Source organism: Eubalaena glacialis, chromosome 4 (assembly GCF_028564815.1).
Source record: "Eubalaena glacialis isolate mEubGla1 chromosome 4, mEubGla1.1.hap2.+ XY, whole genome shotgun sequence".
Lineage (NCBI taxonomy): Eukaryota > Metazoa > Chordata > Mammalia > Artiodactyla > Balaenidae > Eubalaena > Eubalaena glacialis.
This window is the reverse complement of record NC_083719.1, coordinates 118403620-118691977: the sequence shown is the minus strand read 5'-3', so window position 1 is coordinate 118691977 and position 288358 is coordinate 118403620. Positions and strand designations below refer to the sequence as shown.

Sequence of the window (288358 nt, the reverse complement as noted above, 5' to 3'; positions counted from 1 at the left end):
ACAAAGAGACCAAAGAATATCTTAGATCCACCCACAGAAGAGCCTTTGGTTCCAAAGGGAAGGCAGATGTATAGAAGCGCTACATTTCCAAGTATTACTTGTAGACTTCCTTTCTGTATTCTGAGAAAAATCTATGAATCTGAGATGTTCTCCCTTTGAAAAATTCTTCTAGAGTTCCAGAATGTACATGAGGAAGTGCATGAGATTTGCGTGAATATTCCATCATTGGAAACTACACAATCAGTTCAATTTCCGTTTTGTTGTTGTTGTAATTATGGTGACAATGTTGAGCTCTCCTCTCATAGCAACTTTCTATTATTGAAGTATAGTTGATTTACAATATCATGTTAGTTTCAGGTGTACAGCAAAGTGATCCAGATATATATATATATATATACATACATATATATATTCTTTTTCAGATTCATTTTCATTATAGGTTATTACAAGATATTGAATATACCTCCCTGTGCTATATAGTAAATCCTTGTTGTTTATGTTTTATTTATAATATTGTATATCTGTTAATCCAAACTCCTATTTTATCTCCCTCCTCTTCCTCTTGAGAAACCATAATTTTGTTTTCTGTCTGTGAGTCTGTTTCTAATTTGTAAACAAGTTTATTTGTATTATTTTTTATATTTCATATATAAGCGATAATATTTGTCTTTCTTGGTCTGACTTACTTCACTTTCTATGATAATCTCTAAGTCCATCCATGTTGCTGCAAATGGCATTATTTCATTCTTTTACACAGCTGAGTAACATTGTTTTTGTATATGTACACCACATCTTCTTTATCCATTCATCTGTTGATGGACATTTCCATTGTTTCCATGTCTTGGATATTGTGAATAGTGCTGCTATGAACATAGGGGTGCATGTATCTCTTTGAATTATAGTTTTGTCTGGATATATGGCCAGGAGTGGGATTGCTGGATCATGTGGTACTCTATTTGTAGTTTTTATAGGAATCTCCATGCTGTTCTCCATAGTGGCTGCACCAATTTACATTCCTACAAACAGTGTAGGAGGGTTGCCTTTTCTCCACACTGTCTCCAGCATTTGTTATTTGTAGACTTTTTAATGATGGCCATTCTGACCGGTGTGAGGAGGTACCTCATTATAGTTTTGATTTGCATTTCTCTTATAATTAGCGATGTTGAGCATCTTTTCATGTGTCTGTTGGGCATCTGGATGTCTTCTTTGGAGAAATGTCTATTTGGGTCTTCTGCCCATTTTTTGATTGGGTTGTTTGTTTTTTGTTTGTATGTTTGTTTGTTTTTTGGTATTAAGTTGTATGAGCTGTTTGGATATTTTAGAAATTAAGCCCTTGTTGGTCGCATCATTTGTAAATATTTTCTCCCATTCTGTAGGTTGTCTTTTTGTTTTGTTGATGGTTTCCTTTGCTGTGCAAAAGCTAATAAGGTTGATTAGGCCCCATTTGTTTAATTTTGCTTCTATTTCTTTTGCCTTGGGAGACTAAGAAAATATTGCTATAATTTATATCAGAGAATCATTTACCTGTGTTCTCTTCTAGGAATTTTATGGTGTCGTGTCTTATATTTAAGTCTTTAAGCCATTTTGAGTTTATTTTTGTGTATGGTGGGAGGGAGTACTCTAACTTCATTAATTTACATGTGGCTGTCCAGCGTTCCCAACACCACCTGAGAAGAGACTGTCTTTTCTCCACTGTATATTCTTCTCTCCTTCATCAAAGATTAATTGACTGTCAGTGTGTGGATTTATTTCCGGGCTGCTTATTCTTTCCCATTGATCTTTATGTCTGTTTTTGTGTCTATATCACGCTGTGGTTTTTTTAATAACATTTTTTAAATTTTGGATTGCACATGGGCAAGGGCAAGGGGTCTGGTGTGTGTTTGTGTGTGTGTGTGTGCGTGTGTGTGTGTGTGTATGTGTTTTCCACTCATTTTTTTCAGAGCTTGGGACTGCTAAGGTCTTTTCTTTTGTTAAGGCCACGCTGTGCGGCATTGGGGATCTTAGTTCCCCGACCAGGGATCGAACCTATGCCCCCTATATTGGGAGCACAGAATCTTAAACAATGAACCGCAAGGGAAGTCCCCACACTGTGTTTTTTTGTAATTTATTTTATTGAAGCATAGTTGAGTTATGATGTTGTGATGATTTCTGATGTACAGCAGAGTGATTCAGTTTTACATATATACAGATACTTTTTCATATTCATTTCCATTACTATTTATCATACGATATTGTATATAGTTAAATGTGCTATACAGTAGGACATCCTTTTTAATCCATTCTCTATATAATAGTTTGCATCTGCTAATCCCAAACTCCCAATCCATCTCTCTCCTAGTCTGTCTCCTTCTTGGCAACCACAGGTCTGTTCTCTATGACTCTGAGTCTGTTTCTGTTTGCAGATGAGTTCGTTTTTGTCATATTTCAGATTCCACATGTAAGTGATACCATATGGTATTTGTCTTTTTCTTTCTGACTTCCTTCGCTTAGTATTGGAAAGTGGTACTGGGAAGATGTCTTACGTAAGATGTTATGGAAAAACACGAACGAACTTTTTGGCCAAGCCAATAGATACTCTCTTGATCCATCCATGTTGCTGCAAATGGCATTATTTCATTCTCTTTTATGGCTGAGCAATACTCCATTGTATACATGTACCACATCTTGATCCATTCATCTGTCAATGGACATTTAGGTTGTTCCCATGTCTTGGCTTGTGAATACTGCTGCTATGAACATAGGGGTGCATGTATATCTTTGAATGATAGTTTTGTCTGGATATATGCCAAGGAATAGGATTGCTGGATCATAATGTAGCTCTTTTTGTACTTTTTGGGGGACGCTGCTTACTGTTTACCCTAGTGGCTACACCCATTTACATTCCCACCAATAGTGTAGGAGGGTTCCCTTTTCTCACACCCTCTCCAGCATTTGTTCTTTGTAGGCTTTTTAGTGACGGCCATTCTGACTGGTGTGAGGTGGTACCACTTTGTAGTTTTGATTTGCATTTCTCTAATAATCAGCAATGCTGAGCATTTTTCATGTGTCCATTGGCCGTCTGGATGTCTTCTTTGAAGAAATCTCTATTTAAGTCTTCTGCCCATTTTTGGATTGGTTGTTTGGTTTGTTTGTTGGTTTGTATTGAGTTGTATGAGCTGTTTGTATATTTTAGAAGTTAAACCCTTGTTGGTCGCATCGTGTGAAAACATTTTCTTTCATTCCATAGGTTCTTCGTTTTGTTTTGTTTTGTTGATGCTTTCCTTTGCTGTGCAAGAGCTTATAAGGTTGATTAGTCCCATTTGTTTATTTTTGCTTTTAATTCTTTTTTGTTGGCCAGCTGATCTAAAAAAATATTGCTAGGATTTTTGTCAGAGGATGTTTTGCCTATGATTTCTTCTAGGTGTTTTATGGTGTCATGTCTTCATATTTAAGTCTTTAAGCCATTTTGAGTTTATTTTTGTGCACGGTGGGAGGGAGTGTCCTAACTTCATTGATTTACATGTGGCTGTTTATCTTTCCCTATACCACTGGCTGAAGAGACTGTCTTTTCTTCATTGTATATACTTGCTCCTTCATCAAAGATTAATTGACCGTCGGTGTGTGGATTTTTTTCTGGGTTCCTTATTGGGATTCATTAATCTATATGTCTGTTTTTGTGCCAATACCACACTGTGTTTTTATTTATTTATTTATTTTATTGAAGTATATTTGATTTGCAGCGTTGTGTTAATTTTCTGCTCTGCAGCACAGTATTTAGATTAACTATATAAAGATTCTTTTTCATATTCCTTTCTGTTACAGAGTATCACAGGATGTTGTTTATAGTTGCCTGTGGTATACAGAAGGACCTCGTTGTTTATCCATTCTCTATGTAATAGTTTATATCTGCTAATCCTAAACTCCCAATCCATCCCTCCCCTGCCCTTCTCCCCCCTTGGCAACCACTGGTCTGTTCTTTATGTCTCTGAGTCTGTGCAGATGAGTTCCTTTTTGTCATATTTCAGATTCCACATGTAGGTGATACCATATGGTATTTGTCTTTCTCTTTCCGACTTCCTTCACTTAGTTTTGGGAAGTGGTACTGGGAAGATGTTTTCCGTACCATGTTACGGAAAGACCAGAATGAACTTTTTGGCCAACCCAATGTGATAATCTCTTGGTCCATCCGTGTTGCTGCAAATGGCATTATTTCATCTTTTTTTACGGCTGAGTAGTACTCCATTATATATATATATTATATATATATATATATATATAATATATATATACACCATATCGTCTTGATCCATTCATCTCTTGACTGACATTTAGGTTGATCCCACGTCTTGGCTATTGTGGATAGTGCTCCTATGAACATAGGGGTGCATGTATCTCTTTGAATGATAGTTTTGTCTGGATGTATGACCAGGAGTGGGATTGCAGGATCATATGGTAATTCTAGCTGTACTTTTTTGAGGAACCTGCCTACTGTTTTTTATAGTGGCTGCACCAATTTATATTCACCCCCACAGTGTAAGAGGGTTGCCTTTTCTCCACACCCTCTCCAGCATTTGTTATTTGTAGACTTTTTAATGATGGCCATTCTGACCCGTGTGACCTGGTACCTCAATGTACTTTTGATTTGCATTTCTCTACTAATCAGTGATGTTGAGCATCTTTTCATGTGTCTATTGGCCATCTGGATGTCTTCTTTGGAGAAATGTCTATTTAGCTCTTCTGTGCATTTTTGACTGGGTTGTTCATTTTTCTTTTATACTGAGTTGTATGAGCTGTTTGTATATTTTAGAAATTAAGCCCTTGTCGGTCACATCATTTGCAAATCTTTTCTCACATTCTGAAGGTGATCTTTTTGTTTTGTTGATGCTTTCCTTCGCTATGCAAAAGCATACAAGGATGATTAGGTCCCATTTGTTTATTTTTGCTTTTGTTTCTTTTGCGTTGGGAGACCGATCTAAGAAAATATTGCTGCAATGTATGTCACAGAATGTTTTGCCTATGTTCTAGGAGTTTTATGGTGTCCTGTCTTACATTTAAGTCTTTAAGGCATTTTGAGTTTATTTTTGTATATGGTGGAGGGAGTTTCCACCTTCATTGATTTTCACGTGTCTGTCCTCATTCCCAGTACCACTTGCTGAAAAGATTTTCTTTTCTGCATTGTATATACTTGCCTCCTTCATGGAAGATTAATCGTCCATTGGTCTGTGGATTTCGTTTTGGACTTCTTAATCTGTTACAGTGATGTATGTATCTGTTTTTGTGCCTATACCACACTATGTGTTTTTGGATTTATTTTATTGAAGTATAGTTCATTTACAGTGCTTTGTTAATTTCTGCTGTACAGCACAGTGATTCAGTTTTACATATATATAGATTCTTTCCACATTCTTTTTTAGTACAGTTTATCAGAGGATATCGAATGTAGTTCCCCGTGCTATACAATAGGACCTTGTTGTTTATTTATTCTCTATAGAATAGTTTGCATCTGCTAATCCCAAACTTCCCATCCATCCCTCTCCCAGTTCCTCTCCCCCTTGGCCACCACAGGTCTGTTTTCTATGTCTTTGAGTCTGTTTCTGTTGTGTAGGTAAGTTCATTTGTGTCCTATTTCTGATTCCATGTATAAGTAATATCACATGGTATTTGTCTTTCTCTTTTTGACTTCCTGCATTTAGTATGATAATCTCTAGGTCCTTCCAGGTTGCTGCAAATGGCATTATTGCATTATTTTTTATGGCTGAGTACTACTCCATTGTATACATGTACCACATCTTCTTGATCCATTCATCTGTCGATGGACATTTAGGTTATTCCCATGTCTTGGCTTGTGAATAGTGCTGCTGTGAACATAGGGGTGCATGTATCTCTTTGAATGATAGTTTTGTCTGGATATATGCCAAGGAATAGGATTGCTGGATCATAATGTAACTCTTTTTGAACTTTTTGTAGGATGCTGCTTACTGTTTCCTCTAGTTGCTACACCCATTTCATTCCCACCAATAGTGTAGGAGGGTTCCCTTTTCTCATACCCTCTCCAGCATTTGTTCTTTGTAGGCTTTTTAGTGATGGCCATTCTGACTGGTGTGAGGTGGTACCACTTTGTAGTTTTGATTTGCATTTCTCTAATAATCAGCAATGCTGAGCATTTTTCATGTGTCCATTGGCCGTCTGGATGTCTTCTTTGAAGAAATCTCTATTTAAGTCTTTTGCCCATTTTTGGATTGGTTGTTTGGTTTGTTTGTTGGTTTGTATTGAGTTGTATTAGCTGTTTGTATATTTTAGAAGTTAAACCCTTGTTGGTCGCATCGTGTGAAAACATTTTCTTTCATTCCGTAGGTTCTTTGTTTTGTTTTGTTGATGCTTTCCGTTGCTGTGCAAGAGCTTATAAGGTTGATTAGTCCCATTTGTTTATTTTTGCTTTTAATTCTTTTTTGTTGGCCAGCTGATCTAAAAAAATATTGCTAGGATTTTTGTCAGAGGATGTTTTGCCTATGATTTCTTCTAGGCATGTCATGTCTTTATATTTAAGTCTTTAAGCCATTTTGAGTTTATTTTTGTGCACGGTGGGAGGGAGTGTTCTAACTTCATTGATTTACATGTGGCTGTTTATCTTTCCCTATACCACTGGCTGTAGAGACTGTCTTTTCTTCATTGTATATACTTGCTCCTTCGTCGAAGATTAATTGACTGTCAGTGCGTGGATTTATTTCTGGGCTCCTTATTTTGTCCAGTGATCTATATGTCTGTTTTTGTGCCAATACCACACTGTGGGTTTATTTTTTTTTTATTGAATTGTACTTGTGTTACAACATTGTGTCCATTTCTGCTGTACAGCACAGTGATTCAGTTTTGTTGCCATACATATTCTTTTTCATATTCCTTTCCATTAGTTTATCACAGGATATTGTATATAGTTCCCTGTGGTATACAGTAGGACCTTGTTGTTTATCCTTTCTGTATATAATAGTTTGCATCTGCTAATCCCAAACTCCCAGTCTAGCCCTCTCCTAGTTCCTCTCCTTCTTGGCAACCACACTTCTGTTCTCTGTGTCTCTGAGTCTGTTTCTGTTTGTAGATGAGTTCATTTTGTCATATTTCAGATTCCACATGTAAGTGATACCATATGTATTTGTCTTTTTCTTTCTGACCTCCTTCACTTAGTTTTGGTAAGTGGTACTGGGAAGATGTTTTCCATACGATGTTATGGAAAGACCAGAACGAACTTTTTGGCCAACCCAATGTGATGAATCTCTTGGTCCACCCGTGTTGCTGCAAATGGCATTATTTCATTCTTTTTCATGGCTGAGTAGTACTCCATTATATATATATACCATATTGTCTTGATCCATTCATCTCTTGACAGACATTTAGGTTGTTCCCATGTCTTGGGTATTGTGGATAGTGCTCCTATGAACATAGGGGTGCATGTATCTCTTTGAATGATAGTTTTGTCTGGATATATGCCAAGGAATGGGATTGCTGGATCATAATGTAACTCTTTTTGAACTTTTTGGAGGACGCTGCTTACTGTTTCCCCTAGTTGCTGCACCCATTTACATTCCCACCAATAGTGTAGGAGGGTTCCCTTTCCTCACATCCTCTCCAGCATTTGTTATCTGTAGACTTTTTAGTGATGGCCATTCTGACTGGCGTGAGGTGGTACCACTTTGTAGTTTTGATTTGCATTTCTCTAATAATCAGCAATGTTGAGCATTTTTTGATGTGTCCATTGGCTGTCTGGATGTCTTCTTTGAAGAAATCTCTATTTAAGTCTTCTGCCCATTTTTGGATTGGTTGTTTGGTTTGTTTGTTGGTTTGTATTGAGTTGTATTAGCTGTTTGTATATTTTAGAAGTTAAACCCTTGTTGGTCGCATCGTGTGAAAACATTTTCTTTCATTCCGTAGGTTCTTTGTTTTGTTTTGTTGATGCTTTCCGTTGCTGTGCAAGAGCTTATAAGGTTGATTAGTCCCATTTGTTTATTTTTGCTTTTAATTCTTTTTTGTTGGCCAGCTGATCTAAAAAAATATTGCTAGGATTTTTGTCAGAGGATGTTTTGCCTATGATTTCTTCTAGGCATGTCATGTCTTTATATTTAAGTCTTTAAGCCATTTTGAGTTTATTTTTGTGCACGGTGGGAGGGAGTGTTCTAACTTCATTGATTTACATGTGGCTGTTTATCTTTCCCTATACCACTGGCTGTAGAGACTGTCTTTTCTTCATTGTATATACTTGCTCCTTCGTCAAAGATTAATTGACTGTCAGTGCGTGGATTTATTTCTGGGCTCCTTATTTTGTCCAGTGATCTATATGTCTGTTTTTGTGCCAATACCACACTGTGGGTTTATTTTTTTTTTATTGAATTGTACTTGTGTTACAACATTGTGTCCATTTCTGCTGTACAGCACAGTGATTCAGTTTTGTTGCCATACATATTCTTTTTCATATTCCTTTCCATTAGTTTATCACAGGATATTGTATATAGTTCCCTGTGGTATACAGTAGGACCTTGTTGTTTATCCTTTCTGTATATAATAGTTTGCATCTGCTAATCCCAAACTCCCAGTCTAGCCCTCTCCTAGTTCCTCTCCTTCTTGGCAACCACACTTCTGTTCTCTGTGTCTCTGAGCCTGTTTCTGTTTGTAGATGAGTTCATTTTGTCATATTTCAGATTCCACATGTAAGTGATACCATATGTATTTGTCTTTTTCTTTCTGACCTCCTTCACTTAGTTTTGGTAAGTGGTACTGGGAAGATGTTTTCCATACGATGTTATGGAAAGACCAGAACGAACTTTTTGGCCAACCCAATGTGATGAATCTCTTGGTCCACCCGTGTTGCTGCAAATGGCATTATTTCATTCTTTTTCATGGCTGAGTAGTACTCCATTATATATATATACCATATTGTCTTGATCCATTCATCTCTTGACAGACATTTAGGTTGTTCCCATGTCTTGGGTATTGTGGATAGTGCTCCTATGAACATAGGGGTGCATGTATCTCTTTGAATGATAGTTTTGTCTGGATATATGCCAAGGAATGGGATTGCTGGATCATAATGTAACTCTTTTTGAACTTTTTGGAGGACGCTGCTTACTGTTTCCCCTAGTTGCTGCACCCATTTACATTCCCACCAATAGTGTAGGAGGGTTCCCTTTCCTCACATCCTCTCCAGCATTTGTTATCTGTAGACTTTTTAGTGATGGCCATTCTGACTGGCGTGAGGTGGTACCACTTTGTAGTTTTGATTTGCATTTCTCTAATAATCAGCAATGTTGAGCATTTTTTGATGTGTCCATTGGCTGTCTGGATGTCTTCTTTGAAGAAATCTCTATTTAAGTCTTCTGCCCATTTTTGGATTGGTTGTTTGGTTTGTTTGTTGGTTTGTATTGAGTTGTATTAGCTGTTTGTATATTTTAGAAGTTAAACCCTTGTTGGTCGCATCGTGTGAAAACATTTTCTTTCATTCCGTAGGTTCTTTGTTTTGTTTTGTTGATGCTTTCCGTTGCTGTGCAAGAGCTTATAAGGTTGATTAGTCCCATTTGTTTATTTTTGCTTTTAATTCTTTTTTGTTGGCCAGCTGATCTAAAAAAATATTGCTAGGATTTTTGTCAGAGGATGTTTTGCCTATGATTTCTTCTAGGCATGTCATGTCTTTATATTTAAGTCTTTAAGCCATTTTGAGTTTATTTTTGTGCACGGTGGGAGGGAGTGTTCTAACTTCATTGATTTACATGTGGCTGTTTATCTTTCCCTATACCACTGGCTGTAGAGACTGTCTTTTCTTCATTGTATATACTTGCTCCTTCGTCAAAGATTAATTGACTGTCAGTGCGTGGATTTATTTCTGGGCTCCTTATTTTGTCCAGTGATCTATATGTCTGTTTTTGTGCCAATACCACACTGTGGGTTTATTTTTTTTTTATTGAATTGTACTTGTGTTACAACATTGTGTCCATTTCTGCTGTACAGCACAGTGATTCAGTTTTGTTGCCATACATATTCTTTTTCATATTCCTTTCCATTAGTTTATCACAGGATATTGTATATAGTTCCCTGTGGTATACAGTAGGACCTTGTTGTTTATCCTTTCTGTATATAATAGTTTGCATCTGCTAATCCCAAACTCCCAGTCTAGCCCTCTCCTAGTTCCTCTCCTTCTTGGCAACCACACTTCTGTTCTCTGTGTCTCTGAGCCTGTTTCTGTTTGTAGATGAGTTCATTTTGTCATATTTCAGATTCCACATGTAAGTGATACCATATGTATTTGTCTTTTTCTTTCTGACCTCCTTCACTTAGTTTTGGTAAGTGGTACTGGGAAGATGTTTTCCATACGATGTTATGGAAAGACCAGAACGAACTTTTTGGCCAACCCAATGTGATGAATCTCTTGGTCCACCCGTGTTGCTGCAAATGGCATTATTTCATTCTTTTTCATGGCTGAGTAGTACTCCATTATATATATATACCATATTGTCTTGATCCATTCATCTCTTGACAGACATTTAGGTTGTTCCCATGTCTTGGGTATTGTGGATAGTGCTCCTATGAACATAGGGGTGCATGTATCTCTTTGAATGATAGTTTTGTCTGGATATATGCCAAGGAATGGGATTGCTGGATCATAATGTAACTCTTTTTGAACTTTTTGGAGGACGCTGCTTACTGTTTCCCCTAGTTGCTGCACCCATTTACATTCCCACCAATAGTGTAGGAGGGTTCCCTTTCCTCACATCCTCTCCAGCATTTGTTATCTGTAGACTTTTTAGTGATGGCCATTCTGACTGGCGTGAGGTGGTACCACTTTGTAGTTTTGATTTGCATTTCTCTAATAATCAGCAATGTTGAGCATTTTTTGATGTGTCCATTGGCTGTCTGGATGTCTTCTTTGAAGAAATCTCTAAGTCTTCTGCCCTTTTTTGGATTGGGTTGTTTGGTGTTTTTTTGTTTGTTTGTTTGTTTCATTCTTTGGGTTTTGGTGGGGTTTTTTGTATTGAGTTCTATGAGCTATTTGTGTATTTTAGAAGTTAAATAAACCCTTGTTGGTCATATCGTTTGAAAATATTTTCTTTTATTGTGTAGGTTTTTTTCTTTGTTTTGTTGATGCTTTCCTTTGCTGTGCAATTGCTTATACAATTGACTAATCCCATTTCTTTATTTTAGCTTTTAATTCTTTTTTGTTGGCTGGCTAATCTAAAAAAATATCACTTGGATTTTTGTCAGAGATGTTTTGCCTATGATTTCTTCTAGGTGTTTTATGGTGTCATGTCTTATATTTAAGTCTTTAAGCCATTTTGAGTTTATTTTTGTGTTTGGTGGGAGGGAGTGTTCTGTCTTCATTGATTTACATGTGGCGTTTATCTTTCCCTATACCACTTGCTGAAGAGACTGTCTTTCTTCATATTATATACTTCCTCCTTCATCAAAGATTAATTGACTGTCGGTGTGTGGATTTTTTTCTGGGTTCCTTATTGGGATCCATTAATCTATATGTCTGCTTTTGTGCCAATACCACACCGTGTTTTTATTTATTTATTTATTTTATTGAAGTATATTTGATTTGCAGCGTTGTGTTAATTTTCCGCTCTGCAGCACAGTATTTAGATTAACTATATAAAGATTATTTTTCATATTCCTTTCTGTTACAGAGTATCACAGGATGTTGTTTATAGTTGCCTGTGGTATACAGAAGGACCTACTTGTCTATCCATTCTCTATGTAATAGTTTACATCTGCTAATCCCAGACTCCCAGTCCATCCCTCCCCCGTCCTTCTCCCCCTTGGCAACCACTGGTCTGTTGTTTATGTCTCTGAGCCTGTTTCTGTTGTGTAGGTAAGTTCATTTGTGTCCTGTTTCTGATTCCACATATAAGTGATATCATATGGTATTGTCTTTCTCTTTTTAACTTCCTGCATTTAGTGTGATAATCTCTAGGTCCTTCCATGTTGCTGCAAATGGCATTATTTCATTCTTTTTTATGGCTGAGTACTACTCCATTGTATACATGTACCACATCTTCTTGATTCCTTCATCTGTCCATGGACATTTAGGTTGTTCCCATGTCTTGGCTTGTGAATAGTGCTGCTGTGAACATAGCAGTGCATGTATCTCTTTGAATGATAGTTTTGTCTGGATATATGCCAAGGAGTGGGATTGCTGGATCATAATGTAACTCCTTTGGTACTTTTTGGGGGACCCTATTTACTGTTTCCCCTAGTGGCTACACCCATTTACATTCCCACCAATAGTGTAGGAGGGTTCCCTTTTCTCACACCCTCTCCAGCATTTGTTCTTTGTAGGCTTTTTACTGATGGCCATTCTGACTAGTGTTAGGTGGTACCGCTTTGTAGTTTTGATGCATTTCTCTAATAATTAGCATGTTGAGAATCTTTTTATGTGCATTTTGGTTATCTATATCTCTTCTTTTGAGACATGTCTTTTGGCCTTCTGCTCATTTTTCAAAATTTTTTTTGATATTCAGTTTTATGGCCTTATTCTCATTTTGTTAATTGTTTTGAATTTTTTTGTAGGTATTTTTTTATTTCTTTCTTCTTTTGATCTCCTGTGATTTGATGACTGTCTTTAGTGTTATGTTTGGATTTTTTTTTCCTTTTATGTGTGTATCTTATAGATTTTTGGTTTGTGATTACCATGGGTTTTTATAAAGCAATTCATATATATATATACGTGATTATTTCAAGTTGCTCACATCCTACTTTCAACTGCCTTTTAACACCCTGCATTCGTACTCTCCCCTCATGATTACTGTTTTTGATATATTTTATATCAAGTTGTTTTGTGTATTCCTTAACTGCTTATCGTGGATATAGATGGTTTTACTTCTTTGGTTTTTTAACCCTGTTACTAATGTCCTACTAACTTTTTGCAGGGATGATTTTCTACCTTTACTGTATGTTTGCCTTTACTAATGAACTTTTTCAGTTTGTAATATCCATGTTCCTATTTGTGACCCTTTCTTTTTTGATTAAAGAATTTCCTTTAACATTTCTTGTTAAGCTGGTTTGGTGGTGGTGAACTCTAGCTTTTGCCTGTCTTTAAAGCTTTTGATCTCTCCATCAGCTCTGAATGAGAGCCTTGCTGGGTAGAGTATTCTTGGTTGTTGATTTTTCTCTTTCATCAGTTTAAATATATTGTGCCACTCCCTTCAATTTCTGCTGAAAAATCAGCTGGTAGCCTTATGGTGGTCCCCTGTGAGAGTTATTTGTTGCTTTTTCCTTGCTGCTTTTACTACTCTCTTTAACTTTTGTCATTTTAAGTACAGTGTCTTGGCGTGTTCCTCTTTGTGTTAATACTGTACAGAACTCTCTGCACCTTCTGGACTTGGATGTCTGTTTCCTTTCCCGGTTAGGGAAGTTTTCAGCTATTATGTCTTTGAATATGTTCTCAGCCCCCTTTGTCTCTCTCTTCTCCTTCTCGTACCCCTGTAATGTGAGTGCTTGGTATTGTGCCAGAGGTCTTTTAAATTGTCTTCATTTCTTTTCATTCTTTTTTTTCTTCTGTTCAGCATCAGTGATTTCCACTACTTCATCTAGCTTGCTGATCTGTTCCTCTGTATCATTTAGTCTCCTGTTGATTCCTTCTACTGTATTTTTTATTTCAGTTATTGTATTCTTGATTTCTGTGTGGTTGTTCTTTATATTTTCTAACTCCTTGTTAAAAACTTCTAACTTCTCACTCTATGCAGCCATTCTTCTCCCGAGTTCTTTGATCAACTTTACGATCATTACCCTGAACTTCTTTTTGGTTAGATTGCCTATCTTTACTTCACTTAGTTCTTCTTCTGGGGTTTTATCTTGTTCTTTTCTCTGGAACATGTTTCTCTGTCACCTCATTTTCCCTAAATTGCTGTTTTTATTTTTATGTATGTGGTAGGTTGGTTATATTTCCCGACCTTGGAGAAGTGGCCTTTTGTAGGATATGTCCTATGTGTCCCAGCAGCACATGCCCCTCTTGTCACCCAAGCTATATGTTCTAGGGGTTCCGCCTATGATGGCCATGTGGGTCCTTCTGTTGTGGCAGGCTATATGGGTGGTATGCTAGGCTTGGTTGGTTCCCAGTCTGGTTGGTTGCCAGACCCTGCCTTATGCGGAGGCTGCTGACTGCTGGTTGGTGGGACCGGGTCACAAAGTGGCTGACTGCGGAGCCCCAGGGGGCCCTGGGGCTTATGATCACTCACTGGTGGACAGAGTCAGGATCCTGAAGACTCTGGGGCTGCTGTCTGCACACTGGTGGGTGAAGCCAGGTCCTGGGGTTAGTGCTGGCCTACTGGAGGGCAGAGGCAGGTCCTGGGTTCTGGTAGCAGGACCCAAGAGTTCTAGAGCTGGTATCTGATTGCTGATGGGGCGGGGTGGTTCCTGACAGAGTTGGGTACAATGTCCTGGGTATCCTGAAGTTCGTGCTGGCCTCCTAGTGGACAAGGCTGTGGCCCAGCTGGTCCCAGGGCAGGGTCTGGCCTGCTGATGGGCAGGCTGGGTTCTCAGGTTCGGGGATTATGGTTTTCTTGAGTCTGGTATCTGCCCCCTGGTGGGTGAGGCTGGTCCAGAGGCTAGAACAGGCTCCGTGGAGGTCAGGACCAGGGACTAGGGGATTCTGGGACTGGTGCCTGCCCGCTGGTGTTTGGAGCTGGGTCCTGGGCCCTCTGGTGGGAAGGGCCGTGTCCAGAGGTGACTGTGGGCTCAGGGGTCTTAAGGCAGCCTGTCTGCTGATGGGTGTGGCTCTGTCCCTGCCCAGTTAGTTGCTTGGCCTGAGGCATCCCAGCACTGGCACCTATGTGCTATTGGGTGGGGCCAGGTCTTGGTGCTTATGAGCTAAAGGGAGGATTCCACAACGGCACTTGCCAACACCAGTGTCCACATGGTAGAAGGAGCTCCCCAGAATGGCTGCTGCCAGTGTCTGTGTTCCCAGGGTGAGCTGTAGTTGCCTCCTGCCTCTCTGGGAGACTCTCTGAGATCAGCAAGTAGGTTTGACCCAGGCTCCTCTCAAATTACAGCTTCTGCCCTGGGTACTGGAGCATGTCAGATTTTGTGTGCTCCCTTTAAGAGTGAAGTCTCTATTTCCCCAGCCCTCTGGGACTACTGAAAGTAAGCCCCACTGACCTTCAAAGCCAAATGCTCATCTTCCTGGTGCAGGGCCCCCAGGCTGGGAAGCCTGTCATGGGGCTCAGATTTCTCACTCCTTTGACAGAACCTCTGCAATGTAATTATTCTTCAGTTTGTGGATCACCCACCCAGCAGAATGGGACTTGACTGTATCACCAGTCTGCCCCTTCTACTCATCTTGTTTTGGTTCCTTCTTTATGTCTTAAGTTGTAGAAAATCTTTTTTAATAGGTTCCCGTCTTTTTCATCGATTGCTTGTTCGATGAAATGGTTGTGATTTTGGTGTGCCTGTGAGAGGAAGTGAGCTGAGGGGCTTTCTACTCTGCCGTCTTGGCCAATCCTCCTAGGATTTTTGATTTGAGACCTTTCCTTTATCCAAATATATGTATTTAGTACTATAAATTTCCCTCTTAGCACAGTTTTCGCTGTTGTCCACAAATTTTGATATGCTGTATTTTCATATTCATTCAATTCATTGCATTTTAAGACTTCCTTTGAGACTTACTCCTTGACGTATAGATTATTAAGATGTTTGTTATTTAGTTTGCAACTGTGTTGGAGCTTTTCATCTTATCCTTCTATTATTTATTCATTTCTAATTTGCTTCCATTATGGTTGCAGAGTAACTTCTATATCATTTTAATTTTTTTTAATTTGTTGGGGTTTGTTTTATGGCCTAGGACATAGTCTATCTTCGTATAAGTTCTGTAAGCATTTGAAGAGTATAATTCTGCTTTTATTATGTTTTGAGACTCTGAATTTAATTTAAACCTTCTGTATTAACTGGCTTTCTCTGACACTGCTCTGGTAGAGGATGAGAGAAAGCTGACTCATTATTGCCAGGGAGAGTTGGAAGTCCAGGTTCCCCACTTGGCCTCTGTTGACATCTGAAGAGGTGAGCTACTCATTACCATGGGTGGGTGGGAGTTCCAGCTTCCCACATTTTCTCCACTGATACCATGGCAGGTAGGGGATAGGAGTGGGGAAGCTTGTTACACAAGTGTGTGAAAGACAAGCCTTCCCACTCAGCTTTGCTGGCATGGGTGGTAGGGGGACTATTATTTTTTTTTCTGTGTTGTTTGTCCAGAGTAAAGCAATTATTATCTAAAAGTTTTATGTCTTGCTAGGCTTCCCCTTTCCTGATCCATTGGGTAGAGTAGGGTTGGGTTCTTTGTTGGTTTTTTTTGAGGCTTTTTTTGCCTGTGACTATTGGCATTTCTGGATTGTCAGCTTCTTAAACTCCAAGTGTGAGATATATGAGGGGGAAAAAAGTAAGAAACTCACAACTGTGTTGTTGTTCCAGTTCCTAGATCCCTAGCTGGTCTGCCCTCTTCTCTCTACCTTACAAATTTTTATGTTTGTTTTATATATAATTTGAAAAGTTCTTAGTTGTACTTATCAAGAAGTATGGGGAAAAGTATATTTATTCCGTCTTCCTGGAAGTCGAAGTCTTATAGGCTAATGTTTAATCATAGCTATTTTCTCAATATAGTCATTCTATCCATCTATAAAGAAAGGCGGTTGGGAATGGTGGAGGGAGAGAGTCAATAGGAGGGGGTAGAGTGACCGAGAGATTGGGATTAGTTTTGCCAATATTTAGAATTTTTGTATCTGTTGATAGTGATATTGGGAAATAATTTTTCTTTTTTATTTCTCTTGACCAGTTTTAGTATCATAAAATGAGTTGAGGGGTGCATAAGGTACCCCCAAGATCACCCTTTGATGATTTGCTAGTAGGAGTCACAGGACTCAGCATACAGTTTTACTTACAACTAAGAGATATTAGAAGAAAAAAGAAAACAAAGCTAAATCAGCGAAGAGTAAAGGGACATGGGTGAAGTCTGGAGGAAATCAGGCACAAGTTTCTAAAAATTCTCTCCCTGTGGAGTTACACAGGCCACACTTGATTCCTCCAGTGATGAACTATGACAACATGTGGGAAATGCTGTCTACCAGAGAAGCTCACTAGAAACTCAGAGACCAAGGTTTTTACTGGGGCCTGGTCATTTAGCTACCCTCTACCTGGCTTGGGCCAAAATTCCAGACTCCAGAAAGGAAAGGTTTTCAGCATAAATCACAGTGAGCCACTCCTATCATTTAGGGAAAGCTTTATATCAGTGTAGTTAACTGTTTATGATTCAAGTCTCCACACTGCCTTTGCTTTTGGTATTATATCCAAGAAATCATTGCCAAGGCCAATGTCAAGAAGCTTTTCCCTAGGTTTTCTTCTAGGAGTTCTAGTTCAGTTCTTATATTTAAGTCTTTACCTGTTTTGAGGTAATTTTTTAGTGGTGTAATATGAGGTCCCAATTTCATTCTTTTGCATGTGGATATCCAGTTTTCCCAACACCGTTTATTGAAGAGACTGTCCTTTCCCCATTGAGTATTCTTGGCACCCTTGTCAAAGATCAATTGACCATGTATGGATAGTTTTATTTCTGGGTTCTCTGTTCTGTTCTATTGGTTAATACATCTGTTTTTATGCCAGTATCACACTGTTTCCGTTACTGTGGCTTTGAACTATATTTTGAAATCAGGATGCCTCCAGTTTTATTTTTCCTGCTCAAAATTGCTTTGGCTATTTGGGGTGTTTTGTGGTTCCATGTTAATTTTAGGATTGTGTATTTCTGAAAAAATGCTATTAGGATTTTGATAGATCTATATTGAATCTGTAGATTGCTTTAGGTAAAATGGACGTTTTAACAATATTAATTTTCCCATACATGAACACCAGGTGTTTTTCCATTTATTTGTGTTGTTTTGATTTTTTTTTCAATTGTGTTATACAGTTTTCCACGTCAAAGTCTTTCGCCTCCTTGTTAAGTTTACTCCTAAGTATTTTATTATTTTTGATGTTAATGTAAATGGTATTGTTTTCTTCATTTCCTTTTCAGATAGTTTGTTAGCATATAGAAATGCAACTGATTTTTGTACATTAATTTTGTATCCAGCAACTTTACTGATTTCATTTGTTAGTTCTAACATTTTTTTTTTAATGTGGAGTCTCTAGGGTTTTCTATACATAAGATCATGTCATCTGCAAACAGAGATAATTTTACTTCTTTCTTTCTGATTTGAATGCCTTTTATTTCTTTTTTTTTACCAAATTGTCTTGGCTAGTACTTCCAGTACTATATTTAATAAAGTGGTGAGAGTGGACATCTTTGCCTTATTCCTGATCTTAGAGGAAAAGCTTTCAGCTTTTCATCATTTTGTATGATGTTAGCTGTGGGCTTTTCATATATGACCTTTACTGTACTGAGGTGAGTTCCTTATATACTTAATTTGTTGAGAGTTTTTATCATAAAAGGGTGTTAAATTTTGTCAAATGCTTTCTCTGCGTCTGTTAGGATGATCATGTGATTTTTGTCCTTCCTTCTGTTCCTGTGCTATATCACATGATTCGCATATGTTGAAGCATCCTTGCAACCCAGAGATAAATCCCATTTGGTCATGCTGTATAATTATTTTTAATGTGCTATTAAATTTGGTTTGCTAGTATTTTGTTGAGGGTATTTGCATGTATATTCATCAGGGATATTGGCTTGCAGTCTTCTTTTCTTGTGGTGTCTTGGCTTTGGTATCAGGGTGATGCTGGCCTCATAAAATAAGTTTGAAGATGTTCTCTAATTTTCTGAAAGGTTTAAGAAAGATTGGTATTAATTATTCTTTAAATGTTTGGTGGAATTCATCCATTAAACCAACTGGTCCTGGGCTTTTCTTTGTTGAGAGGTTTGTAATGTTTTGATCTATGATCTTGGAATAGGATTTTTGCAGCCCATGCTAATTTGCCATCTTGGCAAGAACCAGAATCAGTATTATCTTTTCTCTTTCTGTCTTTCCCTCGATTCTCTTTTTCTATATCTTTTATTGAACATATATTAGGGTTTTTCAATCTATGTTCTATGTTTTCTGTGGCTGGCTTAAAACTTCGGTCCAAGATTTTTTGACACTCCTGTATTCAAGAGGTAGGACCTATGTCCCTTCACCTTGAATCTGGTTTCTGGCTGCTTGATCAAAGTCAACAAAGTATAATGAAAGCGATATTTGCTCTTGGACCCCAGCCGCCATGTTGCAAAGGAGCCCAGGCCATATAGAGAGGGCACATGCAAGTATTCTGGTTGACTGCCAACGTCAGTGATGTAAGGGAAATCACCTCCAGATGATACTAGCCCATAGTTACCATGTCAACCCCATCTTTGAGCCTTTCTACGTGAGGCCTCAGATAACAGATCAGAGACAGCCCATCCTCACTGTGCCCTCACTGAATCCCTGACTCAGAGTCCATGAGAATAATAAAATGGTTGTTTCATGCCACTAAGTTTTGGGGTGGTTTGTAACTTTTTGTTCTGTTATTGATGAATCCCATAGTTATATACAAATTTACTAATTTGTTCTTCAATAGCTCCCAGACTAAATTTTATACCATCTACTTAAGTTTTATTACATGACTATGTTTTGTTTCTAAAATTTCTAGTAGGCTCTGTATGTATCCATCTAGTTTTGTTTTAGTTCAGTCTCATGTTTTATTTCTTCCATAATTTATTGCCCGTTTTGTGGGTATAATCCTAAATTCATCTTCACAAGTGTCTTTTTAAGTTTTTTATTTTGAATAGTACTTTTTAAAAAATATAATTCTCTTTCCTTCCTCTCCCCACTGATGTTCACCTCCTAGACCACCCAGATATGGTCTAGAATCAGGTCTTGTAATAGTTACTTGGGCTTCTGATCCAAAATAGTACAGTTGACGTCCTTGAGCCTGTTTGCTATAAGGTTTATTACATAGTCTGTGCCTTCCAGCCTCCATAGGTCTGAAACATACTACAATGTATAACTTCAGGAATCTTTTGGTGGTTTTTTAACCTTTTTCCATGAACAAGACAGGCCCATCCCAGCTCCTGGCTCTAAGCAATGACCCTGGCTTTTATTCTCTATCTTTCATGGAGAACCTTTTGTTCTTGATACCCCATAGGAGCCAAACTAATGGGAACCAATGCCACCATCTGATCTGGGAGCTCAGAAATGCAAGGATTTCATCCCTGCTCATCATTTTATGTCTGTTTCATTTATGGTTTTTGCAGTTAAAATTTTTCTATTTTAAAAGTTTATCTATTATCTGTGTGGTTTAGAGCAAAGCATGGTACACAGAACCATAAGTTTGCTTCACCAGCTGAAACAGAAAACCCTTGTTATTATTACTTTTTATTTTTATATATTTTTTCCTTTAACATCTTTATTGGAGTATAATTGCGTTACAATGTTGTGTTAGTTTCTGCTGTATAACAAAGTGAATCAGCTATATGCATACCTATATCCCCATATCTCCTCCCTCTTGCGTCTCCCTCCCACCCTCCTTATCCCACCCCTCTAGGTGGTCGCAAAGCACTGAGCTGATCTCCCTGTGCTATGCAGCTGCTTCCCACTAGCTATCTATTTTACATTTGGTATTGTATATATGTCAATGTTACTCTCTCACTTCGTCCCAGCTTACCCTTGCCCCTCCCCATGTCCTCAGGTCCATTCTCTATGCCTGTGTCTTTATTCCTGTCCTGCCCCTAGGTTCATCAGAACCTTTTCTTTTTTTTTTTTAGATTCCATAGATATGTGTTAGCATACAGTATTTGTTTTTCTCTTTCAGACTTACTTCACTCTGTATGACCGACTCTGGGTCCATCCACCTCACTACAAATAACTCAATTTCATTTCTTTTTATGGCTGAGTAATATTCCATTGTATATATGTGCCACATCTTCTTTATCTATTCATCTGTTGATGGACACTTAGGTTGCTTCCATGTCCTGGCTATTGTAAATAGTGTGGCAATGAACATTGTGGTACATGACTCTTTTTGAATTATGGTTTTCTCAGGGTATATGGCCAGTAGTGGGATTGCTGGGTCATGTGGTAGTTCTAGTTTTAGTTTCTTAAGAAACCTCCATACTGTTCTCCATAGTGGCTGTATCAATGTACATTCCCACCAACAGTGTAAGAGGGTTCCCTTTTCTCCACACCCTCTCCAGCATTTATTGTTTGTAGATTTTTTGATGATGGACATTCTACTGGTGTGAGGTGATACCTCATTGTAGTTTTGATCTGCATTTCTCTAATGATTAGTGACGTTGAGCATCTTTTCTTTTTTTTTCTTTAATAATACCAGGTAACATTTACTGAGTGTTTACTGTGTGCCAAGCACCATTCTAAATACCTTAGATGTACATTATGTCATTTAACCTCATAACAAACATATGAAGCAGGTACTTTATTATTTCCACTTCAAAAATGAGAAAACCAAGTACTGAGGATAAAGCAACTGGACAAAAGTCATACATATTAATAGGTAATGGAGTTAGGAGTTGAACCTAGGCTTTCTTACCCCCAAACCCTTGCTCTCAGGTACTGCACTGATAAAAAAAAAATACCAGGAAAATACACATTTAGGAGAAATATTAGAAGGGCAGTTCTTTCTGCCCAACTCCTTAACACAAGAGTGCCCCAGTCTTTGGTCTTCTTTTCTTTACTTACACTCAGATCCTTATGAGCTCAGCCAGTCTTATGACTTTAAGTATCACCTATATGCTGACAAACTCCCAAATTTAGATCTTCAGATCTCTTTCATAATTCCAAACTCATGTGTCCAATTGCCTTCTTGACATCTCCATTTTGATGCTGGGTGGATATCTCAAACTTAACAACTCCAAACTGAACTGATTTTTCCCCACAGTCATACTTCTCCCACAGCATTCTGCATCTCAGTCAATGGCAACTCCATTATCCCAGCTGTTCAAGTCAAAACCTAAGTCTTTCTTGGCTCTTTCACTCCAATCCAATCATGTTGGCAAATCCTGTTAGCTCCCACTTCAAAATTTATTTAGAATCAGACTCCTTCTCCTATCCCCTCCATGAAACCAGCCTGGTCCTGACCACCATTCTGTCTCACCTGAATTACTATAATAATCTCATAATTGGTTTAACTGCTTCCAATCCCATCCATCTACAGTTTATTCTATAGAGAGCAGTCAGATCGATCATTTTAAAATGTAAGTCAGATCACGGCAATCCTGTGTTGAAAACCTTGCAATGGCTCCCAATTTCACCTGGAATAAAAGTCCGAGTTTCATAATGGCCTATAAGACCCTGTGTGAGCTGACTCTCCCTTAAAAAGGTCTTGAGAGGAGAGGATATTTTCTCCTCTTCCTCTTTTCCTCCTCTCCTCTTTCTCCTTTTTCTCCTCCTCCTGCTCTACTTCATTTTCATCTTTATTCTACTTCATTTTTTACTTACTCCATAATACAAGTTCTAGAACAAAATGGAATTCAGTACTTGGTAGTGTCTATTGAATGAAACACGAATTCTCTCTTTGGCCAAACAAAGAGAGAGCATCTTTTCATGTGTTTGTTGGCAATCTGTATATCTTCTTTGGAGAAATGTCTGTTTAGGTCTTCTGCCCATTTATGGATTGGGTGTTTGTTTTTTTCATATTGAGCTACATGAGCTGCTTGTATATTTTGGAGATTAATCCTTTGTCATTTGCTTCCTTGGCAAATATTTTCTCCCATTCTGAGTGCTGTCTTTTCATCTTGTTTATGTTTTCCTTTGCCGTGCAAAAGCTTTTAAGTTTCATTAGGTCCCATTTGTTTATTTTTGTTTTTATTTACATTTCTCTAGGAGGTGGGTCAAAAAGGATCTTGCTGTGATTTATGTCATAGAGTCTTCTGCCTATATTTTCCTCTAAGAGTTTTATACTGTCTGGCCTTACATTTAGGTCTTTAATCCATTTTGAGTTTATTTTTGTGTATGGTGTTAGGGAGTGTTTTAATTTCATTCTTTTACATGCAGCTGTCCAGTTTTCCCAGCACCACTTATTGAAGAGGCTGTCTTCCCTCCATTGTATACTCTTGCCTCCTTTATCAAAGATAAGGTGACCATATGTGCGTGGGTTTATCTCTGGGCTTTCTATCCTGTTCCATTGATCTATATTTCTGTTTTTGTGCCAGTACCATACTGTCTTGATTACTGTAGCTTTGTAGTATAGTCTGAAGTCTGGGAGCCTGATTCCTCCAGCTCCGTTTTTCTTTCTCAAGATTGCTTTGGCTATTCGGGGTCTTTTGTGTTTCCATATAAATCGTGAAATTTTTTGTTCTACTTCTGTGAAAAATGCCATTGGTAGTTTGATACAGATTGCATTGAATCTGTAGATTGCTTTGGGTAGTATAGTCATTTTTACAATGTTGATTCTTCCAATCCAAGAACATGGTATACCTCTCCATCTGTTTGTATCATCTTTAATTTCTTTCATCAGTGTCTTATAGTTTTCTGCATACAGGTCTTTTGTCTCCTTAGGTAGGTTTATTCCTAGGTATTTTATTCTTTTTGTTGCAGTGGTAAATGGGAGTGTTTCCTTAATTTCTCTTTCAGATTTTCATCATTAGTGCATAGAAATGCAAGAGATTTCTGTGCATTAATTTTGTATCCTGCTACTTTACCAAATTCATTGATTAGCTCTAGTAGTTTTCTGGTAGCATCTTTAGGATTCTCTATGTATAGTATCATGTCATCTGCAAACAGTGACAGTTTTACTTCTTCTTTTTGGATTTGGATTCCTTTTATTTCTTTTTCTTCTCTGATTGCTGTGGCTAAAACTTCCAAAACTATGTTGAGTAATAGTGGTGAGAATGGGCAACTTTGTCTTGTTCCTGATCTTAGAGGAAATGGTTTCAGTTTTTCACCATTGAGAATGATGTTGGCTGTGGGTTTGTCATATATGGCCTTTATTATGTTGAAGTAGGTTCCCTCTATGCCTACTTTCTGGAGAGTTTTTATCATAAATGGGTGTTGAATTTTGTCAAAAGCTTTTTCTGCGTCTTTTGAGATTATCATATGGTTTTTATCCTTCCATTTGTTAATATGGTGTATCACATTGATTGATTTGTGTATATTGAAATTGCTTGCATTCCTGGGATAAACCCCACTTGATCATGGTGTATGATCCTTTTAATGTGCTGTTGGATTCTGTTTGCTAGTATTTGGTTGAGGATTTTTGCATCTATGTTCGTCAGAGATATTGGCCTGTAGTTTTCTTTTTTGGGGACATCTTTGTCTGGTTTTGGTATCAGGGTGATGGTGGCCTTGTAGAATGAGCTTGGGAGTGTTCCTCCCTCTGCTATATTTTGGAAGAGTTTGAGAAGGATAGGTGTTAGCTCTTCTCTAAATATTTGATAGAATTCGCCTGTGAAGCCATCTGGTCCTGGGCTTTCGTCTGTTGGAAGATTTTTAATCACAGTTTCAATTTCAGTGCTTGTGATTGGTCTGTTTATATTTTCTATTTCTTCCTAGTTCAGTCTCAGAAGGTTGTGCTTTTCTAATAGTTTGTCCAATTCTTCCAGGTTGTCCATTTTATTGGCATATAGTTGCTTGTAGTAATCTCTTATGATCCTTTGTATTTCTGCAGTGTCAGTTGTTACTTCTCCTTTTTCTTTTCTAATTCTGTTGATTTGAGTCTTCTCCCTTTTTTTCATGATGAGTCTAGCTAATGGTTTATGAAGTTTGTTTATCTTCTCCAAGAACCAGCTTTCAGTTTTATTGATCTTTGCTATTGTTTCCTTCATTTCTTTTACATTTATTTCTGATCTGAACATTATGATTTCTTTCCTTCTGCTAACTTTGGGGGTTTTTTTGGTTCGTTTTTCTCTAATTGCTTTAGGTGTAAGGTTAGTTGTTTATTTGAGATGTTTCTTGTTTCTTGAGGTAGGATTGTATTGCTATAAACTTCCCCTCTTAGAACTGCTTTTGCTGCATCCATTGGTTTTGGGTTGTTATGTTTTCATTGTCAGTCATTCGTTTCTAGGTATTTTTTTATTTCCTCTTTGATTTCTTCAGTGATCTCTTGGTTATTTAGTAGCGTATTGTTTAGCCTCCATGTGTTTGTATTTCTTACAGTTTTTTTCCTGTAATTGATACCTAATCTCATAGCATTGTAGTCAGAAAAGATACTTGATATGATTTCAGTTTTCTTAAACTTACCAAGGCTTGATTTGTGACCCAAAATATGGTCTATCCTGGAGAATGTTCCATGAGCACTTGAGAAGAAAGTGTATTCTGTTGTTTTTGTATGGAATGTCCTATAAATATCAATTAAGTCCATCTTGTTTAATGTAGCATTTAAAGCTTGTGTTTCCTTATTTATTTTCATTTTGGATGATCTGTCCATTGGTGAAAGTGGGGTGTTAAAGTCCCCTACTATGATTGTGTTACTGTCGATTTCCCATTTTATGCCTGTTAGCATTTGCCTTATGTATTGAGGTGCTCCTATTTTGGGTGCATAAATATTTACAATTGTTATTTACAATTGTTATATCTTCTTCTTGGATTGATCCCTTGATCATTATATAGTGTCCTTCTTTGTCTCTTGTAATAGTCTTTATTTTAAAGTCTATTTTGTCAGATATGAGGATTGCTACTCCAGCTTTCTTTTGATTTCCACTTGCACAGAATATCTTTTTCTATCCCCTCACTTTAGGCTATATGTGTCCCTAGGTCTGAAGTGGGTCTCTTGTAGACAGCATATGTACGGGTCTTGTTTTTGTATCCATTCAGCCAGTCTATGTCTTTTGGTTGGAGCATTTAATTCATTTACATTTAAGGTAGTTATCGATATGTATGTTCCTATTACCATTTTCTTAATTGTTTTGGGTTTGTTTTTGTAGGTCTTTTCCTTCTCTTGTGTTTTCCGCCTAGAGAAATTCCTTTAGCATTGTTGTAAAGCTGGTTTGGTGGTGCTGAATTCTCTTAACTTTTGCTTATCTGTAAAGGTTTTAATTTCTCCATCGAATCTGAATGAGATCCTTGCTGGGTAGAGTAATCTTGGTTGTAGGTTTTTCCCTTTCATCACTTTTAATATGTCCTGCCACTCCCTTCTGTCTTGCAGATTTTCTGTTGAAAAATTAGCTGTTAACATTATGGGGATTCCCTTCTATGTTATTTGTTGCTTTTCCCTTGCTGCTTTTAATATTTTTTCTTTGTGTTTAATTTTTGATAGTTTCATTAATATGTGTCTTGGCATGTTTCTCTTTGGGTTTATCCTGTATGGTACTCTCTGTGCCTTCTGGACTTGATTGACTATTTCCTTTCCCATGTTAGGGAAGTTTTCAACTATATTCTCTTCAAATGTTTTCTCAGCCCCTTTCTTTTTCTCTTCTTCTTCTGGGACCCCTATAATTCAAATGTTGGTGTGTTTAATGTTGTCGCAGAGGTCTCTGAGACTGTCCTCAATTCTTTTCATTCTTTTTTCTTTATTCTGCTCTCTGGCAGGTATTTCCACCATTTTATCTTCCAGCTCACTTATCCATTCTTCTGCCTCAGTTATTCTGCTATTTATTGATTTCTTCTAGAGTATTTTTAATTTCAGTAATTGTGTTGTTCATCACTGTTTGTTTTCTCTTTGGTTCTTCTAGATCCTTGTTAAATGTTTCTTGTATTTTCTCCATTCTGTTTCCAAGATTTTGGATCATCTTTACTATCATTACTCTGAATTCTTTTTCAGGTAGGTTGCCTGTTTTGTCTTCATTTATTTGGTCTTGTAGGTTTTTACCTTGCTCCTTCGTCTGTAATATACTTTTTTTGTCGTTTCATGTTTTGTTTTGTTTTTGTCTTTTTGATGGGTGGTGCTGTATTCCTGTCTTACTGGTTGTTTGGCCTGAGACCTCCAGCACTGGCGTTTGCAGGCAGTTGGATAGAGCCGGGTCTTGGTGCTGAGATGAGGACCTCCAGGAGGCCTCACTCTGATTAATATTACCTGGGGTCTGAGGTTCTCTGTTAGTCCAGCGATTTGGACTTGGAGCTCCCACCACAGGAGCTTGGCCTGACCTGTAGCCTGGGAACCAAGATCTCGCAAGCTCATGGCATGGTGAATAAAGGAAAAAAGGAACAGTACAATATCAAAGAATAAAAAACAAAATAAAATTAGAAAAATAAAAAATATATTAGGAAAAATAAAACTATAGTTGCAACAAGGTAAAATAAAACCACAACATAAAAAAGAAAAGGGGGGGAGAACAATCCAAAAGGAGAGAACAATAACAAAGTATAAAGAATAAAATAAAATTAGAAAAATAAAAGATTTATTAGGAAAAATAAAAATATAAAAGAATCAACAACAGTGAATCAGCAAGGTAAGACAGAACCCCAATCTAAAAGAGAAAAAAAAAAAAAAAGCCTTGGCTATGGGGGCAGAGTTTAGGCGGGGGTGGAATTTATGGGCGGGGTTTAGGGTGGGGCAGGACCAAGGCTGGTGGGGTGGTGACGTTGGAGCATGGGGCAGGGCCTAGGCGGGCACGTTCAAGCATGGGCCTGGCCTCTGCTTAGGACCTGCGCACAGAAGGAGACAGGCAGCACGTGGAAAGGAGGGCCTCTGGAGTGTGGGGTTCCAGAGTTTGGAGGTAGGGCCCTGAGTGAGGGTGTGTGGGTGGGGTTTAGGCCCAGTGCTTTGGAGGGGATCTGTGAGTGTAGAGGTAGGGCCATGCGTGGGGTTGTAGGGGTGGGACTTGGGTTCTGCATGGCAGGAGGGAGGCTCCGAGGGCAGAGGATTAGGCCCAGGAGCCCAACAGGCTCCCCAGTGCCTAAGTGGACTGGGAAAGCACTGGCCGGGTTCCCTTCTGTTCCTTCTGCCCCTCCCCCCCATCTCCCCCAGGGCCTCCCCCATCCCGCTGGACCCCTAACCGCAGGTGGGTCCCTCTGAGTGTAGGAACTCTTCCCCTCACCAAGTCACCCCTCAGGGGTGCTGGTCCCAAAGGTCCAGACTTGACTTTTGCTCCCCCTTCCCTCCCTCCCACTCCCTCAGGACCCACACGGCTGGAGGGGGCCTCCATGGGCAGAGGATCAGGCCCAGGATCTTAGCAGGTTCCTGGGGGCCCCAAAACCTGGCCACACTCCCTATTGTTCCTCTGCCCTCCCAGTGGTTCCCCAATTTCCCCCTTCCAGCGTGGGAATCCCTTCCCCTCCCCCAGCCGGCCCTCAGGGGCACCAGTCCTGTCCTGCCTCCACTTCTCCTCCCCCTTCACACCCCCCATGCCCCATGTCCTACCTTGTCACTGGGGGTTCCTCCCGTCCCCTTAGGTGTCTGTGGTCCCCCACGGATGCCTGGTAGGTGCCCTAGTTGTGAGGAGACATGACTTCCACGTCCTCCTAGTACGCCATCTTGACTCCGCCCCCTATTTTTACTTTTGAATATCGTTTCAGTGTTATATGAACACAACCAATACTTTAATAATATTATAAAAAGTGCTACATAGATTTGGAAATGAGGTCAAATTTTGGGCCGAAGAGTGGATGTGTGATTAATCACCTATTTGATATTCAGCTCTATAGAAAATAGACCTTTATATGAGACAATTATCTGGATAAATTCTGCTTCCAAGAATGAGACAGGTTCATCTTTAAATATAAAACAACAACAAAAAGCACAGACACAGAGAAAGCAATATATATATTTATTTTTGGTAGAATTAAATAAAAGCAAAGAGACCAATTCCATTTTGCATATATCTCTATGTCTAATTTTAGCATCTAAATCTATGTTTAAATGACACCTAGGAGTTCCCTGGTGGCACAGTGGTTAAGAATCTACCTGCCAATGCAGGGGACAGAGTTCGAGCCCTGGTCCGGGAACATCCCACATGCTGTGGAGCAACTAAGCCCGTGCGCCACAACTACTGAGCCTGCGTGCCACAACTACTGAAGCCCATGTGCCTAGAACCCGTGCTCCACAAGAAAAGCCACCACAGTGAGAAGCCCACGCACCTCAACAAAGAGCAGTCCCTGCTCGCCACAACTAGAGAAAGCCCATGTGCAGCAGCGAAGACCCAATGCAGCCAAAAATAAAATATAAATTTTTTAAAAATTTGAAAATTAAAAATTTTAAAATTTTGTTAAAAGTACAGCATTAAATGACATCACTGTTATACTTAGCTTATAAATAGGTCTACATAAAATTTTAAATTTTCATAGTTTAATATCTAATAGTTTTATATCTAATGGAAATTTAAAATCAAGTTAATGGAATTTTCATTTAAAGTTAAAACATTATAAATAAACCTTAACAAGTGAAAGAAATTTATGCTTGCTTAAGATAATGTAACATAGTATTACAAAGAAATACTAATTTTGAACAAATTGTGTTCTATGTGTATAATTCCAGGCTTAAAAATCTCCTCTTCATCCCAGATAAAAGAGTTTGCTCAGCAATATAATGGTAACATTGGATTATAGTCCAAATAATAAAGTAAATGTCCATGAATCCATATATAAAGAAATAAGTAAATAATAAATGTGGGAGAAGTGACAAGCATTCCTTAAAGAATTTCAATTAATGTAAAAGGAATCAGAAATAGAAAATCACCATTCACTGCCACAGTATTAATTGCCACAGAAAATAGCCCACAGTGGATACTAAAATTTGTGGTCAAAAGTTAAAGCAAAAACATTGTTTTGTTTTGTTTAATGTTTATTTATTTATTTGGCTGCACCGGGTCTTGGTTGTGGCACGCGGGAATCTTCCTTGCAGCATGCAGGATCTTTTCTTTAGTTGAGGGTTGGGGGATCCTTAGTTGTGGCATGCAGGATCTAGTTCCCTGATCAGGGATTGAACCTGGGCCCCCTGTATTGGGAATGCGGAGTCTTAACCAATGGACCACCAGGGAAGTCCCTAAAGCAGAAACATTGTATTTGCATAGTTTCAAAGTGTCTCTCCCCAGCTATTAATTACAAAGGGAAAAACAGTAACATTACAGTAAAGAAACTTGACAGATATTATCTTAACCAAGTGATCAAGATTAACATCACTTTAACACTACTGAACTGTACACTTAAAAATGGTTAACATAGTAAATTTTATGTTTTTTTACCACAATAAAAAAATTAACATCACCAGATAAGACATTTTGACATCATGTACCCCCCTGATATGATGCACTGAGAAGGCCACAGTATCATTTCTGTGATATTCTTCCCAGTAATGCATAACATCAATCTAATTATGAGAAAACAAAGACAATGTCAAGTTGAGACACATGTTTGTTAACTATTAGCTTACTGTGGTAATCATCTCACAATATATGCTGTACACCCTAAATTTAAACAGTGCTATATGTCAATTATACCTCAGTAAAACTGGGGAAAAATTGAGGGACATTTTACAAATAACTGACCAGTACTCTTCAAAAGTCTCAAAGTCAGAGATTGGTTCAAGATGGCGGAGTAGTAGAAGGATGTGCTCTCACTTCCTCTTGCGAGAACACCAGAATCACAACTAACTGCTGAACAATCATCAACAGGAAGACACTGCAACTCACCAAAAAAGATACCCCACATCCAAAGACAAAGGAGAACCCACAATGAGATGGTAGGAGGGGCACAATCACAATAAAATCAAATCCCATAACTGCTGGGTGGGTGACTCACAAACTGGAGAACACTTATACCACAGAAGTCCACCCACTGGAGTGAAGTTTCTGAGCCCCACGTCAGGCTTCCCAACCTGGGGATCCGGCAACGGGAGGAGGAATTCCTAGAGAATCAGACTTTGAAGGCTAGCAGGATTTGATTGCAGGACTTTGACAGGACTGGGGGAAACAGAGACTCCGCTCTTGGAGGGCACACACAAAGTAGTGTGCACATCGGAACCCAAGCAAAGGAGCAGTGATCCCATAGGAGACTGAGCCGGACCTACCTGCCAGTGTTGGAGGGTCTCCTGCAGAGGTGGGGGGTGGCTCTGTCTCACCATGAGGACAGGGACACTGGCAGCAGAAGTTCTGGGAAGTACTCCTTGGCGTGAGCCCTCCCAGAGTCCGCCATCAGCCCCACCAAAGAGCCCAGGTAGGCTCCAGTGTTGGGTCACCTCAGGCCAAACAACCAACAGGGAGGGAACCCAGCCCCACCCATCAGCAGACAAGCAGATTAAAGTTTTACTGAGCTCTGCCCACCAGAGCAACAGCCAGCTCTACCCACCACCAGTCCCTCCCATCAGGAAACTTGCACAAGCCTCTTAGATAGCCTCATCCACCAGAGGGCAGACAGCAGAAGCAAGAAGAACTACAACCCTGCAGCCTGTGGAACAAAAACCACATTCACAGAAAGATAGACAAGATGAAAAGGCAGAGGACTATGTACTAGATGAAGGAACAAGATAAACCCCCAGAAAAACAACTAAATGAAGTGGAGATAGGCACCCTTCCAGAAAAAGAATTCAGAATAATGATAGCGAAGATGATCCAGGACCTCGGAAAAAGAATGGAGGCAAAGATCGAGAAGATGCAAGAAATGTTTAACAAAGATCTAGAAGAATTAAAGAACAAACAAACAGAGATGAACAATACAATAACTAAAATGAAAAATACACTAGAAGGAATCAATAGCAGAATAACTGAGGCAGAAGAACGGATAAGTGACCTGGAAGACAGAATGGTGGAATTCACTGCTGCAGAACAGAACAAAGAAAAAAGAATGAAAAGAAATGAAGACAGCCTGAGAGACCTCTGGGACAACATTAAACGCAACAACATTCACATTATAGGGGTCCCAGAAGGAGAAGAGAGAGAGAAAGGACCAGAGAAAATATTTGAAGAGATTATAGTCGAAAACTTCCGTAACATGGGAAAGGAAATAGCCACCCAAGTCCAGAAAGCACAGAGAGTCCCATACAGGATAAACCCAAGGAGAAACATGCCAAGACACACAGTAATCAAATTGGCAAAAATTAAAACAAAGAAAAATTATTGAAAGCAGCAAGGGAAAAATGACAAATAACATACAAGGAAACTCCCATAAGGTTAACAGCTGATTTCTCAGCAGAAACTCTACAAGCCAGAAGGGAGTGGCATGATATATTTAAAGTGATGAAAGGGAAGAACCTACAACCAAGAATACTCTACCCAGCAAGGATCTCATTCAGATTTGATGGAGAAATCAAAAGCTTTACAGACAAGCAAAAGCTAAGAGAATTCAGCACCACGAAACCAGCTCTACAACAGATGCTAAAGGAACTTCTGTAAGTGGGAAACATAAGAGAAGAAAAGGACCTACAAAACCAAACCCAAAACAATTAGGAAAATGGTAATAGGAACATACATATCGATAATTACCCTAAACGTGAATGAATTAAATGCTCCAACCAAAAAACACAGGGTTGCTGAATGGATACGAAAACAAGACCCATCTATATGCTGTCTACAAGAGACCCACTTCAGACCTAGGGGCACATACAGACTGAAAGTGAGGGGATGGAAAAAGATATTCCATGCAAATGGAAATCAAAAGAAAGCTGGAGTAGCAGTACTCATATCAGATAAAGTAGACTTTACAATAAAGAATGTTACAAGAGACAAGGAAGGACACTACATAATGATCAAGGGATCAATCCAAGAAGAAGATATAACAATTATAAAATATAAATGCACCCAACATAGGAGCACCTCAATACATAAGGCAACTGCTAACAGCTATAAAAGAGGAAATCGACAGTAACACAATAATAGTGGGGGACTTTAACACCTCACTTACACCAATGGACAGATCATCCAAACAGAAAATTAATAAGGAAACACAAGCTTTAAATGACACAATAGACCAGATAGATTTAATTGATATTTATAGGACATTCCATCCAAAAACAGCAGATTACACTTTCTTCTCAAGTGCACACGGAACATTCTCCAGGATAGATCACATCTTGGGTCACAAATCAAGCCTCAGTAAATTTAAGAAAATTGAAATCATATCAAGCACCTTTTCTGACCAAAACGCTATGAGATTAGAAATTAATTACAGGGAAAAAAACGTAAAAACCAGAAACACATGGAGGCTAAACACATGGAGGCTAAATATGTTACTGAATAACCAAGAGATCACTGAAGAAATCAAAGAGGAAATCAAAAAATACCTAGAGACAAATGACAATGAAAACACAACGATCCAAAACCTATGGGTTGCAACAAAAGCAGTTCTAAGAGGGAAGTTTATAGCTATACAAGCCTACCTCAAGAAACAAGAAAAATCTCAAATAAACAATCTAACCTTACACCTAAAGGAACTAGAGAAAGAAGAACAAACAAAACCCTAAGTTAGCAGAAGGAAAGAAATCATAAAAATCAGAGTAGAAATAAATGAAATGTAAACAAAGAGAACAATAGCAAAGATCAATAAAACTAAAAGCTGGTTCTTTGAGAAGATAAACAAAATTGATAAACCATTAGCCAGGCTCATCAAGAAAAAGAGGGAGAGGACTCAAATCAATAAAATTAGAAATGAAAAAGGAGAAGTTACAACAGACACTGCAGAAATACAAAGCATCCTAAGAGACTACTACAAGCAACTCTATGCCAATAAAATGGACAACCTGGAAGAAATGGACAAATTCTTAGAAAGGTATAACCTTCCAAGACTGAACCAGGAAGAAATAGAAAATATGAACAGACCAATCACAAGTAATGAAATTGAAACTGATTAAAAATCTTCAAACAAACAAAAGTCCAGGACCAGATGGCTTCACAGGCGAATTCTATCAAACATTTAGAGAAGAGCTAACACCCATCCTTCTCAAACTCTTCCAAAAAATTGCAGAGGAAGGAACACTCCCAAACTCATTCTATGAGGCCACCATCACCCTGATACCAAAACCAGACAAAGATACTACAAAAAAAGAAAATTACAGACCAATATCACTGATGAATATAGATGCAAAAATCCTCAACAAAATGCCAGCAAACAGAACCCAGCAACACATTAAAAGGATCATACACCATGATCAAGTGGGATTTATCCCAGTGATGCAAGGATTCTTCAATATATGCAAATCAATCAATGTGATACACCATATTAACAAATTGAAGAATAAAAACCATATGATCATCTCAATAGATGCAGAAAACGCTTTTGACAAAATTCAACACCCATTTATGATAACTCTCCAGAAAGTGGGCATAGAGGGAACCTACTTCAACATAATAAAGGCCATATATGACAAACCCACAGCAAACATCATTCTCAATGGTGAAAAACTGAAAGCATTTCCTCTACGATCAGAAACAAGACAAGGATGTCCACTCTCACCACTATTATTCAACATAGTTTTGGAAGTCCTATTCACAGCAATCAGAGAAGAAAAAGAAATAAAAGGAATCCAAATTGGAAAAGAAGAAGTAAAACTGTCACTGTTTGCAGATGACATGACACTATACATACAGAATCCTAAAGATGCCACCAGAAAACTACTAGATCTAATCAATGAATTTGGTAAAGTAGCAGGATACAAAATTAATGCACAGAAATCTCTTGCATTCCTATACACTAATGATGAAAATCTGAAAGAGAAATTAAGGAAACACTCCCATTTACCACTGCAACAAAAAGAATAAAATACCTAGGAATAAACCTACCTAGGGAGACAAAAGACCTTTATGCAGAAAACTATACGACACTGATGAAAGAAATTAAAGATGATATAAACAGATGGAGAGATATACCATGTTCTTGGAGTGGAAGAATCAATATTGTGAAAATGACTATACTACCAAAGCAATCTACAGATTCAATGCAATCCCTATCAAATTACCAGTGGCATTTTTTACAGAACTAGAACAAAAAATCTTAAAATTTGTATGGAGACACAAAAGACCCCAAATAGCCAAAGTAGTCTTGAGGGAAAAAGACGTAGCTGGAGGAATCAGACTCCCTGACTTCAGACTATACCACAAAGCTACAGTAATCAAGACAATATGGTACTGGCACAAAAACAGAAATATAGATCAATGGAACAAGATAGAAAGCCCAGAGATAAACCCATACACGTATGGTCAACTAATCTATGACAAAGGAGGCAAGGATATACAATGGAGAAAAGACAGTCTCTTCAATAAGTGGTGCTGGGAAAACTGGACAGCTACATGTAAAAGAATGAAATTAGAACACTCCCTAACACCATACACAAAAATAAACTCAAAATGGATTAGAGACCTAAATGTAAGACCGGACACTATAAAACTCTTAGAGGAAAACATAGGAAGAACACTCTTTGACATAAATCACAGCAAGATCTTTTTTGATCCACCTCCTAGAGTAATGGAAATAAAAACAAAAATAAACAAATAGGACCTAATGAAACTTAAAAGCTTTTGCACAGCAAAGGCAACCATAAACAAGACGAAAAGAATGGAAGAAAATATTTGCAAACGCATCAATGGACAAAGGATTAATCTCCAAAATATATGAACAGCTCATGCAGCTCAACATTAAAAAAACAAACAACCCAATCCAAAAATGGTCAGAAGACCTAAATAGACTTTTCTCCAAAGAAGACATACAGATGGCCAGGAAGCACATGAAAAGTTGCTCAACATCACTAATTATTAGAGAAATGCAAATCAAAATTACAATGAGGTATCACCTCACACCAGTCAGAATGGGCATCATCAGCAAATCTACAAACAACAAATGCTGGAGAGGGTGTGGAGAAAAGGGAACCCTCTTGCACTGTTGGTGGGAATGTACATTGATACAGCCACTATGGAGAACAGTATGGAAGTTCCTTAAAAAACTAAAAATAGAATTACCATATGACCCAGCAATCCCACTACTGGGCATATACCCAGAGAAAACCATAATTCAAAAAGACACATGCACCCCAATATTCATTGCAGCACTATTTACAATAGCCAGGTCATGGAAGCCACCTAAATGCCCATCGACAGATGAATGGATAAAGAAGATGTGGTACATATATACAATGGAATATTACTCAGCCATAAAAAGGAACGAAATTGGGTCATTTGTAGAGACGTGGATGGATCTAGAGACTGTCATACAGAGTGAAGTAAGTCAGAAAGAGAAAAACAAATATCGTATATTAATGCATGTATGTGGAACCTAGAAAAATGGTACAGATGAACCGGTTTGCAGGGCAGAAATTGAGACACAGATGTAGAGAACAAACGTTTGGACACCAAGGGGGGAAAGCGGCAGGGGGATGGGGGGGGTGGTGTGATGAAGTGGGAGATTGGGATTGACATGTATATACTGATGTGTATAAAATGGATGACTAATCAGAACCTGCTGTATAAAAAAATATATAAATGAAAAAATTTTTTTAAAGTCTCAAAGTCATGAGAGACAAGAAAAGGTTAAGGAACTATGATGAATGGTAGGAACTAAATGCATTGTGAGATCCTGGATTGGATCCTTGAAAAGAAAAAGGACAGTAGGAGAAAACTGGTAAAATCTGAATAACGTTTGTAGTTTAGTTAATAGAGTTGTACCAAGGTTAATTTCTTAATTTTGTTATCTGTGCTATGGTTATGTAAGATGGTAACATTAAGGGAAGCCAGGTGAAGAGTATATGATAACACTATACTATTCCTGCAGTTCTTTTAAGTCTAAAATTATCTCATAAAGAATTTAAGGCAATATCAAAAAAACAAACAACCCAATCCAAAAATGGGCAGAAGACCTAAATAGACATTTCTCCAAAGAAGATATACAGATTGCCAACAAACACATGAAAGAATGCTCAACATCATTAATCATTAGAGAAATGCAAATCAAAACTACAGTGAGAGATCATCTCACACCAGTCAGAATGGTCATCATCAAAAAATCTACAAACAATAAATGCTGGAGAGGGTGTGGAGAAAAGGGAACCCTCTTGCACTGTTGGTGGGAATGTAAATTGATACAGCCACTATGGAGAACAGTATGGAGGTTCCTCAAAAAACTAAAAATAGAACTACCATATGGCCCAGCAATCCCACTACTGGGCATATACCCTGAGAAAACCATACTTCAAAAAGAGTCATGTACCACAATGTTCATTGCAGCTCTATATACAATAGCCAGGACATGGAAGCAACCTAAGTGTCCATCAACAGGTGAATGGGTAAAGAAGATGTGGCACATATATACAACGGAATATTACCCAGCCATAAAAAGAAACGAAATTGAGTTATTTGTAGTGAGGTGGATGGACCTAGAGTCTGTCGTACAGAGTGAAGTAAGTCTGAAAGAGAAAAACAAATACCGTATGCTAACACATATATATGGAATCTTTAAAAAAAAAAAAAGGTCATGAAGAACCTAGGGGCAGGATGGGAATAAAGACGCAGACCTACTAGAGAATGTACTTGAGGACACGGGGAGGGGGAAGGGTAAGCTGCAACGAAGTGAGAGAGTGGCATGGACTTATATACACTACCAAATGTAAAATAGATAGCTAGTGGGAAGCAGCCGCATAGCACAGGGAGATTAGCTCGGTGCTTTGTGACCACCTAAAGGGGTGGGATAGGGAGGGAGACGCAAGAGGGAAGAGGTATGGGGATATATGTATATGTGTAGCTGATTCAGTTTGTTATAAAGCAGAAACACCAGTGTAAAGCAATTATACTCCAATAAAGATGTTAAAAAAAAAAAAAAGAATTTAAGGGACTGCCCTAGTGGTCCAGTGGTAAAGAATCCTTCCAATGCAGGGAATGCGGGTTTGATCCCTGGTGGGGGAACTAAGATCCCACATGCCGCGGGGCAACTAAGCCCGAGTGCCACAAACTACAGAGCCCACTCACCCTGCAGCCTGTGCGCCACAACTAGAGAGAGAAAACCTGCACGCCACAACTAAAAGAGAAGCCCGCGCACCACAACGAAGAGCCCACGTCCCACAACGAAAGATCCCGTGTGCCACAACCAAGACCCAGTGCAGCCAAAAAAATAATGAATGAATAAATAAATAAAATATTATTTTAAATATAGTATAAAAATTTTTTAAACTTTATTATAACTTAAAACTTCCAGTAGAAATGTAGATCTATATACATTTCAAAGTTAAATTTGTAATTGAAGCAATTTGCCCAAACTAGAGGTACTGTTCTACCCTTGGAATACCAGGTACAAATGTTGTGCCTATCTGTGTGGGACACACCCTGTGGGTCTGAATTTACACATTGTATAAAATAAGGTACATAATTAAAGACTCAGTAAAGCAAACTTTTTAAACAGTTAAGGCACAGTTGGTAGTATTAATAGCATCCTTGAAATATGTTAATGTTTTAATTTTTTTTCTTTAATTTTAGAATGAGAGAACTTAAAATAGCTTACAAATGCAAAACAGTGATGATCAAAAAGAAACCTAACTTGGATCCCTACTCCATTTCATTTTTTGAATGATATGCTAGGAACTAACTCTTTTTCTTAGTTTCCATGTTGTCACATCAGCATGCTCAGAGGAGAAAATGGCTTAAGATCAAATCTGGTAATACGTGAAAATCTATCTTTTCTTAAGGCCACTTTATTGGTATTAATGCATTCTTTCTCCTTTAATATCTTTTTGTTTTGTAGTTGTTCAATAGCATTTGTTATCTACAAGTCTATTTTTTTCCTCATCTACCTTCAAACAACTGCTCTCTGATGAGGTATGAGATATCTGTGTATAAACAGATTTAAGACTTGCCTAAGGTCCCCAACAACCATTAAGAAATCTACACCTAACTTAATTCCTGAACTGAATCTCTTTAGCCTTATATCTGCCTTTACATTTGCAAATAAGTCAAATCCTTTTTCTTCTTCTTTACCCTTCCTCCCATCCAGTTATCTATGAGGACCACCATTCACCAGACATTTGCATGATTGTGAATGATGGTATGCAAGATGTTGATTCAAAGATGATCTCTACTCATCAGGTGACAAATCTAGAAATTTCTGAATAACAATAAACTATATGTCTACTTCTTGAACCTAATTGCTTTCTGATGTATCAAAACTAGGAGCTAGTTCTTGTCCCTATGCATGCATAACTATCTAATGGAAAATACTTAAAGGCAAAATAACATGATATCTCTATGGAACTAAGCATATCCAGAGCCAGGACTAATGAACTTCCACAGGAGACATGAATAATGGCTACATATAGTCATCAGATACTTGGGCATGGCCCTCTGACCCCCGAGACCTATTTCTATCAGAATCTGGTGGTAAACTGGAGCCAGCCTCTGTTTTTACCTCTCCAGTGCCACGGGGGAAGGGGAAGTTGGGCATAAGGAGCTTAAGAAACCAGAATTCACAATTGCCAGTGCCAGTGGCTGAGGACACTTCATAGGGACAAGGCTGGGATATGGATCCACTGGCTCCTCCTTGTACCAGGTTGTTAGAGAAATTACAGTCATCATAGAAATGCTCTTGAATTGTGAACTTTTCTCTGTATTTAATCTTCTGGCAGATATGTGTAATGAAGATCACTGTGACAGAGAGGAGAAAGAGAAAGGAAAGCACAGCCAGAGAAATGACCAAATATTTAGTGGATGGATTTACCCTTGTAGGATGCTTGAATGGATCCCGGAACTGCAGATAGGGCTCAGAAAAGCCATCTACCAGGAGGATATTAAGTGAGGCAGTAGTAGAAAGAGCTGGTTGGCCGTGATCCTGAACAAGAACGATCAGTTTCTGCATCGTGGGGTCTCTCTCAGATATCTGCCGCAATGTACGGATTTCCCCATTTTTTTGTTGAACAGAGAATAACCCAGGGTCAGTGGCCTTAAATAGATGATATGAAAGCCAGGAATTCTGACCTGAGTCACCATCCACAGCCACCACCTTAGTCACCAGGTAGCCTGCCTCTGCAGACCTAGGCACCAGGTCATTGCAGGGCAAGGTGCCATTTTGCAGTGGGTACAAGATCATTGGGCAGTTATCATTGTCATCCAGGACAACCACTCTGACAATAACCTGGCTACTCAGTGACAGGAAGCCCCCATCAGTTGACTTTACCACAAACTGAAAATCTTGAATGGCTTCATAATCCATAGTTCTCAGTGCATAGAGTTTCCCATTGTCTGAATTTATGGAGATGTAAGCAAAGACTGATAGATCTCCACTTTTTGGAGGCAGCAGAGAATATGTTATTTGGGCATTCTCACCCAAATCTAGATCCTCAGCATGGACTTTGCCAATAAAAACTGCAGGGCTGTTGTTTTCTTGAACAGTCAAGATGTAGGAATCTTCCTGAAATACTGGGGGATTGTCATTAATGTCAGATATTAGCACCTCTATCACAGTCTCCGAGGACAGAGTGGGTGGTCCAGTATCCATGGCAACAAGGGTGATATTATAGCCAGAGACCGCCTCCCGATCCATGCCTCTGTCAGTGACCAGTGAGTAGGAATTCCTGAATGTAGGTTTGACTGCAAAGGGAAGGTCTTCTTTGAGGAAGCAAGTGATTTTTCCTCCCACTCGAATGTCCCGGTCTCTGATAGAGAAAAGGGCCACTACCGTCTGTAGTGGAGAGTCCTCAGGGAGAGGGCTGGACACAGAGGAGACTGTAACTTCAGGAGGATTGTCATTAACATCCACCACCTCCACCAGGACTTTGCTGTGGGCAGAGAGGCCTCCTCCGTCAGTAGCTTGAATGTCAATGTCATATGTTTCAATCGCTTCAAAATCTAGGGACCCTCTTAGTCGAACCTCTCCAGTTTCAGAGTCAATCTGAAACGTCTGGAGAATTACTTCTGGGTTTTGAGCTAAAGAGTAAGTTATCTCCTTGTTGGAGCCCTCGTCTAGGTCGGTGGCAGTCACCGTAGCCACCAAAGAACCATTGGCACTGTTTTCCGGTACCTGAGCGTGGTACACCAGTCGAGAGAATTGGGGCACGTGATCATTGACATCCAGAACCTCCACGCGGATGTGGGCAGTGCCAGACTTGGGCGGAGACCCTCCGTCCACAGCTGTAATTGTCAGGTTGACTTCAGGCTGCTCCTCTCTGTCCAGGGGTTTATCCAGCACTAGCTCGGCATACTTGGGCCCATGGCTGCGGAAGCGGGTGTGCAGGTGGAAATACGCACTGGCGCTCAAGGTGTAGTTTTGGAGACCGTTGAGGCCGACGTCCAGATCCTGCGCGCTCTGCAGAGGAAACCGTGAACCCAGGGGGGTGCTCTCCGGAATCTTTAAAAGAGGCTCCTTGTTTAGGAAAACCGGGGCATTGTCATTGATATCAAATACCCTGACCTCCACGCGAAAGGACTGCAGTGGCTCCACCAGGACTATTTCAAACTCCAGAACGCATGGATCGGCTTTGCCACAAAGTGACTCCCGATCCAGTTTCTCCTTCACGAACAGATCTCCTGTCTTGCGGTGCAGCCGGAAATGCAGTATATTGCCCTCGGAAACGAGCCGCGCCCCGCGCGCAGCCAGCTTCCCTACCTCCAGCCCCAAGTCCTTAGCCACGTTAGCTACAAACGAACCACTCTCCATCTCCTCTGCCACCGAATAGCGGATGGCCGCCGCACCCACCACAGATAAGCACAGAAAAAGGAGAAGCGAGCCCACTTGCCTGCTTTGCAAGAGTTTTCTGCGTGCAATCGCCATCCGTTCTCACAAGCGCACTCTCTGCAGCAGATACACCTGTTGCATACACACTTTCACTTTTCTGCCAACAGGTTCCTGCAACAGCTGCGCTCGGCTTTGCTAGCCTCTAACCGCAGCGCCGCCGAAGGCTAACCGAGCCAGGTGAGCTGTTTTGCACTTGGAAGAAAAATTGCATTAAGTAACTCAACTCCCCAGTCTATCGAATGTATTAATAGATATGTTTTCATTCTGGAGAGTAAGGTAGAGGTTGAAAGTTGTTGCCAAAGCGACAGCAAACTCGCCTTTCAATTCCCTTTCAGGAAAAAAAGCCCTGGGGAATTGAACACCCAATGAGGATACTCGTTAAGCAAGCTTAAGGTTGAAGTCATAGTATCCGTGAGCCGGCCGGGGCCGCTGCAGCAGCGGGCAAACAGCGAGATGTTAAGGTACTCGGCACACTCCACACACACACTCCGCCCAGAGACCAAGGGAGAGGCAAAAAGATGCTGCAGTGTCTTCTGAAGCGTAAACCAACTGGATGGGTATGAAGGAGGGGGGCTTGGAGGAAGTGATCAGTAGGAAAAGGAAAGGGGACAGACAGACATCATCTCTCAGGAAACTGGGGTCCATTAGGTACACTGATAGGGGAACTGTTCAACTTGCCTCATGGTTTGCATAAACCCATTCTTTTCCACAGAACCCTCAAACGCTTAGGAAGCGACTGGCTTGTCACTTATGATTCTGATGGAAGTAATACTTATTGGGTATGATTTCTATATACTGGTACTGTATTAAGTAATTTACATGCATTATCTCATTTAACCCTTGCAACAACTCTATGAGGTACACATTATTATTATTTCTTTTTTACAGATGAAATTGAGACTGGAGAGGTTATGTTACTCCCCCAACGTCTTCTACACCTAGTAAATATTAGAGAAGAAACTCAATTTGATTTTGTCTGACTCCAAAGTCATGCTCGTAATTAGTATGTAACTCTGCTTCCCAAATAATATAGTAGATAACTTAAGTGAAGATAAATGTTTGGCTTTGGATTTTAAAGGAAATTAAATAATAGACTACTTACATATATTGAAAATGGCCCAATAGAAATTTTGCAAGATATTTGTTGAGAGTTTTTTACAGTCATAAGATCATAGAATGTTTAAGAATGATAATGCACCTCAGAAAGATTAGGTCCAATCTCCCCACCCCTTTTTTAAATATATGAAAAAACTAAGGCCCAAATGATGAAATCACTTGCCCAGTCCATACAGCTACTGCTGGCAAGATAAAAACTAGAACCTGTCTTCTGACACTGTCTCATGCTCATTAGCAGGAGCATTTGGTGGTTTCCCATTTGTAAAAAAAACTCATTACACTTACAGTAGGTAATCTTCAGAATCTAGTCTCTTTCCTTTGATATTTAGCTCAGTCTCAGATTGATGTTGTGTTCTGCTCTAGCTCATTCATTTCCATTGCTGTATAGAATTCCAGTCTGGTCAATGCTCTTTGGCCACAGACCATCAGGAACACACCTGTAGTTGAACAAAGTTGTATTTTCTGATTACTGCAACAAGGGAGACATCACACCACAGAGAATCATGGGGCATCTCAATAAGAGGGTGTTAAAAAGGACTTGCGATATTTGTGCAAGGTGATTTGGGGGTGGTTTGAAGTAGGACTTTGCTATGGATTGGATGCTGTCAGAAACAGTTATTTTTATAGTTGGATATATTAATAATTCTTAGAAGGTGAGAAAAATGGAAGGAGGCTAAAGCTGTGATTGGTAATTCATATTAGCCATTTTTGCGGATTGGAAAATGTTCCTTTTCACCTGATTATGGCATCCTCTTGTTTTTCTCTTAATCCATCACTGTCACAGAGTGGCCTTGTCTAATGTTGTTCTATGAACCTGTTTTAGTTCAACACGAGAACAGCATAGCCTAGCTCTGAGTATCAGGCTAGCTCCTAGCTGTCACAGACTGCTTTTGTCTTTTTCAGCATGAACAGCAAAACTCATTTACTATTGTTCTACTGTTCACAGAAGTATGTCATTATATATGTCACTTTGTACACACGTGTGTACATTTGTGGGGGGGCATATACCTAGAAGTGGCATTGATGTCATAGGGTATGCTCTTTTCAGCTTTACCTGATACTGCCAAACTGCTTTCTAAGAAGTTGTACCAATTTACACATCTCATCAGCAGGATGGCTTAATTTGCATTTCTCTGATTATTAATTATTGATGACGTAGGGCACTATTTAATATATGTTTAGTCATCTGGATAACCTTTGGTTGGGGGGGGTGGTTGTTCAGTTCCCTTGGCCATTTTTTTACATTGGATTGTCTTTTTCCTATTGATTTGTTGTAGTTCTTCATATATTCTAAATATGAGTCCTGAGTATCTCTTTATAATTAAGAAAAAGAGACATGCTTATCCTTAGTTGATATATAGCTTATCCTTAGTTGATATATATCTACAGAGTTTTGTTTAAAAAGAGGTATTTCTCCCAGTGATTCACACATTAAGCAGAAGCTTATGGCATCCTAGGAAGTCTTTTTTTTAGCTGAGGTATAATTGACATATAACATTATATGAGTTTAAGGTATACAGTGTGATTAGATATTGGTATATATTGCTAAATGCTCAACACAGTAAGTCTAGTTAACATCCATCACCACACATAGTTATAAACGTTTTTCTTGTAATGAGAACTTTTAAGTTCTACTCTCGGCAATTTTCAAATATACAATACAGTGTTATTAACTACAGTCACCACCTAGGAAGTCTTAATACAATCAGTTTGTAAGTAACTCATTCAAAACCCATAAATTTAAAAAATACATTCTTATGACTTGAAATACAAGAAATGCTGCTCTTCAATTGGATTCCTCTGAATCTTAATTTTTTTAGTTAGTTCTCAGGGTATGTATTATCTGCTTGATGGGATGAAATTCCAAAATATTTTCTTTTTCCTCTGAAAACTTTGGACCCTTTAAACCTCATGGTATTTTTTAAAATAAGTTTTTATTCTTTCCAGTAAAGGTAGAACTAGGACATACAGAATAAATCTACAACCTACCAAGCTGTAATGCCAGTGTCTTTACTCAAAATCTAGTCATTGGGAAGAGGGGCAAACCACACCTAGCAAAATATCATGAAGTTTAGAGAGAATAAAAAATGCATTCCAAAATTGTATTTAAGGACTTCCCTGGTGGCACAGTGGTTAAGAATCTGCCTGGCAATGCAGGGGACACAGGTTCAAGCCCTGGTCCAGGAAGATCCCACATGCCGCGGAGCAACTAAGCCCATGCACCACAACTACTGAGCCCACGTGCCTAGAGCCCGTGCTCCGCAACAAAGACAAGCCACTGCAATGAGAAGCCCGCACACCGCAATGAAAAGTAGCCCCCGCTTGCCGGCACGCAGAAACGAAGACCCAACGCAGCCAAAAATAAATAAAGAAATGTATTAAAAATAAATAAATAAATAAAAGTAAGCATAGACTCAGAAGGTAGGACTGCATAATTTTTAAAAAATTGTATCTAAGTACTAACTCTTAGCTTTTAAAAAATCTTATTTTGAAATAATTTAAACCTTCAGAAGAGTTTCAAGAGTGCTTACAATTACCCATTACCTACCTATTGATTTGGTTTGACCACATTTTAGTCAGGTTTCTCTTTTTCTCATAGGCCTCTGAACTTTAATTCACCCCCAAACTGAAACAAGTCCTAAAATCCCCCACTTAATGGTTCATTCTGAGAATTGGCCAACCACAGAGGGAAAAATATTCCTGTTAAAGCACCCTGATTATACCATCTGCTTGCTCTATCCCCTTGTCCTACTCCCACACAAAGTTACTGCTAGTCCTGCTTATCCCTCCCTAATTTAAAAAACAAAAACAAAAAAAACTGTTTTTCTGTATGAGACATTTGCAGACTTTGTGATCAATGAGTTCTGCTATTGCAATAGTCTTTTAAAACAGCTTCTCCTTCCCTAAGTCCAGATTTGTTGATATTTGACATAATAAACAATAATAAATATATAGTCTTCACCTAGATTCACCAATTTTGCTACATTTGTTCACTTTCTCTCATATATATACACATGTATGCATATACATCACATATGTTATACATTATATATATACACACATTTATTATTCAAAAACAGTCACTCTCCCTCTTAACTTCTGTGGGCAGACTATATCTCTCTGCTCCATTGATGCTGAGTTTGGCCATGTGAATTATACTAGACCCTCACGATGGGTTTAGTATAATTCTCCACCCCTTCACTTTGGGCTTGACCACGTGAGTTGCTTTGGCCAACGGGATGTTAGCAGAGTGGGTAGTATCTGTGAACGTGACCTTATTTGAAAACAGTGTCTTTTCAGATATAATCAAGTTAAGATAAGCTTATATGGAATTACGGTGAACTCTAATGACTGGTATCCTTATAAAGAGAGATTTGGAGACACACAGACACACACAGGGAAGAAGGCCATATCACGACAGAGATAAGAGACTGGACTGATGCTGCTATAAGGCAAGGGATGCCAAGGACTGCTGGCAACAACCAGAGCTAGGAAATAGCAAATAAGGATCCTCCCCTAGAGCCTTCAGAGACAGCAGGGCCCTGCTGATGCCTTAATTTCAGACTTTTAGCCTCCAAACTATGAGAGAATAAGTTTGTTTTTTTTAAGCCACCCAGTTTGTGGTAGTTTGTTATATCAGCCCTAGGAAACTAATACACAGAGTAAAGCAAGTTGTGGCTTGAAATGTGCTGCAATAATTGGGCTTGCCCTCTTGCTCTTCTGCCACCTTTCTAAGAACTTTTTCTGGATAGCCCACCGATTCAAGGATGAGTATGGAACAGCACTGGATACAACCTGTATACTGAAGCAAAGGACAGCTGATCTCAGCCTAAATCTGCTGACCTCCAGATGCACGAGTGGGAATTAATGTTATTTTGAGCTATTAAGTTTTGCACTGTATTTTGTGACCATAGCTGACAGATACGGTATGTAAACATTGTATTTTGTTATGAGTTAGTTGCAGACATTTTAACATATCATCCCTAAATATCTCAATATGTACCTCTTACAAACAGGGGCATTCTCCCACATAACTTCAATTACAATTATCACACACAGGAAATTTAACATGAATACTATTACCTAATATTGTATTCAATATTTGAATTTCCTCAATTGTTCCAATAATGTCCTTTGTGGCTGTTTTTTTTTTTTAAATCCAGGATATAATCAAGGTTTGCACATTGTACTCAATTGTCATGTTTTTCTAGTTTCCTTTAAACTAGAGCAGTTTAAAGAAAATATTTTTATGACTTTGTTTTTCATGACACTGTCATTTTTAAAGAGTCATTTTAGGGCTTCCCTGGTGGCGCAGTGGTTGAGAATCTGCCTGCCGATGCAGGGGACACGGGTTCGAGCCCTGGTCTGGGAAGATCCCACATGCCGCGGAGCAACTAGGCCCGTGAGCCACAACTACTGAGCCTGCGCATCTGGAGCCTGTGCTCCGCAACAAGAGAGGCCACGATAGTGAGAGGCCCGCGCACCACGATGAAGAGTGGCCCCCGCTTGCCGCAACTAGAGAAAGCCCTCGCACAGAAACGAAGACCCAACACAGCCAAAAATAAATAAATAAATAAATAATAATTAAAAAAAAAAAAGAGTCATTTTACAGGATATCCCTCAATTTGGGCATTGTGTCTTCATTAGATTCAGATGAAATATTTTGACATCAATACCACCTTGGAGATGTTGTAGTCTCTTCAGTGCATTACATCAGGAGGCATATGATGTCATTTATGTCCCATTATTGGTGATACTAAGTTTGATAATTTGGTTACAAAATAGTGTCCAAATTTCTCAATTTGAAAGGTACCTTTTAATTTTTCATGATTAGTTATCTTTGGAGAGATGTTTCAAAACTATATGACCATGATGTGGAGAAAAGGGAACCCATGTGCACTGTTGGTGGGAATGTAAATTGGTGCAGCCACTATGAAAAACAGTATGGAGATTCCTCAAAAAATTAAAAAGAGCTACCATGTGACCCAGAAATTCCACTCCTAGGTATTTATCTGAAGAAAACAAAAACACTAATTAGAAAAGATATATGCGCCCCTATGTTCATTGCAGCATTATTTACAATAGCCAAGATATAGAAGCAATCTGGATAAAGAAGATGTGGGGGGTGTGTGTGTGTATGTATGTATGTATATAACAGAATATACTCAGCCATAAAAAAGAATGAAATCTTGCCATTTGTGACAACATGGATGGTCCTAAACGGTATTATGCTAAGTGAAATAAGTCAGATAAAGACAAGAACTGTATGATTTCACTTATGTGTGGAATCTAAACAAACAAACAAACAAAAAAAACCCCAATGAACAAACATAACAAAGCAGGAACAGAGTTATAGATACAGAGAACAAATTGCCAAAGGGGAGCAGGTTGGGGGGACAAAAGAAATAAGTGAGGGAGATTAAGAGGTACAAACTCCAGTTACAAAATAAATGAGTCAAGGGGGTGAAATGTAGTGTGGGGAATACAGTCAATAACTATGTAATATTTTTGATGATATAACTAGACTTACCATAGTGATCATTTTGAAATGTGTAGAAATACTAAATCACTGTGTTGTGTACCAGGAAATAGCAGTGTTATAGGTCAATTATACTTCAAAAAAACAAAATCATAGAAAAAGATCAGATTTGTGGTTACCAGAGGCAGGGGGAGGGGGAGGGTAGGAAGAGGAATTGTATGAAGGTAGTCAAAACGTTCAAACTTCCAGTTATAAGATAAATAAGTACTAGGGATGTAATATATAACATGATAAATATAATTAACACTGCCTTATGTTATATATGAAAGTTGAGAGTTCTCATCACAAGGAAATTTTTTTTCTATTTCTTTCATTTTGTACCTATATGAGATGTGAATGTTCACTAAACTTATTGTGATAGTCATTTCATGATGTAAGTCAAATCACTGTTATATACCTTAAACTTATACAGTACTGTATGTCAATCATATCTCAATAAAACTAGGAAAACAACTATGTGAATATTCTATTTCCAAAACAATTTTATTACTCAGTGTTTTCCAACATCCATGGATGATACTTGCCTATATTAATATATACTTGTACTTACATAAGTATCTGTGGTGTGTGTATGTGTGTGGGTGTAATCATGGTATTTATACTTTCAATCCATTAAAACAGGTTTCTTCCTTCCCATCCACCAATTCATATTTATATTAGCCTTGTACCAAAGTGAGAATATTTGGTTCCCAGCACCATCAATATATTTGCTCATTATGCAAATCTTAAAATATGATATTTTTACAATAAGATTTGATAATCATGATCCTTGGTATTTGCCCAAAGTAGTTGAAAACTTATGTCCACACAAAACCCTGCACACAAATGTTTATAGCAGCTTTATTCATAATTGCCAAAACTTGAAGCAACCAAGATGTCCTTCAGTAGGTGAATTGATAAATAAACTGTGGTATATCCAGATAATGAATTATTCTTTATTATTATTATTATTCAGCACTAAAAAGAAATGAGCTATCAAGCCATGAAAAGATACGGAGGAAACATAAATGCATCTTACTTAAAATGCATGTTGCTAAGTGAAAGAAGCAAGTCTGAAAAGGCTGCTCTATGATTCCAACTATATGACATTATAGAAAAGGCAAAACGAAAAGAAATCAGTGGTAGTGAGAGGCCCGCGCACCGCGATGAAGAGCGGCCCCCGCTTGCCACAACTAGAGAAAGCCCTCGCACAGAAACGAAGACCCAACACAGCCAAAAATAAATAAATAAATAAATAAATAAATAAATTTATTAAAAAAAAAAAAAAAGAAATCAGTGGTTGCCAGGACTTAGGGGGAGGGAGGATGAATAGGTGGAGCACACAAGATTTTTTTAAATGGACTTTATTACTATGCATGTGTAATTACAATACTGGCTAATCTCCCCATTGGTTTCTATTGTATTCAAACTTGAAACAGTCTTACTTTTAATATTTATGATATTTGTTATAGTCATATTTATAAGCATATTAATATCTGGGATACCCTCTTTCTTTCATATATACTCAAGTCTGAAAAAAACTTTTTAGGAGCACATGTATTTTATTTTATTATTATTTTTCTTTAATTAATTTATTTATTTTTGGCTGTGTTGGGTCTTTGTTGCTGCACCCGGGCTTTCTCTAGTTGTGGGAGCGGGGGCTACTCTTCGTTGCGGTGCACGGGCTTCTCATTGCGGTGGCCTCTCTTGTTTACGGAGCACAGGCTCTAGGCGTGTGGGCTCAGTAGTTGTGGCTCACGGGCTCTAGAGCGCAGGCTCAGTAGTTGTGGTGCACGGGCTTAGTTGCTCTGCAGCATGTGGGATCTTCCCGGACCAGGGCTTGAAGCTGTGTCCCCTGCATTGGCAGGCGGATTCTTAACCACGGCACCACCAGGGAAGCCCTGGAGCACATGTATTTTAAAACATTGAGTTCACACCTGCGGTTTTAGACTTTACTATTATTTTAGGATCCTTTTCTTTTATTGTGTCTTTTCATGCATTTTAGGTTTCTTATTCCTTTTGGCAGGAACAAGAGGCTTTGAGGGTATAGAAGTCTTTCTTAGGCAGCTCAATTTATTGCAGCTGCTTTTGATCTACCATCTGTTGCTTTAAATGACAATGCCTCTTGTTGTTTACCATGTGCATCTGCGTATAATGTTTCTGTCTTCCACAGTAATATAAGAAGCCTTAATATAAACCAATACCATTTATAGTCCAGATTTATATTACATTCTTACTTTAAACAGAGGGCTTTCATGCCCATGTTGACTCTGGTAGCATGGGTTATAGGTGTCTTTCCATGTAATCTGACAGGTGTTTGGGAAACTTCCCAATTTAACCAAATGGAGGCTAGGTTAGAATGTTTATTCTTCTCTTAATTAAACTCCAACCAATTTATCTCCTTTATCAGTGACGATAATTCAAGTAACATCCCCAAATTGGATACCTGAATTTTTACTTAAATCAGGATTTTTGAAAAAAAAAAGTTTTATGTCTGAAAACAGAAATGATAACTATTTTCTGTGTTAAGATCCATAGAAGAGTAAGTAAGAAAACATCTATAAGAATACTAAATATTAACTGGGTTGGTTGACAAAGCCAAGAGTGCTTCCTGGGTAGTCCTATCTTTTTCTGGGATTGCTAAGTTTGAGAAAGAAATTTATGTTACTCTCAATTTGCTAGAAGTGACTTTACACTGTAGCCCACATATCTGAAGATATAGTAAGACTCTGGCTATAAAGCAGTCACTTGTTTCGGAATATGGGAAGAGTGATATTAAACTAATTAGGAAGAAGAGGTGACCATCAAAAACATAGAAATTGTAAGGTCAGTTGGAATTTTGACTTCATAGCCTCTTGAAAAAAAAAAGTACCCACCTTTCCATAGTATATTTTATAAAGATAACATTTGAAAGAACTATTCCATTACCTCTTTCTCCTGTTTCATTCTCATTATCTATCAAAAGAATCTCTACTTAGCAACTCGATTAACTTCAGGGGCTCCCCATCTGAAGTTAAATGTACAAACTTCAAAGTGACTTCATCATCACTGTGTAAAAGTACACAGTGTGAAAATACACAGGGTAAACATAAGAAGCATACCATAACTTTCCTGTATTTTCAACTCTGATAGTTTATATATACCAGTCCTGGAAGAAAATAAGAAACATGAGTTTTCCTCCTAGAATTTCTATGACCTCTTACCACTTCCTAAATATACACTTGTTTTTTCCTTCCAGAAGCAGAAATCAGAGAGAGAAGTACTCTCAGCTAAGCTTCCTTGAATGTATTTGGCTAACAAGATAGAGCTTCAGAAGCATTTCTTTCAGCAAAATGTACTCTGTGAATACTTTAGTAACTATTTCTAAATGTCTATAAAAACAAATATTTTTCAGATACTCATCTGATAACAAGATATGCTGAAAGAAATGCTTGGGAAAATTTTAACATTTGTAAATTATTTGAGGGGATGTGGTAGAAGTGAGAGATCACTCTGGAAATTCTCAATTCTCCTATACCTCTCTGTGGCTTTTTAAAATGGCCAGATCTCCCCAAAACCACCTCCTGAGGTTCAATATTCCAAACCCCTCCAATTTGTTTCTTCAGAGTTTAGGATCTCCATCCAAAGTCCTTTCTGAACTTTATCAAAAGCATTTTCCTCATCTACCACCAGGTGGCAGGTGGATCCACTTTTTGGAGAGCGACCCTGACCCCGCCCTACCGGAAGTTGTCATGTAAAGGAAGCTTCTCTGGCCACGCCTAGAGTTCAGCACCCTTGACGCGGACAGCGACACCGCCCAATTTAGTCCCGTGACTCGCTGCAGAGATTTTCACCTGACAAAGGAACTGGCCAATCCCAACTGGTTCCAAGGGCCGCGTGACTTACAATTTACAAAGCCAGATATGGAGGGGGAAAGAATTCCTTGATTTGGGACATTTAGGTTGGCAGGGGAACCAGGTGATTTTAAATAATATATCGTAATGCAAAAATCCTAATTTTTCCCCCTCACTACCCACCAGATTCTAAGTGCATTCTTAGAAATGCTATCTTGCTGTGCGAGAGACAGTAGATTAACCAGCCTCGGTGTGTTGGTTTATTCCGACAAAACGCGTTAAGACAAGGAAGGCGGTACAAAAGTCCGTGTGAGTTATGGCGGCCAATCCCTCTTCTTGCACAAAGCTGCCTGTCAGCTTTCCTAAGAAACCAGCATGGGGACGGACTGCTTTTTCTGCAGTTTTTCAGTTAGTCTCGAAAACCCAAACAGTAGCTCTTTTTGTTCACATGAAATTACTATTTTAGAGAGGTTGGACTGAGGCACGAGTGTACTCTAAAATTGACGGTTTAGGTGTCATCTTTCCAGTTGCCTAGCAACAAATTAGACAAAAAAGAGCACGTCTGTGGGTTTTAACTTACATCACAGCAAAAGCCCAAGGGCAAATGAAAATGGGCTCTGGACAGCTTGACATATTAACTAGTTCTAGTGTTTAGAATCAGTCTAATTAAATCTCAGTGCTGGGGCAGCAGGTAGAGCTAACGGGAACAAGTAGCTATTTAAGATGGACAAATAAGCTAAATTAAGCCGAGTTTTACCTGTAAATTATCCGTGTTGTACGGATTGCTTTCTCACTATTTCCCACTATTTTGGCGGCGATAATTCAGATCTTTAACCAGCAGAGGGCGAGTCGACTGCATTTTTCGCCCCTAAGACACTCCCTTCCTTCACCCCACCCTTTCTCATCCCTTGCCCCTGGGAAATTAATTTACTAGGCTCTTCAAATATAGACCAACGGAGGGTGGAGGAAGGAGAGCAGCAGCGCAGAACTCCACAGAGTGCCAGACCTGTCAGCCTTGGATCTGTGGCTGCTCTGCTGTCCCCTTACTTGGAGCTGCAGAGGGGATTGCAGCCGTTGTCCCAGGAGGAGGCTGGGATTAAAAGCAGCCCCACCCCCAGAAGCCGTGGATATTTGTGATCACTAGCTTCAGAGAATTGGGAGAGCCAGAGAGAGCCTGGTTACACGACAGATATAACCTATGAAAGAGAAAAGAACCAGTTCACTTCTCAGGGCCAATAATAGCTCAGTATGCTGGAACGTCAACAAAAAAAGGCTCTGCTCTGGCTTTGATACTCTAGGAACAAAAATGGGGTGGGGGGAGGGAAAGGAGAAGATGAAAGACTAAGAATCTGACTGAGTCATCTTTAAAACAGAACAAGCAAAGCAAGCCACTCAGGGGGAGAGACAATGACAGAAAGCCTGCTAGAATGCAGGGCAGAGCAATAAAGCATGCTGTACAAAGTTAATTTATTGCTGGGCGGAACCCTCTGCATTCTGGACAGGCATGCCACTTGCTCCAGAGGAGGTGGGTTTTACCTTGTACTGTAAGACTTTGCAGAATCTTCTCGGGCAGGCAGCCAGAAATCCCATTAATTGGACATGCCCTTTTTCTTCTCATATTTATGTCTCAGTTTCAAGCTAGTAAAATTAATTTTTTCTGGAGGATATTAAACTAAATTTTATGCAGCATTGCATTTTCTCTCCTTCAATCATTAAATTTCTATAAAGCTTGTTTTTAAAGAACACCATTTCATTAACAAATACAATTCATGAGGAAGTATGATACTCTGTTAAAGTTGATGGTGTGTTAGGTTAGATCAACACTTTTCAGAAAGGATGATTTGATTCAGTTTCATCATTAATCTTTCAAGTAAATTGCACTTTGATGGTGTTGTATTGCACACCTTCTGTATCTAATCACTTATAAATTTTTTATGCATATACCAAACTTCATTCATGTTACACCAAGATCCAAACAAATGCTTAAAACTGGCTAATATAATCTCTCCATGGAAGCCAGAATTATCTTTAAAAAACTGAAGTAGTAAGTCACTGAACAAGCACTTAGTAAAACAGGATGTCCAAAAAGCCAATAAGCATATTAAAAGGTTTCAACATCATTAATTATCCAAGAAATGGAATTTTAAACCACAATGAAATGCCTTTATCCACACAAGAGAATTAATTAATTAAAAAGCTGACATTTTCAAGTGTTGGAAAGGATGGGGCAACTTCAGCTATCACACACTGCTGATGGGCTATAAGTTGGTACAGTCACTCTGGAAAACTGTCAGCATTTACTAAAGTTCAATATATGCATACCCTACAACTCAGTAATTGCAGTCTTAGGTATATTCTCAATAGAAATACTTATATGTGCACACAAAAAGACATGTAAAAGAATGTTCATCTTAAACTTGGAAGCAATCCAAACCTCAACAATAGAATGGATAAATATATTGTTATTGCCATATACAGAAATATATACATAATGACTTTTTTAAAAACTACTGCTACATGAAACAGTATGTATAAATCTCACAATGTGATGTTCAATAGGAAAAAATCAGAAACACAAAATTTTGTACGATTCTACTTATATAAAGCTCAATTATTGGAAAAACTAAGGTAAGTCAGAATAGTGGTTGCCTTTGGTGGAGATAAAGACTGAAAGGGGGCATGAGGGAGGCTTCAGGGGGTATTGGTAATATTCTGTTTCTTGATCTGGGTGGTGGTTACTCAAGTGTTCGCCCTTTAAATATCTATTGAGCTATACACTGATTTGTACATGTTAATTATGTTATGCAATCTAAATTCCTTAAAGTCGCCTATAAGGCCCTGCAAAAACTAATCCTACCTAAATTTCCAATCTCTTATTAACCATTTTCTCCCTCCATCGCCACACTTGAATTACTCTGAGCTTTCATCAGTTTCTAGAACATATCTATCTCTTTTCAATCTTAAGGCCCTTGGGCTTGCTGTTTTCTCTGCCTGGAATGCATTATCACCAGCTCTTTTCATAACATGTTCCTTCTAATCCTTCAACTCTCAGATTAATGATACCTTTTTAGAGAAACTTGCTTTGACTCTCCTATCTGAAGTCCCTGTGTCATTTTTCTATTTGCTGCCATCACAAATTATCACAAACTTAGTGGCTTTAAACAATACAAATTTATGATCTGAGACTTCTGAAGGTCAGAAGTCTGCAATGGGTCTCACTGGGCTAAAATCAAGGCACCAGCAGGAGCAATTTCCTTCTGGAGGCTCTAGGGGAGAATCCATTTCCTTGCCTTTTCCAGCTCTTAGAGGCTGGAGGCACTTCTGGATTTGTGGCTCCTTCTTCCATCTTCACCGTCAGTAGTGCAGCATCTTCAAATCTCTCTCAGGCTGTGACCCTCTCTTCCCTCTTTTCTACCCTTTCGATATTGTTGAATCCAGCCAGATATTTCAGTATACTGTCCTGATCAAGGACAGCTGATTTAGCAACACTAAGTCTCCTTTGTTACGTATTATAACATATTCACAAGTTCTGAAGACTAGAGTCGTGGACATCTTTGAGGGGCATTATTCTGCCTACCACAGTCCACCTTTTTCTAGCACAGCACTGTATTTATTAAAAGCACTAATCACAGTTTTTAGTCATTTTATATATTCCTCTGCGCATTCACTGTCTAACTGCCCCCACTCTAAGGTAAATTCTATGAGCGCACAGACCCTATCTGTCTTGTTCCCTGCTGTTTCCTTGGTGCTTAGCATAATGCTTGACACACTACAGAAATTCATTAAGTATTTGTGGAAAGAATAAATAAATATGAGTTTAGGTCTATGTTTTAACACTTGAAAACTCTGGTTTTTACCTTTTCCTTTCATATAAAAATATATATATTGTGTCTTGGCAGGAGGGGGATTTCTGGTGCAATCACAGTATAGATTTTTGAAGCTCTCTACTATACTAACTCACTGTAAAAAAATGACTCCTACAAATAGAGTCCATATATGTCACATACATATCTTCATTTTTATCATACTTAAAAGTAGAGTTTATAAGTTACTTCCTCCTGGAAAATAGTGTATCACAGGGCTCATATTCTGAAGAAAAGATAATCCAGGGTGAAGAGTTGGAATTCTTTATTACAGTCATGTGAGAAAAAAATGTGGTACATGGGGCTCTAAGTATGATCCTAGAATGTAGTTGCAAAGACAGGTATCATCAGATAATCATTGTACATCTGATATTATAACCTGTATTACCAGGTTGTAATATCAGATACCAAAGTTTTTTAAAAAAATACTTGGTGATTCATTTATTTATTCAGCAAATATTTATTAATCATCTATTAAGTGTCAGACCCTTTTCTAGTCTCTGGGTACACAATACAAAGTCCCTGCCTATAAGGAGCCTACAAATAGATGCACAATATTGTGTGAGGTAGTGGCAAGTGTTATAAAGAAGAAAGGGAGATTAATCCCTTGTTGGTTGCTTTGTTTGCAAATATTTTCTCTCATTCTGAGAGTTGTCTTTTCGTTTTGTGTATGGTTTCCTTTGCTGTGCAAATGCTTCTAAGTTTCATTAGGTCCCATTTGTTTATTTTTGTTTTTATTTTCATTACTCTAGGAGGTAAATCAAAAAAGATCTTGCTGCGATTTATGCCATATGATCCAGCAATCCCTCTCCTGGACATATATCTGGAGAAAACCGTAATTCAAAAAGATACATGCACCCCAGTGTTCACTGCAGCCCTATTTACAATAGCCAGGACATGGAAGCAACCTAAGTATCCATCAACAGAGGAATGGATAAAGAAGATGTGGTACATATATACAATGGAATGCTACTCAGCCATAAAAAAGAATGAAATAATGCCATTTGCAGCAACATGGATGGAACTAGAGATTGTCATACTGAGTGAAGTAAGTCAGACAGAAAGACAAATATCATATGATATTGCTTATATGTAGAATCTAAAAAAAGGGTACCAATGAACTTATCTACAAAACAGAAATAGAGTTACATATGTAGAAAATAAACTTATGGTTACAGGGTGTAAGGGGGGGTAGGGATAAACTGGAAGATTGGGATTGACATATACACACTACTCTATGTAAAACAGATGACTAATAAGGACCTACTGTATAGCACAGGGAACTCTACTCAATACTCTGTGATGGCCTATATGGGAAAATAATCTAAAAAAAGAGTGGATATATATATATAACTGATTCACTTTGCTGTACACCTGAAACTACCACAACATTGTAAATCAACTATACTCCAATAAAAATTAAAAAAAAAACAAAAAAGAAGAAGAAAGGGGATGATGAGAAACCAAGAGAGGGTTTTGAATGGCGATTCAAATAAAATTTAAAAATAAAAAGATAAGTCTGGTTGTTATACGGGTATAAGAAGGGATACCAGTTAGAAGGCCATTGCAGAAATATGGGCAAAAAATAGTGATAGTTTGAATTAGGGTGATAGTGCTGGAGTTAATACAAATTGGTTGGATTTGGGACATATTTTAAAGAAAACTGAAATGATTTGATGATGGTCTTAGATATAGAATGTTAAAGAAAAATGGCCCTCAGTTTGTGTGGGGTATTTTGGTATTGGTGGTGCTATTTACTGTTATGGAAATTTAGGGTTAGTTTTGGTATGGAAAAAAAATCAAGAATTTTGGACATGTTAAATTTGAAATGTTTGTTAAACATATAAGTTATGTTGATTGGGCAATTGATTATTGAGGTCTGTGGACTTAGGGGAGATATCACATCTAGAAAGATTTGAGCAAAGATTAGGAAAACTATATTTAAAGTAATGAAATTAAATGAGATCACCTAGGGAATTAGTGTAGTTAGAGAAAATGGCCAATCCTAGGGCACGTCAACATTTTGAGGTCTAGGAAATGGAGAGAAGCCAACAAAGGATACTGAGGGGGAGTAGCCAGTGTGGTCATAGGAAATCAGGAGAGAATATGTCCTGAAAGTCTGAAAGTCACTGTGTCAAGAAGGAGGAAGGAAATACCGCTGTGTTTAGTTAGATGAAACTTGAGGTGGAAAGATGGAGGTCCTTTGTGACCTTGGCAGAGCAGATTCAATGAAGTGATAATATAAAAACCTGATTTAATGTGACAATCCATTATGAAAATATTATTCAGCTTGGATTCCTTTTAAATAATGCTACTTGAAGTAGAGATTACATGAATTTCCAGGTTTGATGATCTATATACATGTAATAAATTAGTTAACTTCTAAATTCACAATTCCTTGATATTAGATCAAAGTATATAGGTTACTTGACTGTAATGGTGGCTGCCTGAAGGAAAAAATGAGGCAGTTCCTTCGTTGCTCTGTGGATAATATTTAATTCTCTGCCTATGATTTCCCTTACTGGGAAACTCTTCTCCTCTTCTGAAGTAATTACAGATACTTACTGTTTGCCTCAAAATAGAAACATAAACTTCCTTTGTGCAGAGATCTTCATTGAACTTCCTATTTTATCTGAACCAATGACTTTCAAAGCATTTTCCAAGACCTTCATATGATGCACTGATGTTCACAAACTAGTTTTTTGTGTTCACTTGTATACATGTTAAGGCTGTTTCTAATAATTGCCATCATAATCACCCGGCCTCCTATTCTTGCAAATTGTCCATTCCACAGAGCTCTTAAATCCTTCTCACGGGCCCAATAAAGGAGTTTCAGAATTCAATCACTAAAAAACTTGTGCCAGCTCTTTTTTCACAGAAGTGTTAAATCGAGGGACTTCTAAAGTTTCATTTCACCTAACACTCAATTAGCACTATAGTCATTCAGTTTTGTTTTGTTTTCTTTCTATTTTTTTGGCCATGCTGCGTGGCATGCGTGATCTTAAATTCCCTGACCAGGGTTCGAACCCATGCCCCCTGCATGGAAGTGGAAGCGTGGTGTCAACCACTGGACCGCCAGGGAGGTCCCTCAGTTACTAATTATTAAGCACCTTCTGTGTGTTTGGCCTACTCAGGGTCAGAAATATGATGTTGAATGAGATGGACACCGTTTCAGCCTCAAAAAGCTTGGGTCCTAATGGTAAGATAGGCAATTAAATTGTTACAATAAATATGTTACAGACTATCATAAGAATATAGCATAATAGAAAAATTCAAAATTCCAGGTGGGGGATGGAAGGTTATGAAAGGCTGGGCTCTGAAAGATGAGGAGTTATCCAGGAAGGGCAACAGTGACTTAGTAATAGGGAAAAGCATGTACACAGGTTTAGAGGCCATGGAAGAATGGAAGGATAGTGCAACATTTAAAGAACACTGTGAGAAAGGGAAAAACTTTATCATTATTTTTCTCTCCTTTAGGGTGACCTACCTCAATACTTCTTATTGATTTTCAAACTACCTTAAAAATTGATTTTCATTATTATGGATAAATGTCAAATTCTATTTTTTTAAGTATTTTTATGCAATAATCAATATTCATTAGTTCATATATAATAGCTAATACACATAAACACTACAAATTTTATTGATATTTTTGAAATTCTTTTCAGATATCTTAGGTACACTTAAGAAGTGTTCTCTAGACTTGTAGTTGCCAAGAGGGAGGGGGTTGGAGGAGGGATGGAGTGGAAGGCTGGGGTTAGCAGATACAAACTACTATATAGAGAATGGATAAACAACAAGGTCCTACTGTATAGCACAGGAAATCATATTCAATATCCTGTGATAAACCATAATGGAAAAGAATATTTTTTAAAAAAGAATGTATATATATATATGTATAACTGAACCACTTTGCTATACAGCAGAAATTAACACAACATTGTAAACCAGTTATACTTCAATAAAAAAAATAAAAAGTTGTTCTCTAATCCTTCCAATATTACCTAACCACTCCAATTGTTCATTAATTCACTCTCATGAGGCTCTGGTACAATACTTCTACATATTAAGCATTTCCCCTTATCCCAATTCCACAATAACAGTCATGAGAAATACAGTAATTTGTTAATAAATATGTATTAAATGATGCCTCATTTCTGATATGCTCTAAATATGACAATTAAGGAAATGTAATTTATTTCTAAAATTTAATAAACCAAGATAACATGAAACTGATGATTCATCCTCTTATTATTTCTGGACTTCTGGATGTGGAAGAGCTGAATGAAAAGAGAATAGATGTGGAGAGTTAAAACTGTAATTTTTTTTCTGTGAGAAACTGAGGAGGTACCTAGTATAGGTTTCATTTTATATATAAAGAAACTGAGGCCAGAGAAATGGGATGTCTTAACTCCAAGTTAGAAACACAGCTGTCATAGAAATCAGATTCCTACTCCTTAGTCTACTACTTTTCTCATTATGACAGACTAAGATCTTTGGCACTCAAGAAAGTTTGTTTTTTTCCATGAGAGTTGTTTTGATCTTTAAAAGTTTGCAGGCCACTGCTTAAAATTCATTAATTTAGTCAATTAGCCAGTATCTATAGAGGTCCTATAATATTTTAGGATTGTTCTATGTGCTAGGGATACAGCACTGAATAGACAAAAATCTCTGCCCTCTAGGAACCCCAGAGAGATAATTAGACCACTTATAACAGCTTCACCCTGGAGACATTCAGAGATATGGATACATTTGAACTTCAGGGGTGTGTGCATATGTGTGTGTGTGTGTTGTGTGTGTGTGTGTGTGAGAGGGGGGGGGGGAGAGATCTGTTTCATTTAAAGTCAGGTTTATTGAGATATAAATTCCATGTAGATATAAATCCCATTCCACCTCCTTTAAGGTGTATAGTTTGATGAGTGGCAAACATACATAATCATTTAACTACCACCGCAATCAAGATGTAGAATATTTCCATTACCCACGAAAGTTTTGTCATGCCACTTTTTATTCAATCTCTCACCCTACCCACAGCCCCTGGTAACCACACTGATCTGGTTTCTGTTCTGTATAAACAGAATCACAAAGTATGTAGCCTTCTGCACTGAGCATCCTTCATTTAGCATAATGCTTTGAAATTCATCCATGATATCGCATGTATCCGTAGTTAGTTCCTATCCATTTGTCTTTAGTACTTGGTAATTGAGCTTCCTTGTCATAGCCTTACTTCGCACAAGGACGAGGTGAAAAAGATTTAGAATCAACCAACATAGAAAGTCTAATAGGAGATTCATCCATCAAAGGAGAGATTCTGAAAGGGATACACATCACTGTTAAGAGAGCTACATGTAACTTCCATCCAGGGGCTACAATAAAAACTGTCTGAAACACTATTCCTGAGCCTGGAAGTAGGGCAAGGAGAGTGGGAGATAGGAATCACTACTAAGAATTTGGAACCACTTCTAGCCCTCACATAATTTTGTAGCTTGTATGCACTGGACCTGGACAGTTGGCAAGGGATGGGGGGTACAGGGATAAAATCCTCAGAGAATGTAACTTTATACTGCTATCAAACTGGTAATGCCCCTGGAATGTGGTTAGAGTAAATTATCTCTAGAATAACGTCTCTTTACCCCAGGCTTCAAATAATTTCCAAAAATAGAATTTCAAGTTAAGTGAGCAACTTACCATTAAAAAAAAAAAAAAGTAGTTCAACGTGCAAGGAAACAAGATACCAGAGTGAGAGCCAGCAGAAATAAAAACAGCTGAAGCAGACATGCATTGATGTCAGACAATGGAATTATCAAACACAAAATATGAAATGACTGTATTTAATGTATCTAAGGAAATAAATGTTTGAAAATAATGGAGAGAACAGAAACCGTGAAGAATGAGCAAGTATATTTGAGGAAAGAACGAATAGAACTGCTAGAAATGTAAAGTTGTAATAAATGAAAGTTTAAAACTCAACGGGTAGTTTTAAGAACATATCAGACATAGATGAAAAAGAATAGACTGGAAGGCAAAAAGAATGTAGCAAAAAGAGAAAACAGATGGAGATTTTGAAAGAGTTTACAAGACACAGATCTATATATACCATTTCACTCTATTCTAACTGGAGTCCCAGAAGGATAAAACAGAAGGGATAAAAGCAATATTTGAGGAGATAATTAGAATTTTTCATAACGCCAAGCCACTAATTCAAGAAGCCAAATGAATCTCATATAGGGTCAAATAAACACATATATAGATCATAGTGAGACTGCAGAATACTGAAGATGAAAAGATTATCTTAAAATAGATATAAGAGATCAATTTCTTTTTAAGTAATGACAGAGAACTAACTTCCCAGCAGCAATAGTGGAAGACAAAATACAATGAAATGACACTGTCAACATCTGATGTAAAATTATAGTTAACTTAAAACTCTAAGCCTAAACAACAAGGTCCTACTGTAGAGCACAGGGAACTATATCCAATCTCCTGGGATAAACCATAATGGAAAAGAATATTTTAAAAAAGAGAATGTCTGCAAGTGTATAACTGAGTCACTCTGCTGTACAGCAGAGATTGGCACAATGTTGTAAATCAACTATACTTCAATAAAAATAAAAATTTTTTAAATTCTAAGCCTAGCATAAATATGTCTCATAAGCCAGTAGGATCAAGATAGTGGAATAGGAGGACGTGGAGCTCACCTCCCCCGACAACACATCAAAAACACATCTACATGTGGTACAATCCTCACCAAAAACTAACCGGAAACTGGCAGAAGAACTCCTAAACAACAAAAGCTGCAAAAAAGATCTCCATGTAACCAGGTAGGATAGAAAAAAAAAAAAAAATTACCAGGTCCGGAACTACACCCCTGGTAGGGATCTATAAGGAAGACAAGGTCCACACGGGCAGACCCTTGTCCTGGGGAGCAAGGAGGTCATGCCACAACCTGGGCATCCCAGTCTTGGTGTCCCATGCAGAGGAGACAAGCCCCCTTGCCTGCTGAGAAATCCGCTGAGACAGACAGAAGGGCTGGAAAAGCCTAGACTCTACTTGCAGGAAGTACACACACGCTGGCTTGCCAACAGTCAGGGCAGAGAGAGCCATGCACTAGCGTCTGCAGCCTTGCTACACTTCTCAACGTAAAGGGGCTAACACCCTAGTCCAGTTCACTCCACACCACAGCCTGGCGCATGATCTGGGCAAAGACCTGGTCTAGCTATGCAGAAACAGACTGGGGTAGCTAGGGTGTGATCTGGGCGGAGCCAGGGAGACCACTGTCACAACATGCATAGGGCAGTGCCATAAGAGCATGCAGTGGCTAAGCACCTGTCTCCAGGCAGGCCCTGGAGAGGATTCAATCTAGCTACACCTCTGCATAGAGTATGGTCTGGTTGGGATGGCAATGGCCTTGTCAGCACACTCAGGAGTTCATCTCCCAAAGAGAGAGCACCTCCCCGCCCCCAGCTCTGCCCACTCCTCACTTGCGGCTTAGTGCTAGATCTGCGGCAGACAGGTCCTGGGAGAAGACTGCCACAGAGACAGCCCAGACCTTAGGGGCAGCCCAGCCACCTCAATTCCTGCAGTCACAATGCCCTGACCCCCAGCCTACTCCACACCGCAGCCTTGCACTAGACCTGGGACGAACACAACAGAGAAAGGGACATGACCTTGGGCTGCTTCTGGGTGAACTGCGGACACCTACACAGGCAGTGCATAGGTCCTTTCTGACTGCACAGGCCTCACTTGCTTCAGCACTCACCTCCTTTGGGGCAGGGCATGCACTCAAGGGCAATGGAGCCTGACTGAAACTGACCCTCAGAGGTTCTTATCCAACAACTGGGGAACAGACCCACCCCTGACAGGGCAGCCACAGTCATAGAGCAGAGAGGAAGCCTTGCCTCACATCCTGCACAGGCTCTAGATACTACAACACTAATCACCACCACCACCACCCCCATCAAGGGGATAACAGCCAGCACACCCTGAAAAAAGATGAGCCTAGTGTCCATACCAAAACCAGTCCTCACACCAAAAACACTGGACATGCAGTCTACATAGGGACACTCCCACATAAAAACACCCCTTCAAGACCACAGCAGATAACTTTCTCTGTCTCTATGAATTTAGGAGAAACGGTCAAGTAAAATGATAAGGCAGAGGAACTACTCCCAATTAAAAGAACAAGAGAAATTCCCCGAAAGTAAATAGTAAATAGTAAAACAGAACTCATCAGTCTACTAGACCCCAAGTTGAAAAAGGTGGTAATACAGCTCCTTGAAGCTAAAGGACAAAGAGAAAGACTGGGCAGGCCTGAGGCACTAGCTTCCAGGATAAAATTCCCCCTCAGGGAAACACCCTCTTGCTGATAAAAATACTAATGCAAACTCAATAAACTTATGCTTTGAAAAAAAAAAAGGTGGTAATAAAAATGCTCACTGATTTAAGAAAGATTATCAAAAGAGACACAGATCACTGTAACAAGGAACTAGAAACTACAAAGATGAACCAATCAAAAACAGACAATTCAATTGCCAAGATGAAAACCAATCTCAAGAGAGAACTTCAAGATGGCGGAAGAGTAAGACGTGGAGATCACCTTCCTCCCCACAAATACATCAGAAATACATCTACCTGTGGAACAAACCCTACAGAACACCTATTGAATGCTGGCAGAAGACCTCAGACCTCCCAAAAGGCAAGAAGCTCCCCACGTACCTGGGTAGGGCAAAAGAAAAAACAGAGACAAAAGTATAGGGACGGGACCTGCACCAGTGGGAGGGAGCTGTGAAGGAGGAAAGGTTTCCACACACTAGGAACCCCCTTCGCGGGTGGAGACTGCGGGTGGCGGAGGGGGGAAGATTTGGAGCCACGGAGGAGAGCGCAGCCACAGGGGTGTGGAGGGCAAAGTGGAGAGATTCCCGCACAGAGGATTGGTGCCAACCAGCACTCACCAGCCCGAGAAGCTTGTGTGCTCACCCGCCGGGGCGGGCAGGGGCTGGGAGCTGAGGCTCGGGCTTCGGTCGGATCGCAGGGAGAGGACTGGGGCTGACTGCATGAACACAGCCTGAAGGGGGCTAGTGTGCCACAGCTAGCCAGGAGGGAGTCCGGAAAAAAGTCTGGACCTGCCTAAGAGGCAAGAGATCATTGTTTTGGGGTGCGTGAGGAGAGAGGATTAAGAGTGCCGCCTAAACGAGCTCCAGAGACGGGCGCGAGCCGTGGCTATCAGCGCGGACCCCAGAGACAGGCATGAGACGCTAAGGCTGCTGCTGCAGCCACCAAGAAGCCTGTGTGCAAGCACAGGTCACTATACACACCTCCCCTCCCAGGAGCCTGTGCAGCCCGCCACTGCCAGAGTCCCGTGATCCAGGGACAACATCCCCAGGAGAACACATGGCACGCCTCAGGCTGGTGCAACGTCATGCTGCCTCTGCCGCCGCAGGCTCACCCTGCACTCCGTACCCCTCTCTCCCCCTGGCCTGAGTGAGCCAGAGCCCTGAATCGCTGCTCCTTTAACCCTGTCCTGTCTGAGCAAAGAACAGATGCCCTCAGGCGACCTACACGCAGAGGCGGGGCCAAATCCAAAGCTGAACCCCAGGAGCTGTGCGCACAAAGAAGAGAAAGGGAAATCTCTCCCAGCAGCCTCAGGAGCAGCGGATTAAATCTCCACAATCAACTTGATGTACCCTGCATCTGTGGAATACCTGAATAGACAACGAATCATCCCAAAATTGAGGCGGTGGACTTTGGGAGCAGCGATATATATATTTTTTTCCTTTTTCTCTTTTTGTGAGTGTGTATGTGAATGCTTCTTTGTGTGATTTTGTCTGTATAGCTTTGCTTTTACCATTTGTCCAACGGTCTGTCTGTCCATTGTTTTTGTTTCTTTAGTTTTTTGGGGTTTTTTTTTTTGAGTATAGTTTTTAGCACTTGTTATCATTGGTGGATTTGTTTTTTGGTTTGGCTGCTCTCTTCTTTCTTTCTTTCTTTTTTATATTACTTTAAAATTTTTTAAATTTTTAGTAATTATTTTTTACTTTTTATTTTAATAACTTTATTTTATTTTTTTCATTCATTCTTTCTTTTTTCTCCCTTTTCTTCTGAGCCATGTGGCTGACAAGGTATTGGTGCTCCAGCTGGGTGTCAGGCCTGTGCCTCTGAGGTGGGAGAGCCGAGTTCAGGACATTGGTCCACCAGAGACCTCTCGGCTCCACATAATATTGAACAACGAAAGCTCTCCCAGAGATCTCCATCTCAACGCTAAGACCCAGCTCCACTCAATGACCAGCAAGCTACAATGCTGGACACCCTATGCCAAACAACTAGCAAGACAGGAACACAACCCCACCCATTAACAGAGAGGCTGCCTCAAATCATAATAAGGTCACAAACAACCCAAAACATACCACTGGATGCAGACCTGCCCACCAGAAAGACAAGATCCAGCCTCATCCACCAGAAAACAGGCACTAGTCCCCTCCACCAGAAAGCCTACACAACCCACTGAACCAACCTTAGCCACTGCGGGCAGACACCAAAAACAATGGGAACTACGAACCTGCAGCCTGTGAAAAGGAGACCCAAAACACAGTAAGTTAAGCAAAATGAGAAGACAGAAACACACAGCAGATGAAGGAGGAAGGTAAAAACCCACCAGAACAAACAAATGAAGAGGAAACCAGCAGTCTACCTGAAAAAGAATTCAGAGTAATGACAGTAAAGATGATCCAAAATCTTGGAAATAGAATGGAGAAAATACAGAAACATTTAACAAGGACCTAGAAGAACTAAAGAGCAAACAAACAATGATGAACAACACAATAAATGAAATTTAAAATTCTCTAGAAGGAATCAATAGCAGGATAACTGAGGCAGAAGAATGGATAAGTGACCTGGAAGATAAAATGGTGGAAATAACTACTGCAGAGCAGAATAAAGAAAAAAGAATGAAAAGAATTGAGGACAGTCTCAGAGACCTCTGGGACAACATTAAACACACCAACATTCGAATTATAGGGGTCCCAGAAGAAGAAGAGAAAAAGAAAGGGGCTGAGAAAATATTTGAAGAGATTATAGTTGAAAACTTCCCTAATATAGGAAAGGAAATAGTTAATGAAGCCAGGAAGCGCAGAGAGTCCCATACAGGATAAATCCAAGGAGAAACACGCCAAGACACATATTAATCAAGCTATCAAAAATTAAATACAAAGAAAAAATACTAAAAGCAGCAAGGGAAAAACAACAAATAACATACAAGGGAATCCCCACAAGGTTAACAGCTGATCTTTCAGCAGAAACTCTGCAAGCCAAAAGGGAGTAGCAGGACATATTAAAGTGATGAAAGGGAAAAACCTACAACCAAGATCACTCTACCCAGCAAGGATCTCATTCAGATTTGACAGAGAAATTAAAACTTTTACAGACAAGCAAAAGCTAAGAGAATTCAGCACCACCAAACCAGCTTTAAAACAAATGCTAAAGGAACTTCTCTATGCAAGAAACACAAGAGAAGGTAACAACCTACAATAACAAACCCAAAACAATTAAGAAAATGGTAATAGGAACATACATATTGATAATTACCCTAAATGTAAATGGATTAAATGCTCCAACCAAGAGATATAGACTGGCTGAATGGATACAAAAACAAGACCCGTATATATGCTGTCTACAAGAGACCAACTTCAGAACTAGGGACACATACAGACTGAAAGTGAGGGGATGGAAAAAGATATTCCATGCAGAGGGAAATCAAAAGAAAGCTGGAGTAGGAATTCTCATATCAGACAAAATAGACATTAAAATAAAGACTATTACAAGAGACAAAGAAGGACACTACATAATGATCAATCCAAGAAGAAGATATAACAATTATAAATATATATGCACCCAACATAGGAGCACCTCAATACATAAGGCAAATGCTAACAGGCATAAAAAGGGAAATCAACAGTAACACAATCATAGTAGGGGACTTTAACACCCCACTTTCACCAATGGACAGATCATCCAAAATGAAAATATGGAAACACAAGCTTTAAATGATACATTAAACAAGATGGACTTAATTGATATTTATAGGACATTCCATCCAAAAACAACAGAATACACTTTCTTCTCAAGTGCTCATGGAACATTCTCCAGGATAGACCATATTTTGGGTCACAAATCAAGCCTTGGTAAATTTAAGAAAACTGAAATCATATCAAGTATCTTTTCTGACCACAACGTTATGAGACTAGATATCAATTACAGGGAAAAAAATCTGTAAAAAAAAAAAAAAAAAACACACATGGAGGATAAACAATGCGCTACTAAATAACCAAGAGATCACTGAAGAAATCAAAGAGGAAATCAAAAAATACCTAGAAAGAAATGAATATGAAAACACAACAATGCAAAACCTATGGGATGCAGCAAAAGCAGTTCTAAGCGGGAAGTTTTATAGCAATACAATCCTACCTCAAGAAACAAGAAACATCTCAAATAAACAACCTAATCGTAAACCTAAAGCAATTAGAGAAAGAAGAACAAAAAAACCCCAAAGTTAGCAGAAGGAAAGAAATCATAAAGATCAGATCAGAAATAAATGAAAAAAAAATGAAGGAAATAATAGCAAAGATCAATAAAACTAAAACTTGGTTCTTTGAGAACATAAACAAAATTGATAAACCATTAGCCAGACTCATCATGAAAAGAAGGGAGAAGACTCAAATCAGCAGAATTAGAAAAGAAAAAGGAGAAGTAACAACTGACACTGCAGAAATACAAAGCATCCTAAGAGACTACTACAAGCAACTGTATGCCAATAAAATAGACAACCTGGAAGAAATGGACAAATTCTTAGAAAAGCACAACTATCTGAGACAGAACGAGTAAGAAACAGAAAATATAAACAGACTAATCACAAGCACTGAAGTTGAGACTGTGATTAAAAATCTTCCAGCAAACGAAAGCCCAGGACCAGATGGCTTCACAGGCAAATTGTATCGAACACTTAGAGAAGAGCTAACACCTATCCTTCTCAAACTCTTCCAAAATATAGCTGAGGGAGAAACACTCTCAAACTCATTCTACGAGGCCACCATCACCCTGATACCAAAACCAGACAAAGATGTCACAAAGAAAGAAAACTACAGGCCAATATCACTGATGAACATAGATGAAAAAATCCTCAATAAAATACTAGCAAACAGAATCCAAAAGCACATTAAAAGGATCATACACCATGATCAAGTGGGTTTATCCCAGGAATGCAATGATTCTTCAATATATGCAAATCAATCCATATGATACACCATATTAACAAATTGAAGGATAAAAACCATATGATCATCTCACTAGATGCAGAAAAAGCTTTTGACAAAATTCAACACCTATTTATGATAAAAACTCTCCAGAAAGTAGGCATAGAGGGAACCTACCTCAACATAATAAAGGCCATAAACGACAAACCCACAGCCAACATCGTTCTCAATGGTGAAAAACTGAAACCATTTCCTCTAAGATCAGGAACAAGACAAGGTTGCCCACTCTCACCACTATTACTCAACATAGTTTTGGAAGTTTTAGCCACAGCAATCAGAGAAGAAAAAGAAATAAAAGGAATCCAAATCGGAAAAGAAGAAGTAAAACTGTCACTGTTTGCAGATGACATGATACGATACATAGAGAATCCGAAAGATGCTACCAGAAAACTACTAGAGCTAATCAATGAATTTGGTAAAGTAGCAGGATACAAAATTAATGCACAGAAATCTCTTGCATTCCTATCCACTAATGATGAAGATCTGAAAGAGAAATTAAGGAAACACTCCCATTTACCATTGCAACAAAATGAATAAAATACCTAGGAATAAACCTACCTAAGGAGACAAAAGACCTGTATGCAGAAAACTATAAGACACTGATGAAAGAAATTAAAGATGATACAAACACATGGAAAGATATACCATGTTCTTGGATTGGAAGAATCAACATTGTGAAAATGAATATACTACCCAAAGCAATCTACAGATTCAATGCAACCCCTATCAAACTACCAATGGCATTTTTCACAGAACTAAAACAAGAAATTTCACAATTTGTATGGAAACACAAAAGACCCCGAATAGCCAAAGCAATCTTGAGAAAGAAAAACGGAGCTGGAGGAATCAGGCTCCCAGACTTCAGACTATACTGCAAAGCTACAGTAATCAAGACAGTATGGTACTGGCACAAAAACAGAAATATAGATCAATGGAACAGGATAGAAAGCCCAGAGATAAACCCACACACATATGGTCGCCTTATCTTTGATAAAGGAGGCAAGAGTATACAATGGAGGAAAGACAGCCTCTTCAGTAAGTGGTGCTGGGGAAACTGGACAGCTACATGAAAAGGAATGAAATTAGAACACTCCCTAACACCATACACAAAAATAAACTCAAAATGGATTAAAGACCTAAATGTAAGGCCAGACACTATAAAACTCTTAGAGGAAAACATAGGCAGTACACTCTACGACATAAATCACAGCAATATCCTTTTTGACCCACCTCCTAGAGAAATGGAAATAAAAACAAAAATAAACAAATAGGACCTAATGAAACTTAAAAGCTTTTGCACAGCAAAGGAAAACATAAACAAGATGAAAAGACAACCCTCAGAAGGGGAGAAAATATTTGCAAATGAAGCAACTGACAAAGGATTAATCTCTAAAATTTACAAGCAGCTCATGCAGCTCAATATCAAAAAAACAAACAACCCAATCCAAAAATGGGCAGAAGACCTAAATGGACATTTCTCCAAAGAAGATATACAGATTGCCAACAAACACATGAAAGAATGCTCAACATCACTAATCATTAGAGAAATGCAAATCAAAACTACAATGAGGTATCACCTCACACCAGTCTGCATGCCATCATCAAAAAATCTACAAACAATAAATGCTGTAGAGGGTGTGGAGAAAAGGGAACCCTCTTGCACTGTTCGTGGGAATGTAAATTGATACAGCCACTATGGAGAACACTATGGAGGTTCCTTAAAAACCTAAAAACAGAACTACCATACAACTCAGCAATCCCACTACTGGGCATATACCCTGAGAAAACCATAATTCAAAAAGAGTCATGTACCACAATGTTCATTGCAGCTCAATTTACAATAGGCAGGACATGGAAGCAACCTAAGTGTCCATCGACAGATGAATGGATAAAGAAGATGTGGCACATATATACAACGGAATATTACTCAGCCATAAAAAGAAACGAAACTGAGTTATTTGTAGTGAGGTGGATGGACCTAGAGTCTGTTATACAGAGTGAAGTAAGTCAGAAAGAGAAAAATAAATACCATATGCTAACACATATGTATGGAATCTAAAAAAAAAAAAAGGTTATGAAGAACCTAGGGGCAGGACAGAATAAAGACGCAGACGTAGAGAATGGACTTGAGCACATGGGGAGGGGTAAGGGTAAGCTAGGATGAAGTGAGAGAGTGCATGGACTTATATACACTACCAAACGTAAAATAGATAGCTAGTGGGAAGCAGCCACATAGCACAGGGAGATCAGCTCGGTGCTTTGTGACCACCTAGAGGGGTGGGATAGGGAGGGTGGGAGGGAGGCGCAAGAGGCAGGAGATATGGGGATATATGTATATGTATAGCTGACTCACTTTGTTGTAAAGCAGAAACTAACACACCATTGTAAAACAATTATACTCCAATAAAGATGTTAAAAAAAAAAAATCTCAAAGCAATCAATAGACTAAATGACCCAGAAGAACAAATAAGTGATCTGGAAGACAGAATAATGGAAATCACCCGATCAGACAGCAGACGGAAAGACATATAAAAAGAAAAATGAAAGCAACACTTGAGATATATGGGATAATATAAAGCATGCCAAACTACGCATAATAGGGATTCCAGAAGGAGAACAAAGAGAAAAGGTGATAAAAAACGTATTTGAAGAAATTATGGCTGAAGACTTCCAAACCAAAAGAAGGAAACACATATTCACATACAGGTAGCACAGTCACTCCCAAACAAGATGAACCCAAACAGACCAACACCAAGACATATCATAATTAAAATGAGAGGGACTTCTCTGGTCATCCAGTGGTTAAGAATCCGCCTTCCAATGCAGAGGACATGGGTTCAGTCCCTGGTCAGGGAACTAAGATCCCACATGCCACAGGGCAACTAAGCCTTTGCGCTGCAACTACTGAGCCCGCGTGCTCTGGAGCCCACGTGCCACAACTAGAGAGAAGCCCGCACGCCGCAACTAAGATCCCGTGCACTGCAACTAAGATCCAACACGGCCAAATTAATTAATTAATTAATTTAAAAAATAAAATAAAGTGGGAAAAAGTTAAAGAGAGGATTCTAAAGGCAGCAGGGGCGGAGGGGGGGGACGGAAACAGACTCAGTTACAAGAGAACCCCCATGAGGCTATCAGCTGATTTCCCTGCAGCAACTTTGCAGGCCGGAAGGGTGTGGCATAATATATTCAATGTCCTGAAAGGGAAAAACCTGCAACCTAGGATACTCTACACAGCAAGATCATCATTTAGAATAGGTGAGAGAAACACTTCTCAGATAAGCAAGAACTGAAAGAATACAGCAACACTAAACCTACCCTGAAGAAGACTTTGAAGGTTGTTCTCTAAATAGAAAAGAAGCAAGAATCTATAGGAAAGGGGAAAAAACACAAAAGGAAAGTTAAGATCACTTATATAAGCCACTATATAGATTTAAAATATTTTTTAATTATTAAAAACGATTACAGGGACTTCCCTCGTGGTACGGTGGTTAAGACATCACCTTCCAATGTAGGGGGTGCAGGTTCGATCCCTGGTCAGGGAGCTAAGATCCCACATGCCTCGGGGCCAAAAAACCAAAACATAAAACAGAAGCAATATTGTAACAAATTCAATAAAGACATTTAAAATGGTCAACATAAAAAAAGCAATTACAACTACAACAAACAGTAAAAGGATAAGCATGAAAATGTGAAATAGGACATCAAAATCACAAAATGTGGGGGAGGGGAGTATAAAAATGTAGATTTGTTAGAACGTGTTTTAACTTGAATGACTTCCACTTTAAAGCAAGCAGATATAGTCATGGGTCAACATACTTGAACTCCAGTGGTAACTACAAATCGAAAACATAGAACAGATCCACAAAAACCAAAAAGCATAAAACCAAAAGCCAAAAGCATACTACAAAAGAAAATCAAACCACAAAAGGAAAGAAGAAGAAATGAACAAAGAACTACAAAAACAACTGGAAAACAAGAATTAAAATGGCAATAATTATATACCTTTAATTACTTTAAATGTCAATGGACTAAATGCTGTGATCAAAAGATATACTGTGGCAAACTAAATTAAAAAACAATAACCTATAATATGCTGCCTACAAGAGACTCACTCCAAGGTGAAAGACACAAACAGACTGAAAGTGAGGTGATGGCAAAGGACACACATAGATTGAAATACAGGCCTTCCTCAAAAAATAAGAAAAATCTCAAATAACAACCTAACCTACCACCTAAAAGAATTAGAAAAAGAACAAACAAAATCCAAAGTCAGCAGTAGGAAGGAAATAATAAAGATCAGAGAGGAAATAAATAAAATAGGTATCAAAAAACAATGGAAAAGATCAACAAAACCAAGAGCTGTTTTTCTAAAAAGGTAAAAATTGACAAACCTCTAGCCAGGCTCACCAAGAAGAAAAGAGACCCAAATAAACAAAATAAGAAAGAAAGAAGAGGAGGTTCCTTAAAAAACTAAAAATAGAGCTACCGTATGGTCCAGCAATCCTACTCCTGAGCATATACCTGGAGAAAACCATAATTCAAAAAGGTACATGCACCCCAATGTTTATTGCAGCACTATTTACAATAGCCAGGACATGGAAGCAACCTAAATGTCCATCAACAGAGGAATGGATAAAGAAGATGTGGTACATATATACAATGCAGTATTATTCAGCCATAAAAACGAACGAAATAATGCCATTTGCAGCAACATGGATGGACCTAGAGATTGTCATACTGAATGAAGTCAGACAGAGAAAGACAAATATCATATGATATCACTTATATGTGGAATCTTAAAAAATGGTACAAACGAACTTATTTACTAAACAGAAATAGAGTCACAGATATAGAAAACAAACTTATAGTTACTGGGGGAAAGGGGAGGAGGGGTAAATTGGGACATTGAGATTGACATATACACACTACTATATATAAAATAGATAACTTATAGCACAGGGAACTCTATTCAATACTCTCTATTGGCCTATATGGAAAAAGAATCTAAAAAAGAATGGATATATGTGTATGTATAACAGAGTCACTTTGCTATACACCTGAAACTAACACAACATTGTAAATCAACTATACTCCAATAAAAATTTTTAAAAAAAAGGAAGTGAAAGAGGAGAACAACTGAAACAACAGAAATACAAAAAATCAGGAGAATACTATGAACAATTATATGCCAACAAATTGGACAACCTAGAAGAAATGGACCGGTTTCTAGAAACATACAACCAGCTAAAACTGATTTGAGAAGAAGCAGGTAATTTGAACACACCAATCACTAGAAGTGAAATAAAATCTGTAATTAAAAAAAAAAAACAACAACCCAGAAAAGCAGAAAAAAACCTCCTGGCAAGGACAAGTCCAGGACTAGATGGCTTCACTGGGGAATTCTACCAAACACACAAAGAAGAACTTGTACCTATCTCTCTCAAACTATTCCAAAAAACCAAAGAGGGAACACTCACAAATTCATTCTATGAGGCCACCACCACCCTGATACCAAAACCAGACAGAGTCACTACAAAAAAAGAAAATTACAGGCCAATATCTTTGATGAGTATAGATGCAGAAATCCTAAAAAATATATTAGCAAACTGAATCCAAAAATACATAAAGAATCATATACCATGATCAAGTTGGATTCATTCCAGGGTCACAAAGATGGTTCAACATACACAAATCGGTGTGATACACCACATTAACAAAAGGAAAGACCAAAGCCACAAGATCATCTCAACAGACACAGATAAAGCATTTGACAAAATTCAACATCCATTCAAGATTTAAAAATCTCACCAAAGTGAGTATAGAGGGAACATATCACAACAAAATAAAAGGCATTTACAACAAAAACTATTAAGACTAATAAATGAATTCAGCAAGGTAGCAGGATACAAGATTAATATACAGAAATCTGTTGCATTTCTTTACACTAACAATGAAATATCAGAAAGAGGAAGTAAAAAAAATCCTGTTTAAAATCGAGTCAAAAAACCCAAAATACCTAGGAATAAACCTGACCAAGGAGGTGAAAGACCTATACACTGAGGACAATAAAACACTGATAAAGGAAACTGAATATGATTCCAAGAAATGCAAAGATATCCCATGCTCTCAGATTGGAAGAATTAATATTGTTCAAATGGCCATACCCCCCAAAGCAATCTACACACTTAATACGATCCCTATCAAATTACCCATGACATTTTTCACAGAACTAGAACAAATAATCCTAAAATTTATATGGAACCACAAAAGACACAAATTGCCAAAGCAATCCTGAGGGAAAAGAATAAAGCAGGAGGTATAATCCTTCCAGACTCCAGACTATACTACAAAGATACAGTAATCAAAACAATGTGGTATTGGCACAAAAAGAAACATATAGATCAATGGCACAGACTGGAGAGCCCAGAAATAAATCCACATGGCTACAGTGAATCTATGAAAAAGGAGGCAAGGATATACAATGGAGAAGAGACAGTCTCTTCAAAAAGTAGTGTTAGGAAAGCTAGACACCTGCACATTCAATGAAATTATGAACATACCCTCACACCACACATGAAAATAAACTCAAAATGGCTTAAAGACTTAAATATAAGATGTAACACCATAAAATTCCTAAAAGAGAACATAGGTAAATCATTCTCTGACAAATTGTAGCAATATTTTCTTAGATCAGTAGCCCAAGGCAAAAGAAGTAAAAGCAAAAACAAACACATGGGACCTAATCAAACTTCTAAGCTTGTGCACAGCAAAGGAAGTCATCAACAAAACAAAAAGACAACCTATGGAATGAAAGAAAATGTTTGCCAATGATACGACCGACAAGGGCTTAATTTCTAAAATATACAAACAGCTCATACAACTCAATATCAAAAAAAAAAAACCAAACCCAATCAAAAAATGGGCAGAAGACCTAAATAGACAATTTTCCAAAGAAGACATACAGATGGCCAACAGACACATGAAGAGATGCTCAACATCACTAATTATTAGAGAAATGCAAGTCAAAACCACAATGAGATATAACCTCCAACTGGTCAGAATGGCTATCATCAAAAAGTCTGGAGAGGGTGTGGAGCAAAGGGAACCCCCCCCCCCACGCACTGTTGGTGGGAAAGTAAATTGGTGCAGCCATTATGGAAAACAGTATGGAGGTTCCTCAAAAGCTAAAAATAGAGTTACCATATGATCCAGCAATCCCACTCCTAGGCATATATCCAGACAAAACTATAATTCAAAGAGATTCATACACCCCTGTGTTCATACACCTCTATGTTTATAGCAGCACTATTCACAATAGCCAAGACATGGAAACAACCTTAATGTCTATCGACAGATGAATGGATCAAGAAGGTGTGGTACATATATACAATGGAGTAGTACTCAGCCATAAAAAAGAATGAAATAATGCCATTTGCAGCAACATGGATGGACCTAGAGATTATCATACTAAGTGCAGAAAGTCAGAAAGTGAAAGACAAATACCATATGATATCACTTATATGTGGAATCTCAAATATGACACAGATGAACTTATCTACAGAACAGAATCCATCTCCCAGACATAGAGAACAGACCTGTGTTTGCCCAGGGGGAGAGGGACTTGGGGAGGGATGGAGTGGGAGAAGGGATGGATTGGGAGTTTGGGATTAGCAGATGCAAACTATTATATACAGAATGAATAAACAAGAAGGTCCTGCTGTATAGCACAGGGAACTATTTTCAATATCCTATGATAAACTTACAGAAGAGAATACGAAAATGTATCTATATATATGTAAGACTGAATCACTGTGCTATACAGAAGAAATTAACTCAACATTGTAAATCAACTCTTCAGTAAAATAAATTTTTTAAAAAACAGTGTGGTATTGGCACAAAAACAGACATATAGATCAATGGAACAGAATAAAGAGCCCAGAAATAAATCCACACACCTACGGTCAATTAATCTTCGACAAAGGAGACAAGAATATACAATGGAGAAAAGACAGTCTCTTCAACAAGTGGTATTGGGAAAACTGTACAGCCACATGTAAATCAATGAAGTTAGAAACTCCCTCCCACCATACACAAAAATAAACTCAAAATGGCTCAAAGACTTAAATATAAGACATGACACCATAAAACTCCTAGAAGAGAACATAGGCAAAACATTCTCTGACATAAATTGTAGCAATATTTTCTTAGATCATCCTCCCAAGGCAAAAGAAGTAAAAGCAAAAAACAAATGGGACCTAATCAAACTAAACAAAAGCTTTTAACAAACTTCAAAGCTTTGTACAGCAAAGGAAAATGTCAACAAAATGAAGACAACTTATGAAATGGAATAAAATATTTGCAAAGGATACAGCCGGCAAGTGGTTAATATTCAAATTATACAAACAGCTCATACAACTCAATATTGAAAAAACAAAACAATCCAATCAAAAAAATGAGCAGAAGACCTAAATAGACAATTTTCCAGAGAAGACATACAGGTGGCCAACAGACACATGAAAAGATGCTCAGCATCGCTAATTATTAGAGAAATGCAAATCAAAGCAATAATGAGGTATAACCTCAAACTGGTCAGAATGACTATCATCAAAAAGTCTATGAATAATAAATACTGGAGAGGGTGTGGAGCAAAGGGACCCCCTACACTGCTGGTGGGAATGTAAACTGGTGCAGCCACTGGAAAACAGTATGGAGGTTCCTTAAAAACCTAAAAATAGAGCTACCATATGATCCAGCAATTACACTCCTGGGTATATATCCTGAAAAGTAAAGAACCCTAATTCAAAAAGATACATGCACCCCAATATTCATAACAGCACTATTTACTATAGCCAAGACATGGAAACAATCCATGTGCCCATCAACAGACGACTGGCTTAAGAAGAGGTTTTATATACATGTATATTATTTACATACACACACAAAGTAGAGTATTATTGAGCCATAAAAAAGTATGAATATTGCCATTTGCAGCAACATCAATGGACCTAGAGAATATTATACTAAGTGAAGTCAGACAAAGACAAATACTATATCATATCACCTATAGGCAGAATCTAAAAAATAATACAAATAAATCTGTATACAAAACAGAAACAGACTCACAGACATAGAAAAAAAACTCATGGTTATTAAAGGAGCAGATTAGGAGTATGGGATTAACAGATATAAACTACTATACATAAAATAGATAAGCAATAAGGATTTCCTGTATAGACAGGGAATTATGTTTAATATCTCATAATGACCTATAATAGAATATAATCAGAGAAAATTACTGAATCACTATGCTGTACACCTGAAACTAACACAATATTATTAGTCAACTATACTTCAATTTAAAAAGGCAAATAGGAAATAAAGACACTTTTAGACTGCCAAAATCTGACCAACAGACCACACATTAAAGCAATTCTAAAGATTATACTTTAGGCAAAAGTAACCTCATCTTATACGAGAGACATGAGATGCAAGAAGGATTAAAGAAACCAGAAAAAAGAAAATAATGAATAAATCTAACATAATATCAACAACAATAATAATGTTTTGAGGTTTTTAAAGAAGAATGAAGATAAAGATAAAATTAAGACACTAAAATTATAGATATAAATGGTTATGAAGGTCAATAAATTTTAAGTGTCTAATATTCTCTTTAGTTCAGGAGGGGAAAATACTGATTTTAAACATTTGTAAGTTAGATATATATGTTGTAATTACTAGACTAACCACTAAAATAATAGAAACAGATATTACCTACCCAAAACTAGGAAAATTTAAATGAGAAATAATAATCACCCCCCTCAAAAAAGGCAAGAAGATAAAAAACAGATGGAAAAGATAGCACAAATTATGATAGAGGTTTAAATCCAAATAAGTAATTGAATACAAATATGTAATTCTAAGAAATATAAATGAACTAAATGCTTCAGGTAGACCCAAATATTGTAAGGTAAAACAAAAACTGGATTATTTAAAGTGTTTAAATCAGATCACACTGATACTAGAAGAGACAGTTTTCTCCCCATCTACTCAGCAGAAGTGGGGCATCATGGAGCAGATCAGATCAGTAAGAGGAAATAAAGAAGCATTTTCTTAACACATAGTGTATGTAAATTAGAAACCCTGTCACACCATTACATAATTTTTCCTTTATATTATAGTCATAATTCTCAAATAAATAATCAATGAAGCTGTGTCTGACGTTCATTCTTATAGCTCTGTCATTAGCCACATTCCGCGCACAACTACATAAAATACTCATTATTTGCATACAGATGAACCTGAATTACTGTGAATATGTGTTATTACATTGCCTTCTGAATCACTTCAGAGAAGTTTAATCACGGTTTGTATAGTTTTAGTGGTATATTGTTCTAGTTCTTTGAATAGTACTTGCCACCAATAACCTTTGATTAACCAATTTTTCCTTTCTAGGCATGCTGGATTTGATTTCACAACACATAAAAAATCATTTGTCTACTTTATTAACCACAGAACTCTTCAGTAGAAATTTATTAACAATTACTTTATCAACATAGAAGTCTTCAACTGAAGATTTGAGAGTATCTTCCCAAAGTCTCGAAAAATAGAAATTTCTAAATTAAGATGCATTTAGGCGGAGTGGACTTAGTTATTATACCCCATGGCAATAGCAGAGAGCTATTGCTAATAAAAATAACATCTCTACCTTTCAGACAGCTCTCTGGCACCAAATATAGTAAAAGCCGAGTGGCAACAAAAATTCTGCCTTCATAGAGTTTATGTTCTTGGGGTGGGATTGGGAGGAGGGGGAAACTAATATATTAGTTAGATGGCAAATAGCTCTATAGAGAAATATAAAATAGGGAAGGAGGTTAGGGAGTGCAGTAGAAGGGGAGACTACAAGGAAAATGTAGCATCTGAATAAAAACTAGAACAAGGTGAAGGGGCAAGACACGTGGCTGTCTGAGAAACATACTGCAGATCAGGCGAACAGTAAATGCATAGACCCTCTAAAAGCAGCATGTCAGGCATATATAGGGGACAAAGAGACCAGAGTAGCTGGATCAGTGTGAATTAAGAGGTAGAATAACAGGAGAAAATTTATAAAGGAGTAGCTTGTGTTGAACCTTGTAGGTGATTATTATACCTTTGGCTTTTACTTGGGAGAGATAGAAAAACTCTAAAGGAATGATCAATATTGACCATCACTAGGGCAACTGTGCTGAGAATAGACTGAAGAGGGCAAAGGAAAAGCATGGAGACCACTTAGGAGACTACTGTAAAAACTTGCAAAAGGTTATGATATCCTGGACCAGGGTGGTAACAGTGGTAGTGATTATGAGATAGGCTGGGACCTGGGACCTTTACTGCAGTGCTTGCCCCTGGACAAATGTCTCCTCAAGCAACAGAATACAAAGAAACTATAAGGGACTAAAAATAACTGCATGCATGCCCAGCTGTGGCAAATTATGAACAAGATACAAAAAGACCAAAACCCAACTGCCATTTCTGAGGTACAGGGAGCAAAAGCAGGGTACTGCACATGATCCCTGCACACAGCACCACCAGGGGGTAGGCAGACCACCTAAGCCACCCCTCTGGCCCGACCCACCAATTCACACATACCCTCACCCCATTTAAGGGACCAGCTCACCAACCCTCAGGGAGTAAGTAAGGGAAGCTGTTACTTGTTTTTGCTCCCTCGTGCTATAGCACAAGTCCCAGTAAAGCCTTGACTGAATTTCTTGTCTGCCCTCTTATCAATTTCTATTGATTAAAGTGTCCAAGAACCCAGATTAGTAACAATTAGAATTGGTTGGATTCTAAGTAAATTTTGTAGATAAATATGATTTGCTGAATTAGATGTGATATAAAAAGAGAGAGGTCAAAGATAACTCTGGAATTTGGCCTGAGCAACTGTAAGGATGAGTTGCCATTAACTGGCATAGGGAAGAGGAGATTAGGGGGAGAAAGATCAAAAAGTTGCATTTGGCAATGATAAACTTGAGATGCCTATTAGACAGCCATACAGAGATGTTCAGTAGGCAACTGGATATACACATCTGGAGTTCAAGAAAGATGTCAGAACTTAAGATAAAATTGGGAAGTAGTTAGTGAATAGATGGTTTACAAGTCTATGGGACCAGATGAAATAACCAAGGAAGTGAGAGGAGATAGAAGAGATAATTATAACAACCAATCCTTGTAGCACTCTAACATTAAGAGATTGTGGTGATGATGAGGAAATAACCAAGAAGACTAAGGAGAACCAGTGACACAGGAGGAAAACTAGTAATGTGTAAAAAACATGTAAAGAAACCATTTCAAGGAGGAAGAGAAGATTTGCTATGGTCAATGCTGCAGAAGGGCCAAGTAAGGTGAGAACTGAGAATTGAAAAGAGCATTTTAGTAGAATGGTCATGTTGAAAGAATGATTAGAGTGGACTCAAGAGAAAATGGAACATTTATTTAGTAGGTTTGTTGTTGCCAGTGATGCTGATGGTGTAATTATGAAACTATTTTGTGTATATTGTAAGACAGAAAAAAATGAGTCAATATGTAAGTGCTGTTTGGAACCAGGGTTTTCACTGAAGGAGAAGGGAAATGTAAGGAGGAACCCTATGCCACTGGATTTTAACTGGAAGTATGAGAATAAACTCAAGAATAGAAGTCCACTAAAAGAGCCCAGGAACACAGACACCTAGTAGCAATGAACACCTATCACTTAGATTCTGGTTTCTAAATGCTATCTCCCACTAAAAGAAACCAGAGATCCTTAGAGAAAGACCTGCTTCCAGGTCTGGGGCAAGAAAAGTATAAAAATCAGTCTGAAGTATCACATATTTCTAAAAAGCAAGGAATACTCAAAGAATGGGGAGATTGTGTCAAAAGGACACAGAGCTTACTTGAAAGGGATATCACTGGCCAAACTGAAAAGATGTTGAACACCAAAGATAATAATGATGGTAATGTATTATAACACCTTGAATAAAAATAAATCTGTTTTCCACAATGATACTCAAAAGAGAGAAAGGGGAACAGGGGGAAATCCTCTATCCAAAAACAAACAAACAACAACAAAAAAAGAAAACCCAAACAAACAAAAACCAAAAACCCAGCTAATAAATGAAAGAATCATAGAATTAAACATTTGGTAACCCCCAATACAACTGATATTATCAATGAAAATGAACAACATAAAAAGATGTTAAAATCATTGGGTGAAATCATTTGGGAGAGCATGATAATTACAAATTCTCAAAGTATCACCCCACCAATTACCTATTAATTTTAAGTGAAAATATATCTCTACAAAGGAGAGATATGGTGGTCCCATCTGAGGTTGTGGGACAACCTGATACTATACACATACCTCTTGATAAGATTCAATATATATGTAGTGGTATGATATATACACATATATAGTATTCTTGCCAAACAGCATTGAACCTCGGTCTAATCATGAGAGGAAAGAATTAGACAAGTCCAGAATGTGGAACATTGTACAGGATAACCAGGACTTTTTTTAAAATTATTAATTAATTAATTAATTCATTTTTTGGCTGCATTGGGTCTTCGTTGTTGTGTGCGGGCTTTCTTTAGTTGCGGCAAGCAGGGGCTACTCTTTGTTGCAGAGCACAGGCTCTAGGCATGCAGGCTGCAGTAGTTGTGGCTCACGGGCTCAGTAGTTGTGGCTTGCAGGCTCTAGAGCACAGGCTCAGTAGTTGTGGCACATGGGCTTAGTTGCTCCATGGCATGTGGGATCTTCCCGGACCAGGGCTCGAACCCCTGTCCCCTGCGTTGGCAGGCGGATTCTTAACCACTGTGCCACCAGGGAAGTCCCACCAGGACTTTTTTAAAAAGTGAATTATGTGAAAAACAAATAATGTAGGGGAATCATTCTAACTTGAAAGAGATTGAATGTCAATAATAACCAAATGTGATGAGTGAAACAAACTGGATATTGAAATCACCCAGAATTATGACTGGAATAGCACTGGAGAGTATGATGAAGAACCAGCAGTTAAAATTTTCAAGAAATGAGGATGAGTGACATGGGGTCAGTAGGTGACTGTCCCAAGGAGAGGAAGTGGGTGGGAAGATCTGATGATGTGAGACTCTAAGCTGGATGTTGTTAAACAGAAAGGAGGTAGAATGATCTGGAAGTGGCATTGAGGAACAAGGAAGAGAATTTTTTTCTAGGCCCACTAGTATTAGGGCTAAGGAGAAACCCACAGCTACATTTTGAGAAAAATAAATGGAAATAATGTCCTCAGGGAGAACCAGGTTTTAGTAACAAGGTGAATTTTCAGAAGAGGCTGAGGATATGGGGCATTTTGCTGACTGACCAAAGGGCACAGTGGAAGGGTTTCAGGAGTTGAGGAGGGTGGAGATAGTATAAGAAAAAGAAATCCACAGAACAATATGGAAGTTGCTCTCTGAGGGAAAAGGGCTAATGGGGGAGTTCTGAACTTTTGGAAACTGATACAAACCCTGAAGTTACTTGACAGTCCCAGTGGCAGATAGTGTGGGTAAAGTTATGACTTGGGAATGAGGGGGGTCTTGTCAAAAACATTCAGAATTCTGGGGCTCTCACTTAGCTAAAACTGATTTTTTTTTTCTTTTTTCCTTTAACATCTTTTTTACAGTATAATTGCTTTACAATGTTGTGTTAGTTTCTGCTGTATAAAAAAGTGAATCAGCTATATGCATACATATATCCCCATATACCCTCCCTCTTGCGTCTGCCACCCACCCTCCTTATCCCACCCCTCTAGATGGTCACAAAGCACCGAGCTGACCTCCCTGTGCTATGCAGCTACTTCCCACTAGCTATCTATTTTACATTTGGTACTGTATATATGTCAATATCACTCTCTTACTTCATCCCAGCTTACCCTTCCCACTCCCCGTGTCCTCAAGTCCATTCTCTACGTCTGTGTCTTTATTCCTGTCCTGCCCCTAGGTTCATCAGAACCTTTTTTTTTTTTTTTCAGATTCCATGTATATGTGTTAGCTTACGTTATTTGTTTTTCTCTTTCTGACCTCTGTATGACCGACTCTAGGTCCATCCACCTCACTACAAATCACTCAATTTCATTTCTTTTTATGGCTGAGTAATATTCCATTGTATATATGTGCCACATCTTTATCCATTCATCTGTCGACGGACAGTTAGGCTGCTTCCATATCCTGGCTATTATGAATAGCGCTGCAATGAACATTGTGGTACATGGCTATTTTGAATTATGGTTTTCTCTGGGTATATGCCCAGTAGTGGGATTGCTGGGTCGTATGGTAGTTCTACTTTTAGTTTTTGAAGGAACCTCCATACTGTTCTCCATAGTGGCTGTATCAATTTACATTCCCACCAACAGTGCAAGAGGGTTCCCTTTTCTCCACACCCTCTACAGCATTTGTTGCTTGTAGATTTTTTGATGATGGCCATGCTGACCGGTGTGAGGTGATACCTTATTGTAGTTTTGATTTGCATTTCTCTAATGATTAGTGATGTTAAGCATCCTTTCATGTGTTTGTTGGCAATCTGTATATCTTCTTTGGAGAAATGTCTGTTTAGGTCTTCTGCACATTTTTGGATGGGGTTATTTGTTTTATTCATATTGAGCTGCATGAGCTGCTTGTAAATTTTGGAGATTAATCCTTTGTCAGTTGTTTCATTGGCAAATATTTTCTCCCCTTCTGAGGGTTGCCTTTTCATCTTATGTTTTCCTTTGCTGTGCAAAAGCTTTTAAGTTTCATTAGGTCCTATTTGTTTATTTTTGTTTTTATTTCCATTTCTTTAGGAGGTGGGTCAAAAAGGATCTTGCTGTGATTTATGTCATAGAGTCTTCTGCCTATGTTTCCCTCTAAGAGTTTTATACTGTCTGGCCTTACATTTAGGTCTTTAATCCATTTTGAGTTTATTTTTGTGTATGGTGTTAGGGAGTGTTCTAATTTCATTCTTTTACATGCAGCTGTCCAGTTTTCCCAGCACCACTTATTGAAGAGGCTGTCTTTTCTCCATTGTATATTCTTGCCTCCTTTATCAAAGATAAGGTGACCATATGTGAGTGGGTTTATCTCTGGGCTTTCTATCCTGTTCCATTGATCTATATTTCTGTTTTTGTGCCAGTACCATACTGTCTTGATTACTGTAGCTTTGTAGTATAGTCTGAAGTCAGGGAGTCTGATTCCTCCAGCTCCGTTTTTCTTTCTCAAGATTGCTTTGGCTATTTGGGGTCTTTTGTGTTTCCATACAAATTGTGAAATTTTTTGTTCTACTTCTGTGAAAAATGCCATTGGTAGTTTGATAGGGATTGCACTGAATCTGTAGATTGCTTTGGGTAGTATATTCATTTTCACAATGTTGATTCTTCCAATCCAAGAACATGGTATATCTCTCCATCTGTTTGTATCATCTTTAATTTCTTTCATCAGTGTCTTATAGTTTTCTGCATACAGGTCTTTTGTCTCCTTAGGTAGGTTTATTCCTAGGTATTTTATTCATTTTGTTGCAATGGTAAATGGGAGTGTTTCCTTAATTTCTCTTTCAGATTTTCATCATTAGTGTATAGGAATGCAAGAGATTTCTGTGCATTAATTTTATATCCTGCTACTTTGCCAAATTCATTGATTAGCTCTAGTAGTTTTCTGGTAGCATCTTTCGGATTCTCTATGTATCGTATCATGTCATCTGCAAACAGTGACAGTTTTACTTCTTCTTTTCTGATTTGGATTCCTTTTATTTCTTTTTTTTCTCTGATTGCTGTGGCTAAAACTTCCAAAACTATGTTGAGTAATAGTGGTGAGAGTGGGCAACCTTGTCTTGTTCCTGACCTTAGTGGAAATGGTTTCAGTTTTTCACCATTGAGAACGATGTTGGCTGTGGGTTTGTCATATATGGCCTTTATTATGTTGAAGTAGGTTCCCTCTATGTCTACTTTCTGGAGAGTTATCATAAATGGGTGTTGACTTTTGTCAAAAGCTTTTTCTGCATCTATTGAGATGATCATATGGTTTTTATCCTTCAATTTGTTAATATGGTGTATCATGTGGATTGGTTTGCGTATATTGAAGAATCCTTGCATTCCTGGGATAAACCCACTTGATCATGGTGTATGATCCTTTTAATGTGCTGTTGGATTGTGTTTGCTGGTTTTTTATTGAGAATTTTTTCATCTATGCTCATCAGTGATATTGGCCTGTAGTTTTCTTTTTTTTTTGTGTGATATCTTTGTCTGGTTTTGGTATCAGGGTGATGGTGGCCTTGTAAAATGAGTTTGGGAGTGTTCCTCCCTCTGTTATATTTTGGAAGAGTTTGAGAAGGATAGGTGTTAGCTCTACTCTAAATGTTTGAAAGAATTCACCTGTGAAGCCATCTGGTCCTGGGCTTTTGTTTGTTGGAAGAATTTTAATCACACTTTCAATTTCAGTGCTTGTGATTGGTCTGTTTATATTTTCTATTTCTTCCTAGTTCTGTCTTGGAAGTTTGTGCTTTTCTAAGAATTTGTCCATTTCTTCCAGGTTGCCTATTTTATTGGCATATAGTTGATTGTAGTAATCTCTCACGATTCTTTGTATTTCTGCAGTGTCAGTTGTTACTTCTCCTTTTTCATTTCTAATTCTGTTGATTTGAGTCTTCTCCCTTTTTTTTTTTGATGAGTCTGGCTAATGGTTTATCAATTTTGTTTATCTTCTCAAAGAACCAGCTTTTAGTTTTATTGATATTTGCTATTGTTTCCTTCATTTCTTTTTCATTTATTTCTGATCTGATCTTTATGATTTCTTTCCTTCTGCTAACTTTGGGGTTTTTTTTGTTCTTCTTTCTCTAATTGCTTTAGGTGTAAGGTTAGGTTGTTTCAGATTTTTCTTGTTTCTTGTTTTTTTTTTTTTTTAAGGTAATTATGCTTACCTTTTTAAAAATTTATTTTTTATTTATTTTATTTTTGGCAGCATTGGGTTTTCGTTGCTGCGCATGTGGTTTCTCTAGTTGTGGCGAGCAGGGGCTACTCTTCGTTGCAGTGCATGGGCTTCTCATTGCGGTGGCTTCTCTTGTTGTGGACCATGGGCTCTAGGAGCGTGGGCTTCAGTAGTTGTGGCACACGGGCTTAGTTGCTCTGCGGCATGTGGGATCTTCTCGGACCAGGGCTCAAACCCATGTCCCCTGCATTGGCAGGCAGATTCTTAACCACTGCGCCACCAAGGAAGCCCCTTTTCTTGTTTCTTGAGGTAGGATTGTACTGCTATAAACTGCCCTCTTAGAACTGCTTTTGCTGCATCGCATAGGTTTTGGGTTGTTGTGTTTTCATTGTCATTTGTTTCTAGGTATTTTTTGATTTCCTTTTTGATTTTTTCAGCGATCTCTTGGTTATTTAGTAGTGTATTGTTTAGCCTCCATGTGTTTGTATTGTTTACAGTTTTTTTTCCTGTAATTGATATCGAGTCTCATAGTGTTGTAGTCGGAAAAGATACTTGATACGATTTCAATTTTCTTAATTTTACCAAGGCTTGATTTGTGACCCAATATATGGTCTATCCTGGAGAATGTTCCATGAGCACTTGAGAAGAAAGGATATTCTGTTGTTTTTGGATGGAATGTCCTATAAATATCAATTAAGTCCATCTTGTTTAATGTGTCATTTAAAGCTTGTGTTTCCTTATTTATTTTCATTTTGGATGATCTATCCATTGGTGAATGTGGGGTGTTAAAGTCCCCTACTATGATCGTGTTACTGTCAAGTTCCCCTTTTATGGCTGTTAGCATTTGCCTTGAGGTACTGAGGTGTTCCTATGTTGGGTGCATAAATATTTACAATTGTTATATCTCCTTCCTGGATTGATCCCTTGATCATTATGTAGTGTCCTTCTTTGTCTCTTGTAATAGTCTTTGTTTTAAAGTCTATTTTGTCTGATATTAGGATTGCTACTCCAGCTTTCTTTTGATTTCCATTTGCATGGAATATCTTTTTCCATCCCCTCACTTTCAGTCTGTATGTGTCCCTAGGTCTGAAGAGGGTCTCTTGTAGACAGCATATATACGGGTCTTGTTTTTGTATCCATTCAGCCAGTCTATGTCTTTTGGTTGGAGCATTTAATCCACTTACATTTAAGGTAATTATCGATATGTATGTTCCTATTACCATTTTCTTAATTGTTCTGGGTTTGTTTTTGTAGGTCTTTTCCTTCTCTTGTGTTTTCTGCCTAGAGAAATTCCTTTAGCATTATTGTAAAGCTGGTTTGCTGGTGCTGAATTCTCTTAACTTTTGCTTATCTGTAAAGGTTTTAATTTCTCCATCGAATCTGAATGAGATCCTTGCTGGGTAGAGTAACCTTGGTTGTAGGTTATTCCCTTTCATCACTTTTAATATGTCCTGCCACTCCCTTCTGGCTTGCAGAGTTTCTGCTGAAAAATCAGCTGTTAACCTTATGGGGATTCCCTTGTATGTTATTTGTTGCTTTTCCCTTGCTGATTTTAATATTTTTTCTGTGTGTTTAATTTTTGTTAGTTTTGTTAATATGTGTCTCAGCATGTTTCTCTTTGGGTTTATCCTGTATGGTACTCTCTGTGCCTTCTGGACTTGATTGACTATTTCCTTTCCCATGTTAGGGTAGTTTTCGACTATAATCTCTTCAAATATTTTCTCAGACCCTTTCTTTTTCTCTTCTTCTTCTGGGACCCCTACAATTCGAATGTTGGTGTGTTTAATTTTGTCACAGAGGTCTCTGAGACTGTCCTCAATTCTTTTCATTCTTTTTTCTTTATTCTGCTCTCTGGCAGTTATTTCCTCCATTTTATCTTCCAGCTCACTTATCTGTTCTTCTGCCTCAGTTATTCTGCTATTGATTCCTTCTAGAGTATTTTTAATTTCAGTAATTGTGTTGTTCATCACTGTTTGTTTGCTCTTTGGTTCTTCTAGATCCTTGTTAAATGTTTCTTGTATTTTCTCCATTCTGTTTCCGAGATTTTGGATCATCTTTACTATCATTACTCTGAATTCTTTTTCAGGTAGGTTGCCTATGTCATCTTCAATTATTTGGTCTTGTAGGTCTTCACCTTTCTCCTTTGTCTGTAACATATTTTTTTGTCATTTCATTTTTTTTTTTCTTTTTTGATGGGTGGTGCTGTATTCCTGTCTTAGTGGTTGTTTGGCCTGAGATGTCCACCACTAGAGTTTTCAGGCAGTTAGATAGAGCCAGGTCTCAGTGCTGAGATGAGGACCTCTGGGAGGCCTCACTCCGATTAATATTCCCTGGGGTCTGAGGTTCTCTGTTAGTCCAGCGGTTTGGACTTGGAGCTCCCACCACAGGAGCTCAGGCCCAACCTCTGGCCTGGGAACCAAGATCTTGCAAGCTTTGTGGCATGTTAAAAAAAAAAGAAAAAGATAAAAAAAGGAGCAGTACAATATCAAAGAATAAAAAACAAAATAAAATTAGAAAGATAAAAAATATATTAGGAAAAATAAAACTGTAACTGAAACAACTGCAACAAGGTAAAATAAAACCACAACAGCGGGGCTGGCCTGCATGCTGTGCGGCCGTCCACTGGCCTTCCTGCTGCAGCTGTGTGCCCTGCTGCCGGGCCATGCCAACGCCTTCCATCGCAGTCTCTTCCTTTTCTGCTGCTGATCGCCACCATGCTGTGCCAGCCTACACGTTTTTAGAAATCAGTTGCCCAGGAGAAATAACTTCTACGCCTATGAGCCACCTTCTGAGGATTCTCCGCCAGACACAGGAGAATCCGTGTGCCTCCAGCTCAAGTCTGGTGCTCATCTCTGCAGAGTTTGTGGCTGTTTAGGCCCCAAAACATGCTCCAGATACCACAAGGCACATTACTGCAGTAAGGAGCATCAGACTCTGGACTGGCGATTGGGACATAAGCAGGATTGTACACAAGCAGATTCTCAGATATGGCAGAGGGATTGCCCCCATCTGGATCTCTGGTGAAAATATCCCTCAAGAAGAGGATATTCCAGATTGCCCCTGTGGTGCCAAGATAATATTTGAATTCCAGAGTGTGGAGATGGAGAGACCAGGATCCCCAGGAAGGTCATGCCTCATCTGCTCAACTACCTGAAGGCGGACAGACTGGGCAGGAGTGTCGACTGGGGCGTCCTGGCCGTCTTCACCTGTGCTGAAAGCTGTGGCCTGGGCACTGGCTACACAGAGGAATTTGTTTGGAAGCAAGATATAACAGATGCCACCTGAAGACAACGGTGTAAAGCCTTAAAATATTCATCATCTCTTAGACCTTGCAATTCCATTTCTAGGACTTTATCCTAAGGAAATAATTATACCAGAGATACACAAAGATGTTGTTTTAGGTGTTGTTTACATTGTCTAAATATTAGACAGAAATGTCCAGTGGCAGGGAATTAAGTAAAGTCTGGTGTATCTGTCCAGCAGGAGGCTACGCAGTCTTAATGATACAGACCTATACGCACATCAAGTAAGATAAAGATGCCAAGATACCATTATAGATGGTATTCATAGTATGATATTTTTGTAAAAATATTTATACATGTGTATGTACACCAAAAAAATCTGGAATGATATGCACTATATGTGAACTGGTTAACTGAACAGTGGGACTAAGTGACATGATCTTTTTACTTATATGTATATTTCTTTCTATAATAAAAATGGGTTATGTGCCTTAAAAAATAAAATAAAATAAAACCACAACAGAAAAAAGAAAAACAAGGGGGGGGGGCGAGGGGGAAACAAGCCAAAGGGAGAGAATAACAGAGTATAAAGAATAAAATAAAATTAGAAAAATAAAAATACAAAAGAATCAACAATAATGAATCAACAAGGTAAAACAGAACCCCAATCTAAAAGAGGAAAAAAGACACACACAAAAAAGCCTTGGCTATGGGGGTGAAGTTTATGTGGGAGTGGAACTTAGGCAGCAGCGGGGTTTAGGGTGGGGCAGGACCTAGGTGGGTGAGGGGGTGATGTTTGAGCGTGGGGCAGGGCCTAGGCAGGGCGACGTTCAAGCGTGGGGCAGGGCCTCTGCTTAGGACCTGCGCACAGAAGGGGAGAGGCAGCACGTGGAAAGGAGGGCCTCTGGAGTGTGGGGTTCCAGAGTTTGGAGGTAGGGCCCTGAGTGAGGGTGTGTGGGTGGGGTTTAGGCCCAGCTTGTTGGAGGGGGTCTCCGAGTGCAGAGGTAGGGCCCTGGGTGAGGGTGTAGGGGCGGGACTTGGGTTCTGTGTGGCAGAAGGGAGGCTCCAAGGGCAGAGGATTAGGCCCGGGAGCCCAGGAGGCTCCCCAGTGCCTAAGTGGACAGGGAAAGGACTGGCCCGGTTCCTTTCCATTCCTCCACGCCCACCCCCATCGTCTCCCCCAGGGTCTCCCCCGTCGCCGCTGGACCCCTAACCGTGGGTGGGTCCCACTGGGTGTAGGAACTCCTCCCCTCCCCCAGCCACCCTTCAGGGGTGCCGGTCCGGAGGTCCAGCCTTTACTTTTGCTCCCCCTTCCCTCCCTTCCACTCCCTCAGGACCTGCGTGGCTGGAGGGGGCCTCCGTGGGCAGAGGATCAGGCCCGGGATCTCAGCAGGTTCCTGGGGGCCCAAGTGGGCAGGGGAAACCTGGCCACGCTCCCTTTTGATCCTCTGCCCTCCCAATGGTCCCCCAATTTCCCCCTTCGGGCATGGGATCCCTTCCCCTCCCCCAGCCGCCCCTCAGGGGCGCCAGTCCTGTCCTGCCTCCACTTCTCCTCCCCCTTCACTCCTCCCACGCCCCACGTCCTACCTTGTCGCTGGGGGCTCCTCCCGTCCCCTTAGGTGTCCCTCGTCCCCCACCAGTGCCTGGTAGGTGCCCTAGTTGTGAGGAGATGCGAATTCCGTGTCCTCCTAGTACGCCATCTTGACTCCGCCCCTGATCTCTTTCTTTAAGCACAGGGCCACATAGAGACCCCTTGTGACCCTTGCCAATGCAGGTTTGGAGGCCAGAGACAAGGGGCAGTGCCATCTGGCATGAGAGTTTCTTTCTGCTGCCTTGGATATTATTCATAGCAGGAGGAATCAAGGTTCTGGCTTTCTACCCTTTTTTGAAGACAAATCCATTCCTGAAGCCCTTGCTTTTCAGGAGATCAGAGCACTGTGATGACAATTGTGCTGCTAATGCTGCCAATTCTTCTCACATAGGACAATGGCCTGTGAGAACCAAAGGGCAATGAGAATGTCTAAAAAGTAGCACTAAGCTGACGGGTATTCATGTTTCCATATGGCAAGGATGGGTCATTTGAAAAATGGGAAGTTCAGTTAGAGCCTCCCAGAAGTTTTTTTTTTTTTTAAGTTTAAAAGTTGGCTACTTTCTATCACCAAGATCAGAAACACAATGGCCTAATCAGTAACTGTGGGCATTTTGAAACATCCTAATATTTAAGAGGAAATTAAAAATAAGTCTTGCTTGCTATCAGTGTTAAAAATCACAAATATACACACCATACTGAGTCACTGTAATAATTCTCTAGCCTTAGTTCACTGAATCTCTGCAGATTCAATTTGGCATCAAATAACAGCCCATTCTTCTCTGCCACAGTGGTTGTTGGGAGCTGATGAGGGAGACAGATAGCACCTTAGCTACAGAGACAAAGATTTCAGATGACTATTTGTTTAGGAAAAAGTCTGGAAATGTGAAAGTCTGATCTGTTTTTCTGAGCAATACTAAGCAAAATTGGAGAATTTCACTGTGACATCTTTTCTTAAGTGAACTCAAGTAGGAGTTAGGATTCTGGAGTTTGCCTCTGGTTATGTCCCTAACACTTAACATGTTACAAACTTACTCTTACTTATAGTTTCTCCATTTGCAAATGAAAAATAAAACTGCCTCAAAGTGTCAGAGGGGATTTCTGAGCCATCGTTGACTTGAGACCAGGGTGTTTCAACCTCCAGTTTGGAGAGAATGTTCACAACTTCAGTTCCAGACTTTAGCTAATAGGCAAGAGATGCGAACTGCTCTTCTCAGGAGAGACCTCACGTAAGCAAAGAGGAGAGCCAGAGGCAGATGCCAAATTTAAAGTGGGACCCTGTGAGTAATTGTCTATACAATGAATTAGGTATTTAGAAAGACATAATGCCCAAGGGGGACGGACAATCTTTGTAAGTAGCATGCAAAGGTGGTGATGGGAATTTAGTTCACCTGATGCCATTTCACCTAAAGTCAAATCTCCTGATGCCCTTCCTGCCAATGCAGGGGACACAGGTTGGAGCCCTGGCCCGGGAAGATCCCACATGCCGCGGCGCAACTAAGCCTGTGAGCCACAACTACTGAGCCTGCGCGCCTAGGGCCCGTGCTCCGCAACGAGAGAAGCCAACACAACGAGAAGCCCGCGCACCGCAATGAGTAGCCCCCACTCGCCACAACTAGAGAAAAGCCTGTGCAGCAACAAAGACCCAACGCAGTCAAATATAAAAAATAAATAGATTAGAAAAAAAAATCTCCTGATGCCAATTTGCCTAATTAATTCATCTAAAATTAGCATTCTCTAGAGAAGTGTATCTTAATCCTAGCTGTGAATTAGGTGGTTCTGACCTGGGAAATTTTAAAAAATATTAATGTAACAGACATTTCAGATAGGCATTCAGACAGGGACCAGTATTCTACATAGCAAATTAACACTAAATCATGTCATATTAATAACCAAAAGAGAAAAATTGCTTGACAAAATTGAATAAGTAATGTATTCCCATGGCACAGTATTTTAAAACTACAAAATTATATAAAATAAAGACAGGTCTCTCTCTTTCACAGTTACCAAGCCACCAAGTTCTCTTCAGAGATATCCCACTGATGTCAAGTCCTCATGTCTCTGCCCAGGGATATTCTATACATACACCAGCATACATGTACATGCACACACATACCTATTACAAATGGTAGCTTATTATATTTACTGATCTACACCAGTTTTTTTTTTTAAAGAATTACTGTTTTTTTTAATTAATTTATTTATTTATTTTTGGCTGCATTAGGTTTTCATTGCTGCACCCGGGCTTTCTTTAGTTGCGTCGAGCGGGGGCTACTCTTTGTTGCGCCGCGTGAGCTTCTCATTGCGGTGGCTTCTCTTGTTGCGGAGCACAGGCTCTAGGCACGTGGGCTTCAGTAGTTGTGGCACGTGGGCTCAGTAGTTGTGGCCTGCAGGCTCTAGAGAACAGGCTCAGTAGTTGTGGCACACGGGCTTAGTTGCTCCGCGGCATGTGGGATCTTCCCGGACCAAGGCTCGAACCCGTGTCCCCTGCATTGGCAGACAGATTCTTAAACCACTGCGCCACCAGGGAAGCCCTCTACACCAGTTTTTAAAGATCCTTCCATATATAGGTAACTCATTTACTGCCTGCATACTATTCCATTGTATAGATACATTGGCATTTATTTAAGCAAGCCCATATTTGGGGGAATTTAGTGTTTGTTTTTTTTTTTTAATTCCTGGCTGGTATACAATGCTGCAGTGCATACTCTTTTGCAGCCATCATTTCACCCATGCTAATATATTAGTATGTATCTTTAAAATAAATTCCTAAAGTGGAATTGTTAGATCAATATTTTTTTATATTTTTTTAAAAATAAATTTATTTATTTTATTTATTTATTTTTGGCTGTGTTGGGTCTTTGTTGCTGCGCGCAGGCCCTCTCCAGTTGCGGCAAGCAGGGGCCACTCTCCGTCGCGGTGCGTGGGCCTCCCACTGCGGTGGCTTCTCCTGTTGCGGAGCACGGGCTCTAGATGCGTGGGCTTCAGTAGTTGCAGCATGCGGGCTCCAGAGCACGGGCTCAGCAGTTGTGGCGCATGGGCCCAGCTGCTCTGCGGCATATGGGATCTTCCTGGACCAGGGTTCGAACCCGTGTCCCCTGCATCGGCAGGCAGACTCTCAACCACTGCGCCACCAGGGAAGCCCCTGATCAGTATTTTTTAAGTTGTAGTAAATACTGTCAAATTACTTTCTGCAAAAATTGTGGTAAATACTGTCGAATTACTTTTACCAACTTATATGCCATTAGCAACACGTCTGAGCTCAAATTACTTTCAAAAGCAAACCCTCAGACAGGGTTGTGATAGGTAACTAGTTTGGGAGATTTGGGGGCTGCATCCCGAATGCCTGCAAGCCTTGTACTTGCCCAGCCACAAGACCAAAGAAAATACCTGGAGGCAGTGACAGAGACATCAACAACTTGTTGGATAGGGAAACTTACAAGTCAGAAGCAAAGTCCTGGAGCAACACCCCACCATGTACAGCAGACGGGCAGGCAGGACATGGCAACAAAGATGGCTGCTGGGGAGAAAGAAAGAGATTACCATTTATAGGGGGAATTGAAGTCAGGTTGGCTCATCAGTTACCAGGGAAACCAGCTGAGGAGCCCGCCCCTTACAGCCCCTCAGGTTAACGACCATTATGATCATTATCCTGGTCTAAGGATTAGAACAATCACCAGCTGAGGCAGGGGACAAACACTGATTAAGCTCTATGATTAAGAGGGAAGGTCAGTCATGTGAGTAGGGTACAGGTGAAGCAAGGAATGGTCGAGAAGGGGATGTGCAGAGAGCAAGAGAACCGCCATCTTGAGTGGCCTGATCATACAGAGGTGATCTAAAGGAGCAGAAGTGAAGGACCAAGAAAAGTGAAATGGAGAAGAGCCAATGCAAGGATGCATCATCGAGATCACCACTGTGGGGAACTGGGGTTCCAGCCAGCCAGGAACTTCAGAGGAGGGTGTAAGATGCCTCTTGTAATTGTTCACACAAGGGTCAACAGGGAAAAACATTTGTCCGTCAGTCCTCATCTCCCATGGATTGAAGGTTAGCCCAGAGGTATTAAGTCCCATACTTCTAGAATAAACCTGTACCTTCAACCACCAGTGACCCGTGAATGAGATATCAGAAAAGCTCTAGGAGAGAAAGCAAAAAGACTTGGATGCATGCTTGAGGCAAGACACTGTCAGCCAGAATGAGTCTAAGCCCACAGAGGATTTTTTTTTCTTTTTTTTTTTCTGCAGCAACAGCTGGAATCAGAGGTGAAGTTTAGACGCTGTGAGTTGAGGCACAAGAAGCATCTGATACGTGGCATAGGACTTGCACCCTTATCAACAATGTGTCATTAAATTTCTAATCAATAGGTGAAAAAATGATATCTCACTGGAGTTCTGTTTTGACTTTGTTGAACCATGTTCAAAACATCTGTATTTTCGTTTTCTGTGATATGTCCTTTGCACATTTTTCTATTGGTTTTGAGATCTATTAATGTGTAGGAGTTATATGTATAGAAATTAGCCCTTTTCTATGACATTAATGAAAAGATATTTTATCTTCTGATTTTGTTCAGTGGTTTTCACAGTGCATTTTTTAAAATTGTCTATACAAAATATTTTTCTTTCTGTCTTCTTAGTATTCTGTCATACTTATAAAATTTTTCCCCATTTTGAGATTTTTTAAAAATCATCCATTTTGTGGCAGAGGCTACAGCCCCCAAATTCTCTTCTCTTTAAACAGAGAACCCTGTTTTTAAGTGGTCACATCCTTGCATCTAGTTTTGACCATGTGATTGATTGATTTGCCAGCGAGTTGTAAACAGAAATGTTAGGTGGGACTTCTGGGAAACCTTCTTAAAAGACTTTCCTACCTCCTTCTTGTTCTTGAAATGGCTGGAGATCTAGCAGCCATACTGAATTATGTGGGAGACCTTGATAATGAGGAAGCAGAATCTCGTGGCAGGGCAGAAGATGTGACCCTAGGTCCCTAATGACATAATAAAGCTACCCTATTAGCTTTGACTATCTCCAGACTTCTTTTTATGAAAGAGATATACTTTCCATCACTTTTATTTTGAGTCTTTTAGAAATATATTAACCTAAACCTAACTGATGCATCATGTTTGCTTTTAACAGTATTATTTGTCTCTCCACCTTGAATTTATTTTGGTGTACATAATTTTATAAAGTCATAAAAGTAGCACATGCCAATTTAAAAAGACACAAAGAAACATATAATCAGAAAGGGGTATCAGTCTTCGTCTTACTACTTAAAAATAAACATTGTTAAGATTTTTTCTGTATTTCCTTCTAGGCTTTTTTCTTTGTAAATTACATAGCAAAGTTCTCAGCTCATTGTACAAGCTAAAAAATATTAGTTGAATGAATGTATACATTCTTTTACATCTTGATTTTTGCCTTTTAGTAGCAATTTTGTTAGTGGATACAACATTGGTTCACTAGCCATTATTTTATCATTAATTTAAAACCATAATGAAGATCTTAGTGCATAAAGCTTTGTCTAAATGTAATTTCCAGAAATGGATAAAAGGCTTTGAACATCTTTAAAGCTTTGGGTACACAGTGATAAAGTATTGAATTTTGACAGGCCCCAGTAAGTAGTACTCTTCTTTGTGGCCAATATCTAAAGCAATGGAGATATAAAACAAGGAACAAGACATAATGGAGATGAAAATATCCCCTTTATCACTGTTAAATCTGATATTAGGAAATACGCTTTTATCTTCAGGAAAATTTGCTTCTTAGTCTGATCTCTAGAATTAAACACAGGTGGTAGCCTCTCTCTCAAACCAGTAGGACTGGAGTAGAACATAGGCTCAGGGGGAGGAGTTTGATCCACGAGGAAAAAAAAGGAAGAGGAATGGTCTCTGCATGCCAGTTTATCCTTTCAAACTCTCCTATCAGGTAAGTCTTTTCCCTTAAGGAGTGAAGGATTGGGTAAAGGCTGCAAGGACCAAGTCATTAGAGCTCCCCCAGAATGGAGGAAGGAGTGGAGAAAAAGTGTCATCTCACATCTTCGTGAGGATCGGAAATTATGGATTATTTTAAATTTAATAATTTAATAGATGACAAATGGTAACTAATAGTTTCAGTTTTTACCTTCGATTATTAATGAGATTGAACAGTTGAACATTTTCCAAAGTATTTTAAAATCTCTGGTCTGTTCATATCTCTTGGAGCCTGAGCATTTTTCTTATTAATTTGTATAATTTCTTTATACAATAAAAATTATCATTTATTTTCTGTTAATATTTTTGGCAGTCCATTTGCTTTAACTTAGGGATATAAGATAAATTCATATAGTCAAATATATTTTTATGCTTTAATTTATTGCCTTTAATGGACATGAGCTTTTGTTTTAGTCTAGTTCTTCTATAGTTTCAGTTATATTTAACTCCTTAATCCAAATGGCATTTACGTGTTGTTGTATAGTGTTGGTGAAAACCCTTTTGCCTGCCTTCAGCCCATCTCCAAGTTTCCTCCTTTTAGCCCTCTGCTTTCTCACTCCGTAGGCAAGCAAAGAAGGAAAGAAGTGAAAAAGTACAAAATTATGTGATTTTTGTTTTATTAATTAGAAGGGAATAATTGTCTCTGCAAGTGGCCAACTCTCTCTGGACACTTTCCCCTTCTGACTACTAGTCTAAAATGTGCAGTTTTTCTTGAAATTTAAAGTGACTTTGAAAGTATCCAGTAGAAACCCTTGAAATGTAAGGAGGGGAATGTCAACTTAACTTACTTGTAAAGCATGCAAATATGAGAAAAGACTATGTCCCATATGAAATTGGAAAAATTACATTTTAATCCAATTAAACATTAAGTAGATTCCCTTTCTGTAAATTGATTTTTTGTAGTTTGTTGACTTTCTCAGTTGTCATTGAGAGGTTCAATCATAGCCTGACTCACTGCAGATGAGATGAGAAAAGGGTTTAATTGAGGTAGTAAGGGAAGAAGGAGGGAGAAGAGGAGAGGAAAGGTATGGGGGAGAGGAAAAAATGGTGAGAAGGAGCAGAAAAGAACCACGGGGGAAGGGAAAGGAATGAATTAGAGAGATGGGAGGAGGGAGGAAGAGAAGGAAGAAAAAAAATTGATTCTCAGTCATGCAAAATGGGCTCAGGTGCCATACTGTCAACTTGTAAAAAAAAATGCTTCACATTTATTAAATGCTTCCTCTGTGCCTGACCTTTTTCTAATATCTTTACACACATTATTTCTTTTAACTCTGTTATCTCTCCAGATGTATGATTAGACATGTGTCTAAATTTGCTTTTGTTGGTATTGTTAAATCTAATGTAGCCATAGCATAAACTGCTCTATCTTGAGCAGCACAGATTTTAAAACTTACATGCATTTTTCTTTCCTACTGACCCTGGCATGTCTTTGAGTTATAGATAATGTCTAGCTAACTAGGAGAGAATTAATCTTGCTTGCTTAAGAATTCTAGGAACTGACCTTAATGAGGTGGGAGCAGACCAGCCTTGGAGTAGAAGATTAATTGGGCATAAAACCATAAAGATGACATTGACCAGAACACCCCAAGCCCAGTTTTGAGATGATTATTATTGCTGCAGTTCTGCACATAGCCCCCTGCCTGTACACCCCTGAAACTCCCCTTTAAAACCTTTGTCCTCAAACTGGCAACTTGGAGATGATCTTAGGACATTAGTCCACATCTTCCCAGGTTGCTGGCCTCCCGAATAAAACAACTTTTCTGTTTCCACTCACACTTGTCTATCAAGTATTGGCCTTTCCAGCGACAAGCAGCCAAACTTGGGTTTGGTACCAGCTTTGTCTGGTTACATTAAGACCCACACAGAACAGGCTCCAAGTCTGCTATTTGGGGAGTTAGTAAAACTTCTATCAATGTGCCCAGAGAAGCAGGAACGATGATATGTGGGCTCCTTTTCAGAAAAAGGGAAGACAAAATTTTGTATGCTCTGGTTTAAGTCGCCAGTCACTATGAGGACTGAAGGGTAGAGTTCTGGAAGCAAGGCAATTGGCCCACTGTTCTGGATGGTTTCTAACCTCCTGATCCAGCAAGCCCTCTGGGACACAGGCCTAATGCACTATGTTCCTTCTACTGAAATGTCAAGTCTGCATTTATTACAGTAATTATCCATCGCACAAATATATGGACTGAACATTGATTCTGAGATCACACATTGTAATCTACCTAATAGATCTACTAGGCCAAATAACACCATCAATTTTTCACACTGTTTTAAAGCCCAATTTGCTGCTCAGATACTTAAAGGCATTTCGTATTCTGGTAAATAATTGACACTTGTTTTGTGCAGGTCTCAGCCTATCAATAACCAATGCTGTGGCTGGACCAGCCCTTATGGTTCTTGACACCCTCCGTAATAACCATCAGGAAACGGGGAAAAAAAGGCTTAATACTTACAGATCCTGCAAATTACACGACATACCTGGGGCCACACAGTGAGGTCAAGGGGAGAGAGATCGAAAGCATGCGTGGGCCCTAGGGTTCTGCTTTTATTGGAGTCGAGGGTCGGGGCCTAGGGTTTCTGAGCTCACTCTACTGGTAAATTTAAAACATAAGGGAGGGAATTTCAATTGCTGGGTTGGGGCGGGGGGTGGTGGTAGTGGTGTGGAAATAGGGAAATAACGGTTAGTTATCAACATTGAAATCAAAAGAGGTGCGGGGTGGGCTGTCACTGTATCTAGGCAGGTGGCACTGTGTTTACTCGGGATCCCATCTTTGAAGTGGATGCCTCTTTAAAGTGAAAGCCTGGGCAATCAAAGCTTAAGGCAGGCACTTGCATTACAAAAGGAAAAGCCAACTGTCAGGGTTTATATACTACAACACCGTAAATCAGACCGGTCAAATCATAATCTTCTGGTAGAAGAGGTGGGAAAAAATGTGCAGCTTCATGGTAATCAAAGAAATACAGATTAAACCACAATGCTTTGCTTCTATTTTCGAAAATGAGAATGACTGATAATATCCAACGTTAGGCAAGGTGTAGAAATTCTTATAAACTGTTGGTAGGAGTATACTGCATCTCCAGGGGCCAATTTTGCAATATGTATAAAAACATATTACTTACTTTACTTTTTTACTTTTTGGAACTTATCCTGAAGGAATATTGGACAATATGCCGAATGTGGCAAAAGAGTGTTCATTATAGCGCTGTTTACAGTACTAAAACTTTAGAAAAACTTTAATATCTATTAACAGGAACTGGTTAAATTATAGTGTAATTATATCATGGAATATATGCAAATAATTCAAAAAATTTATATTTATGTCGGAAAAAGCAAGTTACAGAAAGTAAGACTAGTACAACCCTTTAAAATTACACGTACATATTTATGGAAAAAATCCATCTCTTGCTCTCAATGCTCCCGTCTATGCAAAGGGAACTCAGTCACACTCTTACCTCTCTATACTCCTTTATGCACGCTGCCTCGACAGATTGCAGTGATCCATTTGATTGGCGATGTGGGGAAGAATAAACAGTTAATACCGTTACCAAATCAAACTTCGGTCCAGTAGCCCACGCGCAGTAAAGCCAATCTACTGACAACAGGCTGTGGTGAAAGCAGTCCAGTGCTCAGCAAAGAGGCCGTGTGGTTAATGCTCAAAAGACAGTACTCCCAGATGGGTTTCTGGGAAGATTTTATTTATTTACTTATTTATTTATTTATTTATTTATTGGCTGTGTCGGGTCTTCGTTGCTGCCCGCGGGCTTTCTCTAGCTGTGGCGAGCGGGGGCTACTCTTCGTTGCGGTGTGCAGGCTTCTCGTTGCGGTGGCTTCTCTTGTTGTGGAGCACGGGCTCTAGGTCCGTGGGCTTCAGTAGTTGTGGCACAAGGGCTCAGTAGTTGTGGCTCGTGGGCTCTAGAACGCAGGCTCAGTAGCTGTGGCGCACGGGCTTAGTTGCTCCGCGGCATGTGGGATCTTCCCGGACCAGAGCTCCAAGCTATGTCCGCTGCATTAGCAAGCGGATTCTTAACTACTGCCCACCAGGGAAGTCTGGGAAGAGTTTTTAAAGGCAAAGTGAGGGAGGGGAGTTGCAGGGTGCGTGATCAGCTCGTGCACAATTCTCTAATTGGTTGATGGTGAGGTTACAGGGTGGTGTCACAGGTGTTAACATTATCAATCTTCTGGCTCCAACCAGTCTGAGGGTCATGTGCTCATGGTCATCATGCAGTTAACTTCTTCCATCTGGTGGCGGTTTTAGTATCTGTAAAATAACTCAGGGATGTGCATCAGACTGTTATCTATGTCCTTCAGGGTGGACCTAAAGATTCTGTGACTGCAATATGCCTGATTTACTGTTTAAATTGTTACCAGTTCTCCTGACCCAACTGCTAGTTTTTGTTGTTACTGTATGTTCACATTCTTTCAATCATTAACTCTTGAGCTAGCCTTTTATGACTCAGGGGAGGACTGGGAAATTAAAGCTTTTCTACAAACAAGAGGCAAGTGGAGGGCATGTTGGGGTCTGTTCTGGGACCCATAACGTCCTGCTCAGTTACAATACTTGACCCAACTCTGCCCCTTTTCTTCTTGGAATTGAACTGCCTGCTGGGAATACTAGCTCTTTTCTGCTCCTCCATGCTGTCTTTCCTGCCTGATACTGGGAGGGAAACCCTGAATAATTCCGGAGTTCATTTAGCAGTCCCTACTTTGACACTCACATTAATCAACATCCTCCAATTCATCTTTACGTTCATAAAAGTAACATTTTTGCCTTCTTATACCGTTTATTTGTCTTATTTATCAATTTATTCATTACTCTGGACAAGGAAGAAAGCTGCTATTTATTGGGTATTTTCAAGTACTGATATGCATCTAAAAAGGCATGGAGGAATAAATTCCAATGGTGCTCTCTATAGACACTTTACTTGCTACTTGCTATATTCTGGGCTTCTGTATATTTTATTTTTTAAATATATGTATATATAATCGTGTATTACTTTCAGAACCAACAAGAGAAATCAATATTGATTTCTATTTTGATTAAAAAGAGGAATAAAACATATATAACAATGATATACTACTCTCTATGTGAAATAAACATGGCCTCCCTAAATTATACTACTTATGGCTGTCAAGAATATAATGAAATAGATACTGTTATTCACTCCTGGTGGCCTCTGGTCTTGCAGTCCATGGTAAGAGGATAATGACTTTGCTTTGTCATTAACTAGCTGTGTGACTTTGAATGAGTCATTTCCTTCTTCAGTTTTCTCATTTGTTGAACAAGTTTCCTTTAGGCCCTAACTTTCTAAGATTCTATACACTGATGTTTAGTATACACTTGGGTAATTAATATCAGCTGTCAGCAGTCTATTAACGTTGTCTCTGAGTGTCTGACTTGCCTTTTTTGGGAATTCTCTTTCCTCTCCATAGCCCACTGGCCCATGGCTGATGGGACCATAAGTGACCACCTGACTGAAGGTGATCCAATCAGTTTTTCTCTCCATGAAGAATTTAGAATAGAGATTTAGAAAGAGAAGTTAGGTTTTTGTGGAGCACTAGAATCAAGGGTAAATGAATTTAGAAGCTGTGGAAAAGAAAAGAAAAAAACTGGCCTGTAGAGATAGGGGAAGAATAAAGCAGACTAAGAAAAATAACTAGAGAAGATAAAGTTAAAAAAAAAAAAAAAGATTTCTTCTGGCTTTCTAGTCTCTGGTCCCTTCTGGAGGCCCAGCTGCCTTCCAATTCTTAGTTTCAATGAGACAAACTTGTATCCTTATAATAGATATTCCTTTTTAGCTTAAGCTAGATGGAGTTGGTCTCTTTAACTTGCAATCAAAGAATCTTTTCTACAATGTACATCTAGCCAGAAGAAACGGACATGTTCCTTAGCCTCTTGGCCCTATCATTCCAAATCTATGCAAAGAAACTAAATTTCTATTGGATTTAAACTCAGCCTGCAGAAACCCACCTCCCCGCCCTAGGAGCAACCCCAGGCTTTATCCAGCACTGCCCATCCCAGCTACTGCTCCCTAACACATGCACCACCCACCAATGTTCCACAACTGGTGTAGGGGACAAAATTTTCCACCCAAAATGTGTCTCTTTGGCATGAGGATTAATTTAAGCTGATTATTTTTAAGAAGCAGAAGACTCAAGAAATCTGTCTTTTTACCTCCCACTTAGCTGCCTAGAGAATTTGGATATGACACAACATTGTAAATCAACTATACTTCAATTAAAAAAAAAAAAAGAGAGTTTAGATAAAGGGCCTCTTCGCAGAATAGTGCTGTCATCAGATATAAGCAAAGAAAAACTAGGGGTCATGGGGGGAACTGGGCAGGGCCTAGAGATCAGAATCCACTCTGTGTCCCATTGTCTCTGCAGGCCCAGTGAACATCTGTTTACCAAACATTTGCTTTTTCATCTCCATGTGAATTGCCTTCCTCTCCTTAAAAGTCCCAAACTGCTACCCCCAACATCTTCTTTTGTCTTTAGCTGAAGATGGTGTTTAAGGTGAGGGTTTTGGCCATTTTGGTGAGTTACTCAGTTATCCTGGTCTCTCCCAGGTATATGTGTTATTAAACTTCTGTTTGACTTTCTCCTGTTAATCTGTCTCATGTGGATTTAATTCTTAGACCAGCCAGAAGAATGTAGAAAGTAGAGGAAAATCTCTTCCTCCTGGACACGGGCCTCTCAATCTGTGATTGGAAGAAGAAAAGTCTTTGGGTGAAATGCAGCTCCTAGGAAATGATTTTGGATAAGTAAATGAAAACAAATCTTTCTGACTTCTGTCTGTCTTTCTTGTGAATGTCTATTCTGTTTTTTATCATTCATCTATATAAATAGAGCCATAACTGACTGCTGAGTGCTAAAAATGAGTATAAGTTCAGATAGAGGACTGTGGTTATTGCAGAGGGAGTCACTTAATGTTCATAAAAGCCTTCTAAATTTCTTTTTTTTAAAAAATAAATTTATTATTTATTTATTTATGTGTGTTGGGTCTTGGTTGCTGCGTGCTGGCTTTCTCTAGTTGTGGCGAGTAGGGGCTACTCTTCGTTGCGGTGCGGGGGCTTCTCATTGCAGTGGCTTCTCTTGTTGAGGAGCACGGGCTCTAGGCACACAGGCTTCAGTAGTTGTGGCACGTGGGCTCAGCAGTTGTGGCTCACGGGCTCTAGAGCGCAGGCTCAGTAGTTGTGGCGCACGGGCTTAGTTGCTCCACGGCATGTGGGATCTTCCCAGACCAGGGCTCGAACCCGTGTTCCCTGTATTGGCAGGTGGATTCTTAACCACCGCGCCACCAGGGAAGTCCCTACATTTCCTCTTTGGGATACACCTAGAACAGGTTTTATAAAGCTCAGCAACTGAATTTATCACTGCATGTAAGTGCTATTTGTTGTTTATAGTAGCAAAAATCTGGATATAACCCAATTGTCCATTAATAGAGGAAAAAATGAGTACATTATGACACTATGATCTATTATATGGGATTTGTACAGGAGTTAAAAAGAATAATTTAGAGTTGACCTGGAGAAATCTCCATGTTATTGTAAGTTAAAAAAACAAAAAACAAAAACTTCAGGGTAATGAGCATGGTATTAGCTTGTTTTTACTTAAAAAAGAAAGCAACTAAACTTATGTGTATGTGATATATACACATACACAAAAGTCTAATTCTCTGCATTTTACCTAACTGGTGCTGGGGCTCAGGACAGGCTGTCCCAAAATAGGCCACATATTTTGAATTAAAGTTACTTAAGAAATGGCCAATGCAAGAGGGACACCCTGACCCACCTTTCTGTCTCCCTGAAAGCATGAAATAAATCTTCCGTGTGAAAAGTGCATTCCCTGCATCTGGAGGTAGAAGGATGCCCTTATCCCCAGAGACGGGGTATTTGGTCCCAGAAGCCTATTATAAACAAACCATGTTACTTCTTTATCAATACTACCCCAAGCCCAAACTCTTTTTAGACTCTTCACTAATTGATCACCCAAAACCTGTTTCTTTGACCTGTCAATTCCTTACTAATTTATTGTTTCCTTGTCTAAAAAGTACAAAAGCTGCCTGCTTTGGCCACTTCTTAGGTGCCATTTCTATAAGACCTCCATGCGCGTGAAGTAAAATTTGTTTCTTTCTCTCCTGTTAATCTGTCTTGTGTCAATTTTAATATTAGTCGAGCCACAAGAACTCAAGGCAGGTAGAGGGGGACATTTTCCCCTTCCCGACACTGGTTATGACAATAAGGTTGCTATATACCACTCTTAGAGACAACTTCAAAGGGAGAATAGCACCATGCTCACTGACTAAAGTCTCCTTCCTAATTATAATAGGAATGTCTCTGTGTGGGTATGTGAGTGTGTGCAGACAGAAAAATGTGGAAAAGCATACCTTAAAATGTTAACAGTGAATACCTGTGTGAGGAAGAATTGAAAGAAGCTGGTTGAGGAAATTAACTTTTCTTTATATGCCTCTGGATTCTTTGATTTATAAAAAAAAGAGCATGTATTACTTTTATAATAAAAATTCAATGTATAAAGTTAGGCTAGTAAAAGCAGAGCTTAAAAATGGAGGCTGTTTAATCAGCCCATCAGTAGTGTTTATGGATCAGAGGTCAATTTTTTTAGCTCTGCTCTAAGACCAACTACTGGCTGAGTGGTTGTCTAAATTGTTCATGTTCTTTGTGGATTGATGATGCCCAAGTCACATGATAATTGCATAACCTAACAAATTGCTGGGCTTTTTGTTTTTCACTACCCATTTTTCCCCATTTCTTTATGTACACTAGACTACATTTTATGGAAGCAAATTTATCAGTGTCTTTCTCACAGGAGCTTAAGCTCAGAGACAAGCTCAGAGACTTTTTTGAGAAAAGACCCTAAGGATTTAATGTTTCATCAGGCATTGGGTACAATGGTCTGTGAGGCACTGGAGGAACCAAATTTTGTTCTGCACTGCAGAAGCTGAATATGAGGGGTGAGCAAAAAAGTGGAGTAAAAATATTTTTATTGCCAAGTATGTTATTTTACCATCCCCCATCTGCATTTTAATCAGTAGGAAAAGTGTCCTGAGGGTAATAGCTAAATCTTTCAAAAAACGGATGAGGAGATGGAAGAAAAGGATTCTTAATAATAACTATATATTGAGCATTATGGTGTGCCAGACATTGTGCTAAAACCTTTTTGAGATTATCTCGCTAAATCTTCCCCACAAATCTATAAGGTCTGTATTATAATTATGCCTATTTTGTAGATGATGAAACGGAGGCTGAAGAACTGAGAGTAGTGGCTTGTCCAAGATTCCCCAGCCAGTAAGTGACAGAGTTAATACCAGTTTATTTTTTTCTCTAAGTAGAGTCACCATACATCCCAGTTTGCCTGAGCTAGTCCCAGTTTACATCTTGTATCCTGAAGTAATTAGTAATGTTGTCCCCTTTCCATCTCACAAATGGACTTGACAACAAATTTACAGCCGCTCCATCTCAAGATTTCCCAATCTTGGTACTATTGCTTTTGGGGGCTGGAAAATTCTTTGTTGTGAGGGGCTGTGCATTATGGGTGTTTGGCAGCATTGCTGGCCTCTACCCGCTAGATGCCAGTAGCCCCCCACCCAAATAACAAACAAAAATGTATCCAGATGTTGCCAAATGTCCCCTGAGGGGCAAAGTTGTTCCTACTTGAGAATCACTGCATCTAAAGCCTATGCTCACAAAAATTTAACTACAGAAGGAAAATATCATCTATTTGCTACAGAACATGTACTATGAGCCTACCTATTACACTAGCTGGCACACACCCTGTACTCAATAAAAGTTAATTTCTTGGGGGCATTATTTGATTTCCCAATTGTAGAGAGGTACAAGGGCTAAACAAACAATGAACAAGTTGACTGGAGGGCTCTAGTGATTAAAATTGGTTTGTTGCAATTTTTATTAGAGGAGACTGAAATGGTGTACTGGGAAGTGACCCAGAAACCTCCTGGCTGCCTGTTCTGGTAATATTGTGGAATTTGATTCTTGATTCCATTGGGTGTCATGCCTTAGTAATGAACATAATAGCCAGGGAGACAGCCAGAGAATGATACGGTAAGTTTTACACTGCAACCTTCTTCAATCATAATAGCTAATAATAATCAGTGTTCTATTTTCTCCTACTCTTCCTCTTAGAAATGACCACCATTTCTTTCATACCACCATTTTCCATTTATTAGCAATAACAGAGGAAATACCAATAGCACCAATCAAAAATGAATCCACATGACGTGTCTTATCCTCACAGCTGTAATAACTAGTAACTAACATGGATTGGAAAGCACTTTGCAAATGTAAAAAGTGCTGTACAGATGCATTATAATTATCATCATTAATAAATTAGCCCGATTCTCCTAGTATTCAAAAGGCACGTAAGGTCAGATACATGGGTTTCAGTGGGGCAAAATGATCACAACCTACAATGTAGCAATGGTTCACATGTGTTAGCAATAAGTTTTACCCCATGCAATCCTGCAGAGCTGAAGTTACACACCCTTCAAAAAATGGGAGAATGAAGCTAAAAGTAGACAAAACAGGTTGGTTTGTTTGTTTTTTTAAGATTTAATGCTTTTAATAACAGACTCCTACCTCTTTTATGTTAACTTTTAAAAGATAATATAATTAATCAAACTTCTAAATTGTACATTTTAACAAATTAAAATTTCTTATTTAAGGTGACAGTAAATTTTATTATTCTCTATGAGCTGATATTCCAGATATTGTTAGAATTTCAAAGTATTTTGTGACTTCAAAGAGGTCAGATTGGTAAATTTTGTGCTTGTACACCCTCAGGAAATATCTTCAGTATGCATTCCAGAACTGTTACTAGAGAAAAACAGCTTTATCCATTCCCTTGCCAGCAAGAGTCTTAGCAAGAGACAGCTCTTGGCTGACCATAAATAAAATTCCTTGAATCACCAGTATCTTGATTTAAGAAAGAAATTTTACTGTGTCTTTCATACACAAAAGTTGATTAACAATGGTTAAAAAAACTCTACTGCACTTTTTCACAGGTGTACAAAAGGAAATATAATGGAATTACATTCAACAATAAAGCTTAAAGTTCACTCTAGGTAATAGCTGCAGTAACATTCACATACACAAGCACAGAGTAAATATATATCAGGAGTCTTATAATAGCATACAGCATACATATGGGAGATTGAGCTCAGGTAACATCATAGGTGTTAGCAAGATTAGCAATTCAGAGTGTTATAGAAAAGGAAAACTAAACCAAAGAGAAGGTGTTGGGTGTTGGCGATCACACCAAGACAAATCACAGAATTAGAGGATTGGAAAGTCTGCTCACTGTATGTATGAGAAAACAACATTTTTCTTCAATTTCTGGGTCTTGATATAGTTGGTTAGAGAAGGTTGTGTATTCAAAGTGCACATAATTGTTTCTTAGAAAACAGAGAGAGAAAGATCCTTTTATTTAGTAATTAATACATGCAAGAGGCAGCCCCAGAGTGACCTGAAAGAGTAAAGCTGTGATTGGCAGGTGGCCAGTATAATACAGATGTTTCAGGCAATTCTCTTAAAGCACTTCTGTAGCAGCAATGATCATTTAAATGGCTGTAGACTGAATTCTCTTTCAAGGATAGTTTAGGGGAATTGAATTCATCATATTTCTCTTTAAAGATTTATAGTTATAGATTTTCTCTTTTTTAAATAAATCTATCAACAAAAAGCATAAAGTGAGGTGCTGGGGTTTTCTTTTGCTTTTGCATATGTGTTGTCGGAAAAGAATCTGACCTTTTCATAACATTGTGTGCAAAAGAATTTTTAATAAAGTGAGCACAAGGACATATACAGGAAACACATCAGATCTGCTTCTGTTGCCCGGGTTGGCCCCCTGTTAAACACTGAACTATTGGCTTGTAGGTAAAATGCAGGTTTTAGGTATAATGACACCACAGCCAAGAGACTTAGGGATTCCTAAAGCCTTGTCAATGGGGGGAGTTTTGTCTGCTAGAGGGTGGCCACCGCCTCTTCCGCTGTAAGATTTAGAAAGTCTGGTACCTTTTCGTTTCACATTTCCCACTGTTGATTTGCCTTTGTTTCCCAGCCCTCCTAGTCTAATCTGGCCCATCCCAGCCAACATATTCCCCGGTGGCCACACATACCCAGTGGCCACAGACACTCAAGCTGCTCAATCTCAAAACCTTTCAGCCTGCCCTGAAAGTGTCATCAAGACAGGATCCCCGGAGCACAGGGCAGAGAGTCCAACCTCTCACTGGCGGGGCTGGGAAGCCTCTCCTTTGTGGCGGAGGAGAAAGGAGACTTGGGTCTGCTTTTTAGGTTCTGAAAACAAGCCAGAGTGGAGAGAGAGAGTTAACACCAGACTTAGTAAAGCTTTTAAGACAAAACTTGTTAAATGTGATCTAGACAGACATAGGGAACTTTCTGCAGATTTCTGAGGTCTATAAGAAAGGGTTCATGTGGATAGGAAAAAGGAGTAGGGAGTTGCTACATGGGAGAGATTTGCCATTATTACAAAAACTGGCTAAGTGGCTTGTTTCCATTAGATGACCTCACTGGTCACTGTTGTCAGTCGTGCTGTTTCCTTTCTCTTTTTTCTCCTGGGTCTTGTTACCCTTCTTCTTTTTCTTCTTTTTCTTGGTCTCCTCCTTTTTGCCGAAGGTTATGAAGTCACTTTTGTCAATTTGGCTGTTAGTAGGCTCCTGCCGGATGGAGATGATTGCAGGAGATCCTGGGATAATGAATTTGTCTGGCAACTCACCGGGACCAGATTGTTTGGGGTTGCCTGGTCCGTATTTAAAGGTCCAGCTGTTGCTGTTGACACCAGCACCGACTGGAGGGGACACCTCTCCTGCCTCTGGTTCTGCAAGACAAACCATCGCAAGTCAGTCACAGAGTCAACATATACTTTCCATATGCCACACCAGGAGCCTGAACACAGGAGAGGCTGCACAGATGGTCATGGCCCCCATGAAATCGTGACTTATTTCTTCAAGCCTAGGGCAAGGCCAATGTTTGGAAACAAGCAGGAAGGCAGATTTTTTTCACCAGAGGGTCCAGAAATCTAGGTTTCTAGTAACATATTTTTGGTTCTTTGTGAAGAATTTTCTAAAGAATATCTGGTTGTGTGAGAGAGTGGCATGGACATATATACACTACCAAATGTAAAATAGATAGCTAGTGGGAAGCAGCCGCATAGCACAGGGAGATCAGCTCGGTGCTTTGTGACCACCTAGAGGGGTGGGATAGGGAGGGTGGGAGGGAGGGAGACGCAAGAGGGAAGAGATATGGGAATGTATGTATATGTATAGCTGATTCACTTTGTTATAAAGCAGAAACTAACACACCATTGTAAAGCAATTATACTACAATAAAGATGTTAAAGAATGTTAAAGAGTATCTGGTTGTGATTACCCTGCCTGGGAGTGGGACAGGAAATGTACTTGATTAAAGCAGAATATGCAATAAAATACCTAGGAATAAATTTAACCAAGAAGACGAAAGACCTGTACACTGGAAACTTTATGACATTTATGAAAGAAATTGAAGGAGATAGAAACAAATGGAAAGATATTCCATGCTCATGGATTGGAAGAATTAATATTGTTAAAATGCCCATACTACCCAAAGCAATCTATAGATCCAATGCAATCCTTATCAAAATTCCAATGGCATTTTTCACAGAAATAGAACAAACAATCCTAAAATTTGTATGGAACCACAAAAGAACCCAGTAGCCAATGCATTTTTTTATTTTATTTTTTAGATTTATTTATTTATTTATGCATGCATGCAGCGTGGCATGCGGGATCTTAATTCCCCTACCAGGGATCAAACCTGTGCCCTCTGCAGTGGAAGCATGGAGTCTTAACCATTGGACCACCAGAGAAGCCCCAGCCAAAGAATTCTTGAGAAAGAAGAACAAAGCTGGAGGCACCAAGCTTCTAAACTATATTACAAAGCTATAGTAATCAAAACAGTATGGCATAAAAAGACACACAAATCATGGAAGAGAATACAGAGCCCAAAAATAAACTCATGCAAAAATGGTCAGTTAATTTATGGCAAACAAGCCAAGAATATACAATGGGAAAAGGACAGTGTCTTCAATAAATGATGTTGGAAGAAACGGACAGCCACATATAAGAGAATGAAACTGGGCCTCTATCTTACACCATACACAAAAATTAACTCAAAATGGATTACAAACTTGAACATAAGACCTGAAACCATAGAACTCCTAGAAGAGATCATAAGCAGTAAGCTCTTTACTATCAGTCTTAGCAATGATTTTTTTGAAGCTGATAACAAAAGCAACAAAAGCAAAAATAAACAAATGATACTACATCAAACTAAAAAGCTTCTGCACAAAGAAGGAAACCAACAAAATGAAAAGGCGACCTACAGAATGGGAGAAAATATTTGCAAATCCTATATCTGATAAGGGGTTAGTATCCAAAATATATAAAGAAGTCATAGAATTCAATATTAAAAAAACTCCAAACAATCTGATTGAAAAATGGAAAGAAAATCTGAATAGACATTTTTCCAAAGAAGACATACAGATGGCCAACAGGTATGTGAAGAGGTGCTCGATGTCACTAATCATCAGAGAAATACAAATCAAAACCACAATGAGCTATCACCTCACACCTGTTAGAATGGCTGTTATCAAAAAAACTAGAAATAGCAAGTGTTGGTGAGGGTATGGAGAAAAGGGATCCCTTGTCTACTGTTGGTGGGAATGTAAATTGGTGTAGCCACTATGGAAAAGAGTATGGAGGTTCCTCAAAAAATTAAAAATAGAGCTAGCATATGATCCAGCAATTCCACTTCTGGGTATGTATCTAAAGAAAGCAAAAACACTATCTTGAAAAGATATATGTACCCCCATGTTCATTGCAGCATTATTTACAATAGCCAAGATATGGAAGCAATTTAAGTGTCCACTGATGGATGAATGGATAAAGAAAATGTGATACACATACACACACACACAGCTGAATTTTATATATATATAAAATTCAGGGGGCTTCCCTGGTAGCGCAGTGGTTGAGAATCTGCCTGCCGATGCGGGGGACACGGGTTCGAGCCCTGGTCTGGGAAGATCCCACATGCCGCGGAGCAACTAGGCCCGTGAGCCACAGCTACTGAGCCTGCGCGTCTGGAGCTTGTGCTCCGCAACAAGAGAGGCCGGGACAGTGAGAGGCCCGCGCACCGTGATGAAGAGTGGCCCCCACTCACCACAACTAGAGAAAGCCCTTGCACAGAAGACCCAACACAGCCAAAAATAAATAAATAAATAAATATTAAAAAAAAAAAAATTCAGCCATAAAAAAGAATGACATCTTGCCATTTGTGACAACATGAATGGACCTCGAGGGCATTATGCTAAGTGAAATAAGTCAATATTTAAATATTTGACAAAATAACACTGAGAAAGACAAATACCATATGATCTCACTTATATGTGGAATCTAAAAAAACAAACAACAAAACAAGCTTATAGATACAGAGAACAGATTGGTGGTTGCTAGATGGTGGTGGTGGTAGTGAAGGGTGCCAAAAGGTCCAGACTTACAGTTATAAAATAAATAAGTCATGGGATGTAATGTACAGTATGGTAACTACAGTTAATAATACTGTATTGCATACTTGAAAGCTGGTAAGAGAATAGATCTTAAAAGTCCTCATCATAATAAAAAAGTTTTTTTGTAACTATATATAGTGACAGATGTTAACTAGTCTTATTGTGATCATTTTACTATGTATACAAATAGTAAATCATGTTGTACACCTGGAACTAATATAATATTATGTGTCAATTATATCTCAATTAAAAATAAAAGATATGATATATATAGGTACATGTAAAGTATTATAGGACCGAGAGGCAAAAATTATTAATTACACTTGAGAAAGTCAATTGAGATTCCAGAAGAGAGGTGAAATTTGCGCTGAGACTTGAGAAAATGATTATGCATCCACAGGGGCTTCCAGTGCAAGACTTTCCCAAGAGTCTGGTTGGAAGACACACCATAAAGTATACCAATGACTTCTAGAAGAGTAGAGGTCAGAGCTAGAGAAGAAGAGTAATGGTCTCTCTGAGCGAAGTGATCCCAGTGGCCATGACATTGAAACATTTTGGCATCACAGCAGTGTTCATGTATCTGACACTGCTTCTTTGGTGGAGCCATGAAAAGTTCTGCCAGATAAACAGTTTACGTTTGATTGTAGTTTGGGATTCTCTACATCTGCTACTTCCATCTCCTTACCTTCCACCACTTCTCAATCTCCTCTAATTTGGCATCCTTGAGCACTACTTTTCTAACATTGCTCATGGCAAGCTCACTGATTATATTACTTCCAAAGCCAGTGGCCACATTTTAGTCTTCATCTTATTGAACTTCTCAGCAGCATTAGTAATCCCCTTCTTGAAACACTTATTTTTTTATGAGTTCCTTATCAAACCATTCTCCTGACCATTCTCTCTGGCTGTTCTTTGTCAGTTTCCTCGCAGGATTCTCTTTACCTATGTATTGCAGCTTCCTTGAGTTTGGCCCTAGACCTTTTCTTCTTCTTTCTCTTCACTCTCTCCTTTTGGAATCTCAGCCTGTCCATGGGTAAACAAACCATCTAAATGTGCTGATGAGATACAAATGTATACTTAAAGCCCATAGGTCTCTCCAATCTCATGTATCCAACTGCCTATCTGGTATCTCCTCTTGGCAGTCTCATGGGCAACTCAAACTGAAGGAATCTGAAATCAAACTCATGATTCCTCTCCTCTATTCCCTTCTAAATCTCTCATCTCAATCGATGATATGCCATTCACTCCAATGCTCAAGGCAGAAGCTTCAGAGCCATTATTCATTTTTCCCTATTCTTCATTTATAATATACCAACACCTGTCATTTCAGCCTCCTAAACATATCTAGACTTTGTCCTCTTCTCCCCATTTTCACTGCTGCTACCTTTTTTCAGGACACGATTATCTTGTATTACAGCAATAGCCTCTTCCTTGTTCAGCCTGCTTCTACTTTTGCCTCTCTCTAACCTTCCACACATAGCCAGGGTCATCTTTATTCCTTAAAGTCTTTCTCCGTTTTTAAAATACTGAAGTATAACATGCACACAGTAAAAATCCTTTAAAAAATAGAAATTATTTTATATCACTCCCCTTGCTTAAAATTATTTGAAGGTTTTCTATTGTCTTGAGAGGAAAAAAAAAAATCAAACTCCTTAACATGGTATACAAAGCCCTTCAATAGCCTGTTATTTTTTATTCTCCAATTTCACCTACAAGTGTCCCTCTTACCACTATCCTCCAGCCACACAGGTTTTCTTTCAATTCCTCAACACCCCTTGGGATTGTTTTTGCCTCAAAATCTGTACACATACAGTTTCTTTTTGCCTAGAATGGTCTCCCCTCCATGCTTAGCATGACTCCTCATTCTTCAAGTCTGTGCTTAATTGAAATCTCTTCAGAGAGGCATTCTATGACCATCCTAGCCAAGCAGCACCCCCTTCACCTCTATCTCTATCACTGTAAGGTCCAGAGAAGCAGAAAATATGTATGTATTTTTTAATGTTTTAAAAAATTTTTACTGGAGTACAGTTGATTTACAGTGTTGTGTTTCAGGTGTATGGCAAAGTGAATCAGTTATACATACACATATATCCACTCTTTTTTTTTTAGATTCTTTTCCCATATACGCCAGAGTATTGAGTACGTTCCCTGTGCTATACAGCAGGTTCTTTTTAGTAATCTATTGTATAAGGAAATATATCTGTTTTATTCACCAGTGTGTAGCCAGTGTCTAGCACAATTCCTGGCCCATAACAGGTGTTTGATAAATACTTGCTGGATGGATGAATGAAAGGACTGATGTGAGAAATGGAAGTGGTGCCCACTCTTTAGCAGATCCAATAACTTTCCTTTGCCGCGCTCTGGAGTCCCTAAAGACAAGCAGGAAATGCATGTGAAGTGCTGAGGCTGACTCCAGCACAATGAAAGAGCTCAATAAATGGAATCACACATGGGCAACTATACATGGCGCAGCTCTCAGGGCTAGGACGGCAGGGTAAGGATATTGCAAATTTAGTCCAAATACCAGCAGACTGTAGGGAAAGGGAGTAGGAGAGTTTCTTTTCTCCCATAAACCCCTTTGCTACACCATGCTTCCCCTGGCAGAGTTGACACTATAGCTCTTTGGACATAGGGCTATAGATATTTTTTTCTCTGAGACTGATTTCTTTGATTCGTCTAAGATAAATCAAATCTGCAATTGAGCTCAGCCAGAATCTGCCTGTTGACCTTTCAAATACAGGCCCTGCCCCTGAGAGACTGAGACAAAAGTGAGAAATGCATTTAAAAGCCTCTGACTTGGCGTCTAGGAGAACTGGGTTTCAACACCACTCTGTAGTCCTTTAGTTGCTCTCACAGAGTCCAGGATGGAAATTTTTCTGACCACAGCCAGGACTCTGTATGAGGCCTCTAGGACTGTCATCTGGAGATGCAGAGCTCAGAGATATTTTTATCTTGCAGAGTTAAAGGACCTTAATGGCCGTGCCTATAGGCGGAGGGAGCCTCTCACAGCAGGATCCCTAAGAGCTGATGAGCTTCTTTTACATGTCACTGAGCTTCTTCGGCCTTTGCTGGGAGTCTTGGTTGGGTGATTCAGCCTCCACTCCAAGAAGAATTCAGGTGCATCCTCCTCATATTCAGCTTCTGCAGAGCAGAACAAGATCTGGTTTCTCCAGTGCCTCCCGGATCCTTGTACCCAACCTGTTCTGGCTGATGTGTGCGCAAACATCTCTGAGGGTTCATTTAGGTGAAATAATATCTTAAGGCTGTGACAAACAACATTTACTGACCTCCTAAATCTGAGTCCCTTTTGGCCAAGAGCACTGAAGCCCTTGGCCAGCTTCGCTTATAAAATGCTGTGACTTTGGGGCAGAATCAAGGCGATACTCCTTGATGAGAGTATCTGATGAGAAAGATGAAAAAGGAAGATGAGGAAAAGATGAGAAAGGAAGATGCACCTTTTCTGCCCCTAACCCCAGCCCAGGGCCAGTCTCAGGTCAGTCAAGGGAATGTTTTTTCTTTCAGTGCTGTCTCCCTCCCCCCCTCCTGGGACGTCCCACAGGTCCCCTCCCCTCTGCTCCCAGGGACCCAGCTCACTGGCTCACAAAGACAAGACTGAGACGCAGCCACGACCCAAATGAATGGATCTATTAGAGCCTGGAAGGAGGACTTCTGAGAGACATCAAGCGGCGGAGGATCAGCCCTTCCCTGACATTCAGATTACAACCCAATGGAATTTGAAAGTTTAATAGAGTATGATCATAATTATGGTAAAAGGTTTTGCCTTTTTTTTTAAATTGGCTGATTTCTCCACAGTAGGTAGGGATACATGTAAAAATATGAACAACATACACTTTTGTTTTACAAAGGCATATAGATCTGCAGCTTTAAAAACTGCCCTATGGGGGTAGCTGACCACTTCACCTAATCCAATAACCCACTTTAGGCACTTCCCTTAGACACCGCCCAGGGTCTTTTTGGCAACATTCCCGACTTTCTTCTTTCATCCTAAACTAACTCTGGCTGGAGTTTAGCCTCAGTGACTGGGAACAATTGAGCTGGAGGCTTTGCCAGTGCAGATGCCAGGGAAGGTCCTGAAGATTGTGAAGCAAATGCCAGACTTGTAAACCTACCCCCAACCCCTATTCTAATCTGCTCTGGACAATCAACTAAGGCCAGGAGAGGTTTATCTGATTTACACAGACTTCCCCTAACAGAACAACCCACAGTCATTTTGACCAAGAATAGTACTTTCAGGAAAGTTCTTAGAGGGGCAAGGCTGGAAAATGTTGGAGGATTTTTAATCCTCTTTTCCTCTCCTCTTGCTTTGCTCTTCTGAACCTGAGGGCTTGCCCTGGTTCTATCACTTAATGGTACATAGTCCTGGGCAATTTACATAAACGACTCTGAGCCTCAGTTGCCTCAGGCATAAAATGGAGGTGATCACCTTCCTGTCTTCATCAGGGTTATGAATTAGTTAACATTTACTCTGCCGTCCTATGTGCTAGGCACTGGGCTAAGCAGATCTGCATATGCTATATAATTTTTACTCCTCACAAGAACCATAGGAAGTAGATATTGCCAATATCCATGTCTGCTTTATAGATACGTTGGTTTTATAAATGAAGAGACTGAGGACCAATCGTCACAGGGTTACTAACTGGTGGAGTCTGGGACTCAAATCTAGGTAGTCTCACTCCAGTTATGAACGAGACCCACATCCTGAGCTGTATATGAAGGCCCTTTGAAAACCCTGAAGCATTATACAAATGTAGCAATGGCTCTGGCTATATCTGTTTAGTCACCATTTGGGAGACGGCGATGCAGGCAGGAGTCTCTAAGCGAGAATCAATAGAAAGAAGTGTGGAGGTGGGGGGAGGGGTGGGACTGCGGGAGGGAGCGCTCAGCTCTGGAAAATCGCAGCCCAGCCGGCAGGTTGCAGCCCCTCCCCTTCGCTCCCCATTCATCCCTTTGTTACCATCTCTGGGATTCTGGTGCTGAGGTTAATAAAGAGCTTCCAGAAAACCCATCATTTTGATTAAAACCGGGGACCATCTTGCCAGACAGCACTCTGGAGCCTGCCTACCGCCCACTCCGCTAGGTCCGTGCAGCCAGCAAAGGCTATTAAATGATTACAGCCGTTTCCGGCCCCACCAGACAGCTCCCCTGGACTGCTTGCTCTCCGGCGCGGGCTGCTGCTTCTGCTGCTGCCTCTGGCCGCGCAGGGAAGGGTCAGGGCACGGAAGGCTGTGCAGATTCTGGGTTTGCAAGTGAACACCCAGGCTTTCTGCACAGGGACACCTCGCTTCTCCTGGACTCCTTTCCCACCCCGCCAGCCACTGCGGCCCTTCAAGCAGCTCCAATTTCATTTGAGCCTTCTGTGGCTTTGAGCAACCATTTCTTCTGTGTGTGTGTGTGTGTGTGTGTGTGTGTGTGTCTTTCTCTCTCTGTCTCTCCCTCTCTTTCTCTACCAGAACTTGGCAGATTGTAGAATTATACATGCTCAGACCAAAACGCAAAAAGCATCTGCCATCAAACCCACTGAAAGACCAGGATGTAAAACATATCTCGCTCCCTCCCCACCCACTATCCCACCATCTGTAGGGTTTGTGGACTGCTTGGACAAGCTCTGCCTCCTCTCCCTCACTCGATCCTTTATGAATTGGGCAAAGTAAATCTGAGTGATTACAGCCCACAAAACACAGGAGGATGATGGCTGGAAACCCAAATCCTGTCCAGGATCAGAGACAGGGAAAGAAAGCTAAAACCACCTGGGCATTTCCCCACTGCTTCTTAGTCCTTCAATTGACAGTGGAAAGAATTTTCCATGGAAACAGGGGAATGTAAAAATATACTCCCTGTTCTCTTTAAGACTTTAGGCTCTATGATCAGAATACTAGGCTTAAATCTGGCTACATCATGTAAATTACGTGATGTTTAGCAAATTAATTATCTCTGGGCCTCAGTTTTCATATGTAAAGGAATAATACCATCCACCTCATAGGGTTGTTACAGGATTAAATGTAATTATCCTTAGAGAGCACATAACACAGTGCCTAGCATAAAGTAAAAGCTCATCACATCTTACCTGTTAGTAAGATCAGAGTAGCAGAAGATTCACTCATTTAAGGAATATCAATCGATTGCTTATTATGGGCCAGGTACTTTCTTAGGCACTTTATTAAGCACTTTGCATATACATATATTATAAAAAAATATATTTTTAAGATTTCCATTTTATAGATAAGGAAAGTGAAGGCTTGAATTACCACAAGATTGCCTGCCCTGAATCAAACAGTGATTTGGTAATAAAGCTGAAAAATTATTCTTGTACTGACTCCTCAGCTCAATATTAGAATTATTATTATTATTTACTTCTATTGAAGCCTTGGGGATGGGGGAGAAGACAGAGCTGAGCTGACTCACAGGCCTAGCAGCCTGATCCCTGCAGTAGCTGGGAAGGGATGGTGTGTGTGTGTGATGAGAAGGTAGGCTTGGTGATGGGGAACTAATCCGATAGCCACTCCCCAGAGGCTGCCACTTCTGGGTGTTTCGCCCGCTTAGGGTGGGTTGAGTGAGCTGGAAGAAGACTGTGCGGCTGTTTGGTGCCTCAGGCCACAGCTGGGCTAATTTTCAGTAATCTTGGAGCGGAAGAGATAAATGCAGTGGCATATTTTTAAAGCCACAGCTCTTCCTTTGTGCCCAAAATAACTCTGCCATTTCTAGGTTGACTATAAAGACACCACGTGCTGAGAACCCAGATTCAAAAATTGGAATGGCTGGTCTCAAATCTTCCTAGCTCTCCACAGCCAGCTAAAAAAACAAAATAAAATAACATTTCTTCTTTCTGTGACCCCGTCACCTAGGAGGGCTCAGGCTGCGTGGTTTTCTCTACCTTATTTTCTCGTCACTAAAGTCCTCCAGGGTCTTGGGAGGGCAATTTCTTCTTACAATGTCCCCTGCCCCAGCTGCTGTTATAACCTGAGGTAGCAGAATGCTTAAAGTGAACGTTTGGGGGTCACACATTTTGAGTTGAATCTCAGCCTTAGCACTTATTTGTTGTGTAACCTTGAGCAAGTCACTCAGCCTCTCAGTATTCTTTCACATGTAAAACAAAGATAACAATATCCATCTAATGGGATTGTGGTCATTAAAAAGAGACAATGCTCATAAATCACACAGAATAACATTTGGCATGCAGAAGCCGAAATAGAGGATACGTATTACTACGCGGTAGTCCTCTAAGGAACCTGACTCCTCTAACAACTGATTCCTGGTTGCAGTACTTCCAGAAATTATTTTCCAGGGGCCCTCCTCCCATCAGGCTCTGCCCCTCCCGGGGATCATTAAAACTGTCTAGCTGTGAGTCTTCCAGCTTAGAAACAGTTGCTAGGTAGGGAGCCATTCTCCAGAGCCCTCAGAAACAGGCAGGAAGGAGGCAGCTCAGGCAAGGTGGACAGCAGCCTGGATTAGGTATCAAAAGCCTTGGGTTCAAATTGCAGCTCCACGATTCCGCTTTCCAGTCTTTTCTACTGCACTGTTTGGGTGACAGTGACTTGTAGTTTCTTTATCTGTAAAATGGATATAGTAGCTACCTCCCAGAGGCATTGTTATCCATTCAACTAAATTTATTTATTATGTACAATAAATCAGACATGGTGCTAGGAATTAGGTGCATTGTTATCCGTTCAACTAAATTTATTTATTATGTACAATAAATCAGACATGGTGCTAGGAATTAGGGTATAGGGTTATGAAGAATACTTGGACAGGTACCCTGCCCTCAAAGAGTTACAGTGTAGAAAAAGACAAGTAAATGAATAAATGCAATATTGTTTTAAGGAATAAACAAGGTAGAGAAACTCTGACATCTTTATGGCATTAAACTCTCTAGAGAGAGTGTGTGCAGAGGTTAAGAGCACAAGAGCCTTGCTTCAGATCCTGGCCCCAACATTTACTAGACAGATGTGTGACCTTACTTAACCCTAGGTGTCTCAGTTTCCTAAGCATTAAAATGGGTATAATAATAGACTTATCTCTGTGGGTGGTTATACAGATTAAAGGAGTTAATACATGTAAAGTGTTTAGAACAATACTTGGCTTGAGTGCACAAAACATGGTTTAAGTGCTCAATGCAGGTGAGCTATTACTGTTATTATTCACAAGTAAATTCTCTCCTTTCGGTGCTCCAGTATTCTCAACCCTGAGGGCTAAGTCCCTTGAAGATGGTGTCACTGAGTTTAAGTGACAGAGAGGTGGGGGTTAGAGGGAGTGTGTAACAAGTGCAGTCAACCCCAGATAAGAGAGCTCCAATTTGATATGTTCATACCCTATAACCAATAATCCCACTTCTGAAAATTTATTCTATATAATACTAGGAGTGCAAAAGATATATGTATAAGAATGTGGGGACTTCCTGGTGGTCCAGTGGGTAAGACTCCATGCTCCCAGTGCAGGGGGCCCAGGATCAATCCCTGGTCGGGGAACTAGATCCCGCATGCATGCCGCAACTAAGAAGCCCGCATGCCTCAACTAAGAGATTCCTCGTGCCGCAACTAAAGATCCCACGTGCCGCAACAAAGACCAGGCGCAGCCTAAATAAATAAATAAATAAATATTTAAAAAAAAAAAAAAAAAGAATGTGTACGTTGTTTAAAAAACGAATAGGGACTTCCCTGGTGGTCCAGTGGTTAAGAATCTGCCTTCCAATGCAGGGAACGTGGGGTCGATCCCTGGTCAGGGAATTAAGATCCCACATGCTGCGGGGCAACTAAACCTGCCTGTCACAATTAGAGAGCCCACACGCCGCGACTACTGAGCCCGTGTGCTGCCTCTCAACTAGAGAGAGGCCCGCGTGCCACAAGGAAGAGCCTGCGCGCCACAACGAAAGATCCTGCGTGCCGCAACTAAGACCTGATGCAGCCAAATAAATATTTTTTAAAAACCATATATACCAATGGGAAACTGGATAAATAACATAATATAGACATACAACACTGTATGCCCTTATTAAAGAAGAATGAGGCAGGTCTATATGTAGTGACTTGGAAAGGTATTTGTTAAAAAATAAAAACAAGCTGTATACTAATATGCATAATATTATCCCGTTTTGCTTTTTGAAAGCCTGCATATTTTTTAGTAGACATAGGAAAAACATTCATACATCAATTACGTAATTAAAAATTAATTTGAAAAATATTTGGAAGACTGAACCCTGGTGTAAACTCTGGACTCTGGGTGACAGTGATGTGTCAGCATAGGTTCATCAACTGTAACAAATGCACGCTCTGGTGCTGGTTAACAACAGTGGTGGAGCCTGGGCAGGTGTGAGGACAGGAGCTTACAGGAACTCTCTGTACTTTCCACTCAATTTTGCTATGAACCGAAAACTGCTCTAAAGAAGTAAAGTTTATTAATTAAAAAATATATTTGAAGCATACAGACAAAACTGTTAATGGTGGTTGCCTCATTGAAGGGGAGTGGAACGGAGGGAAACTTGAATATTTTCACGTAAATGATGCTGTACTGTTTAATATTTACATCAACAATGTAACTGCGTATTATTTTATAATACAGTACTTTAAACTTTACAGTACAAAAAATCTGGGGGATACACACTAAACTCTTGATAGTGGATGACTGAAGTAAGGGAGTAAGGTGCTACCCATTTTTAAAATTAATTAATTAACTTATTTATTTTGGCCGTGCCACGCGGCGTGTGGGATCTTAGTTCCCTGACCAGGAATCAAACCCATGCCCCCTGCAGTGGAAGTGTGGAGTCCTAACCACTGGACCGCCAGGGAAGTCCCCTACTCATTTTATTTTAGTTTTTATAGATTTAATTTGTTATGATTTTTGTCCTTTTAGAATTAGAGACAGAGAGATTAAAAAGAATACTAGCCCAGCCTACTTGCTTAATCAGCTGCAAATTCAAAAACTAGCTCAAAAACTAGCTGAGGCAAAATGTCACTGCCCCAGGTAGCCTGCACCCAGGACCAGCTACATAATTTGCAGGGTCCACTGGAAAATGAAAATGGGGGGCCCCCTGTTAAAAAATGATTAAGAACTTCAAGGCAGCGAGAGCATAGTATTAAACCAAACAGGGCATTTTCCAAGTGCCGGGCCCCAAGCAGCAGCCTTGCCTGGACCCCAGAGCCCACCGCTGGGCTCCTCCTTCAGTACCGCAACCTGATAGTGACTCTTCACAGTGGTCTCACCCTGCCTGTCCCACCTGAAACTGGGTGAGGCATCACCATGTCACTCAGTGAGAACACTGCGTCTGGTTTTCGTTAGGTTTTCACATTTTCTCTTCTCTGTCTTGCCCCCCACCCCGTACTTTGTCACAGTCTGCTCTTCTTAAGATTTAGCAGCAATCCCAGGCTCTCTGTTGCTGTGTCACTTTGCAGCCTTGAGCAACCATTTCTAGACAAACTGTGATACCTCTGCATTGAGGGTGTAAAACGGAGGTGCTGTCAGAACACTGCAGGGAGGAGGGCAGGGGAATGAGTGTCGTCCGGGAGAACCCTCTCCACCACCACCATCCCCCGACTCTGTGCACCCTAAGACCATTCCATTTCATCTAGCAAAGACGTTGTGAATCCTATTTACTGTGTGCCAGGTATTGTGCTAAGTGCCAGGTGTATTAAACTGAGAAAATGGTAACACTTTTTAGTGCTTACCATGAGCTAAGCACCGTGCTAAGCATTTCACAGGCGTCATCTCACTTAATCCTTACAGCAGCCTACAGTCTTTCCTTTTTTACACATTAATAAATCTGAGGCACAATGATGAAGTTGTACCACAGGGAGCCGAGGCACTGTGCAATGCCATGCTACCTCCCTTAAAAAGCTAACACAGGCAAAATTTAAACAAGCCTTCCCTTCACACTCCACATTTTCTTAGACACGAGCAAACCAAGTCCAGCAGAGTTACCTAAGAACATTTCCAAGGCCACGCCTTTTTACAAAAATGCTGCATTCATCACCCTCTTGGTCTCACATTTCTAGACACTCAAAGTTTCTAATCCCTGATTTAGGCGGAAGAAAACAGTAAGTTGATGGCTCATGAATTTGTCTTGACACATTACAGGATGATTTTTGCAGATTCAGTAGAGCTAAGGAAGCTCAATAGAGGCTCCTTTCTTTAAAACAAACAAACAAACCTGGTGGCTCTTCACTGCCAGCAACTGAATGAAAGTTCTAATTCTTTAGCAGGATTGTTAAAGCTCAACAAAATCGGACTCCAGTCTACCTTTCTGATCTCATTTCCCAACAGTCCTCCACCCTACCCCGCCCATCAAATGCACTCATTCTGTTCACCCAGATTATGCCTTCTGGGTTTAAGGCTCACACACACGCATGTATTGTTCCCTTTGTCTGGAACTCTCTTTCTTCCCGCATTCTACGTACCATCCTTCAATACCCAGTATTGAATGTCACATACTCTTTGATCTGGTCCCCTAAATTCCCAATTCCATCTTCTGGGCTCCCACGATATCTAACATTCATGGTTGCTGAGGGAGGGTTTGGGCCCTGTGAAAACAATTAAGAGGTCCTTATCAGGAAAGATGAACCAGCTGCCCATATTTACATGGGGTTTGTATGGATTACAACATAGATAGACTCTGGGTCCCATTCTGGACTGACAGGCCCTGGTGGTTTGTCCCAGCTTCCTTATTGGACCTGCCTATACATGGCACTATTACGGTCCTGACACTGTATTATTTCCATCTTATTTCTTTATATTTCTGTCTCTCCCACTAGATGAGGAGGACAGAACTGTGTTATATTTAGTATCGTATTCGCATCACCTAGAACAAAGACTGGCTATAAGTAGGTACTTAACAAATGTTTGTTTAATGACTATACGAAGTTCCAACCAAATTCTACACTGAAGCCAAGCCAAGGAGATTACCCTTGGACAGGATAGTCTAATACTTTATGTGTGTGTGTGTGTGTGTATGTGTGTGCGAGTGTGAGAGAGAGAGAGAGAGAGAGAGAGAGGGAGGGAGGGAGGGAGGAAGAGAGAGGATATGAATGAATGAATGAATGAATGAATGGGTATTTTAAAAGAGAATGCTTCTAGTGGTGGTGGTTAATGTTAAAGTTCTAGGGACCTGCCTGTTAGGTGAGTTTTGTGAGGATCTTCCTAGTGCCCTTCAAATCACAACCATTTAGAAAGCTAGTATCTTGGAGGCAAGGTTGTGACCCTGAGTGAGAAAAGACCAAGGAAACTAATTTATATCTCTAAGTGCTCAGAATTAGACAGAGCACACTGAAAAGCTCATCTTCCCTACAGAAATTTCCCCAGGGCAGATATTTAGAATCAATTTATACTTGGTCCAACAGAGGGAAATTGACATGACACTGATCATTGACTAAACACAACCCCACTGGCTGCAGATTGAGGGACAGCAGTCGGATCGACATCTTAGTGACACAAGGAGCCTCTAGGGGATGCTGGCCTCCAAGGAGAATCTTCCATGGGTCTCATGGCTAGTCACTGTCAGAGGCAAGAGGGTGATTTAGTCTCCAGTCAGAGCTGCTGAGGGTGCTGAGATGCTCCAGGCTTTGGAAGTGCTTAGCCTGTTAGGATCTCAAGGAGGTAGCTAGTGTGAGAATAGGTTTGTTATGCAAAATGCTCCTAAAAAACAAACAAACAAATCCTGAATGCATGTGTATCCATAGAATTGGCCTACAACCACCCTGCCCCTGACACAGGAGGCATCCCTGAGGAAAAGTGAGATTTAGAAATAGTGACTGACTTTTCTGCTAGCTACTATGCACTTTATTCATTTATTTATTTTAATTTAAATTTTTAAAAAAAATTTTTTGGCTGTGCCACGCGGCATGTGGGATCTTAGTTCCGCGACCAGGGATCAAACCCACACCCCGTGGATTTGAAGTGTGGAGTCCTAACCACTGGACTGCCAGGGAATTCCCTGGATTGTGTTTCCTGATTGCGCCAAATTAGCATCAACAGTTACTGTTCTTTCATGACATACCTCTTACCTAATTAATTCTCTTTCTCTGCTCTAGCTCAGCCAATCGAACCAGGACAGTTCCCCTTCCTCACTAAGGGAGAGGTCTGCCATTCTTGATTTTCTTCCCTTGCATTTGGGAGCTAGAGGCCCTGTGGTATTCTCCAGAACTTCTTTACCAATAATAAGCCTGATTCTGAACTTTGATTTCCTCAGGTGGCCCCATGCATCGATTGCTAATTAGCTAAGATCTGGAGAGAAAGGGGGTGATGAATATGTCTCCAGCAAACTTCTGGCAATTAATAGCTTTTAAAAGGCTTTTAAAGTCTAGTCCACACTGATTACACCCTCTTCAGGGTCCTAATATGCACCTTATTTTACCTTTGTCTCTACTGAAATTTATACACAGACACACACAGCACTGCTGCCTGCACATAAATGACCCTGAGGTAGGCAGGATAATGGTGCCCCAGAGATTCCCACGTCCTAACTCCTGAAACCTGTGAATGTGTTATGTTACATGGTAAAAAAGACTTTGCAGATGTGATTAAATTAAGGATCTTGTGCTAGAGTGATAATCCTGGATTATCTAGGTGGGCCCAATGTAATCGCAAGGGTCCTTACTAGGGAAAGAGGGAGGCAGGGGAGTCAGAGTGAGATTTGCAGATGCTATGTAGCTGGCTTTGAAGATGGAGCAAGGAGCCACTGAGCCCAGAAATGAAGGTAGCCTGAGAGCTGGAAAAGACAAGGAAAAAGGTCCTCGCCTAGAGCCTCCAGAAGGAATGCAGCCCTTCTAACACACTGATTTTTTTTGGGGGGGCTGCTTTTTGGGTGGGTCTTCGTGGCTGCAGGTGGGCTTTCTCTAGTTGCAGTGAGCGGGGGCTACTCTTCGTTGCGGTGCGCAGGCTTCTCATTGCGGTGGCTTCTCTTGTAGCAGAGCTCGGGCTCTAGGCACGCGGGCTTCAGTAGTTGTGGCTCGCAGGCTCTAGAGTGCAGGCTCAGTAGCTGTGGTGCACGGGCTTAGTTGCTCCACGGCATGTGGGATCTTCCCGGACCAGGGCTCGAACCCGTGTCCTCTGCATTGGCAGGTGGATTCTTAACCACTGCGCCACCAGAGAAGCCCCAACATGCTGATTTTTAACCCAGCGAAACCCATTTTGGACTTCTGGTTTCCAGAACTATAAGGTAATAAATTTGTATGGTTTTAAATCACCCAGTTTGTGGTCATTCGTTATGGCAGCCCTAGAAACTAATACAGATTTTGATATCTGGAAGTGGGGTGTTGCTGTTACAAATAAGTAAAAATGTAGAAGTGGCTTTGGAATTGGGCAGTGGGCAGAGACTGGAGGACTTTGAGGAGCATGGAGAAATTGCCTGGATTACCTTGAAAAGACTGTTAGTAGAAATATGGATATTAATGACTCTGTCAGAGAGGATCAGAAGTGAGGAGTATGGTAGAGAAAACATATATTGTCTTGGGGAATACCTAACTTGTCATGGACAGACTGTTGTAGAAATATGGACATTAAAGGTGCTGCCAGGGAGGGCTCAGATGGAAATGAGGAACATGTTATTGGAAACTGAAGGAAAGTGGATCCTTGTTACATAGTGGCAGGAACCTACCTACATTTTAGCCGCAGTAAAACCCATTTTGTACTTCTGACCTCTAGAACTGTAAGATAATAAATCTGTATTGCTTTAAGTCACAAAGTTTGTGGAAACTGATTACAGCAGGAATGGGAAAGTACTATAGACCCCTACAGTTGGCCTGGAACTCAGACAGTGAATAGTCTTCTCCTAGTTACCCAACTATTTGCTTCACCTGGCAAGTGGGACAAAGTAACAGTAGTGTGTTATTTAAATGCATAGGGTTCAGCAGCAGGCAGACATGGGTTCAGATATTGCCTCAGCCATTGCTATTCCCTGATGAGTTCAACAAATATTTATTAAGCACCATCATGTACTAGATAGCTGCCTCAACACTGGGAATATAATAGTGAGCAAAAAACACCTACTAGATGTAAGGAAGGATGACTGTAAGGAAGTCATTTAATTCCTGTGAGCCTCAATTTTCCTAATCTAGAACATGGGAATAATAATCACTTCTCTCTTGTTTAAGGACGCAATACATGTAAAGTCCTTATCACAGTTCTCCATAAATAACAGCTATTATATAGTCTTCCTTTCTCTTGTTCTAAAATACTATTTCTACAACCCAGGGGGGCAACAGCACAGGATTCAAAAACTTTGAAACTTCAATGACAAAGACCCTCCAACTGATACACACACCTCCCTACTAATAGGCATTAGCTGAGAGAAGGGAACTTCTGCTAACTTCTAATATTCCTTGCTCATCATCACACACAGAGCCCGCCTCACAGGCTCAAGGGCATCCACCTCAGGGCTGTTTACACATCTGGTGATGCCCTTCTCCCCCCAAAACTCTGACATGGAGCTTGGTGTGCATCTAATGTAAGTCATTTACACTGGCTGAAGCTTCTAGCTTTGTCACAGAACTTTGGGTGACACCAGGTGACTATGGAAACAGACATATGACATATGTGGGCTTGGGTAAGACAGTATCTACGACGCAGAGTCAAAGAAAGTAAGAGAGGTGACTTGGGGAATGTCACCTCACTACTCAGCTTGGCCCACAATGTCACCTAGAGCAACAGCTCTGGACACGGGATTGGGCCAATGTTGGAAGTAAACCCAAGCTGGCAGGCTTTCTTGGACCATCAACAACAAACTTGTTTGTTCAGACTTTCTGTACAGGACAGGCTTTCCTTCTTTTTAAAGTTGGTTTGGTTGTTTTTCACATGCAATCGCAGCTATAATCTGGAGGCTTAGGGTACTCTGCTTGGGATTCAGCAGCCCAGGGACACGACTCTAGCAACAATAAACTTCTCTTCATTCCTGTTGTCTTGTGGATCCAAATTTGGTTCCTGAAAGTTACCTTTTCACACCCTAACCTTCTGTAGTTAACCTCTTGAGTCTGACTTCTACAAAGCTCTCCATTTCCTATTTTAATACTACGCAGGTTATTTCCTTTGGTACTGCCATCCTCAGGACTGCCTTCTCCCATCCTTCACCTAGCCCACTGCCTTGGAGTTAGACCTTCCCAGGCAGCGTACTGCTGAGGAAGCGCCTGGTCTCACTGAGATGAGAGTGGAACAGCATCCGTCTCCGTTCCCTGTCCTTTCTATAACTGTGGGGAACAAGCTCCAAGCGCTGAGGCGGAGAGAGGCTCCTCTCCAACCCACAGGCTCATTTCCAGGCCTCCTGGCACTGAGCTCTCTTATGACCCTCCCCTAGAGGCCCCTGGTCTCCAGCCGGTGCTTGACCTGAATATGTTTCTCCAGGTTAGGCAATGACCTTCTCAACTGCAAAGCTGACTGCCTCTGAGAAAAAGAACTTTTCAAGTTCTTTTGGAATCTGGACTGAGTTGCTCTGAAAATATCTGTCATTAAAGATCCTTGCTGTTGCTGGCGACCAGCTCTCGTTTCTAGTTTACTAGAATCAGTGAGGCTGAGGGCAACGCCTGCTGGAGCTGCAAAGCTTAAAGGCACTACAAGTTATCACTACCCCTCTGCCCTCAACCCAGGCCATAAATAGGTCTTTCTTGTCCAAGCACCTCCCAGGGAGGCGCTCCAAGCCCACCAATTCTGTACAATCCAAGCCCTCTTTCCCACAGAATGAACTGCTGACTCTCACCCGCCACTTCCGCTTCCCCACAAAGCTCTCAAACACACAGGTGGCCTGTCGTCTTTGAGCCAAGTCAGGTAGCAGAGTTGGTGACACACACACACACCCCCCTTCCTTGGTCCTTGAGACCCTAGGATCTCCCCAACAGAAACTTGAATTTCCCTTTCGATAAGGGGCTTAAAAATTCAGCTACAAAGGACGGTGTGTAGAGAAAGCTAGAAGGCAGGGTTATTCAGAAACTCTCCTGTCCCAAGCAACACTCAAACAAAAGAAGAATGAAGTCTATTATTTTCCTAAGACATATGCAAAAGTTGTTTCTCATGATGAAGTTTGCAGGGGCCAGACTGTACTGCTCCAGTGGCTCATTAGATGCATCAATGATAACCAGAGGGACTGTAATGAGTGTCCATTTCCTGACCCTGCATTAGCTGCTTCTCTGCCTCTGCAGGATTTGAAGGGAACTGCAGCCTAAGAGAACGGTTCCTGCTCCTCCTCTCTCCCCACTACACTCTCCTCTCCAAAATGTATGCCCAGGAGCACACGTCTGAGTGCTCAAGGGATTCGATTTTCAGGAGGCACATGATCTGTTGCGGGTCTCTGACATAAAAGAAATTCTTTTACTATGTATCACGGCCCCAACCCTGACTGTATCCTGCCCAGGGCTACCAAACCTGGAAGAATGGGTGTAGGAAAAATGTGAGAGGTGCAGGGAATACAGGGTGGAGGGAAAGAAATATCTCAGAATCTATTTATTCAACAGAAACTTTTGATTTCAGGAAAAGCAGGAATTCTTCATTCTAGTTTTTTATTTACATGACCATTAAAAATAGAGGTGCAGAGTGTTCTAAGAAGGAGTTGAAGAAAGTCACGGATGGAGCCAGCAGAGACTTAAACTTCCCAGCTTCTCCTGGGTAGAGGATTCTAATTCCCCTTCTCACACCACCTCACTCCCTCCCTCCAGGCCAGGTCAGAACACACAAGATGAGCTACATAGAGAACTCCAACAGACATGATGAGCTCCACACCCCCGGAAAGTAAAAGTGTATCTTACACAAGGACTTACTTTCCTCGGCTACTAGACACGACTAAGGCAAGCTGGCACTCCTGGGCTGTGAGATGCGAGGTGACAGTGGAGGATACTGACGGGAGGGAGCTGCTCCACCCACATAGATCGCAGATCTTATTTGTTTTTTCCTGATAAAGATATGCACACATCTCCCAGGACTATCGTTGCCATGACAACAGCAGAAGTTGAGGGTGAGCAGGTTAGTGGAACAGCATGCTTTCTAAATTCTCAAACAAGGCCTGAGGCTGCAGTCACTCATGATGTGGAAAAATTCATGTTGACGGTACTCCTATATGGATTCCCCCAAATTTAAGGATCATGGCTTCTTTCTGGGGGAGAATCAGAGATGGAGGTCTCCATGGAGCCCCTCCGTGGGGAGATGATTTTGTCAGGGAGGTAGGAATCCCTAAGACAAATAAGAGCATGAATCTCCCTATAAAACCAGGGCACATAAACTGTCCGTTTTCCACAGAGTAAAGAGATGCAGCAAACCAGGGCAAAAACAATCCCCCAAGGACACAAAAAGGCACTTTTTAAAAAATCTGCTCTGTAATAAAGCCTTCCCACAGAGACTACTCAGAACAACTCAGACCTAAATTCTGAAGTTGAAGGATAGACTCATACCTTGAAAAATCATAAAAATAACTACCATTTACTAAACAGTGTTCTCCAGGCTGTGTGTATTATCTCATTTAATTCTTGCCAACAACCCTGTAAGGTAGACACTACTACTATCTCCATTTTACAGAGAAAGAAACTGGGACTCAGAAAAGTTATGTAATGGTCCCAGGAACATACAATTGCTGAGTGGCAAGCTAGAATTCAAATGAGGTTTACTCTGACCCAGAGCCTAAGCTCTTAGTTATCATCTCTCTGATATGGGGAAAGGCTTCCTGCTTCCTGTAAGAATCATAAACAGATGGCTTCCCTGCATGGTTTCTGAGCCTTCAAAGGTATCAGACAATCTCAGGAATATTTACTCTCAACTCTATAACCTTAGGGTTCATCAGGATCACTTGGAGGGCTCCTTAAAACACAGATGGCCGGGCCCCAGCCCGAGAATTTCAGATTTGATAGGTATTGTCAGTGTGGCTCTGGGAACAATACCTTGAGAACCACTGTGTAGTCACTCTAAACTAAGCTTCTCTATACAGATGAACCTGTTTGCAAGGCAGAAATAGAGACACAGACGTAGAAAACAAACGTATGGACACCAAGGGGGGAAATCGGGGGTGGGCTGAATTGGGAGATTGGGACTGACATATATACACTAACTAATATGTAAAAAATGGATAACTAATGAGAACCTGCTGTATGGCACACTCATTAATACTTCACTGTACAGTAGAAACTAACACAACATTGTAAAACAACTATACCCCCATAAAAAAAGAGACAGAGATAATGCAGGCAACAACACAGAAGAATGAAAGCCCCCCCCAAAAAAATAAAAAATAAAATAAAAAAATAAACTAAGCTTCTCTAAGGAAACCTCATGGCCTTAGTTGCCTCACCTACCTAATTAACCTTTCACACTTCAGCCCCAGATCCCCTGGGGTGTTCCTTGAAAAGCTGTAATGTTATCTTTGGCAGTGCTGTGCATTTCGGAATTCCTCCACTGATGAATTCTTTGGCTGAGCTCTGAGCTCTTTTGAATTCTGAGCTCTTTTGAAAATGGCGAATATCTCCCACTCCAAAATTAATTTACTGTTGCCTTAGATAAGTCCTGAGATCCCATGAAATGTAGAAAGAGGAGCCTGGAAGGACCAGTGCAAGATAGCAAAGCAGCCAGGGGCCCTGAAGCCAGACTAGCTCTCTTGAAGGCAGGGACAGTCTTTTTATAATCTCTTGGGATTCTCTCTAGGAACTGTCACAAGAGGGCACTCATTAAACCCCGTTCAGAGCTTGGCACTGAGAACGTTAAAAGAGTTGTAAGCACGAATGATGGGCCCTTTAATGCCCTCAGCCCCCCAACACACCCCTCCATCTGAAGGATAACTGTGTGCTGTGCTCTCCCTACTCAGCTCCTTTTCTTTCCCTGTTCAGTCTCACTGAGCTGCCAAGGAAATAAGAAGCCTGTGGTCCAGGTCTGCTCACACAGAGGCAAGGCTGGAGAAAGTGGCCAACAATTGGGATTAACAGATTTAATGCCCGACTTGTTTATGCTGCAGGAAACATCACCTGGTGATGTCCCCATTGATCCCTTCAGAGCGTGGCATCTTAGCCTAGGCTTCTGTGGACTGTGAAAATGAATGAACGGTTTGGGGACAAAGCCAAAGAATTCATCAGTGGGGAAAAACAACTACAAAGAACACATGTGAGGGAGGATCGGTCGCAGCAGGCCTCTCTCTATTCCCATGGCTGCCACTGTTGCAAGTGTTGGTGTCAGAAGGTGCTGGTTCCTGAGAAGGTCTCAGACACAAGTGAAAGGAGACTCAGGTGCCACTAGGAAGCCTTTTGGAGGCAACTGCACTTTCGTCATGAAACACCAAGGGCAACAGAATCAGTGAAAGGCAGGCTCTGCTTGGGAATGAAAGCAACCAAGTTTTTTTCCTTTTTCTCAGGCAGAACTGATAAATTCTCCTCATGCCATCTCCAGGAGGGCGGCTGGGGGTGACGGGACTGTACAGATGTCAGGATGATCCAGACAACCTTAGAGGGTCTGTATCTGGGTTCAGAAATGAGAACTACTGAATTCTGGCTAAGATGCTACCAGCTAAGGCCACAACACAGACTGCATGAAACAAAAGTATACCAGAAAAAAAGGAATAAAAAGATTAGACATTTGGGACTTCCCTGGTGGTCCGGTGGTTAAGAATCCACCTTCCAATGCAGGGGACGCAGGTTTGATCCCTGGTTGGGGAACTAAGATCCCACATGCTGCGGGGCAACTAAGCCCTCACACCGTAACTACTGAGCCCGCACACCACAACTATTGAGCCCATGCACTCTAGAGCCCATGCGCCACAACTAGAGAGCCCGCAAGCTGCAACTACTGAGCCTGCGTGCTCTGGAGCCCATGTGCCACAACTAGAGAGCCTGCATGCTGCAACTACTGAGCCCATGTGCTCTGGAGCCTGAGCACCACAACTAGAGAGAAGCTTGTGTGCCACAATGAAGAGCCCGCACACCGCAACGAAAAATTCCACACGCCGCAACTAAGACCTGATGCAGCCAAATAAATAATTAAAAAAAAAAGATTAGACATTTATTAATACTATATGTCAAGCACTATATTCAGCTCTTTCTTCTTTAGTTATCATGGCAACTAGATAAGATAGGTGTTATAATTATACCCAATTTACTGATGGGGTAATTAAGAAAACATGAATTTAAGCAATTTGCTTATGCTCACCCAGCAAGTAAGTTTGAAATTGCAATTCAGTTCAGATCTGACTCGAAACCATAATCTTCACCTTTATGCCATATTCCCTCCAAACATTGCAGAACATATTTTGAGTCCTAAAACTCTAAAATACCAAAAGGACAGAGCAGAACACAGAGGAGCATCTCTCTAATGTCCTATCACTGGTGCAGAGGTATGCTGAAAAGTATGGTTAGGTCACCCGTAGAGTAATTGGAAGATATAAGCTCTGTCCAGCTCAGTCCATGAAAACTGTGACTCATGACTCAACAGCCAGGCACAGTACTGGAGAGAAGGGATTATACAAGAGGAGTTAGGACATTTGGGAAGTGGAGCCATGGCAACTCCTTCCCTCTCTTCTGTCAAGAAGATGGGTTCCTCCCTCCTACACTGTTGGTGGGAATGTAAATTGGTGCAGCCACTATGGGAAATAGCATGGCGGTTCCTCAAAAAAACGAAAAATACAGTTGCCATATGATCCAGCAATCCCGCTCCTGGGCATATATCCGAACAAAACTATAATTCGAAAAGATACATGCACCCCTATGTTCATAGCAGCACTGTTTACAATAGCCAAGACATGGAAGCAACCTAAATGTCCATTGACAGATGAATGGATAAAGAAGATATGGTAAATATATACAATGGAATATTACTCAGCCATAATAATGCCACTTGCAGCAACATGGATGAACCTAGAAATTACCATACTAAGTGAAGTAAGTCAGAAAGAGAAAGACAAATATCATATGATATCACTTATGTGTGGAATCTAAAATGCAACACAAATGAACTCATCCATGAAACAGATATAGACTCACAGACAAAGAGAACAGACCTGTGGTTGCCAAGGGGGGAGTGGGAGTTGGGGAGGGAAGGATTGGATGTTTGGGATTAGCAGATGCAAACTATTATATAGAGAATGGATACACAACAAGGTCCTACTGTGTAGCACAGGAAACTATATTCAATGTCCCGTGATAAACCATAATGGAAAAGAATATAAAAAAGAATGGGTGTATATATGTATATATATACACACATATATCTGAATCACTTTGCTGTACAGCAAAAACTAACACAACATTGTAAATCAATTATACTTCAATAAAATAAATATTTTTTAAAAGATGTGTTCTTAACATTCTTTTGAATTTGAAGGAGAGTCCTGGGCCAGATGCAGATAAAAATAATCAGTAAACAGTTCCTACTTCCCACTGGCCTAGGAATATACACCAACCAGCATCACTGATGAAAGGGAGAATGTATTCAAAGTTAGTTCTGGGCTCATCAGCCTGACCTACAAAGTCTCTATGAGAACAAGAAAAAACCCTGAAATGGAGGCAGGGTAGGAGGGCATGATTTCATGGGCCTGCTTGGATTGAGCAGTTCTCACCTTTCAGATGCCTCCCATCCTGCAGCACTTGGTAGTCTAAAACCACTTCCTCCGCCATCGCTTCTTCACACCATCACTGGCATTAGGGTTGCAGATTTGTCAATGAACTATTTTATGTTTTTCCCCTTCCCATCTGGCAATATTAGCTCTCTAATGAATTGCTTTAACTTGGGCATTTGTTTTTTTTTAACAAATGTGACTTTTAGTTGAATTATACAACATTCATAAATAGCAAATGCTGGCTGATTAGAATCAACGAAAACCCTTAGAGCTGCCAGCGAAAATGGGCCCTTAGCTGCACATGTTACTTGCATAGCCTAATCATTTGAAAGGCACCAGCTTATTTTTGGAAAGAACTTTTTACACATACGCTTATGTAATCTGTTATGTATGTATATATGTATGCATTTGGATTTGGGTGGATTCTTGCAAGCCAGCCATGCTATGAATATAAGAGCTAGATACACTTGGATTTGGAACTAGACACACTTGGGTTTGAATCCTACCTCTGCCACTTACAAACTATGTGAACTTGGGTATGTTTCTTAATCTCTCTGTGTCTCTAGCTCCTCACATGTAAAATAGAGATAATAAATCCCTTGCAAGGTTGTCTCAAGGAATAAATGAGATCACACAAGGCACAGTGTCTGGGTACATTGTGGCTCAATAATTAGTAACTATTACCATCATCATCATGTTCTATTAATAGAGGATTATGATAGACAACATTTGCAGTCTCTATAATCCTTCCTTTCTGATAACTGCCACAGGGATGGGCCTCCAAAGCCATATTTGTATTATATGACACTGCTTCAGTGATTGGGCAAGAATAAGAAAAATAAGGAAATATGAGTTTAGGCAATTTTTTTATGCTCACCCAGCCATTGGGTTCGTGATTTAATCTGGCAGATCCTCTTTCCTGAAAGTTTGGATTAGGAATCAGTTCCCACTGGTCCTCTGAACTAAGAAACTGCAAGACTGGTCATGTTTGGCAACGTGCATGTCAAGGCAATAAAAGTCAGTCTGCAGAATGATGTACATGTCAGGGAAGGAGGAGGCCTGATGGTGACTTGAAGTCAACCAGAGTGGTGCCCTGGTTCTGACAACTTTTCCACTTCCATGAGAAACTCCATTTCATCGATCTATCTGTTAATCAATCTATCAGTCTCCCTTTTGCTTACTACTTTGAGTGGATTTCCATCATCTTTAACCAAAAGATCTTTGCTAACAGTGTCATCTCTGTGCATGAGGCCACCAGATCTTGCCTGTTGTAGTTCGGACAGCCTAAGCATTTGAAATGTACCCAGTTATTTCAGAAAATAACTTTACACACACACACACACACACACACACACACCCTTATGTTATCTGTTTTCGACTGCTGAAGTACATTAAGTAGAAAATCAAAATACTCGTGCATAATCATGTACGCAAGGAAGTCACACATGTAAGAAAAAGAAGTAAGAATAAAAAGAGAGCCACTGACATTCCTGGTCTTACAAAAACAGGTCATCTCATGGCTTTCCAGAACCCAAGCAAGAAGGGAGAGACCCTGGGTCTTTACCTGGTGTCGCACTGGATACTGTTGGCCACTGCTGATCAGGCCCTCCTGGACCAGCTCGTAGAATGCCAGCCTCTTCCAGGTGCACAGAGCTGAGTAAACACATAGACCCAAATAATAGTTAGACCATAAATGCCTTTCCAGCTCTCCTTCCACCCTCAGAAAGTGCTTACATCTCTGGAGGCAGGGCTGCAGCTAACACTTTTTACTCATGCTTGAACTGAAGCAATTACCACCGAGCAGTCACCTTGCATCACCTGCAAAAGCACTGCTGACTTACTGCCTGCTACACCATGCAGGTGATAAACATGTTTTATCTTTATAGCAATTTTGGTTTTCAGTAATGCTGTGTGGTGTTCATTAAATCTAACAGGAAGCCCATCAGAGGGCTAATGCCATTTTATCGTCTTAATGCCAAAGCAGATGAGGAGAGCTTGTTCTCAAAAGCCCCAAGCCTCTTTTGCTAGTTCTCTTATTTCTGGGTTCTCATAGGAAAGAGGAAAGCACGAACATTATTTGCTGGTAACTGTAGTATTATTCCAGTTTGGCCCAATTAATTCTTAACTTTATTTTCTGTTTTACTCTTTCTGTCTTTTCCTCATAGATAACCCACCCTACATTTCCTGGGACTAGAGGAAGTTTATCACCACCACTCATGGATCCCAGTTCAGAAGAGATTAATTCAGCATAAAATATTGCAGAGAGTGAGACATGAACTGGGAGATCCTTAGAGGCAAGTAGAGATAGAACGTAAATTGTTCAAGGGCAGAGAGAACATCATATTCTTTATGTATGTGTAATGTTAGCAGATATGAGACCCTCAATATTTTCTGGATGAAGAAAGGAACAAATGGGTCCCTAAGAGTAAATATCACCCAAGAAAACCCTCACCAAAATAAGAGGACTCTTTGAAATTAGGCATTGGTTCATCTCGGAAGTTAAGTTACTAAAGTAAAACTTAGAGTACTACTGCCTGAAGGGGTCATGTGACTCAACAGAGCAGGCAAACTTGAAATATTGTGGGGGAAGGTCATCTCTAAGTTCAATATTCTCTTACTCTTTTTTTTTTTTTGGCCGTGCCAGGAGGCTTATGGGATCTTAGTTCCCGGACCAGGGATTGAACCCGCACCCTCGTCAGTGAAAGAACAGAGTCCTAACCACTGGACCGCCAGGGAATTCCCAATATCCTCTTACTCTTTGACTTCAAACAACATATCTAGTGGAAATTCACTCATTAAGCTCTGTCCTACTGCTGTTCTTCCCTTCATCTACACCCTAGAATCTTCTCTTTTTTCCAAATATTAATATCCTTCGGGTGTTGGTGGAGTCTACCAGCAAATTGTATGGGTTCAATTAGATTCACTCTGAAGATGGAACTACCCTAGGAACCAGCTCAGCTCAAAGCAGAATTTTCAAAGGAACAGGCCCATGATATCTGAGGCTAGAAAGGCCAAGAAGCCAAGCGTATGTGTGAAAAAGATGAGTGTTGTTTAAGTTCACAACTTTAACATATGTTCCATGTACTACACTGTGAGGAATAAATAACATTTAGTTTTAATTTTTATTTCATTTCTTATCCTACTTGAATCTCATAACATCTTAATTGAAACCTGAATAGAAACACATGTGGCTTTTTTTTTCAATTGAAAATGGAATAAGGAACTGATATAGTTTAGTATTTTATTTTAATATAGTTTTAAAGGTGCATCTTATAGCTTTGGTACTTTTCAAGTAAAGCACTAATTCAACTGGGACAAAAGAAGTTGGTATTGTAAACCATATTTTTTCCTATCATATAGTCCACCACAATAGCTCAGATGCAGGCAAAAGCATAAGCTGGTTTCTAACAAATGGAAAGAATCTTTCTGAAACCTAGTATTCTGGCATCTGCATAAGTGTTTCTGGCCTAAAGTTATGACCAGATTCCAATGTGATGTCTCACCAAGCCAACTACTGATCTTCAGTTTTCACTGATTGCTTCTCGTTCAGAAAGGGCACCCATTATAATGATTTCTGCTCAATTTGTAATATAATGTTTGGGAATATGTTGATTTATTTTAATTTAATGTGTTTTTAACGGGCTAAAACTAATTTTTCATTAACTCAATACATACTCTGTAAGCTCTCTCTTTAGAAATTGATCAAGGTTTGGTGACGATCTACTCAAGAGTTGCCCAGATATTTTGAGGGGCTTAAGTCTGGAGTTTATTTCTTCTTTAAAACTAAGTTATTTTGGTGGTAGTGAACACTAGTTGCTTGGCTCTCTCCATTTGGTTTCCCAAAGACACTCACAAATAATGAATCTTTTATTTGGCCCCGTGGCATGAATACTAGATCAGGTCTGGGAATAATGGTAGTTAATCAATTACTGTCAAAGAGACAAAGTAGAGAAGGCAAAATTATATTTAATCTGAGTTTTAAAGTAATGTTATTACTCTAGGTTAATTTAAAAGTAAGCTAGATTTGGACTCGAGATATTCAATAAAGGCCCTTCACATGGCTCATCCTCTGAAGAGCTCTTGCCACTGAGGGCAGGCAATAAGATAGCAACAAGATGGAAAAGATAAGGAGACTCTAACAGGGGTGAACATGAACAACAATTATTGTGGTTAACAGGATATAACAGTCAATGTGTGATGGAAAACCAAGGTAGACAACAAGTGCATATATATTACACAATGTACTCAAGTCTGAAAGCATCAGTATTCATTATAATTTTAAGGGAAGGACAGAAAGTACAGATGGGGAAGGGATGAAAGAAGTTGAAGCTACTTCCTTATAGAAATTTTAATGAGAGAAAGTAAACAGTCGCCTGTATCTGTGATTTTACAGGAGTTTCTTATTTGCCGGCACTTGATAAGCGTTTGGCACTGACCGCTTCCAATGTTTCAAGGAATAGACACGGAGACATATAAACAACTGCATTCCCCTGGCAAAGTATCTAAGCTTCTCAGTTTTGACAGCTGCTTCCGGCCTATGAAGACAGTTTATCTGAGTCATACAGTTGCAGTAACTTCTGAGTGAAATGAGGAGGGAAAGCCATACCTGTGCATTCCTGCTCTCAGGGAGGCAGAGTAACGCCAGTCAGGGTTGGGTTGTCGGGGCTGCAAAATCACAAAGGGAGTTTTTGTTAATATGGCAAAAACGATGATCTCCTAGTGACGATGTTCACCGATCAGTTGTTTCTTAAATATTTCCATGTAGCTATTAAAAGTATGGAGGAAGCCACTTCATATGCATCTCTAAGATGATATTTACATTTATATAGCACTTCAGGAGAAAATTAAATTAGCTCATCATGGTCCTTGCACAGATTAAATACCATGGAAAACTGGATTTAATGATGCTGTGAGGACCGGCTTTGGCTTTGCCTTGCTCAAAACAGGTCTATGTATTAAGATACACACTACTACATATGAAATAGGTAAACAAGGGCTTACTATATAGCACAAAGGAACTCTATTCAATATCTTGTAATAACCTATTATGGAAAAGAGTCTGAAAAAGAATATATATAACTGAATCTCTGTACCCCTGAAACCAACACAATATTGTAAATCAACTATACTTCAATTAAAAAACAAAACAAAACAGGTCTATGTTCCTAAAGCAGCACTAGTGGAAGGACAGTCTGTTCTGAAACAGGAAAAGCTTTCATTGTTTTTGCCCTCAAATGCCCCGTTAAGGGAACATCCCCGGTTTGGTATTCTAGCTATACCAGGGCACACAGCTACACAAGTTCTGCTGTTCTGGCTGGACTGCAGAGCACTGCAATCTGCTGCTGACTTTGCAGACTGCAGCGTGTTTGACTCTGGGCGGATGTGCCCAGTCATAATGCCAGCAACTGATAACAGCCTCTTCTGCTGATTGAAGAGGAATACAAGGGAGAGGAAAACAAACCACGGCGGGGTTTGACCTTGTTGTGCTGCATAATCCTTTTCATAAAATTGTACTTGTTTCCTGCTCCTCTGAGGGCTTTGCCTTCTTATTCAATTACTGTTTGCTAAGCTCTGTTTAACAGGGAGCAGCTGAAACCTAAGAAGAACCTGACTCACTCTGCACCACCTATGTGTTGGAAAGATGCATTGCCCTGTGCCTTCAAACTGTCAATTCAAAGTGGAGGGGACACCGAGGAAAATGTGGGCACCTAAAGACTGTTCTGGAAGTTATGTGCTGAGTAGAAGCTACTCAGGAGTCACTGGGGACAAAATCAATCACCATCACTATCTTGTTATCAATTAGCAAAAATGTTATTATGAAAAACCCATGACAGATGTTCCTCTCGAAGTGTTTTCATGGGCAGAGATTAAAGTGGTCCTGTCACTGAATATTGAGGCCTATTTGAATGGAAAGATGAAGAGATGGAGGTTGTAATCCGCATTTTCCTCTGGACTATAATTATCGTATTTGGTAGACACAAGGCCACAGTAATGCCAATAAACTATTTCAAAATGTCAAGTTTGCTCCTGTCATTCTTATAGTTCATTCAAGGGATGCACAGTATTTCATAAACATACTTCTTCACAAGATCCAGAGAAGAAGTGATCAGCATCTCAACTTCCAGACAGACTTTGGGATGGTTAGATGATATTCAACAATTTAGCCAAGTCAAGGCCCAGAAAAAGCTACAACTCTAGGATACTTTACCTCAAATGTCCCCATACACTAACTGCCCTCTCCGGTCCCTTCCATTCTGTTGGCAAGATGTGAACATACAAGCTGCTTCATCCTTGGTTCTCAAATTCACAAAATGCTATTGATGTTCCTCATAAAGTACCATAAAACTATCTACAGATGAAATGAAGGGGTTCCCATTTTCTATCAGGGGTAGTAGAGGAAGCAAAAGAGAAAATATTTGCAAACCATTTGGTAAACCTGAAAATATGACTGAAATACTTTTTATTAATCGTATCATCACCAGCTTTCCCCTGACCATCAGCAGCACTGGTGTCAGCTTGGTAGCTGTAAGAACCCTCCTTTAAGAAAGACTCTGACATCTGTTGAGCAAATGCTGCCAATTTTTCTATGACTGGGTAACATCCATGATGAAAATTGCTGCAACTTGACCTGGTGAATGAAATCACCAACTTTATTTTGCGGAAAGGCACAGTTCTAGCAGGACTGACCAGGAAACTCAGTCCATTACATAATCTCACTTCCTCAACGACACGTAATTTGTCATGCTGCTATTTTCTATAATAGTCCCTCAGCAACAAGATGCTTCTGAGATTTATTTGCCAAAATCATAGTTATGAGACATCTTACGGCAGTGAGATCAGGCAGGGAAAAGGTAAGGAAGAAAGTAATTATGTAGCCACACAATACTAGGAAATGGAATAAGCACTTTATACATATTACTGCATTTATCCTAACACCTTTGTTAGACCATAAACTTTATGAAAGGGATTATATCTTTGTTTATAATACATACTGATATTCTCAAATATTCATAATACATAGCTATAGCCTCAGAAGCTAGCAGGGTTCAGGTATTTGATAGGTTTTTTAAAGGCTTTCGAATAAATTAACTACCATGCAAGGGCAACACTATCGTACTTAAATTACAAAAATTAGAAATGTGGAACTTTAGAGAGATTAAATTACCTGCCTGATAGGTAGGTTTGGCTGATAGTCATCTTTAGGTACCCCTAACGCGAAAGTCTGTGTTTTAAATAAATTTGCATGGAATGACAGATATATATTTTTCTCTTTTTTACTTCTGACTTTCCCAGATTGATTTATTTTAAAATGATACAAAATTAAATGTAATAAAATGTACATGGGTTTCATGTGAACTTGGAAAAATTGATTAAACTTGGAAAAATTGAAGCTGAGAGGTTGACTGCTGATATACCTAATATAATGAGACATATGTTTAGTTCTCTAGTACTTGGATGGTACATCCCTGGGCTTTGCTTAATTTCTATTGGTGAAAAGCCCAGTATGTTCTGTTGTTTCAAAGTGTAGTCCTTCAGTAGAATAAGTCATGAAATTCCAGATGTGGAAAAACTGAATTAGGTAGTCCACGTGGGTGATGTAGTATTATTGAAGAACAAGAATTCATTTGTTTCTATCAAAATTATAGCTAAGACTTGATTTATTCTGTAATGGTATTATTTATACTATGGAATATTTGAGCTACAAAAGGGTTAATCACCTCTTCCAAGACAGATTTGAAATAAAATAGGTTTAAAATACCCTATGTCATTCATAAAATCATAGGACTACTCAGTGAAGTAATATGCTATCTTCTTATCATGGAAATCCATGAAGCTATCAATGAATGGTCCTCTGAGAAACAAGACTACATGTAGCATCTCCTTTTCCTTCCTAGTAGGAATCTATTAAAGATGTATCCACTGCAAATCTTTCAGTGATATTTTGTGAACACTGATATAAATTATGATAGGTAAAATCCTAAAATGGCCTCCAAGATCCCTACACCCTACTGTAAATGCCCTGTATAATCTCCAAGACTGAATATGATGGGTCTTACTCCATGATTAAGTTATATTATACGGCACAGCTGGCTTTGAAAAAGGGAGATTATCTGGGTGTGAATGACCTAATTATACGAGTCTTTTAAATCTGGGTCTAGAGATCAGAGACAGAAATCAGAGAGATCTGAAGCATGAGAGGAATTCCATGTGAGAAAATATTCTCCACTGTTAAAATATTGGTAAGGACCCGAGAGCAACTTCTAGGAGCTGAGAGTGACCTCCAGCCAACAGTAAGTAAGAAAACGGGGAGCTCAGTCCTCATGGAACTGGATTCTGCCAACAACTTGAATGAACTTGAAAGCAGATTCTTCCCCAGAGCCTCCAAGAGAGAACTCAGCCTGGCCAACATGTTGATTTCAGCCTTGTGAAAACCTGAGCAGAGAACCCAGTCACAGTGTGCAGGTAATAAAAGAGTGTTGTTTTTAACCACTAATTTGTGGTGATTTGTTACAAAGCAACAGAAAATGAACACATAAACTGTTGCTCATGAAGGCAAAAAGGAATCTAACATTTAAAATAATCATTGTTATGTTACATATTAGTCTTCTAGTAAATCAAAATGAAAAGATAAATATGAGAAGTCTAGGCGAATACTTACTTCTAAAAACAGTCATTTATAATCCTAATCCACAGTGCAGGAAAATAAAATACACATCACTTTAAAACATACCTAATGGGTTCTAGTACAACAGAAAATGCTAGGTTTGCTTAATTCTGGACGCACAGCCTGCTAGTGCGGCAGTTACTCTCTCACCCACAGTTTTACTTCCCTGGAGCCCAGAGTTCTGACCCTGCAAGGCCAGAAAGGAACTGATGTTGCTTATGTGCCAAGGGACTAACATTTTTCTTCGATTTTTGCAATGTTGGAGATTTCTCTGCATTTGTCGAGTTCAAATCCTCGAAAGACAAAAACTTGTATAATTTTTAGGCTAGCAGATTTAAAACACTGTTAAGGAATTCTCTTGACCTTTGATTTTTGAAATCATGCTTTTATAGAACTCAAAATATTATCATACGAATAAGCCAAATTTATATTCATACTGTAATATGCCCAGGAACATGGAGCCAGGTGAAATTTACAAAACTCATATTCAAAGACACCTGTAAATCCCCATTCAATTCAGCTAAACCTCTGGGCTTGGTGATGGTAATTTTTCATCAAACGTTTGCAAACAGACATCATCCTGACCTCTCATTGAGAGCAAAAATTGGTGGCCAACCAAGGCAAGTATCCAGAACCAACTCTGCTATTCTGTCAAGCAAACAGCATGCCAGTAGACAATTTGTAATATGCCAGGCTGTGTCCCTGCAGAGTGTTCTGAGTTAGACCAGATGCCCATGTGCAGGCTCAGTCCTGGGTCAGACCAAAGGGTAGGCCAATGACATTCAAGCTACAATAAATAGATTTCTTCATCAGTCAGGATATGTGCAAGATAAAGAGACAGAGAGGAGCTCAGCCATAATTCCATCTGGCTCAGCAGATCTGTAGAAAAGGGGAGGAAGGGGGTAATTTGAAGAAATTAACGTATTCTCAGACCAAATAAAATAAACCTTTTCTCAGAAGAACAGCCCTACAACCAATACAGAAATGGCAAAACAAAACAGCCCCACCCATTCAAAAGTGACCATCAGAGGATGGAAGTTCAGATACAATTTCTTTGCCTATTCTGACCACTGTGCAGTTTTTATAAATTCACCATGATGGCACTTTACACTAAGTGTAAGTTCTGATCCAGGATAGAGTCAGTCACCAGCTAGAAAAGTCAGTCCTGCAAGAAATAAATTAGGTGCCACTGAAAGAAGGGTTCACCCTTCAAAGTTACCACAACTGGAATTAGAGTGAATATGTATGCACAGTGGCAAAAATAACTGAAGATTTGGTGACTACAACTTGCTTTAAAATAAGTGAAAGTGAATGTAAACTTAACTCATTTCTGCTACTCTTTTGTGATTTCCACATCTTGTGCCAACTGGTCCCACTGAGGCGCAGTTGGACAAATCTGCCCAGAGCACTCAAAGTGACTCATTAGCAGTCACAGGACCACAGATGCACAGAATCCACCTTAAGGTTTGGTTCCTTTTCTTGGAGATTCTGAAGAGGGTGCCAACCACATTCAACACCAGCTTTTCAGAGCTCTCCAAAGAGAAATTCTGCCCCACTGCTAAACAGTTACTTCAGAAACCTCACTGCATAAGTGGCTCATGAAATAAACTCACTGGGGGGAAAATCTACCAAAAGATTAGCCTGATGTTAAATACTGATATTTAATAAGCAACAAGAGAGAAATTAGAGAGAGAACAAAGATAAAAGATCTGAACAGGTTTTGCCAACGGTAAAACAAATAAAAATATCCTAGCTTGGTGGTAACGTTTTTACTCACTGATCCTCCCATTGGTGACCTACTTCTATGCAAAGAATTCCTCTTTTTCCAGAGCAGTTAATTGACACTACTAGGTGAATCAGTGGTAGCCTGAATGCCTGAGTATCCCATATCAAAAGGAATATAAACGTTGGGATTTCTATCTACTCATACTGTTTCAAAAAGCACAGTCTTTGGAGTCAGACAGATATGACTTAAAATACCACTAGGAGAGTGACTGTGTGTGTTACTTAACCTCTCTGAGCTTGTTTCCTCATGTGCTAGATGTTGATAAATATTTGTTTAATGCATGACTTACAGGTAACGAAACCATACATATATTGCAGTGCAGAATATTTTTGTATAGTAGGGTGGTCAGTGAGCGCAAATTCCCTTACTCATCCTTTCCGATCCCCATCAAATTTTAATGTAGGCACATGGAATCAGTTGCACCCCAGGACTCTCCTGCCATCTGCAGTGACTGGGTAGGGAAGAAAGAAAGCCTAACGTGAGAATTTAACAGGTTGATCTAGCAGTGATGACTTTCAGAGTTGAGTGATTTTTGGCCCCATTTTGCCATGCTATGACAACGTGACTCACTCTCTACCTATAACCGCAATAAATTCAGGAGCTGTAGATCTTAGGGCTCTCTTCACTGGATTTGCAAAAGTGTCTGGCAAAAATTTGCCTTTATTAAAATCATGTACTCTCCTGGCAAAATCCCACAAAAAAGCAAGCACTTTTCTGACATAATTTTCTCCCTAAATGAAAGGTTTGTGAACCAAAGCACATATTAACACACAGGTCAGTATAAGACAGAAATAGTTCACGTATCAAATTGCCCCAAGCTTTGAGTCAGGAGAGAGAGGGTGAGAGCGTCACTCCCTGCGCTTCCGGCTCACAGCTGGTTGCAAAGCTTACCTGGCCTGCTCTCTCTGCCTCTTTACCATCTGCAGCCACCCCAGGCCCAAAAGGACTTGTTCAGCAAATGTCTACAGCATCCTTATTTAAAATTAAGCCTTTCTACATGCTGCCAAAAGCTATGATCTAAAGAATTCTGGAGGCTCTTTGATTTCCCCCCCCCCCCACCCGTTCTTCTTAATCTGCAATCTGCCTCCCGTGGCTGCACAGCATTGACTAACATCAGGCTCTTCTGATAAATCTACCTACAATGTACATGGAAATTCTCTCAATCCATCTCTCTTCTTTTCTGTGCTTATGCATTAATTTCCTGAAGATGAGCATGAATTTAGAATGTGAAACTATGGACATTAATAAAAAGACAACAATATGTCAATGAAAACACATCACAAAAATATAGGAGGGACAAATATTATTAACTCATTTTGTAGGACCTCTGAAAGTCCTAGTTACAAAGTAGTTCTTTGGGAAGAAACAATTCATCACTTTTTATGGGACAAAATTTTGGCTTCTGAAATCCAAGTTTAAAGTATCACAAAGCAGAATTCTATTATTACAAGCATGCATATGGAGACAAACACACTACACAAACACATGCACTGTCCAACAATTTATATACATCCTTCATATACTGAGCAAACTGGCCTTACACCTACTTAAAACCAGTGTATCTACTAACACCTGTCTCTCTGTCTCTCATGTACAGTAAGCCATCCACTTTCCAAGGCTTTTGTAGCTAGATCCAGAAATTGAATGTGTGCTTTGGAACATGTTGAAGTACCATTTAAAGTACTATCATTTAACTTAAAGACATGAGGGGCTTGAAGAGGCTGCTTCACATCTCATCAAAACCCTAGGAATTCTCAAGAGGAAATCACAAGATTACATTTACGTTAAATGCAGGGAAATCCTCTTACAAGGAGTTCACACAAGGCCAAAAAAGATAACTAGTGGCGGAATTCTTTCTCCCCAACCCCAGCTTATCCTGGTCTTCACCATACCCCCACATCCCTAATCCACTCATTCTACCATCTCCCTGGCCCAACCAGACAAATTGGTTCTTGGATGCCTGCCGTACCATCATTCATCTCCTCCGACAGCCCCAACAGAATAGTTACCACAGCAAACAGCCAAATCAAACTTTGTCTTCAGGGTGAGGTCCACATTCTATGGCTTTACCACCTCTGACATGAATTTCTAGCAGATCTCATCACATTAGTTCAATGCAATTACCAGAAATATTAACTGGATACTTTTCATTGTAGATAGTCCATGGTATAAACAGGGACAGCATACAGAGATGACCACCACAGCCCCGAGAGGTTTCAGAACTTTTGAAAAACAACACTCCTGTAGGATTTCAAAAGGGAACGTTCCCTGTAGATGATACAGCACAGGCCATTTCTCCCTGAATCTCATAATGTTACCCTCTATAGCATCATCTTATTCTCAGGCCTATCCTACAGCTCTATCTACAGAGCTGTGCTTTAACACCACATACTTAAGACAAATCCTCATTTCTCAAACAATTTTATGGTCAAGGTTTCATATATCTGAAAAGAAAATGGAAAGTAAAACAATTCTCTAGTCCTATTTTTCTAGAGAGGAAACATAGCAGATTATAATCCAATCACAGGTAATACACACACACACACACACACACACTCAGTTTACCAGATAACCCTTGTCATTGTTAATAACTCGAGAAAGCCAACTACATGATACTGCGAGGGGGTGGGGGGAATGTGAAAAATGCATGACTTTGTGAAAGACCCCTTGACTACTATCTCACCTCATTTTGAGAAACAGCTTCGTTTTGTAGAATAATCAGGTTCCCAGCACTCTGCCCACTTTGGCCTGTGAGGTGCCTGCTGTCACCTGCTGCTGCTTGGGCTCCCCCAGGTCCCAGTCCTGTCTGCGCCCCTGTGTTGTAAAACATGAAAGTGTCACTCCCTGAGCCTGTTGTCAGACAGGCCTTGTAGCAGTAGGTCTTGGTGAGGGAGCCGTTCCCTCGCACTTCAATGAAGTGAGGCTGCACTTTGAGGCCGTGTGGTATCCTGGCATCAATATTGTTGTTGGCCTGTTTGTAGAGTTCTGCAGGGCACCTCTCCCTCACTCCACAGAAGCCTCCACAGCACGCAGTGCCATAAGCAGTGTAGCGGTAGCACTTGATGATGCTCAAAACAATGATTGTCAAAAGAAATATAAAAGACACTGTGCTTAATGCTATGATTAGATAAAGTGTAATTTCAGAGTATGTCCGAGGACTTCTCACATGTCTCTGAGTGTCAGGGAGGATTTTGGAAACCCTATCCACCACAGCTACTGTAATGGCCACAGAGGCTGACAGCGATGGCTCTCCATTGTCTCGGACCACCACGGTCAGGTTGAAAGTGGTTCCACTCTCATCTCCCATCTTCCTGGTAGTCCTAATTTCTCCTGTATGTAGCTCTACTTTAAAGAGGTCCAGGTCAGAAATCTGGGCCAGATGGTAAAAGAGCCAAGCATTCTGCCCAGAGTCTGAGTCCATGGCTATGACTTTAGTGACCAGGTAGCCAGCAGGGGCAGTTCGAGGCACCATTTCAATGGCTGCTGACGAATTGGTTGAGGTAGGGTATAGGATGTGAGGGGCATGGTCATTCACGTCCACTACATACACGTTGGTGGTCACAGTGCTGCTCAGTGGTGGGCTCCCCTTGTCCCGGGCCTCCACAGTCACAAAGAACTCCCGAAACTTCTCATAATCAAAGGAGTTGACAGCATAAAGGCTGCCACTGGCACTGTTAATGGAGACATAGGAGGTGACCGGCAGCCCTTGAATCTCCCTCTCCAGGAGGGAGTAGGTCACCTCCGAATTCTCCTTTTCATCTGGGTCTGTGGCTTGCACAGTGCAGAGCAACACCCCTGGCAAATTGTTCTCCTCGATGTAAATGGAGTAGGAGTCCTTCAGGAAGCTGGGTGGATTGTCATTGATGTCAGAGATCTCAACCTGCAGTGTCCGCTGGGATGTGAGCTGTGGTACTCCCCCATCAGTGGCCGTCACTGTGATGTTGTAGGCAGCCACCTGCTCCCTGTCCAGGGGGCCACTCACCACCAGTGTGTAGGAGTTTCCAAAGCCATTCAGTCGGAAAGGCAGTGTGGCCTCCAGGCCCAGGCTCACTTTCCGGTTGGGACCTGAGTCTTGGTCATTGACACTGAGAAGGGCCACAACGGTGTTGGGGGCAGCATCTTCAGGCACTGGGCTGTACAGGTCCGTAAGCACCACCTCTGGTGCGTTATCATTCACGTCCACGATGTCCACCAGCACCTTGCAGTGACCCACCATGGGCACTGGACCCCGGTCTGTTGCCTGCACATAGATCTGGTAGGAAGAGGCCTCCTCATAATCCAGCTCTCCACTTACCCGCACTTCCCCCGTGCTGGCGTCGATGCTGAAGAGCTGCCTCTCCCTGTCCGACGTGTAGCTGCTCAAGGAGTACGTGAGCTCGCCATTGGAGCCCTCATCCGGGTCTGAGGCATTCAGCTTCACCACCAATGTGCCTGGGGGCGCGTCCTCCCGAAGCTGGACGCGGTAAGTGGACTGGTCGAAGGCGGGAGAATTGTCGTTAGTGTCCAGGACAAGCACAGAGATCTGCGCGGTGCCCGAGCGGGCTGGGCTGCCCCCGTCCACAGCTGTGAGAACCAGGTGGTGCAAGACTGCCTGCTCGCGGTCAAGGCCCTTACGCAGCACCAGCTCCAGCACCTTACTGTTCTCCTGCAGGGGTTTCAGGTCCAGCTCGAAGTGCTCGCTGGGGCTGAGCTCGTAGGTCTGCACCGAGTTGGTGCCCACGTCGGGGTCCTGCGCGCTCTCTATGTGAAAGCGCGCTCCAGGTGCCACCGATTCGCTTACCTGAAGCTGGTAGTCGGGCCGCGGGAAGCGCGGCGAGTTGTCGTTGATGTCCAGTACTTCCACCTCCACGGCACTCACCGCCACGGGGCTGTGCGCCAGCACTTCCAGGCTGAGCAGGCAGCGAGGCCGCTGCTCACACAGCGCCTCCCGGTCAATGCGCTCGTTGACGAAGAGAGCTCCACTGGTCAGGTCCAGCTCCAGGTAGCGCGGGCTGGGCGCACCCATGTGGTTGATACGCAGGCAGCCCGGCCCCAGGCGCCGCAGCTCCAGCCCCAGCGCGCGAGCCACGTTGCCCACAAGCGCGCCAGGTGTCTGCTCCTCCAGCACCGAGTATCGCAGCTGGGAGGCCGCTGGGCCCGGCAGCAGCAGTAGCAGCAGGAAAAGCAGCAGCAGCCAGGACATGGGCATCCGGAGTCGGGGATGCTCTGTTGCCCCAGGTCTGGTGCCCGCCAGCTCCATAGCCACCGGCCGCAGCGGAGGCAGCCGGGCAGGGTCGGAGGCAGCAGCTTCCCCAGCCGTGCTCCACGCCGGGGCCGCGCCTCCGCCTCCGCTCGTGCCGCCCTGCGCCCGCTCCCCCACGCCTCACGAGCTAGCAAACGCCGGGGCCGCTCCCCTCGTGGGCCCTCCGGAGGGCTCCTGGCCCCGCCGCCCGCTCTGACTCCCCATATCCCAGCTCCTCCGCTCGCCTCGGAGTCGCTCAGCCCGGCTTCGTTTCCTGCCGCCGCCGCTGGTCCAGGGGGAGGGAAGAGGAAGCAGAAGAGGACGGGGAGGAATGCTCGGCAAGTCCGGCTCCGATTCCGCACCGAGGTGGTGGACGGCGACCCGGACTGCCCAGTCGCTCCAGCCACTCCAGCCCCAGCTCCTTCGCCCCGGACCGGCCGGATCCCAGCAGACTCCGGGAACACGGCCACTCCCTTTTTCCCTGCCCCCACTGTCCTGTTCAGCCAGTCTCCACGGTCCCTTGGCTGCTGAACTGGTCTTGTAAGGAGATTATTCTAGGAAAAGCAGTTAAGTCTCTAGGACTCGGGCTTTCAGCTCCCAGGAAAAGATTTCCAAGCGCAAGTCAAGAAAATACACCGAGGGCCTTGGCTAAGTACGGATATCTGGGCGGCGGCTCCACGTTCAAAGAAACAAACGCAAGTGAGGCGCTCTGAGGTTACTGATGATGGGGATTATTTCCCTGACACCAACATTTTCCCTGAATACTGCAGAAACTTCTAGGGCAGAGGGAGGGGGGGTGGCAAGTGCTGTCATCTTTCGCGGAGCAAGCCTAAAACTAGCATCCTGCGATCCAACACTCAATTCTGCTTCTAGCCAAGTGGCTTTTACTTCCAGTGTGTGCCTTGGCAAATAACCAATATTTCAGGTTTTAATATTCTTTCTTTAAAAAATTGGTTCCATGAAGCTGCAGGCTAAGCTCTTATTTGACCCCTTTTGATCATAGTGGGGAGAATCTGGTAAAATTTTAAAGAGATTCTTCCCTCAAGCTTTTCCTCATTTTACTTCAAATTTTTTTCATTTATCACCCAAGACATTTTCTTTCTTTCAAGAGTGATATAAATTTTTTTCTTTAACGGATGACAATGTCTTCAAGAGCCTGCAAAACCATTACATCAAGAGAGTTACTCTTGCTTTCCCAAGCCTGGCTGGAATTTGGACTCCATTAATGCTTTGCAGTGAAAAGTCTGCTGTTATTAAGCAAAATGTGGAAGGCTGGGACTTATCTCACAATAGCCAGCAATTTCAATAGCTGCAGCTCATCTTACATAAATATAAGGTTCCTTTACCCCTCCGGGTCTCTGTTCGCCTAAGACTCCCCCCTTGTATTGCTGCAGAGGAAACAAAAGGATAACCAATTGTCAGTGAACAAGAAGGCAGAAGGATCAGAGGAAGCCTTTCTGTTCTGTGTCATTGCCTCTGTTTCTCTGTTTTGAACATCCACTTTTCCCAGGCCCTCCCATCTATTCCACAAGAGTTTAAAATTCATTGTCCCACTTGTACAAAAGCACTCACTAAAATGTTCTTTCTCCTTCTCTTCTCTCAGCATCCTCTTGCCCCTAGATCTTCTGCTGTCATTTTCTAGCTATGAACTGGAACAAAACTAGAAGGAGATCTGACATTTGGCACGCTTCCCTCCTTCAGGGCATAGTTGAAGGGGCCAAGGCACCCAGGTTTCAAAGGCCTGGACTAGCACATCTCTTCCTCCCACCTACCAAGTACAGCAGCTGACAACTCCACAACCTAACCCATTTTATTCCAGAGAAGCTCCCAGCTTCCTCCTATCCCTGCTGCTTCTTATTGGTCCTCTTTATTCCCTCAGGAGGGCAAAGTGGGAAGCAATTTCCATCACATTCTATTCCTGTTTCCCTTCTTAGGCCTCTGGCTTCTCCCTCTCTGTCTGCTTCCTCCCAAAATGTCCCTACAGTAACCCTGTCTCTGCTGTGGTAATTTGATCTCAGAAAGCCTTTAACTCTCAAGTGCATGAAATGTAGGCCTGGCCTATGTCTTCACCCATTACTTATTTCTGAAAATAAATGGCTTATAAGTGGAATCAAGTTAAAAGTTGTCAGGAAGAGTGACCTTTTCTTCCCTCATCTCCTCCCAGGCTTTCACAGTCGCTGCCACCTCTGCCCACAGCTCTGAAACCTGGTCACTAGGCATTGACCATGCGTGGACCTGTGCCCCTGAAAAGATCACAGGCACTTAAAGAAGAGATTAAAATGACAGAGGCTTGGTAATGTTTTTAATGGAAGCCCCCAAGTGTCAAATCTCAGGAGAAAAATCAGGGCCCCTCTTTTAGCAATCTTGTCATCTTCCAGCAAGGACATCTGCCAGGTTGTCCATTTTGATGTGTTGGGATCATAAGCTTCAACTAGTACTTACTCCCTCAATGACTGAGAAGAAAAACATAGCACCAACACAAATCAGCCACCTCTTCAAAGACGTACTAAAGAGATGGCAAACTCTGTATTTGGCACTACAATGATTTAGTTGCTCATACTATTGTACATGTCTCATGCCGACCTTCCTAGTTGGTGGAATAGGATTGCTTAGATTGCTGGCAAGTGCCCTGTCTACGAATATTAATACTAATGCCTCAACCACACCACTATGCATTCCTTCCTTTCCTTAGACCTTCAAGAACCCCCTATTGAAAAGCAGAATAGCGCAGATTTTGAAGTCAGTCATACCCCTGCCAATGACTAACCGTGTGGCCTTGGTCATATTACTTAACCTAAGCTTCAGTTAACTCATTTTAATTGGGGAAGACAATTTTAAGTAAGCTCATAGAATCATTACGATTACATGAGATGATGTATATAAAACAATCTGAGGGAGATTAAGAGGTATAAACTTCCACTTACAAAATAAATAAGTCACAGGTATGAAATGTACACTATGGGGAATACAGTCAATAATAATGTGATATCTTTGTATGGTGACAAATGCTAACTAGACTTATCATGGTGATCATTTTGTAACACATAGAAATATTGAATCACTATGTTGTGTACCAGAAATTAACATAGTGCTATAGGTCAATTATACTTCACAAACACACAGAAAAAGAAATCACACAACACTGTAAATCAACTATACTCCAATGAAATTTTTTAAAAAAGAAATAAGATCTGTGGTTACCAGAGGTGGGGGGGGTAGGAGGGGGGAGTTTAGATGAAGGTAGTCAAAAGGTACAAACTGCAAGTTATAAGATAAATAAGTACTAGGGATATAATGTACAACATGATAAATATAATTAACACTGCTGTATGCTATACATGAAAGCTGTTAAGAGAATAAATCCTAAGAGTTCTCATGATGAGGAAAAAATTTTTCTTTTATTTTCTATCTATATGAGATAATGGATGTTCATTAAACTTATCGTGGTAATCATTTCATGATGTATGTAACTTAAATCATCATGCTGTACACCTTAAAATTATACAGTGCTGTATGTCAATTATATCTCAATAAAACTGGAAAGAAAAAACCAATCTGCATAGTAATTGACAAGTACGTTATTATTATTATCATTATTATTGTTATGATTAAAATGCAACAATTTATTATCATCAGATAACCTTAGTTGACAGTCTATATATAGCATGACCCTTTAAGGTATCAAACAGAGATAAGCACCTGTAACTACAGCAGACAGGAAGTCAGTGATGATGGGGAAGATGAGTGTGCACCAAAGTTAAGCTTACCCAATTATTTCTAGAGCTTAGCCTATATTTTGAAAACAAAAACCAGTCCCTTTCTATATCAGCAAAGAAAAGGGACTTCCGTCATGAGAATTCCTTCAAGGGATTTGTTCCCTCACAAGAGATTCACCTTTTTAGGATATGTGAAAATACTTTAGCAACAGAGTACAGAAGTGTTCCCAAAAATGCTGTAATCTCTAGCGCCCAGTATAGAGCTTGGCACAGAGGTACTTAATTAATGTTTCTTGAACAGAATTAAACTTACAACTTTACCTGTGCAATTCTCTCAAGTAGAAATAGCTTCATCTTTTCTCTCCCCCTTTTAAATGTTCTCTATATTTCAATGTCCATCTTAAAACCTACCTAATCCATGAAACATTGTTTACTCTAAACATACTGTCTTTTTTTTTTCTCTTTCGTAGTCTACATCTCTCTCAATGCTGACATTCAGAATTCTGAATGTGTCATTCTTTAATTCATCCAAATGCCTTAATATTATTTCCTTACCTTAATTATACACAACCTACAAGCAGAAGCCATGTCGTATATGTCTGTGTATTTCTTCACAGTGTAGGAAAACTTACAGACTCTCAATAAATAAGTGATGGCTGTTTCATTTTCTTCAGATCCTTTTTTAGCAGATTTAAGAAGTGCTGCTACTTCTCCCTTTTTTCCCTAGGTCTAATGGTGAGAGGGCTCAAGAGCCTGCAATGATTTTACTTCCTTTAAAATTTGAAATTCAAAATATTTCAAACCTGGAGAACTGAATCCTACTAATGAAGTTGCTGGACGCTAAGAAAGGCTCTGCTCAAAAGTATTATCACTCTTTCTACTTTATATTATAATTAAAAATTATAAAATAAAGGTATTCCTTGCTCATAACTAACATGGAAAGTGACATGATACGAGAAGTGCCACAAAAAGACATGATTTTGTTTACCGCATGTTAGACGAGAACTTTGAAATAGTATCCCTTAATTGTATCCCTTAATTGTATCTGTAAAATGCATCTATCACAAGGTCATTGGACACAGGAGCAAAACCAATCAGAACACAACCCAATTAAGCCTCTAAGAAAAATACTGGTATGGGACTTCCCTGGTGGTCCAGTGGTTAAGACTCCCAATGCAGGGGGCCCGGGTTCTATCCCTGGTCAGGGAACTAGATCCCCCATGCTGCAACTAAAGATCCCGCGTGCCACACTAAAAAAAAAAGAAACGATCCCACACACGGCAACGAAGATCCCGCATGCCAACTAAGACCTGGAGCAGTCAAATAAATAAATAAATATTAAAAAAAAAAAAGAAAGACAAATACTGGTACTCAGTGAATTCTCCTAATTCACATAAATTTTCCTTTCTCTATTATTAGTGCCATTACAAATCATTTTACTTTGGGGAACCAAACAATCTGGAGTCTTTTGGCCACAGGGCAAGGGGACGTGCTCATTAGTTGGATCAGGCTTTGGGCTGACCATTATGGGAGTATCTGCCAAATAGGGAAGGTTCTAATTTTCAATTTTAAGTTGTATATTTATGTTGTTCCACAAACTGAGCACATGATACATAATTTAAAAACAGAGACAAATGAACATCCCAATGTTTAGTGTGGTCCAAAATAGTTTTAAAATTCCATCTTGTTATAAACGAACTGCACTTCTGATCTTTATGCATCTTCAGAAGGAAAATGCTTACCAACATGATTACAGCGTTCGTCACAGGTACAGCATCCAATGGTTGGAGAGATAAAAAAGATTTTTCAAATAACATTATAGCTGAATTTTTCCCACAGTCCCTTCCCTCCAGAGGGAATGCATTAACTTTTAGGGAAAGATCCTCTAAGTTTTTATTGATAGGTCTGAGAAATTAGTATACGGTTGATTTTTGACTGAGGCATCTGAAAATTGCTTAGAATAAACAAAGGAACTCAAACTATCTTTGGACAAGTACTAGTAAAAACAGAGAATACATTAAAGGCTTGGGGCAGATTGTGTAATATAAGAGACAAAATCAAACTATTCAATTATTTCAGGGCTTTGCTTCTCTATCAGTATTTTCAATTGAGATGGCCTACCAAGAATCACAGAATGTTAAAGGTTGAGAGATTTAGAAAGTATCTCACCCAAATTCTTTAATTTCATTGAACAAAATGTTTAAGTAGAACTTGAACCTCAAGGTCAGTGAGGAGATAGGAAGCATAAAAGCACTATAAGTAAGCCAAGTGACAAATGATCTTCCAGAGTACTAGAAGAACTTATAGATGTGACTAGAGTACCAAATTTCCTATTTTTAAAAAAGTGCCATTGAGTTTGATATAAATTCCTTCAAAACTCTATTGTTACCAAAGTAACTGTTTATGAGCACTTAAAGGCATTCAATACTAGGGACTACTTTGGCTTAACTGAAAACTGGTAACATCAAACCTACCACATAGACTTTAAAAAATTTCACATGGGCATTTTAGATTTTCAGTTGCTAGACTCATTGATAAGGGAAATGCTACAGGCATAGTCTATTTGGAATTCGTGGAGACATTAAATAAAGTCCCCCCAATATATCCTTACAGACAAAAGGAAGAAAGAAAGGCTGCAAGACAGTATGATTAGATGATTTCATAACTGTTTGGATAACAGTGACAAAAAGTGTTTATTAATGGAATGCTTCAGCCTGGAAGGAAAATTCCTGTAGGTGACTGCCGAGATTCACCATTGGTCTTATCCCTTATTCAATATTTTATCAATGACTCAAAGTGAGGAAGCATCAAGTGTCCAGGCCAATCCAGCAACAAGTTGAGCTCTCTAGAATGATATCAACTGCCTAGGGTAAGCCATGATTCTAATTTAATAAAATTAGTACCAGCATTCTATCTGAGACTCAATATATGCCAGAAATTGGTAAGTTTGTATTTAATTTCTGGCTTCCAGTATTGCCATTAAAACCTGTTCCAAGTTTCCATTCATCACTCAAGGCCTTTTATTTTAATAGAAAAACTTGTTTGGCTCTGTTTCTCCTCTGCAGTTCTTGGGATTTTAGCCATAGAATAAAATAAGATGGTAATTTGACACTAAAAAATATCCTTGTTCCCAAGTGGGTTTTAGCCACAGCATTCATCGATCTGTATACCATTTTTTTCTATTTCAAAAAATGTAGATGAGGTACGTCAAATTGGAACTGTTTTCCAGGATATGACCTAAGCTCAGTCTAAAGGAAGGCCATGGTATCTCCTTTCTATACCCATTGTGTTTGTTGCTTGGAGAAAACAAACAAACTTATACCTCCACCTAAAAAAGGGTGAATTCTCAAAAGTATCTGTTCATATATTCAGAGTATCAAGTAATTGTTGGCTTTTTGGGTCCTCCTTGCCATGCTGATGCCTTAGCACTACTGTTTACATATTACGTCTATGCATATTAACTCATTTAATGCTCACAAGAGCACAGTCCCCAGTCAGGTTGGTACTGATGAAGAAACTGGATCCCAAAAAGGTGAAGGAATTTAACAGAATCTTCAGGAAGCTCTTGTCCATGCCCTTGTTTCTTGAGATAGTAATACTACATCTGACCACTACACATGCACTTCTAATTAAGAATCACGTTACTGGCCTCCAGCAATTAATTTCCAAGTATTTTATATGAGATCCTATCCAATTGTTTTTATAACTACAATTTTTTTGTCTTTTAGAGACTTCAGTTGGAATATATATATATATATATATATATATATATATATATATATACGTATATATACACATACATACATATATATGTATTTGGACTATATATATATTTATATATATTTTAAATGGCTGGCCTTAGCAAAAGTGTTATACAAAATAGATTTGTATTTCATATCCCAGCCTCTTCTTTCAGTACCATCTTCCCACCTATGATATTCTGCCTAAGTAATGGGGTTTTACAAATGAATTTTTTTTTTTTAAGCTGCACCGCATGGCTTGCAGGATCCCACCTACGATATTCTGCCTAAGTAATGGGGTTTTACAAATGAATTGGCTTGTGGGATCTTAGTTCTCCCACCAGGGATTGAACCCGGGCCCCCTGCATTGGATGCACAGAGTCCTACCCACTGGACTGCCAGGGAATTCCCAGACTTTTCTAATATAAATCTCATTAGTGTATTCCTTGTGATGGATTTTGTTACATAAATCCTTCAGCAGTTATGCGTACATTATAAGGTGGGTAAAATATAAATTCTCTAACTTAGCCAAGTTAAGATGTACTATGTATTCTGTGATATTAAAAGATCCTTTAAGGCCTTTTGATGAGAAATTAATGTTATCTAAAACCTTTATCAAAGTTAGAAACCTTTTATTAAAATTAGAAAAAACTTATAGATTCTTCAATTTTGTGGTATCCTCAGAACTTTTTACACACATCTTTTAGGTAGTAAGATCTAGGATTAAATTTCACTAGCAATAATAGATGCAAATCCACTTCAAGGTTTTTAATCCCATTGTATGCTTAGGTCATGCACCTACTTAGGGTCCTCTTACAATAATCCTGCTTGATGTAAAACCAGACTCCAAGATTCAAGATCGGGCTCTACTGTTTATTATGTGTCATTGGGAAAGTTTTTTTTTTTTTCCTCTAAACCTCAGCTTAGTAAAATAAAGAAAAATAGTACTTACTACCAACAGTTCCTGCTAGACATTTATTCAGATAAAGCATGTAAATTTTTCATTTTATAAATTCTCAATGATTATTAGCCAGAAAAAAGAGGGGTGCAGCATGGGGATAGAAGTCTCATAAAATTATCCAAATAACCTGAGGAGAAAGGGGGATGAGTCAAAAGACAGCAAAAGCCCAAGTTTCTGCATTCTTTTTTTGCATACTCTACTTGACTGACAGAATTGAGAAGAAAAATCTAGTTCTATTTATAGTACTGGTTCTATTTATACAGCATCTCTGAACTAAGGGTCTCAAAGATCATTTAACTTATACATCTACAACTTGAAGTTGCTTGATGCCAACTTCAGCTTTTCAGCCCTGAATAGGAAAAAATATATATGTATGTGTGTGTGTATGTGTGTGTATACACACACACATACACACACACACATATACATATATATACACAAAACTCCCCAATCAATCAACACTTTAACGTGAGACTTTTCTTTATCTAAATCTATTGGGGAATTTTCCAATAAACCCAGTGAACCAAAGACAATGGGGTGGTAACTTTAATGAAGATATAAAACTGAAGCATAGAATGGTTTGATAATTTACTAGAAATAGAGTTGATTTCAAGCAGAACTGGGGAAAAAATCTCACTTTCTCTCTTTCCAATTTAATGTTACATCTATTACAACAGAGTTGTCACCCTAAGATATTCAATATCCTTTATAATTAAAATTTCATCATAGCCTCCCATGATTGGTTTTCTGCTGTACTCTCAAACTAGACTAGTATTCCTCTGATCCAATTATCATAAGCTCATTTAAACTGTATATGAAAGATTTATTGGTTCATAAATCAATGAATACATAAGATATATTGGAGAGATATGCCTCCTAGGATATGTAGATTTAGTGTTCCTTAAGCTAGCAGGAGTTGAAGAATAAATAGGATTTTCAAGTTACAAAAAGTTATTCTTTCCTAGTGTCAACAATGATGTGTTAAGAAAGTAGCAGTAACCCTAAAAATGTCAGACTGTGAGTTTCCTGAGTACAAGGATGAATATTGCATCCTTGGATGAAAAATTTAGCTATAATTCTGAGAACTAGGCAATTTTAGTTTGGGGGTAGGCACAGAAAATTAAATTATCATGGATTATTCCCTATTCTTATTCTCTCTCCAGTATATTTTGAAAAGAATCATGGAGGGATTCAATGGTGTTACAATAGATAACCAAATTAAATTATCAAATTTAATTCTCATTAAAGAATTTGTATATGCATCAAGGTTACTGAGTCAACATTAAAAGTGAATGGAGGGACTTCCCTGGTGGTGCAGTGGTTAAGAATCCGCCTGCCAATGCAGGGGACACAGGTTCGAGCCCTGGTCTGGGAAGATCCCACATGCCGCAGATCAACTAAGTGCGGGCACCACAACTACTGAGCTGGCGCTCTAGAGCCCACAAGCCACAACTACTGAGCCCGTGAGCCACAACTACTGAAGCCTGCAGGCTTGGAGCCTGTGCTCCACAACAAGAGAAGCCCACAATGAGAAGCCCCCAGACCTCAACAAAGAGTAGCCCCCACTCACTGCAACTAGAGAAAGCCCACGTGCAGCAACGAAGACCCAATGCAGACATAAATAAATAAATAAATAAATAAATAAATAAATAAATAAATAAATAAGTGAATGGAGGTTTATTTTCTCTTGATGACCATGATAGAGATGCTATTCAACAATAAATTCCTAAAAAATTCCTAGAGCTCTGAAAAAACAACATCTACAAATTCACTCAGGTGGTTGTGTAAATTTATGTGTATAACTTCAAGAGGAAAAACGTTATTTGAGATCTCAGTAGGACATAGACATATTTGCATACTTGATTAAAGTGAGCTGTAAAAAAATTAAGTTTAATGCCTTTATGTGATTTCCATTAGTTATCTTAAAATAGAATGCATCTTGGAACTCTTTCAAATTGCATATTAAGAAATTCACAACAATGACACTGACTTCAATATATATTTTCTTGAGAATTTTGTTTCTGCTTTCTTTATATCTTCACACTTTCGAGTCCAAGACTGAGGTTCTAAGCTTGGGGAACTTAAAAAAGTTAATAAATTAAAAAAAAAAAAAGGTGAATGGAGGGACTTCCCTGGTGGCGCAGTGGTTAAGAATTCGCCTGCCAATGCAGGGGACACAGGTTCTATCCCTGGTCTGGGAAGCTCCCACATGCTGCAGAGCAACTAAGCCTGTGCACCACAACTGCTGAGCGTGTGCTAGAGGCCACAAGCCACAACTATTGAGCCTGCGCACCACAACAACTGAAGCCCACGTGCCCTACAGCCCACATGTCACAACTACTGAGACCACGCACCACAACTACTGAAGCCTGCGTACTCTAGGGCCCGCGTGCCACAACTACTGAACCTGCGTGCTGCAACTACTGAAGCCAGTGCGCCTAGAGCCCGTGCTCCACAAGAGAAGCCACTGCAATGAGAAGTCCACACTCGTCACAACTAGAGAAAGCCTGTGCACAGCAACAAAGACTCAATGCAGCCAAAAAGAAAAAAAGAAATTATAAAATGATGAAAACTTAAAAAAAATATATGCATGGGGACTTCCCTGGTGGTCTAGTGGTTAAGAATCCATCTTCCAATGCAGGGGATGCGGGTTCGATCCCTGGTTGGGGAAATAAGATCCCACATGCTGAGGGGCAACTAAGCCCGCGCGCCACAACTGCTGAGCCTGCATGCTCTGGAGCCCATGTGCCACAACTAGAGAGCCTGTGTGTCACAACTACCAAGCTCACGTGCTCTGGAGCCCACATGCTCTGGAGGCTGTGTGCCACAATGAAAGATCCCGCATGCCACAATGAAGATCCTGCGTGCCGCAACTAACCCGCCGCAGCCAAATAAGTTAAATAAATAAATAAATAAATAAATAAATAAATAAAAATATGCATGGAACATGTTTTTTTAAAAGAGCTGTAAACACATATAATTGTGACTGTACTTAGGTTTTGGGATTACAGATGATTTCTTTTTCTAAAACATCTACAATGATCGTGTGGTACTATTTAATGGAAAAATTATTTTAAAATCTTTTTCAACCTTACTGGTTACCTATTTCCTCAAGATAAAATCTAAAATTCTAAGCATTGCATTGAAGGATTTTATCTGATTCTAACTTACCTTTCTAGCCTCAACTTCTTCCTTGCTTACACATGTACAGTATACTCTGGCCAAAGCAAACTATTTTCAGCTTCTCTTATGCTTTCTCATTCCTCCAGGCCTTTATGGTTTTTGCTCTGCCTGAAATACTCATTCTCCACTCTACCTCCTTGCTTCCCAAATGATCCATTAACCTTCTGCTATAGAGATATCTTACACGAAGATTTCCCTGACTATCCCCACCCTCCATCAAACACCATACTGAGTTAGTTGCTTTTCCTCTGGGCTTCCTAGGTAGCACGTATTTGTTTCACTGTAGCTCTAATTTGTTTGTATTATATTTGACAGTTTACCTGTTTATTGTTGAGATATCTTTCACTGTTATGGATTATATCTTACCTGTCTCCACATTTTGAGTGTCTCATGCTCAAAAAAGCATGTCAAATGGAGTGACTAGAATAAAGAAATATAGAAATTGTTGTATGTCAAGTAAAGACACAAATACCACCTCTAATAAAGTTTGATTATCTGAATGTTTTTGTGTTTTCTTTTTTTATTGAAATATAGTTGATTTACAATGTCATGTTAGTGTCAGGTATACAGCACAGTGATTCAGTTATATACATATACACACATATATACATATATATGTATATATATATGTATATATGTGTGTGTATATATATATATGTATTCTTTTTCAGATTCTTTTACCTTATAGGTTATTGTCTGAATGTTTGAAGTGAAAGCATGTGCTCTCTTGGTTCAGTTACTAAGTATTTCATAGTAGAATTAATGTATGAATTACTTTCTTTCCAAAAATTAATAATAAAATATTTAAATCCCCCTATAAAGCATTTCAATACTACTTAGATGCTAGTCTGCTGGTGATAAAACTGTATGATAGGGAATCTCAGCTAATGGCAGCCTAAATTATTCAGAGCAGCCATCTTACTAAAAGCAAGTAAATATTCTGGATAAAATATTAAAACAATTATCTTAAAAGCACTGAAAACCTGATAAGTTAATGAGGAACTGCTAAGACAAATTCTGGAGGAAACTTAAATTCAAAGAGGTGAGCAGAATTTTGAACTTGCTTTTCGTTCTGAAAGCATCTGCCAACGCAAACTTGGACATAAATTCAGATAATTTGTGGGATGAGGAAGACAGAAATTAAGGACCAGAATGTACATAAACTAAGGATTCTTATAGGATCTCCAAACTACAGTAATCTGGAACCCCAAAGACTATATTCTCCAGGTAATGGTGTAACAAACCTACCCACTCTCCAGCCCAGAGAACTGCTGGGGAGTTTGACTTGGAGCCAACCAGAACAGAAGGAAAACAGGAAAGGAAAAAAAATCTTATAAAGTTGTGGTTGGATACTTGATATCCCACAGATTTTCAGCTGGGCATACACAGAGTCTAAGTCTCCAAAGACCCTCAAGTCTTGAACTTAGATTAAAGCAGTTTACGACTAGTAGTTTTCAGACACTGGCAGATGTAAATAAAAATCTATCCTGAAGGCACTTTCATTCAAGATCTCAGGATATCCTGACAAATATTATTTTCAGGGTAATGACCATCACAAGTCAGGGGAAATCTGGCACACATGGAAATATGGAGCTGTGATCAAAAACCAGCTGAAGCAGCACACAGCAGAAACATATTTTCAGACTGCAGACTCTAGAAATATCAAAGATTTAATATATTTAAAGAAATAAAAAGCAAGCTTGAAAATATTTTCAGAGAAGAAAAAATAAATTTAAAATGTCCCAGCAGATTTGAACAATAATAAATAGAATTTTTAAATGAAAAATATAATAACTAAAAAAAAAACCTCAAGGGAAACTTCTAATAGCATATTAGACACAAAATGAAGACAAAATTAGTAAAACTGTAAGAAAACTAATAAGAAATAACTCATAAAACAGCACAATGAGACAACAGTGGAACCCCGAAGACAGCTGATAACTCTAATGTGTCAAAATGAAATAAATGCCAACCTAGAATTCTATAGCCAAGGAAAAATATCAAGAATGACATTATAGGCAAACAAAAACTAAAATAGTTCATCACCAGCAGAAGTAGAGATAAAGAGAGTTATTTCATAATGTTAAAAGTTTCAATTAACAGGAAAATATTACAAATTTAAATTTGGTTAAGTATCTAAATAAAATAAAAAGCCTCAAAATATATGAAGTAAAATATTGACATAAGTCCAAGAAGAAATAAATAATTCACCATTTATAGTGGGACACTTTAACATAACTTTTCAGTCACATAAAATAAGCAAATAAAAAGAATAAAAAAGAATATAGAATATTTGAACAACACAATTAGCAAAAGACTTAACAAACATATATAGAGCACTCCTACAGGCAATTTCAGAATACTACCCTTTCATGAACATAGACATTCATGAACATTTACAAAAATTGACCATTCACACCCTGAAATCCTATACGAGAATCAGTGATATGCAGCTATATAAACAACATGGATGAATCTCACAAATAATCATGTTTAGCCAAAGATAGTAAAACAAAAGCATACATACAATATAATTCCATATATATAAAGTATAAAAACAGCAAAACAAATCCAGGTTGTTAGAAGTCAGAATAGTGGTTACCCTCGGGCGTATTGTGATTGGAGTTTCTGGAGTGCTGACAATGTTCTGTGTCTAGATCTGTGTGCTAGTTACATAGATGTGTTCAATTTGTGTACATTTATCCAGCTGTACATTTATGATGTGTGCACTTTTCTATACGTATATTATACTTCAATAAACAAAAAGTTTCCAAAAAATGACTATATGATGGGCTGCAAAGCAAATTTCAACAAATATGAAAGAATTAAAATCACACTGGATATGATTTGATGACAGTGGGATGTAACAAGAAATCTATAACTAAAAGATTATAGAATATAATCTTTATATATATAATATATATATACATATAATCTTTATATAATATACTGTTTAATTTTCATAAACGCACCATGTACTGATGTGCATTTTAAAGGTTTTAAAGAGTTTCATTCTGCAGTTGTTGAGTGATTTTATACACACACATGTACAAGTTTGTTATCCCCCTTATTCAAATTCTCTGTATCCTTATTGATTTTCTTTTGTCTCCTTATTCTGTTTCTGAACAAAGTATGTTAAAATTTCCCATTCTGGTATGGATTTCTCTACTTCTCCTTGGAGTTTACCCATTTTTGCTTAAGGTACTTAAAGATTATGTTATTAATTAGTGGATTGACCCTTGCATTATTATGTAATGTCCCTATTTATATCTATATGGCTTCTTGCCTTAGGGTCCACTATAAGTGATATGTGTATAGCTAGCTATACAGTTTTCCTTTTCATAACTGTCTACACGGTATGTCTCTTTCCATCCTTTTACTTCCAACTTTTCTTTATCCTTTTTATAACGGTGTGTCTCTAATAGGTGACATATGGGTGTTTAATTTCTAACCAGTCTGACCATCTTTGTTAATTGGAGTGTTTAGTCTGTTTACATTTAATGTAACTAGTGATATACCTGGATTTTAATCACCTACTTGTATTTATTTACCTTATCTAATTTGCCTTTTCCCCCTCTTTCTTGCCTTCTTTTAGACTAATTAAGTATATTTTTATCTTATTTTCTCCCCACTATTAACTTATTGGTTACTTTTTTTTTTTACTATATTAAATGGATTATCTTAGAAGATAATCCTTCATCCTTGACTTATTAAAGTCTAATATAATTTTTTACTTTCACCACTTCCAGGACAATGCAATGGGCTCAGAACCTTTTAATTCTGTTTACCTCTCTCCATATTTTTGTCATTGTCCTCATATACTTCAGTTATTTTTATATTTTAAATTCTACTATGCATTATTGTTGTTTTATTCAGTAAGTATTTACTTTCTCCACTGCTTCCTTCTCTTCCTTCCTTCCTTCCTTCCCTCCTATATTTCTATGCTTCTACTTGGGAATATTTTCCATATAACTAAAGAAATTACTTACTATCTCCTTCATGCAAATCTGATTGAGATGTATTTCCTCAATTTTGTTTTGTTTGAAAATATTTTTATTTACTTCTTTTGCTTGTTTATTGGTTTTTGTTTGTTTTATTTGGAATTTTGGTTCCCCGACCAAGGATCGAACCCACGTTCCCTGCAGTGGAAGCTCAGAGTCTTAACCACTGGACCACCAGGGAAGTCCCTATTTACTTCTTTTTCTGAAGGATATTTTTTCTGGGTATAAAATTCTAGGTTATCAGATTTTTTTTTAAAAGCCCTTGAAGATGTCATTTCATTGTTTTCTGGCTTCCATTTTTTTCTTGAGATCTCCGTTGTCAGTCTTCCTATTGCTCATTTAAAGGTAATATGTTTTTTATTTTTTATTTTCTGGCATTCAAAAGATGGCTCACTGAAAAAACTAATAAAATCAATAAATCTATGGCAAAACTCACCAAAAAAAGAGAAATAAAAAATACCAAACTAGGAATGCAAAAAGAAACATCATATGGTTCCTACAACATTAAAATAATAATAAGAAATGTTATGAACAATTTTAAGCCTATACATTATAAATTTATATTTGTGCATTTGACTAAATGCACAAATTTATTGGAAAACACAATGAAGCAAATTGCTACAACTAGAAACAGAAGATCTGTATAGTTCCATACCTATAATAGATATTGATTTATAATTAAAAACGTTTTCATGAAGAGAACTCTAGTCCAATAAGGCTTCACTTTGAATTCTTCCAAATGTTTATGGGAGGGAAAAAAAACTGGCTTATATACACAAACTTTCTAAAGAATTGAAAAAAAGGTAACACTTATCAATTTACTATATGAGGTCAGCATAGTCTTCATACCAAACCCTGACAAAAACATTATAAAAATGGAAAATTTCTATCATAAACCCAGATTTTTAAAATTCTAAGCAAAATGTTAGGAAACTAAATCTAGTGATATTAAAAAAAGATAATACATTGAAACTAGATTTATTCTAAAAATGGAAGATTGGTTTATACTATTAAATAGACCAACATAATTCATGGTTTGAATACAATAAAAGGATGAAAATCATAGATCACCTCAATGAACAGAAAAATATGTGATAAATTTAACATCCATTCATTATTTTTAAAAAAAGAAGGTTAAAAGAAACAACGTCTTAGTATGTTGGAATGGGAAGGAAACTTCCTTAGTCTAAAAATATCTGAAAAAAAGTCAAACAATGTATTTTATATTAAATATTAAAAACTTTCTGAGATCAGGAATAAAACAAGATTACCCATTATCATCACTTCAATTCAACAATGCCATAAAACAGGAAAACTATATGGTTAGAAGTAAAAATAAATAAGTAAACTAACATTATTTGGAGATGGCATGATAATATATGTAGAAAATATAAAATAATATAAAATGTGAGATTTTAAAATAAATTTAGCAAGGACACTGAATACAAAATTAATATATAAATAGTTTTATATTTATATACTTGCAACAAAAACTATAAAATAAAAAATTTTAAATAGCATTTAAAATAGCATCAAAATATCAAATATCTAATGAAAGTGTGCAGAGACCTTAAGAGAGGGGGTAGAAAAAGGTATTCCATGTAAATGGAAACAAAAAGAAAGCTGGAGTAGCAATACTTATATCAGACAAAATACACTTTAACACAAAGAGTATAATAAGACACAAAGAAGGAACTTACATTATAATAAAGGGATCAGTCCAACAAGAAGATGTAACAACTGTAAATATATTGCATTGGCCAAAAAGGTCGTTCAGATTTTTCTGTAAGATCTTACGGAAAAACCCAAACGACATTTTTGACCAACCCAATATATGCACCCAACATAGGAGCACCTAAATACATAAAGCAAATATTAACAAATGTAATGAAAGAAATTAACTGTAACACAATAATAGAAAAGGACTTTAACATGCCACTTACATTAGTGAATAGATCACCCAGACAGAAAATCAATAAGAAAATGCTGTCCTTAAATGACACATTAGGCCAGATGAACTTAATAGATATACAGTCCATTCCATACAAAAGCAGCAGAAAACACATTCTTTTCAAGTACACATGGAGCATTCTCCAGGATAGATCACATGCTAGGCCACAAAACAAGCCCCAGTAAATTTTAGAAGAATGAAATCACATCAAGCATCTTTTCCAGCCACAACACTATAAGACTAGAAATCAACTATAAGGAAAAAACTGCAAAAAAACCCAAAACCACAAACATGTGGAGGCTAAACAATATGCTAAACAACCAAAGGGTCACTGAAGAAGTCAAAGAGAAAATCGAAAAATACCTGGAGATAAATGAAAACAGAAACACAACAATCCCAAATCTATGGGACACAGCAAAAGCAGTTCTAAAAGGGAAGATTACAGCAATACAAGCCTACCTTAGGAAATAAGAAAAATCTTAAACCATCTAACTTTACACCTAAAGGAACTAGAAAAAGAAAAACAAACAAAACCCAAAGTTAGCAGAAGGAAAGAAATCATAAAGACCAGAAAATACATTTATGAAATAGAGACTAAAAAAAAATATAGAAAAGATCAATGAAACTAAGAGCTGGTTCTTTGAAAAGATAAACAAAATTGATAAACCTTTAGCCAGACTCATGAAGAAAAAAAGAGGACCCAAATAAATAAAATCAGAAATGAAAAGGAGAAGTGACAACTGACACAACACAAATACAAACATCATAAGAGATTACTATGAACAATTATATGCAAATAAAATGGACAACCTAGAAGAAATGAATAAAGCAAAAATAAACAAATGGGACCACATCAAACTAAGACAGTTTTGCACAACAAAGGAATGTATCAACAAAATGAAAACACCACCTACTGATTGAGACCAGATATTTGCAAATGCCATATACAATAAGCGGTTAATATCCAAAATATACAAAGAACTCATATAACTCAACATCAAAAAAAACAAACAACCTGATTAAAAAATGGGCAGAGGATCTGAATAGACATTTTTCCAAAGAAGACATACAGATGGCCAACAGTTACATGAAAAGATGCTCAACATCACTAATCATCAGGGAAATGCAAATCAAAACCACATTGAGACATCACCTCACACCTGTCAGAATGGCTATTATCAAAAAGACAACAAATAAGAAAGAAGTGTTGGCGACAATGTGGAGAAAAGGGAACACTCATGCACTGTTTAAAGGAATGTAAATCAGTGCAGCCACTACAGAAAACAGTATGATGTTTCCTCAAAAGATTAAAAATAGAACTACCATACAATCCAGCAATTCCACTTCTGGGTATTTTTCCAAAGAAAATGAAAACACTAATTTGAAAAGATATATGAACCCCTATGTTCACTGCAGCATTAATCACTGTTAATAGCCAAGATACGGAAGCAACCTAAGTGCCCAGCAACAGTGCCCAGCTGAGATGAATACTACTCAGCCATAGAAAAGAATGAAATCTTGCCATTTGTGACAACCTGGATGGACCTTGAGGTTACTATGCTAAGTGAAATAAGTCAGACAACCACAAATACTGTAAGATGCCACTTATATGTGGAATCTAAAAACAAAACAAATGAATAAACAAAACAGAAACAGAGCCATAGATACAGAGAACAAACAGGTGGTTGCCAGAAGGGAAGGGGTTGGGGGATGAGTGAACTAGGTAAGGGAAATTAAGAGGTGCAAACTTCCAGTTACAGAATAAATCAGTCACAGGTATAAACTGTACAGTGTGGAAAATACAGTCAATAATAATGTAATATCTTTGCATGGTGACAAATGGTAACTAGACTTATTATGGTGATCATTTCATAACATATAGAAATATGAAGTCTCTATGTTGTGCACCAGAACTAACATAGTGCTGTAGGTCAATTATACTTCAAAAACAAACAAACTCATAGAAAAAGAGATCAGATTTGTGGTTACCAAAGAAGGGGGTGGGGGAGAGGGGGAATTGGATAAAGGTGGTTCAAAAATATTTAATTTTAAAAAGCAAGTGCTGAGGAACTAAGATGGCGGAGTAGAAGGACGTGCTCTCACTCCCTCTTGTGAGAACACCAGAATCACAACTAGCTGCTGGACAATCATCGACAGGAAGACACTGGAACTCACCAAAAAAGATACCCCACATCCAAAGATAAAGGAGAAGCCACAATGAGACGGTAGGAGGGGCGCAATCACAGTAAAATCAAATCCCATAACTGCTGGGTAGGTGACTCACAGTCTGGAGAACACTTATACCACAGAAGTCCAACCACTGGAGTGAAGGTTGTGAGCCCCACGTCAGGCTTCCCAACCTGGGGGTCTGTCAATGCGAGGAGGAATTCCTAGAGAATCAGACTTTGAAGGCTAGTGGGATTTGATTGCAGACTTCGACAGGACTGGGGGAAACAGAGACTCCACACTTGCAGGGCACACACAAAGTAGTGTGTGCATCGGGACCCAGGGGAAGGAGCAGTGACCCCAGGGGAGACTGAACCAGACCTGCCTGCTAGTGTTGGAGGGTCTCCTGCAGGGGCGGGGGGTGGCTGTGGCTCACCATGGGGACAAGGACACTGGTAGCAGAAGTTCTGGGAAGTACTCCTTGGTGTGAGCCCTCCCAGAGTCCATCATTAGCCCCACCAAAGAGCCCAGGTAGGCTCCAGTGTTGGGTTGCCTCAGGCCAAGCAACCAACAGAGAGGGAACCCAACCCCACCCATCAGCAGTCAATCGGATTAAAGTTTTACTGAGCTCTGCCCACCAGAGCAACAGTCAGCTCTACACACCACCAGTCCCTCACATCAGGAAACTTGCACAAGCCACTTAGATAGCCTCATCCACCAGAGGGCAGACAGCAGAAGCAAAAAGAACTACAATCCTGCAGCCTGTGGGAAAAAAACCACATTCACAGAAAGATAGACAAGATGAAAAGGCAGAGGGCCATGTACCAGATGAAGGAACAAGATAAAACCCCAGAAAAACAACTAAATGAAGTGGAGATAGGCAACCTTCCGAAAAAGAATTCAGAATAATGATAGTGAAGATGATCCAGGACCACGGAAAAAGAATGGAGGCAAAAATTGAGAAGATGCAAGAAATGTTTAATGAAGACCTAGAAGAATTAAAGAACAAGCAAACAGAGATGAACAAAACAATAACTGAAATGAAAACTACACTAGAAGGAATCAATAGCAGAATAACTGAGGCAGAAGAACGGATAAGTGACCTGGAAGACAGAATAGGAGAATTCACTGCTGCAGAAGAGAATAAAGAAAAAAGAATGAAAAGAAATGAAGACAGCCTAAGAGACCATTGGGACAACATTAAATGCAAAAACATTTGCATTATAGGGGTCGCAGAAGGAGAAGAGAGAGAGAGAGGACCAGAGAAAATATTTGAAGAGATTATAGTCGAAAACTTCCCTAACATGGGAAAGGAAAGAGCCACCCAAGTCCAGGAAGCTCAGCAAGCCCCATACAGGATAAACCCAAGAAGAAACATGCCGAGACACATAGGAATCAAATTGACAAAAATTAAAGACAAAGAAAAATTATTGAAACCAGCAAGGGAAAAATGACAAATAACATACAAGGAAACTCCCATAAGGTTAACAGCTGATTTCTCAGCAGAAACTCTATAACCCAGAAGGGAGTGGCATGATATACTTAAAGTGATGAAAGGGAAGAACCTACAACCAAGATTACTCTACCCGGCAAGGATCTCATTCAGATTCGATGGAGAAATCAAAAGCTTTACAGACAAGCAAAAGCTAAGAGAATTCAGCACCACCAAACCAGCTCTACAACAAATGCTAAAGGAACTTCTCTAAGTGGGAAACACAAGAGAAGAAAAGGACCTACAAAAACAAACCCCAAACAATTAAGAAAATGGTCATAGGAACATATATATCGATAATTACCTTAAACGTGAATGGATTAAATGCTCAGACCAAAAGACACAGGCTTGCTGAATGGATACAAAAACAAGACCCATCTATATGCTGTCTAAAAGAGACCCACTTCAGACCTAGGGACACATTCAGACTGAAAGTGAGGGGTTGGAAAAAGATATTCCATACAAATGGAAATCAAAGAAAGCTGGAATAGCAATACTCATATCAGATAAAATAGACTTTAAAATAAAGAACGTTACAAGAGACAAGGAAGGACACTACATAATGATCAAGGGATCAATCCAAGAAGAAGTTATAACAATTATAAATATATATGCACCCAACATAGGAGCACCTCAATACATAAGGCAACTGCTAACAGCTATAAAAGAGGAAATTGACAGTAACACAATATAGTGGGGGATTTTAACACCTCACTTACACCAATGGACAGATCATCCAAACAGAAAATTAATAAGGAAACACAAGCTTTAAATGACACAATAGACCAGATAGATTTAATTGATATTTATAGGACATTCCATCCAAAAACCGCAGATTACACTTTCCTCTCAAGTGCGCACGGAACATTCTCCAGGATAAATCACATCTTGGGTCACAAATCAAGCCTCAGTAAATTAAAGAAAATTGAAATCATATCAAGCACATTTTCTGACCACAACGCTATGAGATTAGAAATCAATTACGGGGGAAAAAAACGTAAAAAACACAAACACATGGAGGCTAAACAATACATTACTAAATAACCAAGAGATCACTGAAGAAATCAAAGAGGAAATCAAAAAATACCTAGAGCAAATGACAATGAAAAGACGATTATCCAAAACATATGGGATGCAGCAAAAGCAGTTCTAAGAGGGAAGTTTATAGCTATACAAGCCTACCTCAAGAAACAAGAAAAATCTCAAATAAACAATCTAACCTTACACCTAAAGGAACTAGAGAAAGAAGAACAAACAAAACCCAAAGTTAGCAGAAGGAAAGAAATCATAAAGATCAGAGCAGAAATAAATGAAATAGAAACAAAGAAAACAATAGCAAAGATCAATAAAACTAAAAGTTGGTTCTTTGAGAAGATAAACAAAATTGATAATCCATTAGCCAGACTCATCAAGAAAAAGAGGGAGAGGACTCAAATCAATCAAATTAGAAATGAACAAGAAGTTACAACAGACACTGCAGAAATACAAAGCATCCTAAGAGACTACTACAAGCAACTCTATGCCAATAAAATGGACAACCTGGAAGAAATGGACAAATTCTTAGAAAGTTATAAACTTCCAAGACTGAACCAGGAAGAAATAGAAAATAAGAACAGACCAATCACATGTAATGAAATTGAAACTGTGATTAAAAATCTTCCAACAGGGCTTCCCTGGTGGCGCAGTGGTTGAGAATCTGCCTGCCAATGCAGGGGACACGGGTTCGAGCCCTGGTGTGGGAAGATCCCACATGCCGCAGAGCAACTAGGCCCATGAGCCACAATTACTGAGCCTGCGCGTCTGGAGCCTGTGCTCCGCAACAAGAGAGGCCGCGATAGTGAGAGGCCCGCGCACCGTGATGAAGAGTGGCCCCCGCTTGCCCCAACTAGAGAAAGCCCTCGCACAGAAACGAAGACCCAACACAGCCATAAATAAATAAATAAATAAATAAATAAACCCACAGTTAAAAAAAAACAACTGTAAAAGGATACCATTTAAAAAAAAAAAATCTTCCAACAAACAAAGGTCCCAGGACCAGATGGCTTCACAGGTGAATTCTATCAAACATTTAGAGAAGAGCTAACACCCATCCTTCTCAAACTCTTCCAAAAAATTGCAGAGGAAGGAACACTCCCAAACTCATTCTATGAGGCCACCATCACCCTGATACAAAAACCAAAGATACTACAAACAAGGAAAATTACAGACCAATATCACTGATGAATATAGGTGCAAAAATCCTCAACAAAATGTTAGCAAACAGAATCCCACAACACATTAAAAGGATCACACACCATGATCAAGTGGGATTTATCCCAGGGATGCAAGGATTCTTCAATATACACAAATCAATGTGATACACCATATTAACAAATTGAAGAATAAAAACCATATGATCATCTCAGTAGATGCAGAAAAAGCTTTTGACAAAATTCAACACCCATTTATGACAAAAACTCTCCAGAAAGTGGGCATAGAGGGAACCTACCTCAACATAATAAAGGCCATATACGACAAACCCACAGCAAACATCATTCTCAATGGTGAAAAACTGAAAGCATTTCCTCTAAGATCAGGAACAAGACAAGGATGTCCACTCTCACCACTATTATTTAACATAGTTTTGCAAGTCCTAGCCACAGCAATCAGAGAAGAAAAAGAAATAAAAGGAATACAAATTGGAAAGGAAGAAGTAAAACTGTCACTGTTTGCAGATGACATGATACTATACATAGAGAATCCTAAAGATGTCACCAGAAAACTACTAGAGCTAATCAATTAATTTGGTAAAGTTGCAGGATACAAAATTAATGCACAGAAATCTCTTGCATTCCTATACACTAATGATGAACAATCTGAAAGAGAAATTAAGGAAACACTCCCATTTACCATTGCAACAAAATGAATAAAATACCTAGGAATAAACCTACCTAGGGAGACAAAAGACCTGTATGCAGAAAACTATAAGACACTGATGAACGAAATTAAAGATGATACCAACAGATGGAGAGATATACCACTTTCTTGAATTGGAAGAATCAATATTGTGAAAATGACTATACTACGCAAAGCAATATACAGATTCAATGCAATCCCTATCAAATTACCAATGGCATTTTTTACGGAACTAGAACAAATAATCTTAAAATTTGTACGGAGACACAAAAGACCCCAAATAGCCAAAGCAGTCTTGAGGGAAAAAAACGGAGCTGGAGGAATCAGACTCCCTGATTTCAGACTATACTACAAAGCTACAGTAATCAAGACAATATGGTACTGGCACAAAAACAGAAACATAGATCAATGGAACAAGATAGAAAGCCCAGCGATAAACCCACACACCTATGGTCAACTAATCTATGACAAAGGAGGCAAGGATATACAATGGAGAAAAGACAGTCTCTTCAATAAGTGGTGCTGGGAAAACTGGACAGCTACATGAAAAAGAATGAAATTAGAACACTCCCTAACACGATACACAAAAATAAACTCAAAATGGATTTGAGACCTAAATGTAAGACCGGACACTATAAAACTCTTAGAGGAAAACATAGGAAGAACACTGTTTGACATAAATCACAGTAAGATCTTTTTTGATCCACCTCCTAGAGTAATGAAAATAAAAACAAAAATAAACAAATGGGACCTAATGAAACTTAAAAGCTTTTGCACAGCAAAGGAAACCATAAACAAGACAAAAAGACAACCCTCAGAATGGGAGAAAATATTTGCAAACGAATCAATGGACAAAGGATTAATCTCCAAAATATATAAACAGCTCATGCAGCTCAATATTTTTTTTTAATTATGGTATATCCATAGAGTATCTTTTTTTAAATTTATTTATTTATTTTATTTATTTTTGGCTGTGTTGGGTCTTCGTTTCTGTGCGAGGGCTTTCTCTAGTTGTGGCAAGCGGGGGCCACTCTTCATCGCGGTGCGCGGGTCTCTCACTGTCGTGGCCTCTCTTGTTGCGGAGCACAGGCTCCAGACGTGCAGGCTCAGTAATTGTGGCTCACGGGCCTAGTTGCTCCGTGGCATGTTGGATCTTCCCAGACCAGGGCTCGAACCCGTGTCCCCTGCATTGGCAGGCAGATTCTCAACCACTGTGCCACCAGGGAAGCCCCTATGCAGCTCAATATTAAAGAAACAAACAACCCAATCCAAAAATGGGCGGAAGACCTAAATAGACATTTCTCCAAAGAAGACATACAGATGGCTGAGAAGCACATGAAAAGCTGCTCAACATCACTAATTATTAGAGAAATGCAAATCAAACCTACAATGAGGTATCACCTCACACCAGTTAGAATGGGCATCATCAGAAAATCTACAAACAACAAATGCTGGAGAGGGTGTGGAGAAAAGGCAACCCTCTTGCACTGTTGGTGGGAATGTAAATTGATACAGCCACTATGGAGAACAGTATGGGGGGTTCCTTAAAAAACTAAAAATAGAATTATCATATGATCTAGCAATCCCACTACTGGGCATATACCCAGAGAAAACCATAATTCAAAAAGACGCATGCACCCCAATGTTCATTGCAGCACTATTTACAATAGCCAGGTCATGGAAGCAACCTAAATGCCCATCAACGGACGAATGGATAAAGAAGTTGTGGTACATATATACAATGGAATATTACTCAGCCATAAAAAGGAACGAAATTGGGTCATTTGTTGAGACGTGGATGGATCTAGAGACTGTCATACAGAGGGAAGTAAGTCAGAAAGAGAAAAACAAATATCGTATATTAACGCATGTATGTGGAACCTAGGAAAATGGTACAGATGAACCGGTTTGCAGGGCAGAAGTTGAGACACAGATGTAGAGGACAAATGTATGGACACCAAGGGGGGAAAGCCGCGGGGGGATGGGGATGGTGGTGTGATGAATTGGGTGATTGGGATTGACATGTGTACACTGATGTGTGTAAAATGGATGACTAATAAGAACCTGCTGTATAAAAAAATAAATAAAATTAAATTAAAAAATTAAAATAAAAAAAGCAAGCCCTCACTGTGAAAGCAACTTGAAACAAATGAACCTAACTCTATGTAGTTGGTGGCATAACTACACAGAGATGAACTATTCCACGATACTTTAAAACACAGTAACTTGTACAAGCCTAGTAAAATATACCCTACAAATGAAAAGAATGGCAAAAATATTAAACTGTTACTGTAATCACATTGTTGGTGTAATGCTGGTATTGTTTTCTAAGTCTGTTCTTTGAGTAGTGTGTGGTAATAAATTAGTAATTATGTTGATATAAATGAACACTGGGATTTTTGTTATGGGAGAAAGGAGATACAAATGTAAGAGTGATGAAATTAAGTAAAAACCTTATAGTTCTGAACTTGAATTGTAAAGATTAGTATGAACTTGTGATTTATTTTACCTTTTAAAAAATGCATATCCCCTAGTTCACACCTAGAAATGCTGACTCAACCATGTAGGAATAAGCACACCCATTGTCCAGATTTATTTCTAAATACCATCTCCCAGAAAAAAGAATTGAAGTATCCTGTAGAATGGTTGACTCCAGGTCTGAGACAGGAAATTTACAAGATAAACTTGGGTATTTATAACACCAGAAGGCAGACATTCTCTTAAAAATGAATGAAATGAGCCTGTCACTGCAAGGAAAACAAGTGACAGTTTTGTTGCAAATGATAAAATTTAAGATTTTGAGTAAGAATCATAATTTTGGAAAACTTTTTTCTGCCACCATGAGCTTGTAGCTTCCCAATACTAGAAGACTGTCTGATGAGATCGATGGTGGTATTGACAAATGTGATTTTTTGTTATTGCATAATAAAATGTGTCCACATTTGGAAGATCTTTATAGCTCAGTGAACCAATATTTCTCAAACAACTAATAAACCTGACTTTAAAAAAAGTATACAATGGAAGGGAGGGATGAATGGTCTAAGCATTTTAATATTCACTTTGTAGACTGTTCAGTATTCAATTATTACATTACATGGAAAAAAACACAAATCTAGAACTTAAATTTTAAAAATGAGATACTAGTACACACCGCTATAACAATGAAAATGTAAAAGTCTGGTAATACTAATTATTCAAGAATGTGGAGTAACTGAAACTCTCAAGCGCTGCTGGCAGGAGAGGAACTTGGAAAAACTAATTTGGGAACCTGTTGGCAGTGTCTATTAAAGTTGAGCATACTCATGCCATATAACCAAGCAATTTCTACTACTAGATACACAGTCAACAGAAATGCAAATATGTGCACCAAAAGACATGGAAAAAATGTTCATAGCAGAATTGTCCATAATAGCAAAAATAAACTTGAAAAAAATGTCCATCAGCAGAAAAATGGATAAATAAATTGTGATATATTCATACAATGTGACATACAGCAATTTAATGGATGGATTATTGCTATACACAGCAGGCCAGATGATTGTCACATGTATGATATTGAATTAAATTAGCCAAACACAAAAACATAATCATACCATACGATTCTATTTTTATGATGTTGGAATTCATGATAATAGTTATATTTCAGAAGAGAGTAAAGATAGAGGAGGCTGAGGGGGGCTTGGGGTGCTGGTAATGCTCTTCTACTTCTTTACCTCTGTGGTGATTACATGATTCTGTTGATTTTGGATTGTTCAGCATGTTATACATATACGATATATGAACTTTTATGTATGTTATACGTCAATTAAAATTTTTAAAAATACGATTTTCATGAAGCAGCTAATACCATACTTAGGGGAATTTTTCAGCTTTAAATCCATACATTAAAAATAACAAAACCTGAAAAACAATAAGCTATATAAGAAGCTAGAAATCAAATAGCAAATTGAACATAAAGAAAATATTAGGAGGTAAATAATGTTAAGAGCAGAAATCAATTAAATAGAAAGCAAATATACAAGCAAGAGAATCCCAAAAGCCAGGTTAGTCCTTGAAAGGCTAATATAATAAGCTACTTCCAAGTCTAACCAGGAAAAATGAGAGGTGACAATAACGTCAAGATTGGAAAGAGGAATATCACTACAGATCCTGTAGATGTTACAAAGATCACAAAGAGGATATTATAAAAAACTTTATGCCAAAATATTTGAAAATTTAGATAAAATTAACATATTTCTGGAAAAAGAGAGTTTACAGAAATGAAACAAGAAGAATCAAAATATGAATATTTCTCTTACTAATAAAGAAATGTGATTTCATGATTTAAAACTGTCCCACAAAGAAAACTTAAGGCACAGAGAACATCCCTAGTGAATCCTACTAAATATTTAAGACAGAAATAACACCAATCTTAACAAACATGACCAGCGACTAGAAAAAAAGGAGAGGAAAAAAACACTTCTAACTTGTTTAATAAGGCCAGCATAACCTTGATACCAAATCCTTAAAAGAAAGGAAAATGACATGCCAATCTCAAGTGATGAATATAGATGCCAAAACCCACTATTAAGATGTCTTAATTGGTTGTTTTTATTTTGTATGAACATCATTTTGATTCTAAACAAAACAGCTGTAATCTTTGCTTAAAGATTCTAAAGAATAAACATAATGTGCCTGAATTCAGAGAGTACATTTTGAGGTATGTCAATAGAGCTCAGCTATGAAAACAGTATATGTGTACATGGCAACAAGATGGCTCTAGGAACAGCCAGCAATTTGGGTTGGGACAGAAAGACTTTTCTCTTTCTCTGCAGCATAGGAGACAACATGACTGCATATTCATTCCTAGATTCCAAGACAAGTTCCAGATGAATATATAATGACCTTCTGTGTTTATAGCTTGAGGAAGAAATTCTTATCCTAATTCTTTTTCATAAATGCAGTATAAAAGAGACATGTGGTTTCCTGACCCATTCTCATCTCATCAATTAAAATTGGGAACAAGGTGAGTAACCACCTTTATCATTAAGTTTTGGTTTTAAAGAATAATCCTTACCAATAAATTCCTTGCTTCCCATACTTTAATGAGAGTCCTAGATTGTGACTTATATTCATTTGACGTTCTGCCAAATGCTATTTCTGATATTCACGTTACAAGCATTTGAGCAATGTAAAAACCTCTTAGTAATTTAGTCTACCTTCATCCCAAGCCAGCTAAAGTGTATTTAGTCTCTGGAATATTATTGTTTCCCTCTAACTGCAAATATTGAAGGCAACAAAAATCAATAGGTCATTAACATTATCAGACGTTGTCAAAACTTTCCCACTCATACATCTCCCAAAAGCATTGCTTTTCTTTTTTCTACTCAAATTATGATGCTCTTTTTCTCTCCTTTTCACTAGTTTGAGGTTTTTGCATTATACAATGAATACTATTGTGCTATCTATTTACATATTTTTTAATCTGACTATATATCATATACCTTGCACGCTTCCTTAGTTACTGCACTCTAAAGTTTTTCGGTGTGTGGTTATCAGCTTCAAAGTCAAAATAGATATAAGGAAACATCCAGTTAACCTATGGGAAAGTCTACTTAAGGAATATACGTTAGCAAATAAAAACACCCAGAATGCCAAAAACATTCTACCACTCTGTTAACAAACGACACTGCAAAGGGGAAATATTTTATACTCCATAGATCCTGGTAAAAGAGAAACTGCCTTAATCCCAGAAGAACGATACACTAATAAAACATTGGTATGTTTAAAATATAATTTTCATGCGGAATTTTTAATAAATTTAGTTGTATGCTGTTGTGCATTTTTGCTACATTAATATTTACTACCTTAAAAAAATTGCCAATACAACTAATTTTAAATAGTAGAGTTTACACCTCAGATACCATCTAAAAAATTAAATTGTCTATCAAGAATTTTAACAGAAAAAATTGCCATGAGACTCGTGTTGTCTACTTGTTGCACAGTGGGTCAATTTTGGTTATATCTGTTAAATATTAACAAAGAAGAGATATAGATAAAAGGTTTTCCTGAATTTCTTTTTTTCTTCCTGAATTTCTTAAGTTAATTTTTTTTAGTATTGTAAATTATGCTAACATACACTCTAAACTAAAATAAGACAGAAGAGCTTAGAGTTAGAACAAAATATAAACACATATGCATCAACATGATTCTGTGTGACTCGGGCACACAGTTAAAATTATGAAATTTCGCGCTTTTCAAAGGATATATGTTTTATAAAACTGAAGCAACAAATACCTTATTTCTAGGATTCTGTAGTTGTTCTTAAGGCATTCAGTGAACACTATGATAAGCATTCTTTTCTAAAGAATCAAGATTGGATCAATATGCACTTGGATAGGAAGAAGTAAATAATAAATGCCTGTGTTGAATTACAAATACTCCAGTTTTATAGAAGTTATTTTCCCCATGTTTTTATACATCAAACTTTCTATATATATAAGGAAATATCCAGCCCACAAAAATTAACAATGAACAACCTAAAAAGCGAAATATCAACAATGATGGAAAAAGACTGTTCAACTGGATGAATGAGACGGCACAATAGCCCTGCACGTCTAAACAGTAGATCTCTGTTACTCTATCATTCACATAAGTTTAAAAATTCTGTGGCAGGGGACATTTTCCTCTGTTATTAACTACATTTTTTTCCTTTTAAGTAGATAATTTTCCTTCTAACTCTCAGATCCATTGATCTTCCTATCACTTACTTATGTTTCCTTTGTAGTCTAGTCAAAATGTTTCTCTCAAACAATTCCTGATTCTCAAACTTCATAGACATTGCTGGTATCCTTATCTCTCCTTATTACAGAAAGCAATGAAATAAAAGAAATAAATGGTTAATCTTCTTAATAGAGAGTTTATACACTGTGTTTTGATACCTGAAATACTAACATTTTGTGCACCAATATTCTCCCTTAAAATTAACTGCATTTTAATTTTCATTCACTGCAAAGTTCACAGTGTTATGATGTGCATCCCTACTAATCACTTTGTTATCTACAGGAACTGGACTTTTATTTAACCCCAGAATACAGCATTGAGATTTTTCATGCTAGCTCTAGGACCAGAAAATCCCTGTTGTGTTGTTTCATGATTATATATCATAAGGAAGAAAATAATATATTTGAAAATGGCCTTTAAACTGTTAACTATATATACACGTAAAGATAAAAAGTAAGTTAAAGTTTTTCCCTCTATGTTGAACAGTGTTTCCATCCAATTAATATATTCACAAATTTAATTATTCATTCATCAGCAAGTATTTACTAATCATATATATTGGATTCCATTATATCATGTGTGAATATTAATTATGCAAAATTATAATGGATGCAAATCTATTTTATTTGCAGTTAACATAATTATTTGAAGGAGAATAACTTATCCAATTTTCTCCCTTATTACCTAGAAGAGTAGAACATTCCCTTCGTTCCCTTCCCTAATTTCTGCACAACCTTTCTCTTGCATCCATGATCTCTATGAGAAGTTGGAAAGTAATACTGTAAAATTGCTAAGCCAATTGCTCCCACTCCACTCAGAAAGTTTTGAAATGCCAAACAGATAAACTGAGGTGTAATTTAATTTTATTAGATGCATTACTCCCAAATATGGTATTTACTTACTTCTAAGTATACTGGCTTCTAAAATAATAAGAATATTAAATCCAAGTTGAATGGACTTTGAATGGTAAGTGCACCTCTGAACACACAAATGTTTCTGACATAACAATTACTCATCTGTCTTCTTTGTGAAATACATCAATAAGAACACAAAATAAAAGGTTGTCAAGTCCTATACCCAATCATCTTTTCTTCTTTCTGTCAGTACAAATAGGTGTTTTGAGACATGTCTAGAACTTTTATGTACTTACAAACACTGTGTGGAACTATTAGCTGTGTTTTGGAGTATCATTCTCAAAAAAGACTACTTTGTCAAAATGGGACTCATTGTAAAATATAGCCTAGAGAGTATGCTGCATTTTATTAAATGGTATAACATTCACAATCCAATTCAACAGCTATCTCTACCACAAAGCCTCCTCTGATTCCCTCCTCCCTGCCTAGATGTTCTCTCATGTTCTCTCTCTCCCTTCTTTGAACATCCACTGCAATTTACTTTTACATGTTTTAGGTTATCATCATTTTAAAATCATGTATTGTAATGGTTTGAATAAACGTCTCATCGTCCATGATATTAAGTTTGTATTACACAAAGACTCTTACATAATTTTCATTCTCACCTTAGGAATCAGAATGCCTTACACATATCTGTTGCTCAAAATACTTCTAATGAAGGGATATTTGCTTTAAGTAATTCCTTAAAGAAATTCCTAAAAGGAATTATTTAAAGACACCCCAGGGGACTTCCCTGGTGGCGCAGTGGTTAAGAATCCACCTGCCAATGCAGGGGACACAGGTTTGAGCCCTGGTCCGGGAAGATCCCACATGCCGCAGAGCAACGAAGCCCATGCGCCACAACTACTAGAGCCTGTGCTCTAGAGCACTGAGCCTGTGTGCCACAACTACTGAAGCCTGCGTGCCTAGAGCCTGGGCTCTGCAACAAGAGAAGTCACCGCAGTGAGAAGCACGGGCACTAAAACAAAGAGTAGCCCCTGCTTGCCACAACTAGAGAAAGCCCGCGAGCAGCAATGAAGACCCAACACAGCCAAAAATAAATAAATAAAAATAAATAAATTTATAAAAAAAAAAAAAAGACACCCCAGGTTGTTTATTACCTGTACCAGAAACTTTGGTGCTTTATTTTTTTAAATTTTAGAACTTTATGCTATATTATTTTAATTGTTCTGTAATAGGTTTGAATTTCTTACCTTACTTCCTCAAAAATAAACTGTAACCTTCTTGAGGCCAAGGACAGTCTCTTTTAACACCTGTATCTTCCCAGAATGCTTAGCACAGGGGATGCTAAGCAGGAGCGGTCAATTCATTGGATTAAATGTTGCCAAAGGCTCATCTAAGAAACATTTCAGAAATAGCTAGTGGCCATTTCCTGGTCAAGGGAATCAAATCCCATAAAATTTGCTTACCATGGCATTGACATTTGCACGATCCCCTTTCCTATTCTGAGTCTGAATACAGGATATTGGCACATTCATTCCTACCCCAGAGGCCAAATTTCTCAGGTCAGCAGCACTGTATTCCCCACGCAACAGCAAACTGTTACTGTCAGAACCAAGTCCCAGAGAGGCCCGATAGAGATAGGTCTGAGAAAGTCTTTCAACTGTAGTGACATCTATTGTGGCAGATGTCATGCAAGGATTCGAAGCCATCTTGCTTCCGTATCTCAACTCCTCTGGAGAGTGACAGCAGGTCTGAGAGCAACAACCTGGGATCTGGCTCAACTTGCTACTCACAAAGAAAAGTAAGCACCCCAGAAATAAAAAGGAAACACAGGCCAGGGCAATTACTAAATACAGGTTCTGGGCGGACAGGTGCCCGCCTGTTTCCCAGCCATCTTCAAAGTCTGGAAGGACCCGAGGGACAGAGTTGCTCAACAGAACGCCCAGTGTGACAGAGGTGGAAAGTGATGGGTCTCCATGGTCCCGAACCACAACCACCACCCTCTGTTTAACTGCATCAGTGGGAAGAACTAAGCGAGCAGTATGGAGCTCTCCCATATTGGCTGAAATTCTAAAAAGGCTCGAGTCAGAAGCCTGAGAGATGTAGTAGGAAAGCCAAGCATTGGAGCCACTGTCTGCATCCTCTGCTACCACTTTTGTGACCAAGTGTCCTGTTCTGGCAGAGCGGGGCACAATTTCCACTGGGACAGAGCCATTTCTGGGCAAGGGAAACAAGATGACTGGAGCATTGTCGTTCCTGTCTACCACAAACAAGTTCACAGTCACTGTTGCACTTCTGGGAGGAATGCCACCATCCTGGGCTTCCACTTGGAAGTGACACCCCCTGGGCTGCTCAAAGTCAAAGGAAATTTTGGCAGTGATAGCCCCACTGGAGGAATCTACTGCCACCAAGTTAGAGGCTGCCTGCCCTTCAGAGATAATATCCAACAGCTCATAAAAGACGACGCCATTCTTCCCTAGATCTGGGTCCTGGGCAAACACACGTCCTAGGGAGGCCCCAGGGCCATTGTTTTCAGCCACAAGAAGTTCCTGTTTCGGTTGAGGAAAGCTTGGTGTATTGTCATTCACATCAGCAACTGACACAGTCAGTGTCCTGCGGGTGCTAAGTGGGGGCGAGCCACCATCTAAGGCGGTGATCAGGACCTGGTATTCACTGACCTGCTCCCGGTCCAGCGGCCCATCAGTCAGCAAGCTGTAGTAGTTGTCAAAGGAAGCCTTCAGCTTAAAAGGGCCTCCAGTGGACATGCTACAAACGACCTTACCATTGGGACCAAGGTCCTCATCCCTTACACTAAGGAGAGCAATCACTGTGCCAGCGGCGATGTCCTCGGAAACTGGACTGGAGAAAGTGAGGAGGTTCACCTCGGGAGCGTGATCGTTCACATCAGTCACTTCCACCAGCAGTTTGGCGGTGCTGGCTAGACCGAAGGCGCCTTCATCCCTCGCCTCGATGTATGCCTCCAACAGCGTTTCAGGCGGACCTAGTGAAGCAGCTACCCGCACTTCCCCATTTCTAGGGTGCACGTGAAAGTGGTGTCGCAGCTTTGCCTGCGTGCTATTGCTTAAGGAGTACCGGATTTCCCCATTGGAGCCTTCATCCGGGTCCGAGGCTTGAACTCGGAATAGCACAGTCCCGTTGGGTGCAGTCTCTGGCACCTTGGTGCGGTATACTGAGCGCTCAAATACAGGTGCATTGTCGTTTGTGTCCACCACGACGATGGTGACTTGTGCGTCTCCGGAGCGCGCCGGCAGCCCGCCGTCCCGGGCGGTGAGCACCAGCCGGTGGGTGGCACGCTGCTCCCGATCCAGCGCTTTCTCCAATACCAACTCCGGGTATTCGCTGCCGTCGACCCGCGACCCCATGTCCAGGCGAAAGTGCTGGCTGGGGCTCAGGCTGTAGCTTAGCACCCCATTGCTTCCCTCGTCGGCATCTTGGGCATTAGGGAGAGTAAAACGGGCTCCAGGCATCAGGAACTCGGGAATGTGCAACTGCACATCGCCGGCAGGGAAGTGAGGCGAGTTGTCGTTGGTGTCCAGGACGTGAACGTGCATCTTGTGCAGCTCCAGCGGGTCCTCCAGCACCAGCTCATAGGTCAGGACGCAGGCAGCTTTGTCCCCGCACAGCCGTTCGCGATCCGCTGGCTCTCTGACCACCAAGCTTCCGCTGGCCAGATCGACCTCGAAGTAGGGCTCGCCGTGGCTGGAAAGGAAGCGAAAGTTCCGCAAGGACAGAGCGGCCGCTGACAGCCTCAAGTCCTGGGCAACATTGCCTACGGCTACGCCCCGTTCGGTCTCCTCCGACACGGAGTATTCGAGCTGTCCCGCTGCAGAGCCGCAGGAGACCCACAAACAGAGAACTGCCACCCTCTAGCCCACCATCCTCCCTCCCTCTCGGCGTCCTCGTTCCACCAACGGTGACCCGGGACCATGCTCCGGACTCCCGGAGATCACAAGCCGTGGTTTAAAAAAAAAAAAAAAACGAGGGCCGACCGGCCGCTGCTGCCGACTGGAGGTGCAGAGACCGCCGACGTTCGCCTTCCGAACACCGGAATTGCCCGGGGCCGCCCGGCTGCGAGCTAGGCTTGCTAGACTGGAGGCTTGGCAGCCGTCTGGGAAAGCGGAGCGGGCCGGGTGCGGAGGAGTGCAGCGCCGCCTAGGGGTGCAGAGACGAGGTGAACCGCCGGCGTTGGGGAAGCGCGGTCTCGGTTCCCTGCCAGCTGGGATCTCGCCCCGCGCCCTGGCAGCGAGCGCGGGGCGGGGCAAGGAAGACGCTCCCAACAACTAACACGCCTTCCCTTAAACGGCGTTTCCTTGGACAACGCCCTGAGACCGCTGAGGTCTTAATGTCTACAACCTCTACCTGAAGACAGTTTATAACTGGGGCTGAGCTCGGCTGGCGTTTCTCCGCGACTTTTGAAAGCGGAGCGTCGGGTCCCAGGCGCTCGAACCCACCGACTCCCTACAGTGCCCGCGGAGAGGGCGGAACTCCGACAGGAACCGCGGGGCGGAGGCGCTGAGAGGCGGAACCGTGACCGTGAACCACGACACCTTCGAGGCTTAAGGAAACAGGAGCCCACAAACCAAGTGCTGGGATGCATTCCGTGATGGATTCTCAGCCTCTCCGCTGCGGGTTTAAGTCTCTTCCTTCACCTTCTTATATGCCGGGAGCTGCCAAGCCAGCGAGGGGCAGATTGGGAAGCTTCCCCGGGATTCTCACTTTTCAAGACACAAAAGTGTGCGAGCGCAATTCCGGTTCTACGTTTCCGCTTTCTTACGGGTCAGCAGTTTCTCTTTCCCCCAGAGGCCCTACTGGGAGTGCTTTGCAAGCGGCCTCCGATGCTGTGGGCGACGGAGGAGGTTAGCACCAAAAACTCAAAGATTGACAACTCATCCCCAAACAGGACGTGCAAAGCGAAGGGGAGAGAAAGTACTGAGATACTTTACAGAGTGTGACCAGAAAACTGTTCTGCAAATTTGCTCTCTGTAAATGTTTAGAAAACAGCACTGAGGTGGGGTAAGAACTGGCTTGATACCCATAAATTCTCCAGCTTTGTTTTTTGGCCGGTCTTCTGCACGGAAATCGAGACAGTGATCTGTTTTATGAAAAACAGCTCTTGGCCGCAATAAATACTGCCAGATTCCGCCTAGCACCCTATAACCAGTGGCTTCTCCAGAGAGGGAGGAGAGCTGAGAAAGAGATTGACATTAAACACTAAATTCCTCACTCAAATCCTTCTTTTAATACAATTGCAGTGTCCAAAGCCCCAGGAACCAAAATTTGAAAGACAAAAGCCAGATAGAGATAAAGAATTGAAGCTTTCAGGGCATTATATTTCCTGGTCAGAAAACTGCCTAAAAGTATTGATAATTATTGAAGCTGAGTACAGGATACATGGGGTTAATTACACAATTCTCTCAACTTTAGTGTATGTTTGAATATTTCTCCAATAATTTTTTAAATTGTCAATTAAAATGGAGGTGGGGGCAGGAGTAGATAGGCAGCTCCAGTTTTCTGGTTTTAAGACTAAAAGTGGGATTGGTAACTTCAGTGTGCCACTAAGAACCAGTCTCCTCTGACCATCACAAACCCATTCCTTATTTCTTCCAAGGAAGTAGGGCAGGCTGCCACATAAGGCAATGTAAGTATATAGTAAATGCCTCTGACTAGTTTGTCTTTCCGAATTAGGAACCAAAAAAATCATTGACGCCAAGTCTTGAATAAAATTAAAGCGAGAAACCTGTCAGCCCGTTGAAATGTTGTTCGGTAGAGTCATAAGCATAGCCATCATTGGGGAATCCTCATTAGGATGTGGAATAACTAATAAAAATTGAATTTATTCCTCACCAAATTTCAGAACCGAAACTGATTTTCTACTTCAGTGTGAGAGATTATTAGGATTTGCATTTTCTCATTTTAATTTAATGCTGCTAACCAAGCTAACTGCTTTGGGGTAAAAGGTTATACTTTTCCCTTTTCCATTAGCAGCAGATGAAATGCACCTGGAGAGATGTACTCAACTTTTGGAAGGCCCGTGAATTTTACACCTGCAATCAATCTTCTAATTATCCCGGGTTTAGGAGGATAGTGAGGCAGGAGATAGATGGGCTCCAGGCTAGACATTTACAACTAGCCTCCTGCTCACACTTCCTGGGGTTAGAAGAAGATGGGCTCCAGGCCGGACATTCATTACCAGCGCCCTGTTTACATTACATACAAGAGACAAACGGGCTCCAGAACTACATATTTATGACCGGACTCCGGTCTATATTTCGAGATCTGCACCTTGATGTAAACACCAGCAACAGAAATAGGGGAAATAACTGGACATTGGACATTTTTATGGCAGGGACCGAGTGGGACTAAACCCTGTTAAAAGATCAAGAGTTCATACATTTCCCATCCTTGGGGCAAGGGAAACATTGCACATGCTTAGGAAGGCTCCTTGGGGGTCAAAAGGGAGGGGGCACCACCCCATAATATGTGATGCTAAGGCCATCCCATAGCCTCTGGGCTGTTGCACACGCATGTTGGGGAGGGTCTTAAGGCAGGGCAGGTGTGGAAAAAGAAACCAGATAATTGGCCAAAGGTAAACAAAGACCCAGAAGACCTGCCCTGTATAGATGACTTAACCACCCCTTTACTGTGCTCCTCCTCATTAAGGAGGGCGCCCACACCCGTGCTCTCCGGGTGTGCATCTCTGCCTTGTTTCTATCTTAACTAAACAAACTGTTTCTCTGTGTGATCTCCCACTTGTTGTTGTGCTGTGTCTCTAATAATAAACTTTGTACCTGTTTTTACAGTTTTGCCTCTGTGAGAAATGCATTTTTCACTGGGAGCAAGAGCCAGGGGGGTGTGGCAGCTAGGATTCCTGGTTTTCATCCAGGCTACCCACGTTCAATTCCCGGGCAAGGAATTAAGGTCTCGCTTCACACCATCACTCACTTCTGCCTCTCCGAGATCAATGGGATGTGTGGATGTGGATTAGGAAGTGGGGAGAAAGGAAAACACATACTGAGAATCAGCATGGAAAATCCTGACAAAAACTCTCCCCCATTCACACACTTCTCAGACTTTTGGCTTCCCTTTTCTCCTGTTTCTGTTTAAACTGCCACTGGTGTTTATTTTAAAAAGATTTAATTAGTCTCAGGAATAAGTGGATAGCACTCTCCTAGTAGAATTTGTCCCACCATCTGCCTCCCTATCTTTAGGCATAACTGGGATTTGTGGGAAAGTGGTATTTACTGACATAAACTGGAGTTTGTGGGAAAGCAATATTTGCTCATATAAACTGGGATCTGTGGGAAAGCAACATTTAGGAGATACTTGGGATATGTGGATATCCCAAAGATGAGAAAGTCTCAAGACTTTTTTCTTTTGTATAAGATTACTAGGTGAATACAATCATGAATTAACAAAACTTCTCTTTAGCAGAACCTTTCCTTTCTAATATTTCATTTTGCCAGTTTATGGCATTTTCCATAGTGTCTCCTAATTCAAGTATTTTCAAGCTTTTAATTAGGAGCAAGTACAAGTTTAAGTGGACTCTGTGCAAAAACGTTGTTGTGATTTCTGCTTGGGCTCTATTGCAAAGACTGTTATTATAAGCTCTCCCACCAAACTTGGCCGTAATCTGTAAATTCAAGAGATTTCTAGCCATAATGCATAAGTTCATATTAGAGATATTGAAGCCAAACGGGAGAATAATCTGAATACCCACCAAAGAGTTTGTCAGCAAAAGGATACTGTACTTTAAATAAGATTTTCTTAGTGCTTAGGATTATTCCCTGGGAGTATGTTATGTACTTATGGGAACTAAATTAAAAGACTGGACATGACAATCACGTTAAGCACATTTTCATCCTGTAAAATAGCTTCATGTAGGGTTCAAATCAAGCCTAACAGGGTGGGAGTTGTTTGAGGGTAGAGATCTGTATCACTCAATTTTGTTTCTTAAATATCCAGCTAAGCTTTGGGCATGTAAATTAAGTGGCTATGTATCTCGATACATAGCGGCCTGGCCTACGTCATTCATTGTTTCTTTTTTTACTTGAACACCTTACCAGTAGCACACTACTATAGAATTTCTTTCTCAAGTTTATACTACCAAGTTTTTCTCCATAATATAATATCATTTAAAATGTCATAGACCCTTTTTCATGAATCATCACACTAGTTACCTCTATGCTATGTTTACTTACTACTTTTTATAACTATGTACCAATTTTTCTAAAATTACCTCTTTCTAAAATCTTACTCTATTTCTTCTTCAAAGTGTACCCCTCAGATCTTAAAGTCATACTCCAGATTGGTCAAATCATATCCAAGAAGAGGAGATCTAGCCCTTTCATTCTAAATACTACATATCAAGTAATAGAGTCTAAAATTGCTTCCAGTTCTTTAACAGCTGCATCACATAACTTTTTTATGATGGATTAAAAACTAAAATTCACATTTTTTTTCTAGATGTTATTAAGCCACAGATCAAAAAGTCCTAGACTTTTATACTTAATTTTTTAACTCAAATTTGCTGAATGTCATTGTGTTAAGAGCTAGCCAATCTGGTTCAATCACATATTTTACCTATATCAAATTTCATATTCCTACATATTTGGTAAGCAGTCACACCAGATCTTCCTCCGAGCTGCAGAAAAAATTTGCATCAAGTGTGGCTGAAAAGGAAGGCTTACAACCACTACCAACCACCCTACCTGACATCAGTTTATTAGGAGCGCCTAACCTAAAATAAAGATCTGAGAAAGACACTATCAACGTTCTCCAAAAAGGACTCTACACAAATCCCACATTATATTAAGTTTCAAAACAAAGTATTTCCAGATCATTATTGTGATATATATTTAAAAGAAAGTTGATAAAAATTTGACAGCTGTCACAAAAAAAATGGCCATCTTCATTTTAAACAGTAAAAACACTAGAATTATTCCCATGAAAAATCAGGAGCATAACAGCACACTTCATGTCATAGTTATTATTCAATACTGACTTGGATACTCTGGACAACACAAGATAAGGAAGTGTGTGTGTGTGTGTGTGTGTGTGTGTGTGTTAGAAAGGAGTATAAAATATACTGTTGGATGATAAATTTATAGGTAATATAATTTTCTACTCATAAAATCCCAGAGAATTAAAGAAAAAATAATTAGAACTAAAAAAGAGCTCAATGAGATGATTAGCTTAAAAATAAAAAACATACCTTTCCTACATACCTTCAATAACTAGAAAAAAAGTGGGATTTCTATCAATTATGGATAAATGAAAATAAACATTTTAATTTAATGAAGTTATATCTTTGATGAAACTCTTTAAAACATTTGAACTTCAACCATAGTATATATGAAGAGAAGTTACCAAGTGCCATGAAGATTGAACTAAGATGAGAGAAAATGCTGAGATAGGATTCCTGCCACTGGAGACCTTGGGAAAAGCTGGTAGATTGGAGTTTTCCAGAGTAGTGCTTCACACTGAGATATAAAACCAAAGGTCCCTTGTTTGGAACAAAAACATCTAGGTACATAGGCTAAATCAGGCAGTGTTTTCCTGTAAACCCATTTGTCAGCGCAAAATAGGAGAGAAAGTAGGACTGAATGTGATAGTGAGCAGATGCACCATTGTTTCAAGAGTGAACCTAAGGGGCTTCCCTGGTGGCGCAGTGGTTGAGAGTCTGCCTGCCAATGCAGGGGACACGGGTTCGATCCCTGGTCTGGGAAGATCCCACATGCCGCGGAGCTACTAGGCCCGTCAGCCACAGTTGCTGAGCCTGCGCGTCTGGAGCCTGTGCTCCGCAACGGTAGAGGCCGCGATAGTGAGAGGCCCGTGCACCGCGATGAGGAGTGGCCCCCACTTGCCGCAACTGGGGAGAGCCCTCGCACAGAAACGAGGACCCAACACAGCCATAAATAAATAAATAAATAAAAGAACTATATGACCATGAATGTGGTCTTAAAAAAAAAAAAAGAGTGAACCTAAGGATATGGTAAAGTTAAGAGAAAACTCTAGATGACAAATTGCTCTGCAGCTGCCAGTGTAAAAGCTAAGGTACACGCAAACTCCTCTAACAAATGGTAAACAAGGAAATGTTCACGTTAGTCCAGAGCACTGCTGGCCCATCCATTTACACTTTCCACCTGTAGATAGCTGGTCCTAAAGGAACTTTTCTCTCAAAGATAAATAGTAATCAAAAAAGAGCCAACATAGGATCTACATAAATATTACAAGAAGGAATAAGAAAATAAATATGAAAAATAACAGGTAAGAACACACAGGTCTCTGGAACTTCCCTGGTGGTCCAGTGGTTAAGACTCCGTGCTTCCACTGCAGGGGGCACAGGTTCGATCCCTGGTCGGGGAACTAAGATCCCACGTGCGTCATGGCCCGGCCAAAACAAAAAGCAAAAAACAGAAAAACCCCACAGGTCTCTAGAGGTCTCTAGTCAGAAGATTCATGAAACAATTTTAAAGGGTCTCAGAGAATTAAGAACTCAAAACAAAGATACAGAATTTCAAAAAGAAAATGAAAAGGCCACAAAAGACCATGAAAACTAAGCTGATGCAATTCATGAAATAAATGGAAGAGAAATATAAAATCAGAAATAACAGAATATAATAACAGAAATTAAAGCCACATTGGAAACAGTAAAAAAGTGAACAGGCTCTGCTTGGTACATAGTCAAGAACAAGAAGAAACATTTGAGAAGGCTAAGAAAAATAAACAGAAAGAACAAACTTCCAGTTTCAGCGCCAACATGTAAAGAGCTCAGAATTTATCACTCCTTTCCTTATAATAACAACAAGAAAAGCTGGATACATGACTTTTCCTGAACCCATCAGAGAACTGAGTTTACAGGGAAAACCTCCACCCTGAAATCTGGAGACACAAGCAAATCCAGAGAGTCACAGCCAAGACCTGCTTCCATGGAGCAGAAGCCACTAGAGCCAGAGGCTGGTAGGGAACACTTAAATGGAAATTTTGACAAATTGCTGAAGGCTGAGTTGTGGACTATCTTGAGAGTGAGAAACTCCTGGAGGGCACAGTCGCGGGCCCCCTACACCCAATTTTACGGGCTTTACTTTCAGGAACCCCACTAGGTTCTCAAAGCGAACATCCAAGAAAGATTCCCTTGTGGCTCTGGCAGGGAGAGAGGAAGAGTACTCCTTCTGAGATATGCCCAAAGGCTTCTCCTTTCTTCTTTTAAAAAAGCAATTGTAGGGGCTTCCCTGGTGGCGCAGTGGTTGAGAATCTGCCTGCCAATGCAGGGCACACGGGTTCGAGCCCTGGTCTGGGAAGATCCCACATGCCGCAGAGCGGCTGGGCCCGTGAGCCACAATTACTGAGCCCGCGCGTCTGCAGCCTGTGCTCCGCAACAGGAGAGGCTGCGATAGTGAGAGGCCCGCGCACCGCGATGAAGAGTGGCCCCCGCTTGCCACAACTAGAGAAAGCCCTCGCACAGAAACGAAGACCCAACACAGCCATAAATAAATAAATAAATAAAAATTTTTTTAAAAAAAGCAATTGTATGTAAAAATATGTATAAATGTATTGCTGGGCCTATAATATATAGAAATGAAACAACTTTGCCAATTACAGTACAAAGGAGGTGGATAGAAGAACAGCTGTATTAGATAAGGAAATGACAACAGCTGGTAATTCTGATCCACATCAACAAATGAACAGAACCAGAAATGGCAAATAAGAAACACTATAAATATATAATTGCTTTCCTTTTTTCTCTCAGCATCTTTAAAAGATACAAAATTATATAATGTAATAATTATAACAATGTACTTTTGGGTTTGTAATATATAGAGATGTATATTGGTTTCCTGCAGCTGCTGCAAAAGAATTACCACACATTGGGTGGCTTAAGACAGTTTTTCTCACAGTTCTGGAGGGGAGAAATCCAAACTCAAGGTGTTTGAGGGGCTGTACCCCTTCTGGAGGCTCTAGTGGAGATTCCATTCCTTGCCTCATACAGCTTTTGGTGGCTATTTGCATTGCTCCAATCTCTGCTTCTATCTTCACATGGCCTTCCCTCTGTGTCTGTGTCTTCCCTTATTCTATCTCTTATAAAAAAAAAACTTCTCATTGGAATTAGTGCCCACCCGGAAAATCCAGGATGAACTCATCTCAAGATCCTTAACTTAATTACATCTTCAAAGTCCTTTTTTTCCTAATAGGTCACTTTCATAGGTTCCAGGGGTTAGGAAGTGGACATATCGTTTTGGAGGCCACAGTTCAACCCACTATAAGATGTAATAGCTATAATAATAATAAAGCAAAAAGGGTGGAAGAAAAAGAGCTATATAGGAGTAATATCTTTTTGTCTTAATAGAATTAAGTTAATATAAATCTGGAGATACTGTTAAGTTATAATGTATATAGTAAACTCTAGAGAAACCACGGAGAAAATAACTCAAAAATACAGTTTAAAATTCATTAAAGGGGGCTTCCCTGGTGGTGCGGTGGTTAAGAATTCGCCTGCCAATGCAGGGGACACGGGTTCGAGCCCTGGTCTGGGAAGATCCCACATGCCGCGGAGCAACTAAGCCCGTGCGCCACAACTACTGAGCCTGTGCTCTAGAGCCCGCGAGCCACAACTACTGAAGCCCACGCGCCTAGAGCCCATGCTCCACAGCATGAGAAGCCACCGCAATGAGAAGCCTGCACACCGCAACAAAGAGCAGCCCCAGCTCACTGCAACTAGAGAAAGCCTGTGCGCAGAAATGAAGACCCAACGCAGCCCAAATAAATAAATAAATAAATAAATTTTTTAAAAAGATGAAAATGGGGCTTCCCTAGTGGCGCAGTGGTTGAGAATCTGCCTGCCAATGCAGGGGACACGGGTTCGAGCCCTGGTCTGGGAAGATCCCACATGCCGTGGAGCGGCTAGGCCCGTGAGCCACAATTACTGAGCCTGCGCGTCTGGAGCCTGTGCTCCGCAACAAGAGAGACCGCGATAGTGAGAGGCCCGCGCACCGCAATGAAGAGTGGCTCCCGCTCGCCGCAACTAGAGAAAGCCCTCGCACAGAAACGAAGACCCAACACAGCCATAAATAAATAAATAAATAAATAAATAAAAAAAAAAAAAAAAAAAAGATGAAAATGTTAAGGAATAAATTTAACAAAAGAAATATACAATGCATACTCTGAAGACTATAAAACATTGTTGAAAGGAATTAAAGAAAATGTAAATAAATGGGGGAAAATCCCACACTCATGAAGATAGTATAATTCCATACTGTTAAAATGGCAATACTCCCCCAAGTGATCTACAGAGTCAACAAATTCTCTGTCAAAAGTAAGCTGGCTTTTTGCAGAAACTGACAAACTGATCCTAATACTCATAAGAAAATGCAAGAACACCCAGAACAGCCAAAACAATACTGATAAAAAAGAACAAAGTTGGAGCACTAATGATTCTTGATTTAAAAACTAGGTACAAAGTTACAATAATCAAGAGAATGTGGTAGTGGGATAAGGATATAGATCAACGGAATATAATTGAGAATCCAGAAATAAATTCCCACATTTATTCATCAGTTGATTTTCAACAATGGTTCCCAAACACTTCAATGGGAAAAGAATAATTCTTTTTCAATAAGTGATGCCAAGACAACTGAATATCCACTTGCAAAGGAATGAAGTTGGACCACTACATCACATTATATACAAAAATTAACTCAAAATGCATCAAATGACACCAGCAAGATGTCAGAATAGAAAGTTCCAGCCCTAATTCTCCCACAAAAATACCAATTAGTAATGATATATGTAATAAAATACCTTTGCAAAAATTCCATAATCAACTTAAGAAGTTGGGAGTACCTAAGTGAGCATAAAGCTGAAACAGCTGTATTGAAACAAATAAGAGTAATTTTACTTTACTCACATCAGCCCCTCCCCCAAGCTGGCACAGCTCAGCACCAGGAAAAAACACCCTGGTTCACTACTCCACCTTCAAGGGGAAAGAGAAGAGAAGAGTAGAAACACTGTGTCCAGTGTTTCAGCTTCTTGGAGGGCTGCCTGGGGGACTAGTTTTTATATTGCCTTACTCAGAGAATTGATGGAACTGGCATAGTTTGGTTGCCTGAGAGCCATGAAGAACAAAGAATAGCAAGGGGGCAGCTAGCTCCCTTGCGAAGGAGAAAGAAGAGTGTGAATCCAGCCTTTCAGGTTTTTGGAGGGCTGCTCAAGGAACTGGTATCTTTCTCACCTGACTTGGAACTGTCAGGGAACCAAGATACTTTAGATGCCTACTGGCCACTGAGAACAAGGCAGAACAGCTTGCTGCTATAGAACCAGAAAATTGAAATGCGACAGAAAGACAGTAGAAGGAGCAAGAGAGATCATTTTAAAGTATCTGATCAAGAGATGCAAAAAGAAAAAATAGTGAAAAGGAATGAAGAAAGAATATGGGACTTAAGGGACACCATTAAAAGAAATAATCATTGGAGTTTCAGAAGAAGAGAGAGAGAAAAGTGTACAAAGCTTATATAAATAATGATGAGAACTTCCCAAACCTGGGGAGGGATTTAGACATCCAAGTTCATGAAGCCAATAGGTCACCCCAAATTTTCAATGCAAAACCATCTTCTTCAAGACAAATTATAATAAAACTGTATAAAATCAAAGATGAAAAGAGAATTTTTAAAGCAACAAGAGAAAAAAGTTTATATTAAACAAGACAATCCCCATAAGGCTATCAACAGATTTCTCAGCAGAAGCATTATACACCAGGAGAGAGTGGGATGATATATTCAAAGAGCTGAAAGAAAAAAAATGCCAACCGTGAACACTTTTCTCTACAAAGTTGACCTTCAGAAATGAAAGTGAGGACTTCCCTGGTGGTGCAGTGGTTAAGAATCCACCTGCCAATGCAGGGGACACGGGTTCGAGCCCTGGTCCAGGAAGATCCCACATGCCGCGGAGCAACTAAGCCCGTGCGCCACAGCTACTGAGCCTGCGCTCTAGAGCTCACGTGCCACAACTACTGAAGCCTGCATGCCTAGAGGCTGTGCTCTGCAACAAGAGAAGCCACTGCAGTGAGAAGCCTGTGCACCTCAAGGAAGAGTAGCCCTGCTCGCCGCAACTAGAGAAAGCCCACGCACAGCAACGAAGACCCAACACAGCCAAAACTAAATAAATTAATTAATTTTAAAAAAGATATAGAAATGGAAGTGAGATAAAGACTTTCCCAGGGGCTTCCCTGGTGGTGCAGTGGTTGAGAATCTGGCTGCCAATGCAGGGGACACGGGTTCGAGACCTGGTCTGGGAAGATCCCACATGCCGCGGAGCGACTAGGCGCGTGAGCCACAATTGCTGAGCCTGCGCGTCTGGAGCCTGTGCCCCGCAACAAGAGAGGCCGCGATAGTGAGATGCCCACGCACCGCGATGAAGAGTGGCCCCCACTTGCCGCAACTAGAGAAAGCCCTCGCACAGAAACGAAGACCCAACACAAATAAATAAATAAATAAATAAATAGAATTAAATTAAAAAAAAAAAAAAGACTTTCCCAAACAAAGAAAAGCCGAGGGAGTTCATCACCATTAGATGTGCCTTACAAGAAATGCTGAAAGGAGTTCTTCAAGCAGAAATGAAAGGATGTTAACTGGTAACATGAAAACATATGAAAATACACAATACACTCGTAAAGGTAAGTATATAGTCAGATTCAGAATAATCTAATACTGTAATATGATGGCATGATAACCACTTAACTCTAGTGTAAGGGTTAAAAAACAGAAGTGTTAAAAATAGATATAGCTATAATAATTTGCTAATGGATACACAATATAAAAAGATGTCAAGGACTTCCCTGGTGAGGCAGTGGTTAAGAATCCGCCTGCCAGTGCAGGGGACACGGGTTCGAGCCCTGGTCCGGGAAGATCCCACATGCTGCGGATCAACTAAGCCTGTGCACCACAACTAGTGAGCCTGCACTCTAGATCCTGCGAGCCACTACTACTGAGCCGTGTGCCACAACTACTGAAACCCACGCACCTAGAGCCCGTGCTCCGCAACAAGAGAAGCCACCGCAATGAGAAGCCCATGCACCACAACCAAGAGTAGCCCCCACTCGCTGCAACTAGAGAAAGCCTGCGCGCAGCAATGAAGACCCAACACAGCCAAAAATAAATAAATAAATAAATTTATTTTTAAAAAAGATGTCAATTATGGCAACAAAAACATAAAGTAAGGGAAGAGGGCTTCCCTGGTGGTGCAGTGGTTAAGAATCCTCCTGCCGATTCAGGGGACACAACTACTGAGCCTGCGTGCCACACTACTGAAGCCTGCGTGCCTAGAGCCTGTGCTCCGCAACAAGAGAAGCCACCACAGTGAGAAGTGAGAAGCCCGTGCACTGCAACGAAGAGTAGCCCCTGCTCGCCTCAACTAGAGAAAGCCCACGCGCAGCAACAAAGACCCAACGCAGCCAAAAAAAAAAAAAAGGATAAATAAAATAAATTTTAAAAAATAAATAAAAATAAAGTAAGGGGAGAGTAAAAGAGTAGAGTTTTTGTATGTGATAAAAGTTATCAGCTTGAAATAGGCTGTTATAGCTATAAGACATTTCAAGTAAGCCACAGGGTAACCACAAAATAAACAAACAAAAAACTATAGTACATATGTACACACAAGATAAAGAAAAGGGAATCACAGTATACCCCAATGGAAAATCATCAGTTCACAAAAGAAGACAGCAAGAGAGGAGGAAAAGAACAAAGGAACTACAAAACAACCAGAAAACGATGAACAAGATGGCAATAATAAGTTCTTGCCTATCAATTATTACTTTAAATATAAGTGGAATAAATTGTCCAATCAAAAGGCATAGAATAGCTGAATAGGTTTAAAAAAAAAGAAAAAGAAAAAGAAAAAACCAGCTACATGTTGCCTCCAAGACGTTCACTCTCAAAATGAAGATATGGAAAAAAGACATTCCATGAAAATGGAAACCAAAAGAGAGACTAGAGGTATCTATACTTATATCAGACAAAATCGACTGTAAGTCGATTAAGTAGAAAACTGTAACAAGAGACAAAGAAAGCCATTAATAGTGATAAAGTGGTCAATTCATCAAAAGGATATAACAGTTGTAAATAAATATGCACCTAACATCAGAGTACATAAATATATAAAACAAATACTAACAGATCTGAAGGGACTAATAGACAACATTACAATATCCACTTTCATCAATGGATAGATCATCCAGAAAGAAAACCAATGAGGGAACATTGAACTTGAACTATACTTTACATCCAATGTACCTAATGGATATACACAGAACATTTCATCCAAGGGCAGCAGAATATACATTCTTCTCAAGCACACATGGAACATTCTCCAGGATAGATCAGATATTAGGTTCAAAACAAGTGTAAGCAAATTTTAAAAGACTGAAATCACATGAAGTATCTTTTCCAACCACAATGGTCTAATATGCGGAAATTAACACACTCCTGGAAACCAATGGGTCAAAGATGAAATCAATGGGAAATTCAAAAATATCTTGAAACAAGTGAAAATGAAAACACAACGTATCAAAACTTATGAGGTGAAGCAAAAGCAGTGCTAAGAAGGAGGTTTATAGCAATAAATGCCTACATTAAGAAAAAATGACCTAACTTATGTGGAATCTAACAAACAAACTCATAGATACAGAGAACAAATCGGTAGTTGCCAGATACAAGGGGTGGAGGGTGGGTGAAATGGGTGAAGGTGGTCAAAAGAGACAAACTGACAGTTATAAAATAAATAAGCCCTGGTGATGTAATGTACAGCACGACTATAGGTGACTATAGTTAATAATGCTGTATTATATATTTGAAAGTTGCTAAAGAATAGATCTTAAAAGTTCTCATTAAAAGAAAAAAATTTTTGTAACTATGTATAGTGATGAATGTTAAGTAGATTTATTGTGGTGATCATTTCACAATATATACAAATATTGAATCATTAGGTTGTACATCTGAAACTAATATAGTAATATATGTAAATTATACTTATTTTTTTAATTAAATTAAATTTAAAACTAAATGTTTGTTAAATGAATTTAATTAATGAATGTTCAATCTACAAGGAAGATCTTCCTAACTAAACCTAGAGACCTTAAAATCCATAACAGAAAAACAGATAGAGAAATTTTTAAAACACTTTTATATGGCAAGATATACCCTAAACAAATCAATATATAGGAGGAAAAATATTTGTGGTATAGATGGAAGATAAAAGCTAATTATTTGGGACTTCCACAGCCAAAACTAAAGATAAATAAAATAATTAATTTTTAAAAAATGATACATCCAGAGTGTGGAGTACTACACAGCTATTAAAAGTGTCAGATGTGTAGCGATTTCCACGAGGTATTGGTGACTGAGAAATGTAAAATGCATTAGCTATTCTAATAAATTATCCAAAAGAAACAATAACAAAAAAACCCACCAGGTGTATGCATGTGTGTGAATAATTAACTGAACATAAAAATGTTAAAGGAAATCATAAGGTTCTTCATATTGGATATCAGACAGGAAAACAGTGATGTGTCTAGAGGAAAATGACGAGGGAGCAAACAAAAAGAGATTTTTTAAAAAGAAAGAAAAATGCACCTTTAAAAAGATTTTATGTTAAAAGTTATGGCACTGTTCAGAACAAAACCTGTATGTGGGTAGATGAATAAATTTTAAAAATAAAGAGATTTTAAAGTGTTTAATTATGGTTAGTCTCATTAAAGCAAAAGTTTTCTAAATGCTCAAGTACTCACAATGTGGAGTTTCTTGAAAATGCTTATGTAGGTAATAAATACTTTAAAACTATTAAGAATACAACAAAAACAAATTATTAACATTATGAACAATATTATGGTTTTTGACTTAAGATTTCAATGTGAAGAATAATGAAACTAATAATGTCAGTAACACTCATGAAATACCATAATGATGAGCAAAATTAAAGAACGATCTTAAAATTGAGATTGAAGAATCAAACAGAAAACTGTGAAGAGGGCTAAAACAGTAAGAAAATTTCAAATACGACCTCACCTCTTTCAACTGTTCTGAATCTGGTTCTATTTCACCTGTTACCTCTGCAGAACTCAGACAAGGAGGAAGGCTGGGGCTGAAGGCCATGAGATCTGCCTTGGGCGGCCCCTCCCCAGAGCACACCCGCTGCCGCCTCTGCTGCGAGTAAGACCAGCTCCCCACCGCGCTGGAGCACACCAGCGTGGGCTTCCCGGGCCCGCACGCGCCCTCGCTGGGCGGCGCCGAGCACCGCAGCGCCGTGTACAGCAGCAGCGTGAGCACCAACAGGCTGGACACCGCGCAGATGGCGATGATCAGGTACACGTTCACATCCACCAGAGCGGCCTCCGCGCCAGCGGCGCCCGTCGACGCCCGCGAAGAGGCCTTGGGCGCCTGGCCGCTGTCCTCCAGCGACAGCAGCACGGTGGCCGTGGCCGTCAGCGCCGGCTCGCCGTGGTCCTTCACCAGCACCAGCAGGCGCTGGCGCGGCGCGTCCGCCTCGTCCAGGGCGCGCGTCGTGCTGATCTCGCCCGTGTACAGCCCCACGCGGAACGGGCTGTGCGCGCCACCCGCCGCCGGCTGCAGCTCGTACGACAGCCACGCGTTGTAGCCCGAGTCCGCGTCCACCGCGCGCACCTTCGCCACCACGTGGCCCGCGCCCACCGACCGAGCCACCAGCTGGCTCAGAGCGCCCGCCCCGCCGCCCGGCCCGGGCAGCAGCGTCGGCGCGTTGTCGTTCTCATCCAGCACGAACACCTGCAGCGTCACGTTGCTGCCCAGAGGCGGCACGCCCGCGTCGCGCGCGCTCACCTGGAACTGCAGCAGCTCCAGCTCCTCGTGGTCCAGCGGCTGCAGCGCGTACACCTTGCCGCTCTCCGCGTGCACCGACACGTAGCTCGACAGCGCTCGTTCGCCCACCCGCCGCTCCACCAGCGAGTAGGACACCAGCGCGTTCTCCTGCGCGTCAGCGTCCCGCGCCGACACCGTGAAGATGTGGCAGCCGGGCGGATTGTTCTCCTTCACGAACACCGTGTACTCGGGCTGCGCGAACGCGGGCGCGTTGTCGTTCACATCGGCCACCTCCACGGACACGCTGGCTGTGGACGACAGGGAAGGCGAGCCCGCGTCCCGCGCTGTCACCACCACCTCATAGTTCGCCACGCTCTCGCGGTCCAAGGCGCTGTCAAGCACTAGTGAATAGTAATTCTTGAAGGTGGACACCAGCTTGAAGGGGCTGTGGGGCATCAGGGAGCAGGTCACCTGCCCGTTGGCGCCGGAGTCACGGTCGGACACGCTGATCAAGGCGATGACAGTGCCCACCTGAGCGTCCTCTCGCACCGGAAGAGCCAAAGAAGTGACGGTAACTTCTGGGGCGTTATCATTTATATCTACTATTTCCACCAAAATGGTACAATGACCCGCCATTGGAATATTCCCCTTGTCAATTGCTTCCACGGATATTTCATACAATTTCTTTTCTTCAAAATCCAATTTACCTTTTGTCCGAATTTCTCCGCTGCCGGGATTTATGGAAAACGCATATAATACTGCAGGTGATACAGGTCTTCTAAATGAGTAGATTATGTCTGCATTTGTCCCATCATCAGGGTCTGTGGCATTTAGTTTGATCACTAATGTTCCATTAAATGCATTCTCTAACATTCTCACTTTATAAATTAAGTGATCAAATTCTGGGGCGTTATCATTCACATCCAGGATTGTAATCAGCAGCTGAACTGTGCCGGTCAGCTCGGGTTTGCCTCCATCACTAGCTGTCAATAATAAACTATGTTCCTGAATTTCCTCTCTGTCCAATGATTTCCTTAACACAAGTGATAACGAAGACGTTTCTTCACGGTTGTTTTGTGTGTCCAAAGTGAAATAATCGTTGGGATAGACTCGGTAGGTCAAGGCGGAGTTTACTCCAATATCTGCATCAGATGCGCCATCTAGTGGGAACCGAGTTTCCGGAGGTCTAGATTCAGCAATGATTATTCTTTTTTCACTTTCAGGGAACACAGGTGGGTTGTCGTTAATATCTGTAACTTCCACCTCCACATGGAACACCTGCAGCGGTCGGTCCACGATCACCTCCAGGTGGATGCTGCACTCCGCGCTCCGCCCGCACAGCTCCTCCCGGTCGATCCGAGAATTCACAAACAAAATGCCATTCTGCAGATTTACCTCCAGAAGGTCCCCGCGGCCTTTGGATGCCACCCGGAACAGACGCGGCACCAGCTCCGCCAGCTCCAGCCCCAGGTCCTGCGTTATGCGGCCCACGAAAGTTCCGTGTTTGGCCTCCTCCGGAACCGAGTAGTGGACCTGGCCGCTCCCCGCCTCCCAGACTACAAGGTACAGAAGCGAGAGTAGCAAAAGCCGAGCTCCTGGGCCTCCTCTCCAGGAAAACAGCATGGTACACTCAAAAGCCTTCAGAGATATCTGAAGTATATAGACTACCTTACCTCAAATGCCTCTCAAGGTCTCATTTTACGGGCTTCTATTGCGGGAGAATTCACTAGAGGTTTTCCACTATCTGCCAAATTTTCTGCGGGGAGGAAAGAGGGGAGGCGCTTTCTTAGAGGAATTGTTCTCAGTGAAGAGCGACACCATGCGCATGAATGTGTAAGTGTAAAAATGACTCGGTCCATATTTTCGGTTGATGTAGGGGTTTTTTTTCTTGCATTTCGTGACATTTTTCATTGCAAATACGTAATGGAAGATTAAATGTTTTTCTTTAAAGCAACAGTAAATCACTGTATTCTGCTCAGCACTGGATGCTAGTTGAAATTGGTTGATGAGTTCCATCTTTCCACAAGTACATTTTTGCATGTGTAAAACGTGGTGCAGAATTTGTAAAAAGAGGTAATATTCTACATTTGCTTTTAGAACTCAGACTCTAGTTCTGCACAGCTTTGTAGATTTGGGTGGGAATGTCCTTTTCCTGTAATATTTTTGAGACCTATTCACACAATTCCCTTGACTCAAAATGGAAACATAACGAATCACATAAGAATAAAACAGATGAATGTGGAAATTCGGTAACTGATATACAAGATTTTAAATAACCACAGTATTTATAAATTCCCCCAAATATGACTGTGAAATTTGGATAAAATATTTGTATTCGAAGCAAATGTCCATCAATGTGCATATGAGTTTGTATGTGCGTGTGTGTGTACATAAACACACAATGTAGACCATTTAGATATAACAATACTTTAAAGTTCTGGATTCTCTTTGTATAAAACATGCCAAGAACTAGTATATTATGTATTTGCTAGAAATGAAATTACTACCAATAGGTTAAATTTCCCTCTTCTCTCTCCTTATCTTACACCATCACTGGAGAAACTCCTACTATCATTTAAACTGACTCTGATTTTCCAAGTAACAACAGGTAGATACAGATGTTAACACATCTCTAACAAGGAAGAAAGGAAGGGACTCTTACTTTTATCTAATACTGTACTTATCTTTACCAAGTCACCAAGATCCAGGCCAAATAGGGCTAGGAAAGAAAGAGCATAGCTCCAATAATTCTCTTGCCTGTTTTGTGCACAACTCTGCAGGAAGTACGAGTTGGGTTCATTTCTGAATCTTTGCTCCCCTCTGAAAGTGTGAGTAGAGCATTTGGTATTCTCTCACCCTCATCCTCCTCATTGCTCCGTTACTTTTATTAACATACCTTTACTCTTATAATGGGAATAGTTTTTTGGTTCTAATTGTTCTTGTCTATCAGGCCCTACCTGTCTCATTTATCTCTCCACCTAACCTAGACTACACAGTCAACCATTTAAAACATGCCCTTCCAGACACCCTAAAGACACACACACTTATAGCACCCCTCTAACATTTTCTTTAGCTTCCAACACACAGCCTAACTATCCGTTTTCTCCATTCCTTCTATTGAGCTTCTCAGTGTGTTAGTCACTTAACCAGGATTACTATATCCTCTACAAGTTTACTCTCACCTTTACCTCAGTTGAGCCCTCAAGTGAATTCATAATTCCTGCCTACAGAGATTCTTCCATATTTGCTTCTCTCTTCTCAAATTCCCAGCCTCATTCCCACAACCTGGTTCTCAGATGATTTACCCAGAGATATAAGTCATCAAATATGAACTCAATGGCTCTCTTCTTATGTCAACATTTTTCTTTATATTCTCTATTACTCATTCCCTACTAAGGAAAAATCACCCCACTTTTAATGCCAACCCTATGCTCTTATTTTTTTTCTCTATTCTATTCTCTTTCATATTTTTCATCTTCATCTTCATTCTTTCTCTGCCTGTCTCATCTTCAGTATCTCCCTCTTTACTTTCTTCTTTCCCTCTCACTAAAAGACACTCTGGAAAGGCTTTGTGTGGAAGAAAGTTACAAGATGTAAAATGCACTTTAGAAGATTCACCTGATAATTGTGTCAGAGCAGTAGTACACCATAATGAGTTGGTGATCCTTCAAAACTGAGTTTGAGCCACTTTGCACAGTCTATGTGGCTTAAGTTTCAGACTTCTTAAAGTAAAATTCCGATGATAAATATTTTCCCTGCACCATAGGAGTGATATGATAATTAAATGAGATAATACAATTAAAGATCCTAGAACAGGTCCTGGAAAATAATAGGGGACCAATAAGTATTCTTATGTTTTATTGAATCAAAGAAATGTTATTAATTGTAAGATGCACCATTACTTGTGTGCTACCAAGAACAAAAAGCCAACTAAATTGTTGTAAACCATCAATTATAAGGTGCATCCAGCTTTAAATGCACATTATAATATTTTAATGTTATTATATTTTATGTAAATAAGAACAATACTGTAGCCAATCCCAATTGAAAGAAAGAAGGCACTCCATGGGAATAACATAAAATTATTCATCTTAGCATTAATAACATAATTTTTATTATTGTTATAATACTTAAAAGGAGATTGTACTGGAATTAGATTGGTGGTCAACAAGGCTATTTTACAAGCCTATGCACATAAAGAGCAGTAAAGGAATCCAGTTAATGATATCTAGGAACTCTCTGCATTAACCTTGCAAATTTTCTTTAATCATGAAATTAAGTACAAATTAAAAATAAATTTGAGTTATCAGAACCTAGACAGTTTTTACTCAAACGTACTTATATCTTTCAAGGCTAACCATTCATAGACAATATGAAAATTATAGAACGGGAAAAATTTTAAATGCGGTGATCCATGGCTTCCATTTCATCTTTATCTCATTATTTATTATTACTTGAAAAGTTGGGCTAATACATGAAAAGTTCAAAATGACTAATATACTTAAATGATATCAAGGACTTACTTCACTGGAAGGACTTAAACAATCTTCTCCTGACGGTGGAAGACAGGGGCTGAAGGCCATGAGGTCTGCCTTGGGCGGCCCCTCCCCAGAGCACACCCGCTGCCGCCTCTGCTGCGAGTAAGACCAGCTCCCCACCGCGCTGGAGCACACCAGCGTGGGCTTCCCGGGCCCGCACGCGCCCTCGCTGGGCGGCGCCGAGCACCGCAGCGCCGTGTACAGCAGCAGTGTGAGCACCAGCAGGCTGGACACCGCGCAGATGGCGATGATCAGGTACACGTTCACATCCACCAGAGCGGCCTCCGCGCCAGCGGCGCCCGTCGACGCCCGCGAAAAGGCCTTGGGCGCCTGGCCGCTGTCCTCCAGCGACAGCAGCACGGTGGCCGTGGCCGTCAGCGCCGGCTCGCCGTGGTCCTTCACCAGCACCAGCAGGCGCTGGCGCGGCGCGTCCGCCTCGTCCAGGGCGCGCGTCGTGCTGATCTCGCCCGTGTACAGCCCCACGCGGAACGGGCTGCGCGCGCCACCCGCCGCCGGCTGCAGCTCGTACGACAGCCACGCGTTGTAGCCCGAGTCCGCGTCCACCGCGCGCACCTTCGCCACCACGTGGCCCGCGCCCACCGACCGAGCCACCAGCTGGCTCAGAGCGCCCGCCCCGCCGCCCGGCCCGGGCAGCAGCAGCACAGGCGCGTTGTCGTTCTCGTCCAGCACGAACACCTGCAGCGTCACGTTGCTGCCCAGAGGCGGCACGCCCGCGTCGCGCGCGCTCACCTGGAACTGCAGCAGCTCCAGCTCCTCGTGGTCCAGCGGCTGCAGCGCGTACACCTTGCCGCTCTCCGCGTGCACCGACACGTAGCTCGACAGCGCTCGCTCGCCCACCCGCCGCTCCACCAGCGAGTAGGACACCAGCGCGTTCTCCTGCGCGTCCGCGTCCCGCGCCGACACCGTGAAGATGTGGCAGCCGGGCGGGTTGTTCTCCTTCACGAACACCGTGTACTCGGGCTGCGCGAACGCGGGCGCGTTGTCGTTCACATCGGACACCTCCACGGACACGCTGGCTGTGGCCGACAGCGAAGGCGAGCCCCCGTCCCTCGCTGTCACCACCACCTCATAGTTCGCCACACTCTCACGATCCAAGGCGCTGTCCAGCACCAGCGAATAGTAATTCTTGAAGGTGGACACCAGCTTGAAAGGGACCTGGGGTGTTAATGAGCAGGTCACCTGCCCGTTGGCGCCGGAGTCATGGTCGAACACGCTGATCAAGGCGATGACGGTGCCCACCTGAGCGTCCTCTCGCACTGGGAGCGACAGCGAAGTGATCATTACCTCGGGGGTATTGTCATTCAGGTCCAGAACTTCCACCAGGACCGTGCAGTGACCTGCCATAGAAGGAATCCCTTTATCAATAGCGTTAACCTGAATTTCATACTCATTATTCTCTTCAAAATCCAGTTTCCCATAAATCCTAATTTCACCTGTTTCTGCATTTATTGAAAACATACATTTCTCACTCACTGGCAGAATCATTCTGATTCCATAGGAAATTTCTCTATTTGATCCTTCGTCTAGATCAGAAGCGTTTAGTTGAATCACTCTGGTGTTGTTTGGGATATTTTCAAACAGCACTACTTTATAGCCAGGCGTATCAAACTCGGGAGCGTTGTCATTAACATCCAGGATGGTTATTTGAATCTGAACAGATCCTGTTAGTTCGGGTTTACCACCATCCAGAGCGGTCAGCAATATATTAAGTTCTGGCATTTCTTCTCTATCCAATGACTTCCGAAGAATGAGTTCAGGCAATATATTTTTATCGGTTTTCGTTATCACTTTAAGAGTAAAATACTCATTTAGACTTAACCTATAGGTCACAAGAGAGTTTAGGCCGATATCCGCATCGGAAGCGCCCTCTAGAGGAAAACGAGAGTCCAGAGGAGCAGATTCAGAAATAAGTACCTTTTGTTCTCCTCTGAACACCGGTGGATTATCGTTAATGTCCTTCACCTCCACTTCCACATGGAACACCTGCAGCGGCCGGTCCACGATCACCTCCAGGTGGATGCTGCACTCCGCGCTCCGCCCGCACAGCTCCTCCCGGTCGATCCGAGAATTCACAAACAAAATGCCATTCTGCAGATTTACCTCCAGAAGTTCCCCGCGGCCTTTGGATGCCACCCGGAACAGACGCGGCACCAGCTCCGCCAGCTCCAGCCCCAGGTCCTGGGCGATGCGGCCCACGAAGGTGCCGTGTTTGGCTTCCTCAGAGACCGAATAATGGACCTGGCCGCTCCCCGTCTCCCATGCTGCGAGGAGCAGAAGCGAGAGCAGCAGGCGCCGAGCTTCGAAGCCTCCTCGCCAGGAAAACACCATTGCAGACAAAGAGATCTCTGAGGTGAGACTGTCAGTTTTAAGAGATAGCTCGCTTGCCAACATTTATGACCAGTTTCCCCTTCTGTAAGTATATATTTAGTAAATTTTACCCAGCATTCCTGTCAGTATGGAGTCGATTATTCTGTGGATGGTTGGAATCTGGGCGTGGAGACAAAGTTTTCCCTTTTCACCTTTTGAGTGTACAGCGACATCATGTGACTGATTATGTAAGTACAAGAAAGATCCTGAGGTTCTTTTTGGTTTAGCCACTTTTTGGTTCACTTTAAATCTATTTTGACTTTTTGGATATTTTCATGGATCACTTGTAAATGCCTATTTATTTAATATACATGATATTTGTAACAAAGCACAAATACTTCTATTATACTTCAGTTTTTAAAATATTCTGCTTCAAAGTCGATCATAAAATAATCATTGAAATGTGGCATGTCAGAAGCTACTCCTTAGCTATCATGGCCAATAAAATAAAGAATAATATACATCACCTCTGCCCTTATATTGCTTACAATTCACATTTGTAATGATTTTCATCCTTCACAAGCACTTCATTCTAAGACTTTAGGAGAAAGCCAAGAATTCCCTCATCTAGTAAAGGAAAAGAAACAAATATTTCATTCATATAAATTATTTTATTCATAGATCTTGTGAATATTATAATTCATCATAAATATGGAAGATGTTTTTGGTTCTTTGATGCTCAAATGTGATTACTTTTCATACAACTGCTCTCATTCACATAATATGTTGAAAAATGAAGCTTCGGTATGGATTCTGGAATATTTTACTCTAGCAGGAGTAAAGGATTTTCATGTAAAATGTTGAGTCAAAGCCTCCAAATTTCATAGTATTCTGAAGTGGCAGTAGAGCACTAATATGAAAAAGATCACGTGAAATGTTTTGGAGCCCAATCTCATTGACAAAAGTCAAAAAAATATGAACTTCATAAAGACCATTTAGTTTCCCTCTAAATCTTTCCTTCCAGGCCAGTTAGTAGTTACACAGAATATGCTTCTCTTCAGAAAATCACAATGGTGACTATGATTCAAGGGAGAATCAAAAGACTTCATAATTTTATTCATTAATTCAAGACCAGCTTTAAGGGAAAACAGAACACAGATAAGATCCCACAGCTAGTTGTGAACAAGTAAATATATTATTTATAAGCTCATTTAAATTCAAATCAAAATCTTTAAACCAATAATTTATCACCATTCCTTTTACATATAATAAAGGAAACTGAGAAATTAAACCTTTATAGAACCAGAAAATAATAACCAAGAATGGTTCTACAAGTATAAAATAACTTAAATCAACTACCACACTGGCTCTTAATTAATGAAAAACATTTGAATTTTGATGCTATTGGACTATTTAAATTGTCTATCACCATCAAGCTTCTTCATTTTATATCTTCCATTTTCAAAAATAGTCAATGTACCATAATTGGTAAGCAACCTTATTGTAGTGTGTATGTACTCCTCACACACTGTTAGACATAATTAAATTATTAAACAGATAGGAACATCTAAATTTAGCTTAATACTTAAACAATCAAACTACAAACTAGGATGAAATTACAATTTTACATCATAGAATGTAATCCTGAAATTAAAAATAAGTATAAAAGACACTAAATTTGTACCATAGAAATTAATCCACATAATTTGGAATTATCTAAAATGTGCATTGATTACTTATGTACTGTGTAAAAGTAATGATTTGCAAAATTTTAACCTTTACTTAAAACATTCCAATTTCATTTTATTAAATTTAAATTATGTCCAGTCATTCCAAGAACTTCATTGGGAAATGGGTTATCATGTATGCCCTACCTAACATCCACGTTTATTTATATTTACAATATTTCATAAATGATATGGTTGTTTAATCACTTTTGAGTCTGAAATATTTCATATTTTAACCTTGTTGCCTAATTTGGAATAAAGAATGTTTTTAGATAATTAATATTGAGATACAAAGTTTCATAAACAGAGGTCCAAGAATGAGCTTCAGCATGGGATCCTTGAATATTATGCCAAGTGGTATGCTGTGTAATTTTAAGGGGAGAATGGCCACATATGACTCTCATCAGATTCTCAAAGAGGTCAGTGATTCCACCATCCTACATGTAGCTAAGAACCACTGAATTAGAAGGATGACCTAGAGGTAAATGATCTTTGCTAGAATCTTCAGATGTGGTTAAACCACATGGAAAGAAAATTTTACAAACACCACCGATAAAGCATTTAAAGATAGGAAATTTAAAATGTTAGATGAGGGAGGTTGAGGTTAGCAGATGTAAGCTATTATATATGGAATGCATAAAAAACAAGGACCTACAGAGAACTATATTCAGTATCCTATGATAAACCATAATGGAAAAGAACATAAAAAATATATATATATATATTATATATATATATGTTTGAATCACTGCTGTACAGCAGAAATTAACATGACATTGTAAATCAACTATAGTTCAATTTTAAAATGTGAGATTAATGAAATTGATAAATGTCAATATGCTTCACTTTGACAGAGTTAACTTCTTCTTTCCACATAAATCCAGAAACATAAGAAATAATGCCAGCTTAGCATATATTGCAGATATTATAATCCTATATGCATGCCTTTAGCAAATTTCAATGACTTGATTGAGGAATATGAATGATTTTATTTGCCTAGCTACTTTGGAAGCATAAACCTGGAAGTTCTGTTTCAGTACATAGTAGATAAATCTCTCCCCACTTCATGGAACAAAATTAAAAATGAACAGAACTTTTAGTTATATTATTTCAATGAAATAAGCATACTAGAACAAAAGGCTGCATTTTTTTACTGCAAGTAATATGGAAACAGGTTTTATCTTATTGGTAGAGGAAAAACTAAAGATTATTCAATGGACAATAAATGTTTAAAACCATAGAAAAAGAAAGGAAAACCCCTTCAGAACAAATTAAGAGAGTGACAAAATTTTGATACAAGCCTGAAGTGAGAAAAGTCAGTGATCTAATAATGTGAAAATATCAAGACAAAAGCCTGTTAAAAAACAAAGAGGATAAGTAAAATTTAAATAATCCACAGCGATTATCTACATTACTGAGGATTAGAGTTGAAATGAATTGACACAGATCAAATAACAGGAAAGTCATTCTTACATTTTCTTAAACATGTTCTAACAAAACATTAGGAGAAATAGGATATTTATTGGCTAAAAAACCTAATACCTCATATGATTAAAATTGTATATGTGTATCATTGGCATTTCACTAACAAACATTGTTCTTTAAAATGATACTCAAAGTATAGAGCATTCATTAAAAGTTTCTGTGAAACGAACTGGAATTTTAAAAATTTAACATCGACTTCAAAAGGTGGGAATCTATAGAACTCACCTGTCCAGGGTGATTTGATCCTGCCTCCTGCTTTTCCTCTCCGACTTCTCTATCCAGACCCGGAGGAAGGCTGGGGCTGAAGGCCATGAGATCTGCCTTGGGCGGCCCCTCCCCAGAGCACACCCGCTGCCGCCTCTGCTGCGAGTAAGACCAGCTCCCCACCGCGCTGGAGCACACCAGCGTGGGCTTCCCGGGCCCGCACGCGCCCTCGCTGGGCGGCGCCGAGCACCGCAGCGCCGTGTACAGCAGCAGCGTGAGCACCAACAGGCTGGACACCGCGCAGATGGCGATGATCAGGTACACGTTCACGTCCACTAACGCCGTCTCCGCGCCAGCGGCGCCCGTCGACGTCCGCGAAGAGGCCTTGGGCGCCTGGCCGCTGTCCTCCAGCGACAGCAGCACGGTGGCCGTGGCCGTCAGCGCCGGCTCGCCGTGGTCCTTCACCAGCACCAGCAGGCGCTGGCGCGGCGCGTCCGCCTCGTCCAGGGCGCGCGTCGTGCTGATCTCGCCCGTGTACAGCCCCACGCGGAACGGGCTGCGCGCGCCACCCGCCGCCGGCTGCAGCTCGTACGACAGCCACGCGTTGTAGCCCGAGTCCGCGTCCACCGCGCGCACCTTCGCCACCACGTGGCCCGCGCCCACCGACCGAGCCACCAGCTGGCTCAGAGCGCCCGCCCCGCCGCCCGGCCCGGGCAGCAGCAGCACAGGCGCGTTGTCGTTCTCGTCCAGCACGAACACCTGCAGCGTCACGTTGCTGCCCAGAGGCGGCACGCCCGCGTCGCGCGCGCTCACTTGGAACTGCAGCAGCTCCAGCTCCTCGTGGTCCAGCGGCTGCAGCGCGTACACCTTGCCGCTCTCCGCGTGCACCGACACGTAGCTCGACAGCGCTCGCTCGCCCACCCGCCGCTCCACCAGCGAGTAGGACACCAGCGCGTTCTCCTGCGCGTCCGCGTCCCGCGCCGACACCGTGAAGATGTGGCAGCCGGGCGGGTTGTTCTCCTTCACGAACACCGTGTACTCGGGCTGCGTGAACGCGGGCGCGTTGTCGTTCACGTCGGCCACCTCCACGGACACGCTGGCTGTGGCCGACAGCGAAGGCGAGCCCCCGTCCCGCGCTGTAACCACCAATTTATAGACAGACACGCTCTCGCGGTCCAGGGCGCTGTCCAGCACTAGTGAGTAATAGTTCTTGAACGTGGACACGATCTTGAAGGGGACGCTGGGCGTTAGAGAACAGATCACCTGTCCGTTGGCACCAGAGTCGCGATCAGATACACTGATCAGCGCAATGACCGTGCTTGGCTGAGTGTCCTCCCGCACTGGAAGAGACAGGGACGTCACAGTGACTTCAGGGGCGTTATCATTGGCATCTAAGATTTCGACCCAGACTGTACAGTGACCTGCCATTGGGGGATTCCCCTTATCTGTAGCCTGTACGTCAATTTCATAAAACTTGTTTTCTTCATAGTCTAAAGTTCCATTGACTCTTACTTCTCCACTATTTTCATGCAGTGTAAATAAACCTTTTCCACTGGGCTTAATCGACATCAAGGAGTATGTCACCTCCCCGTTGACTCCTTCATCTTGATCTGTGGCGTTTAACGTTATCACAGGAGTTTCTTTAGCTGCGTTTTCCATCAATCTCACCTTGTATTCTGATTGTTCAAATTCCGGATCATTGTCGTTAATGTCCAAGACGCGGACGAAGAGATGAACAGTGCCAGTGAGCTCCGGTTTCCCGCCGTCTGCAGCCGTTAATAGTAAATTAAGTTCCGGAGTTTTCTCTCTGTCCAGAGACTTCTTTAATGTAAGTGACAGCCTTTTAGTCTGCTTACTATTTGTTGGTAATTCTAAAGAAAAGTGCTCATTTTGACTTAGTCTATAGGTCAATTGAGCATTCTCTCCTATATCCGCATCAGAAGCTCCCTCTAGAGGAAAATGAGAGTCAGGTTGCTTAGATTCAGAAATCAGCAGCTTTTGTTCTCTGAGAGAGAACACCGGTGGATTATCGTTAATATCCTTTACTTCCACCTCCACATGAAACACCTGCAGCGGCCTATCCACGATCACCTCCAGGTGGATGCTGCACTCCGCACTCCGCCCGCACAGCTCCTCCCGGTCGATCCGAGAATTCACAAACAAAATGCCATTCTGCAGATTTACCTCCAGAAGGTCCCCGCGGCCTTTGGATGCCACCCGGAACAGACGCGGCACCAGCTCCGCCAGCTCCAGCCCCAGGTCCTGCGCTATGCGGCCCACGAAGGTGCCGTGTTTTGCCTCCTCGGGAATGGAGTAGTAGACCTGGCCGCTGCCCGCCTCCCAGGCTGCGAGAAGCAGAAGCGACAGCAGCAGTCGCCCAGTGTCCAATCCCCTTCTTTCAGACGCGAACATTGCATACATTGACTTCCCAAATAAGATTCTTTACATTTACAGTACCATAGGCTCCAGTTTCGGGTTAAAAATCTTACTGAATTTTTGAGAAGTTTCAAAGGATCCTTTAACGGTAGCATCCGGCATGATGGAGTCTTTAAATGCGGAGTTCCTGGCTGCTCAGACCAACCCTTGAATGAACTATTTCCTCCAAGTAAAGAGCGACACCTTGTGCCTGAAATTGTGAGTACTGTACACTACATCCAATACCACAGAATTTTACTTGAGAAAAAAATAAGTTCAAGTGTTTCAAGCTATTTTACCCCCCAAATCATATTTCCAAAGTGCTTATTTGTGGAATAAAAATCAGATTTTAAGTCATATTGAAACTGATGGTATATGGAAAATGGCATTTTATTCTTGATTAATATCAAATTGAAATATTTGTTCCTATGTTTGATGTAGAGTTTCATAATTGAAAAAATTATGAAAAAATAGACTCAAACATTTCCTCATATAAAAATATCAAATTTGAATTGTTTTACTTCTAGTCTCCCTTGTTACTTTGGCTGCTAGGAAACTCAAAGACAAATTTGAAGCTTTAATAACAATTCTTTAGTCTTTAAGTCTGCATATTGTGTTTTTATCTATGTGCACTTGCTTTCTAATATTTTTATTTTTTAGTTCTGATTCTTTATCATTATTTATATTTAATTGTGTTCCTGTTACAAACAACTTTATATGCATTGAAGAACAACAAGAAAAACAAAACTATATTTCAAATTTGGTAGTTTAAAACATAGAATTCACAAGAGAGAAGTCTATTGATGTAGATGAAACATACTTGGCATATACACTTTCTCATGTAAGTTGCATTGCTAACAGTACAATAAGAGGTATCAAAATGACACTTTATGTAATAGTGTCAATATATGAAAGAAGTAGTCTTTTAACTATAGAATGAACTTTTTACCATTCAATGAAATAAAAATCACCATGAAAATTTCTGTGCCATATTGGTATTTACACTCACCAACACTGGCTTTTGTATATCTATCAAGTCATATTCATGAAAGTAGCTGACTTATTTCTTCTTAAAAGAATTTTGGGTTTGAGATTGTAAGTTCATCCAAAACAAGGGAAATGACTTCTAATCACATTGCCTCTAAGTGCCTAATATTGTGCTAAAAAACATAGAAAATAATCAAACAATTCAACCAAATGCTAAATGACCTTAGTGTTAATGGAAATTCAATTTCATAAAATACCAACTAGAAAATCAGAATTGTTGATGTGAGTTTTCATTGCCTGAAGTTGTAATTTAGTTACATGTCCTTCATCTTTTCATATTACCTTGGGATTTAAGGAGGAAAAAAGAGGGTACAGTGGAAGTTTAGAGTAGAAAGTGGTTCAGAATAAGTATCACTCTAGCTTGAGTATTTTGTTGTATGGTTTTATTGGTTCATGTCGAATCTAAAAATATTACAATGAAAAAATTACTAGCATTTTTATTTGTATGTTAATATTTTCCTTTATCTTGAACACACACACATATATTCTATTGCTAATTTCAAACCTTGCTTCATTTTTTTCAAATTTACTCTTTTCCCAATATTATTATTCTGCTAGAATTCTTTTTAAAGACAATTTAAAATTATTTCTTAAAAAACGAACAAAGCAGGCTCATCACCTTTTATGACACTGAATTCTGTTATGCGTCTATAAAACAACCAGTCATATGAGCCTCTTTTCAAAATATAACATTAGGCTAGATAACAGTAGGTTTAACATGATGTTCGAGGCCTGTCAGATTTATTTTGTAGAAGAAAGAAGCAACAGACCTCCAACCACTTCATTTTGGAAACTGGGGAGTGAGATGTTACATGCAATGTGGAGTCTTTAAAGGCAGAGAAATAAACATGAGAAAGTTTACCCAAGGGAGATGATGATATTACATGTCTGAATTAAAACCAGTTGTTAATTTAGGAATTACTTTCCAGCAATGTGGTATTTTGCATGTATATAAAGTGACATTGGATGAACACCAATTCATAAAAGAGTTTGATATATTGTATGAACCAATGACACGTCTTTTGCACTTTGTCTGTGCTATTTCAGATATCACTATCTCAACCAGCTCCTATAGAATAGATTATGATATCTTTGAACTCATCTTTGGGGATGGGCCTGAGATCCGGCAATAGGCTAATGCCAAGAAGTCACATCGATATAGTTGTTAACATTGATTTTGTAAGATTGATTGAAAAGGCTAAGGAACTTCGTGCCTGACCTTTTCTAAATCAATCTGGTTAGTCTTAACTTCCAGCTGTATGTTTTGATAGTCAAGTATTGGGGTGCATGGTTTAATGTTCTACCAGTCCTCATCATCCACTATTATTTCATAATAGGTCTAGTACTACTATTTATTGAAAACATTAGGCAGAGAAATAGATCTTGAAGCCATTCTTGGAAACCCAGTAGGTTCTTTAAAATTAACAGATTAGAAGTACTGTCTACAAAACTGTAGAATATATGCAGTGATGTTCACTCTGTGCTATCGTGGCTTATTCAAGTATACACAGTTATTTGATCACAGATCATTTGTTCAATTGGCACAAATCTCTCAGACAACAAGACTGAAGAAGTCTGAATCCTGAAAGACCCACACACTTTCAAAGATTTTCATGAGAAATATACACCTTTAAAGCTATTATTGAAGTATACAATTTTGGAAACAATTATTGATCCTTCACTGATGTTCAGGATCCAAGAAATAATCATATTACCGCTTATATTTGTCAAAACATTATTCTTATTCACAGTGTAAAAAGAACAAGGTCATTTCCACATGTATTATTTGGCTTTGGTGTTCTGCAAGAACTTTGCAGACCTCAGTCTTCTGATTTTTCTCATATATTAAATGATTCTGCTTATTTATATCACTTCCAAACAACTGATCAATAGTCCTTATCAGACAACTCTTAATTATTTACCGATCAAATAATGTAAAAACCTATCTCAGTGTGGCACTAAGACAAATGATAATGATGTCCATGAACCTTCTGAGAAAAAAAATCACTTAGCAACATTAAAAAATCTTAATTCCTATCTCAGTTATGATATTGTACAAAGTTAATCATGAAGATAATCATGAAGGGTTTTTCTAAGCAAAACAGAAAGGAGGATTAATCTGTATACAGCTTGTGCTTGATTTTCCTAGCCAGAACTATGCCTCATCAGATAAAAGATTTACTCTAGAAAGTTCTACAATGAATAAAAGAATGGCTCTCAAATCTAAGAGGTATGCATTTGAATATCATCTCCCTCATGTACTAGCTGGATGGCAGTGGACAAGATAGATAAACATCTCAACATCTCTTATCTAATCTTTAGAACTTGGATAGTCAAATGTACTTTACAAGTTGTTATAAGAATTAAATGAAATTATGTATTTTAAGCCCTTCACGCCATATCTTACAAATAGAAATATCTCAAATAGTGGTGGTTGATTATAATTAGTGACCATTGTTTACTCTTGTTCTATTCTGTAGCTATTGATGAAGAAAATTCCAGTACCATAAACTAGGATACGGCTTTTCCTTTTCTGAAGATGTCCTAATGTTCATCTTCATGGAAATCATCCTACATTCTAGGTAGAAAATAGCCTTCTCAGAATTTCTATTAACTTTACCCTATCTATAACGTGGTTCTCCTCCCATATGTAAATATATCATATATAATTTATTTCTCCATTCAGTACAATTAAAGAATCTCTAATTTGTACATTTGAGCCAAAAAGAACAAAATAAACTTCCACATTATTTGATTCACACCCTTACAGCTCTAATTTCAAGTTCTCTGTGATATCTTTAAAGAAAACAATTCACATGAACATAGCATTGAGACAAAAAAAGAGTTTGTATCAATGTATCTAAAGTACCCAATGTTAAAAACATTTTAAGTACACAATGTTAAATACTGAAATGTGATCAACAGCACCATTGTCAAATGGAAGTGCCTTTATATATATTCCATGATTGTTATGCTTAAATTATTTAGAGCAATGTTATTTTGAAGACCAAGCATCTTGGTGAATACAGGCAGAAGTATCACAATTCCCCATATATGGGAAGACCCTTTTGAAACTCAAAGCACAAAGAAGTGTGAATTTTCCCACTCTAAAATATTTTCATACAGCCTCATTACAGGTACCATGAATGGAAGAAATATAAGTATGATCAATGCTCAAATAAATTTTCCAAATAAAATAGAAGATGTCAGCAAATTAATGTGGAGGAGAGCAGCAATGCGTTCAACAGGCAACTAGCAAAATCGTCATTACATTAGAAAAAATTTTAAGTTGTCTATCTGAAGCAGCTGAAGACTATGAAGAAAATAAGTTTAAATTATGAGGGGATTAAAGACAAAAAAAGTAAAATCATCCCCAAAGGAAAGGCTAAAATTCTACCTACTTTCTCAAAGAAGCATGTCATTGATTATAAAGAAACAAAATCATTTATAAAATGAGGCCACCTTAACAGCCCATGCCGGTCAGTAATACACAAGCTTATAGATTATAGGAAGGTAAGAATGTGAACATGTTTAAACTCAAAATAACCAAATTATGAAATTATGCATTGTTAGGGTAATTTTGAATGCATAAACATAATGCGTGGAGGACACCAAATAGAATAAGAAAATGAAAAAAAAAAAGAAAAAAAAAAAAAAAGAAAATGAATAGGAAGAATGAACTTGCTGCAAAATTGAGAAGTAGAAGATTTGAGCCTCACCCACATCCTCCATTTCCCATCAGTGATCCTTGTCTCCTTCTTGGCTGACTTAGCCTTGCTCATTTACAGGAAGCTTTAGCAGTCTATTTCATTTTTACTATTATTATTATTTCTCCAACTAAATAATATTCCCCGTATGTTCAAGAAGACTGTGGTGAAAAGTAATAAAAATGGCTGTACTTCCGCTGTGCTTTAGAAAAAACCATCGCAAGAAAAAGACAACAAATAATTGAAGCAATGGACTTAACAGTAATTTGTTGGTGAACTACTATGTGATTGACATTAATAGGCATGATACATCTCAGAATTACTGTACTTACATTCTCGCAAAACTCCTGTTGGTCTCCAGTATCTCCAGAACTCGAACCTGGAGGGACACTAGGGCTGAAGGCCATGAGGTCTGCCTTGGGCGGCCCCTCCCCAGAGCACACCCGCTGCCGCCTCTGCTGCGAGTAAGACCAGCTCCCCACCGCGCTGGAGCACACCAGCGTGGGCTTCCCGGGCCCGCACGCGCCCTCGCTGGGCGGCGCCGAGCACCGCAGCGCCGTGTACAGCAGCAGCGTGAGCACCAACAGGCTGGACACCGCGCAGATGGCGATGATCAGGTACACGTTCACATCCACCAGAGCGGCCTCCGCGCCAGCGGCGCCCGTCGACGCCCGCGAAGAGGCCTTGGGCGCCTGGCCGCTGTCCTCCAGCGACAGCAGCACGGTGGCCGTGGCCGTCAGCGCCGGCTCGCCGTGGTCCTTCACCAGCACCAGCAGGCGCTGGCGCGGCGCGTCCGCCTCGTCCAGGGCGCGCGTCGTGCTGATCTCGCCCGTGTACAGCCCCACGCGGAACGGGCTGCGCGCGCCACCCGCCGCCGGCTGCAGCTCGTACGACAGCCACGCGTTGTAGCCCGAGTCCGCGTCCACCGCGCGCACCTTCGCCACCACGTGGCCCGCGCCCACCGACCGAGCCACCAGCTGGCTCAGAGCGCCCGCCCCGCCGCCCGGCCCGGGCAGCAGCAGCGCAGGCGCGTTGTCGTTCTCATCCAGCACGAACACCTGCAGCGTCACGTTGCTGCCCAGAGGCGGCACGCCCGCGTCGCGCGCGCTCACCTGGAACTGCAGCAGCTCCAGCTCCTCGTGGTCCAGCGGCTGCAGCGCGTACACCTTGCCGCTCTCCGCGTGCACCGACACGTAGCTCGACAGCGCTCGCTCGCCCACCCGCCGCTCCACCAGCGAGTAGGACACCAGCGCGTTCTCCTGCGCGTCCGCGTCCCGAGCCGACACCGTGAAGATGTGGCAGCCGGGCGGGTTGTTCTCCTTCACCAACACCGTGTACTCGGGCTGCGCGAACGCGGGCGCGTTGTCATTCATGTCGGACACCTCCACGGACACGGTGGCTGTGGCCGACAGCGAAGGCGAGCCCCCGTCCCTCGCGATCAGTACTAGAGCATATTCCGACACTTTCTCTCGGTCCAGGGCGCTGTCCAGCACCAGCGAATAGTAATTCTTGAAGGTGGACACCAGTTTGAAGGGGACTTGGGGTGTTAGTGAGCAGGTCACCTGCGCATTGCCACCGGCGTCATGGTCGGTTACACTGATTAGAGCAATGACAGTCCCCGGTGGAGCATCCTCTGGAATAGAAAGCAACAGTGACGTCACTAGCAACTCCGGAGCATTATCGTTGATGTCCAAGACTTCTATCAAGATTGTGCAGTGACCAAACATTGGGGGGTTTCCTTTGTCAACTGCTTCTATTTGAAGTTTCCATAATTTAATTTCTTCAAAATCTATTTTTCCATTCACTTTTATTTCTCCACTGTTTGAATCTATGCGAAAAGAGGCTTCTGTATTAGAGGAGACATCAGTTGCAAAGGAATAAAGAATGTGGCCGTTTGAACCCTCGTCCAAATCCGAGGCGTTAAGTCTAATAACCAGTGTACCGTTTCTTGCATTTTCCAGTAATTTTATACGATAAACTGCTTTGTCAAACACTGGGGCGTTGTCATTTACATCCAGCACTGTGATGTTTAACTCTACAGTGCCTGTCAGCTCAGGTTTGCCCCCATCCGTTGCTTTGAGCACCAAGAGAAGCTCTGAAGTGACTTCCCTGTCTAAAGGTTTTTTTAGTACTAGTTCGAGCGGCGTTACCTGCTCGTCGTTGGTCGGTACTTCCAGAGAGAAATACTCATTGGGGCTCAGTCTGTAAGTCAGCAGAGCGTTGGCCCCGATATCTGCATCGGAGGCGCCCTCTAGTGAAAAATGAGAGTCAAGAGGCCTAGTTTCGGAAATAAAGAGATTTTTGTGTGTCGCTGGGAACACAGGTGGATTGTCGTTAATATCCTTTATTTCCACCTCCACATGAAACAGCTGCAGCGGCCGGTCCACGATCACCTCCAGGTGGATGCTGCACTCCGCGCTCCGCCCGCACAGCTCCTCCCGGTCGATCCGAGAATTCACAAACAAAATGCCATTCTGCAGATTTACCTCCAGAAGGTCCCCGCGGTCTTTGGATGCCACCCGGAACAGGCGCGGCACCAGCTCCACCAGCTCCAGCCCCAGGTCCTGGGCGATGCGGCCCACGAAGGTGCCGTGTTTGGCTTCCTCAGAGACCGAATAATGGACCTGGCCGCTCCCCGTCTCCCATGCTGCGAGGAGCAGAAGCGAGAGCAGCAGGCGCCAGGCTCCCTGCCTCCCTGGTCCTGAAGTTAACATCGTGACTCGCTTCTGGTTAGTAAATACACATTTCATGAGTAGAAATATGTAGTCCTTTTGAGACCTTCCTTCTGAGTCTTTGCTCCTGATATCCCAGCTGATCTTAACAATATGGGTGTGTTTATAGTCTATAAAGCACCGGAACAGTGGCGAGCCTTTCTCGTACGAGAATAATCGTTATTTTTTTTTTTTCCGGTTAAAACAATCCTCTCCTTGGAAAACAACGACATCCTGTGGCTCAAAGTGGAAGTGTGGTTTATCGTCTGTACTTTCTTTCACTTATATTGCTTCTTTCGTGATTCCTTCATATTGGTCCATTGTGTGTGTGTGTGTGTGTGTGTGTGTGTGGAATTTTAATTCTTTCATTATATATTCTTTGTGTGTGACCACTAGCTCTTTAAAGGTGGTTTGGTTTTACAAATTAGAATTCCAAGAAGAGTTTTATCTTGGATATGGATATCTAAGAGAACGTATTAGAGCGCTATGTTATGTATATGAACATGAAAAAAATCCATATATGTAGATTAGCAATACAGTTTTTTAGACTTTTAGAAATAGATCATTTTTGAATGGCTCCTTATTAAGTTTACTCCATTGCTAACACTCTATAATGTTCTATTGCTGAATATTTATACTATGTTAAATTATTCTAAACATTTAGTCCAATTGTGTAGAGGATAACTCAAAATGCCAGTTCTCTAAGTTACCATCTCAACTTGAGGGTGTTTCAAACCCATGCTCATATGCAAGCTACTTATCAGTTTGTGCAAAAAACATATTTGCTTCGATGTTAATGAATTTACCAAGTACTGACTCCTGGAAATACAAAACATATTTACCTTTGTCTCATTTAAAAGTTTTTTTTTCAATTACTGTATGTGCTCAGGGTGAATGCTGTAGTTTCCATCCTGAAGGACAATGTAAATTTGCATTATATTCATTGCTATTTGTAAAAGTAATCTCTTTCTACCCCCCACAAAAAAAACCCCACTGATGAGGGATTCAAGTTATATTTGTCACTTTGTTTATACCCATCTTATTCCAGAATGGGTTTAAGGAGATTAGGGTATCAAGAGTATTCTAAATCTCATTTAATCACTCAACTTTATTTTCCTGTTTTACCTCAAATTTTTTAAAATGCTGAAATTTGCATAATTATTGATTGCAATAAAGTTTATCAGTGTTGTCTTAGAAAAATATTTTAATCCTAAATTTCCCTACTAAAAAAAATTATAACTGGTTACCCAAGGAAATCTTAGGTTTTATGTAATAGCTACAGTCTTTATTTTAAACACATTTTAAAATAGTGATTCAATAATTAAATCTATGCCAAAGATTTACAGTTCTAACTACAGCTAATTCTTTTATTAATTGTGGAAGCCATAAGTTCGAGACCAACATATTTACCTAAAGAAGAGAAGGGAAAATTTTAGCACATGGGAATGGCTAAATTTCAGAAAAAGACATGACTAGGAAATAAACCTCCTCATGTTTGCTGATTGAAATACTTCATTCCCTTTAGGAATGACTCCATGCTGAAGATCCATTCTATTTTTGCTTTAAAGAATTGCTTCACTAATTAAGTACATATGAGAGATAGTTTTTAAAGCTCCTATGTTCCAAGGCTATCACATAGCTAATTACTACAGTATACCAATAAATCTATGGGTTCATTACACTTTTTTTTTTTTTTTTTTGCCTCACCATGCAGCATGTGGGATCTTAACAATATGGGTGTGTTTATAGTCTATAAAGCACTGGAACAGTGGCGAGTTCCCCAATCTGGGATCGAACTCCTCACCCTCTACAGTGGAAGCGCAGAGTTTTAACCACTGGACCACTAGGGAAGTCCCTCTCACCTTGAAACAAGGTATCACAAATACTATGTTGCCAAGAGCAAAGGAATATTCATGATTAGTCTCATTTTAATGCCATCTAATAAAGAGCATGTTAAATATGTTTATAAAAATAAGAAGTTTTAAAAGAAATGGGCTAACTCCTTTTTTTGTCAAGAATGTTAAAAGCAATCCTTGATTTGGGAAAATTTATGGTTTCATCCTAAAATTTCAGTCATTCTGAATTGAATGAAACTGTCTACAAAGGTTTTTTAAAATATTTATCTTAATAACAGAGCCAGTGGCGGACATTATCCGACTAAAATCAGTAAAGAAAAAGTAAAAAACTGAAATAAAAATTCAAAAAACATTTAAAATTCAAAACACTTAATTTAATTCCATAGATTAGGACTTTTTAAAATTATGATCTTCCAGTCTACATAATCTACTATTAAGAATAAAGTGTAAACACTGAAGTTCTAGTATGCACTATGTTACGTTGCACTACACATTCTGTGCTTAGGGAGCAAAAACCACATTTTCATCGTGAAGGGAATTGATCGTAGCAGTTTTTTGTTACTGTAACAGGGTTATTTCAAATTTTAGATTTAAAAATTAAATAAAATTATAAAGTACTAATCTGACAAATATTTGTAAAATAAAAAATAGTTTATGAAAAAAATCAAAACCTTCAACCGACATCAAATATTTATATTGGAAAACATAAATGAATTGAGGAAAATGGCATATATTAAAAATTGAAGTATTCAGCAAAAGTTGATGCACAAGGTACTGTAAATAGACTATAAAGTGAACTTTTAGAATAAACTATATTACAAATGGCATTACTAAGGAATATTTGAGGAATTATAGAAATACATGATATTTAGACAAAGAATGAAGGTATCCCAAGATACATATTTGAGGGGGAAAGCGGTGAAATAAAATATTCACGAAGCAAAATATGAAAATTGAAAAGCAATAACCCACCTTGCTAGAGTGGTTGCCTCCAGTAGACTGTTCTTCCGCTTCCACGTCTGGTAATGGACACGGCGTAAGACCGGGGCTGAAGGCCATGAGGTCTGCCTTGGGCGGCCCCTCCCCAGAGCACACCCGCTGCCGCCTCTGCTGCGAGTAAGACCAGCTCCCCACCGCGCTGGAGCACACCAGCGTGGGCTTCCCGGGCCCGCACGCGCCCTCGCTGGGCGGCGCCGAGCACCGCAGCGCCGTGTACAGCAGCAGCGTGAGCACCAACAAGCTGGACACCGCGCAGATGGCGATGATCAGGTACACGTTCACATCCACCAGAGCGGCCTCCGCGCCAGCGGCGCCCGTCGACGCCCGCGAAGAGGCCTTGGGCGCCTGGCCGCTGTCCTCCAGCGACAGCAGCACGGTGGCCGTGGCCGTCAGCGCCGGCTCGCCGTGGTCCTTCACCAGCACCAGCAGGCGCTGGCGCGGCGCGTCCGCCTCGTCCAGGGCGCGCGTCGTGCTGATCTCGCCCGTGTACAGCCCCACGCGGAACGGGCTGCGCGCGCCACCCGCCGCCGGCTGCAGCTCGTACGACAGCCACGCGTTGTAGCCCGAGTCCGCGTCCACGGCGCGCACCTTCGCCACCACGTGGCCCGCGCCCACCGACCGAGCCACCAGCTGGCTCAGAGCGCCCGCCCCGCCGCCCGGCCCGGGCAGCAGCAGCGCGGGCGCGTTGTCGTTCTCGTCCAGCACGAACACCTGCAGCGTCACGTTGCTGCCCAGAGGCGGCACGCCCGCGTCGCGCGCGCTCACCTGGAACTGCAGCAGCTCCAGCTCCTCGTGGTCCAGCGGCTGCAGCGCGTACACCTTGCCGCTCTCCGCGTGCACCGACACGTAGCTCGACAGCGCTCGCTCGCCCACCCGCCGCTCCACCAGCGAGTAGGACACCAGCGCGTTCTCCTGCGCGTCCGCGTCCCGAGCCGACACCGTGAAGATGTGGCAGCCGGGCGGGTTGTTCTCCTTCACGAACACCGTGTACTCGGGCTGCGCGAACACAGGCGCGTTGTCGTTCACGTCGGCCACCTCCACGGACACGCTGGCTGTGGCCGACAGCGAAGGCGAGCCCCCGTCCCTCGCGGTCACCACCACCTCATAGTTCTCCAAGCTCTCGCGGTCCAGGGCGCTGTCCAGCACCAGCGAATAGTAATTCTTGAAGGTGGACACCAGTTTGAAGGGGACATGAGGTGTTAATGAGCAGGTCACCTGCCCGTTGGCGCCAGAGTCACGGTCGGACACGCTGATTAAGGCCATGACGGTGCCCACCTGAGCGTCCTCTCGCACTGGGAGAGCCAAAGAAGTGACAACCACCTCAGGTGAATTATCGTTTTCATCCAGGATTTCCACTAGGACAGTGCAGTGACCAACCATAGGTGGGTTTCCTTTATCTGTAACATCTACATGAATTTCATAAGTATTACTATCCTCAAAGTCAATAGCATCGTTTACTCTTATTTCTCCTGTGCTTTCATTCATTAGAAATTTCCTTCTTGTGCTGGGTGGGACCAAAGAGCTAAACGAATATATTATTTCCTTATTTATCCCTTCATCCACATCAGAAGCATTTAGCCATATGACTAATGTTTGGTTCGCTGAATTTTCATACATCTTAACTTCATAAACGGATCGGTCAAATAGAGGTGCGTTATCATTGGCGTCTAACACCAGGATCAGCAGAGTAACAAATCCCATCAGTTCGGGTTTGCCTCCATCAGTTGCCGTTAATAACAACTGAAGCTGAGGATTTTCTTCACGATCCAGCAGTTTTCGTAGAACAAGCACTGGAAATTTGCCTTTGTCCTTTTTGTTTATAATATCAAGAGTGAAAAAGTCATTTGGACTGAGTCTGTAAGTAAGCATTGCGTTCTCTCCAATATCCGCATCAGAGGCGCCTTCTAGAGGAAATCGAGAGTCAAGCGGTCGAGATTCGTAAATTGAGAGCTTTTGTTCTGAGACAGAGAAGACCGGCGGGTTGTCATTAACGTCCTTCACCTCCACCTCCACGTGAAACACCTGCAGCGGCCGGTCCACGATCACCTCCAGGTGGATGCTGCACTCCGCGCTCCGCCCGCACAGCTCCTCCCGGTCGATCCGAGAATTCACAAACAAAATGCCATTCTGCAGATTTACCTCCAGAAGGGCCCCGCGGCCTTTGGATGCTACCCGGAACAGACGCGGCACCAGCTCCGCCAGCTCCAGCCCCAGGTCCTGGGCGATGCGGCCCACGAAGGTGCCGTGTTTGGCTTCCTCCGAGAGCGAGTAATGGACCTGGCTGCTCCCAGTCTCCCAGGCTGCAATGAGCAGAAACGAGAGAAGCAGGCGCTGGGTTCTCTGCCTGATAGGTCTGTAGACCAACATCATAACTTTCTCCTGTTTTATAAATCAGTGACTCGGCGTCCAGAACACACCCACCGCTCCGAATTTTTCTATTCGATTTCTTGCATCCAATTTTCTTGAAATGGCTGAGATCTCCGAATGTAGCTCTTTCCTAGTCCTTGAGAAACAGGATCATGCCTTTGTTCTGAAAAGCCATTTTGTGGAAGACAGCGACATCCGGTGGCTTAATGTGTAAGTACAATTCCATGAGTTTAACAACTCTTGTTCCTATCTTTTCATTCTATTTTCACATCTTTGGGTCTCTATGGACTTTCAAAGACTCACATTATGTTTCTTTTGTATATAATAATAATCATTGTCGATACATAGTGCAGTGTTTTTCTTGAGTGGAAAATCACAGAGAAGTAATTCCTTCCCTAACCATGATTGTCTTTAGCTGAATTTGAAAACACCCTTAATATTTGTATAATACTGAGTGTACTAGCATTTTGTTGGATAACAAATTTAAGTCTCTTCAACTTCTAAACCTTAATTCACTTCTCCTTGTCATTACTTTGATATGAAATAAACCTTATTTAGACACTAATCTCAAGCATCAGTTCTCCGTGAGGTATTTGCAACTTCTAAATGCCAATCATCACTAGAATGTAGAGAGATCACAGGCTTCAACATCAGAAATTCCTCTCTTCTGATTCCTAGTCTCCAACTTACTAGTTGTGTGACTTGGGGAAAATAATTTAACCTCTCTCCGTCTCAGTTTTCACTTTCATAACATTCATAACATATTAATAATAATATGGTGGTTGCATGAATTATGATATATTAAGTGCCTAGTATAATACCTCAAGGAGAGTGAGTGCTTCATAAATGGCAGTTATTCTCAGGGCTCACTTTAGCCACATTAGTTTCATAATGCTCAAGACCAAAATTGGCTCTTTGGATAAAATGATTGCCTGTAGAATGGTGTCGCCCTATAAAGCCTTTACGTATTGCTGCTGCACAGGCTGAGTGGTGTTTCTGTCTTTAAGAAGACAGAAGAGTGCTTTTATTGAGAAATTAGTTATATGGGGGAAGTTTCACTTTTTTATACACATCTTACATGGGCAAAAAGAATCTTAATTGTGATTCAAAATAAAATAATTAAAAATTTATGATTTCCACTTTCAGAGACAACTAATTTCATCTTTGTTATTTTTATGTTTTTCAAATACCCCAAATATACAGTTTTGGCATTATCTAATAATTTTATAAGTGTCAATAAAGTTTTTCATCACCTGCAGTAAAAATATTTTCTCTCAAAATTCTTGGAATCAAATATTCAGTAACTGAAATTCTCCATTAATATATCTATGGTGGACTTCCTGGGCGGTCCAGTGGTTAAGACTCCGCGCTTACAGTGAAGGGGGCATGGGTTCAATCCCTGGTCGGGGAACTAAGATCCTGTATGCCTCGCGGTGCAGGCAATATACTATATGCTACTGATAAAAGTTGAAGTTTCTCTTTTTCCAAAAAAAGGAAAACTTACTGATAGGAGGTTTTGTCTTATCCAAAGGTTAATTTCTTACTTTAATGATTTTTTTTAAGAAATCAATAATTTTGAACTCTGAAAAATAGAACATTTATAGAATAAATAAGAAAATTTACAGGAATGAGGGTCACTTGATTCATCGATGTATGTGTGCTTCTAACTTCTGTTTTTATACTTCTCTACTCCTTTAGAATGATTCTAGGGTCAAAATCTATTCATATTCTGATTTTAAGGGTTACTTTTCTTATAAAGCATGAATTAAAATGTAATGAGTTAATCTATCCACCCACAATAGCAATGTTCAGTGTAAGCTACTATCTGGAGTCTAAAAATAAGTTTATCATTGATTAATCATCTCAACACAAGGTAATGATATAAACTAAATTCCATTGCTGTTAATGAGCATTTTTAACCAGGTAATAACATAAATGTCCCAATACAAATCTCCAATAATGAATGAAAAGTAGTGTAGTTAAATTATATCCTGTCAAATAATAGGAACTTGCTTTGCCAAGCAACTCAATAGGGCTATAGCCTCTAAAATTTCAGTTGGATAAGAATCACCTGGAATGCTTGTTAAAATGCAAATTTGCCAGTACTACTTATTTCAGAAACTTGAGGTGGTGTCTGGGAAGCAGAATGTTCAATAAGGACTCCAGATATTGCTAAAGCAGTTAACATTGTCAGGCCTGAGGATAGGCTGACCATAAAAACCAGTTTGCCTGGAATATGCTCTATGTTTGTCTGTGGTCTTGTATACATTTGTATAGTGCCCCTTTCACTCTCAAAAGTGTCTGAGATCGAGTCATAACTTAGTTAGCCCTATCTAGAAACTACAGTTAACAGACTGGCATAGGGGAGCTTCATTATTGGTCTCATGATTCTGGCTTGAATTGAGCAATGAAGTGTCTTCCAAGCTCTCACCTCTCTATTTGGGACTTCCCAGCTGTTTTTAATCCTGAATTTCCTGAATCCCAGTGTGCTCATGCTTCCTGATGACCCAAAAGATAAATTCATCACTAAGATGTTCACTGATCTTCTGAAAATTTGCATACAATGATAGCCCATATTCTGGGAGAGAATAAAGATTAGTATAAGGGACTATATTACCAATTATATCAATGCAGCCATCAATGATAAAGAGTAAAATTTGTAATTATAGAATATGTAGTAAGTACTTAATGAATAATACTAGCTCTAAGATACTAGAAGAATGGTGGCAGTTTTTTGGGGGGGAAGCAAATGACATTTCTAGCATCCCTCAATCCATATAACATAATCAAATACCTGGGCCCAAGTACAAGTGGCATATGGAACCTGAAAAAGTACAAGGACAGAGATATTTGAAGGTGTAAGTCTGGATTTAAGGTGAGTTGTGCCAACAGACATAGACAGGTTTTATGACAAGAGTTCAGAGAATATTCAAGTTTTGCAAGAAATAAAATGGGAAAAAATAGATTGCTTTGTAGCATAAACCAAACATGTGTCCTTTGGAGAGAAACAAAGTACTGAAATATTTAAGTGATTTTTACTTGCATGTGCCTTGTTATATTGTGGCTCTATTCTCAAGTCCACTCTGATTTGCTCTGTTGAGTTTTCAATTAAGAAATGCCTTGTAAAATACCTGACATGATAAAAAATAAAATAAAACCCCTGAGTAGAAATATAAAACACATTACAAAAATGCAATGTAAGTATAAAGGAAGTTTTTAAGGTATAAATTAGAAAACAAAACGAATGCTTGGACTAAAGATAGAGTGTGGAGAACCACCAATTTGAAACTTGCAAACCATAATCCAGGAAATGTAAGTTTAGCATGTAGTGACTTTAAAGGTGCACAATCTCATCTCCAGATTTCTGTCTTTTGGAATACTGAGAGACAAAGTAAATCCTCATGTAAACTGGTTAAGTTCCAGACAACAATTTCAAGAGAATTCAAAGTGTGAAATATGGGTATATCTTTAATGCCCCAGCATTACATTACTAACAGAAAATTTCATAAAAGGAGAAAGTCTTCTTCAGGAAAGAAAGTACCTTTCAGGAAGTATTTTCTTCAATATCAGATAAAACATGAATTTCAAAAAAATTTCTACGCATAGAAAAGATTCTCAATCAACATTTTCTTATGATCTACACTGTCAGACAATGTATAGAAACATATTTTGAACAAGTGGGAATAAGTTATATTTGAAACAATTATTGTCAAAATTAAATTCCTAAAGTAAAGCAACTGTTTTCTAGGTATATTGGAAGTTACTTATTGAAGTTACAGACACTAACTAGTGCTGACCGCCATGTCTCCAGAAAGGTAGGAAACTATAAGTTAACAAGGTAACAGTTACTGCATATATCTGCTATGGGGTTGCTTAAAAACAATATAATTAGGCTAAACTACCATGCTTACTTTAGAAATAAATTATCATTTGACAGAGTGGTGTTGCAGTTAACTTAATGTGTAATGACTAAATTTGTTTTCACCTAATAGTTTTCAGGTACGGTGGCAGCAATTCCTATTAATCAGGAATTCAATATGACTCCCACAACAGGTTTTAAATAAAATGGATTCAGCCCTAATAAATGTCTGTTCAGTGTATGGTTTATAACGATTCTCAACTGGAAGTCGAAGCAAAAGTCAGTTACAAAGTTAAGGTTCACTCTCCGGAAATAAAATTAAACATACTGGCAGAACTAGAAAAAAAAAGGATAAAAACTATTTAAAAGTATCTTATAGGATAATTAAAATATTTTTCAAGACTAAATGAATACATACATAAACAAATAAAATATTAGAGCAACCCACCTTCCCAGAGGAGTCCAAAGAAGCTTGTGGATCTCCGGTTGCATCTATAGATCCAGGACACGGAGGTAGGCTGGGGCTGAAGGCCATGAGGTCTGCCTTGGGCGGCCCCTCCCCAGAGCACACCCTCTGCCGCCTCTGCTGCGAGTAAGACCAGCTCCCCACCGCGCTGGAGCACACCAGCGTGGGCTTCCCGGGCCCGCATGCGCCCTCGCTGGGCGGCGCCGAGCACCGCAGCGCCGTGTACAGCAGCAGCGTGAGCACCAACAGGCTGGACACCGCGCAGATGGCGATGATCAGGTACACGTTCACATCCACCAGAGCGGCCTCCGCGCCAGCGGCGCCCGTCGACGCCCGCGAAGAGGCCTTGGGCGCCTGGCCGCTGTCCTCCAGCGACAGCAGCACGGTGGCCGTGGCCGTCAGCGCCGGCTCGCCGTGGTCCTTCACCAGCACCAGCAGGCGCTGGCGCGGCGCGTCCGCCTCGTCCAGGGCGCGCGTCGTGCTGATCTCGCCCGTGTACAGCCCCACGCGGAACGGGCTGCGCGCGCCACCCGCCGCCGGCTGCAGCTCGTACGACAGCCACGCGTTGTAGCCCGAGTCCGCGTCCACCGCGCGCACCTTCGCCACCACGTGGCCCGCGCCCACCGACCGCGCCACCAGCTGGCTCAGCGCGCCCGCCCCGCCGCCCGGCCCGGGCAGCAGCAGCGCGGGCGCGTTGTCGTTCTCGTCCAGCACGAACACCTGCAGCGTCACGTTGCTGCCCAGAGGCGGCACGCCCGCGTCGCGCGCGCTCACCTGGAACTGCAGCAGCTCCAGCTCCTCGTGGTCCAGCGGCTGCAGCGCGTACACCTTGCCGCTCTCCGCGTGCACCGACACGTAGCTCGACAGCGCTCGCTCGCCCACCCGCCGCTCCACCAGCGAGTAGGACACCAGCGCGTTCTCCTGCGCGTCCGCGTCCCGCGCCGATACCGTGAAGATGTGGCAGCCGGGCGGGTTGTTCTCCTTCACGAACACCGTGTACTCGGGCTGGGCGAACGCGGGCGCGTTGTCGTTCACGTCGGACACCTCCACGAACACGCTGGCCATTGTCGACAGGGAAGGCGAGCCCCCGTCCCTCGCGGTCACCACCACCTCATAGTTCGCCAGGTTCTCGCGATCCAAGGCGCTGTCCAGCACCAGCGAATAGTAATTCTTGAAGGTGGACACTAGTTTGAAGGGAACATGGGGCGTCAGAGAGCAGGTCACCTGCCCGTTGGCACCTGAGTCGAGATCGGACACGCTAATTAGGGCAATGACAGTGCCGAAATGAGCGTCCTCTCGGACAGGCAAGGATAAGGAAGTCAGTGCAATCTGAGGAACATTATCATTTTTATCCAAAACTTTCACCAAGATGGTGCAATGACCAGCCATGGGAGGGTGGCCTTTGTCTGTCGCATCAATACGGATTTTGTATAAATTTATATTTTCAAAATCTAAATTCCCTTGAATTACTATTTCTCCAGTATTTGGATCTATTCTAAACTGGTTACTAACCATGGGTGGAACAAGACTATTAAAAGAGTATGAAAACTCCCCATTCGCTCCTTCATCCCTATCAGAAGCATTCAGTCTCATAACTATTGTTCCGTTATCTGAGTTTTCAAATATTTTTGCTTCATACTCAGACTGTCCAAAACTGGGAGCATTGTCATTCACATCCAGTACGGTGACCAGCAGCTGAACAGTGGCAGTGAGCTCAGGTTTGCCTTGGTCAGTGGCCATGAGGAATAAGTTATGTTCGGGCGCTTCCTCTCTGTCCAACGATTTCCTTAACACGAGCGCAATTTGTGTAGTGTCATCACTGTTTGTTTTCACATCTAACCCGAAGTTTTCGTTGGAACTGAGCTTGTAGGTTAAGACAGAATTTGGGCCCACATCTGCATCCGACGCGCCCTCTAGTGGAAACAACGAATCTGGCAGCCTAGATTCGTAAATCAACACTCTTTGTTCCTTTACCGGGAACACAGGCGGGTTGTCGTTAATGTCCTTCACCTCCACTTCCACATGGAACACCTGCAGCGGCCGGTCCACGATCACCTCCAGGTGGATGCTGCACTCCGCGCTCCGCCCGCACAGCTCCTCCCGGTCGATCCGAGAATTCACAAACAAAATGCCATTCTGCAGATTTACCTCCAGAAGGTCCCCGCGGCCTTTGGACGCCACCCGGAACAGACGCGGCACCAGCTCCGCCAGCTCCAGCCCCAGGTCCTGGGCGATGCGGCCCACGAAGGTGCCGTGTTTGGCCTCTTCCGGGACGGAGTAGTGGATCTGGCCGCTCTCGGCCTCCCAGGCTACAAGGAGCAGAAGCGAGAGAAGCAAACACCGGGATCTCAGTCGGCCTTCAGGTGTAATAAGCATTTCAAATACTTGCTGGTTTAGTTCCATCAGGAAATCTTGTCTAGGCATTAAGATGAAATATTGTATGATCCCGAGTCTGTTAATTCAGTTCTTCTGCGCCTGCCATCATTCAACACTCGTGGAAGGATGCAGTAATGGGAGCAATGGACTTGAATAACAGCTAGTGTAACTTCACGGTAGACAGCGACATCATGCGGCTCGAAAGGGTAAGAAATGAATTCACAACGAAGCTACGCTACAGTTCTTGAAATTAAAGATAGATATTTATATTACATATATATCTTTTGCTTTATTTTAATAGTAAATCTCCTCATGTTTGTAATTTGCAGGGTCAGTTTATCTCATCTGTTTTCTTTTATTAGTTTAGAGTAGGGTAAGCGTTCAAAATACTCATAGTGAAACAACTTTCCTCCCAATAATGTAAAAACTGTATCAACCATTTTAGAAAGCTTAAGTGTGATATGAACCAGGCTTGGGAATTAGAAGTGAAAACTATCCTACATATTTGTATAGAGAAGAAACATGTGCATGTATTTCTGTCACAAGATATACTACTATATTTTGAGAAAAGAGTGTAATTTTAAATTAGCAAATTTTACCCACATTTTAAAAACGTTATAGATTATCAAAGTCCATTCTTTCTTTGTTCAGTGAACATCAACTACTCCTAATAATGTTTTTTAATTTAATAATGGAGGCTGAAAATTTTAGCACATATTCTTTAAAACATTTCTTAATTTCTCTGCAGCTTACATTAGTCCTCCCCCTCAAAACATTTTCCTTTGCATACTTCTCCATCACTGCAAAATCTTGTGGAATTTCTACCTATTGTGCTTTGCTGCTCTGATCCTTCCACTGCTCCTAAATGACCTTATCCTTTTCTTTCTACCTCAACCTCTTATATGCTTTTATTTGTGTTCTCATCCACTTCCAACATTTCAGACAAGACTTCTATTGACGGTATTCCCAAACTCACATCTTCCTCCCCCTTTTCAATGGTTATAATTGTCATTTTTAGCCATACATGCTGATGACTCCTAGAAAATAATTTGATTACAATTTAAAGATTATGAAGATAAATCATTAATACCCCCCAAATTCAAATCCTTAAATTCACCTTTTATTTAATGGCATGAACATTCTACATGTCACCTATATCAATTTTTTATTATTCCATCTCCCTTACCTGCCCTATTCAAAGTTGGCCTATAGTCCATCTGTCTTTTCACATACCACCATATTTATCTTCATGGGTACAGTTTTTATTGGATTGCACTAAACAAATAAATCCCAAGATGTTAGAATCATTTCTATGTGACCTGAGATATGATCACAAGCCAACATTTCCAGTGTTATTTTCAACTACTCTCCAATATGAGTTCTATTTTGCAGACAACATAGATCACTTGCTTTCCTTCTTCCGCAATAAAACCTTTGTTCAATTTTTTTAAAAATTACTTCCTTCTTTACCTGTAAAAATGCTCCACTCATATCAAAGTCATGCCAAAATATCATCTTACCATGAATTCATCCTTAATGTCATCAACTGTAGGTAATTAAACTCTTTCTCAAAAGGAGACAATGAAAGTTATTAAAAAGAATTTTCAAACGGACACTTGCCAACACTCACCCTTCTCCAGAATTCTGATATACTTGTAAAATCCTCACAGACAACTGTAATACAAAGTACCCCCCAACATGAGAACATTTTACATAACTTACATAACAACATCTTAAAATAACTAACCTAGATCTATCCTGATAAGTAGTAGTCCTTATCGCTTTCTATTACACTTATTTTGAGTAAACAAAGAGTTCATTTGCCAACCAATAATAAACCCCCAAATAAAAGGTTCTTTTGCTTACAGGAAGAAAAGCCTTGACAAAAGATATATTGGCCTACAGTCTTGTTAGTTGAAGGTTTTCTATAGTGGTTAAGGTATTTCATAAATTGCTGCCCTAAGTGAAGAATCTCTTTGAATATCAACTTTTAAATTAGTTAATTAAAGTATCAAATCTGTCTTTCTATTGAAGTTCCTAGCAATTTCCAGAAGGTTGATAATATAGTCCAATTAACTGGAACAGTTGCAATAATTCTATTTATTGGCTCCAAGTAGAAAATTATACAATGTTACTGAAATCATATATGCAATTTCCTTTTCATTGGAAAAGGAAAATACTGGTCTCCTCATAAGAAACATCTTATATTTTTGTTTATTTATTTACTCAAATAGTTCATCTAGTCAAGGGAGAAGATTGTGTGAGAAAAAAAAGTTTAGTCAATCTATGAACATCTTCCTCCCCCAGCAAAGAAAATTCTCAGTTATAAATAGTTTATATTTCAAAACTAAATTAACTTGATTTTTTTAACTTGATTTTTAAAAAGCTGACAACTGTTAACTACAAATTTACACAGTGGTGAGAATGCCCTCTCCATTTATAGGACTCCCGCAAAGTAATGAGGTATTAGAAATGTTTAAGTAGTATGATGCAAGTGTATTTATAAAATTAAATACATGTGAGAATGCAAGAAATAGGAAAGCAATAAAAAGGGGAATTGACATTTTGTCATATGAAATGTGGAATATTTATTCCTGGCTAAACCCATATTGTTTTTTCAAGAAGTGTAGAAAAACAGTTCTCCGTATTTGAGATGGAGAGCACTCTTGCCTATAGTAGATAAAATGTACGGCTTTGTTGTAAAAATGGTATTGGTAAACAACAAACTTGGGGGGGTGCTGGTTATATCATAGTACAGTTTTTTTAAATCTAAAAACAAAAGGCAACAATAAATAAAAATGTTTTCTAACTCAAAAATGTTAAGATTTTCCCAACTGTGAGAATTCACGATTATTTCTCACCAATATAATAATTTGTGAATTGGAAAAGAAAAAGTAAGATAGAGAAAAACTAATCATTGTTCCACTAGATGTTGATGTTGGAGGGGGGGAATTATGACATATCTGCAAAATGGGACAACATGGGCTGGAAAAAAGAATGAAAAATCTCCTTAAGTAATATGTCATGATAGACAAATTATATTAAATGAAGGGGGGAAGGAAAATCAACACAAATATTATGTCTTAAAACGGGAGAGGGGAGTTTATTAGTATATGAAAAATTCTCTAGAAGAATAGCCAAGAAATTGGAAAGTTTGAAATATTCAGCAGGTATATTAATGGCTTGATATTGGAGGTGGAATGGAAACATTTTAAAACATTTTAAATCATGTAAATGTATTTTGTATTCAAAAATGAATAAAATGAAGCCACTAGAGCTAAAAAATTTTAATTATAAATATCAAATTCACCATTAGTATGCCAAGGCCAACATTTAAACAGACTTGAAAGAGTCATTCAATGCACAAATATTACTGAAAAAATTAATTCAATATGTGTAATAAAAATACTCAAATAATGGATAGTCCATGGAGAACAAAAAAGGCAAATTGACACGATGATGTTAAATATTTCTATGTAGTTACAACACGGGGCTTTGACAAGAAATAATAATGCCAAGTATGTATCTTACAAGTATCTTACTACAGCACTAAAATTTGAAAATTGAAACGTTCAACTAAAAATTTTATTCTGCAAATGCTTTCTATGGTCCACAGAAAACTAGTCCATTAACTCAAACCTTTAAAACCTTATAAAAAGGGGATTGTTACTGAAATAAACACTATAGTGCAAAACAATTTTCTCCAACAAAGTAAATTTTAAGCATAACTATAAGTAAATGAATTAGTACCAAGAGAATTTATATCTAAAAGGATACAATAATTACTTATAAAGCCATACTTTAAAATAAAAAGAGAAGATAGAGAATAATATTAAATATTTCATATTAAAGACATGACGAAAAATTGCTGTAAGATTTTTGAGACTCACGGTGTCCGTAGAGATGGGACCCTGAGGCAGGCTGGGGTTGAAGGCCATGAGATCTGCCTTGGGCGGCCCCTCCCCAGAGCACACCCGCTGCCGCCTCTGCTGCGAGTAAGACCAGCTCCCCACCGCGCTGGAGCACACCAGCGTGGGCTTCCCGGGCCCGCACGCGCCCTCGCTGGGCGGCGCCGAGCACCGCAGCGCCGTGTACAGCAGCAGCGTGAGCACCAACAGGCTGGACACCGCGCAGATGGCGATGATCAGGTACACGTTCACATCCACCAGAGCGGCCTCCGCGCCAGCGGCGCCCGTCGACGCCCGCGAAGAGGCCTTGGGCGCCTGGCCGCTGTCCTCCAGCGACAGCAGCACGGTGGCCGTGGCCGTCAGCGCCGGCTCGCCGTGGTCCTTCACCAGCACCAGCAGGCGCTGGCGCGGCGCGTCCGCCTCGTCCAGGGCGCGCGTCGTGCTGATCTCGCCCGTGTACAGCCCCACGCGGAACGGGCTGCGCGCGCCACCCGCCGCCGGCTGCAGCTCGTACGACAGCCACGCGTTGTAGCCCGAGTCCGCGTCCACCGCGCGCACCTTCGCCACCACGTGGCCCGCGCCCACCGACCGAGCCACCAGCTGGCTCAGCGCGCCCGCCCCGCCGCCCGGCCCGGGCAGCAGCAGCGCGGGCGCGTTGTCGTTCTCGTCCAGCACGAACACCAGCAGCGTCACGTTGCTGCCCAGAGGCGGCACGCCCGCGTAGTGCGCGCTCACCTGGAACTGCAGCAGCTCCAGCTCCTCGTGGTCCAGCGGCTGCAGCGCGTACACCTTGCCGCTCTCCGCGTGCACCGCCACGTAGCTCGACAGCGCTCGCTCGCCCACCCGCCGCTCCACCAGCGAGTAGGACACCAGCGCGTTCTCCTGCGCGTCCGCGTCCCGCGCCGACACCGTGAAGATGTGGCAGCCGGGCGGGTTGTCCTCCTTCACCAACACCGTGTACTCGGGCTGCGCGAACGCGGGCGCGTTGTCGTTCACGTCGGACACCTCCACGGACACGCTGGCCGTGGTCAACAGCGAAGGCGAGCCCCGGTCCCTCGCAGTCACCACCACCTCATAGTTCGTCACACTCTCGCGATCCAAGGCGCTGTCCAGAACCAATGAATAGTAATTCTTGAAGGTGGACACCAGCTTGAAGGGGACATGAGGCGTCAGGGTGCAAGTCACCTGCCCATTGGCAGCGGAGTCGTGGTCTGACAGACTGATTAGGGCGATGACAGTGCCCAGTTGGGCGTCCTCTTGCACAGGCAGAGATAGGGAGGTTATGACTATCTCTGGGGTATTATCATTCTCATCCAGGATTTTCACTATTACTTTGCAGTGTCACTTAATGGGAATGGACTTTTATCAACAGCATCAATATTAATTTCATATAAATTACAGCCTTCATAATCCAGTTTTCTTTCCCTGAACTGTTACATCCCCACTATTAGCATTGATCACAAATTTAGATTTTACGTTGTCAACAACAAGATTACTAAAGAGGTACACTATTTCCTTATTAATGCCCTCATCTGCATCTGAGGCATTCAGTTTAATAACTAATGTCCCATTCGGTGCATTTTCCAGTATTCTGACATTATAAATTGATTTAGCAAATTCCGGGGCATCATCATTCGCATCCAATACATTGATCAATAACTGAACTGTACCTGTTAGTTCAGGTTTTCCGCCATCAATTGCAATCAGCAATAAACGATGTTCTTGCGTTTCTTCCCTACCTACTGGTTTCTTCAAAACTAGCTCTAAAAAGTTTGTTTCCTCTTCATTTGTTTTAACATCCAAGTCAAAATATTCATTAGCTTGTAACTTGTATCTCAGTTCTGCGTTTCTTCCGATATCCATATCAGATGCGCCCTCTAGCGGAAACCGAGAATCCGCTATTCTTGATTCTAAAATAGTGTTTGTTCTTGTCGCAAGAACCTTGGGGGGTTGTCATTAACGTCCTTCATCTCCACCTCCACATGGAACACCTGCAGCGGCCGGTCCACGATCACCTCCAGGTGGATGCTGCACTCCGCGCTCCGCCCGCACAGCTCCTCCCGGTCGATCCGAGAATTCACAAACAAAATGCCATTCTGCAGATTTACCTCCAGAAGGTCCCTACGGCCTTTGGACGCCACCCGGAACAGGCGCAGCACCAGCTTCGCCAGCTCCAGCCCCAGGTCCTGGGCGATGTGGCCCACGACGGTGCCGCGTTTGGCCTCCTCAGGGACCGACTAGTGCACCTGGCCTCTCCCAGCCTCCCAGGCTGCGAGGAGCAGAAGCGAGAGCAGCAGGCGCCGGGGTCCCGGACCTCTTCTCTGGGAATATACCATCGCAAATCCGTTGCAATTTTCAAATGTCTATTGCACTACCATATAGCTTTTGGAAACTTAACTCCCAATTTGATATAATTTTGTATTTGCTCACCTTTTGAGTTTCAGCAGCAGAGTGAAAAAAAAATGGAGTGGCTTTTTTCCTTTCTAAGGAAAATAAGCTCTCTGTATTCCTTTGTTGCTAAAAACAAACCAAAAAAACGTGTGGTTTCCAGAGCCATCATGTGGATGAAAGGGGAGTATTTTACTTTGTTATGCTTTATTTACCTTACATTCGTTAAATATTTCCCAATTTCAATGACTTATGTATTATTTTCCCTACTCTAATCAAATATATCACTAAAATTTTAATAAAATATATCAACTTTAATTAAAATATTGCAAAATCAATACTACTGAAGTTGCGACACCCAATCTTTACTAGAATGATTTGTATTGGTCTATTCTATTTAGGGTTTGTATAATCCCTGACTTTAAAAGTTTTAGATTTTTCATTTCTTTCCATATTTAAATATTACTTACTAAAATTATTGACTTTTTCTCTACTATTTTGATGGGATGTTTGTATACTAGTCTTTATGTTACTCATAAAACAAGTTTATATTCCTATCTGCAGTATTTAATATTGGCTTTTGTTGATATTATTTTCAAAGTAACTAAAACTATTTGAATAGCATTCTTGTCTGAGTTCCATTTCGAAGTCTGATTTTCAAATTACTGAAAATCCATTTCTTTCATTTTTCTCTATATTACCTACTTACTTTTAATGTTAACTCAAAAACTGTAATGTGGAAATGACACTATTTGCAAATTAGATGCATCTAGACAGGGATTTCTTCAAGTTGCTATTACTGATAAATCACAACTGAGATCAATTGTGAAAGCACATATATTTTTCATGAAAGAAATCAAAATCCTAATGTTGTTTGTGAGATATACTACTCCATAAAATTTTTGAGTTCCAGTAGAAATTAAAACATGGAAAGAAATCACACTATTTACCAGGTTAACTCTGTGCTAATTTCATCTCTTTTTAATTATCCAGTTTATTTGCTGTATGGACTTGGACTACACTTAAAAAATACGGCCAATATAAAATGGACCAATTTTTCCACTTAAAAAATATTTAGGGGCTTCCCTGGTGGCGCAATGTTTAAAAATCCACCTGCCAATGCAGAGGACACGGGTTCGAGCCCTGGTCCGGGAAGATCCCACATGCCGCGGAGCAACTAAGCCCGTGCGCCACAACTACTGAGCCTGCACTCTAGAGCCCACGAGCCACAACTACTGAGCCCGTGAGCCACAAATACTGAAGCCCGCGCACCTAGAGCCCATGCTCTGCAACAAGAGAGGCCACCACAATGAGAAGCCCACGCACCGCAACGAAGAGTAGCCCCCGCTCGCTGCAACTAGAGAAAGCCCACGTACAGCAATGAAGACCCAACGCAGCCAAAAATTTTAAATTTTTAAAAAAGTTTAATATTCTACTTATGTATATACTCCCTAGAATTCCTTAAATATTACAAAATCTTCCTTGCCTGTGAATACAATAGGGGCCAGGAGATCAATAATTCTATTACTTGATGCTTTACATGTAAAGCATAAACTCCAAATACATTTCTTTAATTTTGGTATAAGTCATAGGTACGACTGGAAGTATTATTTTTACATCAATGTATAAAACAAATATGGAAAAATGGTACTATAAAGACTAGCTTTGGGACTTCCCTGACAGTCCAGTGGTTAGGACTTGGCACTTTCACGGCTGTGGCCCTGGGTTCAATCCCTGGTTGCAGAACTAAGATCCCACAAGTCGGGCAGCATGGGGGTGGGATGTGGGGGAAGTTTAGATTGAAAAGAAATAAGATTAATAGAAAATACAAAGTCAATTGAAATTAATTTGCTCCTCAGTATTCAAAACAGTAATGTAAAGACATAAGATAAAGTTACTGAATTTGTTTCTGATATAATCTTTAATAGTATATTTATCATTCTCTTTAGTTTTTGAAAGATTTTTACTATCTTTATTATCATGACTTTCCCCTTGGCATTCAGAACATCCAAACACTAAAGAAGTTAAACAGTAATCAGTTTTCAAGACAACTCACCTAACAGTTACTGATAATGATAATTTTAAAATATTTTAATATACAATGATAAAAAAGAAAATGATAATATGTGAGTTGAAAATATCATCAGTTAATGTTGATTCACCTTCTATTATGGAACCATGATTGATGTGAACCTACAAAACCATGATAAATAAATTTACTTTTGAGAAAAGTAAATATTAAGTACTTAAAATCCAACTGATGGTGTGGTATTAACAATACATGCATAGTAATTTACAGAATATTTTCAGTAAATATTTAAAACTTTAAAAAATATACTCAATGAAGAAAATGCCATCAATAGTATCATATGCTTTTTTCAGTTTGTAATTTTTTTTCATGTAAATATATACAGGAGAAAACAAGACTCTTGACATTTGAGCTGTCCTCAAATCTGTTAGATTATATAGTGTTTTAAAATTATCACCTGCATTTGTCTTTCATTGCTCAACTCTTTTTTTGGAGGTTACTTTTTCAACAAGTATAGACTCTCTAGTTGTAATTCCATAGAGGACTCCATAGGTAGAGAAGATTGTTTAAATCTTTTTCCAAACCATTCTTTCAATCGAATATTATAGATTACTTTATTACTGTATAGTTTCTAGAAGTTTTTCAGTTATATTTAAGCCCCACTGCAGAACTAAGACTCCTTTCCTGACAATGAATTTTGATTAAGGAAACCAGATAGTATTTTGAGGTGCCTCTGCTTAATTTACTGGAAATCATTCAGGAAGATAGTACATGAGAAATTTTAATTTTTCATTGAAGTCTAGATATCTTTCATTTCCTACAAAACTCCAGAATAAAATTTTAATAATCTATATTTCTCTGCTATGTGTAGAAAATTATACAGGTCTACCACATTGTTGAGATATAACAGGTGAAGTTGAAGCAATCTTTTAAAGATTTATAAACAGTTTATGCACTTGCATCAAATTTGACAAAAAAATTAATTATATGTGGAAAATAATTTATCCTACAAGCACACACTGTATGCATATGGTACATATCTTTACATTACTTTTATAATCGTTCAAACTCCCTACAAAATATTGTGCTAAAATGTTTATACTATATAGTCATTCTGAGAAAATCTGAGAGTAATTTTAAGGTACCTCTGAGGGAATAAGTAAGTTAAATTAAGCATAGCTTTTATTCACAATCCTATTGTCTTCATTATTCCCAGATGAGCTCATTTAATAATGGAAAGTGACAATGGAGCTAAATTCAAGTACTTTTGGTTCTATTCTACGCATTCACATTAATATTCATGTGGTCTCAAGCAAATTTTTGTCTCCAGGCCACAGTTTAGTCATCATTAAATTGAGAGAAATGACAATCTCTTAGGTCATATCCAGTTTTAAAATCCTAGGTCAAGATACAAAATTAATGCACAGAAATCTCTTGCATTCCTATACACTACTGATGAAAAATCTGAAAGAGAAATTATGGAAACACTCCCATTTACTATTGCAACAAAAAGAATAAAATACCTAGGAATAAACCTATCTAGGGAAACAAAAGACCTGTATGCAGAAAACTATAAGACACTGATGAAAGAAATTAAAGATGATACCAACAGATGGAGAGATATACCATGTTCTTGGATTGGAAGAATCAATGTTGTGAAAATGACTATACTACCCAAAGCAATCTACGGATTCAATGCAATCCCTATCAAATTACCAGTGGCATTTTTTACGGAACTAGAACAAATAATCTTAAAATTTGTATGGGGACACAAAAGACCCCGAAGAGCCAAAGCAGTCTTGAGGGAAAAAAATGGAGCTGGAGGAATCAGACTTCCTGATTTCAGACTATACTACAAAGCTACAGTAATCAAGACAATATGGTACTGGCACAAAAACAGAAACATAGATCAATGGAACAAGATAGAAACCCCAGAGATAAACCCACGCACCTGTGGTCAACTAATCTATGACAAAGGAGGCAAGGATATACAATGGAGAAAAGACAGTCTCTTCAATAAGTGGTGCTGGGAAAACTGGACAGCTACATGTAAAAGAATGAAATTAGAACACTCCTTAACACCATACACAAAAATAAACTCAAAATAGATTTGAGACCTAAATGTAAGACTGGACACTATAAAACTCTTAGAGGAAAACATAGGAAGAACACTCTTTGACATAAATCACAGCAAGATCTTTTTTGATCCACCTCCTAGAGTAATGGAAATAAAACCAAAAATAAACAAATGGGACCTAATGAAACTTCAAAGCTTTTGCACAGCAAAGGAAACCATAAACAAGACAAAAAGACAACCCTCAGAATGGGAGAAAATATTCGCAAACGAATCAATGGACAAAGGATTAATCTCCAAAATATATAAACAGCTCATGCAGCTCAATATTAAAGAAACAAACAACCCAATCCAAAAATGGGCAGAAGACCTAAATAGACATTTCTCCAAAGAAGACATACAGATGGCTGAGAAGCACATGAAAAGCTGCTCAACATCACTAATTATTAGAGAAATGTGAATCAAAACTACAATGAGGTATCACCTCACACCAGTTAGAATGGGCATCATCAGAAAGTCTACAAACAACAAATGCTGGAGAGGGTGTGGAGAAAAGGGAACCCTCTTGCACTGTTGGTGGGAATGTAAAATGATACAGCCACTATGGAGAACAGTATGGAGGTTCCTTAAAAAATTAAAAATAGAATTACCATATGATCCAGCAATCCCACTACTGGGCATATACCCAGAGAAAACCATAATTCAAAAAGACGCATGCACCCCAATGTTCATTGCAGCACTATTTACAATAGCCAGGTCATGGAAGCAACCTAAATGCCCATCGACAGACGAATGGATAAAGAAGTTGTGGTACATATATACAATGGAATATTACTCGGCCATTAAAAGGAACGAAATTGGGTCATTTGTTGAGACGTGGATGGATCTAGAGACTGTCATATAGAGTGAAGTAAGTCAGAAAGAGAAAAACAAATATCGTATATTAATGCATGTATGTGGAACCTAGAAAAATGGTACAGATGAACCAGTTTGCAGGGCAGAAGTTGAGACACAGATGTAGAGAACAAACCTATGGACACCAAGGGGGGAAAACCACAGTGGGGTGGGGATGGTGGTGTGCTGAATTGGGCGATTGGGATTGATGTGTATAAAATTGATGACTATAAGAACCTGCAGTACAAAAAAACAAACAAACAAAAAAAACAACTAATACTAAACTTTCTTTGGGTTATTTGTATGGAAATATGTTAATATAAATGTTTCAGACATTACATGAAATTTCTAAAAATCTTATATGTTCTGGTATAATGTTATAAGTCATAATTCTAGTTATTACTTTAAAATGTATATCTCAGAAATAACTAAATTTCCTTGTCAATTGCATTGTTATAAACTTTCATCAAATCTTTAACTGTGGTCATTTTAAAGGATTTTGTCATTTACAGACAGTTCTGGGTGTACTCTGATGCTTTCGCAAAAATGTTCCTATAAAAGGGTTTCACCTTCAAGGAATTCATGGAAAAGACTCTGACAAGTACAGGTTTCTGGTAACTGACTGTACTGCTGAACTGAATGAATAAGCATTTTCAGAACTCTAATGGAAAACTGATGAATTCATAAAAGTGCTAACAAAAGATCAAGATAAAAAAAAATTAAGTACATGGGACTGAGTGAACTGATGAGGATGATTATAATTTTTGTGACTTTCTGTTTGAATAAAAAAAAAATCCCCCCCACCAAAAAAAAAAATCCTAGGTCAAGTGAGTGGAAACTTGGTGAGATGCAAGATTCTTATACCATTAGCAAGTATCCAGGGTAAGAAAGAAGAAGGGAGGGTAACTAAAGAGTAGTAAATTCAATAAGCTTGGTTCTTATGTACCAAGGAAAGGGGAGTGGAGGAAGGAAAAGGAGTTTAAAACAAAGTACAGAATCTTTATTCCACTAACTTTACTTTGTATGAGAGTACAAAATAGAACTTGGGTGTCAGTAGGAGAGAGAAAAATAAAATGTTCAGAAGATTTGTAATGACAGACATCATTGTAGTAGACAAAAAAGAAAAAGGAATAAAATACTTATCTCAATTCAAACTTTTCCATAAATGTTCTAAACTCATATCTGTCAGATATTTATAAGTCCTTTATCCATTTCTAGAGGAATATAATTACATCTAGAACAACTACAGCTTCTTATGTACAATACCCAGAACTCAATACAAAATTATCAGGCTTACCAAGAAAGAGAATCATGAGAAAAAAATGAATAAAAAAAAGACACACAGATGATCCAATTATTACAATGATATGACGGATCACAAATAAACTGTGATTGAGGTATTGAAATAAATACATAATAAATAATTTCACCAGAAAATTGTAATCTATTTTTAAAGGGAAATTACAATCCTAAAGCTAAAAAAAGTCATAACTGAAGTTTAGATTCAATTGATGATTTAATAATAAGAAGAGAATTTTGCTGAAGTATATGATTGGTCAGAATAAAATACACAGCATGTAATAGAGACTAAAAGTGTTGTTTAAAAAATAGAGAGGGCATAGAAGATGTAAGAGATATGGTGAAAAGATTTTTTTAACATCTTTATTGTGGTATAATTACCTCATGGTGAAAGGATTTAACACACATATTCCTTGAGTTACAGAAGAGAAAGAGAGAAAAGCATGAGGCAGAAGCAATATTCGAAGACAGATTGCTGGAATTTTCCTATACTGATGAAAGACATCAAGCCACATATTCAAGAAGCTTTAAAAACTGCAAACAAGATAAAACCAAAGAAAACTAAAATTGAGCATATAATAAAGCCATTGAAAATCAAAAACAAAGAAAAATTTTACAAAGCAGCTAGAGGGGAAAAAAAAGGTTACACTACCTGAACAATAAATTTGACAGCCATCTTCTCAAAATACTATGGAATGTCATCTGAAAGCACTGGGGGGAAAAATAACTTACAACCCATAACTTAATATTCAGCAAAACTATTCTTCAAAAGTGCTGGCAAAATAAGCATATTTCTCATATTCCATAGATTAAATATTTCTTTACCACCACTAAAAGAAATATTAAAGAATTTCTTCATAAGGAAAAAGATCCCAGAAAGAAACAAAAAAAAGTAACTGTAGGGACTTCCCTGGTGGCACAGTGGTTAAGAATCCGCCTGCCAATACAGGGGACACAGGTTCAAGACCTGGTCCGGGAAGATCCCACATGCTGCAGAACAACTAAGCCCACGTGCCACAACTACTGAAGCCTGCGCACCTAGAGCCTGCGCTCCACAACAAGAGAAGCCACCGCAATGAAAAGCCCACGCAACATAACGAAGTGTAGCCCCTGCTGGCCGCAACTAGAGAAAGCCTGCGTGCAGCAACAAAGACCCAACGCAGCCAAAAATTAATTAATTAATTAATTAATTTTTTAAAAAAGTAACTGTATACAATAACAATAATAATGTAATCTGTTCCTAGAGTATATGTATAATTGAAAGGCATAATGCTAAAAGAAAAAGTGAAAGCAAGTAAATGGAGTTATTATTCAAGGTCCTAGCATTGTCTGTAACTGGTAAAAGTATTAATTTAATCTATACTAAACAAGTCAATGATGTTTGTTATAGTATCCAGGAAATCAATAAAGAAATTAGTAAAAGAATGTGTAACTAAAAAGATAATTCAGAAGAAAATGAAATAATTATAATATACTAATCCAAATGAAGACAAAAAAGAAGGACTAGAAGGGAATTTTTAATAATTTTTTTAAACCTACAGCAAACATAATTAATAATAAATTATTGAAACCTTTCATTTAGAGTTCATAAATAGACAAGAATGTCCACTATTGCCAGTTCGGTTTAACAGAGTACTAGTGGTCCTACCCAATGCCATAAAGCATACTAAAGATATAAAAGATATAAGGATTGGAAAGGAAAAAATACAACTCTCAATATTTTCTGATAGAATGATTGTCTATATCCAAAAATACAAAGCACCTATAGACAAAGTATTAGAATTAATAAATTATTTTAGCAACTTAGCTGAATAACACATCAATACAAAAATACAAAATATTTTCATATGTACCATTAGTAAACAGAAAAAAATTTTAGCTTAAAGCTGATATTTATAATGATCACAAATGACAATTATCTAAGAATAAATCTAATGAAAGGTGTATATATAGGACCTCTACACAGAAAATTATAAAATAAATATTAAGAACCATTACAGGTTATTTAGATAAATAGAGCATGCTCATGAACTGAATGACATTATTGTAAAGATGTCAACTAGTTTCACGTTTCTCAGTAGATATGATGCAATCCAAATCAAAACCTCACTGAGTTGTTTTTATGGAATTTATATACAAATTTAAGTGGAAATGAAAGAGGCAACATGACATTAATGAAAAAAAAGTCAAATAGATTACAACAACAATAACAACAAAAAGACCATGGTTATATAACAGAAAACTGTTTTATAAAACATGTGGAACTCATCTTTTTCAAGTGGTCTTGCTTCAGTTGAATATCCTTGGGGAAAATTAATCTTGACCCTTATGTCCCAAAAAAGACAAAAAATTCAAAATGGATTGTATATGTAATGTGACCAATTAAACAAAAGACACCACAAGAAATTATCTTCATGGAACAGAATCAAGAAGAAAAGAATGATAAATTGAACTTAACTAAAATAAAAAATTTCTATTCACCAAAGGACAAAAGAATGAAAAGGCAAGTCACAGTGCAGAAGAGTGCAAAATCAAGAAAGGGGTTATATCCAGAATATGAAAATTTTCAAAAAGCAGTAGAAGAATACAACAGAATAGGAAAAGTAGGTAGGAGACTTGAACAGCTACTGCACAAAATAGGATCTAAAAATGGCCAATAATAATAACACCAAAAGGTGTTCAACCTCAATTACAAATCAATAAACATAAACAGGGCTTCCCTGGTGGCGCAGTGGTTGAGAGTCTGCCTGCCAATGCAGGGGACACGGGTTCGGGCCTTGGTCTGGGAAGATCCCACGTGGCGCGGAGCAACTGGGCCCGTGAGCCACAATTACTGAGCCTGCGCGTCTGGAGCATGTGCTCCGCAACGAGAGAGGCCGCGATAGTGAGAGGCCCGCGCACCGCGACGAGGAGTGGCCCCCGCTTGCCGCAACTGGGGAGAGCCCTCGCACAGAAACGAAGACCCAACACAGCCATAAATAAAATAAATAAATAAACATAGAACCAAAAAACCTGTTTAAAAAGAAAAAAGAAAAGAAACATAAACACAACCAGCAAAATGGCAACAATATAAATAAACTAACAATGCCAAGTTGTGGAGATGAAGAAGAATAGGAATTCATACAGTGCTAGCATGAGTGTGAACAGGTAAAAGCATTTGGTGAAACTGATTGACATTATCAATTAAAGAAGAAGATATGTACATAGTTTATGTTCCACTAATCTCGATCCTAGCTAAATAATAGAGAAAAGTGTGTACACGGACATTGAAAATGTTACAAATATATTGATGGCAGAAATATGTGAAATAGACATAAAGAGAAATAATGTAAAATTCTCAAGAGTGGAGCAAATAACTCACACCCTATTCATAAAAAAAAGTACCAGAGAACTTAATAAATTAAATGAACTCCAAGTACATATGGCAATATGGATGATTCCATAGAATGGTGAATGATAAATACGAAGAACACACAAACACATGCACACACATAACACATTTTGTGCAATTCCATTTAGACAAAATTTAGGAAACAGGTCAAAATCATTTATAAAGTTAAAACTGTGGCTACATTTGGGGGAGAAAGAGGGGAAAGATATTTGGGAGGTGCATTTGAGTGGCTTCTGGAGTGGAGGTAATAGAAGTTTTCACTTCCAAGTAGCTGATAGAGCTATAATATTCATTCTGTGCACTTTTCAGTGTATTATGAGCAAATAACAAGAAAATGCTCTCTAAAAGCAGATTACAACTGAAAACAAGTAGGTGAAGATAGTAACCACAAAATTTATAACACTAGTTATAATATGCATTGAATAATGAAGAATAAAAACAAAACAACATGTATTGCCTTAGTGTCCTGTAATTCTAAAAGATTTTAGTTTAAAAAGGTATGTAAGAAGTAAGCATTTAATTCAGAGAAATTTGGTTCTGAGAATTTTTTTAATTAAGAAGAAATTTATAGAATTAAAGAATATGAGGGACTTCCCTGGTGGCGCAGTGGTTAAGAATCCGCCTGCCAGTGAGGGGAACACGGGTTGGAGCCTTGGTCCGGGAAGATCCCACATGCCACGGAGCAGGTAAGCCCGGTCGCTACAACTACTGAGCCTGCGTTCTAGAGCCCGCGAGCCACAACTACTGAGCCTGTGTGCCACAACTACTGAAGCCCGCGTGCCTAGACCCCGGGTTCCGCAACAAGAGAAGGCACCGCAATGAGAAGCTCGCGCACCGCAACGAAGAGTAAACCCCGCTCGCCGCAACTAGAGAAAGCCCGCGTGCAGCAACGAAGACCAAATGCACCCAAAAATAAATAAATAAATTTTTAAAAATTAAAGAATATGAGACTTCAGAGTAAATAAAGGATATTTATAAACTAACCTTTGAAAGAGAATCCTCAGTTGCTGGCTGCTGATCCTCTCTGTCCCCAGAGTCGGGTACACTGGGGCTGAAGGCCATGAGATCTGCCTTGGGCGGCCCCTCCCCAGAGCACACCCGCTGCCGCCTCTGCTGCGAGTAAGACCAGCTCCCCACCGCGCTGGAGCACACCAGCGTGGGCTTCCCGGGCCCGCACGCGCCCTCGCCGGGCGGCGCCGAGCACCGCAGCGCCGTGTACAGCAGCAGCGTGAGCACCAACAGGCTGGACACCGCGCAGATGGCGATGATCAGGTACACGTTCACATCCACCAGAGCGGCCTCCGCGCCAGCGGCGCCCGTCGACGCCCGCGAAGAGGCCTTGGGCGCCTGGCCGCTGTCCTCCAGCGACAGCAGCACGGTGGCCGTGGCCGTCAGCGCCGGCTCGCCGTGGTCCTTCACCAGCACCAGCAGGCGCTGGCGCGGCGCGTCCGCCTCGTCCAGGGCGCGCGTCGTGCTGATCTCGCCCGTGTACAGCCCCACGCGGAACGGGCTGCGCGCGCCACCCGCCGCCGGCTGCAGCTCGTACGACAGCCACGCGTTGTAGCCCGAGTCCGCGTCCACCGCGCGCACCTTCGCCACCACGTGGCCCGCGCCCACCGACCGAGCCACCAGCTGGCTCAGAGCGCCCGCCCCGCCGCCCGGCCCGGGCAGCAGCAGCGCGGGCGCGTTGTCGTTCTCGTCCAGCACGAACACCTGCAGCGTCACGTTGCTGCCCAGAGGCGGCACGCCCGCGTCGCGCGCGCTCACCTGGAATTGCAGCAGCTCCAGCTCCTCGTGGTCCAGCGGCTGCAGCGCGTACACCTTGCCGCTCTCCGCGTGCACCGCCACGTAGCTCGACAGCGCTCGCTCGCCCACCCGCCGCTCCACCAGCGAGTAGGACACCAGCGCGTTCTCCTGCGCGTCCGCGTCCCGCGCCGACACCGTGAAGATGTGGCAGCCGGGCGGGTTGTTCTCCTTCACGAACACCGTGTACTCGGGCTGGGCGAACGCGGGCGCGTTGTCGTTCACGTCGGACACCTCCACGGACACGCTGGCTGTGGCCGACAGGGAAGGCGAGCCCCCGTCCCTCGCGGTCACCCCCACCTCATAGTTCGCCACACTCTCGCGATCCAAGGCGCTGTCCAGAACCAATGAATAGTAATTCTTGAAGGTGGACACCAGCCTGAAGGGAACACTGGGCGACAGGGTGCAAGTCACCTGCCCATTGACACTGGAGTCGAGGTCGGACACACTTATCAAGGCGATGACGGTGCCCAGTGGAGCGTCTTCCCTAATTGGGAGGGACAAGGACTTGAATTCCATTACTGGGACATTATCATTGGTGTCGCCAATTTCCACCATAACTGTACAATGGCCAGAGAGTGGGGGCTGCCCCTTATCAATGCCCTCTACAAGAATTTCATAGGATTTGCTTTCTTCAAAATCGATATATCCCTTTACCATAATTTCTCCAGTAATTGGATCTATGTAGAACTTGGATTTCACATTTGGTAAAATATCAGTTGAGAATGAATATGTAATATTCCCATTCAAGCCTTCGTCTAAATCTGAGGCATTAAGTTTAATTACCAACGTTCCATTAGGAACATTTTCCTGTAATTTCACTTCATAGAGTGTTCTGTCGAAAGCTGGGGCGTTGTCGTTGGCGTCCAGCACTTTGACGAGTAACTGAACGGTGCCAGTCAGCTCAGGTTTGCCGCCATCAGAGGCGGTAAGCACTAAAAAAATCTCCGGGGCTTCTTCTCTGTCTAAAGGTTTCCTTAATACTAACCCAAGACGTTTTACTCGCTCTTCATAGGATGGTTTTTCCAGCGAGAAATACTCACTGGGGCTCAGTGTGTAAGTCAGCAGAGCGTTGGCCCCAATGTCTGCATCGGAAGCGCCCTCTAGTGGAAACCGAGAGTCAAGCGGCCTGGATTCAGCCATAAACAGATTCTTTTGTGTTCCCGGGAACACAGGAGGATTGTCGTTAATGTCCTTTACTTCCACCTCCACATGGAACACCTGCAGCGGCCTGTCCACGATCACCTCCAGGTGGATGCTGCACTCCGCGCTCCGCCCGCACAGCTCCTCCCGGTCGATCCGAGAATTCACAAACAAAATGCCATTCTGCAGATTTACCTCCAGAAGGTCCCCGCGGCCTTTGGACGCCACCCGGAACAGACGTGGCACCAGCTCCGCCAGCTCCAGCCCCAGGTCCTGAGCGATGCGGCCCACGAAGGTGCCGTGTTTGGCCTCCTCCGGGACGGAGTAGCGGACCTGGCCGCTCCCGGCCTTCCAGGTTGAAAGGAACAGAAGTGAGAGCAGCAAACGCCGGTATTCCTGGCCGATTGCCCAGGAAAACTCCATCTCAAGCCCGCAGTGCTTTGTTCTCATGAAGCGGGTCTTGTTTCAAAATGAAGAGATATCTCCTGACCGTTCAGTCCAGTCCCACTGCATCCTCCATTTTTCAGCATCTGGATGGTGGATGCAGCTTCTTTACAATAAGAATAGGAGGGATTTTTTTTCTTTCTTTCTCGCTCTATCGGATCAATTTTATGGTACAGAGCGACATCATGTGGCTCCAAACCGTAAGTAACAGATTCTGGAAATGCATACTCTAAGTCTTAATTATTCTTTCATCCATTCCACCTTTGGAGAATAGAATCTCATTTTGTACTACTGAGGTACACATTTTGCACCACTGATTGATTGAGTGTGATCCTTAGTTTCACCACAGAAGCAGCTTTCACTTCAGTGGAAATACTTTTTTCATAGAAGTTTTAAGTATTTACAGAGACCCAACTGTAGTTAACATAGCACTTTGCAAATATACAATTGGTAAAGCGTTGGTTAGGAAATTCACGACAGGTTTTTTTTGTGTGTGTGTTCCTAAGAGTGATGAAAGGTAGTTATTAATGATGACACACTCTTCATCATTGGATTTTACATTCCCGGTGTTGAAGATTTCAGAGAATTAAGCTCTAGGAAAACTCTGATCTCCAAAATAAGTCATTGAAAGGGAATTTCAAAAATGTTTGAAAAAGGAAGCAAAGACCATCAGCACTTAATTGAAAGTCTTCCTTGCTGTGGGCAAGGAAGCTTTAACAAGGAAGTAGGTTGTTTCGGTATATAATTTGTGTTGGGAAGTATTCCAGATAATTTTATTCACTGGAACCTATTCACCTCCCATGAGCAAGATGGGTATTCTCATTTTGTCTCTTACAGTTTATAAACACTTGCTTGTTCTCCAGGATCTAATATGCCTCAACTTCTATTCTCTCCTACAGCACTCATATATTTCAGTCAAAGTGGACAATTTCCTGCTTCCAATAACATTTTTCATGAAACAGATATACTCATTTCATTCCCTGCCTAAGTAATATCCATCATTTCCAAACTCTTCTCAAAGCAGTTCCCCCATTATATAACAATTTAAAACTTTCTTGACCAACAAAGACTTTCATGATTAAACCAATTGAGCAGGCATCTTTATTTTCTTTTATACTGTAGCATCTAGATCAAATCACTTGGGACATTTATTACATTAATTTCTCTTTTGTAGGTATTTGGGTATGTGTGTCTAATCCTCCATTTTTGAAATACAAACTTTTAAAGAGAATATTTGTGTTATAATAGTTCAATAGCTCAGAATACTTACTGAGTATTTGCTGAACATTTACCCTATAGAATGGTTTGGTTTTCTTCAATTGCTTAATAAAATGCATTAAATTAAGGTGGTCATGTAGCTAGTTAAGAAATATGATGTCTCAGCAACCTCTATAATTTTCCAGAGATACAAAAATATTTTCCTTAGACATTGCTCTACTTAAGATATATTTCAAGTTCCATATTGAAAACCTGGATTTTAGCTTAGTTTTCATTCCAGTTCTTGGCAATCATGATCTTTGAGACGTTAATAGTTCTAATGGTCAATAAAGAATTCCCAAATAATAGAGCATAATATATTTTCCTGACACACAAAAAACAATATAGAAGGACATGATGGTAGCTATTTTAAAACTTTCTTTGACTTTTATGTTCATAAACCTCTTACTCCATAGTTGTCTAAGACAAAAAAAAAATCAATCTAGTGAAAATAGCTCTAAGCTCCCATTCTACGAAAAGCCACACTGCCCTCCCCCATTTTTTCTGAATTAAAACATAAATCAAAGTAGTTTCACTGTTCCAGTACCCAAACTGCAGATTTGTGCAAAATGATTAGTATCAAACACACTGAAAGGAAGTGAAAAGGACTCCCTGTCCATTTACTTTATTTTGCAAGTAATTAAATGCATAGATGAGGAATGCAAAAGAATAGAAAGGATATTTATTTGGGAACTATTCACTATTTACCGGGTATAGAGACAACACATCTCTAAAGGAAAAAACTCAAAAGTCTTTAAAATGTCTTATTAGCTGAGAATCATGTTAGTCAAGAAGTTGAAGAGGAGGACTTCCCTGGTGGCACAGTGGTTAAGAATCCACCTGCCAATGCAGGGACACGGGTTCGGGCCCTGGTCTGGGGAGCAACTAAGCCTGTGCACCACAACTACTGAGCCTGCGCTCTAGAGCCTGTGAGCCACAACTACTGAGCCAACGTGCCACAACTACTGAAGCCCGCACGTCTAGAGCACAGCGTGCTCCGCAACAAGAGGAGCCACCATAATGAGAAGCCCGCACACTGTAACGAAGAGTAGCCCCCACTCGCCACAACTAGAGAAAGCCCGCGCACAGCAACGAAGACCTACCGCAGCCAAAAATAAATAAATAAATAAATTTATTTTAAAAATAAAACATAAAACTATATGCCCATTTGTACTCAAAAAAAAAAAATTGAAGAGGGGAGCTGGATTTGAAGACTGAAGTCCCACATCCTGGAAGACGAGAACTCTGGATGGCCCTATTATTCACAATAGGATGAAAATGATACCTAATAAAATAGTGAACTGAGGTTGGACATGCTGTGGCTCATACTTGATGGACAGGAGGCCACAAATGACAGTGCCAGAAAGAGGAAATGGAAGTGGAAAAAAGGAGGACTATCTATTTTATATGTTGGCCTATCCCACAATGTCACTGAGTATTAACTAGGTTTCACCAAGGAAACTTGAACAAGGAAGTAGGAAGTTGTAGTACATAACTTGTGTGGAAAAGTATTCCACACAATTAGAATGGAATACACTGGAGCAAGGTTGGTATCTTCATTTTTGTCTCTAATGGTTTAGAATACTTGCCCATTCTCCAGTCACTAACATACCTAAGCTTTGGTTTCCACTGGCAAAGAAACTTCAATGCGAGACGAACTATTTACTAGGGGAACTGACCAAATACCAAATAGGGAAATGAATGGAAAATAATTTCACTTCTAGTTATTTGGAACTTTGTACTTGCTACATGACACACATTAATAGGTTGATATTCAGAGGAGGGTCACCAGTAATAACACTGACTTATTGAACTTTTTGGACATTAGCATCATTAATACTGCATGTAAAAGAGGTTAATAATAAATAAGTTTTGCTAATTGAATAGTTTTAAAATGAGATATACAGTATTTTTCTCTACACTGTTCAGATAGAAAATAATATTTCTTAACAAGATTAATAATATTCTTTCAAAAGCAATATTTTCTAAATGATGATATACTAAAGAGAGTATTAAAATTTCACTTCCTATTGATTTCTTAATGCTTACTAATAAAAAGTAGTGAGAAACAGAAGATAGAAAATGATACAATTCTAAAAGCAATAAATTTATTATTCTAGTTTTTTTCTTACCCAATTGGAAAACTAGCAACAATACACAGTATTGCCAAATGTGAGCACAAAAATTAAAACAATCATGTTCAAGTAGAAAGGAGGAACTGAGAATACAGATAAATGGATAAGTGAGTAAAAGAGGCTCTATAGGAGGCAACAGGCTTAATAAACTAATATTTGAAACTGAATATGTAAAAGCATAATAAAAAGAAAGTGCGCCAGTGACATTTGGACTAACATCTAGTAGGAATTTCCAATAAAAAGTGTCATAATTTACTGAAGCATTGTGCAGGTATTAGCACACCACAGTTTAAGTCAAATATTCTAATCAATTCAATTTACCCTGGAAAATATATTTAATTTCTATCCAGATTTTCAGCAATAAAATAATTCTACAGTGATATGTAAAAACCTGCAAGTATGGGTCTTACCACTTATTGCTGATTCGGTTCAAAGCCATTAGTCACAAGAAATTCAAACATTTTAACCACAAAACCAATACCTTGAAGACTCTATTGACAGCAACAAGACTAATTAACTGTTAAAATGTTTCCAAAGGAGTAGTAACGTTGAGAATTAAAAACAAAGACATTTTTGAAAGGATTTTTAAAAATTACTCACTTTAGCAGGAAGATCAACCTTCACATCCAGCTGCTCTTCTCTATCCCCACTAATGGGGCCGGGTGGAAGACAGGGGCTGAAGGCCATGAGGTCTGCCTTGGGCGGCCCCTCCCCAGAGCACACCCGCTGCCGCCTCTGCTGCGAGTAAGACCAGCTCCCCACCGCGCTGGAGCACACCAGCGTGGGCTTCCCGGGCCCGCACGCGCCCTCGCCGGGCGGCGCCGAGCACCGCAGCGCCGTGTACAGCAGCAGCGTGAGCACCAACAGGCTGGACACCGCGCAGATGGCGATGATCAGGTACACGTTCACGTCCACTAACGCCGTCTCCGCGCCAGCGGCGCCCGTCGACGTCCGCGAAGAGACCTTGGGCGCCTGGCCGCTGTCCTCCAGCGACAGCAGCACGGTGGCCGTGGCCGTCAGCGCCGGCTCGCCGTGGTCCTTCACCAGCACCAGCAGGCGCTGGCGCGGCGCGTCCGCCTCGTCCAGGGCGCGCGTCGTGCTGATCTCGCCCGTGTACAGCCCCACGCGGAACGGGCTGCGCGCGCCACCCGCCGCCGGCTGCAGCTCGTACGACAGCCACGCGTTGTAGCCCGAGTCCGCGTCCACCGCGCGCACCTTCGCCACCACGTGGCCCGCGCCCACCGACCGCGCCACCAGCTGGCTCAGAGCGCCCGCCCCGCCGCCCGGCCCGGGCAGCAGCAGCGCGGGCGCGTTGTCGTTCTCGTCCAGCACGAACACCTGCAGCGTCACGTTGCTGCCCAGAGGCGGCACGCCCGCGTCGCGCGCGCTCACCTGGAACTGCAGCAGCTCCAGCTCCTCGTGGTCCAGCGGCTGCAGCGCGTACACCTTGCCGCTCTCCGCGTGCACCGACACGTAGCTCGACAGCGCTCGCTCGCCCACCCGCCGCTCCACCAGCGAGTAGGACACCAGCGCGTTCTCCTGCGCGTCCGCGTCCCGCGCCGACACCGTGAAGATGTGGCAGCCGGGCGGGTTGTTCTCCTTCACCAGCACCGTGTACTCGGGCTGGGCGAACGCGGGCGCGTTGTCGTTCACGTCGGACACCTCCACGAACACGCTGGCCGTTGTCGACAGGGAAGGCGAGCCCCCGTCCCTCGCGGTCACCACCACCTCATAGTTCGCCATACTCTCGCGATCCAAGGCGCTGTCCAGCACCAGCGAATAGTAATTCTTGAAGGTGGACACCAGCTTGAAGGGTACATGATGAGTCAGGGTGCAGGTCACCTGCCCGTTGGCACCGGAATCGCGGTCAGAGACGCTGATCAGAGCGATTACCGTTCCTAGTGGAGCATCTTCTAATACAGGTAAAGAGAGTGATTTGACAACCAACTCAGGTACATTATCATTGGTGTCCAAAATTTCCACTACAACCGTGCAGTGATCTGCCATTGGGGGATTTCCTTTATCTGTTGCTTCTACCTGGATTTCATATAACTTAGTGAACTCGAAATCTATGTTACCCTTTACACTGATGTATCCATTAACAGGGTCTAAGTGGAATTTCGACAAAGCATCTGCTGACATGTCTGTATTGAAAGAATACACAATGTCCTTATTTATTCCTTCATCCAAATCAGAGGCGTTAACAGTCACTACTAGGGTACCGTTTGGTGCATTTTCAAATAATCTGACTTTGTAGATCGTGCTCTCAAACTCTGGGGCATTGTCGTTTACATCTACAACGGTGATCTTCAGTTGAACAGTACCAGTGAGTTCTGGTTTCCCACCATCAACTGCTGTTATAAGTAAGTGATGCTCAGGAGTGTCCTCTCGATTTAAAACTTTTTTCAGCACAAGTCCAAGGGATTTAATTTCCACATAATTTCTTTTAACATCCAAGGTAAAATATTCATTGGAGTTAAGACTGTAGGTCAATAGCGAATTAGCTCCGATATCTGCATCTGATGCGCCCTCTAGCGGAATCCGAGAACCAGGCGGCCGGGATTCATAAATAAACAAATTTTTTACTGCCATTGGAAAAACCGGCTGGTTGTCGTTAATGTCCTTCACCTCCACCTCCACATGGAACACCTGCAGCGGCCGGTCCACGATCACCTCCAAGTGGATGCTGCACTCCGCGCTCCGCCCGCACAGCTCCTCCCGGTCGATCCGAGAATTCACAAACAAAATGCCATTCTGCAGATTTACCTCCAGAAGGTCCCCGCGGCCTTTGGACGCCACCCGGAACAGACGCGGCACCAGCTCCGCCAGCTCCAGCCCCAGGTCCTGGGCGATGCGGCCCACGAAGGTGCCGTGTTTGGCCTCCTCGGGGACGGAGTAATGGACCTGGCCGCTCCCAGCCTCCCAGAATAGGAGATGCAGAACCGAAAGCAGTAGTCGCCAGACTCCCTTACCTTCTCTCCAGAAAAACACCATTGCAAGCGTTTTTCCAAATATTGGGTCGCTTTTGCATCGATCAAAAATTTTTAAATATTTTTAGTTCCTTATTTTTCATTTCTTAATCATTCCGTGCCTGTATTTCAGAGATGGTGAGGAAAACCAGCATCTTAGTACGTAATAAATGCTGTATATCTTTTGTGGTGAAATACCTTGCGGTAGACAGCGACATCATGTGGCTAAATGTGTAAGTATTAAATAAATGTATTTACCTTTTTTTCCTTCCATTGAACTTTCCCCCATTTTTTCCCCTGTAATTTCCTTCGAGCACTCCTCAAAGTCTTCATATTTTATCAAAATATATCCTTAGAACTTTTATGCTAATTCATGACTTTCAATTAGGCCAATCCATGGCATATAGTTAAATATAGTAAAGTAGTGATTACTATTATAACAGTAGTGGACATCTATTGGAAATATTTCCGATGTGACAAGTACTATTTCATTTGTTTTAATAGCGTTATCCCATTAAATTCTCACAACAACCTTCTGGGGTAGGTATTAATATGATTCACTTTTTACAAACAGTGAAGTGGAAATGCGTACAGGTTAAGTAACTTAAAAATAATATTAACTGGTGGTGTTGAGTAGGATCTCAATATGATTCAAGACTCATGACTTTAACCACTTGGCCACAAAATCTACATTTTACAGAAAAATCAGGTCTTTGATATTTGTAACCATCAAAACGACATTGAAAATTTTACTTCTACATTACTATGGCAATTGTTAATTTATAAAATATGTTCACTTATGTTTCTTACTTTGTAGAATGTCTACGAACCACTCTTGTGTCCTTTATCCAACAACTGCATCTTTGTTAGCTGTCTCAACTGTTTATATAAAGATGCCACAAGTCTTTTACAGTGCAGTTATTCTGTAAATTTGGTTTTTGTTGCATGAAAACACTGTGTGATTTGGATATTTGTTATATTCACATCATACCAAGGAAAAGTATGTTAGTTTTTAAAATTTCCACATCACTTGTACATTTCAACTTACCTGTATATCCTAACGTTCACAATATGAAATGATTCTGCTTTTAATAATCTCCACTCTGGATGAATTTCTGGATTCCAATTTGTTAAAAAGCTGTTACTTGTAATAATTGGTGTTTAACCAATTATTAAAGAGAGAAAAGTAACTTTGGAATATGACTCACTCAACCCATGTAAGACTAGGCAATGAAATACACTAAATGTCTCTGTAAAGTTAGTAAAAGGCATGCATTCTCTGAGCATTTGGAAGCTGAGCAAAGAAAATTCATGGGAAGAGGTTGAATTTAGAGAGGTAAGAGAATGCCCAGATTTTTGCTTATAGTCAGACTCTTTTTAAATGAAATCAAACATGTACTTTAAGGGAATTCCCTGGTGCTCCAGTGGTTAGGACTCCGTGCTTCCATTGCTGAGGGTGCAGCCAAAAACAAACAAACAAGAATGTAATTTAAATATTAGGAGAAAAGTTTTCATACCAGATTTTCCATGTACTCATTGAATGCAAGCCTGCATTGCAACTTACTCATATTTTATCATTCACATTTAGAATAGAATAAGTTATCAATTAAACTTTAATGTATAAATAAGTGAATATTTTAAATTAACTTTCTCAAGAATATAAGTAAAAAGGTAGTTACATTAATGATATTTGTTAATATCAAACAGATAATTTCTAATTGATTCTGTTGTACTAGTTCATGAAAAAGAAGTAAACATTTAATGGGTTTCCCTGGTGGACCAATGGTTAAGACTTTGCCTTCCAATGCAGGGGGTGTGGGTTTGATCCCTGGTCGGGGAGCTAAGATCCCACATGCCTCAGGGCCAAAAAACCAAAAACATAAATAACAGAAGCAACATTGTAACAAACTCAATGAAGACTTTAAAATGGTCCACATCAAGAAATCTTTTTTAAAAAAGTAAATATTGGGGGCTTCCCTGGTGGCGCAGTGGTTGAGAATCTGCCTGCCAATGCAGGGGACACGGGTTCGAGCCCTGGTCTGGGAAGATCCCACATGCCGCGGAGCAACTGGGCCCGTGAGCCACAACTACTGAGCTTGCGCGTCTGGAGCCTGTGCTCCGCAGCAAGAGAGGCCGCGATAGTGAGAGGCCCACGCATCGCGATGAAGAGTGGCCCCCGCTCGCCGCAACTAGAGAAGGCCTTCGCACAGAAACGAAGACCCAACACAGCCAATAAATAAATTAATTAATTAATTATTTTAAAAAGTAAACATCTAAGAATTATTTTGGAAAAAAGTGTATCTAGGAAATAATTAAGATATCAATATGCCAGTTAGTGCTTTGATGGATCTTGAAAGGTAGTAGCTAGTTTTAAAATGAGAGACAAAATTAAAATTTTTAAATATCATGGACTTCATATTGAAATGGCTTTCACAACTTACTGTAATACTTCACATTTCATGACATTTAAGAGTATACTATCTGCAAAATGGAATGGCACAGGGAATGTATAACAGAGTAGATTCCATAATGATTATTAGGAGATGAAGTTAATACTGAAGGAACTATATGAGTTTAAAGGTTTGAGCTAATGTGTGGTTAAGGTATCAGTGAATAATATCTACTCTCACTTAGACATCTCTTTTGGCAACTGAATCAAGAAAATGTAAATAAGGAATAAGAAATCAATAAGAACTTATACAGTGATGTATTGTGACTCCTGGAGATATTGGGCACACCTGGATATAATTTTAAAAGCTTACCATTTACCTAGAGTAGAAATGTAGTAGCCAGACTTCCAGTAGGACAGATTCCATCTGACCATTCACACTTTCTGTACACTAGTCTCAAGAAGGTGGTGAGTAGCTATAGTACTCTAGGTGGGATGACTCATCCCAAGAAAGAGCTTCAGCCATTTGTTTTTCTCTGTAAAGCCTCAGATGAACTTTTCTGATTCCCAGGAAATATATACTCACTGTATTTTGAGGCTTATCAACTCTAAGGCACTAATATATTTCCAACAGGAACAGATTATCCTTAAATGGAGTTCAGTATTTCCCCACCAAACTCCTCAATTCCTTTAATAGCAGATCCCAGATAGAAATTGATATTCTGGCCTATCTGTGAAATGGCTAAAGCTAAGATCACTTAGTGGAAGTTATTTCATGATTCATCAATACATTTGGGGGGGAAAAAAAACAGCAAATAACTAAGGACCAAAGAGTAGTAGAAGACAGTAATTTCACCCCAAGACATCTTCCTTTTGTTGAAAAAAAAAAGTGTTTTTAATTTCCTTTCCAAGTGTAACATTTACTTATTTACTCATCAAGTTTAGTGTTTTAATTACCCAACATAGTAGTTACCAATGAAAATGTAGTCATTCAATGCCAGTCTTTACCTTTTGGAAAAACTCCAACTTCATTAGGAATATAGTTGCTGCCAGGTGAAATTAAGTGAGCTCAGTCTTGGAAAATGTTATCACGGGCATAGTATGTGGTACCAAAGGAAGGTGGTCAATCTCTGCACAGTGGGAGGTCTGCATACATTAGCCCAGTGATATACTTTGAGTGTGACTAAGCACCCCACTAACATAAAGACTGGGTTAAAGTACTCTCCACTTGTATGAAGAAAAAGTCCCACCACCTGGCCACCCCACAATGTGATGTTAAAAAAAATTCTTTTCTAATTAAACAAAATTGAGAGGGAGTTTTTTTCTTCTCAATGAACTCTCTACTGTGCCTTAAAACTCTAAGGATTTTGCAAATGTGAAATCTTTTTACTACTGAAAGACATACCTAAGATTAGCAATTATTTCTAAGTGATGTCATGTGTTGTAATGAGCTATGATATATACTTTGGAGGTCCTGGCGTTAAAAACCTGTTCAGGCTGCTTTTAATTACATGAAAAGAAAAACTAACATATTAACTGTTGCATAAACAGATAAAGATAAATGAATTCTTGATCAAAAGAATAATTTAGGGAATTCCCAACATATTCTGACAGAATGGATGATGTAAATTGAAAATATGTATTCCATAATCATCCTCTTTAAATTTTTTCCAATTGTGATTTTTTAATTTGAGAAAAAATATTTACAGGTAATGTTAAGTTTTCAAATTTTGCTGAAGTGTTTTCTCAATACTTTAATCCTATTTTTCATGGCAAGATTTAATTATGGAAAATCCAAAATGTAAAAATAAGAAAATCATTTAAGTTGCTCTCAATGCAAGAAACTGATTTCTAATTCACACCATACATTGCAAAAGATAATGATACAAAATAAAAGCAGAGCTATGAATCAAAATAATTAATAGAATGTGTATGGCTGATTCATTTTGTTGTGCAGTGGAGGCTAACACAACGTTGTAAAACAACCGTACTCCAATAATAATTAATTTTAAAAATTAATAGAATCATAGAGAACAAAGAAAATAGAACAATTTTAGAGCCGACAGAAAAAAAAAAAATTAAAAGACTCACCTTTCCGAATTGTTCTGATTCCGAGAGTTGTTGCCTTTCTTCTGCTGAGTCTGGACCTTGAGGTAGGCTGGGGCTGAAGGCCATGAGGTCTGCCTTGGGCGGCCCCTCCCCAGAGCACACCCTCTGCCGCCTCTGCTGCGAGTAAGACCAGCTCCCCACCGCGCTGGAGCACACCAGCGTGGGCTTCCCGGGCCCGCACGCGCCCTCGCTGGGCGGCGCCGAGCACCGCAGCGCCGTGTACAGCAGCAGCGTGAGCACCAACAGGCTGGACACCGCGCAGATGGCGATGATCAGGTACACGTTCACATCCACCAGAGCGGCCTCCGCGCCAGCGGCGCCCGTCGACGTCCGCGAAGAGACCTTGGGCGCCTGGCCGCTGTCCTCCAGCGACAGCAGCACGGTGGCCGTGGCCGTCAGCGCCGGCTCGCCGTGGTCCTTCACCAGCACCAGCAGGCGCTGGCGCGGCGCGTCCGCCTCGTCCAGGGCGCGCGTCGTGCTGATCTCGCCCGTGTACAGCCCCACGCGGAACGGGCTGCGCGCGCCACCCGCCGCCGGCTGCAGCTCGTACGACAGCCACGCGTTGTAGCCCGAGTCCGCGTCCACCGCGCGCACCTTCGCCACCACGTGGCCCGCGCCCACCGACCGAGCCACCAGCTGGCTCAGCGCTCCCGCCCCGCCGCCCGGCCCGGGCAGCAGCAGCGCGGGCGCGTTGTCGTTCTCGTCCAGCACGAACACCTGCAGCGTCACGTTGCTGCCCAGAGGCGGCACGCCCGCGTCGCGCGCGCTCACCTGGAACTGCAGCAGCTCCAGCTCCTCGTGGTCCAGCGGCTGCAGCGCGTACACCTTGCCGCTCTCCGCGTGCACCGACACGTAGCTCGACAGCGCTCGCTCGCCCACCCGCCGCTCCACCAGCGAGTAGGACACCAGCGCGTTCTCCTGCGCGTCCGCGTCCCGCGCCGACACCGTGAAGATGTGGCAGCCGGGCGGGTTGTTCTCCTTCACCAGCACCGTGTACTCGGGCTGGGCGAACGCGGGCGCGTTGTCGTTCACGTCGGACACCTCCACGTACACTCTGGCTGTGACCGACAGGGAAGGCGAGCCCCCGTCCCTCGCGGTCACCACCACCTCATAGTTCGCCAGGTTCTCGCGATCCAAGGCGCTGTCCAGCACCAGCGAATAGTAATTCTTGAAGGTGGACACCAGTTTGAAGAAGTCATGGGGGGTCAGGGTGCAGGTCACCTGCCCGTTGGCACCGGAGTCGCGGTCAGACACCGTGATGAGGGCGATGACTGTTCCCAGCGGAGCATCCTCTCGGATGGGAAGTGAAAGAGACGTGATTGAGACTTCTGGTGTGTTATCATTGATGTCCACAAGTTTTACTGAAATTTTACAGTGCCCAGACATTGGTGGAGTCCCGTTGTCATAGGCAATGACTTGAATCTCATAAGATTTCACTTCCTCATAATCTAATTGTCCCTTAGTTCTGATTTCCCCTGAGCTGGGATCTATTTTGAACTTGGTCTTTATATTGGGGGACACATCACCACTAAATGAATACACAATCTCGCTGTTTGATCCTTCATCTGCATCAGAAGAATTTAATTTAATCACCAAGGATCCGTTTGCGATGTTCTCTAACAACTGTACTTTGTAAACTGATTGGTCAAAAGTAGGTTCGTTGTCATTCACATCTAATACCTTAATAAGCAGTTGAACGGTGCCTGTGAGCTCAGGTTTGCCCCTATCAGTAGCCACCAGTAACAAATTAATCTCGGCAGTTTCCTCTCTGTCCAGAGATTTCCTCAGCACAAGAGACAAAGACTGGCTTAGTTCATCATTTGTCTGTATATCTAGAAAGAAAAACTCACTGGAGCTGAGCTTGTAGGAGAGAAGAGCATTTACTCCGACATCTGCATCAAACGCCCCCTCTAGAGGAAACCGCGAGTCAAGCAGCCTCGATTCGTGAAACCGGATAGTCTTTACTGTCACTGGAAATACTGGCGGATTGTCGTTAATGTCCTTCACCTCCACCTCCACATGGAACACCTGCAGCGGCCGGTCCACGATCACCTCCAAGTGGATGCTGCACTCCGTGCTCCGCCGGCACAGCTCCTCCCGGTCGATCCGAGAATTCACAAACAAAATGCCATTCTGCAGATTTACCTCCAGAAGGTCCCCGCGGCCTTTGGATGCTACCCGGAACAGACGCGGCACCAGCTCCGCCAGCTCCAGCCCCAGGTCCTGGGCGATGCGGCCCACGAAGGTGCCGTGTTTGGCCTCCTCGGGGACGGAGTAGTGGACCTGGCTGCTCCTGGCCTCCCCTGCAGCGAGGAGCAGAAGGGAGAGTAGCAGACACCCGACCTCTCCGCCCCTACTCTTAGAAGACACCATCACCAATACTCAGCGAGTTGATCAAATTAAAATATCATGTTTTGCAAAATTTTAAATATTGTCCTCTAGTCTCTGCTCAAGTCCTGCTGCTTCTCTTATTGTTCTGTCTCTCTGGAGTGACAATAGGGCCCTGGGTATTTTTCTTCCTACAGAATACACTGTAGTAGACAGCGACATCATGTGGCCAAAATGTAGGCTCTACTATTTATTCTGTAGATTAGAAATTAAACAATTGTCTAGTCTAAGTTTACTGATAGCTTTCATTTAGGAAAAATATTTATTTTAAACTCTGAAATATATCATTCCCCCCTTTAATTGTGTTAAAAACATATAACAAAATTTACCATCTCATCCACTTTTAAGTATACAATTTAGTATGTTAAGTATATTCACATTGTTGTGAAACAGATCTTGAGAACTTTCATCTTGCAAACATGAACCTCTATCTATACCCATTAGAAAGCAACTCCCCTTTCCCACCACACCACACTCCTCTAATCACCATTCTACTTTCTGGTTCTATGAATTTGACTACTCTAGGTACCTCACATAAGTGGAATCTTACAGTATTTGTCTGTGACTGGGTTATTTCACTTAGCATAATGTCCTCCAGGTTCATCCCTGTTGTAGCATGTGATGGATTTCCATACTTTTAAAGGCTGAATAATATTCTGATGCATGTATATACCACAGTTTGTTTATCCATTTATCCATCTGTCCATGGATATCAGGGTTGCTTCCACCTCTTAGCTATTGTGAATAGTGCTATTATGAGTATGGGTGTGAAAATATCTCTGAGACCCTGCTTTCAGTTCTTTTGAATATAACAGAATTTTTTCTCGGTTTCTTCACATAAAGCACACAGGAATCAAAGGGTATTTATTTTATACTTTATAAATTGAAAATATATTTATATATTCCATTTTTAGTTTGTTTTCTGAACTGTTCACAGATGTTTGTAAATTAACAATTCATTTGTTCCTCATTTGGATAATGTATTTTTAATTAAGAATGTTCCCTTTTCTACTACATTTGGATTTTCATTCAAGAACAGTGTAATTGACCTCTTTTTAGTGTTAATTATTTGAGAATATCTTATTTTAATAATTCTTAGCTGTCCCCTTCATACACAAACAATATGAAAATATGATAAAGATAACATAGGGATAAAATAAAATTAATTGAGGGTGGGTCAGTGTTCAAAATGCATAAAAGTTATTTTCAGTTATTCTAAGGAGGTCACAAACTTTGTTTTCAACAAAGAGGAAAACAAAATTTACTGCAAGATTTATAGTGTCCGTAAAAGAAAAGAAAAATCCCTGCTAAAGAAAAACTAGCTTTTCCTAGTACTGAAAACCAATGCTAGTTTCTCCCTTTAGTCCAATAACTTAAGATACTTATTCACACCATCTATAAAGTATACACTTATATTAATCATACTCTAACAATGAACCCCAAGTAAACTGACTTAAGCAAAAGAGCAGAGCATCATTTATTGTCTTATGCACAGAAATAGACAATTATTTACCAGTTTCAGGAAGAGCAAAAATGGCCAAAGTAACTTTTAGGCTACCTATTTTCAGGCCACATTTAGTGACTCTCAGCAGAAAAAAAATGCCCTTTTCCTAATATCCCCAGCAAAAATCCTAGAATATCACTTCCTTTGACCCAGCTTAGATGATGTATCTTTCCTTTAGTCAATAGTTGTGATGGTTCTCACATTGGCCAGACATGGGTTGCTTATTCATTCTTGAAGCCAGGAGATGAAATCAGGCATGCCTAAATTATGTGGACTGAAAATGAGGAGGTTGGTTCTCATGAAGGCCAGTGCAAGAACTCATGTACCCAATTTCTCCTGGAGCTTAAACTGATTGCACATAGCTGCAGACTGGCCATTATATCATTACATAGCTGCAATGCAACTGCATATTTGTAACACCCCGTAGTTTTTTTATAATCAGTGGCCACTCTGGCTACTGTTGACATATTAAGGAATTATGCCTAGAATCAAGATATTAGCTCTAGGAAACACGGCTTGCTTAAGGGAATTTTTGCAATCTTATAAAGTAATTTTGCTGGATTTTGAGAATGACATGTCTGAAGGTATGAGGTACGTTCTGCTGTTATTCAGGGTTTCTGAGGACCTAGAATGTCTCCCTCCCTTCCCTCAGAGAGATAGAGTACCATTGCCAGAAATCCAAGCACATTTCCCCTAATGGGGAAAGGAGACTGAGAAGCCATGCTCAACAAATACCACCAAGCTTGTGTCTGTGGTGGTTGGAATAGTAGCCCCCAAAAGATATATCCACCCAGAACCTTAAAAATGTGTCTTTATTTGGAATAGAGATCTTTACAGATATAAATAAGGTAACCCTAACCCTCGCATTATCCTAGATTTGGGTGGGCCACAAATCCAATGACAGGTGTCCTTATAAGAGACAGGAAAAGAGAAGATGCACAGAGACACACGAAAGAAGGAAATGTGAAGACTGAGGCAGAAATTGGAGGTATGCTGCCACAAGTCAAGGAATGCCAGGAGCCACCAGAAACTGGAAGAGGCAAGGAAGAAGGCTCCCCTAGAGTCTTCAGAAGGAACATCACCCTGCCAACACCTTGTTGAACTTTTGGCCTCTAGAACTGTGAGAGAATAAATTTCTGTTGTTTCAAGCCCCCAAGTTTGTGGTAATTTGTTGCAGCAGCACTACAAAACTAATATAGTATCCATTGCTACAATTATATCCTTTGCCCTTATCAAAGCAAACTGTCAATGCCTTAAGATTTATGTGTCTGAGCATTTATTCTTGAAAAATCCTCATTCAGGTCTTTCACAAAACTACAACAAAGCCCCAGAAGGAAAAAAACAAGAAGGGGAAATGGATGCTAGGTAAGAAAAACAAAAAAAGAAGAAGAGGTGCCTAAAACATTTTAAATTCCATTTATTATTTTTCTTCTCCTGCTTTTTATATAAAAATAAATCACTACACAATAATTTTTTCCATGGAATCCAAGTTACCTCATCTACTTAATGGTCAGATACCTTAGTGCAAGGGTGAATAATAATGTTCTCCTATCAGTTGTATTACCTGTTGTAATGCTCTCCTCTTAAAATGTATTCTATTCACATTAGCTTAATGGCAATGGAACCCCAATGACCATGTTGCTGTATATTGACTATTTCCATTTTACCTCTAAAGTAAACACAATTTTATTTCTGACTTCTGCAAAGTCCTCTGTGGTTATGGAAGACTGCCTAGGACAGCTTTTCTCCACATGTTGGCTCAGCATCCCAGAATGCTTTGATCTTATGGCATCTCAGCATCAACCTGTACTTCCATAAATGCTGCAATGGGAAAAGACAACAGAAGACAGTCTTGCACTGGCAATTATCTACTTCTGCTTGGAAGTGATATACATCATGCACATTTCATTGATCAAAGAAAATCACAGCTCAAGGTAGCAGGGAAGTGAAATCCTCCAGTGTTCCCAGAAGGGGGAGAACAGAAATACTAATAGTGGCTACCAAAATAAACAACTATTTCTCATTCTCATCTATTTGTATGCTTGACTGACCACAAGTCTCAAAGGTATTTGAAGTGATACCTAACTTCTCTAATCACTTATTGTTATACTAGAAAATAGAATTACAGTTCTAATCTTAGAAAGGAAGTTTTCTGAAAAAGAAGGAACGTATCAAGAAATAGTCTTCTCAGGTGTTCTTTCTTGTACTTTAGGCAATGTAAACATAATATTCCCCTACAAATGAAATTACATTAGTATCATCATACCAAGGTAATTTGATAATAAAATTGCAATTCCTAAAATCATAGTCATGCAACTGAAATTCGTTACTGAAATTGAATAATCAAAAGATAATAATATATGTTTTACTAATATTTTACTGAAAGAAATCATAGTTTTTGTTTCCATTGGGATGTTTTTTGGAGCCGTCATAGAAAAATAGAAATAACATTGTTATTTTCAGTATTAACAGCATGATGATTTTGCCTAGTTTTTCAGATGGACAGCAAAGGTGTGAAGCTGCCAACTTTAATGGATAATTAATATTAACCAAAACTAATCCAATTGCATAACAATGATTATAACCTGGTAATAAGATCTCAGCAAATATAACTTCACCTTTTGAGGATCTGACAATTTTTAAGTCAATAAATTTCCTAAATGAATGACTAGTTTGAATTGTAAACATACCACGAAATAAGTACCAAAAAATAAATTTTCCATAAATCTATATTAGTTTAAGTTTTTATTAATACTAAATTGTTCAATGAATACATATTAATGATAGCAAAGAATGGTGGGAAAGTAGAAAAATATGGCAACTGGGTCATCTTTATAAAGAAGAAAAGAGGAAGAAATACATTTCCTGGAAGAAATCTTGTAAAGGAAGACAAAACTATTGAAAGTTGGCACAAAGATTCTGAATGGCACAAGAATATTAACTACCAATGGGAAATCCATTCATATTTATATAAAAATAAATATTAAGTAAAAACACCACTCCACAATCATCTTTTCCTCCATCCCAGAAGTACCTTTTCATTTAAGAAATCACTTTTCAAACTTTGTAATCTTAAACCCCCTTTTTTTGGTTTAGTAATCATTAACTAAAATTTGAGATTCACCTCCAAGTTAATACCTTCAAATAACCCAGAAAACTTTTAACCTTTACAACAATAATCATAATACAGAAAGAAATGTTTGTCTGTTCTTAGATCCATAATGCATCATCTAAAAATTTTTTTTGACAGTGATCCCAATGTAGCTGTGTGAAGGCATGCCTGAATCTCTTCAGGCCACATTTAAAGGGCTATTGGTATTTATCAAGTGATGTCCAATTCCATTAGAAATCTTATTATTAACCTCTCAGTGAAGTACTGTTAGATAATTGATTTTTCAACCTATATAAATTCTTGAAGAAACAAATTGTGCCATTCTAGCTTCAAATGTCAACCTCTAACTCAAGTTTTTTTGGCTTGATAAAGGAAATATATGTTTACCTTCTCCATACTGTTTATGATTTTTCAGTTTGGCCTTAAAACATAGTTTCTTCTATCCCTCCTAATTTTTTGATAATTTTAGTTCCCCTTTCCAGGGCATTTTCCATCTACTTGATTATATTTTCATTAGTTGAGGCAATGAGAATTACATATAGTTTTCTGAGTGCAAATCGCATAAAGAAGGAAAGCCCACATCTGCTTTTTTCCAAAAAACTTGCTAATAACAGTCAGCATTATACTGCCTATTTTTTAAAAGTCATGAATAGAATGAGATCCTCCTTTACAGACACCTTGTTTAGACAAAGAAAGCTGAAAAGGCAATATTACACCAATGTAAGTCTTTTCATAACACAATTGTTATTTTAAACAGGTTACAATGTGGTCCCCTTGAAGCCAAGAACCTCTCCTATCTTGTTTCACTCTTGCTAGGTCCCTAGTTTCTACAGCAGGACTTAGTTTGTAGTAGGCTCTCCATGTGTGCTTGTGTACTGATCCATCAGTAAATATATTCAGTGTCCATAGAGAAACTCCTAAGCCTGGACATGGGCACATAGGTAATGTGAATTAGGGAATAGAAATTATTTTTGTGACTCCTTAATTTATCTTGCCCAGTTTTATAATCTTGCAAAGTTTATCTCATATTTAAAGGAGCTGGAAACTTTTCTTGGCAACGTGAAATCTAAAATTATTATTATTATTATTTGCCGATTTTTGCCAAAAGCCTGGGTGGGTATGATAATTAATATTTGAAAAGTTACAGAAACATACTCACTGCCTGTTTCTTGAAACACTCTAAGCAACAGCACTATATCAATTCAAATATCTAGAAACTTAACTACTAAATTATACTAATTTCTTATAGAATGCTTTCACAAGGGGACTTTCAAGGGACTTTTTCTGCATGTTTATTTAAATGTTTGCAAACAAAAATATGTTCATTTAATACTTGTGTAGTTTCAGAATTAAACATAGGAAATAAAACTTAATGTGCTCTTGACTTAATGACTAGCATATATAATAATATTTATAACAAATATGTTTCAGCTGGTTTTGCAAAACTGCTATCAAACATACTGTTCAGGATATTGCTAAACCCTTACATAATGATCAGAAATCAACTCTGAATTTATAGCAGGAAGAGAGGAGTTTTTTTCTCTCTTGAAGAATTGATACAGAGAATTTCCTTTTATTCTTCTTTTTTATATTTTTGTACTTACTTCCAGGAAGGTGAGTACTAGGATTTGCACTCAGCCTATGATTGAGTTTTTGATAAATTGTTCCCACTCTTCTCTTGATCTTTTACTTTGGCTTTTAAACAGACTTTTTAAAATTGCTCTTGTAAATATCTTCCATTGTAAGCTACCTTAAATATTTTATAAAAGGCAATGAAGTCTACTAGAACAAGCAAGTTTTGGATATCCTTGGGAAATCTGGAGAAAACTTAGGAAAAATACTGAACTTAGATTTTCTGAGCCTCAGCACTTTCATCCACAAAGTGAGACTAAAGCATGCACTTCACAAAGTTATTAGAAAGGTTGAGAGAAGTAAAAATAAAGTGTCTTAGGGCTTTCCTGGTGCTGCAGTGGTTAAGAATCCGCCTGCAAATGCAGGGGACACGGGTTCGAGCCCTGGTCCAGGAAGATCCCACATGACCCGGAGCAACTAAACCCGTTCGCCGCAACTACTGAGCCCACGCTCTACAGTCCGCGAGCCACAACTACTGAGCCCACGTGCCACAACTACTGAAGCCTGCGTGCCTATAGCCCGTGCTCTGCAACAAGAGAAGCCACCGCAATGAGAAGCCCGCGCACAACAACGAAGAGTAGCCCCCGCTCGCCGTAACTAGAGAAAGCCCGCGTGCAGCAACGAAGACCCAACGCAGCCAAAAATAAATAAATTAAAAAAATAAATTTAAAAATAAATAAATAAAGTGTCTTAGAACATTTGTGAGTAAATGGAAGGTGTTGTTTCCTAACCAGATCCTATACTTAAAAATTCATTCCACGCTAAGCTTTCTAGAACCAGGAGAACTCAAAGTCGTTGGCATCAGGATACTGATCATAAAAGCAACGAAAAAATAGTTGTATATTTTAACATAAAAATTAAAATATCACCCTACAAATATATTTTAAATTACTTTTGTTTAAAACGATTTTTTTTTAATTGCCCACTTTGAAACGTAAAACCTTAAGGGAAGGCAGATGGTTTCTGTAAATCTGCCTTTAATTTTTTGTCCAGGGCTTGACATTTCATTCCGAGCTATAAATAAACTTGAAAATGACAATGTTTTTGACTACGTTAAGATTCTGTGTTAAATATGATCAAGACTGCTTAATATTTCAGTATTCTTTCAAAAGTATCCTACTATTTGAACCAAGGAATATGGCAATTTGTTCCTACATTAGTTTTTTTGTTGTTTGATTCCAAGTTCTATTCAAGATGCAGCTAAAAGTAATAGAATAAATATCTACAATAAATGGTAAGATTTGTTGCAATTTTAGTGAACACTTGGAATACATCTTTTAAAGTGACATTTGAAAAGATGGTTAGATAAGTAAAAATTTTTAAAAACTAAAGCCAAAGCTTGGAAGTTGAACTTATATTACGGAGTTTGTTTCTGGATGTTCACTTCTTCCCGACGTGCTCAGATCTGGACAAAGACCGGGGCTGAACGCCATGAGGTTGGTCTTGGGCGGCCCCCCGCCCCCAGAACACACCCTCTGCCGCCTCTGCTGCGAGTAAGACCAGCTCCCCACCGCGCTGGAGCACACCAGCGTGGGCTTCCCGGGCCCACACGCGCCCTCGCTGGGCGGCGCCGAGCACCGCAGCGCCGCGTACAGCAGCAGCGTGAGCACCAACAAGCTGGACACCGCGCAGATGGCGATGATCAGGTACACGTTCACATCCACCAGAGCGGCCTCCGCGCCAGCGGCGCCCGTCGACGCCCGCGAAGAGGCCTTGGGCGCCTGGCCGCTGTCCTCCAGCGACAGCAGCACGGTGGCCGTGGCCGTCAGCGCCGGCTCGCCGTGGTCCTTCACGAGCACCAGCAGGCGCTGGCGCGGCGCGTCCGCCTCGTCCAGGGCGCGCGTCGTGCTGATCTCGCCCGTGTACAGCCCCACGCGGAACGGGCTGCGCGCGCCACCCGCCGCCGGCTGCAGCTCGTACGACAGCCACGCGTTGTAGCCCGAGTCCGCGTCCACCGCGCGCACCTTCGCCACCACGTGGCCCGCGCCCACCGACCGAGCCACCAGCTGGCTCAGAGCGCCCGCCCCGCCGCCCGGCCCGGGCAGCAGCAGCGCGGGCGCGTTGTCGTTCTCGTCCAGCACGAACACCTGCAGCGTCACGTTGCTGCCCAGAGGCGGCACACCCGCGTCGCGCGCGCTCACCTGGAACTGCAGCAGCTCCAGCTCCTCGTGGTCCAGCGGCTGCAGCGCGTACACCTTGCCGCTCTCCGCGTGCACCGACACGTAGCTCGACAGCGCTCGCTCGCCCACCCGCCGCTCCACCAGCGAGTAGGACACCAGCGCGTTCTCCTGCGCGTCCGCGTCCCGCGCCAACACCGTGAAGACGTGGCAGCCGGGCGGGTTGTTTTCCTTCACCAACACCGTGTACTCGGGCTGCGCGAACGCGGGCGCGTTGTCGTTCATGTCGGCCACCTCCACGGACAAGCTGGCGGTGGCCGACAAAGAAGGCGAGCCCCCGTCCCTCGCGGTCACCACCACCTCATAGTTTGCCACACTCTCGTGATCCAGGGCGCTGTCCAGCACCAGCGAATAGTAATTCTTGAAGGTGGACACCAGCTTGAAGGGGACATGAGGCGGCAGGGTGCAGGTCACCTATCCATTGACACCAGAGTCACGGTCAGACAAGGAGATGAAGGCGATGACGGTCCTGAGTGGAGACTCCTCTCTTACAGGCAAAAACGGATGTGACCGCCAGTTCCGGAGCATTATCATTTACATCCAGCACTTCCACTAAAACCTTGCAGTGATTTGACATTGGAGGACCTCCTTTATCAACTGTTTTTACCTGAATTTCGTAGGATTTCGTTTCTTCATAATCCAGTCTACCAATTAGCCTAATTTCCCCTGAGCTGGAATCAATTTTGAATTTGTTTTTGTTTGTTTGTTTGTTTATGTTAAGAGAAACAACATTGCCAAAGTAAAGACAATTTCGCCATTTACACTTTTGTCAGCGTCAGAGGCGTTTAATGTGGTCATTAATGTTCCAGTTGCTGGAACATTAGTAGTATCTAATAAGTGTACTCTGTACACGGCCTGGGCAAACCATGGGGCGTTATCATTAATGTTGAGCACCATGATCAGCAGCTGAACTGTACCTTCTAGCTCTGGTTTGCCCCCATCACTGGCTGTCAATAATAAACGAAGTTCTGGTGTATCTTCTCTATCCACAGACTTCCTCAATTCAGGCGAAAGTGACTTACTCAGTTCATCACTTGCCTGTACATCCAAAGAGAAATAATCACTGGAGCTGAAAGTGTATGTTAGAAAAGCGTTGGTACCAATGTCTGCATTAGCAGCGCCCTCTATCGGGAAACGTGAATCCAGCAGCCTAGATTCAGGAATAAATAACCTTTGTTCTCTCACTCTAAAGACCTGTGGATTATCATTAATGTCCTTCACCTCCACCTCCACATGCAACACCTGCAGCGGCCTGTCCACGATCACCTCCAGGTGGATACTATATTTCGTGTTCTGTTCGCATAGCTCCTCCCGGTCAATCCGAGAATTCACAAACAAAATGCCGTTCTGCAGATTTACCTCCAGAAAGTCCCCACGGCTTTTGGACGCCACCCAGAACAGGTATGACACCAACTCGGCCAGCTCCAGCCCCAGGTCCTGAGCGATGCGGCCCACGAAGGTGCCGTGTTTGGCCTCTTCACGGACCGAGTAGTGGATCTGGCTGCTGCCAGCCCCACAGGCTGTGAAGAGCAGAAGTGAGAGCAGCAGGCACCGTCCTCCCTGGCCACCTCTCCTTGAAAACAGCATCGCAAAAGCACTACTCCTTTCCTACCATTCTCACTTTACTTTAAAATCTTGCCTTTTTTTCCCCTTCATATTTGAAATAATTTATCTCCTTACCATTTTTGTCTTCTCTCTGGCAGTGACAAAATGGGGCTTCCTTCTTTAGTTTTTGGTAATCAGTATATGGAATCTCAAGTGACCCTGAATGCCAAAAGAATCCTGAAAGAGAAGAACAAAGTTGGAGGACTCACACTTCCTGATTTCAAAACTTGCTACAAAGCTACAGTAATCAAAACAGTGTGGTATTGTCATAAAGACAGACATATAGACCAATGGAATAGAACAGAGAGCCCAGAAATAAATCCTTACATATATGGTCAGACGATTTTCAACCAAAGTGCTAAGACTATTCAATGGGAGGAAAGACAGTCTTTTCAACAAATGGTGCTGGGAAAACAGGAAATCCACATGCAAAAGAATGAAGTTATACCCTTACTTAACACCACATACAAACATTAACTCAAATAGATCCATGACCTAAATGTAAGACCTAAAACTGTAAAATTCTTAGGAGAAGATAGGGCAAAAGCTTCATGGCATTGGGTTTGGTGATGATTCCTTGGATATGGTACAGGCAACAAAATTTTAAAAACAGACAAATTAGACTTCATAAAAGGTGAAAATTTTTTCCATCAAAAGACACTGTCAAGGACTTCCAGTTTCTAGTTCTGAATGTAAGGGGATTTGAAATCACCACTCCAACAAATAAAAAGCTGAGCAGACTGAAAAAAATCAACAACTCTTCTTGGCTGTGTAAGAGAGGGGAGGACACAGGGCAAACCACTACTCCCAAAATTAAAGAGACAGGGAAATACAGAAAGTCACAGCTTACTTACTGGCACAGAGACCCAAGAGCAGAAGCCACTGTGGAAACCAGAGCTGGAACAGGAATATCTGAACTGCAATAGACAAATTGCTGGAGGCTCAATGTAGATGGGGGAGAAGCAGTCATGAGGGGGGCTCAAAATATTTTGAAATTTACCTCCAGGAGCTTGACCAGATTCCCACAGTAAATATCAGAGAAAAATCCCCGTCACGCTTCTGGCAGTGGGAGGTGGAAATGAACCATTTTGAAATGTATTCTGTTCTTCTTAACAAGGCCTTCCCTCAGGGAAACTAATTAATGGAAGACTAATTGTTGGTTTATTATCAGAGCCAATTCCAGCAGGCTCTAGTTTTCTGTGAGGGAGAAGAAAAATACCAATTCCAGAGCATTCTGGCCATTCTGTCTGACATGGGGTAGAGGGGAATGAGAAACACTTGTGAAGTTCATAGTTTAGAAGCGTAATATCACTAAAAGACTGAGACCTAACCATAGGACTATAGAATGCTTCCCCTCTTCCCACACCTCAACACCTCATTATTACTAGGCTTTTTGTAGCAGTTCCTTCTGCCTGGTATATCATGTCCAGCTATCAACAAAAAATTATGAGGCATAGCAAAAGGGGCAGTGGGGAACTCCACAATTTGAAAAGCAGAGCAAATATCAGAACCAGACTTGACAGGGATGTTGGAATTATCAGACTGGTAATTTAAATCAGCTATGATTAATATGCTAATGGCTCCAATGGATAAAGTAGACAGCATGTAAGAACAGAAGAGATGGTCAATGTAAACAGAAATGGAAATCCTAAGAAAGAACCAAAAAGAAATATTAGACCCCATTTTTGAAAAAAAAAAAACCCGTTTAAAAGAAAATGTAACAGAAATGAAAGATGTCTTTGACGGGCTCAGTAGTAGATTGGACATGGATGAGGAAAGAATCTCTGAGCTAGAGGATATATCAATAGATTCCTCAAAAACCAAAAAGCAAAGAGAACAAAAATTGAAAAAACAGAACAGAAAATCCAAGGACTGTGGGAAAACTTTAAAAAAGGCATAGCATTAAAAAAAAGTGGGGGGGGGTTGTATAACATACTCATAGTGGGAATACCAGAAGAAAGAGAGAAAGGAAAAGAAGAAATATTTGAAATAATAATGACCGAGGGGCTTCCCTGGTGGCGCAGTGGTTGAGAATCTCCCTGCCAATGCAGGGGACATGGGTTCGAGCCCTGGTCTGGGAAGATCCCACATGCCGCGGAGCAACTAGGCCCATGAGCCACAACTACTGAGCCTGCGCATCTGGAGCCTGTGCTCTGCAACAAGAGAGGCCGTGATAGTGAGAGGTCCGTGCACCGCGATGAAGAGTGGCCCCTGCTCGCCGCAACTAGAGAAAGCCCTCGCAGAGGAACGAAGACCCAACACAGCCAAAAATTAAATAAATAAATAAATTTATAAAATTGTTAAAAAAAATAATATTAATGACCGAGAATTTCCTCCAAATTAATTTCAGACATCAAATCACAGATCCAGGAAGCTCAGATAACACCAAGCAGAATAAACACCAAAAAATCTACACCTGGCATATCAGTTTCAAACTATAGAAAATCAAAGATTAAATAAAAATCCTGTTATTTTACTACAGCTTTATGTTACCATCAGGGGAAACTGGGTGAAAGGTACACAGGATCTCTCTGTATTATTTCTTACAACTGAATTTGAATGTACAATTATCTCAAAATAAAAAGTTTAATTGAAAAAAAAATCCTGAAAGAAGCCAGAGGGAAAATACACTTTACCTATAGAGGAACAAAGATAAAAATTACATCTCACTTCTCCTCAAAAACCATAAGAACTTTCTCAACTTGATAATGAGAATCCATGACAAACCTATAAATAACGTTGTACTTAATTGTGAAGGACTGAATGCCTTCAACCTCAGATTGGGAACAAGGCAAAGATATCTGGTCTCACTACTCTTATTTGTTTTAGCATAGTGAAGGAAGTTCTACTCTGTGCCATAAAACAAGAAAAGGAAATAAGAGGCATATAGATGAGAAAGAAAGAAAACTGTCCCTATTTACAGGGGCAGTAAAAAACTTCCTAGAAAAGTGAATGCAGCAATGTCACAGAAAACAAGATAAACATACAAAAATGAATGTATTTCCATATACTAACAATGAAAATATACATACCAAAATTAAATTTAAAATACAATACCATTTACATTAGCTCAAAAAAGATACTTAGGTGTAAGTGTATTCCGTATTCTGAAAACTACAAAACACTAATGAAAGAAATTGAAGAATATCTAAAGTGGAGAGACCTACTGTGTTCATGAATTGGATGACTCGACACTTCATGGAGAGATGTCAATTTTCCCTGAATTAACATATGGATTTAATACAATTCCTACCAAAATCTCAACAAGATTTTCTATAGATATAGACAAGATTACATGGAATAACAAAGGAACTATACTTGAAGCAATTTTTAAAAACAATAAAAAAGTAGAAGGAATGAGTGTGTCCTATTATTTATTATACAGCTACAGAAATCAAGGCTGTGCTATTGGTAGATAAATAGACAGGAAATCAAGGGAACAAAATAAATAATCCAAAAATGGACCCATGCTAATGTGCTGAACTAACTGAATTTTGACAAAGTTGCAAAAGCAATTAAATGCAGGAAAGATAGCTTTTCCAGCAAATAGTGTTAGAGCAATTGGACTTTGTTAGGAAAAACAAACAAACAAAAAAACCCTACCTAAGTCTCATATCTTATACTAAAATCAATTCAAAATGGATCATGAACCTAAAAGTAAAACATAAAACACTAAAACTTTTAGAAAAAAATATAGGAGAAAATCTTTAGGATCTAAGGGTAGACAAAGAGTTCTTAGACTTGACACCAAAAGCACAGTCTGTAAAAGAAAAAAAATTGATAAATTGGACGTCATCAAAATTTAAGAACTTTTACTCTGTGAAATACCATATTTAGAGTATGAGAATAAAAGCTAAATTTAAAAAAAGCTAAATAATAAAATTTTGGAGAAATTGTCTGCAAGCACATAACTGACAAAGAACTTGTATCTAGAATCTATAATGGATAATCAAAACTCAACAGTAAAAAATCAAACAGCCCAATTAGAACCTGGGCAAAAGACATGAAGAAACATTTCACCTGCTGGAGAGGGTGTTGAGAAAAGGGAACCCTCTTGCACTGTTGGTGGAAATGTAAATTGATACAGCCACTATGGAGAACAGTATGGAGGTTCCTTAAAAAACTAAAAATAGAACTACCATACAACCCAGCAATCCCACTACTGGGCATATACCCTGAGAAAACCATAATTCAAAAAGAGTCAAGTACCACAATGTTCATTGTGGCTCTGTTTACAATAGCCAGGACATGGAAACAACCTAAGTGTCCATTGACAGATGAATGGATAAAGAAGATGTGGCACATATATACAATGGAATATTACTCAGCCATAAAAGGAAACGAAATTGAGTTATTTGTATTGAGGTAGATGGACCTAGAGTCTGTCATACAGAGTGAAGTAAGTCAGAAAGGGAAAAACAAATACCATATGCTAACACACATATATGGAATCTAAAAAAAAAAAAGTTCTGAAGAACCTAGGGGCAGGACAGGAATAAAGATGCAGACATAAAGAATGGACTTGAGGACACAGGGAGCGGGAAGGGTAAGCTGGGACAAAGTGAAAGAGTGGCATGAACATATATACACTACCAAATGTAAAATAGGTAGCTAGTGGGAAGCAACCACATAGCACAGGGAGATCAGCTCGGTGCTTTGTGACCACCTAGAGGGGTGGGATAGGGAGGGTGGGAGGGAGACACAAGAGGGAGGAGATATGGGGATATATGTATATGTATAGCTGATTCACTTTGTTATAAAGCAGAAACTGGTGCACCATTGTGAAGCAATTATACTCCAATAAAGATGTTTTTAAAAAAAAAAGAATTCTAGGAAGCACACAGGAGGGAGGGAGACGCAAGCTGGAGGGGAGATGTTAGTTGAAGGAGAGTTATGTTTTCAGTGGAACAAACTCTCAAGCACATTTAAAAGCTGTTGTAAAGAGTGTGGTTTAGACTATGAATAAGAGAAACAGGATAACTGATAATGTAAGACCCCTGAGAAGCTGGGAGGGTCAGGAGTTCAAGCATGGGGGGAAGGTTTGGTCTTGGTTGTGAAGAGGGATCACTGCTTTCACTGAATCAGAAGAGGGTGGAGAGAGAATGAGTTCGAATGGGTGGGGACATGCATACCTGGTATCCACTTGCTCCTCAAATGAATTTACCTTGCTCCTCAAATGAACTTACCTCCAGATCAAAGCAATAGCTTTGAGCCAAGCCCTGTCTTAGGTGCTTGAGATGTGTGAGTGAATGAAACAGACAAAGATCTTGTGGAGTTAGAGGCAATTTTGGTTATTTTTTCCTTATTATATTTTTTCATTTTATTTCGTGTTAAAGGGTAATGTGGCTGCAATTTTTTCTGAGAAGGTAAAGGTCAGGCTATTGCTGTAAGGAAGCTGGCAGGGAGTTGGGGAGGCCCAAAGGGAAAGTGTAAAAACCTTGTCATTGAGGGCAGGACAGAGAAACTTACCCCATTTTGGGGGGCACTGGGGAGGTCCTTTTAAAGTTGAACCTTTGCCTTTATGAAAAACCGTTGGGTGGACTGTTGTGCAGCTCTCTCCAGCTGAGCTTGGCTCCTAGGCAAAGATCTAGAGAAAGCAAAAAAAAGAAGGTTTAGCTACAAGAAGACTCTTAAATTAATTTTCTCCCTGTGCATTTGTGCCCAATTTTATCTCTACTTGTTTATGCTTTATCATCTCCTTTACCTTGAGTGCACTTGACAAAAGTTTATCTATTTTATTGATATGTTCAAATAATTTTCTTTTTTCCCCTTTTATCTCTAATATATTATGGTTACCTTGATTAATATAACTTTCATTTATGTTTGTTCATTTCAATGCTTTTTTTCTCAACTTTTTCCCCATGAATACATAGTTAATTATTTTTCTTGCTTAATAACAAAAGCATTTAAGACTATACATTTTTCTGAAGATAGTTTTGGATCCATGCAGTTGATTTTGGTATATAATGTTCTTTAATTTCTAAAATGTTTGTAATTTAATTGTAATCTTTCATTTTCTCTTTTTTTCCCCAAAAGTTACTGAAAATAGAGTTTTTTAGATTTCCAGTGGGTTAGAGTCAATTATTATATATTTGATTTTATTACATTGTGGTGAAAGAATGTGGGTTGTATAATTAACACTATTACTGAATTAATTAAGGTATATTTATGTCCTCATATGTTATCAAATTTTGTAATCATTCCACAGACAGACACTTGGAAATAATGTACATTGTTAATAGGCTTAGAAAATTTGATAATCATTCCTTTGTACAACTATTGCTTATTGAGTTTCTAATATGTGCAAGGAATCACAGTAGGTACTGGGAATGTAGGGAGAACAAGATAGTCAGGATCTCTGTCCTGATAAAACTTATGTTCTAGTGCAAGAGACAGGGAGAAAAAAGTACATATCAAATACAATGTTTATAAGTTGCCATGAGTGCTATGAAAGAAGCAAGGAAAAGGAATTGAGGTAGAGATAGCAGACTGCACTCTGCATAGGGTGGTCAGGAAAGGCCACCAGAAGAACTTATACTCAGACAAAGTCCTAGAGGATCATAAGCTACTGGCCAAATAAAGCTTTGGAGGGAGATCTTTCCCTGGAGAGAGAATAGGAGAGAACCAGGGAGCTGGCGATACTTGCAAGGGAATGATTACAATGAGAAGTCATGGACTTCAGGTTAGACAGGGAAGCGAGGAAGAAATAAGCAGTCAGAAAGTTACAGGGCCAGTAATTTGGCAACCTCCCAAGAGCTGAAGAATTTGGGGCTGTAGGGGTTTGTGATTTAACGATGTAGGTAGAAGAAGGGTGGAGGACAGAGAGTGGGGTGTTTAAACTCAAGATTTTAGAGACAGTGCAGTTTTTGGTGATGACTATCTAAGATGTGACCAGGGGAGGGAGTGACTGAGTTCGACATTGTTGATGATGGAGTAAGGATCCAGGGATCTGGAGCACTGGAAAGTTCACCTCTATGGACATTGTTGTAGGACTTTGGGTAGAGAGGAAAACTAGAGGCCAAAATCAGTTTATTGTACTTTATTGTTAGATTATCTATATTTTAAATAAATTTAATCTAATTGAAAAAAAAAATTTCACCAAAGAAGATATACAAATGGCAAAGAAACATGAAAATATTTTTAACACCAGTAGCATTTGGGGAAATGCAAATTAAAACTATAATGAGATATCATTACACATTCACCAGAATGGCTAAAATAAAAAATTCTGACATCAAATGTTAGCAAGAATGCAGAAAAACTAGATCATTCATATGTGGCTGATGAGAATACAGAATATGACAGCCATTCTGGAAAACAGATTGGCCGATTCTTTTGGAAAAAAATAGACTTAAAATTGCACTCCTGGGCATTTATCCCAGAGAAGTGAAAACTTATGTTCACAAAAAAACCTCTAGACAAATATTGATAGCAACATTATAATATTCAAAACACTGAAAACAAAACAAAACAAGATACTCTTCGATGACAGAATGGGAAAAAAAAGCTGAAAAATACAGTAACTGAAGTGAAAAATTCACCAGAGGGGTTCAACAGCAGATATGAGTAGGCAGAATAAAGAATCAGCACACCTGAAGATATAGGACAATGGAAATGTTTGAGGAACAGAAAGAAAAAAGATTGAAGAAAAGTAAAGGGAGCCTAAAGGACTTATAAGACACCATCAAGAATAAGAATATATGCATTACTGGAGTCCAAAAATGAGAAGAGAAGGAGAAATGGGTAGAAAGATTATTTGAAAAAAATAGTAGTCAAAAACTTCCCAAATTTGATGAGAGATGTGTATCTACAAATCCAAGAAACTCAAGGAACTGCAAGTAGAATAAATCTAAAGAAACCGACACTAAGACACATTATAACCAAACTGTCAAAAGACAAAGGGAGAATCTTGAAAGCAGCAAAAAAGAAATTACTTGGCATGTACAAGTGATGCTCAATAAAATTATCAACTGACTTTTTATCAGAAAACTTGGAAGCCACAAGGCAGTAGAATGATATATTTACAATTTTGAAAGAAAAATTTGTCAATCAAGAATTTCATATCCAGCAAAAATGTCCTTCAAAAGTGACATTCCAAAATAAACAAAAGCAAGGGAGTTCATTACCACTAGACCTGCCCTAAGGAAATGCTAAAGAGAGTCCTTTGGGTTCAAATCAAAGGATGCTAGACAGTAACTTAAATTTGAATGATAATATAAAGATCTCCAGCAAATGTAAATACATGGGCATATATAAAAGCCAATATTATTGTAATTTTGATTAGTAAGTCTGCTTTTTGTTTTCTACATAATTTAAAAGACAAATGTATAAAAATAATTTAAATCTGCTATTGGACACACAATGTATAAAAATGTAATGTGTGATGTCAAAACATAAAGATGGGGAGATGAAGCTGCATGGGAATAGAGTTCTTGTATGTGATTGAAGTTAAGTTGGTATCAATTCAAATGAGATTGTTATAACTTTAGGATGTATATGTAATCCCCATGGTAATCACAAAAATAATATCTATAGAAAAACACAAAAGGAAATGAAAAGGGAATCAATACATGTGATTACAAAAAATCAACTAAACACAAAAGAAGGTGGTAATGGAGTAAATGAGGGACAAAAAAAAGCTATAGAGCATACATAAAACAAACAGCAAAATGGCAGAAATAAATGCTTCTTTATGAGTATACTATTATTCTAAAGGTACATGGATTAAATTCTCCATTCAAAAGGCAGATATTGGCAGAATGGATTAAAAACATAATCGTATTCTATGCTGTCTACAGGAGACATAATTTAGATTCAAAAATTGAATCAAGATTCAATACAAGGGCTTCCCTGGTGGCACAGTGATTGTCAATCTGCCTGCCAATACAGGGGACACGGGTTCGAGCCCTGGTCTGGGAAGATCCCACATGCCGCGGAGCAACTAGGCCCGTGAGCCACAATTACTGAATCTGCGCATCTGGAGCCTGTGCTCCTCAACAAGAGGCCGCAATAGTGAGAGGCCCACGCACCATGATGAAGAGTGGCCCCCACTTGCCACAACTAGAGAAAGCCCTCGCACAGAAACAAAGACCCAACACAGCCATAAATAAATAAATAAATAAATAAAATAAAAAAAAAAAAGATTCAATACAAGATTGAAAATAAAGGATTGGAAATTATGCATACACACACACACACACACACACACACACACACACAGAGCAAACAGTAACCATACAAAAGCTAGAGTGGCTATACTTAATATCAGACAAAACAGACTTTAAACTAAAAATGATACTAGAGAAAAAAGAGTGACTTTATGTTGATAAAAGGGTCAATACATCTTTAAATTATAAAAATTATAAACATATACCCACCTAACAACAGAGCCCCCAAACACATAAAGCAAAGACTGATAGAAATGACTGCAGAAATAAACAATTCCACAATAGTCAGAAACTTCAATACTCCACTATCAATCCTATATGAAACAACCATGCATAAAATCAACAAGGAAACAGAAGAACTGAACAACAGTCTATACAAACTAGACCTAACAGACTTTTACAGAGAACTCCATCAACAACAGCAAAATATACACTCTTCTCAAGTACACATGGAACACTCTCCAGGTTGAGACATAAAGCAAACCTTTATGTTGAGACACAAAGCAAACCTCAATAAATTCAAAAAAGATTTAACTCACTAAAGGATGTTCCCCTTTAATGGAAATTAGAAATTAATAACAGAAAGAAATCTAGGAAATGCAAAAAATATGTAAAAATTAAACAATACATTACTAAATAACCACTTGGCAAAAGAAGAAATATCAAGAAAAATAAGAAAATAGTTTGAGGTAAATGAAAATATAGCACAACATACCAGAACTTAATGGGAGACAAGTGCTTAGAGGGAAATTTACAACTGTAAGTTCAAAGAGAAGAATGATCTTAAATTAATAAACTAAACTTCCACCTTAAGATACTGAAGGAAAAAAAAAGAAGAGCAAGCTAAATCTAAATCAATCAGAAGGAAGTAAATAATAATGCTTACAACAGATACTGATGAACTAGAGTACAGAAAAAGAATGAAATAAATATCAATAAAACAAAAGGACAGTTATTTTAAAAGATCATTAAAATTGACAAACCTTTCACTAGACTGACAAAAGGAAAGAAAGAGAGAGAAAAGAATCAAATAACTAAAATTGGAAATGAGAGAAGGAACACTACTACTGACCTTATAGAAATAAGAAGAATGCTAAGGTTATACTATGAACAAGTGTGGGCCAACAAATTAGATAATATAGACGAAATGGAAAAATTCCTGGAAAGATAGAAACTAACAAAATTGAGTTTAGAAAAAATATAAAACTCTGAATAGACCTATAACAAGTGAAGAGATTGAATTAGGAAAACAAAAAACAAAAAACTTCCCACAAGGAAAATCCCAGAACCAGATAGTCATTTTT

General features: G+C 40.2%; 12 protein-coding genes and 1 pseudogene across 15 annotated transcripts; all 13 read right to left on the bottom strand.

The window, feature by feature from the left end:
• Nucleotides 1-39041: 39041 nt before the first annotated feature.
• On the bottom strand, nucleotides 39042-41498 carry PCDHB1 (protocadherin beta 1). The gene has a single exon (XM_061188268.1). It carries the CDS (start codon nucleotides 41496-41498, stop codon nucleotides 39042-39044), a length of 2457 nt encoding a protein of 818 aa, XP_061044251.1.
• A 67448-nt stretch (nucleotides 41499-108946) lies between these two features.
• Nucleotides 108947-215846, bottom strand: LOC133090980 (protocadherin alpha-C2). 4 transcript variants are annotated; one of them, XM_061189703.1, is made up of 5 exons: nucleotides 149050-152010; nucleotides 140522-140580; nucleotides 137480-137568; nucleotides 110580-110681; nucleotides 108947-110140 (listed from the first exon to the last, which is right to left on the bottom strand). In XM_061189703.1, exons 1-5 carry the CDS (start codon nucleotides 151603-151605, stop codon nucleotides 110070-110072), a joined length of 2877 nt encoding a protein of 958 aa, XP_061045686.1. In that variant the 5' UTR covers nucleotides 151606-152010; the 3' UTR covers nucleotides 108947-110069. The 4 variants fall into 4 exon arrangements, with proteins under 4 accessions (XP_061045686.1, XP_061045687.1, XP_061045685.1 ...); XM_061189704.1 differs by lacking the exon at nucleotides 149050-152010 and adding an exon at nucleotides 213456-215846 and having other exon boundaries at nucleotides 108947-110681; XM_061189702.1 differs by having other exon boundaries at nucleotides 108947-110681.
• LOC133090981 (protocadherin alpha-3-like) lies at nucleotides 140559-260996 on the bottom strand. The gene is given in 3 exon segments (XM_061189706.1): nucleotides 140559-140580; nucleotides 258603-258724; nucleotides 258726-260996. Coding segments are annotated over 2 exon segments (2373 nt in total). The 3' UTR covers nucleotides 140559-140580; nucleotides 258603-258622.
• PCDHAC1 (protocadherin alpha subfamily C, 1) lies at nucleotides 184754-187210 on the bottom strand. The gene is given in 1 exon segment (XM_061188267.1): nucleotides 184754-187210. A coding segment is annotated over 1 exon segment (2457 nt).
• Nucleotides 202391-204908, bottom strand: LOC133090982 (protocadherin alpha-13-like). The gene is given in 2 exon segments (XM_061189707.1): nucleotides 202391-202506; nucleotides 202508-204908. Coding segments are annotated over 2 exon segments (2337 nt in total). The 5' UTR covers nucleotides 204776-204908; the 3' UTR covers nucleotides 202391-202437.
• Nucleotides 207511-210039, bottom strand: LOC133090983 (protocadherin alpha-12-like). The gene is made up of 2 exons (XM_061189708.1): nucleotides 209172-210039; nucleotides 207511-209066 (listed from the first exon to the last, which is right to left on the bottom strand). The coding sequence occupies exons 1-2, from the start codon at nucleotides 210037-210039 to the stop codon at nucleotides 207664-207666; spliced, it is 2271 nt and encodes a 756-aa protein (XP_061045691.1). The 3' UTR covers nucleotides 207511-207663.
• On the bottom strand, nucleotides 218449-223317 carry LOC133090575 (protocadherin alpha-10-like). Its single transcript, XM_061188978.1, has 2 exons — nucleotides 220936-223317; nucleotides 218449-218478 (listed from the first exon to the last, which is right to left on the bottom strand). Exons 1-2 carry the CDS (start codon nucleotides 223315-223317, stop codon nucleotides 218449-218451), a joined length of 2412 nt encoding a protein of 803 aa, XP_061044961.1.
• LOC133090574 (protocadherin alpha-10-like) lies at nucleotides 226020-228536 on the bottom strand. The gene has a single exon (XM_061188977.1). The coding sequence runs from the start codon at nucleotides 228534-228536 to the stop codon at nucleotides 226020-226022; it is 2517 nt and encodes an 838-aa protein (XP_061044960.1).
• Nucleotides 228667-235264, bottom strand: LOC133090573 (protocadherin alpha-6-like). Its single transcript, XM_061188976.1, has 3 exons — nucleotides 232814-235264; nucleotides 231331-231360; nucleotides 228667-228699 (listed from the first exon to the last, which is right to left on the bottom strand). Exons 1-3 carry the CDS (start codon nucleotides 235262-235264, stop codon nucleotides 228667-228669), a joined length of 2514 nt encoding a protein of 837 aa, XP_061044959.1.
• LOC133090572 (protocadherin alpha-5-like) lies at nucleotides 238190-241481 on the bottom strand. Its single transcript, XM_061188975.1, is given in 5 exon segments — nucleotides 238190-238200; nucleotides 239097-240488; nucleotides 240491-240566; nucleotides 240568-241058; nucleotides 241061-241481. Coding segments are annotated over 5 exon segments (2391 nt in total).
• Nucleotides 252193-254695, bottom strand: LOC133090015 (protocadherin alpha-4-like). The gene has a single exon (XM_061188266.1). It carries the CDS (start codon nucleotides 254614-254616, stop codon nucleotides 252193-252195), a length of 2424 nt encoding a protein of 807 aa, XP_061044249.1. The 5' UTR covers nucleotides 254617-254695.
• Nucleotides 260997-265439: 4443 nt separating the features above from the next.
• LOC133090014 (protocadherin alpha-2-like) lies at nucleotides 265440-267842 on the bottom strand (the record flags this gene model as incomplete). The annotated part of the gene is made up of 1 exon (XM_061188265.1): nucleotides 265440-267842. A coding segment is annotated over exon 1 (2403 nt), but the record flags the coding sequence as incomplete, so codon positions are not given.
• A 7615-nt stretch (nucleotides 267843-275457) lies between these two features.
• Nucleotides 275458-277869, bottom strand: LOC133090571 (protocadherin alpha-1-like; annotated as a pseudogene).
• Between the last annotated feature and the right edge of the window lie 10489 nt (nucleotides 277870-288358).

Coding starts and splice junctions, on each gene's coding strand:
- PCDHB1 (XM_061188268.1), bottom strand. CDS start 41,498: ATGGCGATTGCACGCAGAAAACTCTTGCAAAGCAGGCAAGTGGGCTCG.
- LOC133090980 (XM_061189702.1), bottom strand. CDS start 151,605: ATGGAGCTGGCGGGCACCAGACCTGGGGCAACAGAGCATCCCCGACTC. Junction 140,581..149,049: donor AAGCTGTTTCTCAAAATGAG/GTGAGATAGTAG, acceptor GTGATTTTGCAG/CCCCGACAACCCAACCCTGA. Junction 137,569..140,521: donor CTGAGAGCAGGAATGCACAG/GTATGGCTTTCC, acceptor GTGTTTACTCAG/CTCTGTGCACCTGGAAGAGG.
- LOC133090983 (XM_061189708.1), bottom strand. CDS start 210,039: ATGGTGTTTTCCTGGCGAGGAGGCTTCGAAGCTCGGCGCCTGCTGCTC. Junction 209,067..209,171: donor TCTGCCAGTGAGTGAGAAAT/GTATGTTTTCAA, acceptor CTATTGATAAAG/GGATTCCTTCTATGGCAGGT.
- LOC133090575 (XM_061188978.1), bottom strand. CDS start 223,317: ATGTTAACTTCAGGACCAGGGAGGCAGGGAGCCTGGCGCCTGCTGCTC. Junction 218,479..220,935: donor AACAGGAGTTTTGCGAGAAT/GTAAGTACAGTA, acceptor TGGGTCTTTCAG/GATTCAGACTTCTTCAGTCT.
- LOC133090574 (XM_061188977.1), bottom strand. CDS start 228,536: ATGTTGGTCTACAGACCTATCAGGCAGAGAACCCAGCGCCTGCTTCTC.
- LOC133090573 (XM_061188976.1), bottom strand. CDS start 235,264: ATGGAACTAAACCAGCAAGTATTTGAAATGCTTATTACACCTGAAGGC. Junction 231,361..232,813: donor CTAATATTTTATTTGTTTAT/GTATGTATTCAT, acceptor GTACTTTTTCAG/GTTCCATATGCCACTTGTAC. Junction 228,700..231,330: donor CCACTTGTACTTGGGCCCAG/GTATTTGATTAT, acceptor ATGGCTTTTCAG/AACAAAGGCATGATCCTGTT.
- LOC133090015 (XM_061188266.1), bottom strand. CDS start 254,616: ATGAGAACAAAGCACTGCGGGCTTGAGATGGAGTTTTCCTGGGCAATC.